This window comes from Phoca vitulina, unplaced genomic scaffold (genome assembly GCF_004348235.1).
Source record: "Phoca vitulina isolate PV1807 unplaced genomic scaffold, GSC_HSeal_1.0 scaffold24, whole genome shotgun sequence".
Classification (NCBI taxonomy): Eukaryota; Metazoa; Chordata; class Mammalia; order Carnivora; family Phocidae; genus Phoca; species Phoca vitulina.
Window position 1 is genome coordinate 11105162 of NW_022589727.1, and position 223516 is coordinate 11328677.

The window sequence follows — 223516 nt, forward strand, 5'->3', positions numbered from 1 at the left end:
TTTTCTGCCTCATTTTGCAACTTAAATTGTCCACTTGATTTTATGGTATGTAAGTTAGTTATATCACAGTTTTTTAAAAAGCTTACCTATTCCTCCATGTGATTAACTGTGAGTCGGGCCATTGTCTATTACATTCTTTCTCAGGCCCAAGAATGTTCATGTTCTTCCTAGTTTTCCCGTGATGAGAACAGCTCTTGACTTGTCACCAGGGCCTCAGCGCGGTTGTATGCTAGTTATCTGGGGCACATTTTGAAGAAGTGAGATTTCTCTATACTAATTATCCTGGATGATAGAAAGATGTGGAAATTATTTGTGCTGGAAGAAAGAAAAAGACAACCTGTAGAGATACCACTATTACAGTAACATAAAGTACTGGGATCCATGAATTAGTTAATCATTGATAGTTTGTTATTTGGAAGGTTGAGATAACTCATTTATCTTTCACAGATAACTAACTATAAAAGAACAGTTTGAGATATGGAATGGGAAAATGAAGTACATGTTCTCCTTATTCGGTTAACCATTAGGTATATCTCACCAGCATTAATGCTCGATGAAAAAAAATGCTATTATTTAACCCTTGCCATCTCCTTTGAGAGACGTGTTGTTTCTTCATATTTTTAGTCTTACCATGGTGCCAATATTGGCCATTTTTAGAGCATTCATCTTCCATCCATAGGTTTTTGTCTCCTCCTGCCTCTCACCTGGTGTCAGGGCTGGATTTTGGTATAGGAGGATTATCAAGGGCAAGTGGGCAGTGGTTGCTAGAGACAAGGATTCGATACCCATGTTCAATTCCAGAAGCCATGTTCCAAGCTGTGGATTATCCCCCTACCAGACTTGTTTATCTCCTCACCTAACTCAGCTGCTCTCTTCACTCACCACTGCGGGTCTTACTGTTCACTGAAATAAAGGACCCCATCTACTCCATCTTCCCCCATTCTGGATTTCTTTTCACACCTCTTTTCCTGGACCTTCTTAGATCTTTACCCAGACTTAGCCCGAGTTTCACATTTCCCTGAATTCCTTGTATGCTCTCTCATTCTATCTCCAGTTAGCTCGTGAGGATGCTTTAAAACATTCTCTAACCTGATTTCATAAACGTGTTCTTATCACAGCCAAAGAGGTCCACCAGGCAAACAACACTGGAGAGATTGGATTGATCTCATAGGTAAATGGAAGAAGGAAGGGCGACTGGTGTGGTGTTGGATGGGTTCATTAATTCAAGTAATTTGGGGGAAGTGCCTACCATCATTCCCAAGCAGTAAAAATTTGCCTTTTCAATACCAGATGTATGAATGTTAAAATCAGGTTTGAAATTACTTTTAGTTATCAAAAAAAAAATTTATCATCCAGCCCCCCACCCTTTGGCATGCCCCTAAGACACATGCCCAGTGTGTTTAGGGGTAAGTGTGTCTCATTTGCTCCTCAGTTGACCAACACTCAGTCATTCTCGGAGTCTCAGCCCTGGCCACTGCGTGCTGCCCGGCCAACGGCCACAGGATCACTTCCTGCTACGCATCACCGCCTGGGGCTCCCGGGCACCACCTCTGGTCAGACAGCTGCTTCTACCAACAGGTGGCACTTGAGAGGTGCATATGGGCATTTCCTGTCCTCCTCTGGCCCTTCCTCTCCCCAGCAGCACCACAAAGGTTCAGTGCACAGGCTGCTTCATCAGCGTGAGTTGCAGGTATGCCTTCTTATAATCCCAGGTGTCCAGCAGGTAAATACATATACACATACACCCACGCATGCTAGAGACAAATGCGCTCTCAAAGACTCACAGTCTAAACCACAGACCTCTTCATAACTGCACCCTTAGCTGCCCAAATGCCCTGCAAAACCTTTGAAATACCACCCACAGAGGCATGATTATATTCCCTCACATGCTTCCATCCTGTATCTTGAAGGAGGGCTTATTTTTCTTTCTTTCTTTTTCTTTCTTCCTTATTTTTTTTTTAAAGTAGGCTCCGTGCCCAGCATGAACCCCAGTGCAGAGTTCAAACTCATAACCCTGAGATCATGGCCTGAGCTGAGAGCAAGAGTTGGACGCTTAACCAACTGAGACGCTCAGGTGCCCCCTCTAGTGAGGATAATTTTACACCTTTGAAGTCACCTAGTCTTGAGTTTGGATCAGAGCTTTGCTCCTTATTATCAGTGTGACTATTGGCCTCATTATCTTACTTACAAAATGGAAATGGGAACAGTTACCTCTCAGAGTGGTTATGGAAATTAAATGAGTTGATATATGCGATATCACTTAGTTCAAAGACTTAATTTGGTTTTGAAATAGAACTAAACCCATTTAGAAATGAGAAAGAAGGTGGGGATGGGGATAACTTACACTTTTCTTCTGGCCATCCATTCATTTAGCAAGTGCTTTTGAGCATATATTAAGTTTTCAGTACAGACCTGAGTGAGGAACCTGCTCTAGTGAATAAGACACATTCTCTGTCTACAAGCTGATGGTTTACAGTTAGCACAGTAATAAAAGCTTTTATTGAGTACTTAATGTGTTCCATTCATTGGAACTTAGGAAATTATATGCATTATCTCATTTAATTTACACAGAAGCAACAAGAAGTAACTACTACTGTTATTCCCATTTTCATCGACAAGGAAACGGAGTCTAAAGGGGTAACTCATCTAAGACATCCATCACGTAGCAAGTAAATGGCCAGTCCTGGGTTTAAACCCACGTCTTTCGAAGAGACGCATAGAAGGCACTCTGGGAGCAAATAGGGAAAAACATCACTGTGTCTTGACTCAGCGTCTGAGTCATAGAATAAATAAATGGAATATTAATTTTATGACTAATGACTGTGCTCAGGCTAGAATCTTTGCTGGACCTCCTCCTGCTTGGAGCGACGAAACAGGAGTTCCGTGAGGCAGCATCCCTCTGTAGACAAGCTGGGTGGGGATACCCCGCTGTCCGTCCACCAGTCACATGGGCCTCCTTAACCCTAGGAGCATGAGATTTCCCAACGTCAGAGGGCCCCTGTGGGCTCTAGAGACCGCACTTCAGCTGGTCCAGGGCAGTGGGACCGAGGTTGTGCCCAGAGCGCCTTGAGCGCCCCAGTGGGACAGGGGAGTGAGGGAGACGTGGGATTGAACGGGCATCCATGCTGTCCACTCGGGCAGGTGGGTAGAAAAGGACCCAAGGAGCAGGGAGGGAAGGAGCTGCCGTGTCAGCTTCGGGTGTTTCAGGCGAGGCTGGCCGCACAGAGCTAAAACCCAACTACAGCAGCTTCATTGAGTGAGGATTGTTTTTCTCAAGGAACAAGAAGCCTAAAGAAGGCAGCTTAGTTCTTGCGCAGCTACCTAAGGATCATTCTGGTCCCCTGCTCCACTGCCCTGACCTGTGGTTGTCATCCTCAAGATGATGCCTTGGATCCTGTACCCACAAGGATTCTTCCTGACTTCCAAGCAGAAAGGAGGCTCGGGAGTGTGAAGAGTGAAAGACGCATGCCAACTGACTCTGTCTCTTTTTAACCAGGAATCGTATTTCCCAGAAGCGCCACTCCATAGAGTGGCTAAAACCAGGTCACGTGACCGCCCAAACTGCAAGAGTCACATAGGTGAGTATTTCTAACCCTGAACTAATCAGGGCTGTCAGAGCAAGGGAGAAGAGCTCAGATACTGAATAAGCAGCTGGCAGCATCTGCATAGGCCCTGGAGCAATACATATCCATTGCCCCAGTGCTGGCTGCAGGAATGCAGGCCGTCCTGCTAGAGAGATTTCTGATACATGAGTCAGAAGTAGAGGATGGAACTCAGCTCTAGAACAAGTTAGACCACTAAAGCTCTGGGGTCACGTTCTTATTCCTGCCTATATTTGCAGTTGTCTCAAACCCATCGAAAAAAATTTTTAAGAAATGCTGCATATTGTATTTCACCTCCTGGAAATGCATAATGCATGCTAGTATATTAAAGGCTCTGAGAAATTTTCAATAAAAACTTGTTTGACTATATTTAACTCAACAGTTCTCCAACATTCTGCAGATCATGCTTTGGAAATGCTGATCTAGGTCAGTACCTTGAGATCACCTAGTTTAGCTCTTCATAGCCATGTGATTCACTCATAATTAAGCTGCTGGCAGGATATAAGAAACATGGGATTTCCACCCCATAGGGTTGTAGGTCCAAGGCCAGTTCCTGAGCATGCAACCTGTGCAGTCTCTTGGGGCCTGATGTTGGATATGCCCCACACTCAGGCCAATGCTCTGCCATTGCTGTCTTGAAATTAATTTTTGAACAAGGGGTTTCATGTTTTCATTTTGCACAGAGCCCAGAAAGCTGTGTAGCTGATCTCAGGCAAACAGGATAAAAATCAGATGTCTGTGATTTGTATTTTTTAGCTTTTCTCTAGTTCAGAAGAAGCAGTTGCCTGCTAATATAAGTATGTTTGCCCTTCTTACTGACTTACATAAACATATATGAAAATGCTAAAACATTAGAAGTATTCTCTCATTCTTGCTCACACCCTTCCCTGACTCCTGTCTAGGGGGATATGTCAAGTTTATATCAAACGTAGTAAAAAAAGAAATTAGACTCATTCTTTTATCATAAATGGATATAAAGAGGAATTTAAAGCAAACTCTTTTTAAAGTAAGACAGTCGGGGTACCTGGCTGATAGAGTGGGTGGAGCGTGTGACTCTTGATCTTGGGGTCATGAGTTTAAGCCCCACATTGGGTGTAGAGCCTACTTAAAAAAATAAAAAATAAAAATAAATTTAAAAAAAACAGCAAGACAATTAAAGACTCTTTGAGGGCCTTGGGCAAAGGAATTGTATTTTATTAATTTATGTATGTTCAACATATAACACAGTAAACGGACTGGTACTAGGCGCCCAGTTGGCTGGTAGGTTCTTTAACCTAGTGGCTGATGAGTGAAAGAATTTGACGAGGTCCAACCAGAGACCGGAGAAACTCTTTAGACAGCCAGAGCCGAGACCCAGGCCTCCAGTGCAGACTCTGGTGAAGCCCAAGATCTATTTTTCTCTTACCAACCAGTCCTTTTGTCAAGTTTGTTTGAGGTTCTAGAACTTAAACTTACGCCATAGTAGGAATCAGCCACGTGACCACAAAGGACCAACACACATGCACACAAGCAGCAGCCACCAATCTAACTGGTCCCTCACGTTGAAGGAAATACCTAAGAACAGGAAAAAACTCAAATAATCAGAGCTAAGTTGGAGACCTTCTCCGTTAGAAATGTCTTTTGGGGCACTTGGCTGGCTCAGTGGGTAGAGTGTGCAATTCTTGATCTCGGGGTTGTGAGGTTGTAAAAAAAAGAAATTTCTTTTGAAATCTCTGGATTTTGACAAGCTGATATAAACAGACTTACCTGCAAGTCTAAGCAAGAAACAAAAATAATAAAGAAACTGATTTCTTTACCCTTAGCTCCAGGCAAATCTGCAGTTTTTAATTTATTTTGTCCTGTTCTTCCATTTCCAGCCTAAAATGTATTTATCCCAACAACCCCTATCACCACAATCCCCGTGAGTGGAATGCAACAAGGCAGGACAGAGGAGAAAAAGAAGTGGTATCTCCCACAAAACAGGGTTGATGAGTCAGTCTGCCTCTAGGTATAGGATAACTAATGTCTAACTTGATCTGACTTCAAAAAGCCTAAACAGAGTCTCGGGAACAGTATTGAAGAAATAAAACTGCCTTTAAGAAGCAAGAGCCGGACTTTTATTTCCTTGAAAGAAGAAAGTTAAGCCCGAAGGAAAAACAAAAAAGCAACAAGACTTATGTATTAGCAGAAAGAGGAAAGGAGATGCTTTGTCATTATTTGTCATGTAAAATGGCAAGATAATGACCCACCAGGGATTGACCTTTTCACTGGAAGGAAGGGTTGGCATTTAGACTTCTTCTGAGTAAGGAACTGGGTATTCTGTGTCTTTACTCCTCCCGACAGCAACCACCACAGCGAGTTGTAGTTGGTAGTGGGTGTTCGGTAGTGTCTGTTGGTTATTTCGTGGATGAGCAGGGTGGGTAAGGGCATAAGTTGGTTAGTGGTTTTAAATTCAGCAAATTCAAGGACGCCTGGGTGGCTCAGCTGGTTAGCCTTTGGCTCAGGTCATGATCCCAGGGTGCTGGGATCAAGTCCCGTATCAGGCTCCTTGTTCAGCAGGGAGCCTGTTTCTCCACATGCTTGTGCCCTCTCTCTCCCTCTGACAAATAAGTAAATAAAATCTTTTAAAAAATAAAATAAATTCAGCAAATTCCTCTCTTTTCTTCTCCACTGTTATAGCAGTTTCTTTCTCCTGATCTCTACCTCCTGATGCCTTCCCACAACCCTGTCCTCATTACCATTTGAACCAGCATGCATATCCTCATATTAGTACCATAAGGGCCATTCTCCTCTAGAAAATGAATTGGGGTCTAAACCTTCCCATTTTGTCACTAGATTGTAGGCTCCCATGTCTTATTTATCTTAGTCCTGGTCCCCCAAGACTGGCCCACCTGCCTTCCTCTCAGCCTGCCCCTCTCTGGTCAGATGACCTAACTATTTGTTGTTGGATCAGTGAATGGAAACAAATTAACCATTTCAATCCGCTTTTGCCAACAAACTCTTAAGCCTTTTTTTTTTTAAAGGAAGATCAATGTTTGCCAAAAATATTAAATGTCTCAAGATACCTGTGTTTACCTAATTATTTAAGACCCCTTTTTTGTTTTTAAAGTTGAAGCCTGCATTTAGTTTTCAGTCCAATGAAATAATCTGCCATAGCTCTATACAAGTACAAGGCACCCAATTTTTTTAAGATTTTTTTCGGGGTTTTTTTGTTGTTGTTCTTGGTAACCTCTACACCCAACATGAGGCTCGAACTTATGACCCCGAGATCAAGAGTTGCATGCTGTACCAACTGAGCCAGCTAGGCACCCAATTTCCCTAGCTTTTTATTTTTTCTTTACCTTTTCTCAATGAAAATGGCAAAAAAAAAACACAAAACAACAACAAAAAACTGCAACTTAATGAACATATAATTCTCTCTAAATTATAATGTGATTTACTTTTTATGTTATGAAACATTTGCCTCTGTTAGGTTTCCTTCTTCCCCTATGTGAACACGCATAGATTTGTCTCAAAGCAGACAGAGCGTCAGTACTCATTGGAAGCATCTTGATTTTCCCATAGGCCATTTCAGAGAAGCTCTCTTTACTTGTTCCTTCTTTCAAAAGTTTTAAGAGACCACAGTCTACTAAAAAAAAAAAGAAAACACAGTATAGTGTTCTGTCTGAGATTTAGAGAAGACAGGCAAAGGTTAACAAAAATAGAAAGAAATTTAACTCATTCCATTTTATTGAAAGCAATTTCCAAGTAGCTTATCTGTTATGAAGATAACTTCATCCAAGCGTTTATTTAATAGTTAATTAGCAGCATCTCTTAAAGGATCTCTGCAGCCTAGAAAACACAAGGCCATAATCCCAGCTAATAATATCAAACTGATGAGCAAAGACATAACACCTACTTTTTCAGCTGATGATGTGGCAAAGATCATGAAATTCTGCAAAACTCAATCTAAAGTGAGTTATAAATCGCACAAATACCAGCTAATGGATAATGAGATCCTATTCTAATGTTGATAATGTGCAATGTAAGTGTTTCCTGTTTCTTAAATAGGATATCTTTGACCATTTAAACAAGTCTTTAGCACCAAGCATCCACAGGCATGAGTATATTAGAAAAGCCATTTTGTGTATGCCGCTTGGAGGTAATGAGAAAGTGCTTCTCGATGGGACACGCATAAGAGGAGACATCAATGTCTTATTAATAGGTAAGAGCACGCTGAGTTAATAGTGCATTGATAACTGATTTTTATTGTCCCCTCCTCACCACGCTTGTGTGACTCGGTGATGTAATATTAGCAAGAAAACAAAAAGCCAAACTAGCACAATTACGGTGTCATCATTTTCTTGTATAAAAATGTGCTTGCCTTTTATTAGAAACATTTTTTATCCTTGAGAGTATCATTTGAACTTTGTAACAAATATCCTGTGTCCAATATATCAATCCCCTTCCCCAAATTCCCCACTTATCTCCTTACCTCTCCCCCTTTATCTAGCCCTAAGTCGATCTAGTAAAAAATCCAACAAACACCCTTAAAAAGTGGACTATTGTCTAAATCTCCCTCTTGCCTATATTGTTCCCCATCTTTCCACTTTACCCTTTGAGCAAAGACTCAAAAGCCAAGTGGGGTTTAAGCAAGGATTTCAAGTGCTTGCATCTAAGAACCTGCAATCAGCAAATCTTGCCCCACTACTTACGACAAGCCTCCAGCTGCCGGGCACTTGGGGGGGGCAAAAACACATGTGGGGGCGCCTCGCTGGCTTAGTCGGTAGAGCACGCGACTCTTGATCTCAGGGTCGTGAGTTTGAGCCCCACATTGGGTGTAGCTATTACTTAAATAAATAAAACACTATATATATAAAAAAATACATGGGACATGGTCTGCCTTTCTATCTAGCTGTGGAGATGAGAAGAATATAGTGATTGAATATGCAATTATTAAGTACTTACTCCATGCCAGGGATTGGCAGCCACAGATGAAAAGTGGATGACACAAAGCTTGTCCTCAAGAGGTTTACAGGGAAAAATAAGAGGATACACACGTAAAGAAATCAGTGCATCAGCATGCCCTAGGCTCTATGACAGACGTCTAAGTAGAATGTTGAGAGGGCAGCCCCAGAAGGTAGCAGAAAGGAGATTCAGAGGAGAAAGATACCACACAGGTGAGAATGGTGGTGAAGTTTTCAAGAGCACGACTTTAGCTTTCAACACTTCCCTCAAATGGTCATTTAAGGACTCATTAGAAAGTATTCCTAGGGCACCTGGGGGGCTCAGTGGGTTAAGCGTCTGCCTTCAGCTCAGGTCATGATCTCAGTGTCTTGGGATCAGCCCCGTGTCAGGCTCCCTGCTCAGCAGGGAGTCTGCTTCTCCCTCTCCCTCTGCCACTCCCCCTGCTTGTGCACTCTCTCTCTCTCTCTTTCTCTCTCTAGAATAAATAAATAAAATCTTAAAAAAAAAGTTCCTGAAGAATACCTGCTTCCAAGTATTCCTTAGTATCTCCCACATTTGGTGCTGTGACATATTCAGATTTCCACTTAATCATCACCTTCAAGAGACTTAACCAGATGTCCTAAATAGCGTAGCCACCCGGTCAATCACTCACTTTTCTCTAACCTTTGCCTAACATTTGTCAAAATCTGTCTTTCTTGTTGGTTTAGGCATTGCTTATAAGCTCAAAGAAAGCCAGACTTCGTTTTATTGCTTGCGGAAGCCCCAGTGCCCGGAATAATATGCTCAAAAATACTGTTGATGAATGAAGGGTAAATTCACAGAATTTTCTCAAATCAGCTTTGAGACCAGGCCCCTTTTGCTTTCTCGAAACTTCATATTCCACCCGCTTTTCCTGCACCCATATTAGTACCTCAATCCATCAATATCCAGTATTGTGCCACGAGGCAATCAATTTTACAGAATGCTCATTCCATCCTCACCGATCCACCCTCCACATGCTCGGATGCCTCAGATGAGGCAGAACCAAGGCCTAGGACAACCACGAAACCCGAGCTAAGTCTGCACAAATATCAAACTATAAGAATATAATTTTTAAACAATAAAGAATACAATGTAAGAAAATAAAATGCATTCTGGATTATAGACGGGTGTTGTCTTTTTGCTCTAAGTTTATGGTTTTTTCATTCAAATGTCATGAAAAATTAAAATCTGGGATGATGTGTTTTGCTCATTTCCTAACATTTTGTGTCAAACGGAAGGACTGACAATCTGAGAAGAGGAAAAATGGCACAATTAATAGGCAAGTGAAAAAAGTACCCTAAATATTATTTAGGCCTAACAAGCTAATAACAATGATCCAAATGAGATATTGTCTCTACTTTAAGGCTTCTATCTAAAAAATAATTCTTTGAAGTGTGTTGTTGTCTTTTACCATGTCTTTGATTGTACTAATCTATTAGATTCAATTCCACAAATATTTCCTGTGTAGTCCTGAGAATTTGGAATGGGGTGGGGGGGGAGGGGAGAGGAGGGAAAGGCTAGGAATGTAAAGCTGAATGGGAACCTCCGGCATCCTAAAACCTAGTATCCTGTCAGGGTTCCAGAATATTTTTATGCAAACCTCCCATATTTTAAAAGATCATGCCTCTCTTCACTCGTGTTTTCAGTATCAAAATGGAAACAAGGTCAGAGGAAGGTGCCCTGCTGTCACAGAAACATGCTCTGCCAGTGCGGGCTCCCCCAACCCCCCAAAACGGTCATGCTTCTAGCCTTCCTGGTTGCCTTCTCTATGGGAAAACCAACAGAGCATCTGCTGCACTGAGCTTAGAAACAAAAACGTCGTCTGCTGGGCTAGAAGATAACATCCGCAAAAGGCTGAAAATTAAAATAAAATAAACAGAGGACTGCAGATTGTTCAAATTAGCCTACATTAAAGCCAGAGGAACAGCCTGTCATCTCGCTGTTAAATTAGACTGCGGCTGCCGCTGATTTGGAAGGACAGATGACTGAATGACAAGTGTGAATGAGCCCTGGAAAAGGTGCAAAGTGAGCCATGGGGAAGCAAGGAATGCAGAGCAGATGGACAATTGGATTTGAACAGAAGGAGAAACATCGAATTTTTAGGTTGAATTTTTTCAAAGGATAGCAATAACCCATATTTCTACAGATATATGCCTTTTCTTTCTGATTTCAAAGTCCTTCTCTTTCGGTTTGCTGTCAAAAAAAGACAGACAGGGGCTGCTGGTAAAATGATACCGATGAGAACTCCATGGGTAAGAATACTGGATGTTTTCCATAAATCTCAGCAAACATTGCATCACGTCATAGGGTGAGTTACATAGGCGTTTTGTAAGACTCTAAATTCAGATACAGGCCAATGAAATTAGTCAATCAGTTAACATAGCCTATTTCTAGGACATTGAGGTCCGAGAATACTATCCATTCGCTGCCCTCTGGAAATGAGCTATCTAGGTGACGAAGCTTGCCATTTTAAGAACCAATGCTTTTCAATTTGAAACTGTTTGTTGAATGAATGGATGGATGGAGGAAATGGATTGCGCAGTTGCCTTCAGGAGTAGACACTGAGAACAGGTTCTTGGTGAATGTATAAACGTAAGTTCCAGTGTCCTACCGTCACACACGGACACCCCTGGGAGCTGAAATGTGAGTTGGGACCACCGCTTCACTGACACAGTCCTCATGGGTAGAATCCGATATAACAGACAAGTCTAGAGGGCAGGTGGGATGGGCCAACAAAGAGACTGTCACCGATGGCCACCAAGGCACTTGCTGAGAGAGCACCGTAAGGGGGAAGTGAGCAGGCTCCATGATTGGTTAAAAAAGAAACAATACCAGGTTTCTTGGAGGCGAGGTGGTATTTTGAGTTCTGCACATCATGAGTAAGTCCAATATTTTTTCTCTGGGACACTCTCATGGATTCATAGCAAAACCCTAGGACAACCGAAATGCAAAAGACAGAACCAAAGACTGATCCCTATATAAGATCCCTACACAACACCAGGAACACTGCCTCGCAATCTAGTGTGGTGTCAGAGAACACGGGCCAGCTCCAGCATAGCTCGGCAGCAAGACTCCATGAAAGGACACCCTCCCAACAGCAGATGAAAGGACACCCTCCCAACAGCAGTGTCCCGCTCGGCACATGACGGGACAGGACACAGCCGCCCCGCCCCACCAGCGTCTGTGGGCATGAGCAGTACTAGCAGGGACTTAGGCTTTCACTCAGTAAAGAATGACTGTGCACAGTGGGTCAGACTCCAGGCTAAACCTGGGGAGCACAATGACAAACAAGGCACATTTGGTGTCTGCCTTAATAGGGCTTAGATTCCAGAAAGCACTTGTCAAGTGTATCAGTTGCCTAGAACTGATGTAATAAAGTACCTCAAACTGGGTGGCTGAAATAACAGAAATATATTGTCTCACAGGTCTGGAGGCTAGAATTGCCGGAGCAAGGTGCAGGGTTGTTTCCTTCTGAGGGTTTTGAGAGAGAATCTGTCCCATGCCTCTCCCCTGGGGAGTTCACCGCAATCTTTGGTTTTCCTTGGCGTGGAGAAGCATCCTCCGGATCTGGCTTTCATCTTCATGTGACATTCTCCCTGTGTGCCTGTGTCCAAATTTCCTCTTTTTGTAAGGACACCAGTCATATTGGGTTCAGGGGCCCACCCTACTCCAGTATGACCTCATCCTAACAAATTACATCTACGAACACTCTGTTTCCAAATACAGTCATATTCTGGGGGACTGGATGTTAGGACATCAACATATGAAGGTTGGGGGACATAATCCAACCCATAACCACAGAAGAAACACCGGTGGGAGCTGGAGCAGGAAAGGCCGAGTGATGGATACCGTACGCAGCTGAGTTCACGTGAGAAAGCCTCTGGAAATTCTCAAAAACTATTGTGGGGGCCTTAGAAGTGGTGGGAAATTCCACAGAAGCAAATGGAGGCAAAAGACGGAAAAATACAATTTATTACTTTTCTCCTTTTACTTTCTTTCCACTTTTATTGAGATATAACTGACATGTCACATTGTGTAAGTTTAAGGTATACGATGTGATGATTTCATGCATGTATATACTGCCAAATGTTTACCACAATAAAGTTAGTTAACACCTCCATCACTTTACATAATTACCATTTTTTTGTGTGTGTGATGAGAACATTTAAGATCTACTCTCTTAGCAACCTTGAAGTATTATGATACCGTATTGTTAACTATAGTCACTGTGCTGTACATTATATTCCCGGACTTATTCATCTTATAACTGGAGGTTTGTATCCTTTGACCAACATCGCGATATCTTCTTTATCCATTAATTTCCATATTTTGGTGTTTCCAGATGTTAGCATTATGAATAATGCTGCAATAAATATGGGAGTGCAGATATGTTTTTAAGATCCTGATTTCATCTCCTTTGGATATACATCCAGAAGCGGGATTGTTGGATCACATGGTAGTTCTATTTTTAATTTTTTGAGGACCCTCCATACTGTTTTCCAGAGTGGCTGCACTGATTGACATTCCCAGCAACAGTGCACAAGGGCTCCCTTTTTCTCCACATCCTCGCCAACACTTGTTATCTCTTGTCTTTTTGATAACAGCTACTCTTACAGGTGTGAGGCTATATTTCATTTGGTTTTGATTAGCGTTTCTCTGATGATTAGTGATATTGAACATCTTTTTGTGTACCTGTTGGTCATTTGCATATCTTCTTTAGAAAAATGTCTATTCGGGCCCTCTGCCCATTTTTTAACCTAATTTTTTTTGCTATTGGGTTGTATGATTTCCTTATACATTTTGAATATTAAGCCCTTATCGGATAGTTTACAAATATTTTCTCCCATTTCATAGGTTGCCTTGCTTTTCATTGATTGTTTCTCTTACTGTGCAGAAGTTCTTTAGTTTGGTATGATCCCACTCATTTATTTTTGTCTTTGTTGTCTGTGTTTTTGGTATTAGGTCCAAAAACTTGTTGCAACCACTATCAAGAACACTTTTCCCCCTATTTTCTAGTAGGAGTTTTTTATAGTTTCAGGTTTTACTTTTTTTTTTTAAGATTTTATTTATTTATTTGACAGAGAGAGACACAACGAGAAAGGGAACACAAGCAGGGGGAGTGGGAAAGGGAGAAGCAGGCTTCCCGCTGAGTAGGGAGCCCGATGTGGGGCTCGATCCCAGGACTCTGGGATCATGACCTGAGCCAAAGGCAGATACTTAACAACTGAGCCACCCAGGCGCCCCTCAGGTTTTACTTTTAAGTCTTTAATCCATTTTGAGTTAATATTTGTGGTGGTGTAAGATAGGGGGTTAATCTCATCATTTTGCATGTGATTATCTAGTTTTCCCAGCACCATTTACTGATGAGACTATTCTTTCCCCATTGAGTATTCTCGACTACCATGTCAAATATTAGCTGACCGTATACGCAAGGAGGTATCTCTGAGCTCTCTATCCCATTTGTCTAAGTATGTGTTTTGATGACAGTATCAGACTGTTTTGATTACTATAGCCTTATCGTGTCATTGGAAAGAGGAAGTGTGATGCTTCCAGTGTTGTTCTTCTTCCTCATGCTTGCCTTGGCAATTTACAGTCTTTTGTGATCCTATATGAATATTAGGATTGTTTTTTTCTATTTCTGTAAAATATGCGACTGGAATTTTGACAGGGATGACGTTGGATCTCTGGATGGCTTTGGGTGCTAGGCACATTTGAACAATTTTAGTTCTTCTGATCCATGGACACTAAATATCTTTCCGTTTATCTGTGTCTTCTTCAATTTTTTTAATCCAAGTCTTAGTGTTTTCAGTATACAAATCTTTTGCCTCTTTGGTTAAATTTATTCCCAAGGACTTTATTGTTTTTGATGCTATTATAAATAGGATTTGTTGTTGTTGTTGTTTTTCAATTTTCTCAGATATTTCGTTGTTAGTGTATAGAAACTCAACTGATTTCTTTTTTTTAAAGATTTTATTTATTTATTTGACAGAGAGGGAGAGAGCACAAGCAGGGGGAGCGGCAGGGAGAGGGAGAAGCAGACTCCCCACTGAGCAGGGAGCCTGATGCGGGTCCTGATCCCAGGACTCCGGGGTCATGACCCGAGCTGAAGGTAGATGCCCAACAGACTGAGCCACCCAGGCGCCCCTCAACTGATTTCTGTATCTTAATTTCGTATCCTGCAACTTTACCAAATTCATTTATTAGTTCTAACAGGTTTTTTTGGTGGAATCTTTAGGATTTTCTATAAATAGGGTCACATCGTCTGCAAACAGAGACAATTATACTTCTTCCTTTCTGATGTGAATGCCTTTTAGTTCTCTCTCTTGCATGACTGCTCAGGCTAGGACTTCCAGTACTAGGTTGAATAGGAGTGGTGAGAGTGGGCACCCTTGTCTTGGTCCTGATCTTACAGGAAAAGCTTTCAGTCTTTCCCCATTGAATATGACGTTAGCTGTGGGTTTGCCATATATGTCTGGCCTTTATTATGTTGAGGTTACTCTTAATTTGACTTCATATTTTATTGCCCAGGCTAGGGCATGGCACGGGTTTCATATGCTAGTCTGTTTTCTTCTAGTTTTTCATGTACTTTTTAATGTGTAGGCCTCTGAACGGTTTCAAATTCATTGCAATATATAGAATAAATATAAATTTAAATTAATTTTTCCCTATCCTGATATCCAGTTGCCACAATAATCTTTCTTCAGCAATGATTTGGGAAGAATTTGCAGAGAGTTTATATTGTATTACAGTCAGATCCACCTTTATCAGCCATATCCATCCAAACCTTCCCTTCTACCACAGTCTCCCAAGGAACTTGGGACAAGAACTTAGGAACTCGGAAAACTGCTCCAAGAAATTGTAGGTCAGGGGGCGCCTGGGTGGCTCAGTCATTAAGCATCTGCCTTCGGCTCAGGTCATGGTCCCAGGGTCCTGGGATAGAGCCCCGCATCGGGCTCCCTGCTCCGCGGGAAGCCTGCTTCTCCCCCTCCCACTCCCCCTGCTTGTGTTCCCTCTCTCGCTGTGTCTCTCTCTGTCAAATAAATAAATAAAATCTTTAAAAAAAATAAAAATAAAAAGAAATTGTAGGTCAGGAAGCACTGCTTTGATAGAAGTGAGTTCATGTCCAATACTCCCAGTGTCTCCATGGGATGAAGCTGAGGTAGAGCACGCAACTTGGATCTCCCAACTAAAGCCTGACCCCAAAACCTAAGATAATACCACTTTCTGGCCAGACACCAGATACAGCAACACAGTGATGTGCAGATAGAGAAGAGAGAGACCTGGCAGGCCCTGAAGCCACTTAGCCAAGTGAATGGCAGGAGCTCAGGCATGGAGACAGGGAAGCAGAGAGGCAAGCTGAGAGCAGAATTACCAACCCCCCCCACTCCCCAGCCTCTCTCCCCAGTTGTCATATTGCTTCTGTTTCACCATACATTAATTTTATAATATATGAACAATGGAATAGAATCCCCTGGGCAATTTATCTTCTTTTAACCCAGTACTATAATGTTTTGGTTTTTATTACTTTCTAAAATGTTTCAAATATGACAGAACAATTTTATGTAAATATATACATATTTATAAATCCATATTGATTTCTTTGGTCCTCCAGGTGACTATCAAATTGTCAAGTTCTATTTTCTATTCTGTTACAACTTCCATTGATAATGCATCAATGATGCATAAACCTATGTATTACATTCAGTTAGGAATTATTTGTCTTCTGTATTTAAAATTCTCACCTGGGAATATTATATATCTGTCCATTTATTCTTGTCCTTTTATTTTTCTTGTTACAATCTTATGCTTTTATAAATGTTGTGTGCCTTGAGTTAATTATCAATAATTCAGTATTTGCACAAACCAAAAAAAGGCATCAGTGATAATATGATTCATAAGAAATCATCTGAATGACCAAAATATATTTCTCATTATGTTTGGTCTTTGTCTATGGTTCATGACTCAGAGCACCCAAGACTGTTGGAATTTCCTGAGCTGGTAAGAGGAACAGGTGTGGTTTTTGTCATAATATTTGGTCTTTGTCCTCAGTTCTTGAAATTGCTTTAGAGCCATCATGGTGAGATAGATGTCTTATTTATGAGTCCCTTTCCACCACAGCTGGGTTTATGTTACTGAGGTGACTTTTGAAAAGCACCTAAGGATGGGGACTTGTACGGGGAAACAATCGTGTGATTAGAGGGTTGGAACCTTCAGTCCCACCTCTCTCCCCACTTCCAGGGAAGGGCGAGGTGCTGGAATTTTAGTTCAACCACCAATGGCAGTGATTTAATCAATCATGCCTATGTAATGGAGCCTCCAAAGAAACCCAGAATGACATGGTTTGCAGAGCTTCTGGGTTGGTGAACCTGGTACAGAGAGAATAACATGCCCAGAGAAGGCAGGGATGCTCCGCGCCTCTGCCCACATACCTTGCCCTTTGCATTTCTTCTATCTTGCTGTTCCTGAGTTATATTCTTTTATAATAAACCAGTAATCTGGCAAATAAAATATTTCTTTGAGTTCTGTGAACCACTTTAGCAAGTTAATCAAACCCAAGGCTGGAGTGGAGGTATGGGACCCCCCAGTCGATAGCCCCTCAGTGGGAAGCACAAGTATCAACCTGGGCTTGCAACAGGCATCTGACTTGGGGGATGAGGGGCAGTCTTGTAGGACTGAGCCTTTGACCTGTGGAATCTGATGCTGTCTCTGGGGAGACCGTTTGAAACTGAGTTGAATTCTAGGACACCAGCTGATGTCTTGAGAATTGCTTATTTGTGTGTGCAATCCCCCATCCCTATACACACACACACACACACACACACACACGGATTGGAATTGGGTACAGAATCCAAATTATCATTTCATTATCATTGTATATTTTAGCATTATGGCATTCACATGTACAAATAATCTCGCGTACTTATTTAAATATATAATTATAAGAACTTATTACCTCTGATAATTTTTGATAGAGTCCTTTGAATTTTCCAACAATAAACTCATAAAACCTACAAAATTAAAATGTTTATTTCTTTATTTCTTTTATAATTTGTTTTTCCTTCTCAACTATCATCAGAAGTCTGGGGCGCCTGGTCTGGGGCGCCTGGGTGGCTTAGTCGGTTAAGCATCTGCCTTCAGCTCAGGTCATGATCACAGGGTTCCTGGATTGAGCCCCGCATTGAGCTCCCTGCTCAGCAGGGAGTCTGCTTCTCCCTCTGCCCCACCCCTGCTTGTGCTCTCTCTCTCTCTCTCAAATAAATAAATAAAATCTTAAAAAAAAAAACTACCATCAGAATTTTTGAACGGCAACTGAGGCTTGTTTTCTTTTCTTTGAATTTTATTTTTACTATTTTGTAAAGATTTTATTTTTAAGTAATCTCTACACCCAACATGGGGCTTGAACTCCAACCCAGAGATCAAGAATCGCATGCTCCACTGACTGAGCAAGTCAGGTGCCCCTCTTTTTTTTTTTTAAAGGCACATTTTAGCTGTGCCTGGGTGGCTCAGTCGTTAAGGGTCTGCCTTTGGCTCAGGTCATGGTCCCAGGGTCCCAGGGTCCTAGGGTCCTGGGATCAAGCCCCACATCAGGCTCCCTGCTCCACGGGAAGCCTGCTTCTCCCTCTCCCACTCCCCCTGCTTGTGTTCCCCTCTCTCGCTGTGTCTCTCTCTGTCAAATAAAATCTTAAAAAACAAAAAAAGGCACATTTTGTTCGTTTTTTTAAAAGTTTATTTATTTTTTAGTAATCTCTACACCCAATGTGGGGCTCAAACTCCCAACCCCAAAATCAAGAGTCACATGCTCTTCTGACTGAGCCAGCCAGGTGCCCCTTGTTTTCTTTTTAATAAGACTATCTCTGGGGGAGCTTGGCTGGCTCAGTCGTTAGAGCATGTAACTCTTGATCTTGGAGTTGTGAGTTCAAGCCCCACATTGGGTATAGAGTTTACCTAAGAAAAAAAAAACAAAAAAAAATTTTTAAGACTATCTCTACTCTTAAATTTAGCATTTTAATCATTTCTACAATTTTTAAGATCAAATAGAAAGATTTAACTATTAGAAATTCAAATGCTGAACAGAGCAGCAGTTTTTCATTTCTTTTAATAAATTAGAAAAAGATCTCTAAAGAATAACTATTTGGGACATACCTCTGGAATCACCAAATTGGGTGGGGGGAGCATTACCTACTTTCTCTACATGAAGTCTTCAAGAATAATGCAGCCCACGAATGGGGGGAATGGGAGTCCTTTTTGTAGGCTACTTGTAGGTTGGCAGATCACATGGGTGATGAGTCAGTGGGCTCTCAGAGCATTATCTTAGAAAATACTCCCATTCTGTCACTCAGAGCCATCCATTCTTTAGCTTTTCTTTTCCCTGTTCCTTCTTCTATTGTCATTATAAATGGCCCAAGAAGCGGTAACCTGCAGAAGGAGAGACACAGAGAGGCAGCGGCAGGCAAAAGAAGACACAAATTGGACAGAAGATTAAGAGTAGAAAATAAAAAAAAAAGAGTAGAAAATATATAAGTTTCTTGGGACTGTCAGAGCTTCCAAGGAGAGACATGTATTCGGCCCTTTTCTGATATTAACTTCATTTTGTACAGTATCCTATTATTGGCTCGGGAGCTTCCAGAGAGACTGAAAATTAATTCATGAACTACTGCCAAACTCTGGAAGCCGAGAACTGCCTTGTGAGGGGGGTGTGCCTGTGAGTAAGGGTGACAGATAAGAAGACTTGACCGCACATGGCTGACAGTCCCGCGGCCTTATCAGTTCACGCGTTACCAGGGCCGTGAGCTAGCTTTCCAAGGCTCCAGCTAAAAAGAAATGTTTCATAATCCTAGCTGCTTTAGGGTGTAACAGGTCACCGTCATTATGGTTTATGATGACTGAGTCATGGCCCAGAGAAGGGACATCACCCAGGAAAGGTAAGTTCTTGAGGACTTGGGGATGACTTTTGTTTCATTTGTTATGCAATTATCAGATGATGACAAAAAATTAAATCTTTTTATTGTGATCCTTAGAGTAAGAACGCAAGTAAATCCACAAAGATCATGTCATATTTGAAAATACTTAGAAAAGGAGGGCGCCTGGGTGGCTCAGTTGGTTAAGCGACTGCCTTCGGCTCAGGTCATGATCCTGGAGTCCCGGGATCGAGTCCCACATCAGGCTCCCTGCTGAGCAGGGAGTCTGCTTCTCCCTCTGACCCTCCTCCCTCTCATGCTCTCTCTATCTCATTCTCTCTCTCGCAAATAAATAAAATCTTAAAAAAAAAAACAAAAAAAACTTTGCTCTAAAAAAAAAAAAAAAGAAAAGAAAATACTTAGAAAAGGAAAATTTTAAAAACCCCACATAGCTAACTCAACACTAGACTATACACACTCGAGGTAGTTTATGAAAGATGCACAAGATTCCTTTTTTTAAAGCTTCTCCTTACAGTTTAGACATCTTAATGTAGTTGCTGGAACACATGTAAAGAACCTCATCACTTAAAAAATTAAAGAGGGGTGCCTGGCTGGCTCAGTCAGTAGAACGTGCGACTCTTAATCTCAGGGTTGTGAGTTCAAGCAGCACACTGCTTTAAGCAGAGCTTACTTAAAAAAAAAAAAAATTAGAAAGGAAATATCGTACCTTCTCCCTCTTTCTGCTTCTCCTGCCCTTGTGTGCTTCTCCTAAGCCTCTGGGAGACCTGTTTGTGCTGTGTACACGGGGGTGGCTGGATAGGAGAAAGATCTCAAGATACTCTTTCAGAAGCTGCTATGGTCATCAGCTCTGGGACAAAAGGGCTTACTGAACTTTAGAACCTGGATCCCAGACCTGAAGTCTTAAGGAGGTCAAGAGCAGTGAGAAGCAGAGATGACAAAGGCCTCAGGTCCGAGGCCTTGACCTTGGATTGGCAAGTTGAATGCATTCCTTGCTAAAGCAAATTCCTCAGTCTGAGGAGCCTCTTTGTAGTCTCAGTCAAATTTCGAGTCAGATTTTTACCTCATATTTCCAAACTAATGATTCTGCTCCTAATTTTGCTATGTAGGGGGTGGGGAGGGTGTCCCCACACCACCAAGCAATTATCTGATACCGTCCTACTGTTCAACTCAATTCCAACACTATCTACCTGGCCATAGGCAAGAGGTTCCAACGACGCCCTCCTGAAGTTTGATTAATTTGCTAGAGCTGCTCACAGAACTCAAACATTTTATTTACTAGATTACCAGTTTATTATGAAAGAACATCAGTCAGGAACAACCAGATGGAAGAGATGCATAGAGCATAGAGCAAGGTGTGGGGAAAGGGCCCGGAGCTTCCATGCTCCCTGAGCCCACCAGTCTCCCCCCACCTCCACATGTTCACCAGCCAGTACGCTCTCCAAACCCCGTCCTTTGGGGTTTGTATGGAGGCTTCATCACATAAGCATGACTGATGAAATCATTGGCCACTGGTGACTGATTCGACCCCCGCCATGCCCAGAAGCCAGATTAGGACTGAAACTTCCACCTAATCTTGGTTGGTTCCCCTGGCAACCAGCGCTTATCCTTATTTTCCAAAATCACCTCATTAACAGAGCAAAAGACATCTTTCCTACTTTCATCATTTAGGAAATTCCAGGGGTTTTAGGAGCTCTGTGGCAGGAACCAGAGGAAGACCAAATATCTATTTCTTATTATCAACCATTACATCACAACACACTTCCCAGTAGAATTTCTTTTCTGTCTGTTCTGAGGGTAGACAGCTGATTTGGTTTGGCTCTGCTTGCTAGTTGACAAGCTTAAAGATTTCCATGAAGTTTCTCTATTAGATACGGAACATAAAAGATAGATTAGATGTACCATCGACCACTCCGAGGTACAGCCAGCCGCCTGAGACACCCCATGTACACAGCAGAATGGAAGAAGCACAAGTCGAAGGCCAGTTGACCTAATTCTAGAAGTGATATTTCTTCTCTGCCAAATAAGGACAATGTGGTGTCTAAATGGGGATATCTCAGGCAACTGGGTGGCTCAGTCGGTTAAGCTCAGGTCAAAGGGCTCAGGTCATGATCCTAGGGCCTGGGATTGAGCCCCACATGGGGCTCCCTGCTCAGCGGGGAATCTGCTTCTCCCTCTCTCTCCCTCCACCCCCCTGCTTGTGCTCTCTCTCCCTCTCTCTCCCTCAAATAAATAAATAATCTTAAAAAAAATAACAAACTCTAAAAAAAAATGGGGGGGTGTCTTGATCAGATGAAGGCTCCAATGTGGGACGATGACAGGTGAAAGCTGGTGGGGGTGGTGACAAGAATTCACCTGAGGCAGAACAAAACAGACAGAAGTTGACTGACTGCACCGCAAGGGGGCTGAGGAGAAGGGGTCTGCCCCAGGCAGTGGGTGGGGCCGAGCCTGTCTGGGTTGGGCAGGCCGGGGCGGGTGGGGGGCGGGGTGTCCCTGTGGGCCCTTTCTACATTCCACTGCTGAAGGCTGTTTGCCAAAAAGTGGCCTTTACAGATAATATCACCTATCACAAAGGACTCTTTTGAGAATTAAATATATAAAACACCTTACACAGAGCCTTGAGTAAGGCCCCCCACAAAATGTTAGTTCCCTTCTTCCGACCAAGAGGAAGGTTCATTCTTCTTCCGATCCTGCTGATCTCCAAGGTCCCAAAAGTTTATGAGCTATCCATCTCCAGCGGGCCTGTTTCTGCCTCCTGGGTTGATCTGAAATGAGCATTTATGTAGCCAGTGATAGATTATATATAATATATGATATGTAATATGTAATTAATATATGTGTGTGTGTGTGTATATATGTAAGTAAAATTTGGACCTAATATAGCTACACAATATTGTTGGGGAGGAAGACCTCCCAGCTGGACTTAGAATCAAATTGGCTTGAGACAGGTTACCAGGAGAAAATCAAATTTAAGAGGCAGCCTACGTTTGTTCAGAGGTCCACATGGACGTTAAATTCCAAAGACAATGAGGCAACATGAAGCTAAGGAAAAAGGTAGGGGCCCAAGGTGAAGGGAGACATTTGGAAAAACAAGATTGTTCTATCATGCAGATGAGTTTCTTCGGCAAAGGGGGGCCTCTGTTAATACTTCTGTCCCTGTGGCAGGCTCTCCTTTCCAGTGTAAATTTAGGCAGTTGGGGGGAGGCAGAGAGCTTTTTCTGCATCTGTTGGGTGTTCATTACTTTTAAGTCAAAATAATCTTTATGCCAAAGTGGCACAGTTTGGAGCAGCCTGCCCTGGGCCCCTACAATATTAATGAACGGCACTTTACCAAAGTGTATATATACCTGTTTATTCCCTTGTTTTTCTGATATATTCATATACTTCCTATGAGTAATATGATTATATTCACATATAAGAAATTGGAAGAATTGCCTCTATTTGTCTTAGAATAAAAAGTACAGGATGCCTGGACGGCTCAGTCTGTTGAGTGTCTGCCTTCGGCTCAGGTCATGATCCCAGGGTCCTGGGATTGAGTCCCCACATTGGGCTCCTTGCTCAGCAGGGAGCCTGCTTCTCCCTCTGCCTGTCGTTCCCCCTGCTTGTGCACTCTCTCTCTCTCTCTAATAAATAAAAAAAATAATTTTTTAAAAAATACAAAATGCTGAAAAATTATCTCCATCTCAATTTGAGAATCCTTGATTATGGAGCAGTCACAGCTGGGAGACCAGTAAAGCTTGCAACACAAATGGTCAAGATCTTGCACAGAAAACCACAACGAGATCAACCTTTAAAGGGCTGAATTTTCTTAAGCAGGATTTTTATTGTAATCTGCCATGAACATGGACTATGAGGAAAGGCACGTACACAACTGCAAAACTGCTAATTAGAGGCTTACCAAAATTTACTCTTAACTAATCCCTTCACTACTCCAGCCAGTTTACTGAAAATAACCAATTATCCTCCAAGATAATTCCTCCTGCCGCCTTACCCTCCCTCTTCTTACCCTCCCCTTGCATTTCCTCTTCTAACAATAGCAGCTCTTGCTTACAAAGTGTTCATGATGTACCAGGAACTGTTTAAAGCGCTTCACATATATCCTATAGTCTAATTTGTGCAACAACATTCTGAGAAAAGTATTGTTGTTGCTCAGTACAGAGGTGGGGAAATATAGGCAGAGAGAGATGAAGTAGTTTGTGCAAGGTCATACAACCAGTGTGCGGTGGGGTGTGAACCCAGACAGTCTGGCCCCAGAGCCTGCATCCTTACCCAGCAGCACGCGGGCAACATTGTCTCTTCTGTTGCTAAAGGGACTGCTTACAACTTCTTTTTATCCCAGGTTTGTCTGAGACAAGGAAAGCCTGGTGTCCATAGTCATTTCTTTTTGTTTTCTTTAATATTTTATTTATTTTAGAGAGAGATAGTGCGAGCTGGGGGAGGAGCAGAGGGAAAGGGAGAGAATCTCAAGTGGACTCCCCGTTGAACGTGAGCCTGTGGTGGGGCTTGATCCCACGACCCTGAGATCATGACCTGAGCCGAAACCAAGAGTCAGACGCTAAACCGACTCCGCCACCCAGGTGCCCTGTCCATAGTCCTTTCTGACAACACTCTTCACCCTCAAAATTGCCCTGTTTAGATAATAAATTTTATCACACTTTTAATACTACCTACTTTGCATAGCTACTCTTTGCTGAGTGCCCACTATGCACCAAACAATTTACACTTGTGTTATTAAACCACATAAAAATTCCCATATGTAGCTATTTTATGGCTGAGGAAATTGAGGCTCAGAGATATTAGGCAAGTGTCCTAAAATTATGTAACTATTTATTGAGCCAGGATTCAAATCCATGTCTATCTGATATAAAAGTTCATGTCTTTAACTACTCTCTTAACTTTGCCCCTTCTGAAAGGCAAGCAGCCAAGAAAAATCATCTAAAATGCCACTAACCAGGGTGTCTGGGTGACTCAGTCAGTTAAGTGTCTGCCTTCGGCTCGGGTCATGATCCCAGAGTCCCCAGATTGAGCCCCATGTGGGGCTCCCTGCTCAGCAAGGAGTCTGTTTCTCCCTCTCTGTTTGCCCCTCCCCATGCTCCTTCTTTCTCTGTCTCTCACTCACTCTCTCTCAAATAAATAAATACAATGTTTAAAAAAATAAATAAATAAAATCACCAGCTGTGTAAAGAAAAGTCTACCATTACTCCCTGCATTTAACTTGTGCAGCTCTTCTTAAAGGGTGGCTCACAGACCCCTAACAACTTCCCAAATCCTTTCATGGGGTCATGGAGATAAAAATATTGTCATATTAATACTAAAATGTTATTTGCCTCTTCTATGGTGACATTTAAACTTCTGGGTCAAAAGTATTTGTGAGTCTATAATGAGATACCTCCTTACATCCACTAGAATTGTTATAATTTTTAAAAATGGAAAATAGGGGCACCTGGCTGGCTCAGTCTGTAGAGCATCCGACTCTTGATCTCAGGGGTCATGAGTTCAAGCCCCATGTTGGGTGTCGAGATGACTTTTAAAAAACAACAACAACGATAAAAACGGAAAATAACAAATCTGATGAGGATATAAAGAAATTGGACCCCTCCATGCATTGCTGGTGGGAGTGTAGGATGGTGTAGCTGCCATGCAAAGTATATGACAGTTCCTCAAAAAGTTAAACATAGAATTGCCATATGACTCACCAATGTTACTCCTAGATATATTCCCAAAAGAATTGAAAATAGATGTTCAGAGACACCTGGCTGGCTCAGTTGGTGGAGCATGCAACTCTTGATCTCAGGGTCATGAGTTCGAGCCCCACAATGGGCAGAGAGATTATTTAATTAAAAAAAATGTTTAAAAAAAGTAGATGTTCAGGGGCACCTGGGTGGCTCAGTCATTAGGCGTCTGCCTTCGGCTCGGGTCATGATCCCGGGGTTCTGGGATCGAGCCCCGCATTGGGCTTGCTGCTCCGCGGGAAGCATGCTTCTCCCTCTCCCACTCCCCCTGCTTGTGTTCCCTCTCTCTCTGTGTCTCTCTCTGTCAAATAAATAAATAAATAAATCTTTAAAAAAAAAAAAGTAGATGTTCGAACAAAAACTATGGTTCATAGCAGAGAACAAAGGTTCATAGCAGCATTATTCACAATAGGTAAAGGTGGAAACAACCCAAATGCCCATCAACGGATGAATGGATAAAAAGTGTGGTATACTCATACAACGGAATATTATCCAGCTATAAAAAGGAAGGATGGACTGATACCACGGTCGAACCTCAAAAATCTTATGTTAAGTGAAAGAAGCCAGACACAAAAGGTCACATATTGTATGACTCCATTTATACAAAATGTCCAGACTAGGTAAATCTATAAAGACAGAAAGCAGATGAGTGGTTGCCAGGGGCTGAGGGGAGGAGGGAGAATAACTGCTTAGTGGATAATTTTCTTTTGGGGGTAATGAGAATGTCTGGAACTAGAGAGTGGTGGTGGTTGTATAACATTTTAAATGTACTAAATGCCACTTTAAAATGGTTAAATGGTGAATTTTATAGTTTTTTTAAATTTATATTATTTATTTTTTCAAGATTATTTATTTATTTTAGAGATAGAGAGAGTGAGAGAGAGCATAGGGGGAAAAGGCAGAGGGAAAGAGAATCTCAAACAGACTCCCCACTGAGCACAGAGCTCGACTCGACTCAGGGCTCAACCACGACCCAGAGATCACAGCCTGAGCCAAAACCAAGGGTTGGATGCTTAACCGACTGGGCCACCCAGGTGCCACCTGTATTTATTTTTTTTTTAAAGATTTTATTTATTTATTTGACAAGGAGAGAGAGAGAGAGAGCACAAGCAGGGGGAGTGGCAGGCAGAGGGAAAGGGAGAAGCAGGCTTCCCACTGAGCAAGGAGCCCGATGTGGGACTCGATCCCAGGATCCTGGGATCATGACCTGAGCCAAAGGCAGATGCTTAACCAACTGAGCCACCCAGGGGCCCCTATATTTATTTATTTTTAAAGTAAACTCTACCCCTGACATGGGGGTTGAACTGACAGCCCTGAGATTAAGAGTCGTATGTTCTAGGGACTGAGCCAGCCAGGCATCATGAGAATTTTATAGTTTACAAATTTTTACCACAATAAAAAAAATTGGGGTAAAAAAGTAGTCATGGGTAAAACTGCTGGTGTCTTAGCACAAATCAAGGCAGGGGTACCAAACTGTCACTGGAAGTCATTATAATTTTACTGTTGTACACTTGCAGTAAATAAATAAACACATAATTTTAAAGCCAGTTTTGCTTAAGAATGTCCCTAATGAAGCAGTAAACATTATTAACTTTATGAAAGCTTAACCATTGAGTATCCATCTTTTTCGTATATAAATATAAATTTTAAAAATATAAATTATATTTATTACATTTATATATACTTGCACATAATTTATATATAACAATATATAATAGAATTTGTATATTACATTTCTGTATAGCTACACATATTTATATATAAATAAGTATATATTATATATATTATATATAATATAATGTATATATTATATATAATATATATAATATAATGTATATAATATATATAAGTATATATTATATATAATATAACATATGTTATATATAATATATAATTATAACCATATATTTTTGTATACTTCTACATATGAAAATTGTAATAAAGTAAGCACTATAAAAGCTACACAAAGAGATACACTCAAAACACTATAGATAAATGGATAGGTAGATATAGACGTTCAATGTCATTAGTCATTAGGGAACTGCCAATTAAAACCACAACGAGAGATCACTACACACTTCTCAGAATGGCTAAAATAAAAATAGTGACAAGTAAAAGAAACCAATCTGAAAAGGCTGCGTGCTATATGATTCCAACCCAATGACATTCTGGAAAAGGCAAAACTCTGGAGGCAGTAAAAAGATGAATGGTTGCCAGGAGTTAAGTGGAGGGAAGGACAAATAAGCAGAACACAGAAGGATTTTTCAGGTGGTGAAACTATTCTGTAGGATATTATAATCAGTGAATCCATGCTACTATCTATCTGTGCAAACCCATATAGGGTACCACACCAACAGTGACTCCTAATGGAAAGTATGGACTAAAGTCCACTAAAGTATGACTGAAGTCCATGCTTTTGACAATGTAGGTTTGTTGACAACAATAAATTTACCACTCTCGTGATGCTGACAGTGGGAGAGGCTATGGGTATGTGGGGGGAAGGGGTATATGGGAACTCTGAACTTTCTGCTCAATTTTGCTGTGAATCTAAAAGTACTCTAAAAAAAATAGTCTATTTAAAAAAAAAAAGATAGTGAAACACCAAAAGCTGGTAAAAATGCAGAGAAACTGGATTACTCATATGCTGTTGGTGGGCATGTAAAAGGGTACAGCCCCTCTGCAAATCAGTTTGGCAGTGTCTTAAAAAACTAAACATGCAATTACCATATAACCCAACAATTGCTATCCTGGGCATGTATCCCAGAGAAAGGAAAACTTATGTGTCTACAAAACCTGTACATGAATGTTTACAGCAGCTTTATTTGTAATAGCCCCAAGTTGGAAACAACCCAAATGTCCTTCAACAATGAATGGTTACACTGTGGTGAATCCATACCATGAACACTACTTGGCAATAAACAGCAAAAACTAGTGTATACACAACCTGGATGAATCTACAGAGAATTATGCTGAGTTAAAAAAAAAAAAAAAAAAGCAATGCCCAAAGGTTCTATACTGCGTGGTTCTGTTAATATAACATTTTTTTAAATGACAAAATTACCGAAATAGAGAACAGATTAATGGTCACTAGGGGTTAAACAGCAGGTAGGAACAATAGGCAAATGGAGTGGCTATTTGAAGACAACTTGAGGGATCCTTGTGTTAATGAAAACGTTCTGTATTTTGACTGTAACACTGTCGATAACTCGGTTGTGACATTGTACTATAGCATTGTGAGACGTTCCCATTGAGAGAAACTTCGAGAAGGGTACAGGGATCTCTCCCTGTTGTTTTTATTTTTTTTAACAACTACATGTGAATCTGTAATTGTCTTAAAATAAAATTTGAATTAAAAAATTGACTTGAAATGAGCCTATCACTACAAAGAAAACAGTATTTGTTGCCAATGATGAGATTTAAGCTTTCAAGCAAAAAACCCGAATTTTGGAAAATTTGCTTTTCCCACCTGAGTGTCAACTTCCCAAGACTTAAAGACTTTTTTTTTATAAGATCAGTAGTGATATTAACTAATGTCATGTTTTGATACTGTATAATGAAATGTGCCACAAACTGTAAGCACTTCATAACTCAATGAACCAGTAAAGTATTTTCTACATGATCAATACACAGTATTACAAAATCATGCATAGATGATCCATTCAAAATACAAGATAGGCCAGTGGATAATACTAGACGGAGTACAATACACAATATTACAAAATCGTGCATAGATGATCCATTCAAAATACAAGATAGGCCAGTGGATAATACTAGATGGAGTACAATACACAATATTACAAAATCGTGCATAGATGATCCATTCAAAATACAAGCCAGGCCAGTGGCTAACACTAGCCGGAGCACAAGAGATCCTTGTCTCTACTGTCTCAGGTTCTAGTTGTTGCTAACATTTAAGAAATTACCATTTGTCAACTTTCAACAAACTATTCAAAAAGAATATCCACAATTACATATCTGTGTGAGGCTAGATTTGCTTTGTGTCCTTCAATGAAAATAACATATCACAACAGACCGAACGTGGACACATATGTGAGAATTCAATGGTTCTCTATTAAGCCAGACATTAGAGATTTGCAAAAAAGTGTAAAACACTACCCCTCCTTTTGCTAAATTTTCTTGTTTGGAAAAAGAGTTATTTTTTCATAAAAGTATTATTTACACTAACATGTAAACATTGGGTTTATTATTTATTAATGATTAAGAAATACATAGTTTTACATTTTCCTGGCTTGAATTTCTAATAACGTTAAGTACTGATAAATGTGATATTCATAAGCAAAAGCTCTTTGGGGCCCTCGATCACTCCTGAGACTGAGAAGTTGGAGAACCACTGTTCTGGGAGTTAAAAGTTTTCTGGTCAATCGCAGGTACACGTTCAAACAAATTCTAAACCCAGCTCACTTTCTGAAGAGTCTGTGGAAGAAAACAAGAGAGTGGCCAGCTTTGGCCTGAGAAGCACTTGTTCCCAGAGAGAGAGGGAGCTGTCCTACCACCCCTCCCTACACTGGGACGGGACCACACACAAATGCTGAGATGGCATGTAGATCATTCCCACTGGGTGTTTCCAGTGGGTGCCCCGGCAATCACTTGTGAGGCCGCTGTCGTTGGCCCCCCAAGGGAAGGATCAGTAATTTGGAAAGCTATCTCTAGTTACTGTGCTCCTTCATAGAGACAATATTACAATTCTCTGGGATTCAGAATTGCTTCCCCTCCTTTAAAAACAAAAACACAAACATTTCACCAATTAGATGTTCACCAAAAATAATGATTTGTAGTATATCCAGCTATTTACAGAGAAGATCCATTTATAGAAGAACAAGGCAGTTGGAATGGATTCTAGGTGAAATCCATGATGAAGAATCCTTTTTCATTTCATTTGCTGGCCATATTGTTGAGTTAATCTTCAAAATGCATGCTGCTAAAAGGGGAAAGAACAATTGATGATTTAATTTCTAAATTTAAAAACTGTCATTTCAATGAATCACAGTGAAGCAGTCTCATTTTTAAATGAAGTACCATCAACAGGCTCCTGGCGTCCCTCCCAGCTGGTGGGCTCCCCCAGCCGGGTCTCCAGGAAGAGGCACTGGCCCGTCTGGCTAGCGGAATTCAGATGCTAAACCACTAGGACGAACACACACTGTAGCCTCAGAAAGAAGAGCATTCTGATTGAAGACCTAAACTAGATCTGGAGGTTCCGTTATCAGTGAATTAACTGTAGAAATGTCTAGATTGGGGAAAATGTAAGTTGATTTCTTGCTCTTGGGAATATGGTGCTTAAGGGTGTGTGTGTGTGTGTGTGTGTGTGTGTGTGTTTACTTAACGGCCCTACCGTGTCCCTGATACTTTGATAATTCTCCCCTTTCTTGATTTAACTTCCTTCTTTCTCTCTCTTCTCTTTATCATTTTCTTTAACTCCTTCCAATATTTGCTTCATAAGTCAGCCCTTTTAATAACGCCTATATTTTCCAATTTCCAGAAGAATAACTGGCAGTCCTTTCTACTAGTTAATGTGTCCTCTCTTCCCTAACCACTACTCCAAATCTCAAGTGCATCCCTCCTGGCCCAGGGCACCATGCCTGCAGGTACAGCTTTCATCAGGTTGGCCTACAAGGTCACTGGCCGATCTGTCCCTTTTATTTTGAGTCATAAAGTAAGCCGGAAATACTTGTTTGTTTTTTAAACCACAACAAAACACCTGTATACGTTTTAAGTACTTTTCTAATAAGCTTGGGAAGTAACTGAGCCATTGCTTTATGATTAGCTGTAAACACTTCCTGTTGTTGAGGAAATGTGACAGCAGTGTATGGGAATAAAACTATTTGCTTTCTGTTCATTATCATTGTCCATCTTTTGACTAACTTCGCGAACAAATTTAGTGTCTCAGTACCAGTTTGTCCACTTCAAAAAATCATAACTGTAAAATATAGTATGTCTTGAATAGCCATTTTTCTTCAGAAAATATGCTCTTGATTTAGCTAATTGCAGTATTTCTAGTTTCAGAGATACCCTCATTGGGCACATTTTTTTCTTTAGTTTTGCCAGTAATTTTCAGAGACTCTATTTTGAATGAAATAGAACTGGAAGAATTTTATAGCTTCACTTTCAAACAATGTTCAGACTTGACGCCATTTTCCTTGCACTCTCTTGTGTGTGAGACTAGGAGTCTGTGTACTCTACTACTGCATATGTAGTGGGTGCTGGGGCTACTGCTTAGTCCTGCCCTTCAAAAGGAAGGCTTTCGTGCAGGACATGCCCTTGCCACAAGGGGCCCTGCCTCCCCCAATTGTCCACTTCCTCCCAGGGGGCAACCCCAATCCAATGGCTATTGATGTGGGGAGTACATTGGCTTGGCCCCTTGCCTAAATTCAGGACACTACCCCAGCTCCGTAGCAGGGCCTAGGCCTCTGCTCAACCCCATCCCCGTGTTCCGTGTACCTTCACCCTCTGCCCTGTCCAGCTTCCCTTACTCCGTTCTCCATGCTCCCAGGAACACTCTCTCCGGGGAAGCCAATCTGAGACAGGGTAGTTTCAAGAGTCTATTGCCATTTCAGAGACCCTCTGAGGCAAGACTTTAAACCCTCTACTTGAAAGTCTTGCCTGAGTGTTAGTTACTGCACATGGAGCCAGATGGATTGGAAATGGAAAAGCCTCAAACAGGCCGGCACCCCCTTCCTACAAGCCTGAGCTCAACCCCCACCCAAAAGACCTTCAGAGCAAAAATGCTTACAGTTCACCTGTCCCCTCTACCAGGAAGGTTGGGACTTAGAGGCAAAATCAGTTTTGTCTTTCAGAAGGGTCACAGACCCTCACCCTAGAAAAAAGATACAACCATACACAGTTTTGCATACAATTCCAGAAGGATATGAACTCCTTCCCAAAAGCCCTCATGGGCTCCAATTTAAGAACTGTTGACCTATTGTGAAGGTAACAGGAACTCATGGTTTCAAACCTGTTATCCAGCATAGAAAATAAAGAGATTCTTTTTTAAGTATATAAGAAAGTCCTAATTCTTCTTCATATGATTTCATCAATAAGTTTTGAATTACCAAATATGAGACTCAACTTACATTTTCCAGAGTCATAGCTGCCGTATTTGAACTTATCCTTCTACGATATTTCTTCCTGGTACAATAGACACTGATGAGGGTGACTATCAGCATCAGGGCAAACATGGCAACGGTGGAAGATGCAGCGATGACAATGGTGTCCCGGGTAGAGCCTCTCTTCTCACACCTCTCCCCCATGTACCACCAGTCTTCCCCTGACTGACACCTGCACATCAGAATGTGACCCAGAGTTACAAGTTGATATTTCGGTCTGAAAATCTTCACCATTGAAGGTGTGGGTCAACGTTCTGGTCATTGACATATGGAACTCAACCAGAGGAGGCCAGGCAAGGCCAATGGAAAAGAAATGGAATTACTATTCATCTGGTACTCAAAACAGTGGCCCCAAGGTGGAAAAGGAAGGTGGTGCAGATAATGGAGAAAATTTAGTTCTCATGTCTCTGTCCCTCCACCTCCCCCCTGTACCCCTTGGCCAAGCTCATCCCAGAATGTCTGAGAACTATGTCTATCTAGAAAATGGGGACAGTTCCACTTCACCACACCAGACTGTTGTGAGGACTTCATAAGACATATAACTCATAAGGACTTTTTCAGGCAATTACAATATAATGTACTATTTCTTCATAAATAATTTTACTGTTCTTGTAGCTATCCAAAGTCCTAAATGGAGAGCAAAAAGTAAATACCCCATGAATGGCTATGAGATGAGAACCAACTGACCATTCATGTAAGATGTCAGTGTTTAACCCTACAATGTGGAAAGGATAAACTTTCTAACAAGAGAATGGGGAGATCTCATCCAAGTGACCCCTTACCTGCACTCGGCTTTCCCATTTTGGACAATGCAGATGCCATCGTTCTCACATGTAAAGTTCGTGCAAAGGTCCTTCACGGTAGAGGTTGGGGTTGGCTGAACTGGTGTAGAATTAAGGTGGGATATGTCTAAGGAGGGCAGAGGGAGAGTATGGATGGAAATCAGTTTGACTTTAACAGCATTTGATCTTTAAGTTTCAAAATAGATGCTTAGGTTTCACAGGCAGTGAAATAATTAAAATCGAAATCTAGATGCAAACTGAAGCTGTGGGGCTGTCAGCTGAACCACATGCTTACCTGGGCCTGAGCCTGGGCTTGCCTGAGCTACAAGGGGCCCAAGCCCTTATAACCCACTCTCGAGGGACAGACGCGGAGACCAAAGCACAGCAATGCAAGGCAGTTGAGGGGTTTGCCCAAGGTCACAGGTCTCTTGCTAGAGGGGAGCAAACTGGGGGATATCTGACACAAGCCACCAGGTCCCCTGAACAACCAGGGCTCTATTCTTTGCAGTGCTTTCTGTTGCTTGTCCTCCAAACGGGGTTGAACTGAATTGATGAACCTGTGACTTTTTCTCTGCTACAGAAGATGATTTTTCCCTCGACACAGTTATTTTTGAATAATTTTTTCCAAGAAGTATCATCTAGATTTACTCTAATTGACACTGACATAAAAATTTCATGGTTTTTAATTGCACCACCTTTCATCACAAACAAGATGCTGATTTACTGAGATGCAAGTGGGTCTTTAATAGTAAATGAGTTAAAATGGTGCCACATAAAACATGGAAACCAGCAGTATTCCTGGAAAATGTATTTATTAGGTGCCATGGGTAAGAAATTTTAAAAGGCAATAGATTAATGCTACCACTGACAAAACATATGTGTGTGCGCTTACATAGGATACAGAAAAAATATATATGCATCCTTGTATGCTCATATGTATATGTATATATGTATATATATTTGAAAAACACAATAAAGACAGTTCATTTCCAGTTTAATTTCATGTGCTGTGTAATATTTCTATTTCTGGAACCCCAGAGTGTAATTCTAGGGTATGATAGCTATACTTTCTCTTGTTTCTAAAGATTTCTGGCCTAAATTTTCCGTGGCTCCATGTGGTGGTAATTAAGTTTTTTATCCAGGAATGGTCATTGTTTTTATTTAAGTTATTTTCATATTGTTAATGATTCATACGAAAAAAAAAAAAATCCCACTCTCATGCCCCTTTGCTCCTATACCTAAAAATGGAACCCAGAAGAACACAGTAAATAATCAATGGCCACGACAACAACAAAAATAGCTTATATAAAATTATTTTTACTGACATACCTTCCACTGTCAGTAGGATATAAACATCATCTCCTTTTATAAAATCTCTGCTTTTCAGCCTCTTGTGGGTTATAAAGACGCTGGTTCCAGAGCCCTGACCTCTTCTAAACTGAGTTCCATTAGGGAAAAAAGCCACTTCTCCCACTTTGGAAGGCCTGTCCCATAAATAGCTTCCATTATCTGAAAAAGCAATTTATATAAATGGATTGTGTTTAGCATCATCATAGCTTTTGGTGGTAGGAAAGAACAGGCAATGTGAAACACAATTAGGATAGAGCTCAAAATAATTAAATGATGCCATTGACCTGTGATGTGTTCCCTGGCAAGTCACTGAAGCTTGTTCATTTATACTGTTCTAAAGAAAATGAGATTGCCTAGCAAGGAAGACCACATTCTGGGATTGGTGTGGACACATACCAAAAGTTTCCCGGGTGGGGTATAACACCCATACTGACCGGCCAGTATAGAAACTCCCCTGCGCATTAAAATCATTCCTTAGCTGCCCTGAGTCATAGAGAGTCCTTTTAACCAAGTTAAATCAATACGTTTCTGAGACTTTTTTTAAGTTTTATTTTTTAAGTAATCTCTACAACATGGGGAATCAAACTCATGACTCTGAGATCAAGAGTCACGTGCTCTCCCGACTGAGCCAGCCAGGTGCCCTGAGAGAGTTTTTGATATTAACATAGAACAATTCATCTCATTAGTTGAATTACTCACCTACCAGAGCAAAATCCTTCAGGAAAAGAAGACAGTGAGAAGTACTGCTTCTGGGAGAAGGTGATGACCCACCCAACTTTGAGCCATTTTCAATGGCTCATTCAGGGAAATATGTTTTGGGGAAAAAGTGAAGAAATTCTGAACATCAAGTCCCTATAATCCTGTTTGTGAATATTTCTTTTTTCCTATCAGATTAGTGGTTTCTTTTTTCCTATGTCACTGAGGTCCATTTTTTTCAAATATAGAATTCAAATTTGGCAATAATATTCACCTTGCCACAATTTCACTTTTTATTAGGTTCCCATAGGGCAAAGGATTATTAAAATTAGAAATGTGATCATTTTGGGGGGAGGAGGAGCTGTTCCTTTTTGAGACTGGGAAGATGGGGAATGATGTCACCATTGGCAAGTCCTCCAGAACTCTTTAATAAGAAGTTATAGTCCCTTCTCAGAGCCTTCCCAACACTCCAGAGCACTCGCTCAACGTCTTCCTTCTCATCAGGAACCATCCCCTTCTACAAGAGCTGAATTGTGCTTGACAGCCCTGGTGGCAAGGGGGTGCTTATTATTACTGCCTCAGTCTTATGGCTGAGGACACTGGGGCTCCAAAAGACTATTTGCTCAGTATCACATAGCTAATGAGAAGCAAACTTTGGATTAGAACCCAGGCATGCCAGACTCTAAAACTAACACTCCTTGAACAACTGGGAATTCAGGTATGGTCAGTTGCCAAGAATAACATCAGTATCTTCTCTATTTTTCAGAGACATTCCCAACTCACATCCTGACAGTGTCCTGCCTGGGGGACTCTACCCACAACTGCTGAAGCCCTTCCCCTCAATATCTTCTGTTCCTAAAATTTGGGGCTCAATACTCCCTAGGTACCTGACCATGCAGTCTCTCATTCCCAAATCATCCATCCCTCCTAGAGCAATGATCATGTATTAACAATAAAGAAAATGAGTCACAAACCAGTGGTCATAAGTGGGTCTGTAGTTACACTCCGCTGGTTGGACATACGCTGTCGAATGTCAGGATTTTGATCCAAGAGTGTCATCGTGGCTTGTTGCCAAGGACATGGCCATTGCAATTGATCATCATTGGCTCCAGAGATCAAGTGGAAATATATTCCTGCATTAGTCGAATGGCTTAGATTCAAGTGAATCTGAAAGGCATAACCTTTAGGAGAATAAAATGGAGGGCTATAGAGAGTTCCACTTGGGCTGCCAATTAACTGTGTGAAATTCGTTATATGCCAGATATGATGAGGGCACTGTGTTTCTGAAAGATTGATGTCATCAATAGACAGGCCACCCAATGATGCACCAGCGCCTCTGACCCCTCCAAACACCACTCTGAATTTCTTGGTCATTTTCAATGTTACATGGTAAAGTTGCCAGCTTCCAATGGGTATCTCTGCAAAAGAGACATTATTATTCCAAAGCAAAGGACTGAGAATCATGTGCAAATCAACATTAGAGTTTTTAACCTTCATAGGCCAAATGATCATCCTAGAGCTATTGATGCCCACAGGTCTGCAGTAGGATCTTCTTACCTCTCCAGCCCAGGCCCATTCCCTTCAAGGGAGTTCTGTGGTGTCAAACTGCTCTCTGGAATATCTGGATGCTTATCTACTTGTTTCTCAGATAGGTCACCCTTTCCCAGCGAAGGCTGACCAAACAACCACACCTAACTTAGGAGTACTCCATGCCCTATATATGAGTTACCTCCCATTCTATGTTAGCTAAACCCAACATCTACACTTGTACCCCGGATTCCTGTGAGGTTCAGCCAAAGCCTCATTTATAGTTTGATTGAAATACTTCCTTCACATGCAAAATTTTCCATCAACGTTTTGGTAGTATTAAACAAGAATCTGCCGAACCCCAGAAAGCCCACATTTACCATTTACTCCTTAGATCATTTACTAGTGACTCAATGTTATAAATATGTTAATATTTGATACCATCATCTTCCTCCCCATTCCACACTTCCCCTTTCACTATCACCTCCTACCCCTAACTAGCAGCACAGACTATGCTATCTTGTCTTATTTTCTTATATCACACACCCAAATAAGAAGCAGCAATACATTTTAAAAATTTCAGAATCCCCCAGGTAGAGACCAGCTCAGGAATTCATGTCGAACTAGTAGTTAATACAATGACTTAAAACTTGAATATATTGGCACTTACTGTGAAACACAATTATGTGAAAATAACTTAGAAATATCCAAATTACAGAAAATACTATTATCTACGGGTAGACTCTGGACTGAACAAAAATCTTTCATGAGCACTTCCACTACATTAAGATCAGATCAGCACCATCCGTTTAAATTCTGGACTCCTAAGCACGTTTGTTCTTTTTTTTTTTTTTTTTAAAGATTTTATTTATTTATTTGACAGAGAGATAGTGAGAGCAGGAACACAAGCAGGGGGAGTGGGAGAGGGAGAGGGAGAAGCGGGCTTCCTGCCGAGCAGGGAGCCCAATGTGGGACTTGATCCCAGGACCCTGGGATCATGACCTGAGCCGAAGGCAGACGCTTAACGACTGAGCCACCCAGGCGAGCCATCCAGGTGCCCCTCCTCCTATGTATTTTTATTACCTGCCAAGAACTGACCTCCTCAGTGCCACAGACTTAGAGTTAAGATTGCTTCACTCTGAACTGAGACAATAAGAATGTTGATACTGTACCTTTTATTTCCTCCACAAGCGTTAAAGTACCAACCACATTGTCTGCAGGATACTCCCTGGTGTAGATGTTCAGTTGGTCGTTTTCACTTCCAGTGTTATATAAATAAAATTGCAAGCACTGAAATCCTCTTTTAGGGTATAATGTTCGACTTTCCAGCAGGGCCGTGGCCCCCACGCTTACAGAGCTACTGTTGAAATGCATGAAGAAACCAGAACCTGTTCAGAAAACAAAAGCAGAATTGACAAAGCAGATACGAGATATAGGCATGCATCTACTTAGTACCCACTGCGGGCAGAGCACTGTGCTGGGTATTTAAGTACAGTTCCACGAGCAGGCGGTTGATAAAAGAGATCTTGGGCCACCTTTTCCTTACTATAGCTTTCAAACTCAGAAAAAAGTATCACCTTCTTGGCCTCGTGTCTCTCTCCCTCTCTCTCTCTCTCTCTCTCATCTTCTCCCTCCCTCCTTTCCTTCCTCCTTCCTTCTGGCCTATGGAGAACCACTATCCACTATCCAAATCTGCATTTTAAAAGAAAAGGGTATTTTTATTGACATATATTTGACATAGAGCATTGTGTAAATTTAAGGTGTACGACGTGTTAATTCGATACATTTATATACTGTAATATGATTGCCACTGTAGCAGTAATCAGCAACCTCTAACATGTCACATAATTATCATTTCTTTTTTTGTGGTCGGAATAATTAAGTTCTAGTCTCTCAGTAAGTTTAGTGATTAGAATATAATATTGCTGTCTATATTCCCTGCACGGTGCATTAGATCTCCAGGGCTTCTTTACTACTCGTTGCAAGTCTGTACCCTTAACATCTGCCTTCCTGCCCCCAGCAATCCAAGAAAGAAAAAGAAAAGGAAAAGTACTCTTCACTGTTAGGGACCCCAACCACTGCCTGGACTGGCTGAGCTGTCATGCAATGACCCTGAGTTCTGAAGTCTAGTCGTACATCTTTGTTGCCAGGAATGAGCAAATAAATAAAAATGGAGTACTTGTAGCCAAATAAATGATTGTTTAATTTAAAACAAAATTATGATGGAAAAGGATACTCATCTGAATAAAATTAAATAAATTGTACTTTGTCTCTTCATTTTCAGGACTTTTATAACAGGGAGGTGTAATCACAACCAACTGAAATTCTGAAACGGATTAATTTACAGGCTTGTGCTGTTCACTGGAAAGTCCCTTGTATCTCGTGAGCTTTGAGAAAACCACCCCGCTACCCTGGACATAAGAGCCCTTCCAGGAGGTACAGTCCCCTCCTGCTGTGGGCACAGACAGGGAGAGGCTTCACAGAGCCCAGCTCTGACTTATAGAAAGAAGAGAAAAGTAAAGAGGAAAAGCAAAGAAATGAGCCATGTCCTTATAAGGCATAGAACTGTATCCTTAGTAGCAACCGAATGGGTTATCATTAATAATTCAGATAGAAATTAGGGATAAAATCCCAGTCTTTCATAGCAAAGGAAAATGCTGGGGTCACCAAGTGTAAAATCCAGAAGTATCTCACTCCTGTTACCTTTGCACTGGCCCATGCTGGAATGATCGCTCTCGGGCCCTCTGGGAACCTGGGACACCCATTGCCAGTCAGCATTATCATCTGAACTTTGAATCATACCACACACATTTTCCAGTTCAAAACTGCATGAGTCCATAAAGCTCAGGGAAGTGGCTACAAAAGTAAAATGACAATTATTGCCACTCCTCCGACATGATAATCCAAGTAATAAAAACCGAGTTCGTCACGGAAGTACTAGGAATACCAGGATGGCATTAAAGGGGACACCTTGCTGATTCTGGGGGTTGAAGACTTCTCGATATCTGCAAAACCAAGGGATTGATCAACTCTGTGTATCTGAATAAGCTGTCTGCCCCAAAACATTTTTCTTTAATCATCTAATGTATAGGAACCTGAGTCTACACTCCTCTAGTTACCCAGATTATTAAACTGCAACACAGATTATTTGATCCCATTTGTATGACGGCTCTTCATTCAAAACACTGACATGGGGCATGTTACTATAGGCCCCAATTTGTGTTTAGATCTGAAGGCCAGATCTTCTGAGAAGAAAAATGTGGCTTCTAAGCTGTGGATTGGGATTTGGGTGCTCTTATGTTGTTGTTGTTTTGCTTAATATCAAACTTCTACTATAAAATCATAATTATCAAACAACTATCAAACCATCATTTCAGAAAAGCCAGCAATGCTCAGCAAAATGGTACAGCACGTAATTTTTCCTACACGGCAGAGAGACACAGAAGGCATTTCAAAGAACCTGCCACATACTGCAGTTATATAGTCGATTCAACTTTAAGAGATCTGAGTCACTGAAATCCATTCGTTGGCCGATCACATCCATGAAGTCTGAGATTCTTGTGACAATTGTTGGCTCTGTTCCATTCTGGAAAGCAGTCTTACTGTAGTGCATTACAGAGGTGTAATCATAGGGAACATTCAAGGAGTCTGATTCTTGGTCATTGTAGGTGTTAAAATTGTGCTCTCTGCCTAAATGATAAATTTGAAAAGATCTTTAATTACTTGATGCTCACAACACTTAGCTTACCTTCTTCTAAGTTTCCATTACTGCCCAAGGTTGGACATTAACATTTAGTGTAAGGCTCTAAGAACAGCTAATAGAAAGGTAGATTCTCAAAGGTGGTGTCGGGACAGTCAGGATCACTGGCAGGTGCTGACGGGAGGGTGGGGGCACCCACAATAGATGGAGATGGAGGTAAGAGGCCTTTGAGAGGCGTGGTGGGGAAGCACCTGGGAATGATAGCACAGACAGGAGTCATCAGAAGGAAAAGACGTAGCCGGGGATTTCATGGTTACTGGAATATGTGTGCAAGTTATACGGTACGCAAATACCTTTAGAGAGGATACCTAGTTGCTTAGGATCACACTAACGGGCAATGGATGGCCACTTGAAATGGGATGATTTTGTGGAAATAGTGAGGTGGATCTGGTCTCTAAAGCTTACAGAAGTAAAACATCAAGACATCAGTTTTTCCATTATTAAGAGTTGGCAAGAGATGGCACATGCTTAGAAATTCAGTTTTTAACAGAAAAAAGACTGTAAGAAAACAAAAGAAATGTACCTGACATAACTCTGTCCCACATTATGCTGACATAATCATCCCGGTCAGAACGTGACTGCTCATGCCAGAATCCCAGTGCGTGGAGGAACTCGTGTTGGACCGTTGCTATTCTGTCGCAGTTTTGCCCGATGGAGAGTTGTTGCTTCCCCACGTGCCTGTTTCCCACTGAAGACCAGCAACTTACAGGAGAGTTCACAGGACAGGGGGAGAGGGTGTTCTGATGATGGCTCAGAGTAAAATCCCCAGGGCCCAGTCCACTCAGTTACCCACCTAGATCCTTCACTCTTATAATCAGGACATCGCATTTCTCTCTTAACCCTGACAAGCTATGAGAAACCTTACAGACCAGATGATATTTGAAGATCTGGCCCTGGCATCAACTATTACATAGGAGCAAGTCATCCCCCAATCAACCTAGTCCTGATTTTTTCCTGGAAATTTCTAAGTTTTTCACATTGTCCTTGGTATGTGGATGACTGCTAATAAGGTTTTTATAGGTATAGCAAGCACGCAGAATTGCTGAGCTCTGGGCAAATAACACTGTCAGTTTAACTCAAGTAGTAAGTGTAGTTAGGTTAAAATAAATTGAGATACACATACGTGCACACATACACGCACGCACCTACACACGTGTTTTACCGGAAGAGGGAAAGAAGGAGGATGTCAGCTACAAACGACTGAAGTTCCCTGAGTTGTGGGATGGATGGCACGCAATCCCACCCTCCTGGTCTTAATATGGTTGCATGCATGAAAATATTATTTTTAGGGGTGCCTGGGTGGCTCAGTCATTAAGTGTCTGCCTTCGGCTCAGGTCATGATCCCAGGGTCCTGGGATAAAGCCCCTCATCGGGCTCCCTGCTCCGCGGGGAGCCTGCTTCTCCCTCTCCCTCTGCCCCTGCTTGTGTTCCCTCTCTCGCTGTCTCTCTCTCTCTCTGTCAAATAAATAAATAAAATCTTTAAAAAATATATATTATATTTATAGCTAGAGACACTAAATGCTGTTTGTCTTTTACTCTCCAGCAAATGGCTGAGGAAGCCCCCCACCCACCTCAAGGTCAGGGCCTAGGACAATTGCTGGAACAGGTCACAGCTGCAACGTTCTCATTTGAACCCCTAGAAGACAAATTCTCCACCTTACCCGCTGCCCTTAAACACTGATATATAGTTAGCTTCTCCAGCCCAAGGCTTGAAGTCAATGCATGATTTTAGGCGATAACGTTCAAATGCATTAAGGATAACTCCCTTTGCGTTCATTTCTGATGGAAGAAAACCAACAAAAAATACACTTATTAAAATGATCACCATTGAACGATTCACCATGGAAACAGGCTATGCAATATATTATTTATGAGTCAGTCCCTTCGTGAATGTGTAGCGTTTTATCTTTACCAAATTTAGTATTCTGTACAAATTAAGTATGTATCGTATACAAGATTTGATTATTCTTCAAATCCCTGATTTTGCCCCATTTTTATTTCTCTGGAACCTTTAAAGAGTACATTACAGAACAACAAAAAAGACATTTCCTTACCTCAGAGAACATACACCTTGGATCACAGGCAGCCAAAGTGAACACTCACTGTCACAGGCTTCATCTGAGAAGGTATAGTATGTATTTAAAGCCCCACAGCAGAGCTTTTAATTTGAGGACCTTGAGATGGGAGAGTCCCTGAATATGTTTGGTTTTTTTTTTTTTTTAAGATTTTATTTATTTGCGAGAGAGACAATGAGAGACAGAGAGCATGAGAGGGAGGAGGGTCAGAGGGAGAAGCAGACTCCCTGCTGAGCAGGGAGCCCAATGTGGGACTCGATCCCGGGACTCCAGGATCATGACCTGAGCCGAAGGCAGTCGCTTAACCAACTGAGCCACCCAGGCGCCACCCTGAATATGTTTGTATGTGAAGTATCTACATCTGTATTTATATCATCTATATCTGTTCTGTATCTATATCATCTATCATCTATATCTGTGTCCGTCTATATCTATATCCGCAAAGTGTGTTTCCTGGGGAGACTGTTCGTGAGCTTCTCAAGTGAGTTCAGGGCCCAAATTAGGCTTAAGAACCATTGCTTCAGGGGCGCCTGGCTGGCTCAGTTGGTTAAGCGTCTGACAGAATTTCTTCTATCATCTCCTCATTAATCTCCTTACTTTCTTTTTGCCTCACTAATGATACATCTTCTACACTGCAACTAGCAGGATCACAATCTCACATCCACGTTAAAACCGTCGGAGGTCCCACATCACCATCAGTAGGCACACCAAGTTCTTTAACGTGGGAAACACTCAAGCCTTTCCAATCCAGATCCTGCCTACCTGTTCAACCTCATTAACTCCCCACCTCCAATCTAAATTCCAGTTAAGGGTTTTCTCCTTTCCTCATGCCTCTGCACATAGTGACTCATCTGCCTAGAGCACCCTTCCCTTGCCATCAGAGGGGGTACTGCCCACACAATGCCTTTCTGCAGATTACAAAGAAGCACCTCGTCTGGGCAGATGCAGCAAGTGTTGATTTGGCAGGTAGATAAATAGCACTTCATGCAAAGTAACAAATGCGTCTTGATGAACAAAATGCAAACTTGATTTCAGTCCCCCTTTACCCCCGACCCAGGCACTGATGTATTGTGTATAACTTGCATAATTTTCATGGCCGCCCTGCTGCAGTGTCAGCTGCTTCCTGTTGCATATGCCTTTATATCTAGGTTGAGTTCAATGCCCCTCCAACGTGCCCCCATAGCTTTTGAACTTATCACTAAGCAAAATGTTTATTCCATTCTATTATAATTAACTCTTGGCATATCTGAATCTCCACTGAAATGTATGAACTTTAAGAAAAGTTTCCCAAAAGACGGTTCCCAAAGTGATTCTGGTAACTGGCACCATAAATAAAATGAGGACCATGTTTACAGTTTTCCATTACAATTAAATTTCTTCTATAGAAAAGCTGTCCTTAATTTTGGATTGGATTCTTCTGACTTTTTACTATTGAAATTTTCTTTATTTTATGAAAAGATGATGATAAAGATAGTGGGTTCTTGTAGTTGGGTAAGTTCCTGACTTGGTAAAATAAAATGTTGGTAAACATTTTATTTGGTAAACTCAGTCTCCCCGCTGAGTAGGGAACCCAATGCGGGACTCGATCCCAGGACCCCGGGATCATGACCTGAGCCAAAGGCAGATGCTTAACCGACTGAGCCACCCTGCTGAGGAGTTTCAAGCCGGGAAGTGAAATGGTGTCATTGCCTGTTTAAAAGATCACTTGGCTGTGGGGGGGGATGGGAGGTGGGGACAGGGTGGAAAAGATTATAGGGGAGCAATATTTGAAATAGAAAGACAAATAAGGAGAAAAATGGGTTATTTGGGGCACGCATTGCAGACAGAAATGGCAGAATTGCTAATGGATTTAGGCCAGGTCCTAAAATACTTTTTTTGTTTCATGTTTTTACCTTGTATGTAAAATCTGAACATATAAGAAACCACTACTTTCAAATAAAGACTAATTCCCTGACTTTTATGTCCCCAGCACCCAATACAGAGTAGGCTCTCCATAAATGTTGGTTGCATTAATCCCTTTCTTGGTCAGAATTCAGCAACTATTTCAGACAAAATCATTTAGGTTCTTTTCATTATTCATTTTGCTTATTTTTATAAGTAAATGTTCATGGGCCCATAAAGCAACAAACCCTTAAAGACCATGCGAGCTCACCCTTGAAAATATTGTGATTATAGGGCACCTGGGTGGCTCAGTCAGTTGGGCATCTGTTTTCAGCTCAGGTCATGATCCCAGGGTCTTGGGATCAAGCCCCACATCGGGCTCCCTGCTCAGTGGGGAGCCTGCTTCTCTCTCTCCCTCAGCCTGCCATTCCCCCTGCTTGTGCTCTCTCTCTCTCTGTCAAATGAATGGATAAAATCTTGAAAGAAAGAAAGAAAGAAAGAGAGAGAGAGAGAGAGGGAGAGGGAGGGAGGGAGGAAGGAAGGAAGGAGAAGAAAGAAACAAAGAAACAAAGAAAGAAAATACTGTGATTATATTCTGTCAGGAACATACATCAGTTACACATACTCCAAGGTATATACTAACCCAAGCTATCTTCTAGAACATATGGAATGGTATGAGGCCATCTGTATTCTCCAACGATAGAATTTCTATCTTGTGCCTGTCAAAAATAAATGTGAAGGGTTAATTTGATGAATCAGGCAAAAACTTGGGAAACAATGAATAGTTAATCAAGAAATAAATGAAATTTAAAATGCAAGAAAATAAGTAAGTTTATGCAGGATACATTTAATGGTAGTGGAGGGTTGCTCTGGTTCTGAGGTGGGAATAACACTTGGTATGTTCTAATCTGTTTTGAGGCCAGTAGCCTCATGAATTAGGAGAAAAAAGAGATGATAAGAGAGAAGTGGGGGAGATGGAAGGACAGATAGGCAGGAGTTAAATTATGCAGGTCTTGAAGGCTGTGGGTAAATTTGGATATTATTCTACATGCAGTAGGAAGTTGTTGAAGAGTTTTGTTGTTTTTTTTTTTTTTTTAAAGATTTTATCTCTTTATTTGAGATAGAGAGAGAGAGCAGGAGCAGGGGAGCAGAGGGAGAGGAAGAAGCAGTCTCCCCGCTGAGTAGGGAGCCCGATGCAGGACTCGATCCCAGGACCCCGGGATCATGACCTGAGCCAAAGGCAGATGCTTAACCGACTGAGCCACCCTGCTGAAGAGTTTCAAGCCGGGAAGTGAAATGGTGCCATTGCCTGTTTAAAAGACCACTTTGCTGTGGGGGGGGGGGGGGGGGGGGGAGGGGGGGACAGGGTGGAAAAGATTATAGGGGAGCAATATTTGAAATAGAAAGACAAAGTAGGAGAAAAGTGGGTTATTTGGGGCATGCGTTGCAGACAGGAATGGCAGAACTTGCTAATGGATCAGATGCTGGGGTGAGAGAAAGGGCAGAAGCAAAGGTGACTCCTGGAGTTTTTACTCATTCAGGGGAGTAGGGGGATGACTTTGCTAAGAGGGAAGATCTGGGAGGAGCAGTTTGCATGAAAAATCTGAGTTCAGTTTAGGACACCTTACATTTGAGGTTCCTCATAGACACAAAAACGGAACTGACAAATTGGCACCTGGATAGACCAGTCTGGAGTGCAGCAGAAGGAATGAATGAGAGCCACACATTTGGAGTCATCAGCATAGAGATGACATGTCAAACCCTGTCACAAGGTGAGATCAAGAAGGAGAGTACAGATAGAAGAGCCCAAGACCAACCATTGGATACTGCAGCTCTGCTTCTTGAGTTGAAATTCCCAGTGGAGGTTTGACTTAAACTATCTGTAAGGTACCTATGTTCATCTGTGCGCCATGTACTCTTCATGCATAGATTTGGGAGAATCTTTACTTGGCGACACTATCTTTAGCTGTCAGGATAGAAGTCACAAAATCTATCTTTTATGGTAAAAAGCCCGATTCATTGACGTTTACAAATTCATTTTAATTTTGCTTCAACTAGATTAAATCAGTGAGGTTTCTATTTAAAAATGAAAACATCATATTGTTCCAATAATGAAAATCCATCAGATCAATAAGACCAAGGCATACATGGTGGGTGATGGTGGCATTGACCACACAGAAATCTGAGGAATGGCTGATGAAGGCACTATTATGGGAGTCTCTCAGAGTATAATGTATTCATTGAATAAATCTGTCACCAGGACTCGGTACCCTTAGAGATAGTTGGGCTTAACAAAGCCCATGTTGCCCAATCATACTCAGATATTCTGTATTTTGGTTTGCAGTAATTAACAGAAGATTCTTCCTTGCTTTGTTTCAACTCACCCCATCAAGTCTGATGTCCCCCTCAAAAAGATCCAGTCCCAAATCTAAGAGGGAAGATAAAAATTCATGTTAGCAAACTGGATTCGAACTCTCCACTTAATAAAAAATGTAAAAAAAAATCCACAAACCTTCATTGATATCAAATATATCTTGATCGAGTCCACCATCTACATCTTTAACTAAAGGAACAAAGAAAACCACATTGAACATTATGTTTATGAAAGAAGACAATCTTCATCAATTACTAAATTAAAAGTAAGTAAGGTTCTTTTGCCTCAGTAAGTGACTACTCGGTTCTGATTCAATGTACACTGATTGACTGATTGACTGATGGAGAACAGGTTCTGATTCAATATACATTGATTGATTGATTGATTGGTTGATTGACTGAGAACCTCTCATGAGCCAGGCTTGGGGCTATGGGGCTTTTGCATATATGCTCTTATCTTAACCATGTACCTTGAATGCCAGATGACTTCAGGAATAAGAAATTGGTCACTCTATATAATATTAAACTTAATTTTAAAGACTAGACTAGATGATTAGATTAAATAGGAAGTAAATGTTTAAATTTGGTCAAACCAGTCCAATCTGCCCAATATATCCCTTGCTAGTAACATACCTTGGAACTCTGAAGCAAAATTCCTAATTTAAATTTGAATTACTCTTTTAAGTTACAAAGGAGTGGATTATATAGCCAAATCTCTAAGTGTACAACAGAATAGGATGGACATCAGGTCTATCTGAGTTTATACAAAATAGCAAAAGTAATAATAGCAAGCATTGATGGGATGTCTTGTGTTAGTCACTGTGTTTAGACTTTCCTATATCACCATTTATTTTTTTGCTTGGTATGTGGAACCCTGGAACAGGAACAATAAAACATTCCTCAATAAATCAAAAGAAGGCAGTGTTTGATTAAAGTTCAAAGCATTATAAAATTATGCTTATGCAATTATGCATTGCGCTTCACATTAAATGTGTCCTTAGTTCTTCTGTTTTGTTGTTCTATTATCCACATAACTTTCTTTTACTATAACTTGGAGCAAAAACTCAAAATAGACTCACCAAAGTTTTCTTGAGTTGGCTGAAAAACAAACACATAAAAAAAAAGGCATTATTATGACGCCCATGACATAATGATCTTCTTGGTTCCAATTTATATCTAGTAATTTGTGGGTTTGTTTGTTTGTTTTTTAGATTTTATTTATTTATTTGACAGAGAGATAGAGAGCCCTAGTAGGCAGAGTGGCAGGTGGAGAGAGAGGGAGAAGCAGGCTCTCAGATGAGCAGGGAGCTGGATGCGGGGCTCGATCCCAGGACCCTGGGATCATGACCTGAGCCGAAGGCAGCTGCTTAACCGACTGAGCCACCCAGGCGCCCAAAATTGTGTGTTTTTTTTATTAATATTATGTATTACTTTCTGGCTTATATCCAAGACAGCTAATTTGGAGTCTATAATAACTTTCTGACCAAAGGGTCTTCTTATTTCATATAAAAAAAATGAAACTGGCTGTTATATGAATTTGAAGGTGAAAGAAACAAGAAACCAATTTCACAGATTGAAAAGAAGGCAGAACATAAGACTCCAGCCCTCAGATAAACATTCACCTTAAACATGATTCTCTAAAGGATTCAGGGAGCAATGTTTGAAAAACCTAATAATTTATCCTCATCGTTGAAACATTATTGTAATTTATTACAATCCCTTCTAAGGAAATTTTATCGAAGACCTCATTAATCATGGTTTTTTTTTCACATTTTTCTCAACACTCTGCTTTCAAAGACAATACCAAATGTTTAAGGTAAAAAAAATTCAATGGGTATACTTTGCAATTAAAAAAAAAAACTTTAAAAAATATAGCAAACTTCTGAAAATAGGTTCTACAAGTGATCACATGAAAAACCCAGAATACCCGCACAATAGAAAAACGTAAGTAAACCTGAGAAATGTCTTAGTGGAGTCTAGTGAAAAAGCTCATGGGCCTGGCAGACAGTAGGTGTGGGTCATATTCCTGGTTCCACCAACTCAGAGTAAGTCAGCTCACCCTCCTGAAACTCAGACTGTCTGTAAAACTGGTTAATATGGCTTACATAGACAAATACCAGAAGCCTATGGACTGTTTGGCAGCAGTGGGAATGAACTGATTGGATAGTTTACCCTTCTTTTTGACGTTAACAAGTGCCCTATTTGTCTCACACAGAGGAATACCAAGGCACCCAATGGAAAAGCATTGGTGCATAACTGCAATTTTAATGTGTCTTAAATGGTGTCTCTTGTTCTCAATGCTGTAGATCCCATTTACAGAATATCAACTCAATATAATCACTTATTTTTAAATCCCAACTAAAGTCCGCCCCCTCTCCCCAAGGCATTTGAAACTTCATTTAAAACCCTGAGCTGGTCTGTGGTACAAACTACCTGTCACTGTAGCAAGATTGGTCGAAATGGACAAAGAAGCAGAAGAGAAACCCCATGCTACAAAACTGTAAGCGTTTGCTTTGCCAGTGACATTCATCATTCACTCCACTCGTGTCTCATGTCACGATAACAGCAAAATGCATTTCACTCAGCAGTAAAAATGGAATGGCTGTCACATTTCGCATTTTCCATGTTATCAAAAGAAAACTTGCTACACAAAAATGAAACTGAGAGAAATATATAACTTTATGTCAATGTCCCCGACTCTTTCCCCCTGGGGGGCTTTTTCTCACTCCCTATGACCCTGCCTGTCCCTTGCTGGCCCCCAAAGAAACACTCCTTTCATTAATGTTTTGAAATTCCTAAAAAACAAGAAATGGACAAACAGGCAATCGGCCCCCAATTTTTCTAATCATTTTCCAAACATTGTTTCCTTACCAAGCCAGGAACCACGAGGAGAATGGCAGAGAACAGAAACCAAGGCAGATACCATGAATCCATGTTATCACTTCCAGTTGGAACCGCAAACTATGAAAGTCAGAATAGCATTTACTCTTTAAAAGGTAAACATCATAACTTCTAGCCTTTGATCTCAATGATCCATCTTGCAGGTCAGCTCACCGTGGTGGTAGTACCTATAATCAAAGAGTTAAAGTCCAGTATCCCGAACACAGCTCTGCAGAGTAGTTGGTTGGCTTTTTTTTTTTTTTTTCCATGTCAACATTCAGTATCCAAGTGCCTGGCTGAATCCTGTTAATGAAATAAGTTCTCTAATATATACATACTTGCCCCCGGGATTATTAACGACCACTCGAGAAAAAGAAAATATCAAATTAATTTTTCATCTCAATTTTTCAAACAGTAACATTTTTTAAAAGATTTTATTATTTATTTGAGCGAGAGAAACAGAGAGCACGAGCACGAGCGGGGAGGAGCAGAGGCAGAGGGAGAAGCAGGCCTCCCGCAGAGCAGGAACCTGACATGGGGCTCGATCCCAGGAACCCGGGATCATGACCTGAGCTGAAGGCAGACGCTTAACGACTGAGCCACCCAGACATCCCTCAAACAGTAACGTTTGTGAAGCTCTTCCTGCTCATCTAACCCTGTGCTGATTTCATATATCCAGTTATGACCATGGCTTTTTATCGTTCATTCATTTAATAAAAAAATTCATTGAGTTACAAAATCCACTTATGTGCTAGAAATCTGACATATTTGATAATTAGATATAAAGTAGCAAAATAGCAACATATCTCACTCCTGAAAATTCCCATCAAGCAAACTCAAGGGGTAGGGTAAAAGGCTAAGAATGGTCACCTGTTTCCTAATAAACTAATGTTGCCAACCCATCTCTCGATTCTTTCTCTTTTTCCTTCTTTCCTTGGGATAATTTCTCTTTAAAGACAACTTACACTCTGTGTTCCCACAATCTCCCTCTCAACTGAAGGATGATGCAGTATTATGTTTTTCAGACACCAGTTTTCCCCTCAGCATTTCCTTGCCCACTCAGGATTGGTCTTTGCCCCACTCTGCACTAATAGAAAGGGTCGGAAAGACAAGTGGTATAGACAAAGGACTTGGGAGGATGCTTTTTGTGAATTCAACAAGTCATTCCCACCCTCTGAGGGTAGGATAAGTGTTCAGAGGGAAAGGTAAAAATGGTAGGTAGGATCAATTCCTCACTTGCTCCCTGGGATCCTGCAGATAGTCTGTGGAATCCAAAATCAAATGGGCCTGTTTCCTGACTAGACCGACAAGGAAACAAGAACACTCTACAAAGGAAAGCATGTCTTCAGAGGAAGAGAATAACTCCTTTGAGACAAGAGTGGCACGGAAGTATCAGAGAAAGCCACCAGGCTTAAAGGGCCATGTGGATAAGAATAAGAACGTCTCCATAGTGGGCTGCATAGAAGGACAACCAAGGATCGGACAGAGGGATGGATGTTTCAGAGGACGTCGGTGAGGACAGATACCATTGGGACCAGATGGGGGCCTTGGGCTATTAAGCTTAGGCACAAGCTTAAGGGTAAAAGATGGGAATCCTCAACTGGCTGCAATTAAATTTCTCCCACTTATGTGGATGGGGACCCAAACTAAAAATTACAGTTACAGAAAAATAAAGATTTATTATGCACATCTGCTTTTGGTGAGTTATGTGTAACTGAGACTCCTGACTGCAAGCTATGTGTTGGAACAGACAGCTCACATTTGAAGTTAGGAAACTGAAAGCAGGGAAGTAGGAAGCAGTCGTTCCTAGGACTGCTGTAGTCTGTCTCGAATTCTCCCTAATACAGCACATGGACAGGCTCGCTAGGAATCTCATGGACAGGCATAGGGGCATGGCTGAAATCCAACTCCAAAAATGTGTTTTGACAACAATTAATGGATATCTTTTACATTTCATTCTTTCTGGAATTGTCAATAAAGCTCTTTAATGCAGAAGCTACCTGGGGTTGGTCTAACGTACCCCCAGCTCCCCTCACTTGTATCCCAGGAAACGGTGTCTGCCTCTCGTTGTCGGTCCTCTTCTGGTCTTCATTTCTCGCAGGGAGTATCACAAACGGTGCTTGAGATTCTGGCTTTACGGATGGCTCTGGAACTGTCAGGAAAGTACACTTCTCTCAAGAATGTGATTCTCAAAATCCCCATGGAATACAAGAAAATTCTAGACCTGAGGGTAGCAGATCCTGAACGTAAAAAGCTTTCTAACAGGAAAAGTACAGAGATTGCAACACAAGATCCAGAAGACTTCCTCTCTCTCATAACACCTGTTTCCTTCACCCAGTTCTTCATCCAAAAACAACAAGGAAAGGTTTTTGTAAGTTATTTCATGCATTCCCCAATGGTAGCTCTTTATGAAATCTTATCAACACATCTACAACATATTCAGGAGGTGCATATATTTGAATTTAAATGAAATTAAGTGGATATAGGAAAAAGGAAGAGAATGGGGAGTGTGGTGACCAAAGGAGTCCCCAGGCAGCTGGGAGAAGACAAATTCATTAGGGGCCCAGCCAATTAAAGAGCAGAAGAACTCATAAGACATCTGCAGCCCCTGCGATTGAGCAGAATAAGTCACATTCTTCTAAGCCCCTCCCCAACTACCATCTCTTACCCCACTTTTTCCAAATTGTGGTGTGTTACTGCATTAGTCAGGGTTCTCCAGAGAAGCAGAACCAATAGGATCTGTATATAGATAGAGAAATTCATTTAAGGAATTGGCTCACGTAATTTTGGAAGCTGGCAAGTCCGGAACCTGCAGGGCAGGCTGGTGGGCTGGAGACCCAGAGCAAAGGTGATGTTGCAGCTTGAGTCCAAAGGCAGTCTGCTGGCAGAATTTTGTCTTCTTCTGGAAACCTTGGTCTTTTGTCTCTTAAGGCCTTCAACTTATTAGATGAGGCCCACCCACATAAATAAAGCAAATCTGCTTTACTCAAAGTCTGCTGAGTTAAATGTTAGTATCATCTAGAAAATAGCTTCACAGTGACATTTAGACTAGCATTTGACCAAATCTCTGGATCCTGTGGCCTCGCCAAGTTGACACAGAAAAAGGAACCATCAGTTACCTTTTTGCTTCTCTTTTATTTACCAGACTCTTCACCATCACCTGGTTATGGGATAGCTATTGGTTACACTAAAGGTGGCCATTATTGCCACTTAATACAATTGGCTCAACTCGAAGCCACACCCTTTGCTGAAGACAAAGATGCTATGTATTATAGTTCATGGTGAGCATGAATAACAATACAGTCACGTCTGTAATACTAGGAAATTATCAAAGGACCAGGAATGACCGACTCTTCAGATTTCACAAAGCCAGTTGACTGAGGCAGTGAGGAACAATTCTATTCCTACACAACATGATCCTACTTTAAATCTCTGGACTGGGTGGGGGGTTTTTGTTTGTTTTAAGTAATTTTTATACCCATCATGGGGCTTGAACTTCCACCCTAAGATCAAGAGTTACATGCTCTACTGACTGAGCCAGCCAGGCACTGCTCTGGACTGGCTTTATCCAGGGAGCTCTTAGGCTGGGAGCTAGCCTACAAACAGTGGTTAGGGGGGTGGGGGTGGGAATTGCAGCAGGATGATGAGCTAACAGCTTCCTCCCACCACTACTAAAGGATCAGCAGGTGGCCTGGAAAGTTTGGCAACCTCTAGCTCAGCTGGCTTAGTGTCATTAAAAATTCACCCCAAGCTAGAACAAGGTCTAGAATGGGCATCCATTGGCTCTGTGATGCAGTGACATGTGAGGTTGCTCCTAAATTCATACCTGTATGTCTACTTCATTGGACTGCTCAAGAATTTTAACTCCCTCAAACTCAAGTCTAGTTTTCTACCCATAGCTTAGGACTGCAAACACTTGGAAGAAGGGATACCTCATTTTTTCTGTGCTTTGGTTGCACTTAAGTATGACACTCATTGCCCAGGATTATAGTTCTTTACTTATAAATCTGCGTCTCCTCTAAGTAACTACCTAGAAGCAGTTTCATTGAACTGTGTAACTCTAGTACTCACACTTAATGGGCGTTTGGTACACGTTCGTGGAAAGAAATGGACAGGACTATTGAAAATCAGTCTATCTATGAATTGTTTTTATAGCCTACCTCATCACCGCTAGGCACATAAAATTTTTTATTGGCAGAGAGGCCAATGAAATCACCCCATGTTTTCATCCTGCATATTTTTGTCCAACTAGAATACAGGTATCCCTCACTTTCTGAAAGTTCACTTTACACCACTTCATTTACACAGAAGACCGACATGAGTACCTGTTTTCGCTAACCGAAAGAAATCTGAAGAGGATCTTTGCTTTTATGAAAAGAGGTGAAAAGCAAAAATAGCATTTAGCACATCCAGTGTTTGTCTCGCCGCAAGGTTACAGAGGCAGCTGCCCCAGAGCAGCGCGAGTGGCCCCGCCAAGCTCCTTCCTGGGACCTGCTCTCCACTTCTCTGCATCCAGCTGCCTGAGCTTTGAGTGGTGTCTGCCAGGATCTGCGCTTTATCTCCATTTATCTTGTGCATCCCTTAGCAAGATATGTCCTAAGTATCAGAAAAGCCAAAGAGAGGGACGCCTGGGTGGCTCAGTCGGTTAAGTGTCTGCCTTTGGCTCAGGTCATGATCCCGGGGTTCTGGGATCTAGTCCTACATGGCGCCCCTTGCTCAGCCGGGAGTCAGCTTCTCCCTCTGCCTCTGCCTTTCCCCCTGCTTGTGCGCACGTTCTCTCTCTGATAAATAAATAAGTAAAATCTTTGATAAAAAAGAAAGAAAGAAAGAAAAGAAAAGCCTAAGAGAGGTTATTTTTTGGGTCCTGGAATGCTCAAAACCTTTTCCATCTAAATGTACGATAATCACTTCTTCACTTTACACCGTTTTGGTTTATGAGAGATTTCATAGGAATGCTCTCTGTTCAGATAGTGGGGACACCTGTATTTCCTCCAGGAAGTAATGCGAGGCTTTGTTGTGATACATCATTATGAGTTTCCCATGTACACATCACTGCTTCATGAGTTGGTTGGGCCAAATCATACTGATATACAAAGTGACAAAGGAGTACTTCCAGTGGGTGGGATTATGTGTGACCAAAAGTCACATGGTTTAAAAAGTCATTCCTCAGTAAGAATGTAGTCAGTGTAGGCTTGCTCCATTTCTTTTCAAGAAAATGTCTGCCAAATACTGAATAACCATAGTTTGTCAGTTGTTCTATAAGTAAAATATGGTGTTCCATGGAAAAAGCAGCTAGTTCAGTTATCGTAATCCCAGTGCTCTTCCTCAAAAACATGTAAAGTGGGCATAGCAGTGGATATTTTGGGTCAGCTAAGGTGACACTGTGATAGGCCTCTTACATAAAATCACCAAAATTCAATCCATCTGCTTTAACAACTAGCCGATGGTACCTTCTACGTGCCTAGAATTACGTACCATCCAGCTTGTTTTCCACTGCAATGACTTTGTGTTTTGTTTAGTTTGTTTTACTGTGTGTGTCAGCTGAGACAAGCCACGCAGACATGTGCTAAAATGACAGCTCCTTTCCGAGGAATGCATGGCGCTACCTGCAGGGCAAGGTGGAAAAGCGAAGGGTACGCGGGGTCCCGCACAGAGCACACGCTGGGGCCTCGGGGGATGAACGCACGGGTTCCTACTGCGCATGGGGGTCAGCAGGTAAGCGTTCGCTGCGTGTGGTGGGACGAGATTTGCTGGACAGAAGCAAAAAAAAAAATTGAGAGAAAGATAGTCTTCTTTCTTCCTTCTGTGTTTTGGGGTCTAAGCTTTTAACCTGCCGTAACAATTAGCCTTGGCCACTTTAATCACAAAACTTATTGAGAAAAAAGATGGAATGTATGACTGATTTCACCGCAGTCTCCTATGAATGGGAAAGACCTCCAAGCATTCTGCCTTATGTGTTTGGTTCCTGTCCCTTCCTGTCATGCGTGCATTCCTCCACAGCATCCCCAAACCGTTTGCCTTGAAATCCCTTTTCATTATGAAAAACGATTGAGGACCCACAAAGAAATTTTATTATTTTATCTATCAATACGGACCTTATTAGAAATTAACACTGGAAAAAATTTTGAAATATTTATTAATTCATTAAAATAATTTTAACCCTATTATATGTTAACACAATAATATATTTTAATGAGAAGTAAGTACATATTCAAAAAAATAGTGGGAAGGGTGGCGCTGCTTTACATTTTGGCAAATCTCTTAATGTCTGGCTTACTAGGAGACAGTTGGACTCTCAGATGTGCTGCATTCAACCCATTCCGATATGTTGTCACGATTAAAGCATATGAAGAAAATTCAGCTTCAAACAGAAACGAAGTTGAAAAGAGGAGTATTTTAATAGCCTTTTTAGATAATTGTGGCTGCTCTTAAATTCTACACCCAAATTCTACAAGCTGTAGTTTCTTAAATGGCATCAATGGGGGTGCCTGGCTGGTTCAGTTGGTTGGGTGTCCAACTCTTGATTTCAGCTCAGGTCATGATCTTGGGTCATGAGATCGAGCCCCATGTCAGGCTCTGTGCTCAGCACGGAGTCGGCTGAAGATTTTCTCTCTCTCTCTGCCCTCCCCTCCCCCCGCTTGTGTTCTCTAAATAAATAAATAAATAAAATCTTTTTTAAAAAGATCACATTTATGGGGGTGCCCAGGTGGCTCAGTGGGTTAAGCATCTGCCTTTGGCTCAGGTCATGATCTCAGTGTCCTGGAATCAAGCCCTGCATCGGGCTCCCTACTCAGCAGAGAGCCTGCTTCTTCCTCTCCCTCTGCCTCTCCCCCTGCTTGTGCACTTTCTCTCTCTCATTCTGTCAAATAAATAAATAAATCTTTTTTAAAAATCACATTGATGAACTGTTCGTACTCTGTTATATTAAAATCCATTGGTCTAGTCTTGTTTTTTGAGTGGATACTTTATCTATGCATGATCTGTAACAGTGTTTGTCTTTTAGAAAATCTAGATCTTCCAAATGTTAACACGTTTCATATCTCTTATCGGATAAATCTTCTGGTTAATTTCACCACGAATCTCATCAGAAAAGTTAAGGTTATAAGTGTTTGGGAAACTATCAAAGTCACAGTGACAGACACGGGTTTCCAAAATTCTTTCTCTTGAGAGCTCAATTTTTGTCATCAGTGATAAATACTGTCAGTTGGTTTCCTTGATAGTTTAAGCTCGCTCCATTCATTTTCAAGAAAACTTCTGTGAAATACCGAATAACCATAGTTGTCTATCAGTTGTTCTTCAGGCGAATATGGTGCTCTATGAAGAAGCAGCAGCTACAGGGCACATCTCAAGCAATCACACAAATGCTCTCCTTAAGACATAGATCATATTTTGGAATTCTGCACAAGCGCTCTGTGTGTACTTCCCATTTTGTCATACAGAATATTAAAAAGATGTGCACTCAAGGGCCTAGGTTTAATAAAATTAATTTGTATAGCTTCATCAGGACATTTTAAAGTGAGCCCGTGGCTGGTTTTCCTGCAAAGGCACGGCACTGAACAATGCAATGGCCACTCCCGCCCCTGCTTCTGCGTCAAGGTGCAATTGTCAACACAGTAAAAAAAAAAAAAAGGCCCAAAAGGTCGGTATTATTATGAAAATAGTTCCGGCCTGTGGATCCCGACAAGAATCTCAGGGACATTTCAGGAGCCTGTGAAGCACACTTGGAGAACTGTTGCCTTATACTGAGGGGAAGGTAGAACAAGACTCAGAAAGACTGGGGTTTGAGCCCTTAGATAAGAAGGTCAGCGCTTGAAGGGCACCTGGCTGGCTCAGTTAGAAGAGCATGTGACTCTTGACCTTGGGGTCATGAGTTTGAGCCCCAGGTTGGGTGTAGAGATTACTAAAAAAAATAAATAAACTTAAGGAAAAAAAGTTCAGCAATTTAACAGCTACCTGAACATGGGAAAGTTAAACTCTCTGGGTCTCAACTTTCTTATGTGTAACAGATCTTTTTTTTTTTAAACAGGCATGATCAGTGCATTAAAAATTATATACGTAAAGTTAGTGCCTCGAATATAGACCAAACTAGAATATGGACCAGAGATGTGCAGGTAAGGGAGTTCATGAACAAAGGAAATTATTGGAGAAAACTAAAGTATACCTTAATTAACATATACATTCCAAAATATTTATAGAGAGCCACAACCAGACACCCGTGCTCAGTGGAGACATAAAACGAGTGGCATGATCCCTGCTCTTGAATAGTTTATAGGGGCATTTAAATCAACTTGGCATTACATCAACTGTAAGGACTCAACCTGCTCAGTGTTATAAAGAAAGGTATGTGCCAAGTACCCAAGTCAAGTAGTGAAGTACTTGCTCATAGTCTATATATGGATACAGGAAGCCAACTGAAATGGGAAAATGGACACTAGGGCCAGTCCATGTGGAGAAGATGACAGACAGCCTGGTTTTTGGCAGGGTTACTGGTCACCAACCCACCTGATAAGCTAACAGGGAAAGGGGGAGCCCCATCATTCTGAACCACAGACTATGCTCTTGGTCGGGGAAGAGAGTCATAACAATAATGTCACGAGCACTGGATTTTCAGATCCCGGCCATGGTGGTGGGATTCCTCACACATACATCGTGGGAACCTTTAGAGATAGATAAATAGTGCTCAGCTGTTCTGTGACCAGGGACTCGTGCTTTGACAGGTGCTGCTGTGGGTTCTGGGCCCTCAGGCTGTTCACTTTGCTCTGTGTGGCCAGAAGGGCAAGGTGCTAATGAAGTAGGTGCTAATGAAGTAGGTGATACATGATTCATTGCTGTTTGGGTAAGAATAAAAGGGAAAGAAAAACATTGCTTCAAGAGCCATAATTCAAGTGTCATAATTGAAGCCACTTGTCAGTGTTTCCATGGAGCTGGCTCTCTAGATGAGAGTTCTGAAGGGTTAAGCCTCAGCCTAGAACATGAAAGAACAAAGCCTCACAGACACAGCAGATTAAGTCATTGCTGTTTTCTGACAACGCAAACAGGAAGTACAGGCTGCTCTTTCGTCTTCATCTGAGAGAGGAGAGAGGAAAAAGATAATGAGCAATCATGGAAACGAGTATCATCTTACATGTGGGCTGGGGGGGTTTACTGCCAAGCATTAGAGATTTCAGGACTGAGGACCAGCCAAAAATAGCCTGCATATTTCACAAATTAGCCCTAAAACTAGTCCTGCATAGTGAAGTGACTTGATTTGCTTTAATAATCCTAGAGGATGTTTCTATCATAGATAATCCTTTGTACTAATGTAGATATTTCCCTGTATGAAGTTATGAGCAAGGGAGATAACTTACACATTCATATCTTTCCATCATAATATCATTATTAAATGTATGGTTAAAAAATGTATGGTTAAATGGATGGATGGATGGATGGATGATGGATGGATGGAAGGAAGGATGGATGGATGGATGGATGATGGATGGATGGATGGAAGGAAGGATGGATGGTTGGATGGGAAGGTGGGTTAGTGGTGGTTTGGTGTGAAATGTGAACTTTAGAGCTACAGATGAAATAAATTTTAGGAAGAAATTAAGAACTTCTAAGGTAGGATACCTAAGGAGAGCTGTCTGGGGATCATCTACCTAAAGAATAGAGAGTACAATTCACAGTCCTAGCTCTGGCCTTGAACTAGAGATTGGAAATCTCTTTGAACATCTCAAATACTCAAAGGCACTTACTTTTTGTCTAACTGATACTACATCAGGAGAGTTAGAGACTCAGCCCCAGAATCTGTCAGGCTTGAGAGTCATTTGGTATCTATAATCTTCCCACATAATAATTCATGATGGTGGAGAACCCCTTACCTTCCATTGATCCTAACTTGATGTCCACAGTCATGGGTAGAATTCAGGAGTTCTGTGAATCTGATGTGAAAAATAATGACATAAACCAATTGCATCTCAATTTAATTAACCTTTAATTAAAATGTAACATTTCCCTTCATTGCAAAATAAGCAATAAACCCAAGTAGTAGTATCAGTACCTATGATTGTCACCAATAAAATTAACAAATATTTTCATATCAGATCATAATAAGTGTTGATATCTCAAAATGTTGTGTATACTCGTTGCTGCTTTGAATGATGGTAGTTATTCTGCCCACAGCTAGGTCTTGTCATTTCCCACATTAATAAACTCATGTATTATTATATCACAAACATTCTTTTTGGTAACTATATTTCAATATAATTGTGGGCTTTCTTGTAATCTTACGTGTTTTATTTTATGCATTTAAAACATTATTCTGAGAAGGGGTCCCTGAGCTTCATCAGACTAACAAAGGCATCCATGGCCCAAAAATGTCAGGGTGACAACAACATGGATGGCTCTAGACAGGATAATGCTAAGTGAAATAAATCAGTGAGAGAAAGACAAATACCATATGGTTTCACTCTTATGTGGAATTTAAGAAACAAAACAAATGAACAAAGGAGAAAAAAGAGAGAAAGACAAACCAAGAAGCAGACTCTTAATTTTATAGAATGCTGGTTATGGGGAGGTGGGGCGGGAACAGGTGATGGGGATTAAGGAGGGCACTTGTTGCGATGAGCACTGGGTGATGCATGGAATTTTGAATCACTATATTGCATACCTTAAACAAATATAACACTGTATGTTAATTATATTGGAGTTAAAATTAGAAAAATATAAAAAATGCGAAAAAAAAAAAAAAAAGCTAAGGTGAGAGCTGCCTTTTTCCATTGTACCTCATCTTCCCTGGATGGACATCACACTGAATTCTCACGAAGGGATAGGCAGGTTTTTCATGACATTTCCATGAAGCAGCTCAAACCATCAAGCCCGAAGACTGTAAGCAAGCTGTTTTATCCATTAGGCACCATAGAAACAGGGCCTAGGGCCAATGAGCTTGAACAATGCTGCCTACAAAAAACGCTTAAGACAGACCGAGGGGCAACATTTTTTGCTCTAAACTAAAAATAAGGCTACAGATGTGAAATTAATAAATGGCTAATTAAATGTACCAAATCTCATATGTGAATTCATCTGTCAGTGCATTTAATATGCATAAATGTTTTTGCATTTGAAAAAATTTACAGATCAGATTTTCTCACTTTGTAAGAAATTGCAAGTAAACATGATTAGGAAGAAAAGCAATAAAAAATTAAAGTTAGAGCCAAATATTTTCAAAAGTAGAATTATATAAATACACCCACTATTTTATAGGGGAAAAAACTATACTTAGGAAATGTGGAATGTCGGTACATTCAGTACATTTTAGTTTGTTTGGAAGGATGTGTGGTGAGGCTTCAAAGAAGAGAACGAACCCAGGCCTTCAGAGGTCTCAAAACTGCGCTGGCTTGAAATGGTAAACTCGTCCTCTTGGCCCTCAAGAGGAGCACAGCCTCAGAATCTGGGCCTCTGGAGGACTCCTACCCTTGCCATCCCCCAGACACATACCCGCAAGGCTTCCCAATCATCCCTCCACTCTTCCTCACCCCTCACTGTTGGCCTCATTCCCCTGCCCTGGCACTTCACCTTCTCAGAAAGGTAAGAGAGTTCCCTCCATTTGTATTTGTTTTGGTGGAGATGCCTGGGAATCGAACGCAGGGCCTCATGCAAATAAGTCCCAGCACTCATGAACTCCTTCAGGGTTTTGCAAACAGCCATTTCAGGTTCACTGGGACCTCAGCTGGGCTCTCCTCTGTCCAGCTCTCTGATCCTCTAACAGAGACAGCCTGGCCCTCCACAAGTTGGAATTCCTCTGGGTCGTGTCTCTTGGCTTTTCCTCTTTCCATCAGAAATGCTCTGTCTGGCTTCCTGAAAAGGCACCGGACAAGCCCTTTGTCACCCTGAATAGTGACAAGTCACTCGGAGGAGAAATTGTCCTAGCTCTTCTTCCTCCATCTGGATATCATTGCACATTCATCTGTGATAGGTGGTCAGCTTGGAGGGGCCATCTCTAGAGATGAAAAGGAGAAAGATAATCACGGTTGTAGACAGGTCTGCTTGTTTGTGCCCAGGACATCTGTAAGAAATACACAAGAAGATGCCAGTAAGATTCAACTCTGAAGAAAGGAATCGAAACCTGGGTGCAATAAAAGGGCTTTTGTGTTTAACTGTGGACCTTGTAGTCAGCTGGACTAAGTATTTGCTCAGGGCCATAAAAAAGAAGAAAAACATTCAAAAAAGGACTGAAAATTTGCTATGTTTATTTGAAAGCACTAAAGAAGTCAAGGAAAATTCAGAACTTTAGTGTACTTTCTTATGCTTCACTGTAAGAAGAGTGTAAACAAAAAATTGTCCCAAACCTAGACTTGGGAAAAACTTCCTCCTCGGAAGAAGTTAGCACTCTTAATAAAATGCACAGGCCATTTGCTGATGAAGATTAGTAGGACTAAGATTTGTCTGGGGAATCTAGAGTTTTTCATCCATCCATTGGAATATCAGGTGCCTTTTTACCAAAAATTTTTAACTGATGTATCTGATCTTATGAGGATGATAAAAATGTTCTCTTTTTCTATAAAATACCCCCACCAAGAATAAATCTTTGAATTAGCCTCCTAAATGCCTGAAAGAATGCCAAAAACTTTGATATCTGCTCATGACTAAATTGTCTGAAAATTTGTCTTTAACAGTATTGTTTTTATTTTAAGGTAAGGGGTTGGGCAGTATGATCTTTCCTGGGTTTAAGATATTTAAGATTGCTGGCTTCTGCAGAGTGGAATTGCTTTATAGTCATATATGACCTATATAGATTAATTCCTTTAAAGATTGTAGGCAAAAGAATTCTGCTTTAATTACATTTCCCACATTGTCTGTTAAGGCACAATACTGCTGAAGTATAAGTTTCAAGAAAGTAAAATTATGACTGACACACAAATACAAATGCACACATGTTTGAGATTTTATTCAATTAATTACTAAAGTATCAATACACTTAATTACTAAGAACCAGTTTCAAGAAGAATTTGAGGGACAGTCATTTATAGAGGCAATCAGGAATGCTGAAAGAAATATTGCTAATAGTTGGGAAACTGATTAACCTTACATAAGAAAATGATGTATACTACTGGGGCTATCTTTTTTTTTTTTTTTTAAAGATTTTATTTATTTATTTGACAGAGAGAGACACAGCAAGAGAGGGAACACAAGCAGGGGGAGCGGGAGAGGGAGAAGCAGGCTTCCCGCTGAGCAGGGAGCCCGATGCGGGGCTCGATCCCAGGACCCTGGCATCATGACCTGAGCCGAAGGCAGACGCTTAACGACTGAGCCACCCAGGCGCCCCGGGGCTATCTTTTTTTTTAAGATTTTATTTATTTATTTGTCAGAATGAGAAAGAGAGAGCACAAGCAGGGGGAGGGGCAGGCAGAGGGAGAAGCAGGCTCCCCGCTGAGCAAGGAGCCTAATGCGGGGCTCGATCCCAGGACCCTGGGATCATGACCCGAGCCGAAGGGCGATGCTTAACCGACTGAGCCACCCAGGCGCCCCTGGGGTTCTCTTTCTACAAGGCAGAAGTCAATTATGACTCTACTGGACAGAAGCATTTGCATATCTATTGACAAGGATCATTTGCATGACTACCAGTTTCCTGCCCCTTGAATTTTGCCTCAGTTAATAGGAGACAATCAAAGGTATACACACCCTACGAAAGTCAGTTAGTGTTCTGTTGGCAGTGCCCAGGACTCCACCGCAAGATAACCCCATAGTTTCTTTAGCCAAGTCCCAAGTCTTAGATAATTTTTCCTGACAAGAGACCATTTTATCAACAATTGCCCCATATCAAAAACCAAAGTATAGAACAAATTAGTGATGGGCAGGGACTATGAGAATTACAGCTGAACAGTTGCTGGCTCCTCTTCTATTTCCTCTTCCTGACTTTATAATAACACCCAAAAAATACTTTCTAAAATGATTGATAGTTGCAGTACAATTTCAATCTAAATCCCGTTTTCTGAAGATGGAGAAACTGAAAAAAAAATATTCTTAAGCTCAACTGGGAAAATAAGTATCTGAAAATAGTCAAGAAAAAAGATTGTTTTAAAGATTTTATTTATTATTTGAGAGAGAGAGAGAGCATAAGCAGGGGGTAGGGGCAGAGGGACAAGCAGACTCCCCGTTGAGCAGGGAGCCCGACGCGGGGACTCGATCCCAGGACCTTGGGATCATGACTTGAGCCGAAGGCAGACACTTAACCAACTGAGCTACCCAGGCGCCCCAAGAAATTTTTAAAATGAATTGGGAGAAGGGGATCGGTGTCAGGGGCGATGCAGGAAGAAAGTAGAAAGGCGTGCTTTCCCTAATGTTAGATATTAAAAGTCATTTGAAATTTATAATAATAAAAACAGGAATAGAGTAGCAAAAAAATTAAATCCCCAAACCAGATCCAAGTTTAAGAATATGCTGAATGTGACATTTAAAATCAGTGGACGAATGATGGATATCAGCAAATGGTATTGAGACAATTTGATACAGTTGCTCAAAAAATTTATTCTTATTTTTTTAAGATTGTATTTTTAAGTAATCCCTACACTCGATATGGTGCTCGAACCCACAACTCCAAGATCAAGAGTCCCACTCTCTACTGACTGAAAAAAAATTTTTTTTTAATTATTAAAGCATCAGCTGGAATTAGCTCGTTGGGGTTAGGGGGGAGAGAGCTCTGATATTTAGATGGAAGGCAGCCAGAGCAGGGGAATTACAGTGCAAGCAAGGATAAAACAGTGGGTCCAGACAGAAAGCTTAATGCCCAACAGAGAGTGGTGAGCTGAGCAGAGCAGAGCAGTAGGAACCAGCCGTCCGAGTGGAGGTCTCATGAAAAACAGGCTTGAATTTGGTCTTCAAGTGGATGGAAAGCCTGGGCAGCTTTTAAGCAGGAAATTGTCATGATCAGGTTTTCATTTTTTTTTTTTAAGATTTTATTTATTTATTTGACAGAGAGAGAGACAGCGAGAGAGGGAACACAAGCAGGGGGAGCGGGAGACGGAGAAGCAGACTCCCCGCTGAGCAGGGAACTTGATGCGGGGCTCGATCCCAGGACCCTGGGATCATGACCTGAGCCGAAGGCAGACGCTTAACGACTGAGCCACCCAGGTGCCCCTCAGGTTTTCATTTTAGATAGACTACTCTGCTCTCTATGTAGAGGATAGATTCAAAAAGGTTAAGAAAAACCATTTTGGATATAGTTGCATAAGGAGAAGTTTCCAGAAATATTTAGGAATGGGAGCCAGATCATAAATGTTTGAGGAAGGAATGGATGGAAAAAAGAGGGAAGTCGTCAGCAGAATCCTCATGTTTGAGAATGTGGAATGTGAGAAAAGGGAGAAAGGTTAGGGAGTGACTTAAGGGAGCAGGAGGTTCTAACAAAGGTCTTAAGGAGAGAGAAAGACGAGGGCACGTTGGCAGCAAGGCTGGAGTAATGGTGGGAAGAGGGGCAAACTGGAAAGAGCTGGAAGGGAAGGGTCAGGGGAGCCGTGGGAGAGCCATCTGTCCATCTATGTAGAGAAGGATGAGGCTGTTAAGTCATGTACCACACAGTCTTAGTATCAGCCCTTATGTTCTCGACTTTATCCATTTCTGGAAATTCTTTCTAAAAAAAAAAAAAAAAATGCCCATAAAAAGGACAAATCTGCTTGCTGCTCCAGAAGGCTCATAACTACCCAGTCCACAGCTTTCCCGTCCCTATTTTACACCAGTGTTATTCTCAGTGCTGGGGGTCAAGCAGTGAACTAAACAGATGAAGTCTTGCCCTCATGGCCCTCACGTTCTCATGGGAGACAAGACAAGTGTCAGACATGTTCTAGAACGCCACGTGAGGAAGTGGTATGCGCCCTCAGGAAGCATATAACTGAAAGGAAGGAGGCCTGGAGCAACCAAGGGGTACCATTCATATGAGGGGTGGTCAAGGGCGGAATCTCTGGCCAGACAACATGTTTCTGAAACCAGCGGGAAGAATTTAGTGAGTGATGGATAGGAAGCCGAAGTTTCAAACTTCGAGATCCTATAAAACAACACCGTTTAGGAACATGAACAGAGGACAGTAGCCTGGTCCAGTGATCAGTCACATTGATAGCGGTACTTCCCGACTCAAAAATCGGGCTGCAAATCCACTTACTATGAATCCCAAATGTGACTTGTCTCATTATAAAATACCACTTAATATTTCTTTCTGATCCCAAAAGCGGGTTTCCATTTTAGAGAACTGAAGGACAAAATTAGGATTATTAACAGTCCAGTTTCGGTTAAGTTTCCACAGAAAATGCTAAGAGGAAATAACTCTAAGAAAAGCCTGAGATAAATAGCTGGGATGTCTAAAATTTTTTTAAATCTCCTTGTAATTTCATTTTTCATCAAATGCGTGCTGTGTCCCTACACATGCTAAGCACTGGCCTGAGCCCCGGGGTGCAGTCCTGTCTTCGAAGAGTCCACGCCAGAAGGGCTGGCTGGCTGGAAACCCTAATTCTATCACGTGGCTGCAGAGGAACATGGCCAAAGAGCTTTGGGAGTATAACCTCCAGAGAAAGGAGATACTGGGGGTGCTTCTCAAAGGAAAGCCCTTGTGCCTTTCCTAATTGCCCCATTCAGAGGATAGTTTTCGATCACTGTCTTCCTGGTCCATTGTGCTGCCTTGGGCACCGTTGACTATTTCCTCATTTTTTTTTTAAGATTTTATTTATTTACTTGACAGGGAGAGAAAGCAAGAGCAGGACCACAAGCAGGGGGAGTGAGAGAGGGAGAATCAGGCTTCCCGCGGAGCAAGGAGCCCGATGTGGGGCTTGATCCCAGGACCCTGGGATCATGATCTGAACTGAAGGCAGACGCTTAACAACTGAGCCACCCAGGCGCCCCTATTTCCTCATCAATGTCCCTGGTTCCCCTGACAGTGAGTTCTCTCCCTTCTCCTCCAGCCCCTCTAAATTCCGCCAGATTAGCAACCAGGCCTTACTCTCTGTATGTGCCCCAACAGCAAAATATCTGGCAGATGGTACGCATCCACAAATATTTGTTGAGCTGAATCAAACCAGGTGACACCTTGACAATGATCTCACTCAGGTTCTTGGTCTGCCACACATCCGGTTCTATTATTGCCCCGTAAGTCCTCCCACACTACATTTCTTCATTCATTCCCTCCCCCTCCAATAAATACACACGGACAGCTATCGAGTGCAGCACCTGTTCTGAGAGCCAAAGAGACAGCAGTGAACAAAACAGGCAAAACTCCCTGCCCTGAAAGAGCTTACATTCCGAGGTAGGAGGCAGAAGACTAAAATATGTAGCAGGGTAGAAGGTGCTGAGGGCTACAGAAAAAATTTAAATAGGTCTATTAGACAAGATGCAGAGAAGCAAAACCACTAAGACATACTCCCAGTGGTGCGCAGGAGCTGCTGAGCGCTGGCCTGAGACAGCTCATTGCTAGCAGCTCTTCCCCAGTCCCCGTTTAGCGATATCACATCAGTAGCGTAAAATGGTCAGAGTGGAATATTTATACCAAGGAAATTGGCAAATGCTACTGATTGGGTTTTCTTTTTTTTTCTGGAAAGCTAGTTGTTCAACATTTCCCAGCATAAAACATGCACACACACACACACGCACGCACGCATGCATGCACGCACATGGATTTATTATAGGAATTTGACTTGATGCGATTGTGGGAACTTGCGTTGCTTCCACGCCTGGCTCTGGTGCCTGAGGTCAGCACGGCAGGCAGCCAGCAACGGAAGACGGATGTGCAGTGAGGGAAGCAAGATGAAACCAGGAGCATGGACTAGAATTCTCCTCGATCTCTCTTCATCTCCAAGCCTCTGTTTTCAGGGATGTGGGGAAGTCCTACTGGAGAAGCCAGCAGCCTTCATCATGAAGCTAAACACATCCTTGACCCAGGCGTCTGAGACACTGTAGGAGGCTCCAGGGAGCGCTATAAGAGTTGTGGGTCCAGCCACAGCCGGGAGCCAACCAGGTGAGCCAGCAGGTAAGGCACACTGTAGCTGGCTGCATTGCACACCGTACCAGTCCTCTAAGTGCAGAATCAGTACGGCCACTCCTTCACTTCTGTCTTCCAAATGTCATGCAAAATGTTTCTGTGGCCCAGCAGCCTGAGAACTCCGTAGGGAAGACGCTCTGGGAAGCCCAGCCCAATTGACAATACAAACACACCATGCTTAGGAAAGAGAATAAAGACTGTTAGTGGCAATTTTCAATAGGATTTTCGTGGAAGGACCTACTAAGAAGGTGACATTTACATAGTAATCTGAAAGAAGTGAGGGAGCAAGCTTTGGAGATTGTTATGGGAAGAAAGTTCCAGGCAGAGAGGATAGCAAATGGAAGACCCTGAGTTGAAGTCACAGCTGATATGGTCAAAAAACAGCAGGGATGACAGTGTGATGGGCATGAGTGGGGGAGAGAGTAGAAAGAGGAGAGGTCAAGAAGGTAGTTGTGTGTGTGTGTGTGTGTGTGGCAAGGACAGGGCTTGTAAGACTTTGCCAAGACTACTCTGTGTGGTATAAGCATCTACTGGATGATTTTGAGCAAGGGAGTAACAAGATCAAATCAGCCTTAGCAGGATCATTCTGGCTGCTATATCGGGAATAGCCTGAAAGATCAGCAAAGGCGGATTATTAAAAGGTTATTGCAAAAATCGACAGGGAGTAGATGACAGCTTAGACCAGGGAAGTACCAGTGGGGATGGAACAAAGAGGTGGGATCCTGGTCATCTTTTGAAGGTAGAGTCAACAGAATTTGGAGTGGATATGGGATATGGGAGAAAAGGAAGAATCAAGGATGAGTCAAGGTTCTTGGGCTGAGCAACCAGAACATTAGAGATGCTATTAACTAAAATTGCAAAAACTGAAAGACAACCAAGCTTGGGTGGGAAGAGGGAGATCAAGAGTTCAGTTTGGACAAGTTGAGTTTGAGTTTTCCTTTAGACATCAAATTGAAGATGACAGTTGGATCTATGAATATAAAATTTAGGGAACAGGTATAGGCTAAAGGTATAAATCTGGGATTAGCAACATACAGAGGGTGTTTAACACCATGAGACTGGATGAAACCACCAAGGTGTAAAGTAGAAGAGAGAAGAGCTGCAAGGACTGTGTGCTAAGACCCTACCTGCTAAGCACTCAGGGAGATGAGGAATGAGCAAAAGATGCTAAGAAGGAGTGACCAGAGAGGTAAGAGAAGATCGAAGAGACTGAGGTAGCCTCCAAAGCAAGTAACAAGAAGAAAGAGGGAGTGGTCAGTTGAGTCAGACACAGCAGATAGGTCACGAAAGATGAGAGCTGAGAGCTGATCCTTGGATTTAGCCAAATGGAGATCTTTGGCCACTTGCTAAGAACAATTTTGGCAGAATGGAAGCAATAAAGCTACATGGAGTGAGTTCAAATAAGGATGAAATAGAGAAGTTAGAGACAATGCATAGAAGCAACTCTTCTGAGGTGTAAAAGGAAGAATAAGAATGGAACATGAACAAGAAAGCAGGATGGGCATCAAGAGAGAGTTTTGGTCTTACTTTGAACTGGGAGAAATCATTGTATGTTTGTAGGCTGGCAAGAATGCTCTAGTGGAGAGGGGAATTTTTGTGATGAATGGAGAGAGGGGAAAATTGTTGAAACAGTGTCCACAGTGGGACACAGGGATGAGATCTAGTACTTAAGTGGAGGGATTGTGCTCTGAGAAGAGTGACTTTTGTCCACGGTAGACCAAATACTTGAGGCCAGCAGACCAAGTACATGAGGCAGGTAGGTAGATTCATGGGGAGGTTATAGAAGTCCTCTTTATTATGCCTAATTTCTCATTTCTACATAAACGGGGTAAAAGTATCAATTGAATGGATTGTTGGGAGAATTAAATAAGTTAATACATACGAACTCCCAGAAAGTGGGTAATGACTGTAACAGCTATTAAATATCATTACACGTCAGCCTTGCTGATCTAATCTGTTGCCACAGTTTCACTGACCTCCTCTCCATAAGCTTCAGATTCAAGATCCAACTCTTGCTAGACAGCTTTCAAAACCAACAGGTCTAGAACTCAACTCACTTTGGTCTTCTCTGGGCAACTCCATCTTCTGCAAGCTTGTCACAGTTAAGGGCTCCTTCCACCTGGGCACATCAACCAGAATACTGGTTGTCTGAATTTCTTCCTCTTCCTCATACGCCCTCCTCAACATTTTGGAAACCCTTTCTTTCCTCCCTTCTGTCCTCTATCATCCTTCCTACTGTACCCTTTCACTCCCTCAGGCATCTCTTCCTTCTGGACTTTGGCCTCCTAACTGATCCTTTCTGTCAACATGGCCCCCTATGAATCTCTCTTCCACATGTACAGAGTGATCTGTCCAAAAGGCAACTACTATGTCACTTTCTGGAATAAACTTTTCTGTGGTCCAATCTATACAGCACGGCACTCAAGGCCTTCTGTGCTATGTTTACATCTTCAGCTACATCTCCTGCCCCTTCCAACCTGGTACTTTATATCTCAATTATACCAGCATTTATGGTGTTCCTGCATAATGCTCCCCAAAACTACACCCCAAACTGTTGAGTACCACCATGCTGATGTCTGATTACCCTTCAACTCTCGGCTTTGGCCTCATCACCTCCAGGGAATTCTCTCTGATCCAGCTTAAGCCAAGGGCCATTCCTCAGGACTTTCACAATATCAAATCCAAACACCCATTATATTATATGTGCCCAACGAATTGGTTGACATTATATTAGATGAACTACATCTAATTGATTAAACTACATTAGATGATATCTTGAAATCCTTTCCCATACTATGACACTGCAGCAGGTATTTTTCTTTTGGTCATTCTTTAAAAAAAAAAAAAAAGATTGTATTTATTTATTTGAGAGAGAGAGAGAGCACACATGAGCCAGGGGAGGAGCAGAGGGTGAGGGAGAGGAAGGGGAAAAGAATCTCAAGCAGACTCCACGTTGAGCACAGAACCCAATGTGGGGCTTGATCTCATGACCCTGAGATCATGACCTGAGCTGAAACCAAGAGTGGGACGCTTAACCAACTGAGCCACCCAGGCGCCCCATTTGGTCATTCTTTTTTTTTTTAATTCCAGTATAATTAACATAAGTGTTATATTCATTTCAGGTGTACAATATAGTGATTCAACAATTCTATATATTACTCAGTGATCATCACTGTAAGTGTACTCTTAATCCCCTTCATCTATTTCACCCATCCCCCACCCACCTCCCCTCTGGTAACCATCAGTGAGTTCTCTATAGTTAAGAGTCTGTTTCTTGGTTTGTCTCTTCTTTGTTTGTTTCTTAAATATCATATATGAGTAAATTCATATGGTATTTTCTTTCTCTGACTGATTTATTTCACTTAGCTTTATACTCTCTAGATCCATCCATGTTGTTGCAACTGGCAAGAACTCATTCCTTTTTATGGCTGAGTAGTGTTCTTTATCCCTTCATCTATTGATGGACACTTGGGCTGCTTCCATATCTTGACTATTGTAAATAATGCTGCAGTAAACATAGGGGTGCATATATCTTTTCAAATCAACGTTTTTTTATTCTTTGGGTAAATATCCAGCAGTGGAATTACTGGATCCTAGGGTAGTTCTATTTTTAATTTTTTGAGGAACCTCCAAACTGTCTTCCTCAGTGGCTCCACCCAGTTTGCATTCCCACCTGCAGTGCGCCTATTGCAGGCCACAGAGAGCCCCTTTCAACACTAAGATTCTGCTCTCAGTGCTCTAGGTAGGGTTTGGATTGGGACTTCCAAATAAAGCCATGGCCATTGTTCCTCTTCATTTATCATCCATTCCCCAGTAACATCTGAATTTAAAAATACTGTGTTTAAAATAGCATGTGATTCTCGTATTTATTTTGTGATCCAGTTATATTTGTGTGATAAATCTACTGGCTGTAATACGTTTGAACATTTATATACACACAGTAGCTACAGATTGTTTGGATGATTTTTAAAAATAAAATAAGGGGTGCCCGGACAGCCCAGTCAGTTAAGCATTTGACTCTTGGTTTTGTCCCCGGTCATGATCTCAAGGTCCTGGGATCCAGCCCCAGGTTGGGCTCCTCACTCAGGGCAGAGCCTGCTTGAGATTCTCTCTCCCTCTCCCCCTGCTCCTGCCTCTTGTGTGCTTTTTCTCTCTCTCAAATAATAAATAAATCTTTAAAAGACAGACAAAAATCAAAATAAAACACCATCTAAATCTCTCATCATACCCAAACCAACGTACACTGTATAATCTCAGAAGTTGAGCCTCCACCAAGTCACTACCCTCTTCAAAGACCTTTAGTGCCTCTGGGGTAAAGAACAGACGGTTGGCTTGGCCCCTTGGGAGTCCTCAGCTCTGGCCCTTCTGCCTCTCTGCCTTATCTCCTGCCACACCCTCCATGAACTTCTGTCCACTCTGAACACCTTCCGGAGCCTGTTCCTGGCCCTCTGCTCCAAGAATGCCCTCCACCCCTGCCCCGTATTATCTAGGTGTGATTTATGTTCCAAAGTCCATGTCAACGGCAGTCTCCTCTGTGAATGTTTCAACATCAAAAAAGTGATCTCTCCCTCCTCTGGGATTCTACAGCATTTATTTTTGCCATTCTTCATTCAACATGTTTTTATGGACATGTAATCTTTTCCCACTAAGTTACAAGTTCCTTGAAGGCAGGATAATATAGTAACCTTTGCCCTATCTACAGGCATTGTTTTTAGCCTAGCGCGTGTGTCTGAGGAAAGGTGATTTTGCTAAAACGTAATTTTGATTTGTTAGATACTTAACAAAAGCTATGTTTTAAGTAGTATACAAATGGTTTACTATAAATAACATTTCCTTTTAATTACTCCAGGAATTCCCTATATTCATGTGGTTCAGTGCTTATTTTTTCAACTTCCTTTTGGGCAGGTTGGGTTTGTAATCAGTCTTTATTAAGTACCTACTCTATGCACAGTACTGGAAATAGGAGTTCAAACTACATGTTTGCCCTCAAAACTTTGCCTTCTAGTAATCAGCTTCATGGGATTATTTTCATAAAAGTTTCATAGTCATCTTAGAAGAACTAGTGTTCAAATCACTAGAAGGACATGTGGACATGGTGTCAGTTTGGATCAACACTGAGGAGGAGATCCTGAGTCTCCTGGACCCCTGGATGTGGTAGGTTTGCTCTGAGAAGAGGCAGAGAAGTGAGCATTCTCTTTTTCTCTTGTTGCTCTTTACCCGTCTGCACTATGTTGAATAGTGTATGATGCTCTACACTATGACCCTCTATGACCTCTACACGGTGTTGAATTTTTGCTCAACTGCTAAGTCTGCACCTTCCTTTTCCTGGACGCTTTATCTCTGTTTCTCTTCAGTTCAGTAAACATACACTGAGCACCTACTGCATGCAAGGAAGGATGGAAAACACTGGTTCCCTGATTCATCAGTGTATGTCATACATTTTTATAACTCACAAGATATAGTTATATATAATCTATATACACATTTATAAAAGCATATTTTCATAAGCAGGGTAGAGTAACTTATTGTAAGAGGGTTAAGTTCAAAAGTGAATACATTACCTTCCGAGCTACCCAGGGAAGGGTCCATACGGCGTTGTTTTGCGTTCCCGGTAGCTGCTGCTACCGGAGCCACTCCTATTGCCGGCCGCTTCACTCCTGGAACCTTCACTAACCAGATCCAGGCAGCCTTCCGGGAGCCGAGACTTCTGGACTTACTGATCCCAGGGCTGACCACCAGCCTCTTACAGAGGCGTCCTATGTTAACCTGCCTACCATCGCTCTGTGTAACACAGACTCTCCTCTGCACTATGTGGACATCGCCATCCCTTGCAACAACAAGGGAGCTCACTCACTGGGTCTGATGTGGTGGATGCTGGCCCAAGGAGGTCTGCGCATGGGTGGCACCATTTCCCGTGAACACCCATGGGAGGTCATGCCTGATCTGTACTTCTACAGAGATCCTGAAGAGATTGAAAAGGAAGAGCAGGCCGCTGCTGAGAAGGCTGTGACCAAGGAGGAATTTGAGGGTGAATGGACGGCTCCAGCTCCTGAGTTCACTGCTACTCAGCCTGAAGTCGCAGACTGGTCTGAAGGCGTGCAGGTGCCCTCGGTGCCTATTCAGCAGATCCCTCCTGAAGACTGGAGTGCCCAGCCGGCCACTGAAGACTGGTCTGCAGCTCCCACTGCTCAGGCCACTGAATGGGTAGGAACAACCACTGAGCGGTCTTAAGCTGCTCTTCCACAAAGGCAAACAAAATGGAAATAGAAATGGAAAAGGTTGACGGAAAATAAACAGTTTGTAAAAGTAAAAAAAGAAAAAAAGTGAATACATTAGGTGAAAATCAAATAAAAGCACAATTACCCTCAGGAAGTCTTTAAATGGTCTACGAAAGCATGCGTACATGGTCAAAGGAAGTGAGGGCCGCCTGAGGACAGCCAAGTCAGGCATGGAACATCTCAGACTCACTGTGGGGCTTCCCGAGAATGAGGCGGGTTCAGTGTGCATTTGTGAGACTTTCTGTGTCTGGGTGTGTACGTGTGGGCCGGGCTTTGATTCTAGGGGAAACAAAATTTTATAAAATTATAAACAAAATTGGGGCGCCTGGGTGGCTCAGTCGTTAAGCGTCTGCCTTCGGCTCAGGTCATGATCTCAGGGTCCTGGGATCGAGCCCCGCATTGGGCTCCCTGCTCCGCAGCAAGCCTGCTTCTCCCTCTCCCACTCCCCCTGCTTGTGTTCCCTCTCTCGCTGTGTCTCTGTCAAGTAAATAAAATCTTTAAAAAAATAAAATAAAATTATGAACAAAATTATATATTAAAAAACAAAATTATAAAACAAAATTACAGACGCAGTAAGTACTACAATCTCTTTCTCTCTTCCCCTTCTGAATTGCTCCACGATACCTGCCCTCCGTTCTCCCCTGGGGAGAGTGTTGCAAGGTGCTCGGTGGGCGAGCCTTCGATCCGGAATGTCCCGGTTCGAAGCTGCCACCTTGCGGCTGTTCCATGAACGTGCGTCCACCGGCCTTCGCCCGCACTCCTAATCGCATGCCGAGCATCATCCCTTCTGGTTTTCATCACTACAGCGAACTCCATCTGGCATTTAGGAGCAATGTGTTACTTATGTGACAGATTAAAAAGCAGAAATATGTGCTTCCTTCCCCCAGAGATGCCAGTTTTCCTGTCACAGAATCATGAACATGCATCATAATACTTTATATCCTCCAGGATAACAACTGTCCCAAGAGCTTAAACTCCCGGCAGGGTTGCACACGACTTTGGAGTCTACACATAAGTATCGTTTTCTCCTATCCCCACTTGCCGCGTAATCTTTATTTTAAATTGGCGCGTCCCACAAGCAACGACAAATTCCTTTCGCAGGTGTTTGCGGGACGCCTCGGAGCCGCTCCTTGAGCTCCTAGCCTTGTGAAGAGACGCTCTCGGGGTTAAGGGCAGTCGCTGGAATGCAATCCCCTACACCGGCGGCTGGGAAGGAGCACTGGACACCTAAAGGGGTCAGGGATGCCTTCCCAGAAGAACGGCTGAGGGTGAGCCAGGAGGTCAAGAAGGTGGGGAGAGGTTAGACAGTCCCGGCCGAGGGAAGGAAGGGCAGCAGTGTTGGCAGGGACAGCTGCCACAGCACCACCCTGGGACTTCATTCCCAGACTTCTGACAGCCCGAGTAGCACCCCAGAATCTTGCTTTGAACAGGCTGGTTTAAACATTCTTAGGAGAACTGCCCCTCTTCCCTTTTTTCTAACGAAATCTTACGCTGAACCATAGCGGATTCCCGAGATCTGTACAGTTTGACCAAACACCGCACTACCCAATGCTTGTTTTGTCTCTCTTTAATATAATTTTCCCATTTCAAAATTACTGGGTCTCAAGCAACAACCACCCACCCCCTGAAACTGGACTGGAAGCTGGCTGCGACTGATGTCTGCAAGAAGTTACTGGAAAATACATTTCTGGTACCTAGTGGGGGAGGGTAGGAGAGAGAAGAGAAAGGACTTGCTCTCTCTTTGTCCAGTAGTAGATGCCCACAGATTAGCTCAGGGAAGGACAACCCACGGGCACCAACCCTGAAAGCTTTGGAGAATATAAGGAGGCCGCACACGGTAGCAAGTGTTGTCTATATAATATAGTCAGTAATTAATATCCCACGAAAATAAGAAATACGGTTCAAATGTGTGTAAGTGTTGAGTGATTCATGCATTATAAATCCATTTAGTGTCGTTGCTGGATTAATCGCACTGGATATTTCATCAATCATAAAAATCTGCCACTCATCATGTGGGGAGGTCTGAGAAACTTTCTGAAGTTTGAAAGGAGTTGGCAAATGCTGGAAAAGACTGGAAGGACTCGTGTAGCTCTTTACTGTTTTTATCTATTTTTTTATCTATTTCTTCAGAACTGGTTTGAACTGGGATCTTTTCTAGGACCTCTGGGACATAATCAGACCCTGCGAGGTTGAGCCTCTTCCTGGTAGAATTTACCACAGTTGCAATGTGGGACTCATGTGTGTCAATATTTAAAGTTTGTCTCTCACCTGCTGTTCTAAAACGTCATAGGGGCAGGACTGTGTCTGTCTGCTCCCGACTGTCTGCCAGCATGCAGGACAGATCCTGGCATACACGAATCACTCATAAATATAAATCGTTCACTGAACAAATAAGTACAATAAAGTTCCGAGTCTCGGTCCTGGGAGATAATTACAGAGAAGGCATGTAAAAATATATCACTTAGGGCCTTGGTGGCTGATAGATAACTCCAGAGACCCGGATCCAGAAGAAGGTCTCCTAGGAGGGGAGACCCAGACATGTAGAAGAAAGGGAATATGGACTAAATGGAATAAATGGAAGTGGAATAAGTGTCTTCTGCTAGACAATCAAACTCGAGTGATTCATCCTTTCTAGACAGCCAGTGTGTTGGAAAGAGCATCGGATTAAGAACTAAGGACTAGGTTCTAGTCCTAGCTCTGCCTACTGTCACCTGGACCGTCACCCAACCTCATCTACCATGACTCAGATTCCTCATCTGTAAAATGGGAATGATATTTGCCCTCATTGTGAATCTCAAGCAAAACAATGGGCCCCAAAGTACATTAAAATTATAAGTATTTAATAAACATAAGGGTGGTATTTTTAAACTATTTTTCTTTCATGATTCTCTTCTTCAGCATCTCCGAATACATTGTTTATTCCTCATCTTTCCTTTTTTAAACCTTCAGGGTCTTTCTCAAATCTCTTAATGAAATGGTTTCTTTAGTTTTTCTGGATATTGTCTGGAGGTTTTATTTATTTATTTGACAGAGAGAGCATGCACAAGGAGGGGGAACAGCAGGCAGAAGGAGAAGCAGGCTCCCCGCTGAGCAAGGACCACCTCCCCCCAGTACGAGACTCGATCCCAGGACCCTGGGATCATGACCTGAGCAGAAGGCAGACACTTAACTGAGCCACCCAGTCTTCCCTAAAATTTTTATTTGCATTTATTTTATGCAAAATTTACTCCCAGGCTGTAGGTTTGTGTTTCTTCGGTTTCTTCTGGGATACCTTTTTCTTCTGTGCAACCTCCTCGTCTGGTTTAGGAACAATCTGCTCTCTTCAGTCAGGAGCATCTCAGTGCGGCAGGGAGAGCGCATGTGTAGGTTAATTTGGCCACAAGCCCTGTAAACTCAACACCGCATCTTGGGGGCTTTGTTTACCTGGATGTGCTCAATGACCAGAGAATCTACATCTAAACTCTTCAGTTCAGCATGAACTCTCTGCGCTTTCAAGCACGTGCAGTAACAATTCAGCGCTCTTTTTGGACCACCGACCCTGTGTCCAGCCCCACTGTTTGGCCTGGGCACACCTACCAGTTCCATTGCTATAGTGATGGCGTGGTGGCACACATCGTTTCTGCAAAGTGACACCCTTCAGATACTTGGTGGCCTTTCAGATATGCATGCCCTTGATGGCTTGGGCAGCCTCTCATGTGTTCTTAAAGTGACATGAAGATTTGAACCTCTTGCTTGCATGATTTCATAGGGTTTTCTGGGTCAAGTGAATAGCAAGCCATTTTCAGAGACCACCTCAGGCCACTTACGGGAAGAGCCGGATTTTGTCTGTTAATTTTTATTGATCATGCATCTTAATAAGTATCTAAAATGAATCCAGTTTCTTAAAGTCTCCATCCATCTCAACATCTTAGTCCCTCAGCAAAGGGAGAGCCCATGCTATTTCTCCTTACTGCCACAAAACAGTTCAACACACATGGACTGATTGCCCACTGTGTGTTAAGAGTTGGGCAATACCAAGTGAGCACCATAATCACACCCTCAAAAATTTCATAGTCTGGTCTGCAGCAGTGATTTTTTTTTTTACGATCTATTTATTTGAGAGAGAGAGAGAGAACACACATGCGTATGAGTTGGGGGGACGGGCAGCAAGTTTTAAGCAGACTCCACATGGAGCCTGACAGAGGGCTCAATGTTACGACCCTGAGATCAGGGCCTGAGCCAAAACCAAGAGTCAATATGCTTAACCGACTGCGCCAGCCAGGCATCCCCAGTGCAGTGATTCTGAGAATCACTGGCAGTATATTAGAATCATGTAGGCCTTCACCCAAACCAAATAAATCCAAATCTCTGGAGATGGACCCTGGTATGGTTGCTTTTCCAAAGTTTTCCAGGTGATCCTATAGTGCAGGCAGTGTTGAAAATAACTGGTCTAGTTGGGAAAGAGACTTAACACAAATTAATTGTAATGTTCTGTTAGGGGTATAAACAAATTAATTACAAATTAATTCTTAATCCAGACCTCTGATACAATAACTTCGAAGTTGGGGTCAGCAATCTGTGTTTTAACAAGGACTCGAGGCGATTCCTATGCACCCCAAAACCAGAGACGCTGAACAGATATCAGATACACCGGTCCGGAGCTCAGAGGAGAGGTGTGGATGAAAATTTGAGATTGATTAACAAAGATGGTACCTGAAACCTGTACAAATAGGATCACCGACATACAAGCATGAGATGCTTGATTAGGGATTAAGTCTGCAGTGAGAAAAGAGAAGTGACAGGACTGAGCCTTTATTGAATAAACAGGTACTATCTCTGCCATCCAGGAAAGAAGGGACATTTCAACATTAAGGTTCTCGGGATACAAATCTGACTTCCATCTTTTCTACTCAGGAAAATATTGACCATAAACATGACTACTGGAGAATGGAAGCTCAAGATACCTGAGTACAAGTAAATAGCTACTTTGTGTGAATTCATCTCTCTAGTTCCAGATAAACTGCATCTCAGTGTAAAAATGACAATCCCATGATAATGGCTGAGAGCCTCCCACATGAAAGCTTCATGTCCAATCTCTAGGTAGCATGACAAGAATGAAAGGAGTGCCTATGCTCAGAGGATCTCCTTCTGCTAAGGTTTACCTGAACCTAACTCACACCACAGCATACTCATGCTTCATTCCTTCTTTTCTTGCTCTGGGTCTGCTTCTTTGACTAGAAGCATCTCCATGCCCCAACCAGTTCATTGTAGTTTGTGTCTTCCCTCTTGGCTCAGTGCTTTTGACCTAGTCATCCATGAGTGGACCTCTGGCTTCACCTCAAGATTTTCATTTTTGGACCTGGCTCCACAGATAACCTAAGACATACAGCCCATGGGGGCAGCCCTGTCATATTCTCAAGGTGGGGTGAATATCAATCTATGGTGGTTATGACACTAGTCACTTTTAAATTTGTGATGTTATAATAGAACTACCGCAAATAATCCTTGAGCAACGATAAAGGCAAGAGACAAGTAAACCAATATTCCCAGGTTTATTTTATTTTCTTTTTAAAAGTAATCTCTATGCCCAGCGCAGGGCTCAAACTCCCACCCCCAGATCAAGAGTCACACGTGCCACTGACTGAGCCAGTCAAGTGCCCCCAGTAAGTCCTATGTTTAGAATAACAAAGATGCAGCTCCATTGATTTCATGTATTTCCACCCCTGGATTAAATGATGTGATGTCTTAAACCCAATTCAAACTGCTTTAAAATAAATATAACTTTTGCTGTATTATAGCTTTCACAAACCTCAGATCAACTTGCCTCCTTAACATCATATTTGGCCACATCACATAAGCAGCAGCAGGGCCATTTATCAGGAATATAAAAGGAATAAGCCTGCAGATAGAATCTTCTATTTAGACATGTTTGCACTGAAAAGTGTTATAGTCATGATATTGTAGGCCCTCAATAAGCACCACTCAGTACCTAAGAAACCCTATCTCGATCAAACTGCTCCCAAATTTTGTACAAGAAATACTTCTTCAGAATCAGAATGTCCTTCCTAATATTCAAGACCTAAATAACAAACGGAAGAAACAAAAACTTCCAGCTCTATTGAAATAATACACCTATCACGACTGAAGACCATAGAACATCCCACATGTAGTCCCCTTTAAGCATTCCTGATAGAACTGTTTTCCAGAGAGAGAGAAATTACCAGTGAGAATTAAGTTGCTTGACAAAATTCTAGAGTAGCTGGCTTGTAAACAATTAGAAAAGAAAATAGTAATTAAATGACCCACTGTATATTCACTAAGTCAAATTGAACTAAATACATTTCATATTTTAACACATTTAATGGACCGGTAGATGAAGAGTTGTTAGTCTTTTTTTTTTTTTTTTTTTTTTTTTAAAGATTTTTTTTTTTTATTTTTACAGAGAGAGAGGCACAGCGAGAGAGGGCACACAAGCAGGGGGAGTGGGAGAGGGAGAAGCAGGCTTCCCGCCAAGCAGGGAGCCCGATGCGGGGCTCGATCCCAGGACCCTGGGACCGCGACCTGAGCCGAAGGCAGACGCCCAACGACTGAGCCACCCAGGCGCCCCGAGTTGTTAGTCTTATGAACTATATGCAAGAGCTGGAGACTAGAATATTTAAGCATATTCATAAGTGGTTTGATAACCGTACTCAATATTAATAGATGAAATCTGACTAAAGCAGTCTTTAATGATTTGCTCCTGGGCTGGTTTGGTCATGTGCAGTAAGGTGAAGGCCTTGTTTATCCAGCTTGGAGGGATAGCTAATGTGTTGAATGCCAAAATTCAAATTCAAAATATGTATGTAGCGACAATGAGCCAAACCTAAAAAAGAAAATTCACTAGTCATACAGAAGGTCCTAAATTATGAAAAACATTTTAGAGGTTATAACTAATATAAATTGCTATCAATGCTCATATACTCTTGAACAATTTTGATGAAAATATGGTTTCTAATACAATGCACATAATAGGGGTGCCTGGGTGGCTCAGTCCATTAAGCATCTGCCTTCAGCTCAGGTCATGATCCCGGAGTCCTGGGATCCAGCCCCACGTCGGGCTCCCTGCTCAGCAGGGAGTCTGCTTCTCCCTCTGACCGTCCCCCCTCCCCTGCTCTCTCTTTCTCTCAAATAAATAAAATCTTTTTAAAAAATTAAAGAAGACAAGTAAGTGTTGGCGAGGATGTGGAGAAAAGGGAGCCCTTGTGCACTGTTAGTGGGAATGTAAATTGGTACAGCCACTATGAAAAACATTACGGAGTTTTCTCAAAAAATTAAAAATAGAACCATCATACGATCCAGCAATTCCATTTCTGGTATATATCCAAAGGAAATAAAATCAGGATCTCAAAGATATATCCGCACTCCCATGTTCATTGCAGCATTTATAATAGCCAAGACATGGAACAACCTAAGTGTCTACACACACACACACACACACACACAAACTATTCAGCCACAAAAAAGAAGGAAATCATGCCATTTGCAACAACATGGTTAGAAGTCGAGGGCATTATGCTAAGTGAAATAAGGTCAGAGAAAGACAAATACTGTATGACCTCACTTGTATGTGGAATCTAAAAAACAAAAACCAAACTCATAAATTGAGAACAGACTGGTGGTTGCCAGAGGATGGAGATGGGCAAAAATGGGTGAAGGTGATCAAATGGTACAAACTCCCAGTTATAAAAGGAGTAAGTCATGGGGATGTAATGTACAGAATGGTGATTATAATTAATAATACTGTACTGCATATATGAAAGTTGCTGAAAGGGTGAATCTTAAAAGCATAAACAATGCAGCTTAGGAAAAAGGTCAGGTAAGAGCTGTGAAAGCCACTGGCTCCTTTCTTCACCTGTCTTTCCCCAGTTATTTGCAGGGGGGGGGGGGGGGGGGCGGAGCCAGACAGTTTTCAGTTTTTACATAGATCGGCACCTGCGAGTGCCAACGTACATGAAAAGAACCACTTGCAATGTATCTAACATTCACAAATTCACAAAAGCTACTGTTTAGTTTTTCTGTTCTGGACAAAAGACAAGTTACTGTAGGGTAGCTGTTGACTAAATTAAAACCTACATATAAAAACCTCAAAACAATGTTGAACAAAAATAGCCAGATAGAATTTTTACTGTGTGCTTCGTTTTCTATAAAGTATAAAAAGCAGGCAAAACAACCTGTGGTATTAAAAGTTTGTGGCGGTGACGAGTTATGACTGCAAGTAGAAATAAAGGGATTTATGGGATTCTAATAATGTTTTTTCTTGATCGAAGCCCTGATTACTCAGGCTATTGTTCACTTTGTGCACATTATCGTAACATTATTTTGCCACACTGACAGGTAGGAAATTCCTTTCATTCACATTTCATGTGTTCCTTCTTCCTCTCCACAGAATGGCTATAATTCATCTGATTAGGTCTAATCGACATTCACTCCCGTGCCCTGCTCAGCTAAAATTCTGTAATGGTATATCCTTCACCATTATACTCTCAGGAATTCCTATTAACATAGGAAACTGTGTGGTAGAGTTTAATACAAGTTTGCCAGTTAAGTACATAATGGAATACACACATCTATCTTTCTCATTTCAGGGGTGGGAGTGTGGCAACCGTCACCTCTCTCAGCCCCAGGATTGGACAATTGCTGTCAGATTGGGGGGGGGGCGGGGAATGCAGGTGGTAATACCCATTTTTTTGAGGCTCCTGTATTCTTTTAATTTCTTAACATAACTCCTTTCCATTCCACGTTTTTTTACAAAATTGTATTGCATAATCAGAAAATTATATTGACACTAAGTGGTACCATGGGATGAGTACTTTATTCATATTTCTATCATGAGTTTTATACTGCATGTATTTACATGTTTTCTGGGTCACAAAGGCTAAAATAAAATGTCATCACCTCCTCAAAAGGTTGATTCTTTTGAGTAGCAGCCCTAATGGATTTCTATAAAAGTTGATTCAATGAAGGTCATAATTAATACTTATTAAGCAACCCAAAAGGTATATGACATTGTATTTGGCATTATGTTCTTACGACCCTGGTATTTTACTTAAGGGTAACTTCTCCATATAAAAGTGTTTATTAACCAGTTAACTAGCTTTCTGCCTGGTTGCTAACAGGACTTGAAAATATTGCTGCATAAACACTTGACGAAATAGCCTTATAAATTAACATATGAAATAAAGATAAAATAGGTTTATAAAGTTAAATCCAACATATAGCATCAGCATGTGGTAGCTTTCTCCTATCCACTTTTTCAAGTGCAAAATAATGGATTATCTTCTCCATGTCTTCCAAGGTGAGTTACAAGAACTAAATGCTATCATGTTTCCCTCTAGACAAAATTTTAATTAGACACACAAGTAGGAGAAAACCACTTTTAATTGAAAAATAAAGCAATACATCTCAAATAAGACTCTGTTTAACAACATAAACTGTAACTTGCTGAGGGAAATCGCTTTCCTAGAAGTGGTATTGTGAAATTCAGGTATCAGCAATCAATAGTTTCCCTCCTTTATTCTGACTCAGCTATAAGCATATTAAAAATAAGGACCTTCTCATGAATTTAAACTGTAAATCTGTAAAGCCTGTCCCTATTCCTAATGCACTGACAAAAGGTGAGATTTTAAACAAACATTTCCATACTGAGGAGTTCCCAGGTAATAGCAAATAGTCAATATTTTCCTTATGAAAAGTTTATAGGAAAGACACACAAGACTATTACTGATATTTAACTAATCCACAAACTTCAAAACACAACTTCATCAAGATGATCTCTACTACAATTTTCCTTTAAAGAAGTTCCCAAATCTCAGGATGGTTTAAAACTTGATATACTGGAAGTATTAACTCTGAAAGAAAGTAGTAAAGTTATTGCTTTAAACTGGAAAAATCTATGGTCAAAAATTTTTTTTTAAAAAGAGTTCATTAAACAGCTATTCTTACAGTTACACTCATGTAACTGCAGAGAAAATGTTCAAGCACATAGTAAACATCACTCTTTCGAATGACAGAACAAAGGCATATGTTCATCAAGATGTATGGCTTTTTTGGTGATTGTTATTACTACCATAGTCATTTTGTTTGACTGAAAAAGGTTTTTACAAAACTCCACTTGCAAAATTAACATTTTTATTAAATCAAGTTAAAAAAAATGTTCACTGTAGAAAAGTCAACAAGGGTTTTAACAAAACCAAAATATACCCTTTCATACAATATATGTATATATTAGCAGCAAACTACTTCTGAGATTTTCTTTTATGTTCTTTTAGTTAAAGAAAGCATAAACAATGCATATTAGTATGGAATGTCAGCTAATACACTCTTCCTCTTTTATTCTGATTTAGGCCTTCTAGTACAAATTATTTTATGATTCTTATTAATAAATACGAAGAACAAACCCAGTTTTGACTAAGAAGTAGTGAAACCGAGTGGTTGGTAGCATCCACCTCATGACTTCATAGTCATGCATTATCTTTGAGAATAACAAATGAGCACCGTATAGACAAGGTAATTATGTGTGTGTGTGTAAATTTAACTTTTAAGGTATGACAGTAGCCAAGTAGACCACTTAGCATTTGGCTGTTACTTTTTAAAAAATTTGGTGATACATAAAATTTTAATCAAATCAGATACTCAATCCCATATTGCTTGTCCATTTTTAAAATCTTAATAGAAATTCTGTACATAACCTGACAAATTGCATGCATACGTGTGTATATATACCCATACAAAAGTGTATGCATATATACATATACATCTTTAGCTTTGAATGAATTTCTAAACTGAGATGAAGCCAAACCTCTCATTTAAATATACATGTAGAATATGGTATCACCAACTGGAAGTTTCTAATAAAAGTTTTATCTTAGTTAAAGAGAAATACTGGCTACTGAAAATTTTGACGCCAAAGAGCTGTAATTCAGCTTAATATACTTTGGGCTTACAAATTTGTCAGCCAAACAAACAGGATTTGAAATTACCAACCGCCCACCTAAGAAATAATTTTTTCTCTTAGTATTTCCTTCTAAGGCAAAAAGGAAATATCTTTACAATGAACTTTAACTTTTTAAAGAGTTATAATTATTAAAGAAATCTCACTAGTCTTCAAAAATACTAAACATTATATAAATACAATTTTCTTATAGTTGAATTTCTTCAGCTAGAATCTGTATTAAAAAAGTTTCCTTTGGATTGTTTCATTTAGCACTTCAAGTCTCCATTCTGCAACTCTGGTAACTGGCTCAGATTTGGTAGGTTTCTATCAATCACATCTTTCAGAATGTGCTACTGTGTGTTACCTGTGTACAAGAAGGTCAATGGGAGGAACTGCAACAAATTCCAAAAGCAACATAAGGAAAAATTCAAGACTGTGAAATATAAAAAAAGATAAGTACAACATGGAATCCCTTTTGTTCATTACATTAATGAATATAATCCTTTCAATATTTTTAAAGATAATGTCCTAACTTTCATTTTTTAACTTATCAAGAAGATGAAGTTTTTAGATGGCCCACCTTTATTTTTTAATTAAAAAACTAAATCAATAGACTGAATTACTTTTATTAATATACACATCAAGTTACTGAAACGGTGACTTCATGTAGTTTTCCCCTTAAAGATGGCACTTGCAGGCACAAAGATGCAGAGATTTCTATAGCCTTCAGATGTTTACTTGAAAAGATTCTTCAACAGCAGTTTGATACTGGGTTTCCTCATCTAGCTGAAGATTCTAAAAACAATGACATTAACATGTCAATAGGAAAGACATATTCCACTACTCAATACTTTGCCCAATTCACTACACACTCTTGAAATGGTTTACGTTACAATATATGCTATCCTTTAAAATATAAGATTTAAATACCTGAACCTTAGTAATTAAGTTCAGTTGTAATTATTTAAGTATAAGTGATAAACAACAAATGGGATCAGCAGAGAACGAAATTTGAGTTATAGTGCTTTATGAGGAGGTCATTAATTAAAAGTACAGTTAAAAGGTTACCCACAATTTTAATTGATAATAAATTCTGTCATCTCTAGAAAAGAAATGTCAAATGTCTAAAAATAAATTCATTTTAAAGAAAATAAGCATTTATTGAATTAAGAGAACTGAACATCAGCTTCTTAATCCTAACATGAAGCTAAAAACTATAGCTCACTCAATCTTAGTTACACCACTCTCCTTCATTTAATTCTACTTGCTGTAAGTTATGTCCTATGGATTTGCTTTAAAATAGGCTTCCACTTGACAATTTCAAATAATTAAAATTACATACTCTTCTGTGGCAAAATAAAACTGGACAATTAGATCAAAAGTGGTTCATAAAATATATTTTTGTTTTTCCAAATCATAGCTCTCCATAATAAACTTTCTTAAAATGAGAATTTGAGAATCTACATTTCATAAAAATGCTAAAATCATAAAGTACACCTAAATTTTACATATGTTTGAGTTATTTTAAAACAGCATGACTAAAAATGCAAATTCCACAAAATAAAAAAAAATTTATCAATAATGATATAATTTCAACACTGGAGAGCAGAGAAAAGATGTAAATTCTGTTCATGCCATTGTCAGAATTGCACATGCCTGTGCTTACCTAAACTGGAAAATAAGTATCAGCCATTCTTTATCAGGATTAATATTGAATTAGATATGGTTTTAATTCACTGCAGTTGAATAAAATGTAATTTCACAATAAAAAGTCATCTAATTTCTTTAAAAAATTATCATGACACATTTGGGAGGTAGAAAGTAACCCCATGTTTTGCTTTAGGGATCTGTTTTTATGTAACTTCCCTCATGTCCTGTTAAAGCCATCATCTAACACCAGAATCTACTCAACCTGGCTTTAATAATTATGCTCCCTCATTTTTAAAAAGAATGTGTCTCAGGGTGCCTGGGTGGCTCAATCGGTTGGGCATCTGCCTTCGGCTCCGGTCATGATCCTGCAGTCGTGGGATCGAGCCCCACATAGGGCTCCCTGTTCAGCGGGAAGCCTGCTTCTCCCTCTCCCTCTGTCCCTTCCCCACCTCGTGATCTCTCTCGCTCTCTCATTCACTCTCTCTCTCAAATAAATAAAACCTTTAAAAAAAAATAAAAAGAAAAGGTCTCATATATAGATATGAGAAATCTATTAGAATAAGCAATTTATACTACATGAGAAATACATTCTCCTTCATCTGTTGTACCAGTTTTACTTCTCTAAGCAGGTACAATTATCCTTTAAATCTAGGCAGTTTTCATATAAATCATCATTTTGTCAACCTGGGGGTTTGCTCTTATATTAATTATCTCTCTAGAACAGGAGGTGAACAGTAAATTTAACTTTTACCACTTCCACAAACCAAAGTTCACCTATATTATTATAAAAACAACCGAACTTGCTCTATAACCATCCAGTATGATACAATAGCTTGTCTCAAAACTCAAGTCTAGATTGAAAAATTAATTTAACTTGAATATTTACAGGGTATTTTCTTAAGCTTAAGGAATTTCACTTACCACAAATTCTCCATAATCAAACTGATGTCTTTGATTTAGATGACTAACGAAATTTCTAGTAATCTGGCTAGGATCTCCCCAAGGAAGAGACACACAAATAGGACATGTCTATGAGAAACAGAATGTTTTAAATATAAAATAATGAAAATAAACAAACATACTAATTATTGAAAGTATTAAAACAACATAAGCTTATGTTACTGAAAATGTCTACATGAAAACCATTTCAAAGGTCCAAATTTCAAGACAAGATCATTTCCTGACCAAATTACCTCAGATAAATTATACTAATCTAACACAACACAATAAAAAGAGATATACATTCTGTTATTTATATCTCCGACCACACAACTGTTTGAACAAAAACATCACACTCAACCTTTAATAATACCATAGTTGCTATCATTAACAAGTACGTGATCTCATTTGAGCCACAATTAACTATAATTATTATTAGCTTAGTTTTATTTATAAGTAAAATGAAAGTGAAGTAAACTTTAAATCGTATCCTTAAGGTTTTAAGTGAAGGACATGCTAAAAAGTGAATGGATGATACTCTCAAAACAAAGAAGAAGAAACTTTTGGTAACTGGACTCTAGCCAAAGTTCGTGCTGTGTTGAAAATAATGCAGAAACAAAAATTTGCCAATGCAATATAAAACAAATGAAATACCTTAAATGTGAGATTTTTCCTGGAGAGATCTTTGGCAATTGTATTTGCTTCGTAGTAACTGACCCTCCCCTAATGAGCAGAGTAGGTGGTGTGTCTCCCTTAGTGCTATGTAAGAGTTTAAGGGTAGCTTCAGTAGTTACTGAGGCACATTCTTTCACAACTTTTTCTAGCACAACCAACTAAAACTGCTTAGAAATACCTATAATCCTTATTTATAAAATTTTCCTTCTACTCTTATTTCTGAATAAAATATTTATATATCAAAACGTACAGCTGAAAAGGAAGTATCTCTTCCAGCTCAGTTTCTCCTGTACTATCCACAGTTGAAATCACTTACCTGTGTAACTCATGTTCCAAAAGAGGACTTGTAGGACCATTAACACAATGCTGGAATCCCGCACTCCACTCTGTCTCCCTCATTCATCAAAAAGGTCTCACCCCTTTCTTACACAGCCTCAAAATGGCATCAAAAAGATATGCACGCATCAAAAAGAAAGTATGATTCTTTTCATTCCGTGCTTTATGCATTCATATACTAGATTCTGCAAGGATACAATTAAAAATACCTGACTTTATTCTTATTTATAAGTGCTTTCACCTGCAGCAGATCCATCAGACCAGATCCAGTTGCCTGCATGCTATAGACTAAGAAACTGAGAGGCCCCAACAGAGGTTGGTTCTGCCACTCCTCAAATGAAAATCCCCAGTTCACCTTTCATGATTTCACTCTCCTCCAGGCTATCCTCCTACATGACCCTTACAATAAGCATCTCCCTTTCTGTAAGTGAGTTACTGGAATTTTAAATTCTCATTTTGCTTCATGGTCATCAATTTTTTGTTGACAAAAGTCTACCTTAATGATAATGCCCTGTCCAAATTTAAATCAACTACTTTCCCTTATACACATGAAGTGAAATAAATGGAACAGCGTATTTAAGTAGAAGACTGTCTTAAACATAGGTACTTACCACAGGAACTATCTGAAATAGGTGATTACTGTTACAGTGATCCAGTAAACGCTGTCTGGTAAAATTTGATTCTTGACACAAGGGACACTTAAAGGTAGGATGCCCAGAAGAACTATAAAATAATTTTAAATGAAATGTACTTAAGGTGAAATCATAACATAAAAATGACACTTTCTTATTCTTTGACCAATTATTGTTTCTTTTTTAAAAAGTATATTTATTATTCAAAGATTCCTTCATTTTGAAAAAACTATTCTCAGTAAATGATCTAAAACAGATGTTCCCAAACAATCTCAGTTTACAGTACCCTTAAAATGTTTCAGTACATTTTTTCATGGTGCCTTTGGCCTAAACAAAAACAAACCTAGCTGTTCCATGTATTAAGCAGTTACGTCCAAACAACTTAAATGTAGTCATTCGTGTAAGGCCAATAGATGTCACTGTAACTCCCTTGAAAGTTGTAAATACCCTGTGGTGTCCCACCATAGTTCTATCTAGAACTCAAAACTTTTTTAAAAAGATTCCCACCAAGGTCAGATCTTTAGTCTATCCCAGTCTCTAGGAATCTAACATACAAAATTCATAGGAAAAGTGAAAAACAAAAGCATCAATCATCAGAATGATCAACATTTCAAAACATTTTGAATCGCATTACTGAAGTTTAATACCTCAGAATTTCAGCAAGGGACAGTTAATATTGACATCTCTACCTAAATTATGCATGGAAGAAACATGACCACAGTGAAAAAGGAGATCTAAACTAATTTAATGTGATCTGTAAAAGCATCTGTAGCATTTATTTCTTAATTGCTAATCTAGCATTATGTCTGATGATTTCATTGAATAAAAAAATTTTAATTAAAAAATCCATTACAAAGTGACAGATATTATGTACTAAAGTAGCAAAATTTTCAAAAGCTTACCTTGTATTCTCTTGATAAGTTTCTGTGTTATCAGATGTAGACGTTTCACTCCTATTACTTAAGAAGCATAGAGGGGGAAAAGTTAATACCTCAAGTATTAGAATTGCTAATAAAATGACTAGTCTGAATTTGTTTTAAAAGCCTGAACTTTAGGATGCCTGGGTGGCTCAGTAGGTTAAGCATCCAACTCTTGATTTTGGCTCAGGTCATGATCTCACGGTTGTGAGATCGAGCCCCATGTAGGTTCTGCGCTGGGCATGGACCCTGCTTGAGATTCTCTCCCCCTCCGCCCCTTCCCCACTCGCACATGCACGCCCTCTCTCTAAAAAAAATAAATAAATAAGCCTGAACTTCAAATAGTTCTGAACTATGAAATAATTATAGCATTATTTTTTAAATAAATTCTGGTAAGAAAACTGATTAAATATTTATATCCTTTAAAATTAATTTATGCAGTTATAAATATATAGAGAATATAGAATTTTGCAGAATTATCTTAAATCCCTAGCATGATAATATTTCCCCAGGTTCTTCAGACTTTCAAAGAGACTCTTCTACCTAGACTACCTAGTTTTTGAAAGCTGGGGTAGAAGCAAGAGTCTGTGAACTTTCTGACTTGCAACTAGAATGTGGTTTAAAGTTGTGGCCTCCAAAGTAGAGTAGGTTTAAGAAAATATTTAAATGTTCATCATGTTCATATTTTCCAAAAAGGAACAAGGCTTTCCAACATTTAATATACAGAACAATTTGACATCCTCAATGGGACCCTGTGCTGGAGCCATATGTCATATGCAGTATTAGAGAAATCCAGAGGGAAGAGTGGGTATATTCCAAATGGGGACTGCCACTTATGCATTACAGAATTTCATCAAAGTGGGCAATTTTATAGAAAAAAGGCCTTTCAATAGCAGACATTAACAGAAATAAGACAGGTAGTGGGCAAAAAACTGTACCATACAGAGGTCTGCTCTTGTATCTCAATACCAGAATTTTTAAGAGTTCTTAAACCTAGAAAACTGCTTATTCATTTTTCTTTTATAAAAAAACAAGCATTACTATACCAGCTGCCTAACAGATGTTCTTTTCCTTTTGAATTTTCTTTTTTTTAATCTGTTTTTCATAATAAAGCTACATACAACAAGGTTGTATGTGGTGTAGACACCCTCCCAATGACAGTCCTTTCTATGAAGATAACCATGTTATCTCTCCACACACACCTATCCTATAAGCTTAGCCAGCAAGCAAGCTTCCCAGTTTTCACACCCAAAGTGGAGACTAATAAACCACTATTTTCTGCACCTTTCCAGCAGATACTAATCTGTCTCTTCAGGTAAAGGTGGCATTTTAACAATGTGAAGACTAAACACCTTTTTAAAACAAACTCAAACTATGGAGACTGCATTTATTAAAGAGATGTTATGAATTTGCACCAAAAACAGTATGTGTCACCTATTTTTTAAAAATCTCATATCTAGGGGCGCCTGGGTGGCTCAGTCGTTAAGCGTCTGCCTTCGGCTCAGGTCATGGTCCCAGGGTCCTGGGATCGAGCCCCGCATCGGGCTCCCCGCTCCGCGGGAAGCCTGCTTCTCCCTCTCCCACTCCCCCTGCTTGTGTTCCCTCTCTCGCTATGTCTTTCTGTCAAATAAATAAATAAAATCTTTAAAAAAAAAAAAAAAAAAATCTCATATCTATATTTTTAAACTTGGTAACAGATTTTTCTAATTGGTTTTAAAATCTTCCAAATAGGGGCACCTGGCTCAGTCAGTACAGCATGCGACTCTTAATCTCAGGGTCGTGAGTTCAAGCCCCACACTAGGCGTTGAGCTTACTTAAAAAAAATAAAAATAAAAAACAAATAAAATCTTCCAAATAACACTGGGTTTTGAATGTGCCCTTTAAAAACACTGTAACAACTTCTGATTGGTTTATAATAACAACTATAACATCATTAGGGAAGATGAAAATTTCAACAAAAGCCCTTTTGACATTTAGTGAATGGAACTGAAAATTTTAGTAAGCTCAACCTATGACATACTTCTTCCATTTGAATCTATAGCTTTGTATGGTAGGTTATCTTTTTCGACCATGACAGTCAGCAAAATCAAGTATCAAAGTAAAGAGAACTTAGTTCCAAATATTTGATTATGTCACAGTGTTAAACTAAGATTTAAAAAAATTTTAGGGTGGCTCAGTCAGTTAAGCATCCAACTCTTGTTTTTGGCTCAGGTCATGACCTTAGGGTCGTGAGACTGAGCCCTGTGACAGGCTCTGAGCTCAGCAGGGAGTCTGCTTGAGATTCTCTCCCTTTCCCGCTCCCTCTACCCCCCAACTCATGTACGTGTGTGCGTGCTCTCTCTAAAATAAGTAAATCTTTAAAAAAAAATTCTAGAAAGTATAGTCAACATTGGTTTTAGTAAAAGTATTACTAAAACTTTAATAAAAATATACCATTAAGTAAAGCAAAACTTATTTTTAAAGTAACGATTTCATCTTTATCTCACTTAAATTTTGCATGCTTTAAATGTACATAAAGTATTAGTACTGTAAAATATATGCATAGTTTTTATTATTTTGTTTTAAGATTTATTTATTTATTTTAGAGAGAAAGAGGGAGAGGGAGGGGAAGAGGGAAAGCAGCAGACTCCCTGCTGAGCAGGGAGCCCAATGCAGAGCTGGATCTCACAACCCTGAGACCATGACCTGAGCCAAAACCAAGAGTGAGACACTTAACCAACTGAGCCACCCAGGTGCCCCACATGCATAGTTTTTAAATAAACATACATACACTAGGAATGCATGCTTGATTTTTTTCACTGATGGGGTATACAATCACAAAAGTGATTTAAAACATTTTAGTATCAAATTTAATGCCCTTTTCAAATGGTTTCTCCCTTCCCTCTCCCATTACAGTTCTCTATTTTCCATTATAACTGTCATTATCATCAATCCAGCCCTTCCTAATTATCCTATATCATGTCTGGGCTACTACTACTGGTAGCCTACTCATTTACTCCAGAAATGCATGAATGGGTTCAACAACAGAAAATCTATTACTGGGCACCATATTTTATCAATTAAGAAAAAATCTTTATATATATATTTTTAAGATTTTTATTTATTTATTTGACAGAGAGAGAGAGAGAGAGACAGCGAGAGAGGGAACACAAGCAGGGGGAGTGGGAGAGGGAGAAGCAGGCTTCCCGCGGAGCAGGGAGCCCGATGCGGGGCTCGATCCCAGGACCCTGGGATCATGACCTGAGCCGAAGGCAGACGCTTAACAACTGAGCCACCCAGGCGCCCCTATCAATTAAAATTTTTAAAAGATCATTTCATTTGATGCAGAAAAGCCATCTAATAAAATTCAACCTCCATAATGGAAACAAATACAAAAAAAGTCCTGATCATTCACAATGCTTTTATTTATTTATTTATTTATTTATTAAGATTTTATTTATTTATTTGACAAAGAGAGACACAGCGAGAGAGGGAACACAAGCAGGGGGAGTGGGAGAGGGAGAAGCAGGCTCCCCGCGGAGCAGGGAGCCAAATGCGGGGCTCAATCCCAGGATCCCGGGATCATGACCTGAGCAGAAGGCAGACGCTTAATGACTGAGCCACCCAGGCGCCCCCACAATGCTTTTAAAAATACAAATGTGCCTATACTTTAAGTATCAGAATATCTGGGAATGGTGTCAAATGTATATAATTTTTAATTCCATAAAAGATTCCGATTTGAACAGAACCATTTAATGGGGAAATCTTAAATTCAGAGTGGTATCATTATGACACAGATAAAAAATACCTATGTTAAAAAACTACAGTAAACAATACTTAATAGTAAAATTTTAGATGCATTCCTACTTAAAATCAAGAACAAGAAAAAGGTGCCTGCTATTTAATACTGGATAGAGATCCTAGTTAATGCAATAAATTATGACATGGAGCACTAAAGAAGAAATAAAACTACATTAAAAAAACAAAATAATTTCCCACATAATAAGTCTAAAAGAATCTACAGATAAATTATTTGGAACTATCAGAACTAATAAGTTAACAGTTGCTAAATACAACCTTAATGTAAAAATCTGTACTATTCCTACTCACTAGTAGTAATCACTTAGATTACAAAACAGGAAAAAACATCCATCTGTATAACAACAAAAGTTTTACTAGGAAAAGATATAATAAAACATATTTACACATGCTCTAAATGGAATTCTTTTAGGACTTTTTTTAAAAACTGCTCTTTTAAAAAAAGAGATGGGCACCTGGATGGCTCAGTTGGTTAAGGGTCTGCCCTTGGTTCAGGTCATGATCTCAGGGTCCTGGGATGGAGCCCCACGGCAGGCTCCCTGCTTCTCCCTCTCCCTCTGTGCTGCACCCCCCCGACTCATGCCCTCTCTATCAAATGAATAAAAAAATTATTTTTTTAAAAAATGGGAGAGGGGCGCCTGGTGGCTCAGTTGTTAAGCGTCTGCCTTTGGCTCAGGCCATGATGCCAGCATCCTGGGACTGTGCCCACATCGGGCTCCCTGCTCAGTGGGGAACCTGCTTCTCCCTCTCCAGCTCCGCCGTGCTTGTGTTCCCGCTCTCGCTATCTCTGTCAAATAAATAAATAAAAATCTTTAAAAAATCACACAAAAAAATGGGAAGACAGGCTGTATTTCTAGGCGGAAGAAATCAGGATCACATGATGCCCATTCCCTCCAAATCTATGATTTCAATAAATTCAAACTCTATAATGCTTCTGATCAAAATCCCTACAGAGATTTTCAGGAGACTCAAAAGTTTGATCTTAAAATTTATATGGAATATCAAAGGGACAAGAACAGCAGAGAAATTTTATAAGTAAACCAAGAAAGGAAACTTTCCTTACCTGACATTAAGACTTATTGTTAAAGCCATAGTAATTAAGATAGCCTGATATTAGAGAAATAAACAAATGAACCAACAGAACAGAAAACAGAGATGTGTAGGACTGAAATGGCACTGTTAATCAGTGAGAAAAAAATTGACCCAACGAATGGTACTGGGACAAATGGCTAATCACATAGGGAAAATTTTTCCTACCTCCCATTATACATCCAAAATAAATGTGACAAGCAAAGCTTTAAAGGATTAAAGAAGAAAATATAACATTGAGGTAGGAAAAGATTTCTCAAGCAGGACACAAAAAGCAAAAATCATAAAGAAAACATATATATGCACAAATAAAAATATTATATTTTTGTATGTCAAAAGATACTGTAACAAGACTAGCCAAAAACTGAGCAAAGACATTTGCAATCAGGAAACAAAAGCAAAAATAGACAAGCAGGACTATCTAAATTAAAAATCTTCTGCACAGCAAAGGAAACAACCAAAAAAAGGAAAAGACGACCTATGGAATGGAAGAAAATATTTGTAAACCATGTATCTGATATATATATATATATATATATATATAAGGAACACCTACAACTTAATAGCAAAGAAACTACCAACCCAATTACTGAATGGGCTAAAAACTTGAATAATTCTCCAAAGATGATATACAAATGGCCAACAGGTATACGGAAAGATGTTCAAGGTCACTAGTCATCAGGGAAATGCAAATCAAAACCACAATGAGCTATCATCTCATACCTGTTATGACAGCTAATATCGAAAGAACATAAGACAAGTATTAGTGAGGGTGTGGTAAAATTGGAATCTTTGTACACTGTAGGTGGGATTGCAAATATGGTACAACGACTTTGGAAAACAGTAGGGAGGTTCCCCCACAAAAACAAACAAACAAAACTACCATATGATTCAGCAGTCTTGTGGGTATTTATCCAAAACAACTGAAATCAGGATCGTGAAGAAATATTAGCATTCCCATGTTCATTGTGGTGCTATTCATAAACGCCAAGAGGCAGAAACAATCTTGTGAATGTGTAAAGACACAAAGATATGAATGGATAAAGAAAATGCGGTATACACATACAATTGATTATTCAGCCTTAAAAGGAAATCCTGCAAATGAATGAATCCTGCAAATGACAATATGAATGAACCTTGAGAATGTTCTAAGTTAAATAAGCCAGTCACAACACAAATACTGCATGATTTCACTTATATGAACTATGCAAAATAGTCACACTCATAAAAGCCAAGAACAGAATGGTGGTTGTCAGAGGCTAGGAGAGACTGAAATGGAGAGTTACCAATCAACACGTATAAAATGTTAGTTATGCAAGATAGGTTCCACAGATCTGTTGTACAACATTGCGACAATAGATGAGAATACTATATTACACACTTAAACATCTGTTAAGAGGATAGCTAGCTAGCTCATGTTAAGTATCCTTTCCAAAATTTAAAAAAAAGGAAAGGGGACCTTAGCTGGCTCAGTTGGAAGAATGTGCAACTCTTGATCTTGGGGTTGTGAGCTCCATGTTGGGAGTAGAGATTACTTAAAGTCTATGTTTATGTGTTTTACAAAACGGCAAAAAAACCCCACATTTAATTCTGAGTGAAAAAAAAAAAAATATATATATATGTAATGCATGGAATAAAGGATTGGCATCTACAATATATAATGAATGCTTATAAATAAGGAAATGACTTGTACCAGATTCCTTAATAAAGAGTTATTTAGCAGGGCGTCTGGGTGGCTCAGTTGGTTAAGGGTCCGACTCTTGATTTCGGCTCAGGTCATGATCTCAGGGTCATGAGATCTAGCCCCGCACTGGGCTCCTCACTGGACATGGAGCCTGCTTAAGATTCTTTCTCTCTTTCCCTCTCACTCTGCCCTCCCACCTCCAAGCCCCATACACACACACACTCTCTCTCAAAAAAAAAAAAAAAAAAAAAGTTATTTAGCCACTTAAAATGTTCAACATCTTGGAGAGAAATCTGTTAGGAATAACATAAGACTGCTTGTAACTTTCATTCTTTCAGTCTTTGTGAAGAGCTGTAGTTGGACTAAACTGTACGCACCTATGGATATCTACTACTGATTAATATTTACAAACAGTCAAAATTAGTAAGAAAAGCCTACAACCAGACCAAACAATTTCCAAGGAAGATAAAATGTGTCTGGTATCTTAACGATTATCTGCATCTTCCCTCCCTCTCCTCCTCTTACTCATTTCTAGAGGCTAAAGAAAACAGCATACACTCTGTTAAAACAATTTTATTGTTATCAACTAGAAATGGCCTTAAACTAGCACTGCTATATAATTATCATGACAAACTACCCCATACTAACGCAATAATTTTGTTAAACATCCTCTAACACTTATTACTTAATAGTAAATAGTTCTACCCTCAATGATTTGACTGAAACTAGTGGGCTAGTTTATCTTGGTTTAGTTTACCCTGGCTTATTCAACTGGAAGTTAAACTGTTTATATATACAGAAAAGGGTGTCTGTTTTACTCATCCCTGTATATTCTAGAACATGTAGAGTACGCGTCCAGTAGTTTAAAAGTACAGTAAATCTATGTTGAATTAATAAAATGATCTATGGATTTATTTTGAAATTTTTTTTTACTGCTGAGATAGGTACATGCAAACACCACTTTAAGAATGTCCACAGCCATGGAGTTCAGAGTTTAAATCATCCATTTGTACTTATGAGGGAATACTGTGAACTGTATTCTGAGAAAACGCATGCTCTACTCTTAGGCAGTCCTCTGACTTTTCCAGAGCGGTCTAATGACTTTTCATAAAATGCCACCAAATCCTGCTCAGCTATTTATTATATAGCTCTGTTCTTAATCAGCAATATAAAATGTTATCTGTTCTCCAGTTACTTGACAAAGAGTAAGACCTTAAATTCTCCAAACTAAGTTGTTCATCAAAAGCTTAGCTGCTAGCAATAATCTTCATGGGGAACTGCATGAATATACAGATCCTCTCCATTCTACCACCACACCTAGATTAAGCCAGAATATCAGAGAAAAGCCCCTGGAAGGAAAGTTTTAACAACAATAAGGAATTATCATATGTTACATTGAAGGAGGCCTTTAAATTACAGCCCTATATAACTTATTTTCTATTTATCACAGGAAAGATGACGTTTAACTGCATAGTTTCTTCTTTTGAGGATGCTATGAGCAAAATCAATTCAGTATTATTTCTTTTAGTGTCAGGAATAGCTGTGGTTTTCATTAGAAACTATTTTGTTTACAGTATCATAGACTAAGTTAGTAACATAATGGATACTTTCTTCTTTGAACTAGCTACTTGGAAGCTACGAAACATAGTTGATAGGGTATTACAATATATTTGGCTACTAACTGAAATCTTTATATGCTGGGTATCTTCTGCCTCTCCAGATCTTCTCTCCTCCATTTTTGACCACGCTTTGTGTACTGAGAGACTAACCTGCATCAACAGGCTCCCCTGCTTCCCAGTTGGGTTCAGCCCAGCAGGCAATTGGGAGGGTAAAACAAGAGGAGAGTTAGGATATTTATTTCCCAGACTCCTTCCTAGCAAAACTGCCTCAGCTGGCTGCATTCCTCCTAACTGCTCTCTCTATACAGCTTACTTTCTCCAAGTTCTGGTATCTACTTCCTCCCCTCCCCTGCTTTGCAGACCCAGAGTACATCACTCACTACTTGTGATTTCCAGCTGCTCACATTGTGCACCCAACACCTTATTCTTTGAAAATAGTCCCTGGACTAAATTTTCCTCAAAATACCTAATCTGAGCATACTATCTGTCTCCTCCCAAGACCTTGACTATATTGGCTTCATATCTTCTATTTCCTGCCATTAAAAAACAAAAAGAGGAAAAAAAAAAACTTATTTTCCTTCCTTCACCAATTTCTGTACTAATAATTCATACACAAACCCAATTTTTCTGTTACAATTAGAATTTTGCACAGGATATAAAAAGGAGTAAGACCAAGAAGCCCACTCTAGATTTTAAAAAGACAGTAAACAAATAAATATAATAAAGTGTCAGAGGGCCTAGTTGGAAAATAAAGAACAGTTGTACCAAAAGGAAGAAATTCCAGAGGTCAGAGAAGATTTTACAGAGTGACTAACGCTTGGTCTAAATTCTCAAAGAGAAAAAAAAGTCCAGTGACTGGCAATATGCTTTGCCTTTATTAATCTATTTATTGGCTCCCAACCCAATGAGGTACCAATAGTATTATTACCATCCCCCTTTTTAAAACAGATGAGAAAACTGAGGTGCAGTTTCTTGCCAAAATCATACAATTAGTAAGTGAAAGAGCCTGGGACCCAGGCAGTCTGATGCCAAGAGTTCATTTTTTTAAAATTGCTAACTTATACTGCTTATCAAGGATGGCAAGGAAATGGTACAAATAATTAAACATAGCTAAGACATATGATGCAATGATGGTTAGCCAAGAAAGAGAAAGGCTTAGGCAAGGCAAGTGCCAGGTCAGAAAGGGCTTTAGAATAAAGAATTCTGTCTGATAAAACAGTTGTTGGATTTTAGATCATGGAACCTCTTGAGAATCTCAACATTCTTTCTCCAGAAAAACACACATACACAAAACATCTGGCAGTTTAGGTAGTTCACAGTCCTTACTGGCCCATTCAATTCAGGACGAGAAACACTGCTAGGGGTCATGTTAAGTCATGGACAAGGTACAAGGAGGAAGGTATAAGGAAAGGGAGAAAGAGATCAGAATTGCATTTGTGAAATATCACTTTGGCAATAGTATGTAGAATAGGTTAGAGGAGGACCACCAACAAAAAGACTATTGTAATAGTTCAAGTGAGAGATGATGAACGCTCGAGCTAGGGAAGTGACAATAGTGTTAGAAGAAAAGCACAGATGAGGAATACTGCTATCAGGAATCAATTTGGATCTGAGAAGTAAGGGAGAAGGCAGCAAGACTTCTGAGAAGAAGTCTTTTAACAAGCATTGATTACACAAATCATACATACCAGGAACTTTGCTAAGAACTGGAGATACAATGTTAAACAAGACAAACACTACCTCACACTTAAGAATAATCTATTGGGCTGGGGCACCTGGGTGGCTCAGTTGGTTAAGCGACTGCCTTCGGCTCAGGTCATGATCCTGGAGTCCCGGGATCGAGTCCCACATCAGGCTCCCTGCTCAGCAGGGAGTCTGCTTCTCCCTCTGACCCTCCTCCCTCTCATGCTCTCTGTCTCTCATTGTCTCTCTCGCAAATAAATAAAATCTTAAAAAAAAAAAAAAAAAAGAATAATCTATTGGGTTAATAACAAACTGCTGAGTAATTTCAATATACCAGAAGTACAATAATAGGGGCGCCTGGGTGGCTCAGTTGTTAAGCGTCTGCCTTCGGCTCAGGTCACGATCCCAGGGTCCTGGGATGGAGCCCCGCATCAGGCTCCCTGCTCAGTGGGAAGCCTGCTTCTCCCTCTCCCTCTCCCACTCCCCCTGCTTGTGTTCCCTCTCTCGCTGTGTCTGTCAAATAAATAAATAAAATCTTTAAAAAAAAAAAATTTACTAATTTTCATGTACCAAGGTTTTTTTTAAAAAAAAGTACAATAATAAAGGAAGCACAGGGATGAAGGAACCTGAGGTGTTTTTTTTAAATTACAAAACAGGAGTGACCCATTTCATCCAATGACACTAAGCCAAGTAAAATGAGAATTGCAGACTAGGCAATCAGAAAATTACTAAAGACTAGAACAGTTTTATACGAGGAATAGAGAAGCATACTGTATGAGTGCTTAAGAGTGGTTAATTACTGAAAATTAGCAACACATGAAATGAAATGCTACTCAAATGAAATCTTAAGAGACTGCTTAACACAGTCTCCTGGGAGCCTTTCTACACTATTGCCAATCCTGCCTTTCCTTACACAACTATGTGTGTACTTGCTATTACTGAGTGTTTAAAAACTAAGCACTTCGTCATCTAGGGATACATGCATAGGTGGTAAAATTACAAAGAAAAGCAAGGGAATGAATAACCTAAAAAGAGGAGAATGGTTACCTCTGGGAGTATGTGGTTCAAAAGGATATGGGCTCACAAGAAGATTCTAAGACCCTAAAGAATGTTCTATTTCTTAATCTGGATTATAGTGGGTAACTGGATATTTGTTTTATCTCTATTTTAAAAATCATACATGTACATTTTGGTCATTACTCTGTGTAAAGTACATTTCATAAAAATATTTAATATATATACATCGGAGACAATAAGATAAAGCAAACCAAAATCTAGTTTAAAAAAGGGGGGGACTAAAATAGAACTAAGAATTTAATATACTACATCTCACTTTTACATGACATTTTATTATGAGAATTAAAATTTTGAACAACTCTATTTCTCAGATAGCAAAACAAAAAAAGATTTTAGTTGAAAGGGATTTTTAGTTTTCAAGTAATTTCAGTTGCAAAAGAAAACAGCCTTCAACTCTGTTTTTTATTCAAAGAAATGTAGATTTTTTTTTTAGAATTATTTTTAAATAACATAAACTTAAGTATATCATAAAGATGCTCTCCCAGATGAAATCTTACAGGAGTTAAACAAGCTTGAAGACAAATGTTATAGATCTGTTACTTGGCAAAATACTTTAAACACACATACATACCCCAAAACAAAAAACACCTTATCATATAGTTCCCCAAACAATTCCATTTCAAATATAAAAATTCTCTTTTTAAGAATAAATATTGCTGGGGCGCCTGGGTGGCTCAGTCATTAAGCATCTGCCTTCTGCTCAGGTCATGATCCCAGGGTCCTGGGACCAAGCCCCGCATCGGGTTCCCTGCTCCGCGGGAAGCCTGCTTCTCCCTCTCCCACTCCCCCTGCTTGTGTTCCCTTTCTCGCTGTGTGTCTCTCTGTCAAATAAATAAATAAAATCTTAAAAAAAAAAAAAAAAAAGAATAAATATGGCTTACCTGTTCCCTACTGAATCTTGAGAGATCTGAAAGTTTGGAATGATAGAGGAAACACCATATTCATCTTGATACTTCTTACAAGATTTGTAATGATGTCTCATGCGATAGAATTTAATCTGTAAATTATTGATCAAAATGTAATGTGACTTTCAATTTCAAATAGAAGTCATAAGATCTGAGATATTGTCAATAGGAGAAAAGCAAGATAAATATAACCAACTAAATATTCCATTTAAACAAGATTTTTTTTTTAAGTAAATGATTTCTTAAGTAGAAGCTGAAAATAAGAAATAAGTTTCTATCCATTAGATGCAGATGTGAACTCACTGCAAAAAATACTAACAAATAATTTTACACTTGAAACTATGCTACTAAAAACAGACCAAAAAAAGTAAATCAAAAGCAGTAATAAGTTTGCCTTATGGTATTGGGCATTTCTTTATTCTTTATTGCAACCTGGCAGAGTTAGAAAGTGCTTTAAAAAAAATTAGGTTCCCAGGTTAACACCTGGAACATTTTTCAGTTTCTCACTGAGGAGTAGAGCCTGAATCTCTCAAGTGTATTTTCCAGCTTCACTTCATTGCCCTGTCAGTTAACAACTCCCTCAAAGAGATGGAAAAGCAGATCTGACTTGTGTGAATGCATGAAATAGAACTGGTTTTGCTCACTGACTTTATTAGCTGTTTGAAAAAGTGGCTGCAATAAATCCATGAACACATGGATATACTCAAAGCCTAACCACCCCTCACTATTTCACTCCCTCTTCAAATGAATAGAAATAAAATCCAGACTGGAGAATTAATGCCAGTTATTTGCCAACACCTGATTTTCTCACCTGTTCCTTAAAACTTAGTTTTCTGCAAAATATTCTGTGATTTCTTAAACACATAAATACACAAGTAAAGTGGGCAGCTAGAGAGTTCCTTGACTATAAACCCATTTGGCACATTTCTATGTACAAAATTGCAATAAGGATGCTGCTACTATCACAATTTGTACCAGAATGGGGTTTAAGTGAGTTAAATGCCAGTTTATTCATTTAGTTCATTTAGTAGGTAATCAATGAGCAATTATTTTAAGAAAAATGCCATGATAAAAATTATGACAAATTCACAGATTGTATCTTTCAGTCTCTGTTCTCAATAAGATTATGATCTATTAAGATCTATAATCAGATTTTTTGGCCTTTCTACCCGATTTAAGTAACTTCTTTCACTTCAAACCAGCACCTACCAAGAAAACTCAAACAGGAATTTGATTTTCAAAGTAGAGTAGAACCTTCATTTTCAAAGACAAGCTATGTCACATTTACTCTACCTGTTTTGCACAGCATCTGCAGCTACCAGAAAACTTCCTCATGATATTTTCAAGGTCTAAGGCCCGTTCAGGACATGCTCTCTCTCTTCTAGTCACATTTCCACGACAGAGGGGACAATGTATTCCGCTTTCTCTCATTGCAGTCAGGAAACATTTTCTACAGAAACTAAACCAAACATTTGTGACATGTTAACTACAGAAAAAAGACTCTTTTCATTTCTATGATTAAACACACTCAAGTGGTTATAGATTTATATTCAGGCTAAATGAGTTAAGTTATTCATATGTACATAACTTGCAGAATTTTAAAAACTATACATGTATTTCTCCAAGTCTAAGGCTAATAATTGGACTAAATGGGAATATAAAGGAAACTACACTCAATTATGCTTTAAACTTTTTAACATAATATATGAAAAATAAGTATTAACACTACATAACATTATCAGAGGAAGTGTGGTACAGAGGAATGACTGGCTTATCCTGTGTCATTTAGTAGCAGTGTGATCTTAGGCAACACATCGAGCGACACTGGATCTCCATTTCCTCCCCTTATAAAATGAAAGAATAGACCACATCAGCTTTTGTCTCAAACTGATGTACTTTGAGATATTCCACAATCTATGAATACGACCACCACCTATTTCCACAAAATTGTGCACAAACTGATTTGGGAAGTTCTAGGATAAACAAAGTTTCTCTGCTAAGAAAAACGTTAAGTATTACCCAAACTTATGTTGTGCGGAAATATGAAAATTTCCCACAACAGTGTGCAACGGAACAGAATTTGAGAAATATTTAAGGACCCTTCCAGCTCTAAACTTATCTCTAAACATTCTAATTAGAACCAAACTCACTAAAATCTATTTCTTCTCTCCTAACGCTATCAAATACTAAACTTGATCATTTTTCTTTAAAAAGAAAACAAAACTAGATAAATCATAGCCATCTGCATATGGGGTCCAGAGTACAAATAAATTTAATCCAATCCCCTATAAATGCAAATATTCAATCTTCTTCCTCTAACAAAAGTTGAGAGCAAATAGTGTAATAACAGATCCCAGAAAATGAGTTTCCTAACTAGCACTGAACAAGACACTTTTCCCCTCTACAATCAGTTTCCTCATCCATAAAGTACCTACAGTTGCAACAACTGTTCAAAGGATTAAAATGGGTAATACAGTAAAATGCTTATCACAGTATTTTTGACAGTTACAAAGTGCACCATAAATAGTAGCTAATTTCACTAACATACATTTGATATGATTACCAATTAAGACCACAAATTAAAATATTAAAAATATTCATCCTAGTAAAAAAAAAAATTCATCAAGAAAATGCAAAGTAAACACGGCTGAGATACCATCTTTCAGCTGTCAAACTAAAAACTAGCCTTAAAAATAATAACCAGTATTAGAAAAGATATAAAGAAATGAGTACTCTACACTTCTGGGTAACAATTTGTCAGTATTATCAAAATCCTTAAAGGGAGGGCATCCCAAAAGTCTGAGTGCCACTTAGAGCTTTAATAATTTCAGAAAGTATAAAAACTACAAAGTTACAAAACCATCATTTGTAAGTTCAATTGTTAAAAACTGAAATTTAATTGTCTATATATTTCGTAAATTTTGAATAATAAATTTTTAACTTAAATTCTTTGTTTTAGTCAGTGTTTGCATTCTGTAATCAAAGGGACTGTAAAAGAGAAAAAAAAGAAGATGAGTCAGAAAAAAAAAAAAAAGGCAAGACCAACTGGGGCAATAGTCTAGACCATGAAAGGGTCTGCACTAGGGCAGGGGTAGGAGAAACAGAGGATCTCTATTTCAGAGACACAGTTCTCAGTTCCTGACTGTGTATATAGGGAGCTTCTTATGTTAACAAAATCAACAGAATGTTATGACAAATTACTTGTGGGAGGATAAGAAAGATAAGAATTTCTAACCTAGAACACTGAGTAAAAGGCGACTGGATTAACCAAGTTAAGAAATATTGGAAGAGTTGGTTTGACAGAGGAAAGATGGGTGCAAGTTCAAAGTACCTACAAAAATCTCAATGCATGATATCCAGTAAACAACCGGAAATACAGATCTGGAAATTAGGGAGAAAAATATGGAGAGCAGTTGAAGTGCAAAGAGTACTAAAGAAACAATCTAGAGAAGTATAAACATTTAAAGGAGTGTTGAGAGGAAGAGCCAAAGAAAAAGACTAAGTAACATTAGAGAAGCCAAGTCTAATAAGCTATCAAAGAGAAATAATAAAAAGATGAAGGTAAAACTGTCACCAAATTATTAAGCTAAACTTTTTTCTTTAAATAAGGAATCAAAAACTGTCAACAAAAGTTCATACCAGCAAAATTCATTACAAAGACATAATCATGCATAAAAATGATACTTGAAAGAAATGAAGTAGAACACTATTAGAAGGCAAATCAGTCAATATGCTGGCTAATTTAACAATTAATTATAAATAAAACATAAACATAGAATATTAAAAGATCTTGAACAACCAAGATGCACAAATGAACACTGTATTTACAGAGAGGGGATAAAATAAAGCAAAATTTCAAAGCCCACTCATTGATTTAGTAACTAAAATAGTAAAAATGTGGTAACACCACATACCAACCAGAATGACTAAAATGAAAAAGGTGGAAAATACAAAGTGTTGAGGAGGATGTGAGCCAACCTAAACTCCCATTTGATCTATTAGAATGCAAACTGATACAACCATTTGGAAAACTGACAGTATCCACTATAACCCAGTAATTCCATTCTAAAGTTTATACCCAATAGAACTGCATATATGATCAGAAGAAATTTCTAAAAAGTTCACAGCCACACTACGGTAATAGCCAAAAGCTGAAAATTATACAAATGTCCATCAACAGAAGAATGAATAAATTGTAGCATATTCATAAAATGAAAACTATAAGATACTATAGTGAGAATAAATATGGATGAATATAATGTTGAGCTAAAGAAGCCAGATTTAAAAGAGCACAACTATATGATTCTCTTTTTATAAAGTACAAAACATGCTTAAATGTTGAATGAATTTTTACTAAAAAGTAGAAACAGATACAGTAATTTCTATTTACCACTTTCAAAAATATTGGCAATGGCTATAAAAACAAGACTTAAAGGCATAAAATACAGAAAAGTAAGAAATAAAAATCACTTTAGAAGACAAAACTGTTTTGTTAGAAAATACTCAAATAGCCCCCAAAATTACAACACATAACAACTGTACAATACAAACTCTCCAAATAATAATTACATTACTAAAGACTATTGATAGCATCAAAAAATGAAAAATATTCATATAAAAAACTAAAAAAAGTAATCAGGTTTAAAATTAGCTTTGGACTTTGTATTCAAAATGTAGACAATAAATGAAGAAACAAAAATTTCTAGTGGAAATACACGTAATAAATAAAGGCAAAATAGGACTTTATTAAATAGATACTGAAATGTCTTAAAGACTGGCAAAAATGTATCTTAAAAAGCAAAAATGATTGGGGTGCCTGCTGGAGCAATTGGTAGAGCCCATGACTCGAACTCGGGTTGTGAGTTCAAGCCTCATGTATGGCACAGAATTTGCTTAAAATTTAAAAGAAAAATTTAAAGCAAAAACGATTAACAAATGTGCAAAAAGTGATTTAATGGAAGAAAAGATAGACTTCAATAAATGATGCTAGAGCAATTGGACGTCCAGAGGCACAAAAATGAACCTCAATCTAAGTCGGCCACCTTATACAAAAATTAACTTGCAACAGGTCAGACTGTAGTAAACTGGGAAATTGCCATACAAAGATATAATTCACTTTCTAATGCCCAGAACAAGTGAATATTACCTTATATTACAACAGCTCTGATTAAAGTTAAGGATTTGGGGATGGGGAAACTAGCTGGGATTATCCAGATGGGTCCTAAATGCCATCACAAGTGTCTTTGTAAGAGAGGCAAAGGGAGGTTTGACACAGACATACGGGAGAAGGCCATGTTCAGATGAAAGGAGAGATTAGAATGGTGTGGCCTCCAGAACCTCAGGACACCTTTGCCACACCCTGACTTGGGCTCAATGAAATTAGTTTCAGACTTCTACCCTCCAGAACTATGAGAAAATAAATTTCTGGGGACGCCTGGGTGGCTCAGTCGGTTAAGCTTCTGCCTTCGGCTCAGGTCATGATCCCAGGGACCTGCGATCAAGTCCCACATCAGGCTCCTCACTCAGCGGGGAGCCTGCTTCTCCCTCTGCCTGCCAATCCCCCTGCTTGTACTCTCCCTCTCTGGCAAATAAATAAATAAATAAAAACTTAAAAAAAAAAGAAAAAGAAAGAAAAGAAATTTCTGTTTTAGAAGCCACCAAGGATGTGGTAATTTGTTACAGCAGCCCTAGGAAACTAACACACAGAGTTAAATGTAAAACATTAAACTACAAAACTTTTAGGAAAAAAATAGAAAATATTCACAAACCAGAGCCACACAGAGTTAGATTTAATGTTAGAAGCACATCCTAAATAGAAAAAATTGATAAAGTGGACTTCATAAAAATTAAGAACATTTGCTAAGCAAAAGACTCTACTAAAAAGATAAAAAGACAAACTATAGACTGGAAGGAAACATTTGTAAATCACTTATCTAACAAAAGTATAGTATCTAGAATACATAAAGAAGTCTCAAAGCTCAACAGTGAAAAAGCAAACAACCTAGGGGTGCCTGAGTGGCTCAGGTGGTTGAGCTTCCCACTCTTGATTTTGGCTCAGGTTGTGATCTCCAGGTCCTGAGATCAACCCCCATGCGATGGGTTCCATGCTCAGCAGTGAGTCTGCTAGAGATTCTCTCTCTCCCTCTCCTTTTGCCCCTCCTCCCACTCACTCTCACTCGTTCTCTCAAATAAATAAATAAATAAATAAATAAATAAATAAATAAATCTTTTTTTTTTTTTTTTAAAGCAATCTATGGGACGCCTAGGTGGCTCAGTCGGTTAAGCATCTGCCTTCGGCTTGGGTCCTGGGATCCAGTCCCACGTCCGGCTCCCTGCTCAGTGGGGAGTCTGCTTCTCCCTCTGCCTGCTGCTCCCTCTGCTTGTGCACATGCTCTCTCTCTCTCTCTCTATATATATATAAATAAATAAAATCTTAAAAAAAATAAAAAGGCAATCTAATTAAACCACAGGCAAAAGACATGAAGAGACAAGATTTTACATTAAGACTCTACAGATGATAAATAAGCACACAAAAAGATGTTCAACACCATTAGCCTTTATATACTAAAAACAAATACCACATGATTTCACTCATATGTGGAATTTAAGAAACAAATGAGCATGGGGAAAAGAAGAGAGAGGGGAAAACCAAGAAGTAGACTCTTAACTATAGAGAACAACTAATGGTTACTAAAGGGGAGGTTAGAGGAGGGATGGGTTAAACAGGTGATGAGTATTAAGGCGTGCACTTGTGATGAGCAACGGATGTTGTATGGAAGTGTTGAATCACTATAGCGTACACCTGAAACTAATATTACACTGTTTGTTGCCTAACTGGAATTTAAATAAAAGCTTAATAAACAAAAAGTTTAAAAAAGAATTCAAATATACTAAAAAGGTTTTTAAAACAATGGAAGGGCGCTTGGGTGGCTCAGTCGTTAAGCGTCTGCCTTCGGCTCAGGTCATGATCCCAGGGTCCTGGGATCGAGCCCCGCATCGGGCTCCCTGCTCGGCGGGAAGCCTGCTTCTCCCTCTCCCACTCCCCCTGCTTGTGTTCCCTCTCTCACTGTGTTTCTCTATCTCAAATAAATAAATAAAATCTTTAAAAAAAAAAAAAAAACAATGGAAAAAGAATGCCCTTGAAGAAATACTGAAGTGAAATGAATAAGAATGGCAAATTAAGATTCAAAAGCACACACTAAATATTTCAGTAGATTCCAAGTGGGTCCAAAAGTTGGAAAAAATTTTTAAGAGATTCAACAAATAAAATTGAATATCATCATAACCTTAGATAAAGAGAATCAAATATCTTAAATCTGAATGTATAAGATGTAATAATACACAAAAGGAAAGCACTAAATAGAAAAACAATTTAAAGTTTAATAAATATACAATAATCACTAAAATATAGCCATAGAAATGATCACAATATACTTAGAGCACTCTGTTAATAGTAAAAATATAAATTTAATATGGAAAAATGCATACAGCCTTGCTAGCAACTAAAAAACTAGATTTTAAAGTGACCTCTAGAAACCATTTTGAGGGGCGCCTGGGTAGCTCATTCGGTTAAGTATCTGCCATCAGCTCAGGTCATGATCCCAGGGTCCTGGGATAGAGTCCCCTATCAGGCTCCCTGCTCAGCGGGGAGTCTGCTTCTCCCCCTCCCTCTTCCCCCTGCTTGTGCATGCCCTCTCCCTCTCTCTCAATAAAATCTTTTAAAAAAATAGACACCATTTTGAACTTTTTTTTTTTAAGATTTTATTTATTTGGGAGAGAGAGCTCCCAGGAGCGGGGGGAAGGGGCAAAGGGAGAGGGAAAAGCTGATTCCCCACTGAGCAGGGAGCCCCACAAGCGGTTCAATCCCAGGAGCCTGAGTTCATGACCTGAGCTGAAAGCAGACGCTTAACCGACTGAGCTACCCAAGCGCCCCCATTTTAAACCTTATTAAATTAGCATAAAATGCTAAAAAAAAAAAAAAAAGTTGGCAAAGATGTTGGAATACAGATATACTTTTATAGTACTAATGGCATTTTGCAAGTTACCCCAATTTTGTGGCAAAGATTCTAACATTTATACAAATAACAGTAACTATTTAGTGAGTACTTAAAATGTGATAGGCAGAGTTCCAGATACTTTATATTCATTATCTTGAGTTCTTTAAAAATAAACTGTAAATATTTTAAGTGGTCTTTTTTTTTTTTTTTTACATTGAGGAAACTAAGGCTTAAAAAAAGAAAAGTTTAGAAACCTGTAAGAGGCTGAAGGCTAAAAGATATTTCTTCATTAAAATACAAGGCCCTGTGTGTTCCCTCTACTTCAGGGTCTTTGCCTAGAATGTTCCCTCTCCCCAGAATATTCTACACACAAACATAGCCCTCCACAAATTAACACCTACACATCACTTAGATCTCAGAAAGGGTCTTTGATTACCTCCCCATCCACCCATCAACCACCCTAGATCTGGTCTCCTTCTTATTCTCTCTCTCTCTCTCTCTCTCTCTTCCTCCCAGAACTTGTGAGTTTGTAATTACAAGTTTATCCAAGTGTTTATTTGAATTAAAATACGTCTTACCAACGACAGCTTCAAGGGCAGGTATCATATCTATCTGTTCACACCACTGTATGCCCAGCACTATAAGCCAGCTGAGCACTTAGGAGGCATTCATTAATATTTGTTAAAGCAATGAATGTGAACTTACCTTAATCCCAAAACTGTTAAATCACTTAACTCAATGACAGAATCCAGTTTTCAAATCAAAACCATAGGCAACTCCCATGTACTAAACACTCCCCTAGAGCTGCAATCATCCTTGTGTGACAGAGCTGACAAATTCCCTTGTATTTACCCTTTGACCCAGCAATTTCACTTGTGAGAATTTATCTTACAGGAAAAACTCTCACATGTGAAATGGTATTTATACAAGTTTAATCACTGCAGCATTATTTGTAACAGCAAAAGATTAGAAACAACCTAAATGTTCATCAATATGAAATTGGATAAATAAATAATGACACATCAAACAGGGATACCTGGGTGGCTCAGTCGGTTAAGCATGTGCCTTCGGCTCAGGCCATGATCCCAGGGTCCTGGGATCAAGTCCCACATCAGGCTCTTTGCTCAGTGCGGAGCCTGCTTCTCCCTGTGCCCCTCCCTTCTCGTGTTCTCTCTCTCTGACAAATAAATAAATAAAATATTAAAAAAAAAAAAAAACACGATACATCGGGACGCCTGTGTGGCTCAGTCGGTTAAGCGTGTCTGCCTTCGGCTCAGGTCATGATCCCAGGGTCCTGGGATCAAGTCCCACATTGGGCTTCTTGCTCAGCAGGGAGCCTGCTTCTCCCTTTACCTGCCGCTCCCCTTGCTTATACCCTCTCTCCCTCTCTCGACAAATAAATAAATAAAATCTTCAAAAAAAAAGATACATCAATGTAATACTAGAACACTAAATATGTTCCATAAAGTCAGGGATTTTTATCTGGTTTGTTGAATATTAACAGCCCTAGCATCTACAATACTACTAGCTCATAATGGCCACTCAATGTTGGTTGAATAAATGAAGAAAACTACAACCAAAATATGTATATCTGTACTGATACAGAATGATCTCCAAAATAACATGAAAATAGCATGGTACAAAAGAATAGAATGCTGTTCTTTCTGAGAAAAACAAAAAATATTTATAACCTTGTTTATATATACATCTCTGGAAGGATATGTAAGGTAACAGTGATTATGGGAGACATTATTTCCTGTTGTACCTTTAAAGTTGTGAATTACAATATTCTCCATTCATAATAATTCCTTTGGTATTAAATATCTGGACCAAAAAACTTGAAATAGATTCCTTTCCATTTATGATTATAATCTAGCTTTTTGTGTTAGATGCTATAGTTATCAAACTTACAGTAATTTTACACTTGTAGAGCTTTTGAAAACTGTAAAACAAATAACAAGATGATTATTATTCACCAACATTACCTAATTTGGTCCTTGCAACAATCCTGTGAAGTATGTTGTTTCTACCCATCTTTTGGACAAGAAAACAGGCTGAAAAGAAGTTAAATGACTTGAGAAAGTAATACAGCTAATAAGCTATGGCCTCCCAAGACAAACTCATTCGTTCCTTTACTCAATACTAAACGTGTATAGTAGACTCCAGTAGGTAAAAAAGAGACGTAGGTTGCTGCCTTTATAGAGCTTACAGTGAGAAGGACATTAGTCAAATCATCTGATTCCATAAATGTTATGATTATAAAATGTGAAAAGTGCAAAGGAAAATTATTCAGGTCTTTTATCTCCAATTCTACAATTCCTTCCTCTGTACCACCAAGCACCAAATTTCCCCAGATATAAAACTTGCGTATTTCTCATCTCCCTTTGGCTAGACTACTTGAATTTGCTAAATAGAACCTATTTCAAAACAAAGTAGAAGGGGAGGGAAAAAGATGCAAATCAAAATTACTAAAACTATTTTGATGTATCAAAGGAGCTTGCATCTTTCGGATAGTACATTACCCAGAAACAACTTAAAAGGTTATTTTTAAGTTTCCTTCAATTTTATTTTTTTTTTTTAAAGATTTTATTTATTTATTTGACAGAGAGAGACACAGCGAGAGAGAGAGCACAAGCAGGGGGAGTGGGAGAGGGAGAAGCAGGCTTCCTGCCGAGCAGGGAGCCCGATGCGGGGCTCGATCCCAGGACCCTGGGATCATGACCTGAGCTGAAGGCAGACGCTTAACACTGAGCCACCCAGGCGCCCCGAGTTTCCTTCAATTTTAAACTAGCAGATGCCAGATGAATTTCTGTTCTTACCCATTCTCCTAACAAAAGGCTGATCAACAGACATTGGAAGAGAAAAACTTTCCCATCCAAAATGCTCCTAATTTTAGTATTAATTAATTAAAAATCCAGCATTTTTTTAATAGTTAAAATTTATAAGGACAAATGTCCCAAAGAGACTATCAAAAGAAAAAGGTTATAGGAGCCTAGGTGGCTCAGTCAGTTAAGTGTCCAACTCCTGATTTCCGCTCAGGTCATGATCTCAGGGTTGTGAGACTGAGCCCCACTGGGCTCACACTAAGCACGGAGCCTGCTTGGGGTTCTCTCTTACAGCACATGTAATATCATCCCACCTAGTCAATCAAATATTAATAGATAGATGACAGAAAGATAAAGACACATAAATCAGTCAAACCCATCAATCAGCCAGCCAACCTTTAGAAAGAATTAGGGTGCTGTGACTGTTTCACTTCATTCCTTACATCTTTTTGCACCCTGCATTATGTCACTTTTATAAATAGAAAAATAAAACTATTTTAATTTTGGAAAGAAAGAAAGTTGCAACTATCAAAGTAAGTTTTTGGTATTCTTGAAAATGGGTTTTTTGGTTTCTTATACTACTAAAGAATAGTTGACATAAAATGTTATATTAGTTTTAGGTGTACAACACAGTGATTAGATTCATTACTCAATGCCTACCACAATAAATGTAGTCACCATCTGTCCCCACACAATATTATTACAATATTATTGACTATATTCCCTATGTTGTACTTTTCATCCCCAGGACTTATTTTGTAACTAAAAGTTGTACCTCTTAATCCCCCCTACACTTATATAGGCCATCCCCCAATGGCAACCATGAATTTGTTCTCTGTATTTATGGGTCTATTTCTGTTTATATGTTCATTTGTTTTGTTTTTTAGATTCCACATGTAAATGAAGTCATATGGTATTTGTCTTTCGCTGTCTGACTTATTTCACTTAGCATAATACCTCTAGGTCCATCCATGTTGTCACAAATGGCAAGACCTCATCCTTTTTTATGGCTGAATAATATTCCATGTGTGTCACACACGCCTACATATACATGTATATATATATACACTTCTCACCTAAAAATCTAGCACCTTTTACCTTTCTAGTCTATAGTCAAAATCATTCCCCAAAACAACAAACTTAAGAGAAAAAAAAAATCAGAGATTTTAAGTTAGACTTAAAACTAAGTCATCCTTCTGTTATGTAAGTAAATAGCATAATTGTTTTCTAATTATGTCATTTTATAAATATGTGTCAAGAGAATCTGGATAAAGTCTTAAAACCCTTAAGAAAAAAGACAGTCTGGAGCAGCATTTATTTATTTTTTTTTTTTTTAAAGATTTTATTTATTTATTTGAGAGAGAGAATGAGAGAGAGAGAGAGAGCACATGAGAGGGGGGAGGGTCAGAGGGCGAAGCAGACTCCCTGCTGAGCAGGGAGCCCGATGCGGGACTCGATCCTGGGACTCCAGGATCATGACCTGAGCCGAAGGCAGTCGCTTAACCAACTGAACCACCCAGGCGCCCTGGAGCAGCATTTATTAAATCAGCAAGAACCTATATGTCTGGCTTTAAGAATATAACAAGTCTGTAGGAAGGAAGAAATTTTAAAATTATTTATTTAGAGCACAACTGCTCAAACAACAAGGTATCAATAAAGTTGTTAAAAAGGTAAGAAATGTGGGGTGCCTGGTGGCTCAGTTGCCTTTGGCTCAGGTCATGATCCCAGGGTCCTGGCTGGGACCAAGCCCCCCACCAGGGTCCCTGCTCAGCAGGGAGCCTGCTTCTCCCTCTCCCTCTGCCTCTGCCCCTCCCCACCCCCACACTCCCTAGTTCACGCGAGTGCGCATGCTCTCTCTCTCTCTCTCTCTCTCAAATAAATAAAATCTTTAAAATAAATAAAATAAAATGATAAGAAATATAAACTGAAAATGTAAGAACTGGACAACCCAAAGCAAGTCGATAATCATACAAGCACATGCCTAATAAGAAGTGAAAGCTGATTTATATTAGCTCATTTTTAAAGATGCCTCCTTACAGAGATGCCCCAAAACAGATTAGATTCCATCCTTAAGGGGCACGTGGGTGGCTTAGCTGTTTAAGCATCTGCCTTCAGCTGAGGTCATGATCCCAGGGTCTTAGAATTGAGCTCCCTGCCCAGCGGGAAGCCTGCTTGTCCCTCTCCCTCTGCCCTTCCTCCTGCCCCTTGCTCTCTTCACTCTCTCACTCTCTCTCAAGTAAATAAATTCTTAAAAAAAAAAAAAAAGATTCCATCTTTAAGAGTTTGGCAAGGCATCAACTTATTACATGTAATTTTCATTGTGATGGAGCTTACTTTTAACCATGTACAAAAGTTATTCCCTTAACCACTCAAAACAGGAAAGAGGAGAGGTTTGGTTCAAAGAGCCTTTGAAGATTACCAATGAAAACACCGAAAGAAATACCTTACGACTATGCCAGTTTGTACCCTCTTCTGAAACCTTACTTTGAATACCTGCTCCACTTTAATATTCCTTTTTTTAGAAGATTTTATTTACTTAATAGAAAGAGAGAGAGAACATGAGCAGGGGAGAGGGGCAAAGGGTGAGGGAGAAGCAGGCTCCCCGCTGAGCAGGGAGCCAGACATGGGGCTCAATCCCAGGACCCTGAAATCATGACCAGAGCTGAAGGCAGACGCTTAACCCACTGAGCCATCCAGGTACCCCTCAACTTTAATATTCTTAATTCATCTTTACTTGCTTTTTAAAATACTACATCTGATCATTCTAAGGTAACTAACACTCCTTCCTTAAAATTCTTCTCAGTTTCCATACCATCACACTCTATGCTAGATTTCTTCCTATCCTGTCCATTCCTTCTGAGACTGCACTTTTCTCCACTCCAGATTTAAATATGCATTCTCCAGCACTTGTCCTATCTAGGCCCTCTGCTATCTTGCAACTTACAGACCTCCCTCAGTGGCTACATCCATATTCACAGCTTTAGTTCCATGTATTCCAGATCCACATACATACACTTATCTACTGGGCATCATCAAATCTTACATTGATTTCCTCAAAATGCCAGGAATCTCTCCTCTCCATTCCCACTATCATTACCTTAATTCAGGTTCTAACCATTCTCTCTTTGACACAGCAATGAATCATCTCTTCACTAGTCTCACCACTACACCAGGCTGGGTCCTGCTACTAAAGTAAACTTTCTAAAATTGAAACGTGATCATGCTGCTCCTCTGCCAAAAATTATTGAATAGGTCTCTATGGCTTTCAGGAAAAAGCTCAAATTGGCTTACACGGAAAGTTCCTGCCAATACTCTAAACTCTATCTCTACTACACTCATCCTTCGGCTTCAGCCTGGAAACAGTCATCCTCTGTAACCCCTCCTTGTGTCTGCATATGCTGTAAACCCAATCAGGGTATTCCCCAACAAACCCTGAATAACCAATTCTGACCTAAAGTATTACTACATCCAGGAAATCTCCCCTTTAGTCATAGGCTGATTTAGACAGCTGCTCTCAATGCTCACAAAAAATTTTCCTCCTAAATCACTTCCATTATCAGTCACATTCATGCTTAGGTCTTCTCCATTAGACTATTAACAGTCCCCAGGGAAACAGCACTTCGTATGCTTTGTACCTAACATACAGAAAACATTCAACAATTGCTGTTTGAAGGAATAAATGGGGATTATACAGAAATTTATAAAATGGTGAACTTATTCTAATGATAATGAACTTGTTCCTTATCATTAGAATAGTCAGTGGGCAAATCCTCTGCTGTCGTTGAAATGGCAATGAAAAATTTTCATTTTCTAACAGATCCATAGTGACCCAAAGCCCTTATCACCTCATTTCTTACTATCTGTGAATCAAAAACTGCTTTTGTAGCTAAACATAAATATTTTTAAAGGCACAGGTTGGTCCTCTGTGAAAAAGGAAGAGCAAATGACATAGTAAATTTTATTACTTTAAATAATTGTATTTCCCCACCAAACTCCTTCCAGTCAATCAAGACACTGTTCTACCATTACCATCCCTTCCAAATAAAACTTTTCTCCCCTCTGCCTTCTTTAATTCATTGAACCTCAGAGCGACTATGTGTGTTTGGCGGGGGAGGGGGGTCAGAGATGGGTTGATAAAGGAGGGGATGGAGGAGGGTGATAAAGCAGTATCAACAAAATCTACTCTACATTTCCATATCTAGTCTAACCACATCCAAGTCCAAAGAGATGATTAGAAAAAGGTCCTCAACAATCATGTCCACTCTCTTTTCCATACCGTTGATGTCAAGCCACATTAGTCTGATTTAAAATGTCCCACAAGGGAAGTAAACTAGAGCAAACTGCATGGAATTTTAAGGAGAGCTGAAGATTACAATGAGTTCTATGAGGTCAATGACCCAAAGAGTAACTGAAACGATTCTGTCCAGAAACACCTACTTCCTCTCACTCTGACCTCCTACCCTCCTTTTTGTCCACCCACTGCCAGCACAAGCACAGGAAAGGCATCAAGTTACAATAATGAATACTGACAGATTAAAGGCCAAAAAGTTATATACTGTGCACTGAACATCTCAAAATACTTCTCTTAATAACCTGCATTTGTTGAATCAAATAACAAAGCAATTTCAGACTGTCATTCACCTCCCATAACATAGCAAAACATAACTGGCACAACTCCTATAATGAAGTCACATACTCCTAGCTCACACAACAACTGCAGAATAGGAGTAAGGTAAATAGTGCAGTCAAGATTGAGGATAAGAGGGGCGCCTGGGTGGCTCAGTTGGTTAAGCGACTGCCTTTGGCTCAGGTCATGATCCTGGAGTCCCGGGATCGAGTCCCACATCAGGCTCCCTGCTCGGCGGGAAGTCTGCTTCTCCCTCTGACTCTCCTCCCTCTCATGCTCTCTGTCTCTCATTCTCTCTCTCTCAAATAAATAAATAAAATCTTAAAAAAAAAAAAGATTGAGGATAAGAGTGAGAAAAATGAGTATCAAACAATAATAAAATATCTGAAGAACCCCAAATTCAATCCATTCTTTACAAAATTACAGAACCTATCTCTCCAAAAAAAAAAAGTCGAAGGAGAAATATATTTATAAACTTGTTCTACTCTTTTCAGCTATTTGCAAGCACACAAAACTTTCAAATCTGAGTGTATTTTTTCAAATAAAGATTTCCAAGCTTCACCTGCCAGAAATTCTTTTGTAAATCTGGAATGGAGCCTGGGTATTGGGATGTTTACTTAAAAAGTTCCCCAAGGACTCTGATCAGCAGCCAGGTTTGTCAGATGTGCTATGTATCTTTACAAGAAGGGCTCCTGCCAACCCCTACTGACACTCTAGCCGTCTGTAAAATTATCGAAGTTCTTCCTATAAATATGCCAAATCAAACAGCACCATGCCACCTCACCTAATCCCTTTGTGTTCTCCCTCACCCCTGGAGTTACTGCCTTATCTTCAGTTCATTCCATGAAACAGCAATCTTCCTTTCCTATCTCCACCTTCGTAGTAACCAAGAAATAAGAAGGGTAAAACAAAGGGAAACTATCACTTCAATACCCGGAAATCCTGTCAGTTCTAACATGAGAGAAGAAAACCCATTCTAGATCATTCCAACATGTACCGAATTTTAAAGGAAAGAGATTCAAGGGTGATTTGTGAAGCAGGGTTGAAAGGTAAGTTAGGTAAGACTTCTTGGACCTGGAAAGAATGGGCCCAGGGTTCTCAAAGAAGGGAAAACTTTAAAGCAGGGCAGGTCAGAGAGAGGAGGTAGTTGCGGGGAGCAGGCTGGTGCCCGCACCTTCGGCCGGTTTTGACACTCGACACCCCAGCCTTCACTCAGGTTGCTAGGAAACAAAAAGGCTCCACGTTCCCTGCAATTCCTCCCGGGCCTGAAGACACGACCGGGACGAGCCCGGCCACTGCCCCGGGGGCGCGAAAGCAAGGGAGGGATACCCGGGGGCCGGGGGGCCGGGGGGCTCGGGCAGAGGGGCCGGCCCAGGAAGCTGGCCCCGAGCTCGGGAGGAGGGCGGGCCGGAACGCGCCCTCCGCGCCGAGGGGCGCTCGGGCAGGTCGCGGTGGGCTCTGCTCCCGCCAGGCCGCAGCTGAGGGTCCGGGGCTGGATGCGGGGCCTAAACGACCACCCGGCTCCGCGCGGGGGAGGAGGCGTCTACTCACACGTGCTGACAGGCCGCGGTCCTCACGGGCGTTTTGAGCACCTCCTGACAGACAGGGCAGTAGAAATCATCTTCGGTGTAGGACGTGGCCGCGGAGAGCTCTTCGGCCATGGCGGGGGATGGGGGGAATCAAGGAGATGGCGGCAGCGGTGGCGGCGACAGCGGCCAAACTGGCGGTGGCAGCCCGGGGCCCGACTCCCTTCGCGAACCCGGAGGGGGAGGGGAATCGCGTCAGGAAGCCGCTCGCGCCAGGAAGGGGGCGGGGCGGGGCGGGGCGGGGCCGAACGCGGAGTCGCTAGGGCCGCACGCGCCGGGCTAGGGCCGGCCCCCTGGGGCTGCTCCTCCCGCTGGGGCAGGCCGGGAAGGCAGTGCCAGGCGGGAAGCGGCGGTGGAGAGAGCAGCCAGTGGCTTCACCTTCACTTCCACGCCGGCTCGGAGCAGGCGGGAGGCCGCCCCTCCGCCCGGGAAGGAAGGCGACCGCCCAGCCGTCCCCAGCCGGCGGCCTCCCGCGCGAGGCCGCTCCCTTACCTGGCTCCACGAGGCGGCCGCGGTTCCGCCCCCGGCCGTCTTCTCCGCCTCCGACTCCTTTGCCCCCACCCCCACCCCCGGCCGCACAGCCGTCCCGCTGCCGGCCTCTACCCACCCAGTTTGGCGGCTCCCTGCCCCGCCCCACACCGCCCCCGCCCCGCCCCGCCCCTCCACTCCGCTTGCGTAGCGGCTCACTTAGGAGTCCCGGAGCCGCGCCGCTGAGAGAGCTGCTTTCCAGGCGCGGTTGGTGGAGAAGTGGCCCTGCGCTGTCCCCGGGCTTCTTGTCCGGCCGCTGCCGCCTTCGTAGCGGAGGCCGGGAGGGGAATGGTGAGCGGAGTGCTCAGTGTTCATCGGCCCGAAAGGGGGCCGGGCCCGAGGCTCATGGTGCACCGGGATCCCACCGCCCCCTTCAGCAGCTCTCCCGTGGCATTGCGGTGCCTGCAGGCAGCCCGGGGGGTCACCGAACACAAGAGGGCGACGAACAGGGGGACAGAGAGTGAGGAGAGGGCGGGGTGGGGAGGGCGGCCTGCATAGCAACCGGCGCGTGTCTCCCGCAGCAGGTTGTGACATCAACAGCTGGGTGCCCACCTGTACCCATCCCCCTCAGTCTCCGTCCGGCGGGACTCCATTTCTCACCGCTTCAATCAAATATATTGGGTTTTTCAGGAATTTTTCCTCAAAAAATATCGTTGTCTAATGTTAAAGGTATGGTCCTTACTATTTGCCCTTGACAGAATGTATGTCAAGATGTGTTACGAAGCAAGTAATTTCCGTTATGGGATTTTGATCCTTTGGAGAGGAAAAATTAAAAATAAGCTCCCTTGAGAGGGTTTGAACTTTCGCCCTTAACACAGTCTGACGAGTTACAGTTGCAGATGCAGTCTTCTACCACCAACACGTTTGGTTTTTGATAGCTTTGAAGAAAAGTGAGGTAGAAGCATGGATCTAAGCATTTCACCAACGTTATTCACTAATTTAAATGTTTATATTTTTTTAAATGGGTCCTTGGTTCCCAGATATATCCACACAATTGATAAATCTGTAAGATGGGGTCACAACCACATGAAAGGAGCTAAGGAAAATCTGGAACATCATAAAGCATCCTCAATTCGCTTCAGACAAGAAAAAAGATTTCATTACCAGGCTTCGTTGAAGCTCTCCACCGCAGTGTCAGTGAATCATAAACAGAAGCCACTGAATAGTTAGTTCAAATCTGTCATTCATTGTCTACGTTGTCTTGGGAACTGTTAGATGTTATGCTGGTGTCATGAACTTCGCTCTCAACTAGTTTACATTCTTGGGTGTCTAACAATATAAAAAGACAAAAAAATGGTATTTGCCAAAGTATTGTTTTTCATAAACAGTGACTATAATGAGGATGGGAAGTGGGATGACTAGATTGGTATGGGTTTAGAGAAAACCTGATGAAGGAAATGGGTCTTAAAGTGCATCTTAAAATGACAATTCCTAGAAAAATACTCACTGAATTGTTTGTCCAATGAACAGCTAATTCTGTTTACCAAACTACAACATTTTGTACTTTTGTTCCCTTTCCTCCCTAGAAAGACTAGTGGAGGCAGAGCAGGAAAGCTAATTTTAGCTTCAGATTTCCTGGGAGGAGAAAGAGCACTTGACAGGAGGCACACCAAAAAGCAGTAGTCCAGGTACTTTTCAAATTTATTTATAAAATGGTTCTTGGATTTCAAACTTCACCTTTTTGATGGTAGATTTCTAATCATATCTCACTCATTTTGACCACTTTAGGAAGTAAAGTGTATTTTCTGTTGAATAGAGTGTTTCCCTTTACACAGTGGCAATCCTTAACCAGAACATTAATTTTGTGACTTTAATTTTATTTGCTTCACTCTTTCTCTGGCAGCTTTACTCATGCCCTAATCCAAACATGTTTGCGTTACTTCCTCATATATTCTAAGAAGTCATTTTGGGGGTACATGTAAGCATACAGTTATTAGTATGTGGAAATCCATCAAAAATGTGGGTATAAGGAAAATGTGGTTACCCTCTGAGTGTTAAGCGTAGACAAATAAACCATAATGGCCAAAAGACACAATCTGCTGTCTTGGCAGCATTTCATATGAAAAATTATGTGATATTTTTATGGCAATGTCACAGATTTACTCAAAATACCTTCAACTGTGTAAATAAAATATCCTCAGCCTTTGGATAATAGGGGGAAAACTACATATTACACCAACTTGATAAATTTATTCTGTTGCAATAATTTAATTATTTTATATTTTGGTTAAAACACTTAAGCTTTTAATATTCCATCTCTCTCAGTCTGCCCCCCTCAAAATGGCATCTGGAATGATAAGAGGGAGGACAATGGGTAGCTGACATGAACTTGAGACACTGTTGGAGAATCTCAGTCCTGACATCTGTAAGGTCTTCTTTGAATTCTTGCTGGACTGTTCTGCAGGGAGGCTAATTTTGACTCGTCTCTGAGATGCAATGTGTGCTGGGCATTCTGCTGCTGGTACTTGCTGGTAAAGACTACTCCTGCCTGTCTCAGCTGGGTCAAGGCCCTGTGGCATTCCCTGGTTGATTCAGCCTCACCAACACTGTAGAACCCTCTGAATCTCTACTGCTCTTTCAGTTTCTTGATCCTCAACATGGAAGACCCCTCTTGCTCTGCTCTCAACACAGCTACTGTCCATGGCATCCCTTGGGGCCCTCTCCTCTCTTACTCTGGGAGGGAGAGTCATTCCTTCTAAACATCCCGTGTCACTGAATTTGCATAAAGTGGTGACCCCTAGCTTGGTTCTGCACAACCAATAAGGCAGTGTGCTCTCAGCTCCCCAACCCTCACCACTCCCCTCAACCTATCTAATACACCTTTCCCCTATTCCACCTTTCTTTTCCAACCACAAACCCTTGGACTGGAAAGAATGGAACTTTCTACCTTGCTGCTTACTGCCGATTGCCGCCCCCCCCACACTATGCAAAACTCTTCAGCCAAGTCCGCGTGGCCAGGTAATTAACATACTAAAAGAGGAGATAAATGAATTTAGAAAATTAATTTCTTTCTTCACAAAGCCTGGCTTTGTCTTACTACAGAACGTCAAAAGTCTGTTTTGCTGGTAAAAGTAGTTGCTTGCCTTTGAAGAAGCGAACTGGGAAGCTGGGGGATGGAATGGGAGGGAGGCTCGTGTTTCCCTGTCTACCCTTTGGGATCTTTTTTAATTGGTACCATGTGCAGTGTCAACATTCAGCTGGTTTGCACCAGTGCAGCTCTGCTAGTCCTTTTCAGCTTGCCCATTCTGATTGGGCAGTAGTCTGCCTGAGTGGCCAGTGCCCATTTGGTTCCAGTTGTTAAATATTTTTAACATTAGTCCTGACCATGTACATAAATAACCTATTTGCTGAAGGCGTACAATTTAGTTGTTTAAGTCTGTTTTGGAAATGTTCTTTAAAAAAAAAAAAAAATGAGCAACATTCTTTACATTCCTGATGAGTTAATCCTAATTTCTTCTTTTCCCCACCTCACCCCAACACACACACAGGCAGAGGGATGCCTCAGGCTGAGTAGGAGGGAGGTCAAGTGAATAAAAATATGAAAGGGAAACCATACAGGGCACAATGTTCCCATCAACAAACACTTATAAACCCTGTTCCCATCCCCCACTCTCACAAATCATGATTTTTGTTCAGGTATCTTCTCTTTTTTTCCTGGCTGTGTCCTTCAGGAGGACATTCCCAGCTCAAGGGGAAATACCATGATGGAGATGAACCAACTTGAATGGGTCATTTCTTCTTGTCAGTAGTTTAAGCCTGGGCATGTGATTCAGTTATGACCAAGGATGTATGAGGGGAATTCTTCTGAGGGGCTTCAGCAAGTGCCTTTCTTCGCTGATTTAAAAAACAAAAAATAGGAATAAACACTTCCATGCTAGATCTGAATATTTCCTTGTCCAGGTGTGCTGCCTGGGACTCTGCAACCATCATGAAACTGTGAAAAGAACACACCAAAGAATAAGCCAATATGCTGACCATGGCGGAGCAGAAAGATGGAAGGAAGGCAGGTCCTTAGTGTAGTTGAGCCATACTAATCATCTAATTAACCTTGAACCTGTCCTACCTCCTGTTAAGCCTTTCTACTTGAAACCGTTCTCAGTTGGCCCTTTTATTACTTGTAGCTCAAAGAATCTGAGCCAAACATTTGCTGGTTGACCATCAGATCTGTTTCCCTACCTGTCACGTGCTCTGGTAGGTGTATTGCTGAAGCTGACCCTTACAGACGGTTTCCCGTTTTCCATTGCCAACTGACTTCTGTCTGTACTCAGCCAATGGCAGACACTGGTGAGACACTAGAAGGAAGCAGCCAAGGCATTTCTCCCTCTCTCTCTGTTTCTGGCTGTGGCTTCATTTCTTCCAGGTTTTCAACTTCTGGAAGACCACCCTTCCCTCTCGGGTCCCGGAGCCTGCTGGGCAGTCCCTGCCTTTTCTCAGTGGCTTCTGTGTTTGCCTTGCTCTCACACATGGTCTTTCCATCCTCCTGACATCTTTGTAATTGTTTTCCATATTAAACATCCTCTTTTGAACTACTTACTGAGAGCTCTCTTTCCTGATGGGCCCCCGATGGATTTTCCGAACAGAATCAACACTGTAGGAGAAGATAGGAAGGCAAAGGAGGATGAAACACTGCGGAAGTGGTTCGTCTTCCCCAGAGAGAGGGGACGGGACCGAGTTACTTGTCATTGTGAGTTTAAATCCTCTCCTAGTAACTCTGCAAATTAACACAAACAGAAACTCCAAAGTGAGATTAATAATATCAAGTATGGAAAAATAAGGGAATTGACCCTTTTTTAGTCCACCCCAGTTTGGGACGGTTATATTTCAACTCTTTCATAAATGTCATTATGAATATGCATTTTTCATGCTATTTAATAACACTGAATTTCCTATCAGCAGTATTTTACATACTACGGACAGCTGTCATTGTTACTAATATTCCTATTCGCAGCCCTAGTGGCCCTATTTATCCTGTAGAATCCAGCTTCCATGCTACAGTTGATTAAAATGGAGGGGATATAGTACCAACCTGTGCCAGTTATACTCTCTCCAGGGTAATTATTTTACATTTTGGTTAAATTGAGTAAATTGAATAAATTTGTTAAATTTAAATTTGTTAAATTGGTAAAATTGAGATCCCTCTCTTCTAGTCAGTCTCTATTAGTGCCTTACATTAGAAGGTATATTAACATGATGGACAGCACCCCATTCCTTTGCCCAAGTGGAGAAAGCCAGTCGGTAGAGAAGCCAAACCAAAAATGAAACATATTTTGAATGCAGCTAAACTTGTTTCATGGACTAAACTATGCTGTCCTAGGAAGCAGAGCCATAGATTAGACCAGAAATGGCAATAGAGTCCAATAAATTAACTCACATTTCAACTTTTCTTTGATGTTGCTGGGTTTTTTTCATCTTTGAGAGAAATATGTAAATTTAAGGTTAAAACCTCTCTCTTTCTTTTCTCCCCCCCCCTCCCCCCCCCCCCTTTTTTTTTTTTTCTTCCCCCCCCCCCCCCCCCCACCTCCTTTACTTCACACATTTATCGACATCCTCTGGGCTCGTAGCTTGGATAAAGGCAACTATAACAAGATTAGTTCCAGCATAACAGTGGAGGCAAAAGCCTGACACCAGTTTTAAAAAGCAAACAAAGCCTAATTCTTAGAGAAATAGAAGAACCCTCCAGCAGAAATATACACCTTTCCTTCTATACATAAAGTTCAATTATTCCAGCCATTCCTCCTTAATACATACACATATACTACTTCTTCAGAAGGACACAATCCAAAGTAGCTTCCAGCTATGTTCCTAGAGGCGATGTCATGAGACCACTATTTTTCCAGTCCAGTGTCTCCAAGTAATTTATTTATTTCTTTAGTTGAGTCTTAATCTGATCCAGTTGTAATATCTCATGATCCTACAGCCTTAGACTATTTCATAAATGTAATCCCTATCCACCACCTCTTACGTACCACAATGCAGAGTAACTACAGCTACTATGAAAACTTCCATTTAGAACATGGAGAGAGGGGAAGAAATCACAGGATATTTGCTGCTGGACGGAGTTAATGAAGCAAAGCAGAGAACCACTTGTTGGTATCATTTGGTTGACTTGACAGTGGTGAGAATTCTATTGTCAACTAATGTGGCTCTCTGATATTGCCTGCTGGAATCATTCCTATCACCAAGGGGACACCTAAAAGGACATGAGAATAGACAACCTGTTTGGAGAAAGAGAAGGGTGTATTTCATTTGCAATTGACTTGTTAACAGTATGGGGTGCAAAAATGGCCTGAGGCCATCTAAGGAATTAGGACATTCTGTGCCATTGAGTTTAGTGCATCACAGGCCTGTTACATAGTGTGGTTTTTGCTGGTGCTACGGTTAGAATAAAACCATAGTCACCTATCAGTTTCATTTTACGGCAACTTACTAAAATTAAACACCAAAAACTTTATCAGGTCAGCATGGCGGCTCAGTGGAAGAGCCAAGGCTGGGCTATACTCATAGATTTTCTGTTCATTAGCAGCAACTCTGGGCTCCACACATACACAGTGCACTTTGTTTGACAAACTTTATTCAGGACAGTGTGGGTGAAGAAACTGTCTAGACTGGCAAAGAACTCTTCTTTCTCTTCTAGAATAGCACCCTGCCCCCAAACTGAATTCCAGGCCAGTGTAGTTTGCAATGGCAGTGTCATACTGTTTGTCAGGAGGGGACCCAGTATGAGGCACTGGGGTGTGGCCCCATGTATCAGGGTACCCCCCATTCTCCATTAATCCCTCCCCGTTGTAGTTGACAGGATCTCCCACTTCCTCAGTCAGCATTTCAGTCTTATGCGGAGAAGGTGAAGCGAGTCAGAGAACTCGACCTCTCTGCACTTCGGTCTGTCTTGATTTGGACCTCAACATTATTAGTTCCCAACTCCCCTTTTTTTCTGCTCACATTCAGGAGAATCTTGATGGGTGCATGCAAATTTTTTGTTGTACCTTATTGAAGGTCCTCAGGAAAAATCAGCATAATCTGATTTATCAGTCTGGGTACAATCAGGAGAGAGATCACACAGTAATTTGACGAGAGAAACTTTAATATAAAATTTTTTTCACTCTAATAGGGGATTGGTATAAGAAGTAAAGAGGACAGTGAAGAATATAGGCTTGAATCCTTGCTTTAGCAGTACATGTCCTAAAATTAGAACCATACAGAGAAGATTAGCATGGCCCCTGCACAAGGATGACACACTAATTCATGAAGCATTCCATATTAAAAAAAAAAAAAAAAATTAAAAGAGAGTTGAAATAGAGTACCCAGAGAAGGGCCCCACCACCAGTAGGATGGACATCCAGACCTTGCTGGAGAGGACTCAGCTGTGGTTCACCGGATGGCAGAGAAGTCTCTGTGGTATCATGCTGGTAGAACTTGCTGGAAATGTATCCTCTAGGATGCAAGGGAAAGCTGTTCACAGAGACATGTCTCATGGAGACATTCCATCCCCCTTACAAAACCATCCAGGGGGACTTTGGAGGAAGATGCAGTCTGTGGGTGCTGCTGGCCATTGCGCACTGCAGAAGCTGGGGTTGGCCCTGTGTGCTATGGGAAGCAAGCAAACCAGAACTGGGAAACAAAACCCTTTTCTTCCTGCAATTTCTCTCTAGTGCCCTCTGTTGGAAAGACCTATTATTATGCCAGCTGGCAAAGGAAAATCATTTAAGGGCCCAAATCTATTTTCACACAGCAAGCAAAAAGAATAAATTTGGAACTTTGAATTAATAGACTGATAACTAGCAGACTGACCCATTGACCTTTTGCTACTAAGTTTTCTAAAGCTTTACCCTTCATAGCCATATGCCTTAAGCAAGAAACTTAAGGATATAGTGTTGGCAATTGCTTTATATCTACATACAAAATCTTATTTTCTCACCCTACAATGCAGGAGTCTGTACTGCCCCAACCCCCCACTGAGCCACGGCTCAGCTAGTTCTGCATTTTCTCTGACGATCTAAAACAATGATCCCACTTCTGGTATTGATGTCTATATTACTTGGGACTCTGAGGTTGTATATTACAGAATCCAACTTGAACTAGGTAATGGGGGAAATGCATTTTAAGAATGAAGAAAAAGTATTGCGAGGAATCCATATTAGTCAAGTTTCTTTGCACTGTAAGTGATAGAAATCCAAGTATTAAAATGGCTTAAGCAATAAATAGAATTCTCTAGTTCACATAATTCCAGTGGTAAAGCCAAGATGGTAAAGCCAAGATGATGTGTGTTTGAAGCCAGACGCTCAAAAGATATCATCAGGATTTAGTTTTTCACTTCCTCTTGGCTCTGCTTTTCTTGGATTCACTTTAGCCTCAGGCATACTTCCCTCATAGTGGTCCCCAAATGCTAAATTATTTGAGCTTAAGATAGTAGTGTGAAAAACAACAATAACAACAGCACCAACAATAAGAACAAAAACTGCCTTCTTGTCTTAAGAGTTCCTTCAAAAATCCTATAATTAAGTGATACGAACCCAGATTGGTGACTCAAAACAATAAATATCTACTGTGTGCCTTAACCTTTATCCCAAGTCTGGAGAGAGACCAGTGGGTGGAAAAAATAGCAACAGGGAGGAGAGTTGTTCAGTCTCTATATTTAAATACTTTATTTTTGAAATCTCAAGAACTTTACCAGTGAGATGATACTTCTTTCCTAAATTTCACTGACAATTATAATTTTCGAAACTGGGTGGCACAGGATTATATATACACCATGGTATTTGGTTTACCCACACACCAATTTTGTTTATTTGTTTGTTTGTTTGTTGTGATAAAAAAAACATATAAAATTTACCATTTTAACCATTTTTAAGTGCATAGTTTACTAGTGTTAACCATATACATCTTGTTATGCAATGGTTCTCTAGAACTTTTTTATCTTTTAAAACTGAAGCTCTATGCTATGAATTGTGTAAGACAGATGAATCACAGACCTGTACCCCTGAAACAAATAATACATTATATGTTAATTAAAAAATAAAAACTGAAGCTCTATATCCATTGACCAACAACTCCCCCTCCCTCTTGCCCCTAACAACCACCATTCTATTTTCTTTTTTCTTTATTTTAAAAAAATTTTTTGAAAGAGTTTATTTATTTATTTGACAGAGAGAAAGAGAGAACACAAGCAGGGGGAGCGGCAGGCAGAGGGAGAAGCAGGCTCCCCGCTGAGCAAGGAGCCAGATGTGGGACTCGCTCCCAGGACCTTGGGATCATGACATGAGCTGAAGACAGACACTTAACCGACTGAGCTACCCAGGTGCCCCACCATTCTATTTTCTATTTCTAAGAGTTGGACTAGATGATTACAATTTTTTAATTAGAAAGTTATTATTTCTCTCTTTAAGTTAGTTTTCAAGCTAGCATGCTTCAAGACAATATTTGGAGAAGACGCTTTTGAAATACTGTCAAAGGACAGTATGAGTTTACTTATAAGATTTTGACTTTTTTTAAAAAGATTTTTTTATTTATTCATTTGAGAGAGAGAGGGAGAGAGAGCGAGAGTGTGAGAGTACAAGCAGAGGGGAGGGTCAGAGGGAGAAAGTCAGAGGGAGAGGGAGAAGTAGACTCTCTGCTGAGCAGGGAGCCCAGTGCGGGGCTCGATCCCAGGACCTGGGGATCATGACCTGAGTCGAAGGCAGACGCTTAAATATCTGAGCCACCAGGCACCCCAGATTTTGACCTTTTTGCATACATTATTAAAAATATCAAAGGGACAAAGTGAAATACACTTAAAGGTATATTAAATTACATATATATATATATATATCATATATCAGATCCCTCATGATGGGATTAGTGCCCTTATAAGAGTGTTCGTGCTCTGTCTCTGCCATGTGAGGGCACAGCAAGAAGGTGGCCATCTGCAAGCCAGGAAGGGAGCTCTCACTAGAAACCAAACCCTGATGCAACTTGATGTTGGACCTTCCAGCCTCCAGAACTCTGACAAAATACATTTCTGTTGTTTAAGCCACCCAGTATAAAGTATTTTATTATGACAGCCCTAGGATACTAAGACACATGTATTGATTGAGTTTATAGTGAAGCTCTGTGAGGGTAAAAAGAAATGCCATCCCCTGCCCTCAAGGAAATTCTAGTCTCATGAGCATTTGGCATCAAACATGTGTTGGGGGTAGGAGGACTAGAACAATAAAATATTTCTTAGAGAGCTTGGAAATAACTTAACTCTCTGGGAGCTAAATTAAAACTAACCATAGTTGACAGAGTTTAAATGTGATAATTTTTTTTTTTTTAAAGATTTTATTTATTTGACAGAGAGAGAGACAGCGAGAGAGGGAACACAAGCAGGGGGAATGGGAGAGGGAGAAGCAGGCTTCCCGCGGAGCAGGGAGCCCTGTGCGGGGCTCGATCCCAGGACCTCTGGGATCATGACCTGAGCCGAGGGCAGACGCTTCACAACTGAGCCACCCAGGCGCCCCTAAATGTGATAATTTAGATATAAAATTCTTCCCAGGCTGACCTGACAGTAAGCTGAATGATGTATTAACATATTTAGTGACAGTGTCAATCAAAAGGCCACATTTTAAAAACTACTGGACTTGGGGTGCCTGGCTGGCTCAGTCAGTGGAGCATGTGACTCTTGATCTTTGGGCTGTGAGTTCGAGCCTCACGTTGGACATAGAGATTACTTAAAATAATAATAATAATAATAACAAAAAAAGAGGTCTTTAAAAAAATACTGGACTCTAATTTATGCCCTCTCTTTTTTTGTTAGTGTGAATGGCAATGCAATAAATATGATCCTGCATATAGGTTCCATTTTGGATTAGAGTGCCAGGAAATATTTCTAGAAGTAGAATTATTGTGTCAAGAGGTAAGAGAGCACTACCAAATTGCTTTGGAATGTATAAATCTCACCACCACCACCACCACAGAGCACCAGCTCCACCACATCTTTCTTGGGCGAAGAACTATCAATTGAGAAATTTTGCTGACAGACTGATTCAAAAAATATTTGAGAGATCACACTATGCCAGACATTGTATTAAGAGTGAAAAATGGTTTCATTATAAGTGTTCAAGTTAATATCTCTGATAACTGGTAATATTTGCATGTTTTATATATGTGTACTTTCCAATGTTTCTTCATTGTTATATTTACATTCATTGCATATTTATTGTTATAGCTGAATGTTATCTCCCAGAATTCATGTTAAAGTCCTAACTCCCACTGTGATAGTGTTTGGAGTTAACTACTTTGAGAAGAAAATAGGTTTAGATGACTTCAGAAGGGTGGATCTCCCCATGATGGGATTAATACTCATAAAAATAAATAAATAGATAGATAGATGATAGATAGATAGATAGATAAATAAATAAATAAATAAATAAATAAATAAATAAAAAATAGAAGGAGGGGCACCTGGGTGGCTCAGTCTGCCTTTGGCTCACGTCATAATCTCAGAGTCCTGGGATGGAAGCCTGTGGAGCTCAGCAGGGAGTCTGCTTCTCCCTCTTCCTCTAGCCACCCCACCCCACCCCCAGCTCATGCTCTTTCTCTCAAATAAATAAAAGAGAAGGAGAGAAGGAGGGAGGGAGAGAACAGAGCTTGCTCGTCTCTGCTATGTAAAGGTGGCCATCGACAGGGCAGGAGTCGGGGCCTTATCAAGAACTGAACCTTCTGATACCTTGATCTTGAACTTCCCAGCCTCCAGAACCTGTGAGAAATAAATGTCTGTTGTGTAAGTGACCCAGTCTATGGTTTTTTGTTATAACAGCCTGAACTAAAAGACACTCACCTATTGAGGTATTCTTACTAATTAACTTATACTTCTGCTTTGTTACATAAAGACTTTCAGCAGAATACTAGGGTTTTAATAATTTTTTTATCATTCTTATGATCTTTATGTAATAAAAACATGTTTTTACCTATCTTTATATCGTCAATAACTATAATGATTGATAAGATAGCAGAAATATTCACTAAGTAGCTACCATGTGCCATTGTTTTAGATGTTGTTTTAAAATGTACATTAAGATATTGGGTAGCTTAGTGGTGTATACCAGCATTCAAAGAATTTATATTCTAGAGAGGAGAGACACTCAATAAAAATGAAAATAAACATGTAGGCTAATTGTAAATTCTAATAACAGTTAAGAAGAAACTACAATAGGGGCGCCTGGGTGGCTCAGTTGTTAAGTGTCTGCCTTCGGCTCAGGTCATGATCCCAGGGTCCTGGGATTGAGCCCGTATCAGGCTCCCTGCTGGGCGGGAAGCCTGCTTCTCCCTCTCTCACTCCCCCTGCTTGTGTTCCCTCTCTCGCTGTGTCTCTCTCTGTCAAATAAATAAATAAAATCTTTAAAAAAAAAAAAGAAGAAGAAGAAACTACAATAGACTAATAACAAAATGGGGAAGAGTCTTTGGCTCGAATTATGAGGAAAGATTATGAGAAGATGACATGATTTGAGAGTTGAATGACTTAGAGAACAAACTATGGGGGAAGAGCTTTCAAACAGAAGGAACAGAAAGTACCAAGGTACAGGGACCACCACAACCTTGGTGTGTTTAGTAAATCTAGAGACCAGTGTGGCCGAAATGTAAGAATCAAGGGAAAGAGTGGGGTGATATGAAATTGGAGAGGTAGGCAGGGGCCAGATCATGAAAGTCTTTTGAAGAGAATGGGAAAGCATTTGGATTTTATTCTAGTAACAAGGGGAAGCCTTGGGAGCATTTTAAGCAGTGAGGAGGGAAAGGGGCATAATCAGATTTATGCTTTTGAAGATCCCTCTGACTGCTATATGGATAATGGAACATAATGTCGTAAGTGGAGACAGGGAGGCCTGTCTGCTGCAGGAATCCAAGCAAACAATGAGGATGGTTTTGATTAAAACTGTAATCACAGAGATGGTGAGAAATGGATAGATTTGAATATATTTTGATAACTTGATGAATTCATCAGAATTTCAGACATTCTAATTCTGTACATCTGGGGAGGGCCCAGAAAAACGTAGTAACAAGTAACCCAAGTGGTTCTGATGAAGTACACAGTAAGTTACTGAGAAAATACATGTGTAAGGGACTGAGAACACACTTGGCCATTTCTTTTAATGAAAAGGAGTAAGTGACTCAAAAGGCAAAGTTATTGTTTTATGTTTGAGAAACCGAAAGATCTTTCATTTGGTAAAATGATCCTAAACTTCTAGTAAAATTAAGCAAAAAATTACAACGGCAAAATGAATACGAGTTTATGTTTCTAAAAAGCTAGTCTTTTTTGGCTTTTTGTCTCTCCTGGCTCAAACTCATGACCCTGAGATCATGCTCTACCAACTGAACCATCCAGGCGCCCCTCCACAGGTGTTTTTAATACCTTTTCCCTGTGGACCTCCTGGTCTCTGCCAGTTCTTCCTGGCTTTCTACTTCCATGATTGGCATTACTATTATATCCCAATATCCAGTCCTCTTCTACCTATGATTGCATTTCCCCCAAAGCCTTGAAATTAAATCTGGCCATGACTTGCCTTGGCAAATGAAATGTTAGTGGAAATGACCTATATAACCAACTCTCCAGCCCACTGTGCTAAGAGGTGACTGGGTAAGCATGTGGTAAATATACAAATGCCATGAGATCAAAACAATCTGGAATTCTGAGGCTGGAGAACAGCTGTCTGGAGAATAGCCAAGATCCACAGTAGACTTTGGGTGAACGCTGGGGTTTGGGGTTGTTTGTAATCGCAGCATGACCTAATCTATCTTGATCAATCTCTCACCTTCACTGGGCTCTCACATGGCTGCTTTGCGGCAATGATTGGACTTAATCAAGACCCATGTGTGGCCTTCTCTGAAACCACGATTAAAAAACCAGATGATTTTCCAGTAATAAGGTAGAAATTTAAATATTTCTTAACTTCAAGGATCTCAGACGTAGGTGTCCCTCTGTAGTATTCTGTCTTCTCTTCAGTAAAGATAATCCAGGTAGTAAAGGTAAGTCTTCTCAACCCATTCTGGGTTGCCTCTATCTTACTTTCAGTAAACAGCCATCAGGGCTCATGTCAATAACATCTGTGTTCTGGCCTGTACCTCTTCTTGTGAAAAATCCAAAAAGCTTTCAGATGTTTGAACGTATTCTGATCTGGGGTACATATGATAGCTATCGCTACCCAAAATTTCATATGTATTTAGTAAGGAGTAGGATTTATAGAGTCCATTTACATCTTACCTTTTAAATTTCATTGAAGCCCCTTGGAAACAGAACCAGTACTAACTCCATGATGCTCAGCTGAGCATTACCTTGGCCTAAATCCGGGTTTCTAAACCGCAGCACTATTGACATTTTGGGCAGGGTAATTCTTTGCTGTGGAGAGTTGTCCAATGCATTGTAGATGTTGAGCAGCATCCCTGGACTCTACCCACATCCCTGCCAATAGCACACCCCAGTCATGACAACCAAAAATGTATCTAGACATTGCAAAATCACCCCCATTTGAGAACTACTGGCCTAAAATGAAGGTATATGTTTGTGATAGCTATTGCCAAATGATGACAATTTAAAAAGCTAATTAAGCTTGTAAAAAATTATCAAGATCCATATTTAAGAACAGACACGGTGGATATTTTAATGAGAGCAATGGACCTGCCATTCTTTATTTCTAACAATAATACATATTTACAGAAAAAAGAATTGTACATTTTAAATTCTGATCATTATACAGATTTGTTGTTGCAATTGAATAATAAAAGAACGAATCTCTTAGTGACTTTTTCAAAATAACTTCAGTGTTCAAAGGTACAAATGATGATACCGTAAACTTTCAATAGCTGGAGGAAGCTCACTTCAAAATGAAAGACACCTAGCACCAGGAAAAGAAATGAAGCAACATCACTGGAGACAGGATCTCTTAGGAAATCTGATCTGAAGCTCTGTTTATCATAGATTTCACTATCCAATCTTCAACCTACATTTTAGAAACTTGGGTGAAAAAGTACATGAAGGAAAATCTCCGTAGGTTTTTGTTGGCTTAGAAGACTTTAGCTTTTAAAGAAAAACAAGTGAATCAGTTTTTCCCTTTATAAGGCCTTGAAAAAAAAGGCATCTTGAGGCGCTATAAAGAAAGTGAGTGAAACTTTTTTGTTAGTAGTCAACAGCTTCAAATTCTGGTTTTCATCCTGACCCTCCGTCCCCTGCTTTATTGAGAAATAATTGATATAGATCAGTATATAAGGTTTAAGGTGTACAGTATGATGGTTTTGTTTATGGTTTTCACTTTTTAAAACAATGAATTATAAATTCCTTTTTATAAAAGGTTAAAGGCACAGTGAAACAATGAATATTTGCACTTCACCCTTTTAGAACTCAAAATAATTCAGAAGGCAAAATAATTCAGGCGGCCAGCAAGTCATTTGTCCTGTAGGTGGCAAAATTATCCCAAGAGGAATCCAGGGACAGGTTGCAGTATTGCTGCACTGAGGTTAATAGTGGTAGATGACTTTTTAAAGCTTTACTTAAAATCCAGGTTTTCAAGTTTTGAAGTTTTTTCAAGTTTTACAGATTTAAAGATGCCTTTTGTGTGGTTCTGAACTAACGAAGATTTACTTTCTGTACTCATGCTCAGAAATACATTGTTTTACTTTTTAGGGACTAGATTTTCAGTCTGATTATCTCTGAAAAATCCCTCTCTTTTTGGACTTGTTGTCCAGCGGGTTTTGCTTTATTGGATGACCCATCCAAATTGCAGGACAAGAGCTTGTGAAACTAAAAATCTGTTCTTACTTGTCTGCAGCTGTGAAATGCAAGCTTGAAACCAGTATCTAAAAGGGAGGGAAGAAGGCCCTCAAGATTTCGTCTGGTTTTGCGTTTTTCTAATCTCACAGTGGATGGCAGAATAGTAAGCAAGTCTTTAAAGAATGAATGGATAATGTATTATAAAGAATTGGTGACACCGTGATTATGACTACATTTATGTGTAAGGAACAAAGTTCATAAAGGATGACAATTAAAAAGCTAACTACAACCAAATATTTTATCCTCAGTTGTTATCACTAGTCTTCATAGCTTCCTTTGCTTGCTTACACTGGAGACGTCATTCTACATCCTGGATTCGTCATTAAAGAGACAGATATGAGAAACAGAGCCATCAGATAACCACTTGCTGCAAACACTGAATATATAGTTATTTGAAGAACTCAGACTAAATGGGGGATAGAAGGGAGAGAGTATAGTATGTTATACCAGTATTTTCTGGAAATCCTGATATAGTATGACTTTTAAAAATAGAGAGAGAATGGGAAGAGCAAATGAAAAAAATTTAATTGTTTCAGTAATCGTATCGGTGGTAGTCATATTAGCATTGTTATTCTGAGGCTGCTGCATGTGTACGGTAAATAAAGGAAATGAATAATTGTGGGATATTCTAACTCTATCATGCCTTGTGTCCTTGAAAACCAGGATTCTCAGTATAGAAAATGGAAATATAGTTGTAATAGAAAGGATTAAGTCAAAACTCTGTAGTACTAAATTTGATTTGGAAGTTTCACAATAAATTCACAAAGTGTTTTATCTTATTAAAAAAATAGAGATTTCTAGCTCTCTCCTAGAAACAATGGCCAATGTAATAGCAATGAGCATCCTTAGAGCCTTGATTATGGTTTTGAAATACCATTTCTCACTAAAAGTAGCCAGGCTTCTTAGAGAAATGGCTCATTCCAGGTCTGGGGCAGGAAACACACAAGTTGGGCCTGGAATATCTTTGTCTTCTGAGATAGCAAGGAAGCTAATAAAGACAGCTAGTGTAATGTCAAAATGACTCAGAGGCAACTTGGTGAGGCTCCCAAAGGCCAAAGGTGGGACAATTTGAACTTCAATAAGGTAACATTTTAAATGGATTGAAGCCTATCAAATATGTTTGAACGCATGAGTTCATAATACCGAAAAAAGGAAGTGATCTCTGGAAGGTAATAGGAAACGAGTTTATTATCTTGAAAATTAGTACATGAAAGGAAAATACAAATATTCACCTTCCCTTTCCTGTACAAACTTGACCAGTGGTTAACCAAATAGTATATGTGGGGAAACATCTCTTTATAAAAATGTTCCAGTTAATAAATGAAAGAGAAATGATAGAATTAGAATATCCTCTACCTCACAATAAGTCAGTGGATCTAGTATTATCAATTTCAGCTGACATCACAAATACAGAGAACCAGATATTGTGTGCCCTCTGATGAAAGAACACACCATGACCTATAGTCTTGCCAAAAAGGACTGAACCTGAGCCTATTCAAACATCTGGATCCATGTGTCAATATCCAGAGGAAAGAGGAATGTGCTGAATTGCACCATGAGTACACAATCAGCAAAATACGGATTGTGGGAAACTCTATAGGCCACGAGACCAAGTTCTTTAGTAAATTCTAAGGAAAAGAAAGAAGGGAGAACCTATAGATTTAAAAGATGTAGCCAATAAAACAATTTTAAATGGATAAGATTAAAATACAGTGTGTACAGATACACACTTGGGTAATAATAAAGAAATGCAAGGAAGTGATTATAATGGGTATCACTGTAGTGGTTAGTTACCTCTGTGGAATTTGGGAAGATGGTTGGTAACTGTGACTGGACACACAGAGGACAACCAGAATGGCTGGCGGAGTTCTAAAACAGTGTTTCCTTATAATGATGTAAAAAGCTACATTTTGTTTGGTTTTCAGTATTTATATTTTGTATTTTTTCTAAAGGAAAAAAGTAAAAAAAAGCAAAGCCCTTAGGGTTTTCCACTAAAAATTATGGATGTGAACACTTCTACTATAAATATCAGCTGAAGGTTCTTAAGAAAATTGCCTATATTATAGAAATATTTCTAAATAATAAGCTACAAATATTTGAAAAATATAATATTAAATTCTTATTGTGCATAGTTATAAAAAGTCAAAGAATTAAGTATACATTCCTAACACAAAATTTATTTTGTTACAGTATTATGTTTTACAATTTGGTTAAGTGGACTTTGTTGACTTCCAAAATTTTCCTCTCCTACTCCAATACCAGGCTACTCATATTATTCTATTAGAGATTAGATGAGCACTACAACAGATTTCATATTTCCTTGAATGTCCACACTTGGTTTCACTCTCCATCTTTTTAGATAGAACAAAGATTAGTTATCTTGCTCAACCATGATAGTAGTTATTAATATGTAGCATTACACAGAGTATCATCCAATTTGCAAATAAAGATCCTTCACCCACATATCCTGCCTGATGTTCTCTTCCATATATTAATGGCTGATGGAGACTATTTTTTGTTGTTAAGTGTCTAAAAAACTCAAGAATGTAAAACAGATTTAAGCCATCAAAATGAAACCACTTTTAAAACGCAATATAACAATAAACATGGACAAACGTATAACAGTGTTGTACATTTTTGCCCATCGAACATTTACAATTCCCCTCCAATTGTTCAAGCAGCATCTTAACAAATGGTGCAATTCTATGGTCTCCTTCCATTTCCTCTTAATTAAATTATGTGGTGTTTGAGTGATTCACATATTCCAGAAGTGACCGGTCTAAGACCCTTCGGATAAGAGCTTCCTCAATTATATTAAAATCCTACAATAAAGAAAAATAATTAGAAACATACAATCAGAGATGATAGTTTTCAGCAACTGGAGGAAACGGGTCAAAGCAGTGCCCCATTTTGCAGGAAAGTAGAGCCCTGAATTTAGTGACCTAAGTTTCCACAAAAACTGTCCATAAACCCCAGGACTTCTGTTTTGGGGCCTGTGCATTTTCAATTTAATTTTACTGCCTAACAATTAACTAGTTATTGTCATAGTAAAATAGTCTTGATTTGGAATTTAAATTAGTAATTTTAGTCAACCTTATAAATTGTGGTGAGGGTGCTATGTTCCAAATAAACATGTAATATGGATTAAAGTCTAGACATTCCCCTAGAAATCACCAATCTCAGCACTACTACTGAGTATCTATTTCTGAAAAATATATTGAACACAAAACTCTCTTTCTCCCTGCCTCCCTATGGTCAAAATGGCTTTCAAAACTTTAAGTCAGCACATTCTGTAAATAAAACAAAAACTATTAAGAGCCCTATTCTCTGCAATCCATCTCCTCTTCTGCAATAAATCGAAGAAAAAAAAAAAAAGTAAAGTCTCTCTTGGAAATCCATTCTAAAACATAAAAGCATAAAGGCAAATCAACAAAATCCAAAGGAAAGCCATAAAGCCCAGAAGAGCACAAGATCTGGACCAAATCCTGGCTTTTTCTTTGGCAATTAACCTTTGAGCTTCAGATGTTTCATAGCTAAGTGAGGATAATAACACAACACTCACTTCACACAAGTTCCTGTAGGAATAAAATGAGATAATATACTTAAAGTGCACAGTATAATACTTCGCAGCTTGGGAAACCAAAGTCAAAACAAATAATATGGCTTCCACCTCACGTCCATATCCAAGCATACAGTTTTGAGTGGGCTGAAAGTACTCTCATCAGTCTTGCTTCCTCCTGACCAGCCCTGGATGATACTTTGGAAAATCTTGAGAAGAATGGACTGAACATGAATAGCCAGGACAGATATGAAACCAACCTGGTTTTTAGAACATCTTATGGAGCTAAGGTGAAGAGGAAGCCCTATGTGTTGTAAAAAATTGAGAACAAAGAGACCAGAACCAGCCTCTGTTGAGGCCCTGTGTGCTTTAGAGGGCCAGAAAAGACATTATTTGAGTGTTGGAGCCCGCTCAACTCTTCAAGTGGTCCTAGTACCTCCATTTATCCTCTCCCCATCTCCAGATGGCCTAACATCCTTGCCCAAACTGTGCAAATCACTTTACGCGCACTATTGCATTTAATCCTCAACAAGAGCTTTGGGCACGAAGTGCTTTTAATCTCCTCACTTAACACATGAACAGACAGGCTCAGTGGTATTTAACAGAGCTGTGACTGAGACAGAGCTGTTACTCAAACCCAGGTCAGAACCCAAGCTCCTTGTGTTGAATCTGGATAACCATAGTGGGCAGATCAGAAAGCAGGGAGAACATTTTCAAGGGACGATCTTCAACAATTATTAATTTCTATCTCGAAATTGCAAAAAGACAGCAGTCAAAAATCATGTGAAAACTATATGCAAAGTTAAATTTAGCCCTTAATATTTCATGTATTTAGATAGCGGTAACAATAAAATATACTACTTCACAACATGGCTATGAGGGATTTTCCTTCCATAATAGGCAATACCCCTTTGCTCAAAGGGACTCAGGAGATAACACATTACCCTCACATGGCAACACATGGAGCAAAGCAGAACAAAGGCTACATTAACTTTTCGCTTGCTATTCTCATTCCTGATCATGGGAAATACAGTCATAAGTTAGAACTATTCATACTACATCTAACTTTTCTTCCATCCCCCCCCACAAAAAAAAAAAATTATTGGGTTGTGGAAAGGGGTCAAAAGGTACAAACGTCCCCTTATAAGTTAATTAAATACTGGGGATATAATGTACAACATGAAGACTACAGTTAACACTACTGTATGGTATATTTGAAAGCTGATAAGAGAGTAAATCCTAAAAGTTCTCATCACAAAAAAAATTTTTTTGGGTATCTATAGGAGACGATGGATGTTAACTAAAATTATTGTGGTGATCATGTCACACTATATAAGTCATTATACTGTATACCTTAAACTTACACAGTGCTACATGTCAATTATTTCTCAATAAAATGGAAAGAAAAAATGCTTAATATAATGAGATTGGCCATTAGTTGGTAGTTATTGATGGGTAGTTACTGATAATATGGGGGTCCGTGGTAGTGTTTTGTCTGCTTTTGTATATGTTTATAATTTTTCATAATACAATTTTTTCAGTTTAAAAACGTGCAATAGACATGAGTTTTGTGTCTCGTGGAGTTTAAATAAAACATGAGGCCTGTGTGTCTTACTACGTAACTGTTATTAGCCATTCAATGTGCTGTAATAGCAACGGGATGCAGAACAAACTCTGGGCCATTTCATTACTGATGTGATTTCATCTCATTTCAGCTACATAAGTTTTAAGCTTCATAAAAATTAAAACTATATATAGGGAGGGGACTAGAGTGGAAATTAAAATAATTCGAAAGTGAAATCTAGTACCTTATACAATGACTATCTAGATCACAAAGAAAATAATTTTGTCTAAGGCAGATAATATCAATAGTCAGGTTTATAAACATTATATTTTTATAATTTCCTACTTAATGCTGATACTTAACTTCAGGTCCATACACATTTTTTTCTGCTATAATTTTATTCGCTTATATTTAAAAAGGTAAGCTTAACACACGCCACATAGAAACATAATGTAAAAGTAAAAAAATATACTTACTATGAAATCATCATAAAACAAAGTGTGACTGACTTGCAAATGTCTTATTAAACTGCCACTAAAGCTTCCTGGATTCTCATTAGGTAGTAAACGGCAAAGTGGACAGAACTGGAAATAAAGAAAATCAGGAGTTCAAGAAAGAATTTAAAATAATCAGTGTCAAAATTAAAAAATTAAATAACCATTCAACAAGTGAATTTTAACTTTATGAATCTATTGGCCATTCCTCAGCATAATATTTAAAAACTGCATAAATATTAACCAAATAAAATTGCATTTATTTCTTCATATGCATTTCCTGTACTTAACAGTATAGCTATTTATTTCATATTTATCAACCTATTATTTAAACAATATTGCAGTTAGTAGATGTAGCATAATTTATTTAATTAGTTGCCTCCCTCTTGAAATACTTAATGGCTTTAAAAAATAACCTTTTTCATTTTCAAGTATTTGTAAACTCATGAGAAATTACAAAAATAATGCAAGAGGTCCCATGACTCCATCATCCAGCTTCCCCAGTGGTAATACCTTATAAACTGCAGTACATTATCGAAACCAGGAAATTGGCAATTAACTAGACTACAAGCTTTACTTAGATTTTACCAGTTTTTGCACGAACTCAGTTTTTTGGGTTTGTGTGTAACATATACCCCTAAAGTAGTATATGATAAAGAAAGAGGGCACCTGGGTGGCTCAGTTGGTTAACCGTCTGCCTTCGGCTCAGGTCATGATCTCAGGGTCCTGGGATCGAGCCCCATGTCGGGCTCCTTGCTTGGTGGGGAGTCTGCTTCTCCCTCTCCCTCTCCCTTTGCCCCTACCCCCAATGCATGTGTGCTCTCTCTCTCAAATAAAATCTTTTAAAAAAAATACACTACTTTATTACATTTTTTTTTTTACTGCTTTATTACAATTTATCCTAGGGTTTTTTAAAATTCTATTTCTTCACGTTTTCATTTTTTAAAATATGAGATGCAGAATCATTACTGAGGGCCAGGTATATGTCAGGCATTAAATTAGGTAGTATTCTTACTTGACCCTCACAACAACCTAGTAAATTAATTATTGTCCTATTTCTTTCATGAACTCAATTTCAGAAAGGAAAAAAAATTAGCTTAAATTTATACCACTGTAAGTATCAGAACTGGGATCTAGGCCTCCTAATAGACAATTCGATATTCTTTTCATATTATAACAGTGCTTAATTTATCTGTTTGGATGGTAACATCTTGCTTTAAATTTAAATGAGGTCTTTATGTAGTTCTTATTGTTTTAGGGGGGGGTCTCAGTTTCAGTATGCTCAATATCTATACATAGTTTAACTTCTGAATTTTGCTCTAGTCCATTAATATGTCTTATTTTTAATAAAATTACATCATTTCAGTTATTATCGCTTTATAGTCATTTACGATTTTCCGATGCTCTAGCTCTCTTGGTTACTCGGCAACACTGGCTATCCCAAGATAGACACCTGTGTAGTAATGAGAACACAGCTGAGACAAGAAAGACCTGAACAAAAAAGCAACATTAATTTTTTTGTGATGTGAAAGAAGGGGCACTAGTTATAGAAATTTGTTCACTCAGTACTCTTTACGGTGCCTCTACTATGTGCTGGGCACCTGCAATATGGAAACCAGTGAAGATACAGTTGTGGTGCATGGCCTGTGAAGTCGGGGAGCCTTCAAATCCCAGCACCAGCTCTGCCGAGCTGTGTGACTGACCTTCAGCACATGAACTTCCCTCTTCGGTCAAGTGGAAATACCACCACCTAACTTGTAGAGTAGCTATGATGTTTAGAGAGAATGTCCTCCATGTGCCAGGTACATACTAGGCATTTGATAAACACCACGTATTTACTACTATTTGATCCTTGTTCGTGAATAGTTGGAGCTCCATGAGGAAGAAACTCCATGTCTCCTATTCGCTCCTGCGTGCCCAGTACCTGGAAAATAGTTTCCAATTTCATCTCTGCCTCTCACTGACTTAGCCTTGGCAAGTAATTAATCTTCTCCTGCAAAATGAGAATTAGCTGATTTGCAGAGCTGTTTGTATATTTAAAAGGTGTCATTTAACATTATGAAGCTCAGTCATTATATTAGCTCAGTCCTTGGCACAAATGATAAATGGTTGCTATTGTTATCACGTAAGCAGATACTTTCAATACTGCAAAGCAAGTGCTATACCCAAGATGTTACAACATATAGTCAAGTGTTATACTCAAAAAGGCAGTTCAAGACCTAAAAAGGGAATCGTTAATTTTGCCCAGCAAATCAGGAGAGGCTTCAGCCAAGCTGCCGGTAACTGAAATGAGTCTTGAAGAAGGAGCCAGCAGTGCCAGAGTGAGGAGCATCACAGGCAGAGAAATCAATGCACAAAGGACAGGCCTGCTTAGGGAATGGGAAAAGCTCTAGGAAGCCGAAGGTAGGGCATGTTGAGGGAAGTGGTAGGAGATGAGTTTGGAAGGATAAGTTGGGACCACCAGTTCTGCTCAATAGATATTTGAGCATCTACTATGGTTTCTGTAGGCCCCATGTCAAGAGTCAGAGGTACAGAGATGCTAAGCCCTGACCCAACTATGAAGGAGATTCCAGATCTAGTGAAGGAGAAAGATACAGAAAACCTGGAACTTTAAGCAAAGTAGTTTTTGTTTTTAGTCTGATGTTGATAGGAGCTAGTGGAGACTTCGGTCTTCTGCTGTACATATTGTTGTGTAACTCAAGAGATTTCTTCCAGAAGGACATTGGAAAACAACAGGTGAACATCTGTACTACTCTAAGGGTTTATTTTGTGTCCTAAAGTGAGGGATCTGACCTGAGGGAGGAGAGGGTAAGAATAGGAGGAGAAAGAAATGGTAGGAGGCTGACTAATCATCGCCAAGTACCTAAGTGTTCACCTATACTCTCACTAACGTTGCCAATTTGCTAACATCAGCTCATCCTTTATTATGCACCTCCACTCAATGCTCCCAGGCCATGATACTCATATTAGGAATCAATCAATGCACAGTGTGTATTCAAAAGATGCTGACCTCATCTCAGTATGGACTTTATCTGATGGTGAACTCCACGGGTGAAAACAGCCACCATATCAGAAGTTACCACCAACTTCAATCCTTCAGAACATCTATTACAAGGGACACCCAGTTCTATCTGTGGTTTAGATTAACCTCCACAGCAACTATCTGATGGCAAGTGCCATTTGGGAAAGAAATTTAAAATTCCTGAATCCAAAAAAAGAGAAAAGAGACATGCACTGAAAATAATTACAGGCAAATATGTAACCAAAATTAAGGTACCAGATTGCACATCTAATTTAGCAAGAGTCTGAAAGCAAATTTAATAAAGATTTTTTTCTTCCTTCCAAAACATTTATGCACATACACTCCCACTGCCCAGTCGAGTCACAGATATTCTAAATACCGACAGAAATAAACCACTGTGGGGCAGGTGGCTCAGGCTCTAGTCACCACAGTTTATGTTCCAAACCAATAAAAGTCCTGTCCCTTCCCTTAAGGAATGAATCTCGGGAGCAAGGCAGAAAATAAGAGACTACTGGAACCTTTGAATCTGGGTGAATGGAATTATGTTTTCCTTTAATATCTTATTTTTCATAATCACTATATCCTCCTATGCTCTAGGTTCTCTGCCAAGAGATGGGCAGGCAGTGTTGAACAAAGAAGTTCCATGACTTCGTGAGCCTGATACCTTACAGGGAGAGACAGACCTGAAACGAACACACAATTACAAATTGTGATAAAGGAGAAAAAAAGAGGGGAGGAAAGCAAGAGCTGGAAGTAATTTGGATGTCAGGGAGGGATTCCTTGAGGAAGAAAGATTTAAGCAGAGTTCTAAAGGATAAATATGAGCCAACCACTGAAAGAAAGCACTCTGGGCAGAGAGAATAGCCAGAAAGTGTGGCTCTTGCTGAAACATCTTCCCTTTCCAAAACAAAATACCAAATTTCTCTCAAAAGTGGTCTCTCAATTCAATCTGAAGCATGCTGCTTATGTCACTGGCCTCCTTTGAGTTTAATATTGCACAGAGGCAAATTTTCAAAAAATAAAACATGGCAGGGGCGCCTGGGTGGCTCAGTTGGTTAAGCCTCCAACTCCCAATTTCGGCTCAGGTCATGATCTCGGGATCTTGGGATCAAGCCCCATGTGTTGTGTAGGCTCGGAGCTCAGGGAGGAGTCTGACTCTCTCTCCTCCCTCTCCCTCTGCCTGCCCCTCCCCCCTGCTCCCACGAGTGCTCTCTCTCTCTAAAATAAATAAATATTTTTTAAAAAATACAACATGGCAGAATATAATTACTACGTGACAAAAAGGAGCTGTCGGTTCTTAAAGCTGCATGTAAGAAAAGTCACAATTTCTTGATGTTCTTAATCTACTACCCCAGTCTTGAGCAACTCAGAAAGAAAAGATTAGTGGCTCGTGGTTCGATTTCTGAATTATCTAATTTTATCTGAAGGCAGAATCATTTGCTCAAATCTCTAACTGCCATGAAACTTCTTACACCACATTAAGTCAGATGAGGTCACTGATCTTATCTGTAAGCAAACCCAACAACCCAGCCCCTCAAAGCAATAATTCCTTGCTAATTTCCACACGAACCCAGAATCAGCCTTGGACTTAGGACTTCACCTGGGGTATTTTCACCAGCATGCCCCCATTGGGGATTCCTAAGCATGTGAACCCCAAATATGCCACAGTATCTACTTCCTGCCGTTTCATAACCAAAGCGTGTATCCTGAATTCTAGTGGTTCTAGATCCTTCAGAGTGACACATGGCTCGAGTTTCTACTCAAGCATGAAACATTAACAGGAAAACTGAAGGTCTTCTGTTCTAGAGAGCACCTCTAGACAGCCCTCATGGCTTACAGAACCACGGATTTTGTGAACAACCTGCTCCTGCCTCAAGGCCACGATAGCATCCTGGTCTTTGGAAATTCACCACTTCACTCCCCCACCCTTCTGGCTTGGGTTCCCCAACTGCGAGAGTACATGGCTTCCTCAAAATCTCCAATAGCCTTGGTTTTATGTAGTTGCAAAAGTGGTAGTAGCCCACCATTATCACCTGACTCATTTACCGCTACCCTGTGAAAATAGGATCATTATCATTATCATCCCCATTTTACAAATGATGAAACAGAGGCAAAGACATTGGTGGGATTTGCTGGGATTGGTACCAAAGTTTATCTCCTCCAAAGCCTAGGTTTTTGACTATTAATTCTATGGGCAATCTGATCCCACCATTCCTGGTTTATTTCTGCCCTTAGATCCACTTGCTTCAGTTCCTTCTATTACCTCTAAATCAAGGAAGACCTAGCTTCCACGAGCCACCTTCAATCTGATGGCCAAACTGAGCAGCATGGGGACTGGATTTCTGCTGGAGCAGGTACACAGTACCAATGGACGGACCGGTACATGACCTGCCCCAGAGTGCTGCTATGATGCAGCCCAAGACCATGCTCCAAAGTACCTGGTGTTCCTCCAGCCAGAGAAGCACTGGGTACTAGTGGTTAGGGCTCAGGTTGTGTGGATAATACCTTCTGACGGTTGCTAGGAGGCAAAGAAGCACTTAGAACTGGGTAAATGGTCGCTATTATTATGCCATCCTCACTCTTCCTTCTAACTTCCTCTAGCTCCCCAGAGACCTAACATAAAACAGAACAACTAGAGCAGTAAAAGCCCATGATAATCTCCCCCGCTCTCCCAACACATATCAAGCCATTCCAAGAACCAAAACCCCTAAACCATTAGGATCAATAACAAATACTTTGACTCTACTGTGCAGCTTCTCTTGTGAACTTGCTAGTAGAGCACAGGGGTTCACCATGCTCTGGAGCTGGACTATTGTGTTCGAATTGTGGCTCAGCTACTTAACAGCTGGTGACCTTACAAGACTTAGGTAACCTCTCTCAGCCTCAATTTATTATTTGTAAAATGGAAGTAATCACACCTATCTTCTATGATTGTTGTGAGAACTATCCTTGTTTGTAAATATCTATCCATCTATATCTATCTATCCAATATAACTATGTTTCAATCTCATCACTTTCCAAGAGGATTTTATAGGAAAAAAAAAAAACGCTTAAAACTCAAATTTAAAAAACCAAAACTCCTGGGGCACCTGGGTGGCTCCGTCGGTTAAGTGTCTGCCTTCAGCTCAGGTCATGATCCCAGGGTCCTGGGATCAAGCCCCGCATCGGGCTCCTGGCTCAGTGAGGAGCCTGCTTCTCCCTCTCCCCCTGCCTATGCTCTCTCTCTATCTCTGTGTCTCAAATGAATAAATAAAATCTTTAAACAAAACAAAACAAAACAAAAAAACACACCAAAACTCCTATCTATGTAAACGACACACATACACATATATGTTTGTGTATATAAATATATACACACATATACATACATATATAAAAATATATACATATACATATTTATACCATAAAACTAAAATAAAATTCAGAATAATCTTTGAGGTATCATTTTATATCTGCTAAGCCTCTTACTTTATTTTTTTTTTTTTAAAGATTTTATTTATTTATTTGATAGAGACACAGCGAGAGAGGGAACACAATCAGGGGGAGTGGGAGAGAGAGAAGCAGGCTTCCCGCTGAGCGAGGAGCCCGATGTGGGGCTCGATCCCAGGACCCTGGGACCATGACCTGAGCCGAAGGCAGACGCTTAACGACTGAGACACCCAGGCGCCCCTAAGCCTCTTACTTTAATTTTAAAATAAATGCACCCAATATTAGCCAGGTTAAGGTGAAAGTGGTTTACTCCTAAATTGCAGACACAAATATAAATTGAGTCAACCTTTTTGGAATGCATTTAGAAGTATATTTCAAGAGCTATTAAAAAGTTTGCACTTTCTTGGTCTCAGAAGATAAATCTAAGGAATTTCCTCTTAGGAAAAAATCCAATAGAAGGAAAAGTTCAAATGTACGATATGAATTCAAATCCTAAAATTGGTAACAAGTGTACAAAAAATAGTAAAATGGCTAAGTAAATGAGGATGTACCCAGCACCACCCTGCTTTCCCTCACAACTATACAAAAATGAAAATTATCAAAGCCACACGGCAAAGTAGAACTAAAATGCCAGGCTGAAAAGAAAAAAAAAGGAAGCATCACAATGAACCTAGGAAATGATGAGCAATATGTATATTTAATGTGCAAGCATATGGATAAATACTCAGACTATGAAATAAACAATAGACTGAAAAAGATGAATAACTTTCTACTTTTCATTTCTAGTAAATTGTCATGATAACCCTATTTGCATTATTAAAAAATGTTTTTCACTTAGGATGTGACCACAGTTAGTATGCTAGAGTTGGACCTTAGCTATGTGTTTTTGATCTTCTTAGTTGATTATGCCCATAATTATGTGTAAGAGAGAATGTCTAAGTTCATAAATGAAAGAATGATTGCACATTAGTAATTCTTACTGCTTTCAATTCAACACTTTCACATATTGTTAATAGTCACGGAATTATCACAACCTTGACATAAACTATCCTTTATAATATATCTATAAATAGAAGCCGATTAAATGGATTTCTAGTGTATATTAAATGCAGACACTGCAGAAATAGTAACGAAATTGCTTACCACAGATCTCCTTTCTGATCTGTGATGAGTAATGCAGTGATCCAGCAAGCTGTCTTCATCCAATTCCCTCTGACAAAATGGACACACACACCTGGAAATTGCATAGAATACAAAAGTTACTAAAGTTGTTGGCATTTAACTAGAGGTTAAAAAATAGAATGTAGGCGGGTCTAGTTCCCAGCCCTCGTTCTTCCTGATTTGACATTATTTTTCCATCCTGATAATGGTCAGATGAGAAAGTAAGTATCCTCATAGGGATACGGCGGAGAAAAGAAAGTATCCTCATAGGGACACGGCAGAGAAACAGTTATATATAATGAACACGAAGCACTTTCTTCTCTTTGGAAAAGAAGTGCAATCTGAGCACCCATTAACTGAGAAACTGGGGGATCACATCACCCAGCTGTCCCTGGGTTACTTTGTCCTGTTTCTTTTTCTTCCCCGCTTTCCTAATTCAGGTCCCATAACTGGGTGTTACTTGTTCTCCAGCTCCACCAGCATATGTAACTACCGGTATATCTAAGGAGTATTCGTCCCTTAGGTTGTGCTGTCCACTACCCGAGCTAGGAGCCATACGTGTCTACTGGCGCTTGGAACGTGGCTATCGAAATTGAGTTATGCTGGAAGTACAAAATGCACACTGGGTTTCAAAGGCTTAATATTTTTAAAAAAGTGAAATATCTCAATAATGTTGATATCGATTACATGTTCAAATAATAATATTTAAGCTAGCTTTGGTTAAATAAAATATACTAAAAATTAATTTCACTGTCTCTTTTTACTTTTTTAGTGTGGCTACGAGAAAATATAAAATTACCAATGTCTTCTACTGGACAGTGCTGCCCTTAAACTCATAGGGACAATATGGAGGCTTGGAATTTTTTGCTCACTTTCTATCATAGATACAACTTACTGTTCCCTGACACTTGTACTCCAGATAAGCTCCCTGTATAAGAATTTTTAAAATTTCAATTGTGTAGTAATAAGTTCTTTTATAAAGCAAAGATTTCTATCTTAAATGCAAGTATCAATCTATCCTGTAAGACTGATTAATCAACAACCCTCCTCATTTTCTGTTATTTTAATTCTTTATTATTTAATTCTAATTATTTAATTTAAATTAGCTCGCATATATTTTTAAATTTTCATAAAGCCTATCAACCTTGCAGTCAAACCCATACCTTTTCTTAACCCATTTATTATCCTTCCTTCTTAGTGGTCCTTGCAGCCAATCTAACAGAATTCATTCTCTGCTTTGAGCTAAATCCTCATTTAAAATTTATAACATCACGGTATAAAACTAATCCTACAGTAATGGATACATTTGCAAAGCAATATCTAGTAAAACAAAAGGAAGCAGGGCAATCATTTAGACTTTCAGGTTAGGAAATTTAAGCTTTGAGTGTATTTTCTTAAAATAAGTAAGACTAACATTTTCCTTCAGGATAGAGAAAAAATATCACACTCTTACGGAATACCACTAATGGTTTCCAAGCCATTAGCCTATGCAGGGAAACACAAATCATTTCCTTATTTTATTGGGAGAGAGAGGCTCCAAACTTTGTAATTACAGGATAGGTCATGCCCAGATTCATTTCATTTCTTTTTTTTTTTTTTTTTAAGGAACAACAAATAATGGTCAATATTCTCCATTGCCCCTACTACCACCTCCACCCTTCCTCCAGCCCCATAAAACATTACCCACCAAAAATGTATCGGGTTTAGGATGTCTGGCCCAGGCCTGTTCTTCCTTGTCAGACTATATACTGAGATGTCACTTCCTACCTTCTAAAGCCAAACCAGCAAAACCAGAGGAAATGAGCTAGGGCACTGAGCAGTGGCAGTGGAACGGTGAAAAAGAAGAGGCTCTGAACCAGGACCTACTTCAAGCCATTAGTCAGAAAGCAGAGCCTTGTGGAACTTGAACAGTTCCACATTCTATTTTTCGATCTTCCTTAATACAAACTTGTCTGGGCAAGTTCTCCCAATCTCTCCAATACTCGGTTCCCCTTATGCAACGTTTTTCAAGTAGAGAAAGCAAAATTCTTTCATAATTATTGCCATTAACAAATGACTACCAATAATAGGTGTTATGATTCAGAGCCTGAACACAGCTCCGTACATATTTTCACAATAGGAAGGTTAACCTTTCCAGCCTATTAACTTCTTTACAGGCATATCAAGTTTAACATTCAATTACATTGTGTCGAAACAAACCTGGTTGCCGTCTCCCCAAGTTCCTGCAGTGGTCCATACTTATCTATATACTTCTCACAAGATCTTATGTGTGCCCTCATTTCGCTGAGGCAAACCTATATAAAAGCAAATTCAAAATAAAGTCCCTGTTGAAAAGGGGCTCAATGAAGTCTTATGTGATCCAGCTTTATTACTTTCATTATTGCAAATAAGGTCATAGCAATGGGTCAGCTGATTAAAAGGATGTATTCATGACAAGAGTACAACAAAGTTAAGGCATTATCAAAAATAACACTTTACAAATGTCTCTAATACTTAGAAGACCCAAATGTTGAGTTCTTGAGTTTGTTCTTCTAGAAAGCATGTATTTTTTATTTTACTTTTATTTTTTAAATATTTATTTACTTATTTATTTGAGAGAGTGAGCACACACATGCGAGTGAGCAAGGGTAGGGGCAAAGGGAGAGGGAGAGAGAATCCTCAAGCTGACTCCATGCTGAGCGCAGAGTCTGATGCAGGGCTCGATCCTAGGACCCTGAGATCATGACCTGAGCCAAAATCACGAGTCAGATGCTTAACCGACTGAGCCACCCAGGCACGCCTGGAAAGCATATGTTTTTTTAACGTGGAAAGACGGGGTGCCTGGGTGGCTCAGTCATTGGGCGTCTGCCTTCGGCTCAGGTCATGATCCCAGGGTGCTGAGATCGAGTCCCACGTTGGGCTCCCTGCTCAGTGGGGAGCCTGCTTCTCCCTCTCTCTCTGCCCCTCCCCTCTGCTTGTGCTCTCTTCAAATAAAGAAATAAAATCTTTAACAACAACAAATAAAGTGGAAAGACATATTAACTCAAATTTACTTTTTTTGGACACCACTACCTAACCTGGTGATGGTAAGAAGTGAGACAGATAAAGGGGAGAGGAAAGAGTGCAAGCAAGATGGAGGGGGGGAAAAAAAACGTAAGAAGAGACAGAGGGAAAGGAAAACAAGAGAGATAAAAAGAACCAATAGATGGATTTTAATTTTAAAGATGGCCATAGTAAGTAAAAGGAAATCCTGTGCCTTAGGGAAAGATATAAATACTACGGTTTTATAATATATCCAACAGTATTAAGTGAATCCACAATACACAGTATACTTAATGGCCTGATTAAGAGCAAACATAAAAGACAGCTCTTACAGTCCATTTTTACCAAGGCAGAATAAAGAGCCCTTGTTCCTCCAGATATACATTCAGAGACCCTAACCAGGAGGGATCTGTGGCTCCACAACACACATGCTACTAAATGTTTCATTAGAAACTCTGATAAGATCTTGCACCAAAGGAAGCTTTGTATAGCTGTGGTAAGGTGGTCGACCTTGCTTCGTTTTGCTGGAGCTACGGAAGTTAAACCTCAAACATGAAATCTACCCCGTCAAGGAAACTGTTACGATTGCTTAACAAAGGACAAAAATAAAAGCAAGTGGAAAAGTGAAAACAAATCCGTTTTACCAATATCCACCTAGGACCCATCGAGGTAGCTGTCTTAAAACACACTGTTTTCCCAAGCTTTCATATCCAACTTTGCACATCAATTCTCTCACATCTCTTTATTACTTTTCTTAAAAGCTTCTTTCTTGGGGCGCCTGAGTGGCTCAGTCGTTAAGCGTCTGCCTTCAGCTCAGGTCATGATCCCAGGGTCCTGGGATCGAGCCCCGCATCAGGCTCCCTGCTCAGTGGGAAGCCTGCTTCTCCCTCTCCCACTCCCCCTGCTTGTGTTCCTGCTCTCGCTGTGTCTCTCTCTGTCAAATAAATAAATAAAATCTTTAAAAAAAAAAAAAAAAAAGCTTCTTTCTTCCTCTTTGTATTCCTTGAACAACAAAGATAAGCATTCTTTTTCTTTTTTCTAAAGATTTTATTTGTTTATTTGACAGAGAGAGACACAGCGAGAGAGGGAACACGAGCAGGGGGAGTGGGAGAGGGAGAAACAGGCTTCCCGCAGAGCAGGGAGCCCGATGCAGGGCTCGATCCTGGGACCCTAGGATCACGACCTGAGCTGAAGGAAGACGCTTAATGACTGAGCCACCCAGGTGCCCCAAAGATAAGCATTCTTGATACAAATTAGAAATGTGGGGACCGTATACTGACAAATGAATTGATAAATTCATGGAGTGTCTAGACACAAAATTATGTAAGACATTGTGAGAGATGGCAGAAGAAACATAAGCCACTGTGCTTGCTCTAAAGCTGTTTATCATCTAATAGAGGGGGAAAAAACCACACCTGGACAAGTAGATATGAAACTGCAATACTAAGGCCAGGCCTCGTGGAATGGAGATCTGGCTGGGACTCTGAAGAATAAGGAGAGTCTTAAAATGATTCTAGAAGGAATGGCAATATTCCTGGCAAGAAGAAGAACATAAAAAGGAAGAGAGAGATATAAGAAATATCTCAAAGGAAAGATCAAAATATTTGTGAATGATCAGGGTGAAAAAAGGAAGGGGATTTCTAGCCAGGATAATTGAGAGAATGTTCTCGTTTCTGACAGACACCAGAGGTGGGATTAAAAAAAAAACTGGATGACAGAATACTAGGGTGAGTTTGACTTTGTGCATGTTGAATTTTATATGATGACGAAAAATATCAAAGTAAAAATAAGTAATAATCTATTATTACGAATGTAAAAAGCTATTATTCTGAGCATTTGCCATGTTCCAGACAGTGCCAGAAGCCATATATATTTTATCATTTTCCCTTACAGCTATTCACCATTCTGTGACATGAATGCTACCTTTTTCCTCATTTTACAAAAACATGAGCAAAAACTTAGATAATAACATCCCCACATCACAAATAATGAGTGAGAGAATGCCCATGTGACCCCAGGAAGTCTGACTCCAAAGACCATGTATAAATTTTGTAGTCAGACAGCCATGAGTAGGTTATTGAGTCTTAAATATTCAAAAAATATACTAAGCACTAACTCTGTTCCAGTCACTTCAAAGTGCTGGGTACACACACAGTCGCCAATAAAACAGACATAGTCCTTAACCTCACAGAACTTAACTCTGGTGGGGATAACTGATGTACATTTAAAAATCACAAAAGCATAATTCCAAATGGTGACAAACAGTACAAAGAGAAAGCGCAGGGTACTCAGAAAGCATAACAGGCTATAATGTAGATTAACAATCAAGAAAGGTTCTCTAAAGAAATTCAGACCCTTAACACATAATCTCTCCTTTGATTACTCTAGACTCTGTATAATAGTATCTTCCCCTTAGCAGTTCAAACGTTAACATATTTAAAACTTTGTGGATTCTTCTCCAAATCTGCTCCCCGTAGCAGCACCCTCACCTACACCTACACACATCAGAAACCCAGGAGGTATTTTTGACACTTTATACTCTCATTCAGCCCCACATCCAGTCTGGTACCAATTTCCTTCAATTCGCTCTCCTAAGTGCCCCTTGAAACAAACTCTTATTCCCTGTCTAATGCTCTCACCCTAATCCAGCTTCCTTACCTGACCCATCCCAATAGGCACTGAATTGGCTCCACCAATCCTGCTCTTGCCCCCTCCAAGCCATTCTCCACTCACATGAGAGAGCAGTTATCTTAAAAATATAAACCCGATCTGGGGCGCCTGGTTGGCTTAGATGGTTAAGCGTGTGCCTTTGGCTCAGGTCATGATCCCAGGGTCCTGGGATCGAGCCCCACATCGTGCTCCCTGCTCAGCAAGGAAGTCTGCTTCTCCCTCTCCCTCAGCCCCTCCCCCCCCCAGCTTGTGCGCTCTCTCAAATAAATAAATAAAATCTTTAAAAATAGATATATAGACCCGATCAAAAGAGTACACTCTTTCCATGACTCACTATTGCGTTTAGGATAAAATCTAGACTCTTTTCCATGGCCTGCCAGACTTCACACGATCTAACCAGGCTAGTAAAGCATCAAAGGAGGAGACCTGCAACAAGGGACACAGGAGCACCAGGGAGAAAGACTGCAAAGTCCAGAATACAGGAGGAATTATGCCACTGGATTTAAAAATAAAGCTATTCATGGGTGGGCTGCAAGAGTAGCGGGAATGGAGGCCACATAACAGGAGGGGGTGGTCACGGGAGTGATGGGAAGGGAGGAGCGGGAGGTGGTCGGTGAAAGCATTTGTTTGAAAAATGAGATGGTAGGAGTCGGGTGCCAAGTTCACCAGAGCCTACACATAGGAAATTGGAGAAAAGGCAGGGGAGAGGCGGGGACAGTAAACTTCAGAAAGACCCAGTAGGATGAAGTCAGAGGCACAGGTGAAATGATTGGCCGCGTGACAATTTTCTCGGCGGTCTAAGCCAGTAACCGTGAGCACAGAGAGAGGGCCACATACCGGGGTGTCACACTCGGTGCAGTTCTGGTACTCGGATTTCATTCTTTTGGCTACATCGGTGGCTGGAACTCCTTCTGAAGGAAGATAGGCCCGGCAATAAGGACAGGTCCATTTATTGTTCTTTAGACTGGTAGCAATACAGGAACGGCAGAATCTGCCCCAAACAAACCAAGAATACGTTATTTTCCTTTTAAGGTATAAGGGAGCCAGCGCTGTGTGTTCCTCTGTGTAAAGTGTGTCTTAATGACACCTTGTCCACTAGGAGCTAGCTGTACTGCCAGGTTAGAAGTGCATTTGCATCCTCTACTGGGCAGAGAGCTTCTTACCTTCCCAGTAAGACTGCTTTGGAGTCACACGTTCTCACTACACGCACTGCGTGCATTTGAACAGAAGGGCACAAAGTGGTGAAAAGAGTATTCCTATAAGCCGAGTTAAAACTAGAACCCAAAGGATAGCTAATGTGTTCTTTCTTTTCTCTAATCCTATTTTACCCCAAATGTGGGGGGGAGGGGCGCGGGAATAGGTCTTTGCTCTGTGGGATTTTGTATGTGAGATAAGAATATAGCAAGAAATCCAGGAGGCAAAATACCATGCACGTGATCAGCCTTACAAAATAATTTTAATGCACTATTAGGAATGTCCTCCAGGTCAAGAAATTTATTCTCTGGCTTATTTAAAGATGATCATAATAAAATCTTAACATAACCAATAGAATTCACAGAAAATATGGACCTATTTATAGGAGCTGTTGAAAGCTAAGTGCACACAAAAGTAAAAATGACATTTAGATAAGTTATACACATTAGCGTGGCCTGATAGCTCTTAAAGTGCTCACCATATACTATCTATTTGGGAATATTAATTTATGGCAAAAGTTAAGCTTTTTAAAATTTAAATATACTGGGGCGCCTGGGTGGCTTAGTCGGTTAAGCGTCTGCCTTCGGCTCAGGTCATGATCTCAGGGTCCTGGGATCGAGTCCCACATCGAGCTCCGTGCTCAGCAGGGAGTCTGCTTTTCCCTCTCCCTCTGTCCCTTCCCACCCCTTGCTCTCTTTCTCTGTCTGTCTCAAATAAATAAATAAAATCTTTTTTAAAAAATTAAATATATATACATGTAGAAAAGTTCACGTATCATAGATATATAGTTCACTGAAATTTCCCAAACTGAACTCTCAATCATATTAGCCATGACTGATGCTTAAAAGAACTCTCTTCTGCATGTTACAAAATTCTTATACACACACAGAGGATGCTGACATCTGCATTGTTCTGGAGGCATCTGCTTGATGTTTATGCCGGTCCAGCATCCACTTCCTCTTGCAAATAGCACCCTGATTTCACTCTGGAGGAACTACATCTCTTATATGAGATACAATCTGGTGGGACCTCAGTCAAGGTGCCCACAATCCCCTGCTGAAGACAAGATCTGAGTCCTATGCTGTATTTCATTTCTCTGTGCCTCAAGTAGATTACCTGCAAGTTCCAAGACCCAATCTGCCCTTGCATTTCTTTGAGTCCCTAAGAAGTGGTTCTCAGAGTGTAGTCTTGAAGGGTATTTATTACAAGTGGTCCAAATGTTCAAGCTGTAATCTTCATACAACATTTAGGGTTCTGACATGAATTATTCGTTTACATGATTTAGGAGCAAGCAGATGATACTTTGCTTTCTTGGTCAACAAAAGTCTTCCCCTTTCTTCACAACTTACTTGAGTTTTATACCAATACAAACGGAAGACGAATATTGGTGTTGAGCCCTGTGGTGAGCACTGATCGACATGCTCTTGTTTAGCTCTCAGAGTAATCCTAACATGCTGCTCTGCTCTCTCCTTCCTTGACTGGAGGCAAGCAGAGGTTCAGAGACATGTAACAGCTTGCCGAATTTACACAGCCTGAAGACAGTAGTACTTTGAACCTCAAACAGTTTTGGAAGGAGCTCAAAAGTATGCGTGTAAGGTCCCCAATTACCCCAGTGGTTCCACTTACGATTTTTTGACTTTACAGTGATGTAAAAGCGATACTCATTCAGGAGAAACTGTACTTCAAATTCTGAATTTTGAGCTTTTCCCGGTAGGCAGGAAATCCTCTTCTTGCCGCGCTGGGCAGCTCCCAGTCAGCCACGCAGATAAACAACTGATACATTTACAATCATTCTGTACCCAGACAACCATTCTGTTGTCCACTTTCAGTACAGTATTCAATAAATGACACAAAATATTCAACACTTTTATTACGAAATAGGCTTTGTGTTAGATGATTTTGCCTAACTGTGAGCTAACGTAAGTGTTCTGAGCATATTTAAGGCAGACTAACTAAGCTATGATGTTTGGTAGGTTAGGTGTACTAAATGCATTTTGACTTACTTTTTAGGATGGATTTATTGGGACATAACCCCACTGTGAGTCAAGAAAGATCTGTAGTCCTTTTTAAGTCACCTCAATTCCTCCCAGTGACAAACAGAAGCAGCAAAACTAAAACTATGGATGTACCTGTATAAACCAGTCAACTTTGCACAGAGTACATTTCTACTGTCATTTTGTAGTGCTTTTGCCCTTACAACTGATAACTACAACAATGGAAATGCCTAGTAGATATACATGAAAAGTAGCACACTTAAGGCGTTTAAAAAAAATCAAGTCCCTCACTGTAACTCCCTTATGTTTGCACAATGATGTTACATGTGGCATGAAACTCTCAAATGAGCATGAGACAGACATTGTTGCATTCAATGAGAATATTAGTTGCAAATCCCATAGATCAATTAGCTGTACCCATTTTAACAAAAGTGATTATTAAATGGAGGAAACACATCAAGACTAAGGTGTTTTGGGACAGACCGAACTTGCGGGTTATGAGTATATAAAAACCATGATTTTTTAAAGTGTTACCAATAAGGAGAGGAATGGATGCTACTGCAGCTTAAGCCTCGCTTTTTGGGGTGCAGAAATAAGATTGCAGAATGGTTTAGTCCAAAAAATCTGAGATTAAAAGTCTCCCCTTAAAGGTATAATTATCAAATTCAAGTCTTGTGAACTGGAGAATTTAACATCCTTACTCTAGTACATTAGCATAAAAAGTACGTAAGTGATCAAACATTAAATGAATTGTCTAATTAGAATCCATACAGGGCTATTCAGGTTTAGGTAATGTGTGTGTGTGTGTGTGTGTGTGTGTGTGTATGATATATATATATACATATACATATATGCCATATAACAAGGCACAAAAACAAGATAACTCAAAAATAAAACCTCTTAGAAAGCAAAGTGTAGTTGGGAATGCAAACTGGTGCAGCTACTCTGGAAAACAGTATGGAGGTTCCTCAAAAAGTTAAAAATAGAGCTACCCTATGAGCCAGCAATTGCACTACTAGGTATTTACCCAAAGGATACAAAAATAGTGATTCAAAGGGGCACCTGCACCCCAATATTTATAGCAGCAATGTCCACAATAGCCAAACCGTGGAAAGAGTCCAGATGTCCATCGACAGATGAATGGATAAAGAAGATGTGGTGTACACACACACATACACACACACACACACACACACACACACACACACACACACACACACAGAGGAATATTATGCAGCCATCAAAAATGAAATCTTGCCATTTGCAACGACGTGGATAGAACTAGAGTGTATTATGGTAAGCAAAGTAAGTCAGTCAGAGAAAGACAAATACCATATTATTTCACTCATATGTGGAATTTAAGAAACAAAACTGATGAACATAGGGGAAGGGAAGGAAAAAAAATAGGATAAAAACAGAGAGGGAGACAAACCATAAGCGACTCTTAACTATAGGAAACAGGGTTGCTGGAGGAGAGGTGGGTGAGGAATGGGGTAACTGGGTGATGGACATTAAGGAGGGCACTTGTTGGGATGAGCACTGGGTATTATATGCAACTGATGAATCACTAAATTCTACCCCAAAATTAATAATACACTATATGTAACTAACTTGAATTTAAATAAAACAAATGAAAAGAAAGCAAAGTTAGAACTATCTATATAGTATGAGCTATTTATAGGTTTATAGATGTATAAAAACATCTAAAAAGATTTAAAAAAAGAACCTTTACCTACCTTTTGGAGAAATGGGAACTAGAAAGAAGAGGTGGGTATGTGATATAAATAAAAAAGAACATTTACCTAGTGTTTTGGAGAAATGGGAACGGGAAGGAAGAGGTGGGTGTTGTCATTGTCAAATTTCCAGTTTGAACCCTATGACCATATTACCTACACAATAAATGATTCTTTAAAAAAGTTAATCACCTACAATCATTGGGATAAATGGTCTGGTAGATTTTTATAAAACAAAACATATAGGCATCTTTTGGTCCTGCAATACCAAGCCCATGTATTCATTAAATAAAGAGAAATGAAAACATTTATCTATTTGTACAAGAATATTAATAAGGAATGTATTTGTAACAGCCCCAAACTGGAAATAACCCTGGTGTCCATCAATAAGAAAATGAATAAGCAAACTGGGGCATATTCCTACAATGGAATACCACACAGCAATAAAAAATAACAAATTACTAACATATGCAGCAACATGGATGAACCTCAAAGACATACTGCGTGAAAGAAGCCAGACACGAGAGAGCACAGCCTGTTAATTCCACTTATATGAAGTTCTTGAACAGGCAAAACTCATCTACGGGAGAGAAAAAAAGCACAATGGTTGCCCGTGGGGATATATGGACAGGGATTGGCTGGGAAGGGACATGAGGAAACTCTCTGGAGGTAATGAAAATATTCTATATCTCAATAGGGGTTATACTAAGGATGTATTCATTTCACTACATGTGTAATTTACCTTAAAAAAACATAAATCTGGGGCGCCTGGGTGGCTCAGTCGTTAAGCGCCTGCCTTCGGCTCGGGTCATGATCCCAGGGTCCTGGGATCGAGTCCCACATCGGGCTCCCTGCTCCTCTGGAAGCCTGCTTCTCCCTCTCCCACTCCCCCTGCTTGTGTTCCTGCTCTCACTATCTCTCACTCTGTCAAATAAATAAATAAAATCTTTAAAAAAAATAAAATAAAATAAAATAAAAAAAATAAAAAAACATAAATCTGGTTAATAATATGCATCTTTTTTTAAAAAGATTTTATTCATTTATTTGAGATAGAGAGCAAGTGAAAGAACACAAGCCAGGGGACAGAGGAAGAGGGAGAAGCAGGCTTCCTGCAGAGCAGGGAGCCCTATGCAGGGCTCGATCCCAGGACCCCGGGATCATGACCTGAGCCAAAGGCAGACGCTTAACCAACTGAGCCATCCAGGCACCCCAATATTATGCATCTTGATATAAGAAGGAAATAGAGTGTGCTGATCATTGTAACCTACTCTGAAATGTATCCAAAAAGAAGATAGACTGATGATGGGTAGGTATGTGATAAAATGAGAACTAAAAGCAATATGGCAAAATTAATAATTCTAGAATCTAGGTAGTGAATATATAGGTGCTCATTTTACATTTCTTTCAACTTAGCTCTATGTTTAAAATTTCTCATAATAAAACGTTAGGGAAAAAAATGCTAGAAAAAATTAACCACCTTACTAGGACTTAAATTTTCTTTACTCTTGAGAAAAACTGAGTTGTAAAATTAGGAAGGGAAATGTTTGGAGGATGAGAGGCCTGAAATTTTTAATGGAACATGAAGAGAAAAACATTTTTATTTTTTTTATCTTTTTTATTTTTATTTTATTTTTTTAAGATTTTATTTATTTATTTGACAGAGAGAGTAACAGAGCACAAGGAGGGGGAGTGGCAGGCAGAGGGAGAGAGAGAAGCAGGCTCCCCGCCAAGCAGGGAGCCCAATGTGGGCTTGATCGCAGGACCCTGGGATCATGACCTGAGCCGAAGGCAGATGCTTAACCAACTGAACCACCCAGGCGCCCCAGAAAAACATTTTTAAAAATATATTTTTAAGGGCATCCAAATTCAGTGTGAGGAAAAGATTACACTGCATTTATGATTATTTAAACAAACGTAAAGAGCACAGAACAATCTAGAATGTAACAAAAGGCTGAAGAGAGAAAATACAAACCGTCTAAAACTGGATATGTGTAGCTTCTAGCAACAACAGTTAATCCATGGTTATAGAGAAGACGATGAGAGAATGTATAAAACTGCACAAACCTCCCTAGACCTACCCATGTAAGCATTCATGCACTGGTGAAATTTGTAGCAATAGCTGACTTTTGCCAGCTGCTCATGCCAGGGATGAAATTGTGGCAGTGCCTAAGGTCCCTGCTCTCAGAGTTCTAGAATGGGGAGGGAGGCAATAAGCAGGTAAACAAATAGACTGACAAATGATAAATGCTGGGGCGCCTGGGTGGCTCAGTCGTTAAGCGTCTGCCTTCGGCTCAGGTCATGATCCCAGGGTCCTGGGATCGAGCCCCGCATCGGGCTCTCTGCTCAGCGGGAAGCCTGCTTCTCCCTCTCCCACTCCCCCTGCTTGTGTTCCCTCTCTCGCTGTGTCTCTCTCTGTCGAATAAATAAATAAAATCTTTTTTTAAAAAATGATAAATGCTTTGAGAAGAAGAAAACAGCTGACAATGAAAATAGAGTGAATGGGACAAGGGGAGCATTTAGATGGATGGTCCCTGAGATGATATTTGAAGGCACCCCGCTAAAGAAGATCTGGGAACGGTTTTCCAAACTGAAAAAAAAAAAGGGTACAAAAGATAGGGACCATCCTGCTGAGGTATAGAAAGCCAGCATGCTTGAGAGGCAGGGGGCCCCAGGGAGAGCACGTGGAGACGTGGGAGGGGGCGTAAAGTGGGCAGGAGACAGAGCATAAAGCCATAACTAAGGGTGATGGGAAGGCACTGGAGGGTTTTAGATAGGAGGGTGACATAATTTGATTTAAATTACATAGATCACTCTGGTTCTTGTGTAAAGAACAGATGACGGAGGTACAAGAGCCGAAGCAGTGAGGAGCTCAGGTTTAAGCCATCGTAAGAGCCAGTTCAAGAGAGGATGATGGCCTAGGCCAACAAAGTAACAGCAGCCAGTGTAAGTGGACAGATTTAGGATTTATTTTGGAAGTGAGGCAAAGGGACTTACAACATACCAAGTGACAACAAATATATTATCCTAAGTGAGAGAAGTCAAACACAAGAGACTACTTATTGCATGATTCCAAAACTTAGTGACAGAAAGCAGATGGGGCTGTTGGAGCCAGGGGTTTGGGGAGGGGATTGTCTACAAAGGACTTGAAGGAACTTTTTAGGGCAATGGAATTAACTGTTCTAGATCTTGTTTGTGGAGGTAGTTACATAATTACCAAAATTTGTCAACTTGTACATTTTGTGTGAATTGTACTATATCACCTCAATAAAGCTAAAAAACAACACAACAAAACAAAAATGCCCCAGTGACAACAGGCCAGAAGCGACAAGTACGAAGTAGATCACAGAAATACATACCGCTCAGAACCATTCACAATCTTGCAGGCCTACCTCCCACACCACCCCAGGCACACAGTAGTTACTCAGTAAATTGAAATAAGTCAATCAGTTATGAGGAACGGATCAAAGGAGAATTTTCTTGGCAGGGCCCAACATTTGCATTAATAAGGAAGAGTGTTAGGTCCTTCTGAAAGAACCCAAGGGATAGAAACGAACACAAACCTAAGGAGATAAAGGATTCCTATTTGTCTGCCCCCCTCTCCACCTTCAAAAGGTAGTTGAGAATGATGAATCATAAAAGACATAATCACAATGAGGAGAAATTAGGTGAAAGACAGAAGCTGAAGATAGAAGTCAATTACATTTTTTTTGGACCAGTTCAATGTTTTCAAAAATTCTGAGTGAGTTGCCATTGCTTTAACATCAGATTTTGCGGGGTGCCCGCGTGGCTCAGTCAGGCTCTCCGCTGGGCGTGGAGCCTGCCTAAGATTCTCTCTCTCCCTCTGCCCCTCCCCACCTAAAAAATTTTTGTTTTTAAAAATCAGATTTTACAACTAAACCCAAATTTCTGGCTTCTTTTAAAAGCTAGTCTCCTCCAACTCTGGACTCAATTCCCATGTGGTCACATGGGCTGGCACACCCATCTTCATCCTGTGGAGAACTCACCCTCCACATTCATTTACATCACTTGTAGTTTGCAGCTCCTGAAGACATGAGTTAGGAACTGGATAATGACTCTAAAAACTTTGAAACCAGATGGAAACTTAAATACCCTGCTCCCTCTGATAACTTTATTAACCCCTGTTTCCCTAAATTAAGTGATTATCAATAAAAACCCTTTATAATGAAGAGGTCAGCAAAGCACTGTAGAAAAATGAGGAAAGTCTTGCTGAAGACACTGGGTAAAATTAGGTACTCAATCTTAAGAGCTAAAACCGAACCCTGAGTATCATAAATTTAAGGAGGGAAGGGATGCATTAGGGATTCCATGGGGTCCAGGGCTAGACAGGCAAAGGAAGTATTCAGACATGGTCCCCAAATAGGACTCTGCAAGAGCCCCTGGCAACATGAGGCCGATCTAACATTTTATTTATGTTCTCAACACTAGGCTGCCTCACTGTGGGGAGGCCAATACGAAGCTGAATGAAAATCTTGAGGGGCTTGGTGAGCTTGAAAATGTAAACAGAGTAAGGGAAGTTGTTATTGTTATGCCAAGTGATAAGAGTCTCAGGCCAAAACATTCCAATGTAAGGCAATAAACACACACACACACACACACACACACACACACACACACACACACTCTCCCTCTTCACCTACACGGTTCGGCCTGAGTGCAGCTATTCCTAGAGCAAAGCCCTCCAGCCGCCCACTGCCCCTGAGATTTCCTTTGATGTTATTTCTGTATTCAGTTAGGTTCCATCAAAGTTCATCCTGGGAATCATTCAGCCTCCAAAACCTGACTCTGCATATCTCTACACCGCATTACGTGTTGATTTAAAATGTAACCTCCTCAAGACAATTTTATTTCCTTTAACTTAAAATCTTAGCGGGGTGCCTCTCTAGAACCTTCAAATGCGGTCCTCAACTTGCTGTATTTTACTGTCAATGAAACAGGGTTAGCTAGAGCTGTGCTTCAAACTTTAAAGTGAATATAAATCACCTGAACATCCTATTAAAATGCAGATTCTGATTTAGTAGGTGGGAGATGGGGCCCAAGATTCTGTAATGTTACCAGTCCATGGGGCCGGTAGCCAAGGTCTAAGGAAAATCTGGGCATAAAACTCCATCTGCTACATTATTTAGGTTCTGTTTGTTAGAGAATACATAATTTAATAGATCACTACTATTTAATTTGCCTGCGACAATACTAATGTTACTAAGTAAACACAGAGCAGTCCAACCACCAGAGGAGGCAAATTTCAGGCCAGCTTAATTACATCCTTCTGAAATTCTCAGGAATCCAGGGACAGATGAGTAACCCCATAAAAAGAAAGGAGTTCGGAAACTATCACGGGACTCCTCTCTATTACTCAACCACATAGCATCCATTGGCTGGCACTCTAGAGTGGCCGTCCCTGCTTGAGAGGCATTCACTCAAGTATTCCAACTGCATGGCATTTTAGAATCATCCATTAATTCAACGAATACTGAACACCTACTAAGCGCCAGACCTTGAAGGACTGGCAATGTAAAAAGTAGCATTCCTTTCCTAGAGCAAAGGCTCTCCAGACTTTTTGGACCTTGATGGTACAAAAGACTCTAACCATCCCTTTTTCTTTTTTTTTGAAGATTTTATTTATTTATTTGACAGAGAGACGCAGCGAGAGAGGGAACACAAGCAGGGGGAGTGGGAGAGGGAGAAGAAGGCTTCCCTCTGAGCAGGGAGCCCGATGTGGGGCTCGATCCCAGGACCCCGGGATCATGACCTGAGCTGAAGGCAGACACTTAATGACTGAGCCACCCAGGTGCCCCTAGCCATCCCATTTTAAGTGACGCTTACCCAAGCACATTGGGAGGAGGAAGAATTCTATATACATTGGTTTTAGCCATCAGGGGCCTGGATGTTCATATTTAAACTTCAAAGTTTCATCTTAAAGTCAAGTCACAGGTCAAGTAATATGTCAATGATAACTGAAAATCAGATGGGAATTTCCACAATATTCCACCTCTTCAATTCAACTCCCTGCATCTTTGCCCATTTAATGCCCTACATCCCTTGAAATGGATGAGCCGTCCATTCTCCTGCTAAGGCCAAGCCTCCTCCTGGCTCCCAATGCCCCGCTTTAAGTCCCAGCTCCTCTCTCCTACTCAAGGCCATTGCTCCTGAAATTCTCTCTTCTGTGCATCAGTTTCCCCCTCGCTATTGGCTCATTTCCATAACCATACAGAATATTCCATTTTTCTTCTCTTAAAAGAAAAAAAATTTTTTTTAAAGAAAACGCTCTCAGATGCCTGGGTGGCTCAGTGGGTTAAGCAGCTGCCCTAGGCTCAGGTCATGATCCCGGGGTCCTGGGATCGAGCCCCGCATCGGGCTCCCTGCTCAGCGGAGAGCCTGCTTCTCCCTCTCCCTCTGCCTGCCTCTCTGCCTACTTGTGCTCTCTCTCTGTCAATAAATAAATAAAATCTTTAAAAAAAAAAAAAAAAACACCTCTCTTAATCCCTCCTCTCCTTCCAGCTATTGCCCCAATTTCTCTCCTTCACTTTGCTTCCCAACTCCGTGAAAGGGCCTTCTATGCTCCCTGTCCTTGGCTCCTGTGATCACTCACGAATCCACTCCAGTTGGGCAGGGGGACCCACCATCCCACTAAAACTGCTCTTCGCAAGGTCACCAAGAGCCTCCACATTACTAAATCCAGCGGTCAACTCTCTTGTATAGAAATCTTCCAGAATACCTTCATGTCTGTTGAATGTAATTAATAATTTTAAAAATGAGGGCTTGTATTTTCTATATCTTTCGTATTTTTAAATTTCATTTTTTCCATAATACATTTTTTATTTTATAAAAGTATCGGTCAGCAATGGGCTAAAAACACGACAAAACGAACAAAACCTCACTGGTTCTTCACAGCCGACAATTTGAGAAGCACTGCTCTAAATATCTTCAAATTGCAACTCCCCCACATACTTCCTATCCCTCCCTTGCTTATTTTTTTTTATCCTTAACACCCGTCACTATATAACAAGCGACATACTCCATGCTCGAATCTTGCTTATCGGCCACCTGCCACATGAGAATGCAAACTCCATAAGCATACGTGTCTACGTGCTCGGCACAGAACAGGGCATATTTGCTGCATCGATAAATGACAGCACTCCATGCGAGAGCAGATCTAACCAAACAACCTATAACCAACCAAAACGATAAGGATGAAGTAAATGAACAATGATTTTATTTTATTTAAAAAAAATTTTTTTTAAGATTTTATTTATTTACTTGAGAGAGAGAGAGCATGAGAGAGAGGAGAGTCAGAGGGAGAAGCAGACTCCCCGCCAAGCAGGGGGCCCGATGTGGGACTCGATCCCGGGACTCCAGGATCATGACCCGAGCCGAAGGCAGTCGCTTAACCAACTGAGCCACCCAGGCGCCCCAACAATGATTTTATTTTAAAGAACATTGTGCGGATTCCTACTGTCTGCTTAGGCAACACGTAGGTGTGTGCATGGTTACCTAACAGCCAGACTTCTTAGTATAATCCTAAAGGGCCTACAGGAAAGCCTGATATTGATCTAATTTGTGTTTTTGATAACCAGATTTTAATAACCCTTAAAAACTCAGTTGGTAGATGTGATGGTTAGTCTTGTATGTCAACTTGGGTAGGCTATGGGACTCAGTTATTTAATCAAACACTTATCTAGGTGTTGCTGTGCTGGTCTTTTGTAGATGGTGTAACATCTATAATTGGCTGACTTTAAGTAAAGAGATTATTATCCTCAATAATGTAAAGCAATTCCTTAAAATCAGTCTTTCTCACACATGCACACATACACACACACACACACACACATATACATACACTATTGGTTGTTTCTCGAGAGAACCCGCCCTAACAGATAATATACAAGTAGGTAATAAATATCTGTAATAATAAATAAGACAAATGGCTTTAATCTTATGTAGAAAAAAGAAGTCTTTGGGATTGCACCCCTTCTGTAAGAACAAAAGGGGCAGCAAAATGGGTGAAAGGGGGCCTAAAGGTACAAAAACTTCCACTTATAAATCAATCAGTCATGGGGCTCTAATGTACAGCATGGTGGCTATAGTTAATAATACTGGGCTGTATATTTTGAAGATTGCTAAGACAATAGATCTTAAAAAGTTCTCAACACACAAGAAAAAATGTGTAATTATGTATGTAGACAGATGTTAACTAGACTTTCTGTGGTGTTCATTTTCCAATATATACAAAGATAGAATCATTATGTTGAACACCTGAAACTAATATATTATATGTCAATTATACCTTGATAAAATTTTTTTAATAAAAAATAAAACATACTATATTTTAAAAAAAGAATGAAAGCACTGATGTATATTTCTGGGTCAGTTGAAAACTCTTTAGGACACTCTTGGACTCTACTTAGAGAACCACCAATTGGATGCAGGTTGTAACTTGACCACAAAGGGCAAGCTTTAATCCGCTTACCTGAAAGCCCATTAGAATGATCCTCCACAGTTTCATTTTCAAAATTAGGCAAATTCTGTGACTTAGAGCAATTTAATCAACTCAGTTCATTTTCATCAACTCAGTTCAATGAAGATGTGGCTCTTCGTACCCTCAAGTATGCTCCAGTCTGTACCTATTAGCTTTGTTAGACCCATTCTCAACCTCTTGATGCTTTTAGATAACTCCCTTAGCTCCAGCTCTGACCTTTCCCCAAATCCATTAATGGTCCCAGTACCTTGGGGATGTTTCCATTTGGGTATCTCCCTATCAGACTACTATACACTTGACAAGCCCCATCACGAGTTCATTACCTCGGGGGCTGAACTCTGCCCCCCTTTATCTCTGTCACCTGTTAGGGAGTTGCCTTCCACTCCTTTCTCCCCCTTTATTTATCATACCCAACTGGTCAACACATTTCTTTATAAATACTTATTTTAAATGTAAATCAGATTCCCTTTCAGTTTCATTTATACAGTGTCAACTTACCTACTCCCTCCCCCCCCCCACTGATAACAGAAGATAAGGCAGAGGTAGGAAGCCTTTTCCCCAAAATCTTTTTTAACAACTGATACAGAGATATGAATAAAGTCAATTTGAAATGACAGCACATTAAAATAGAACTTCTTAATTAAAGGCCACCAAAGGAAAAAGAACCAAGCTAAAAGGAAGGCTAGAAATGTCATAGATCTATCTTTTGCGGCCCAGTTTTATTCCAAAAGAAATATAGATAAGAAATAATACCCATTCCTGGGTTTTTCATTTGTGGAATGACTTTAAAGGAAATAGAAATTATGTGTTGAGGCTTTATGATGGGCTACTTTTACATTTTCTAAATACTCATAAAAATTCCATTTTTCACCCTATTTTACAAATGAAGAAACAGTCAAAGAGATTAAGCAACATGGTGGTCACACAGCACAGGTCAGTGGCAGGGCTGAATTTCAAATCCTGCTCTCTCAAGCCCACTGTTTCTATAATTTATAGAGTGTTACATACATATTCATTCAATGTATTTTTGCCATTATTAATAACTTGATTGACTCAAAATAGGTTTATAAACAGAAATCAGCATCAATAAATGAGTTCAGCAATTTTGGAAATTAGCTTCAATATGGGGTAACATAGAGAGATTTCATTTGCATTTCTTCATTTTCCAATTTAAGGTCAATGGAAGAGAAGAATTCATTTAGGAAGTCTAAATGGTGTTAACAGCACTCACCATCTCCACTGCAGAAGGAACTCCAGTTAACATTTTATAAAGTGGAAGGGGCCCAAGTAAATCTGCCAAAAGGAGGAATATGGAAATTCTGCCCACAGCCAGAACAATGGACACAGATTTGTCAAAACAAAGAACAGTAAAGTGAGGGAAGGCCGTTCATCCAGCCCTTGTTGTGCTACTTCATGACTATTTTTCCAGTTGCTCGTTTCCTATTCAAACTCTAACAAAGAAAAAGATTAAACAAAAGATTTAACTTTTTACACATTTATATCATCCTTTAGCAGAGGCAAAAACACTGCAAACAGTAAGTTATAGCCTTCAACATCTAAACCAGGGAAAACAATCCCTAATCAGGTAACAATCTCCAATATCAAAGTCACTCAATTCAGTTCTACAAAAGGAACCTTCAAGACTTGATGCTCACTGTGCATCTTTGGTGCAACTTTAAAGTTTTAATGCTCATGCAGACTAAATTTACCCGGAGTTATCAGGAGGTTTTTACTGCACTGAACTAATCAATATGTATCTTGGCTTCCATCTTGGCCTTGGGATTTATGTCAATGAGCTACATCTGGACAGCTGGGAAACAACATCAGTAATCAGTCAGGAGGTCAATTAGGCTGGAGTTTAAAGTACAAAGCTGAAACAACAGGCCTTGGAAATACAGCCACAAAATAATGCCCAGGGCACTCTCTATTTAAACACTTGTGTGGGCTGCATTTTTCTTCCTGGATCATACCCTGCCTTTCAGTGGTGCTTCTCGGTTACTAGTCTCTAGGTGTCAAGGACCACCTAAGTCCTCTGAAAAACATTTTGTGCCCTTGCATTTATAATATGGTCTTTTTTCCCTGGTAAGCCAAAAGCACTTACCAGCCATTGCGGTATTGCCCTGGTGCTTCATCAAACTATAGTTAAACGGTCAGCCAAAGAAGACATTAAGTGGGCTTCCGCTCTATGCAACTCCCCCCCCCCCCGCCCACCCCAACACGCACACACTGGGTCGCACACCCATGCAGCCACGGAAAGAAAACTTCTACGTAAACAGAGAACACGAATCCACAGATCCAACTCCCATTACTAGTTACTCAAGCACAAATTAAGGACGTGCCAATTTTATATAGGGATTTTGTTTTTAAAGTCTTTTTAGAAACTACTCATTTTTATGTATACTTTCCATCGATTTAGGGAAGCGCTGCGTAAGACAGGTAGTCTGCAACCTCCTGTCACTTCGTGGTCGGATTTTAAAGGGCTACACTCAACGGCTCGGTGCTAACGTTCAATTCCCAGCCCCACCCCGGCGGGTACTTAAACTCCTACGACCACAGAGTCACTTGGACGTTCCAATTTGCGTTGATCTTTGAGGGGCCTGAGTGTTTGTATTAGGAAAGGGAGGTGGGGGTGGAAGGCCAGTTTGCACAGATCTTTGTTTGCTCAAGAGGCTAGCCTCAGTGGGCGTTCTGGAACACGTGCAGACAGCCGGCAAAACAAAACCGACCTGGGGTGCGGGGTGGGGGGCGGTGAGGGAAGCACCTTCGGATTAACAGAGCTCAGCGGGATAACTGCTCTGCAGGAGCCCACTGCCTTGTGCCCAAACGGGTGCTGGCTGTCCAGCCAAGAGCACCCTCCCCCGCTGGGGCGCCCTGGCTCCTGGCGGGTCGCGCGCCTGGGAACCCCATCCCTGGGAACCCCATCCCTGGGCTGTACACCTGGGCTTCGGGAGCAAGCGGCGACGGGCATGGCGGGGTGGTGCGGGGGGCGCTGCAGGGCCCGCTTGTTGCTGTTTTCGCCTCCTGAAATCCTGTGTCACCTTCCGACCGGTCAATTTTCCCGTGGCCTGGACTCGACGGGTCCGGGTGTCTCCCTGCAGTAGCTCCATTCAGGCGCTGGCTTCTGAAACCCCCCCTGCCCTCGCCTCCCCCAACCTCGCCCTCCCCAGAAGTGGGCGCGCAAGCCGAGCTTCCCTGGCACTTACACGTGGCCACAGCGGGTCCGGACGGGCTGGTGCAACACCTCGAGGCACACGGAGCAGTCGAAGGACGTGACGGGCAGCTCGGGGTCCCCCTTGCGCTCCAGGGCCCGCGGGGCGGCCGAGGCGGGGGCGGATTTGCCGCTATCGCTGCTCAGCACGGAGCCCATCGCTGCGCCTCTCGCCCAGACAGCTGCCAAGGGCTCAGCGCCTGCTGCCGGGTTGTTTTGTTGTCCTGCGGTAGAGGGAGGAAGGAAGTCCCGGCCCAGCTGTGCTCGCCGCCTCCCCGCGCGCCCAGCTTGAGCAGCCTAGCAGCAGGCGCAGCCGCGGCGCCCAACCTCCGTCTAGGGCAGACGAGTGCGCGGCCGCGCCTGGAGTTGGCTTTCGCGTGGAGACGTGCGGGCGGAGGCTGCCGCCGCACGGTGCGCGCTGCGACAGCCCGGGCTCCTGGGAGGATTGAAACCTGAAACCTCAACTGCGGAGCCGAGGACCTGGGCCGGCTGTGAGCCTTCCGGGCTCTCGCAGGCAGCGTCCTTACCCATTCTTGCAAGTTCGGGAGAGTGTGGGTCTGGTCGTGCTTTAAGCGAACCAGAACCCATTTGTAAGGTGATGGTCCTGTCTGCCCTGCACTATTGTAATCATAATAGGCAACAAAGACGATCTATGACTGAGCGTGTCCTAAGACAGCGCTAACCAAGACTTCAGTCATCGAGTCAATACTCCATCAATGGAGAGGTAGCATGGGGCGGTGGAAAGGGTTCTGGAGACCCGGATTTGCTGGGCTCAGGGTCCCCTGCTGTTGATCCTACTCCCTGCCCCATTCTCTTTTAGACATGACCAAATATATCGTTTTGTAAGTTACACATGTGGGGCGCCTGGGTGGCTCAGTCGGTTAAGGGTCTGCCTTCTGCTTGGGCATGCTCTCCGGGTCCTGGAATCGAGCCGGGCATCAGGCGCCCTGCTCAGCGGGGAGCCGGCTTCTCCTTCTCCCTCTGCCCCTCTCCCTCTGCTTGTGCGCTCTCTCTCTCAAATAAATAAATAAATAAATAAATAAATAAATAAATAAAATCTTTAAAAAAAATAAGTCACACATTTAATAAGATTTCTTTAGTGCCAACTGCATGCCAGTGATGGGAACACAGTTCCTGACAAGGAGACAAAAATCCCAGGTCTCACAGAGCTTACTTTAAATAAACAAAACCAAAAACATTTATTTTGAGATAATTACAGATTCACATGCTTATCATTTATACATAACACATAGTAATATATGATCTACACTATACATCATGCAATAATACATGTAATACATAACAATCCCATAAACTTTACCCAGTTTCCCCCAGACTTTACTTTTAATGAGAAGATGTAAGTAACCAACAGATAAATAAATGAACAAGATCATTTCAGATGATAAGAGCCATGAAGAAGGTAAAACGGACTGAGGATGGGAGTGGGGAGGATAAGAAGGTCAGAGAAGACTTTTGGATAAGGCAACATTTGAGTAGTCATGAATAATGAAAAGGAGTCAGCCATTCAAAGATGTAGGAAAAGGCTTGCCAAGCACTGGGACCAGTGAGTGAGCAAGGAACAAAGAACAGAAAGAAGCCATGTGGAGACAGAGCACAGGGGACCAGCAGGGTAGAACGGGATCCCTTAAGATAGGAGAAGGGCCTGATCATATTCAATCTCATAGGCCAGGACCAAGAGTTTGGATTTTATTTCAAAACCATGATTTCATTTCCTATGACTGTTTTGTGGTTTCAAAAAGCTAAGAACAAAATAAGAATGGACGCAGAGAAACCAATTGGAGGAGACTGAGTTAGCCCAAGTGAGGATGGTAATGGCTCAAACCAGGGAGTTATCTGGGTTTGGGATACATTTATGAGATTTGGGATACATTTATGAGAACGACCCAAAGGGACTGGCAAATGAATGGGATATAGAGGTGAAGGAAAGATAGCTATCCCTATCTTTAAAGATTTTATTTATTTGAGAGAGAGGGAGAGTGCATGCTTGAGTGGGGGCGGATGGGGGAACAGAAGGGGAAGGATAGGGACAAGCCAACTCCTCGCTCAGTGCAGAGTCTGACAGAGGGCTCTATCTCACCACCCTGAGATCATGACCTGAGCCGAAAGCAAGACTTGGATGCCTGACCGACTGACCCCCCAGGTGTCCCTGTTTTTCTTTTAAAGATAGGGATAATGGGGGGCGCCTGGGGGGCTCAGTCGGTCAGGCATCCAACTCTTGCTTTCGGCTCAGGTCATGATCTCAGGGTCATGAGATGGAGCCCCACATTGGGCTCCATGCTGGGTGTGGAGCCTGCTTAAGATTCTCTTTCTCTCTGCCCCTCTCCCAAACTCATGTGTACACACGCTCACACGAGATCTCTTTCCCTATAAAATAAATAAAATCTTAAAAAAAAAAGAGAAAGAAACCCCTCCCTTGATTCCACATGTCCCTTAGCTCCTGCCCTACATCCTCTTAAAGGCCAAATTTCTTGACCTGCTTCTCCACCAGCTGTGTCTCCATTTCTTTTTTTTTTTTTTTAAGATTTTATTTATTTATTTGACAGAGAGAGACACAGCGAGAGAAGGAACACAAGCAGGGGGAGTGGGAGAGGGAGAAGCAGGCTTCCCGTGGAGCAGGGAGCCTGATGCAGAGCTCGATCCCAGGACCCTGGGATCATGACCTGAGCCGAAGGCAGACGCTTAACGACTGAGCCACCCAGGCACCCCTGTGTCTCCATTTCTTAATTATCCTCTCTTTAGCCAGTTCAGCCTGGGGTCTGAACCGATCGCTCCACTTCCATCTGTCTAAAAGTTGCTTCATTACCAGTGTCACCAGGGGCCTTCATGTAGCTAAATCCAGTAGAATCTTTTTAATCTTTTTCTTCCGTGACCTTTCAACTACATTTGTCGGTATAGAGCACTCCCTCCTTGTAGAAACTCTTTGGCTTTCCCTCTTCCTTTCTGGCTGTTCTTCCCCATCTCCTTCCCTGGCCTCTTCTTCTCCATGGAAAAGCTAAGTCCTGGAAGTCCTAGGATTCTGTCTTAGGACCTTTTCTCATTCCTTGCTCCCTCCCTAAGAACCTCAAAACACCCAGATTCTATTACCATCTTTGTTCCAAAGACTTCCAAGTCTTTATCTCTACCTGGGCCGCTCAAATGCCCAACCACTTACTTGACATCACCACCTGGTTGCTTCAGGCACCTTCAGTTCCACCTGTCCGATAACGAATTCATGATAGTAAATTCCCACCTGTTCTACTTCCAGTTGTTTATCCCTCTCTTAGTAAATGGCTCTACAATCTAGCTGGTAGCTCAATCCAGATGCCTGGGTGCCATCTTGACTACTTCCCCGTTCTCATTCACACTGAATCAACGGCAATCACAATCACAATTCTCCCTCCAATGTATCTCTCAGTAGCTCTTGCATGGGTTCATTTTTCTCTATCCCCATGGCCACCACATATTTTAAATCACTGCATTCTTTTTGTGGCCTGTTGGCAATAGTTTCTATCTGTTACTCCTGCTACACCTGCTTCCACTCTTGCCATTGTCCAATCTATTATGCACATTGCAACTAAAGTGATCTTTTGAAAAGCAAAATTCATCCCATGCTTAAAGTTTTTAATGGTTCTCCATAACCCTTAAAATTAAATTCCAGATCTTTAATAGGATCTACAAAGTCCTGCGCAATCTTTCTCTTTCAATAAATATAATAAATTAAGATGCCTTTGGTGGTAGGGAAATTCAACTAAAACTGCCTGAATCAATAAGGATATTATCTAAGGTAAACTAGTCCAGAGGTGAGCACTTCCAGAGTTGGCTCAGTAGTTCAGTGATGTCCTCAGGTGTCCAGCCTCTTGCTATCCCCAGTGTCTCAACACTGCCTTCCTCAGGGCAGAAAGACGGCAAGAGCAGTTCCAACAATCACATCTACACAAAACAATCTCCAAGACCAGAAAGGAAAGTTGGAGATTCTCCTTCTACCTCTGTCCTTTTATATGGGAGGAAAATGTTTCCTTGAGGCCTTCTTTTGCAGATTTTCCCTTATATCTCACTGACCCACATCGGGTCCCATGACCATCCTTAAACCAATCACTAGCAAAAGACTGAAGTACTATCTGAACAATACAACTGGGGGTTCTTTTACCAAGAAAGATGAGGATAAGGCAATTGGATAGGCTGACAATAAAGATTCCCCAAATAACCATTTTTGACCCCATCTGCTATCACACTCTCCCTTATTTTCCCTGGTCCTAAATTTCTCTACTTCTTTCAATTCCTTGAGTAACTAAGTTCTCTCTGACCTCAGGGCCTTTACACATGCTTTTTTGCTCTGCCTGAACACTTCCTGCCAATACCCACCACTCTCAACTTCCTCTAAGTCAAAGTTCAGGTCTTAGTTTGGTGACTGTCTATACCATATCCATCTCATACTATCTCCTTGATTTTCTCATTGCCTGCTGCATTGCCTTCCTATTTATCTTGCTGGAGACTACTTCAGGAGTTAGAGATAATGGATGTAAAGTACCTGACATGTAGGAGATGAGACATATATTTATATATGTAATTCAATACTAATCTTGCAAGGTAGATATTATTGTTCCCATTTTATAGGCTCAGAGAATTTAACTTAGCAAAGGCCACATAGCAAATAAGTGGCAAAACAATGTTTTAATCCTAGATCTCCTTTTATTTTAAAATTCATGTGCTTGTGGTGTCTGGGTAGTTCAGTCGGTTAAGCATCCCACTCTTGATTTTGGCTCAGGTCGGGATCTCAGGGTGGTGGGATCCAGCTCCATGTCAGGCTCCCTGCTTAGCGGGGAGTCTGCTCTTCTCCCTCTCCCCCCTGCTTGCACTGATGCACTTGTGATCTCCCTCTCTTCCCGTCTAAAGTAAATGAGTAAATCTTTTAAAAAATAAAATAAAATAAAATAAAATAAAATAAAATAAAATAAAATAAAATCCATGTGCTTTTCACTAAGGAGTTTGTGTAGAGATAAGAAGCACTAAGAATCTTAGAAAAGAATAAGACAAAATTAAGGAAAATGGAATATGGGAGGCTAGGTAAAAATGAAACATCTGATATTATTTATAAGAGTCTTAATAAACTTATGAAGGTGACAATAATGATGATGATGATGGTATCAGCCAGAAATAAATTCACAATTCAGATTCTAGGTCCTAGAAAGCATCAGTATAGATTAGTATAAAGGAAATTTCAAAGCCTTATGATCAACATCTCTGGTATCACATGGAGTGGGAAGAAAGACTTTTACTATATGATCTTTTGCACATTTGGACATTTGTACTGTGTGTATCCATTGCGATAGATAAAAATTAGCAATTTTTACATACACATGTCCTTTAACTCAACAATTCTACTCCTTGAACCAATGTATGGACAAACATGTGCACAAGAAGGCATACTCAGGAATGTTCTTTGTAGCGTTGTCTATAACGCCAAAAATTTGCAACCAACAAAATTTCCATTCATAGAGGAATGATTAAATATATTGTAGTCCACACATGCTGTGGAAGGCAATGTAATTATTAAAAAGAACAAGCAAAAATTTTATAGCACTTAACTATATATTAGATATCAGTCTAAGTGCTTTATATGTGTTAACTAATTTATTTTTTTGTTTTGTTTTGTTTTGGTGGGCAGCAAAGCAAAGTTTATTGAGCGTACAGTGAAGTACAGATAGTACAAAGCTCCCGAAAAGGGAGGAGAGCCAAGAGGGCTGCCCTGTGTTAACTAATTTAATCTTCATAATATCCCTAGGACATAGGTAACTAATATCCTGATTTCCAAGAAAGAGAGGTACAGATAACTTGAAAACTTGCCTTAGATCACATTTAAGGTAAAAAGCAGAGTTGGGGGTCCCATCTGGGAAATCTGGTTCTTCATGTCTATGAACTTCATACAGTACTGGCCTTCCTCTATTGTGGATAACATGGAGGTATCTCTAAGATACTGATAACTAAAAAAGGAAGCTATTGAAGAAAAAGATGTTATTAAACAAAACAAAAATCATGGAGAAAAAGCATTATATATTTCTCACCGAAGGAAGGCAGTACAGTGCATTTTCAAGATCCTAGCTTTTTCTCTTGCTCCCTGAGTGACCTTGGCACGTTACTGCTTTGGTCTTAGTTTCCTTGGTTGAAAAACACAGATACTGTTTACTTGTAGCACTGTGGGAGGTTGACTGCTCGAACTCACAACCCCAAGATCAAGAATCGCATGCGCTATAGACTGAGCCAGCCCAGAAGTTGCATTTCTAACAGTTGCCCAGCTGGTTCTGATGCAAGGGTCAATGGACCATTCTTTGAGAAATAGGATTCCACACAATGGGCAGCAGATGCTTTGGGTTACTTTGACAAGAGCAGAGATGTCAGGTAGGAGGAGAGCAGTCACTTACATTCATTCCTAATGTAATCTGTCCACGACCACAACCATGCCTCCTCAATACTGGAGACATTACACTGGTTCATACCCTGGCACTGAAACATATATACTTCTGAATTTACCAAGACCATTAAAAAACTTCCTATCCATTAACCTACAGAGAGTAATAAAGATTCAGAGTATTCTACAGGAATATAAATATCCAAGAAGTGATCTTGAATAGTATTTAGCACACCTCCACCATCTATTGTTTGATAGTAAAATAAGGCACTCTTCTCTTCTTCAGGGGAGAAGGACATCATCACAAATGAAGTTCTATTGAGTGAAAGACCCAGGAGTTCAACCAGGGGAGCCAGGCAAGTGCCTGGATCTTCTGACTTGGTTTCAGCATAGCTGGTTTTTCAAATCTGGATATTGTAGCTGGCCGGTCTTACTCTTAGTTGTCGCTAGGTTTCCCAGATAGCATTTCGGCAGCCATGCTATTCTGCCCATCGCAGTTTCCTGCAGCTGTGAACAGTCCCATGACAGCATGTCCTCAAAGTGTGTGCATTGCTCCAGGAATGACTCAGTGAATACTCCTGTGACTTTTAGTGGCTCACACAACTGTGTAATGATTGAACCAAGTCCACATTTGGGGTGTTTTACTTCAATGACTGTGAAGTCATGACATGCTTGGAACAGGAAAGGGTCACAGAAGGCATCTGACCTAGTCCTCTCATCTTGCAGATAAGTAAACATTCCCAATGAAAATGGGAAAGCTTTCGAGCTGCATCCTTCAGCATTTCAAATGGACACATTTGGAAGAAAAATTAAGTCACTAAGTAGTTAGGAAGAACCGGCCTATTTATGAGATATGAGCTATTTGGGGAGGCAAGATCACAAATGGTGAAAATAAAAGTAACAATAAATGATTTAAATAGTAACTTATTTTTTTATTATAATTTTTTTAAGTAATCTCTACCCCCAATAGGAGGCTCGAACTTATGACCAGAAGATCAAGAGTCCATACTCTATGGACTGAGGCAGCCAGGTGCCCCTACTTAAACAGTAGTTTAAAACCAAATTAGAAGCAATAGAACAAAATAGTTTGTGATTAATTACATACAAATATAAGATCTTTTTTTGTGATTTTGCACAACACCAATAATTATATAAATAGTTTACCATTGGACATCCTTCTATTACCCATATAATGAGGCATCTTTTATCACGGGAGAATGTTTATGCTTCAACTTTAATTCCAAAAAATGTGATTCCTTCCCATGCTGCCATTATAAGCAAATAATATAGATATATGATGTCTTTTCACTTGGGGAGGAGGTAGAAGTATATTTTATCAGTATATAAGAGTATATGTAAATATGTTCCTATTATGGAAGCCTTCTTTAAGCTAGCAGATGATAATAAAAAGAACAACAGATACTATTTTAATTGGTTACTATGGGTTACACACAACGTTTAACACTCATATGTATATGGTTGTCTATGTATGTGTCAATATTATATCAATTCAACCACATATATACATATAAATACATGTGCATTTACATACATATGTGTGTACATAGTTTAATGTTTATGAAAACACTTTTTTCTTATCCCCTTTTCAAAATTTAAGCTCAGAGAGAAACTTGCCCAAAGCCAAACAATCTCTATATAGTCAAGACAGAGTTTGAAACCATGTTGTTTCAGCCTCCTAAAAGTCTTTGCTTCTGACCATCATACAAACATGGTACCAATTTCTTCCATCCTACCATCAGACATATAGGTCGGACTGAGTCTGTTTTGCTCATGCTGCTTGTTTTTAAAATATGTTAGAAGTTTAACATTCTGAATTCCCAAATCCCAGAAAATAACAGGATATGGTAAAAACTGGCAGACTGGATTTTTTTAAGGCACAACATTGGTAACTTAAAGTATCTTATAATATTGAAGATGTCCGTGGAATAGAACAGATGTAAACTTTATTATACTTATTTTACAAATGGAAAACTCAAGCAAATAAAGAGGCCTAACACACATTTACTTCTAGCCGATGCCCTCAAAATTGGAAACATAGGTCAGTTGAAAAATAAACACACAGAAATTATGGTAGAAGTTTAACTCCAATGATCTGGAGTGGCAACATCAATTAGTAGAGAGATTTTATGCAGAAATTTTGGGGAAGCTTGGTAGTAAGAGCTATTCTTCTGGGACTCCAGCTAAAAGATCAATCTCTCTTCAAACAATAGCATCGTGGTTAAGAGTTGTGGGCTTCATTTTCTGACATACTATCAGAACCCGTATCAGGGGACGCCTGGGTGGCTCAGTCGGTTGAGTGTCTGCCTGGGATGGAGTCCCACATCTGGCTCCTTGCTAAGCAGGGAGCATGCTTCTCCTTCTCCCTCTGCTGCTCCCCCTGCTTGTACTCGTGCTCTTCTCTCTCTGACAAATAAATAAGATATATTTTTTTAAAAAACCCATATCAGTGGTACCATGTGAAAGAACTGTGGTGTCCTCAGATGTTGACGTCAACAGCAAATTGCCTATAAGAAAGTGTTAGAGCAACCACATTTTGTGTGTTGTTTGTTTTCCTCTCCCCCTCTCCCTGTTTCTATTTGGTCTTTTGTTTCAACAGCTAGAAAAGTGGGGCAGGGTGGAGAGACATGGTCCATGTGGGAATTAGAGGCCACAGACAAAAGTAGGTGCACGCCCGTGGACCAGGTGGGATGATGACATGGAGTGAGGCAATTCTCCAGATGCCGTCCTAGGTGCACAAACCTTTCTCACAGCTGGTGTCCCACCAAGGCAGGTGGCATGATGGCTGGATGGAGTCACTCTCTGTCCCTTTACAATGAGCAAAAGCTGTTGAAGGAACAGATGCTGTGAATCAGTGGACACTGGATGAAGTTTATTAATTTTATGACTTCAACTGGGATTACTAAAAGGGTAGAATTTCTCCAACCTCAGTACAATATACCAAAACAACATGTCATCAGTGGTAATGAGTTTATTAAAAGCACAATATCCAAGATTATAGAAAAGATCATACAAAGAGAATTAACTTAAATCCATAAATCCTTCTTCATGGCCCTGGGCAATTGGATACAGCATGTTAAGAATTTGCCACGATTGTTTTTTTTTTTTTAAAGATTTTATTTATTTATTTGAGAGAGAGAGAATGAGAGACAGAGAGCAAGAGAGGGAAGAGGGTCAGAGGGAGAAGCAGACCCCCCGCTGAGCAGGGAGCCCGACGTGGGACTCGATCCCGGGACTCCAGGATCATGACCTGAGCTGAAGGCAGTCGCTTAACCAACTGAGCCACCCAGGCGCCCCACGATTGTTTTTAATATATGTATATACCTCTAATGAATTGTATTGGCCTGTTTTCTTCTTCTAATTGATTCCAATATAAAACTGGCTACCTACCATTCAACATATGAAACTGGCTGCTATTAAAATGCCAACATGTGTATGGTGAACAATTTTGTGAACAGAAACGCATCGACAGTCTGTCAAATTTGAAGCTATTAATTTTGTAATTTACATATGAGTCTAATAAAAAACCATTCCACTTAAAAGTAAGCAGCTCTAAGTTTGCCTTATATTTCAGCTTTATGTACAATTGCTAACCATAACACATAAACTAACAAACTCAGGAGACTTAATGACAATATTGCTTTATTAGATTTGCTTTAGAGAATTATCTGGAATTCCGCTGTCAAATGAGAACGAATAGCCAGAAGGCTGGCCAAAAACTGAAGTTATTAACAGTGATCTGTAGAGTGGCAGTCGTACAAAGGACAAGAGGACTTTAAATGGAATGATGTTTATGTTAAAGTAATATAAAATTCACATTCATCAAAGATTAACTCGACCCTAAACACAAAACTGTAGGAATAAAAACGAAGCAAAAAAAATTTAAACGGAACCACCATGCCCCTGGCACACGGAAGGCCTAACTCAGAAATAACGGCCTTTTCCACAGGGGAATGGTATCCTCTGTCTAGCAGGTCTCCGGGGTATCGAAGTGAATACAGAAAAATCAGGTGATTCTAGGTCAGCAGTTGCAGAGGTAAGGGGAAAAAAAATCACTGTTTTCTTTAAGGCTCTGGAGAATCCTCTTCCAAGGAGAGAGTGGAAAAATCAATGCCACATGGCTTTCAAGGAGATGCTGCTAATGCTTCTGCTACTGCAAGTCCTCTGTGAAAAAAAATTCCTTCACGGTGAATCAATGCAGCAATGCAGCGCTGGAAGCCTCGTAGCTCGGGGCACCCCCACTTCCCCAGTGGAGGACGGCGCCTTCCTCGGTCTCCCCCCTACAGGCCGAGCAAAGACTGTTTCTCACGGTGCCAGTGATTTATGACTTGGTTCAGACAAAGCAGCAGAAAATGTCCCCCTTTTCACTTCTTATTTGTTGTTGAAATGCTGTTTTAACCACTTAAAGAAAATTTATAAATAATATTAGATACTACTTATAAGGTACTTACTGTGGGCCAGTAAAGTGCCAAGGGCATTACTTTTTTTATTGAAGTTTAATTGACATATGACAATTTATGACACGGGGCTTGAACTCACAACCCTGAGATCAAGACTTGGGCTGAAGAGTCAGACGCTTAACTGACTGAGCCCCAATGACACCTTCTTTATCCATTCATCCATCAGGGGACAGACACTGAGGTTGTTTCCATATCTTGGCCATGGTGAATAATGCTGCAGTGAACACAGAGGTGCATATACCTTTTCGAATAAGTGTTTTCTTTTTCTTCGGATAAATACCCAAAAGTGGAATTGCTGGATCTTATAGTAGCGCTATTTTTAATTTTTTCAGGAACTTCCATCCTGTTTTCCATAGTGGCTGCCCTGGTTTGCATTCCCACCAACAGGGCACAAAGGTTCCTTTTCCTCCACATCCTCACCAACACTTGTTATATCTTGTCCCTTTGATAATAGCCATTCAGACAGGTGTGAGGTGATATTTCATTGTGGGTTTTGATTTGCATGCCCCTGATGACTGATGCTGAGCATTTTTGATGTGTCTGTTGGCCATCTGGATGTCTCCTTTGGAAAAATGTCTATTCAGATCCTCTGCCCATTTTTAAAATTGGATTTGTTTGTTTTCTTCTTATTGGAACTCACTTAGCCTTCACTCTTGGACAGGTATTACTTTCTCCATTTGAACTGAGTGAAGTAACTTGCACGAGGCCATGCGGCCTGAACGTGCTGGAGCTGGGATGTAGACATACGCTCGTGTGGCCTGGTTTCTAACCGCCACACTATATATTCTGTTCTAAAATACAAAATTGAGAAGAATAATTTCATAAATAATCCCATAGCCCTGGGAAAACAGTTCTCATTTTCTCATAGTCCCTTTCTTTGTGGTTCATGTGAATATTGCTGCAAACGTCTTTTCGGTTTATCGTTGCCCCGCCCACTCTCTCCTTTCGGTTCAGCAAGAGTAACTGCTTTCCTAGATGTGACCTTGTACCCGACACACCTCCCCCAGCCACCAGTCACCGTTTATGAGTTTAAGGGTGGCTACCTGACCCGAGCTGGGCTCGGAAGTTTGTTCCGTAGGAGTTTTGAAATTTGGGCGGAGAGACTTCACAAGCTAGAGGAGGGAGAAACGGCGGGAGGAGAGGAAAGGAGTCCATTTCTCTCTGCATTAGCTAGAGCATGGAAGCTTCAGAAGCTATGTGTAGTCATGGTCTTCCTCGTGGCCTGCAGGAGAGAGAAGAAAGCCTTTGCGCGGTGAGAAAAAGGCACCCGAGAGAGATGGAGAATGAGGACCCTTGGACTCTGCACAGTGTTCTGGGCTTTGCCTTATTCCCAAGGCCCTGCGGTGACTCTGTCCTTGGGTTCTGTGAAATGCATCGATTTTCCGAAAAGGTCTCTCTCTTGCTTAAGACAGTTATAGTCGGCTCTTGTCACTTGCTACAAGCGTCTGAACTAGTATTTTATAACAACAACAAAAAAATAACAATAAAAGCTCTAAGCATTTCCCCGGTTGTCTGTCTCAGAAACGCGTCGCTGGGTGTGGAGGGGAGGCGGTGTGAGTGAAGTCCACAGATGCCCCTGCGATCCGCTGTGAGCAAGGACAATCCGACTCTCACACCGGCTGGACCGGGAAGGAGACTTCCCGGCTCCTGCAGCACAGGCCCAGAGCAAGTGCAGGCCTCTGGGCTGAGTTAATCCGGAGGCAGCAGCGCCATTTCCTTCTGCCTTGCCTCCTCCATGCCCATCTTCTTCCTAGGCCAGTAGCGAGACAACTGCCACCTGTGACTTAAGGAGGCCTTCCTACTGTCCCCAGTGCATTTCCATGGCTCTCAGTTCTTGCTACAATTCCTGTGGCCAGGGCGGTGCATGTGCTCAGGGGAGGCCCGAGTTCCTCAACCAACTTCTGGAATGCTGGAGGCGGGATGGAGATTCTGAAGACCATGGCTGCTCCTGCAGGGCAGGCGTAGAGCAGACGAGGGAGTTCCTTCCACAGTGTCTGCCCAAGGTGCCTGGGGCTCGACTAGCAGCCTTAAACGCGCACCTTCTTCTTCCCTGCTGAGAAGCAATGGGTATGAACAACATTGGCTGTGGAGACGAGACTGCCTGGGATTTTTCTGATTTCTGGCTTTCCTCTGAGTCTTCTTCCTGTCTTCAGCAGCAGCTGCCCCTGTCACATTCTTTGCTTAAAGAAAGCCCTGGAGTCTTTGGTCTGCACTGAGGGGCCTTGATGTGGCGGATGATCGCCCCTTCTGAGACAGCCAGGGAGGCCAGGGAGGAGCCAGGCGGCTCCTGGAGTCGGTAATCCTTGTGGCCATGTGCAAGCTGAGCCCGCTGCTGAGCTTTATCTGGGGTGATCTGCTTCTTGTGGCAACTTGCTATTTCTCTTGGCCCTGAATTTCTCAGCAGTGGTCCTGGGTCTGGAGATGGTTGGCACACAGTAAGTCCTAGCCAAGGGGTTGAGAGGCAGAACAGAACTCTCAAAACAGAACGGCCAGGCTTGGATCCCAGCTTGGACACTTACCAGCTGTGTGACCTCGGACAGCCTACTGAACCTCTCTGTGCCCCATTCTCTTCATCCGTAAGACAGGGTTACTGATGGGTGGTGAGAATTAAGTGAGTTAATGTATGTGAATCATTTTGAAGAGTGACGGGTACATAGTAAGCCCTAAGTATTTCCTAAGATTCTCATTATCATTTATTATCGGAGGTTGAATTCCCAGGAAGTAGCCTCTGAGATAGGAATTTAGGTACAGTCAGGTTATGGGGCAGTACTTTGAAGTCAACCACCGTGAGTGAGATTGGGATTGGGCAGAGGGAGGAGCTGAACTGTGATTCAGCTGTAACAGAGCCCAGAGGGAGAGGTGGGCAGGGCATTGTCCTTCTTTGAAGCCTTTGTGCCGCCCCTCACTCCACCTCCCTACCCCCTGTGAAGAATGTTGGCTGCAGGCTTCCCCTGAGGACAGGTGTGACACGGAGGCAGGACAGTTTCTAGGGCGAGACCTGGCCGTAAGCCACTAGAAGTCATCGCTCCTGGTATGAGTGCTTCGGTCATGGAGGGGAGATCTGGGCAGTGCACTGAAGCATCCCCCACGTATGTCTTCCTACGGGACCCACTTAAGAGAGGACTCAACCCAAAGACTCTGAGTTGTGGTATCAGCACCAGCTTCAGCAAGCCGGGCATTGTTTGTCCTCTTTACTGATTCCAGCTATAGGTCCTCAGGAGGCCTGTGTCTGAATGATAAATCACCCCCAACACCCCAGTATACAAAGGACATGACAACTGATTAAAAAGTTGTAAAATGGGAGGCTGGGCAACAAGACACAGTTCCAAACACATATCCAGGGCAGGAATAGCAAGAGCTCCCTGCCATGCAGAGGGGCGAGGTCCTTGCTTAACCACATTGGCAGCCTGAGGCTGTGCCCCCAAGAGGATTGCCCTTTCTATTGTTCTGTCCTCTGGGAGGATCTCTTCTATCCAATGTCCCCTGTGGCCATATCTGGGGTGAACATCTGCACAGAAATCCCCTCCTAGGGGCTGTATCTATTAAGCCACCTGTTTCTGGATGGTGGGTTTTCCAGGTCATAGAATTACTTGGAGATTGAATGGTCATAAGATATTAAAAAACACTTCCCCAAAAGCCCCACAACAAACTTCCCTTATTGGCTTGAATTAAGTCACACTTAAAGTAAGAATGCTCTAAATAACTTAGGCCTGGGACCCTGAATTAGTATTTGGGAAAGGGGCTGGGTCTATCAGGTTGGGTGCCACTACGGAGGCCACCAGTGTCTCCACCATGGGCTGCTGTCCTGTGCAAGAGTGAAGTAATCCATGTTGGGCAGTGATCCATATATTGCCCCATTAGCAATTTAACTGGATCAACTGGTTGAAGAGGCAAGATACATAAACCGCTAATGAATTTTGAAAAATTTGCAGGCTAATCTCCTCTAGTCACACTCAAGAATCCACCAGCTGTACTTTTAGCCTAAAAAAATTGCTTCAGGGAGATAATCTATTCTAGAGTAAGGCTGAGGTAAAGGCTTAGCAGGGGATTATATCAGCAGCTTAGAGAAACAATTAGCAAATTGATTATTTGGCCTTACTTATATCACTATTATATGATGGCTCATTGTTCATTTCAGAAATAACTGATTTTGAAATCGTTAATGACAAGGGTTACCTAAAATGCAATTATCAAGTGCCTTGTTTGTCTCCCAATTAGGGACCTGATCTCATTCAACCTTACAGACCTAACATCTAGCAGGTCTTAAACACGGTAAGAACAAGGGGAAGTTCCTTGTATCTAGCCACTCACGGGTAGTCCATATTTACCGATACTTTTAAAAATGAGCTCTGCTTTGGGGGCCTGGGTGGCTCAGTGGTTAAGCGTCTGCCTTCGGCTCAGGTCATGATCCCAGGGTCCTGGGACCGAGCCCCGCATCGGGCTCCCTGCTCGGCAGGAAGCCTGCTTCTCCCTCTCCCACTCCCCCTGCTTGTGCTCTCTCTCTCGCTGTGTCTCTCCCTGTCAAATAAATAAATAAAACCTTAAAAATAAATAAATAAATAAAATGAGCTCTGCTTGGAATGCAACCTTTTCTTCTCTCATCCATCTACAGACTTAGCACAAAATGCAGGAATACAGTGAGTTTTTGAGAAATGGAATCATAATACTAATGTGAACATACCTTTATAAGCAAACGAAGTCTTCTAAATTATTTGAAAGTGATGGAAAACAGTTTGCTTTTTCAGGTGTATGAATAGGTCAGCTATGTTGTGTCGTGAAAACTGTTCATTTTGGGAAAAGTAAAAACGTGTCAAGTTTTCCAAAGACTTATCTGTTTATAAGCACATGGAAACATATTAACAATTTCACTGATTCTCAGCCCTGCAATCAGTGAGGCGGGAGCTCTCCCACCCCTTCCTCTATGAGCATCAGGGCTTCCGGGGGTTATCGTGAGGTTTCCCACATGTGCTTGCAGCAGTCTGTTCCCATGGGGCGCTGTCACTGGTGCACAATACCTTCTTCCTCGGATTGTACCACCCTTTGCTGGCTGCTGCTGTGTACCCTTGCAGGGCTGCTCCGATTCTCTGTCTAACACAGGGTTGTTTGCCTGATATCCTTAGCTACTCATTCATTCATTCATTCATTCATTCGAGAGAGAGAGTGAGAGCGTGCAAGCCGGTGTTGGGGGCAGGGGTGGGAAGAGGGAGAAGGAGAGAGATAATCCCAAACAGGATCCACGCTCAGTGTGGAGCCCGATGCTGAGCTGTATCTCATGACCCTGAGATCATGACCTGAGCCGAAATCCAGAGTCAGATGCTTAACTGACCGAGTCCCCCAGGCGCCCCTTACCTACACTCTTAATAGGCACCCCTGTCTCTGTTGGTTACTATCACTGTTTCTATATTAATACATATAATTATATAGAATATTTTCATTTGCTCATATTGTTATTTATGGACACATGAGAATTTATATAGTTTTACTGACTATTTTCATGGCATTTTATGCATGTACCATAACTGATTTAACGAATCCCCTATTACTGGACATTAGGTTATTTTCTTTTTTGCTATTATAAATACTGCTGCAATGAATATCCTTGCAGTCAAACCTGTACCTTTCCTTAATTTTTGTTTTAGGATCATAATAGCTAATTTAATCTGTTTTACATGCTTCTTAAAAACAAGGAAATGATTTCGTAAGTAGTTCAAGGACTGAACAGTTTTCAGAATTTAGAAGAGCAACTGACAAAAATAGAAAACACTAACAATCGTACCATGTATACCAGCTTAATTACCAGCTACAACAATTCAAGGAAGAGCTGTCCAGTGGCCTAGAGCAACTATCTTCCTGGCGACTTTGGTTTTGTGTAGAAACTGCTTACCATCAAGTAAACAATGTGGTTTTGAAGTAATTTTCAGATGTTTTATTGTTTTTGCTTTCAATCTGTAATTAAGCCACTTGAATCTAAAGAAAAGCACAATTGAATAAGAACTAAAGGAGCTCCTTTACTTTTACCATTTTTTATCTGTTTAAGTAGTATAAACATTTAAACAGGAGAGTAGAGTTTATAGAAGAGCACATTCTGGAGAAACTAATAATGGGAAATCTAGTGAGGGCAAAGAAAGGACTTCAGGAAATTTCTAAAGCAGAGCTGGCTGTTTGATTTGCTAGGACCATAGGAAAACTAGCTGAAAAATGGAAATTAGGAAGGAGACCACCGGTCTCACCATTTATGTTAGTTCTACCTTGTTCCTTCTGCTGGTTTCCTCACTATCAACCAGAACCTAAATCTGCTTTGCCAGGGGCAAATCCCAGGTCAACTATCTACCTCTTATCCAGTGTTCTCTCCTTTTCCATAGTGGTTTTGTGCACCATAACCCTTACTCACTGATAGGAAATGTCTCTATATCCAGATAGATCTCCCAGTCATGACCACTACATTGGGTGACTTACAAATTACCTGTCTGCCTAAAATAATAATAGCTATTATTTATATGTACCACATGCTGGAGTAGGGTCTTTACTTTCATAATTTGATTTTACCCTCATAATAAACCTAGGTTGCTGTAGTCGGCAAGTAACAGACATCTGGCTCAAGCCTGCTTAAACAAGAAGAAATTGTACTAGTTCATATTTTAAAAAGTGTAAAAGTAGTATTGGCTTCAGGCAAGGTTTGATCAGGGTTCTGTTTCCATTCCTCTGCAATTCTGTTCAATTGTATATGTCTGCTGTGTTCTGAAGCTCAATTCCCTGGTTATATGGAATGGGTGCTGGTGGTAGTGGGGGCTACTTATATGCTTTTTGAAACATTGTGGGGTAGGGCTTCAACATATGAATTTTGTGGGGACACATTTCAGTCCACAGTCTTTCGTATCTCCTTAGCCATCATCCCTGGCCCAACATTAGCAAGGAGAATGGGATTCTTATGATTGTCTTAGGTGGATCAGCTGAGGTAAAAAGAATTTGGGGAAGTCAACCACAAAGCACATGGTAAAGTTGGTACATTTTCCAAATAAGGAAACTGAATCAGAGATATGTTAAGTGAACAGCCAAGGTCATGTGTATAATGAGTGGGAGAGTCAAGATTTTAAACTCAGTTGACTCTAAAGCCCTTGTTCTTTGCTCTCCATGACACTAGTATCTCTTGTTTGCTTTTCTAGTTTGCAGTTTATCTGTTCCTTCTAATTTTAGGCTGTGTTCTCTCTTTTTTTTTTTAAGATTTTATTTATTTATTTGACAGAGAGAGAGAGATAGTGAGAGCAGGAACACAAGCAGGGGGAGTGGGAGAGGGAGAAGCAGGCTTCCTGCCAAGCAGGGAGCCCGATGCAGGGCTCGATCCCAGGACCCTGGGATCATGACCTGAGCTGATGGCAGACGCTTAACGACTGAGCCACCCAGATGCCCCGCTGTGTTCTATTTCGATAGCAGATAACTTGCCCTGGCCTTGCAACCTGAGTGGACAACCCAGGACGCTGAGCTCCATGCCCCACCTTGGGCTGCAGGCATGGAGGGCCAGGCCCAAAACGAGAAAGGCTCCCCAGCGTTCCTTGGGCTGCCACTTAAAATTTTTTTACAAAGTCCTTACTTTCTAAAGGCCTTTTAAATGCTTCTTACTTAACTTCTTTGGTGGGATGCCACCCTTCTACTTTCTTGAAATTTCCACTCCACTTTTAGACCTCCTAGCACTTGTTCACACTGTTCAACCTGACTGGAGGCCTCTGACTGGATTTTGTGGCCCTCCTGATGGAAAAAGTAGAAATGTTGAAGTAAGATAGCCATGATACTGTGATTTATAACGGGATATATAGATTTGGTCTTCATCCTTGCTTCCATTTCACAGACCTACAAAAACTCTTGGCATTTCCTAAGTGATAGGAGCACTGGGAGCATCTTTTGTTATAGCACATGGTCTTTTATTCTTGGTTCCTGAAACAGCTCCAGAGCCATAAAACTGAAAGGAATGTCTTGTTATTCATAACAAGCCCCTTTCGACCACACATGAGCTTATGTTATTGAGGTGACATAAACATTTATATTGTTATTCTAGGGATGGGGGCTGGTTGCCAGAGGAACCAACCATGGTTACAGGATGGAACTTCTGGTCCCACCCTCCAACCTCCAGTAAGGGGAGAGGGGCTGCAGGCTGAATCATTTGCCAGGGGCCAATGATTTAATCCATCATGCCTATGTCATGACATCTCCATAAAAGCTTAAAAGGACAGGGTTTGGAGAGCCTTCGGGTTGGTAAACACATGGAGGTTTGGGGATAGTGGCGTGTCCAGAGAGGGCAGGGAAGCTCCAAGCCCTTTCCCACATACCTTGCCCCATGCATCTCTTCCATCCGGCTGTTCATGAGTTATATCTTTTTGAAATAAACCAGTAATCTAGTAAATAAATTGTTTTCCTGAGTTCTGTGAGCTGTTCTGGCAAATTAACCAAACCTGAGGAGGGGTTGTGGGAACCTCCAATTTGTAGCTGGTCCGTCAGAAGCAAAGTAGCAAGCTGGACTTGTGATTGGCAAGGGAAGTGGGGGTGGGGGGCAGTCTTATGGGACTGAGACCTGTTGAAATAAATGGCTGGCCCAAGATGGAGCCGCTCCGGCCTAGGGTGCCACATCAGCAAACTAAAACTTAGATAATTTTCACATCCCTGTAAATGCTTGCTTGTCCAGAATCACTGTATATCCAGCCAGCCAATTCTCAACTGCCAAGAAACTGTAATTATTTCCTTGTTCTAAATAAGGACAGATATGCAACCTCAGCCAATCAACTTAAGCCAAATACTTTTTCCCTATTCTGATTGACCTGCTAGTCTTATAAGGAAATCCCCGACCTCCTAGCCAATCATGCCCTGTTTCCACGTTGCCTCTCCTGACATTTTCTAAAAATCGCTCTTTCCCAAACAGCCCTGGGGAAGAGCGCTCCACCGCTTGGGAGGCACTGGACTTCCCCAACCATGGACTGCTTTCCAGTGCATAAAGGACATCAAACTTGTTACTAAATTGTTTTATTTTTGTCATTTGACAGCCCTTACTTAACCCGTGGGATCTGACACTATTCCCAGGTTGATACTGGCAGAATGGAGTAAAATTGTGGGACACCCAGGTGGTGTCCCAGATGGGTGGGTGTATGGAAAGCCCACACATCTGGGGTCAGATGTATAGAGAGCAGGGGTGACACAGAAGGAGTAGGTTTTGTTTTTTGTTTATTTCCTTTACAGACACGTGGGTTCAAGCTTTCTCTTCTGTTTCCTGGCTGAGTAACTCAGAACAAGTTCCTTAAACCTTCTGATCCTCAGTTTCCTCCTTTGTAGATTCTGGATACTAATACCCATTTCATAAGGTTGTTCTGAGACATTAGAATCCATACGTGAAAATGTCTGACAAGAAATAAGTCCAGGGGCGCCTGGGTGGCTCAGTCGGTTAAGCGGCTGCCTTCAGCTCAGGTCATGATCCCAGGGTCCTGGGATCGAGTCCCGCATCGGGCTCCCTGCTCTGCGGGGAGCCTGCTTCTCCCTCTCCCTCTGCCTGCTTCTCTGCCTACTTGTGTTCTCTCTCTATCTCTCTGTCAAATAAATAAATAAAAATAAATAAATAAATAAATAAATAAATAAATAAATAAATAAAAGACATAAGTCCTTAAGGAATGGGGTGTCCTACTTCATAAGTTTTCTTTCATCTCAACCTGAACTGGTTACTCTCTCTGAACTGTCATAAAGACCACAGCTGGGGCGCCTGGGTGGCTCAGTCATTAAGCGTCTGCCTTCGGCTCAGGTCATGGTCCCAGGGTCCTGGGATCGAGCCCCGCGTTGGGCTCCCTGCTCAGCGGGGAGTCTGCTTCTCCCTCTCCCACTCCCCCTGCTTGTGCTCCCTCTCTCGCTGTGTCTCTTTCTGTCAAGTAAATAAAGAAAATCTTAAAAAAAAAAAAAAAAAAGACCACAGCTAACACAACTGGTTTGACTATTAGCTGGGCACTATGTTGTGATAACTGTTTTGTTGCTGTCTTAGACTTCCATTTAGAACTCATAACTAGTTAACTTTCCAATTAGATTACAAGCAACTTGTAATCTCTGTATTATGTAGCACAGGGTCTTGCCCATAGATTTGGGAAGAATACCCAGTGCGAAACTTTCTCTTCTTCAGGCATAGTTAACACTACTTTAATATGTTAAATACCAGTCATTCTCAGCTATGAGGCTGACAGTAGAAACACGATGTAGGAAGACTATGTCCCCCCTGCATTTTGAAGGATGACAGTGGTCATTGTGAATAAGGACACGGACCATTATAGCTGTTCTGATGTGGATGTGGTTCCTACTGACTCTGAGATTCCCAGTAACCTCAAGAGCAGTCTGCTTAAGCCCCCACAGGTGGTCCTGGGCCACAGTGTCCATTTCAGGCCTCCCTTTATCCCAGTTTTTAAAGATTGCTTCTGCCGTGGTTCCTGTTGCAAAAGTTGTTTTCCTGGTATCCTTCCAAGCATTCCATGCCAAGAATGACATGATTTATTGTCCTAAGTAGGAACCTACTGGGGACGAAAGGGATGCTATTTATATTTATATTAAGACAATAGGCTTCATACAGTACTACTCTAGACTAACTACCCATCCTTCTCCTGGGACTGGAGCTTGGCCTTATGTTTGCTTATTCTTTCCTTGAGGACCAAGAGCCTGTCGCTGACATCCAGGCTGGTTGGTGAGTAGAGGTCACCACCAAACAACAGATACCCTACACACGGAGTGCCTTACCTGAGGACACTGTCCTTTGCCCTTCTGGCTGGACTCCTGTTGTCAGCTGAGTCAGAATCTCCCACCCCCTTCCCAGAGGAGTGAGTTGGGCCATGTCCCAAGATTAGTGCCTGTTTTACTCTGAGAAAATAGCCACGTTTCCATGCAATAGGGCGAATGCTGCTATTAACCAGTTATCTGGTTAAAGTACAAACAGTCCAGGCGCCTGGGTGGCTCAGTCATTAAGCGTCTGCCTTCGGCTCAGGTCATGATCCCAAGGGTCCTGGGATCAAGTCCTACATCAGGCTCCCTGCTCGGTGGGAAGTCTGCTTCTCCCTCTCCCACTCCCCCTGCTTGTGTTCCCTCTCTCACTGTGTCTCTCTCTGTCAAATAAATAAAATCTTTAAAAAAAAAATAAAGTACAAACAGTCCTCAAATAAGGGTCCAGTAGACACGGGTGCTTTGAACTTAGAGAGTGCTGCCAGTTCCATGTGTGCTGTTATTTACAGTGCTCCCAGCGCTGCACGAAGTAGGTCTTTGGGTCAGAATGCTTTGGGGAGTTCCAGCAAACCAGTGTTGCTGTGACTCCCAAGCAACTCCCCATCCACCCCAACTTTTCTCCTGGGGGTCTTGTCATCTCTCTGCCAAGTCAAGAACTTGGGTTTTTCTGACTCCTAGTTTAGGCACCACTTGACACCAAAACTTCCCAAGACACCTTTGCTTTCCATTCTAATTGCTCTTTGAGTTAAAAGCATTTTCCCTAGAAGCCCATATTAAAGACACACATTGACTTGAAGGGGAAGAATGTCAATTAGGACACAGAGGATGCCATTGCTTTTGGATGATCAGAATACTGATACTTCAAAAGGCAGAGTTTTTAAGGTGGGGGATGGTCCCTAGGCATGTTCACCAAAGGGCTTATCAGTATAGTTTCATCTCCTTGAGGGTATTTCTGTTAAATAGGAGGATAAGATCAGAAGAGTCCAGTTAAAAGATCTTCCTTGAAGTAAGTTTAGTCCCCTTTTCTTGGTCTGTATCGCTCTTCGGTGATCTCTCCACTTCTGGAAATTCAAATAATCTCAATTCAGTAAGCATTTATTGAGGCCAACTTTGTTCATGGTATTATTAATAGGCACGGTGATACCAAGAAGAATGAGACATAGTCCTGGGCTTCAAGAAACTCAAAACCTGGGGCGTCTGGCTGGCTCAGTCATTGGGCATCTGCATTCGGCTCAGGTCCCTGGGATCGAGCCCCGCATCGGGCTCCCTGCTCGGTGGGAAGCCTGCTTCTCCCTCTCCCACTCCCCCTGCTTGTGTTCCCTCTCTAGCTGTCTTTCTCTCTGTCAAATAAATAAATAAAACCTTAAAAAAAAAAAGAAAGAAACTCAAAACCTGGGGACACCTGGGTGGCTCAGCTGGTTAAGTGGCTGCCTTCAGCTCGGTCATGATCCTAAGGTCCTGGGATCGAGTTCTGCATCGGGCTCCTTGCTCAGCTGGAAGCCTGCTTCTCCCTCTGTCTGCCGCTCCCCCTGCTTGTGCTCTCTCTCTCTGATAGAAAGAAAGAAAGAAAGAAAGAAAGAAAGAAAGAAAGAAAGAAAGAAAGAAAGAAAGAAAGAAAGAGAAAGAAAAAAAGAAAGAAAGAAAGAAAGAAAACTCAAAACCTGGTGGACCATTTGAGAGAACTATGTATCCCATAAAAATTATTATCTGCCCTCATTGTCAAAACTTCAGCACCCACGTTTTTTGTTTTTTTAATATTTATTTATTTGAGAGAGAGAGTGTGAGAGAGAGAGAGAGAGAGCACAAGAGTGAGGGGCAGAGAAAACCTCAAGCAGATTCCATGCTGAGCACGGAGCCCGACATGGGGCTCGATCTCACAACCATGAGATCATGACCTGAGCAGAAACCAAGAGTTGAACACTTAACCAACTGTGCCATGCAGGCGCCACACCATGTTTTTATTTCCTTTCCACTAAAAATGATCTACAACCCAAGGGTACCTACCAAAAAAGAACAGATTATACCTGCCTCTTTTAAGAAAAAATTCCCATTAGGTTGCAAATGCATTCTAATTCTCTTGTCTTTTTTTTTTTTTTTTGGTTATTGAGTCTCTGTATAAAGTAGATTAAGTACAACTAGATTCACATTTATAGTAAATCCTAATGCATAATTCCTTCCCACCTGAAGGAGCCAGAGAAAAAACAAAGATGGTGGAAAGAAATATCACAGCTACCTCCATAAAGCTGAAAAGCTGCAACCTGCGTGGGTGATGTGCTCACTCTGGTTTTCTTCAAAAGACACATGGGTCTGGGTAGGCACCTATGGGCACATTTAGAAGGAACGTTAGCAAAGGTCTTCTAATTACTAAGTTTCCTAAAAATAGGAAGAGGTTCCATGAAGTAATGAGTTCCTTTTCACTGGCTTTAAACAAAGTTGAAGCTAGACAACCTGTTGAAAAGGGTGCTATAAAGATGAAGATGCCTATATATATATATATTTTTTTAAAGATTTTATTTATTTATTCATAAGAGACAGAGAGAGAGAGAGAGAGAGGCAGAGGGAGAAGCAGGTTCCCCGCCAAGCAGGGAGCCCGATGCGGGACTCGATCCCAGGACCCTGGGATCATGACCTGGGCCGAAGGCAGACGCTTAACCATCTGAGCCAGGCACCCGATGCCTATATATTTTTTAATGAGGCATCTGTGGGCTGCACTCAAGGTAGGGAGGGACCCGCGGAGGATGCTAGGCCAGTTTGAACCGTACTGAAGATTTTGAAAGCCAACTTTTTTGCTGTCCTCTAAATTATGAGTATGGCATATTTACTGAAGGAACCTCTTCTCTTGGGAGTGGAGGGAACTTGATAAAACACAATATTATCTACAGGATTACGCAGGTTTGGAAACTCTCAAGGAAACTAGGATCACTGACTAGGTCCGCAGGTTTTGGCAACTTAGAAACTCACATCTGTTGGAGGAGTGACTCACTTTAGGCTGAAAGGCTGTTGCTTTAAAAAAGAGACAGAATGAGGGGTGGGAGGGATGGGGTGGCTGGTGATGGACGTTGGGGAGGGTATCTACTATGGTGAGCGCTGTGAATTGTATAAGACTGATGAATCACAGACCTGTACCCCTGAAACAAATAATACATTATATGTTAATAAAAAAATTAAAAAAAATTAAAAAATAAAAAAGAGACAGAATCTGGGACATTATTCAAGCATTTAGAACAAAGTTTAAACCCAAACTGGGATCAGTGCCTGGGTATTCATCAACTTTGCAAATGAAAACAAAGTAAGGGGTGTCTGGGTGGCTCAGTCAGTTAAGCGTCTGCCTTCAGCTCAGGTCGTGATCCGGGAGTCTCAAGTCCAGCTCCCTGTTCAGTGGGGAGTCTGCTTCTCCCTCTGCCCCTCACCCCTCACCCCACTCGTGCTCTCTCTCTCTCTCTTTCAAATAAATAAATGAAATCTTAAAAAAAAGAAAACAAAATAAAATTGAAAACAATCATAGGTACATTTGCCTGTTTGTGAAGATGTACTTTTAATAATGTCGTTGCTTGTAATGTGCCATAGACACATTGATTGTATCTAAATTGATGTGTTAATTTAGATACAAGTTTTAAACCAATTGCACATTTTCTTCACAACTGTTTTAAATAGGACTGTATCATTAATTTAAAAAAACTGGTCACTGCGATTTTGTGATTTATAATAAGAAATAAATATTTGTTCTTTATCCCCCTTGCTTGCACAGAGTTCCTTAAATGCTTGAGATTTTCTAAGTGATGAGAACAATTAAAGTGCCTTTTGTTATGTTAATGAAGTGACTTTGAAAAGCACCCGAGGAAGCTAGCTGGTTGCCACTCCCAACCTTGGGGAAGAGGAGAGAAGCTGGAAGTTGAATACACCACCACGGGCCATTCAGTTCATCAGTAATGTCTATGTAGGACTAAACCTTTAACCTGTGGGATCTGATGCTATCTCCTTGAGATAAGTCAGAATTGAGTTGACATCCAGTTGGTATCCCAAGAATTGCCTGTTGGTGTGGGGAACCACCTCTCCGCCAACACTGGAATGAGTATCAGAAGCTATTTTAGATACTGTAATAGCCTCTCAAGTAACTATTTGCTTGGTTCATTGTCTGGAAAACTAGCATTCTTGCAGTCCATCCCAGCATCATTTATAGAGTTGATTCATCTATGTAACAACTGTTCTTTTATGTTTCCTAAAAAATAAATTCATAATAATAGCTTATACTTATCCATATTCTGGGCCAGGCATTGTTCTTTACATGTATTAAGTCACTTAAGAAAATCTACTTTCCAGGTTAACAATCTTAAGGAGAAAAATAGACCTTTTTCTTTTACAAGCAGTCCATATGTCAGTGATAAATATAGCAGAAATGATCTTTGGTTTTTTGTTTTTGTTTTGTCTTTGTGTGTGTGTTTGTTTCTCAAGGGGATTGTCATGCTTCCCTTTTCTTGAGCCTTATTTCAGAAGCTTCAGAAAAGGGAACTGATTCCAAGACTCTTAAGACTAACCGTATCAGAATCTCTGCCCGCAGGGTTTGTTTGTTTCTTTTTAGCAATTTAAACATTTTAAAGAATGCCCCTGATGATTCTCGTGGATATTAAAGTTTGAAAACCCGCAGCTGCTATCCCTCTTGAATTTCCCCAAACACCGGTAGCCCCCCCCCACCTCTCGGAGCTCCCCCCTCTCAGGGTAGTCCTGCTCTTCAGCAGTTTCTTGGTTTTTCTCTATCACTGGTGCTTCTACTCCGTTGCAGGCAAAACGGACAACCTGCATTATCCTGAGAAAATATATTTGGAGCCCTCTTCCTGTATTTTTTTGTAATGCCGTAGGTTGGGGGAAGAGATAGAATAGAGAACACATACCCTAGGCAGAGATGGTTCTTGTTAATAAGGTCAATCACGGGGCGCCTGGGTGGCTCAGTCGTTAAGCGTCTGCCTTCAGCTCAGGTCATGATCTCAGGGTCCTGGGATCGAGCCCCACGTCGGGCTCCCTGCCCAGCGGGAAGCCTGTTTCTCTCTCTCCCACTCCCCCTGCTTGTGTTCCCTTTCTCGCTGCGTCTCTGTCTGTCAAATAAATAAATAAAATCTTAAAAAAAAAAAAAATAAGGTCAATCACTATAACACATACATACGCCTTCAAGATTTGAACCTAGAGGGCACCTGGGTGGCTCAGATGGTTAAGCTTCTGCCTTCGGCTCTGGTCATGATCCCAGGGTCCTGGGATGGAGTCCTGCATCGAATTCCGCATCGGGCTCCCTGCTCAGCGGGGAGCCTGCTTCTCCCTCTGCCTCTCTCTCTATCTCTTATGAATAAATAAATAAAATCTTAAAAAAAAAAAAGATTTGAACCTAGAGGTATCCTTTTATTTCCCATAGATACCATCACCAGCAGTGGCTTACAAAAGCAACACTGGAAGTTTCTTGGTTTTTCAGATTTTCTCATCTCTCATTATTTATCCAGCTAGCAGTGTATTATTGTTTTGAAAAAGTGATACATGTTTATGGTAAAAACAATTAAAACAGTACAAAAGGATACACAGTGAAAAATAAGGGTATCCCCACAGTAACACCCACCAACGACATATAACTGTGGCCAGTTTATGGGGTGTTTTCACATCAAACATATGGATGTACATATAAACCCCTTTTTGTATACAAATGGGAACATGCTATAGATAATATTCTATGTCTTCTTTTATTCATTGAATAGATCCTCTTTTTTCACTTCATGGGTCAAAAGATGATACTAGGGTCTCTTTGATACTATGCTCATTCTGTTTCCAGGTTTTCTGAATTATACTTCCTGGGCGCCTGGGTGGCTCAGTCGGTTAAGCGACTGCCTTCGGCTCAGGTCATGATTCTGGAGTCTCGGAATCGAGTCCCGCATCGGGCTCCTTACTCAGTGGGGAGTCTGCTTCTCCCTCTGCCCTTCACCCTGCTCTCACTCACTCTCTCTTTCAAATAAATAAAATCTTAAAAAAAATGAATTATGCTTCCTTCAAGGTATGCTTCGGTATAACCATAATGAAATGGCTGAAGATTATCTAACCCCACTCTATTATTTGGATCCATCCCAGGTAAATCTTTGATTGAGTCAACAATATTGCAGCTTACAGGTAAGAGGAAGCTAAAAAGGATACAGAGGAGGAGAAATGACTAAATCACACACCAGTACTTATTAGGGCAGAAGTTTACAACTGTAGATTGTGACCCACAGGTAGGTTGTGAAATCCATTTACTGGGTTTCAAAATCCAGGATTCATGGGAATGCAAGAAAAGCAGGATAGAAAATAGGCACAGCACCTATAGAAGAGCTAAGTATGGTCTTATAAACATTCCTGTCAGTGTTACATTCACAAGCATGTGTGTCCTGGTTTCCGACACGAAATCTATCCCCCTACCTGAAGTCACAGAAAAAAAAAAATTGAAAACCATTGTCCCTGAGTACTCCTTGGGAAATTAAGTCCATTAAATCTTCAGAAAAAGTTAGAGGTTTGTGGCCAAATACATTTGACAATGTCTGAGAACCAATTTGCTTTTTGGAGTTTCAAAACTCTTACTAGTATAGGGGCACCTGGGTGGCTCAGTCGTTAAGCGTCTGCCTTCGGCTCAGGTCATGATCCCAGGGTCCTAGGATTGAGCCCCGCATCGGGCTCCCTGCTCTGCAGGAAGCCTGCTTCTCCCTCTTCTACTCCCCCTGCTTGTGTTCCCTCTCTCGCTGTGTCTCTCTCTGTCAAATAAATAAATAAAAAATCTTTAAAAAAAAAAAAAAAACTCTTACTAGTATAGAAGTCTTGCAGTGAAGCTCATTTAACCAAACATTTCCCAAAGACTGGCTGCAGAACTTTTCTCTGTGTTCCAGAGCTAGCATGAACCTCCTCCAGCGCTGGTTTGGGGAGAAGCGCGATTTCATCTGTGTTGTCAGGGCCTCGTTTCTACCCGCAAGCTGTCTTCTTTGAGAGTGCTAAGTCCTGTTCCCAATTTTGATCCCCTTTTGTCTAGCCCTGAATAGTACAAAGAGGGCTAAGACCTCTTCTCAAGATTCCTCCAATCCGGACATGCTAAGGTAACTAGTCTGGGGCCAGAATGCAAGAACCCAGGGCCTTTCCTTAATAATTCCTTTTGCGGCTCGGCTGGTATTGGGTAAGGTGCACTGGCTTAAGAGCCGAGGCCTAACATTGAGGGGTGATGCAGTAACTAACTAGACTAGGATCTGTCACCCTGGACAAGTTACTTAACTCCTCCGTGTCTCCAGTTATGATATCTATAAGGAGATTGGATGCTGATTTTGAAAGTCCCATTTTGCACCAGTATTTGGGTCTTTATCTGCTGTTCTTAATCTTCACAGTAATCCTGAAACTTCTCTCCAGCCTTTCTTCCCTTCCTTCTTTCTTGACTTACTTTCCAAAGTTTTTTTGAGAGTCTGCTCTTTGCCGAGCACTGTATCGACTGCTGGAGATATGATGGTGAACAAACAATTTTTACATCCCGTTCCCAGCAATCACCTGCTTGGACAAAATGGTGCTTCCTTAACTCTGTCCAATCTTGGCCCAAAGGAATTTTGAGAAGGATATTCTCGCGCCTGATTCCTATCATTACTACAGAAAACATTTCTTCATTTTACTGAAACATCTACTCTGCTCAAAAATAAATAAGTAAATCTATCACTCATATTTACATTAGAAAATGGATCATGCCGGGGCACCTGGGTGGCTCAGTCATTAAAGAGTCTGCCTTTGGCTTGGGTTGTGATCCTGGGGTCCTGGGATCAAGCCCCGTATCGGGCTCCCTGCTCAGCAGGAAACCTGCTTCTCCCTCTCCCACTCCCCCTGCTTTTGTTTCCCCTCTCCCTGTCTCTCTATCAAATAAATAAAATCTTACAAAAAAAAAAAAAAAGAAAATGGATCATGCCAGTTTTCTATTTGGGATGCTTCCCCAGTAATATCCCCCTTGTTCCCTTGGAGAAGGCCCATGATATCTATAGGTGCTGCCACCATACAGTAGCTGGTCTCAGTTCTTACTGTATTCATGCTCTGAATAAGTCCTACCCAGTGGAATTTTGTGCAGGCAAGAATCATTTCTGAGCAGCTGATAGACTGACTTAAAATTAAGTGAAAGTGCTTACCGATGCTAATGCAACCATTCCTTAAAAAGGGTGTAATATCCATGTTAAACATAAATATCAAATATACTGAGAAGGTGGACACAAAATTAGATGTCCCATAAACTTTAACTGTATATTCTGCAAGTTTTCTTTAAAATACACATACAGGGGCACCTGGGTGGCTCAGTCGTTAAGCATCTGCCTTCGGCTCAGGTCAGGACCCCAGGGTCCTGGGATCGAACCCCGCATTGGACTCCTTGCTCAGCAGGAAGCCTGCTTCTCCCTCTCCCACTCCCCCTGCTTGTGTTCCTGCTCTCGCTCTCTCTCTCTGTCAAATAAATAAATAAAAAATCTTAAAAAAAAATACACATACACACACAAACAAAAAAACAAAATAAGCAAAATATGCTGGCTATTCTTTTTTTTCTTTTTCTTTTTTCTTTTTTTTAAGATTTTATTTATTTATTTGACAGAGAGAGAGACAGCGAGAGAGGGAACACAAGCGGGGGAGTGAGAGAGGGAGAAGCAGACTTCCCGCTGAGCAGGGAGCCTGATGTGGGGCTTGATCCCAGGACCCTGGGATCATGACCTGAGCCGAAGGCAGACACTTAACGACTGAGACACCCAGGCGCCCCAATGCTGGCTATTCTTTTAACAACATTCAGAAATACTTTTGGACTGCCTGCAACATACATGACAGTCACTATAAAAAATTCCTACGTACTAAATGACATTAAAAAGGTATACTCTCCAGGGTTGTGTGGCTGATTCAGTCAGAGGAGTATGTGACTCTTGATCTCGGGGTTGTGAGTTTGAGACCCATGTTGAGGGTAGAGGTTACTAAAAAAAAAACCCAAACTTTAAAAATACATAAAAAATAAAGTATACTCTCCAAATGATGGAAGATAATCATTGTGTTGTACTTTATACTGATCAGATCACATCTGGAATGCTGTTCAATTCTAACACTGCATTTTTAGGGCAATACAGACAAATGAAAGTGTTCTCAGAGAAATGAGGGGAAAATGGAAAAGGAACTTAAAACCATGCCTAAATGGAACTATAAATAGGTGTACATTTTTAGTTTAGAGAAGAGCAGATTATAAGGGCACGCAGTAGCTAGCTGGCTCTCTTTGCATATGTAAAAGGAGATAGTATTTTTGCTATATATTGCTCTGGAAAGCAAAATCCAGACAAAGGGTAGAAGTCATGAGGAGGCATGTTTCAGCTCAAGCTAAGATGTGGATTAGACCTTTGCTTTGGTACTTGATCATCAGAGGCAACCAAGCAGAGGCTAAACTATCACCTGGCTGGAATTCTGTAGCTTTTAATTCTATTTTGAAAATTAGATTTTTAGGTCCCTTCTTGCCCTTTGATCGGTCAGTGTGAAACCCAGAATCCGATGAAGGAATGAGGCCACACTGCGCAATTCTACGATACATTTGAAAAGCTTTAGCTGGTACAAGTTATACATTTGAAAAGCTTTAGCTGGTACAAGTTGATACAGAACTTCTGGCTATTGTTTGGAAACATGTTACTCACAGCTCTAAACCGACTGCAATGCTGTGCGTGGTCTCATTCATATTTCTGATATCTATTTCCAAGCATAAGTAGGATAAAATATCTCTTCTTATGACCTCAAGGACATAATTTCAAGATATGTATAACTTGCACAGCCAGAAATGTAGTCTTTTGGTTTTTTAAGAATCGAAACTTTAAGAGAATTTTCTTAAGATAGATTGAGTTCAACTTGCCCTGCAATTTTCTGGAAGAAAACCTGTTATCAATTTTCAGAGAATCATCCTGGAAAGTGCTCTCTGACTTTCAGAAGGAGGATGAGAATCGCATCTCATGTGTATCACATCCTGCGTGTGGGCAGAGTGGCTCAATAAAGTGTCACTCATGGATGCATGCCCTGAGTGAGGGGGTGGGGAGTAGGTGACAGGGCAAAGCCAGTGAGGGCATATGGCATAAGGGGGGGGCATGATAGGAGGGTGGAGCTCTGCAGAAGGAGACAGGAAGGACTGGCAGGGCCTCTGCAAGCAAGGGGTTCAGCATTCAGCAGAGCAGTGAGATTAAGCACAGATCCATGCAAGGAGACTGGAAAGAGTAAGAGTCCTTTCCTTTCCAGAAGGCATTTAGATGCACAAAAGGAGAATTGTATATTCTCAGATTTCAGTCCATTGGTATTGAGAATAGAGAAGCCTACAGATTCTGATGGTAAAAATACTACTTTATATTTGAATACTACCTTTGAAATACTATTTTGAATTGTGTGGTATTTTGAATAGTATTTGAAATACTATTTTTCAAAGTTCTTTGTCATTTAATGGGACCAGTTTTAACACTGTAGAAACTTCAATAGTCTTGAAATTTTTGGAATCCCAAACCTGATTAATGACTGCAAAACTCAGGGTATCGAATGTCTCTGCATTTTATTTTTGTAGTAACTTGTATAAAGATCATGTCCCTAACTTCACCATTCTGGCCCACTGCATATTTTGGAAGGTTAGAGTTAGTTTTGTGGTAGCAAAATACTGTCCAGAGGGAAACTGGGCCAGGACATTGACTCAGTTGCTTAAAAGCATGAACAGCAAGTCCAAGATGTATTTTATAAGTTTATTCTGGTGTATTCTAATAAACCTTTGTTCTTACGGTTTTAAAGCTTGTGCCAGTATTCCTCAAACTAAAGCAGAAATGCTGAGTATTATTTTTAAATCAATATTCTTCATACCTTGTAGTCTTACTTAGAAAATGCCAACTCTATTATTTTTCAAACACATTATTATTAAGAATTCTAGGGGTGCCTGGGTGGCTCAGTCAGTTAAGTGTACGACTCTTGATTTCAGCTCAGGTCATGATCTCAGGGTGGTGAGATAAAGCCCTGTGTGGGGCTCCATGCTAAGTGTAGAGCCTGCTTAAGATTCTCTCTCCCTCTGCCTTCCCCCTCCCCCACTAGCACTTTCTCTCACTAAAAAAAAAAAAAATTCTATTCAGATTCATTTATTGAGTATTTATTGAGGAGAAACTTGAAATACAAGTTATGATATTATAAAGATTCAGGGCAACAGAAGGGGTATAGCACATAGTAGATAATAGTGTGGAGTCAGAGTCTGTCAGAGATTAGATTCCAACCCTACCACTTACTACATGGGACTTCTTGGGTGAGTCAGTTTCTCTGTGACTTGGTTTCCTCAGTTGTGCAGTCAGGATAATAATAGGACCCACTTCTTAGAACTGTTGCAAATTTTCAATGGACTAATGCATGTAGAACACTCTGAACAGTGTCTAGCCTTCGGTAAGTGCTCTGTAAGTGGGAGCTATCATTATTCAGAGATTTCTACTTGGAATTCTAAGAGTTCAAGCAAAAGTTTCCTTAATCTTCCCATATATTTTGAAGTATTGGGAAAGGATTTTAGATCTTTGGACCTTTGGGAATGCCCTACCGAAAGAATTTCATTTTAAAAAATGAGAGAATTTAGGTATATGTAGACTAAGGGACTTGCTCAAGATTCTAAAGACAAAAACAATATCAGGGATTCAGTCTTCTTATAATCTTTAGAGCATTGCATAAATATGCAAGCAATCATATGCAAGCAAAAGTAAATAAGTACCCAGAGCCAACTTTGGATCACAGAATCTATTAACACTTGTACCCTTTGGTGTTTTTATGTACACAGCTTTATTTATTATTTTTAAAAATTATTATTATGCTTTGTTGTTGTTGTTATTGTTGTTTTGAGACAGAGAGAGACAGTGGTGGGGTGGAGGGGCAAAGGGAGAGAGAGAACCTTAAGCAGGCTCCATGCGGGGCTCCATCTCACGACCTTGAGATCATGACCTGAGCCGAAATCAAGAGTTGGATGCTTAACCAACTGAGCCACCCAGGTGCCCCTGTACACAGCTTTAAATGCAAGATGAGTTATTCCAAGGTGAGTTTAAATGAGTGACCTGAGTCATCTTACCTTCTGGAAAATGTACTCATTTGTTTTTCCATGCTAGCAACCTTAAGACAATTATCTATACATAGGCAAGGTAGAAGGATTCATTGGGGAAAGCAAACCATATAATTCAAACCAAATGACCCCTTTGGTCTGAACTGTCCAAATAACTCTGACTAACTTGGTTGTGTTTTATTTTGTTTGCTTCATTTTGGAAACTGTGGGATCAGCAAGAAAAGTGGATGAAGAAAGAACTGAATTTTCCAAACAATTGTCTCAATTTTCTACAGTGTTAGAAACAATCAGTGTTTGACCCTTAAAATAGATAATAGGAAGTGCTATTAAAGTGTTTTACCCCAAAATAAGGGCCCCCCAGATCTGTCATTTCACTATTATACAAAATTTCCATTTAAATTTTATGTCTGAAAAGCATTGTTTTTTTTTTTTTTTTTAAGATTTTATTTATTTATTTGACAGAGAGACACAGCGAGAGAGGGAACACAAGCAGGGGGAGTGGGAGAGGGAGAAGCAGGCTTCCCGCTGAGCAGGGAGCCCAATGTGGGGCTCGATCCCAGGACCCTGGGATCATGACCTGAGCCGAAGGCTGACACTTAACGACTGAGCCACCCAGGCGTCCCTGAAAAGTATTGTTATTCTCAAGATGTTTACTCTAAGCTGCTATCAGCCAAAACTTGAGAGTGCAGCGTCACTACTGCCCATCAGCAGAAAGCAAGGCTAGCACATTGATTTCTAAATATTTGTCTCAGAGGAGAAAAGGTCTTAGACATGAGGACCCAATTTTCCAACATGCATGCCTTGGATTTAGTCCAAAATATAAACCCTAAAATCACCTATCAGTATGAAATTAATTGAGTTATTACACATAGAAATGAAAAAGTGTAGAGCAAAATCAATTATTAGTTGCCACTATTTAAAAATACTAGAAACCTCTTAAAAGTATTTGTCACCATAGTTGGTGTGAACTAAACTATCAACTACCTTAACTGATAGTGACAGAACTCTACACCTAACAACTATAGAGTTGTTCTCTTTGCTTGCACCTTTCAAATTTCTTTTCAAATTCATGTTTACTCATGAATATTGACTCAAAGATGTTGACTCATTAAAAAATATCTAGTGAGTCAATCATAATCATGTAGAAAATGCTATTTGACTACAGCAATATTAAATTAGAAATCACAAACAAGAGATCTTGGTATATTAGGTTGCTCAGGCTGCTACAACAAAATACCACAGAATAGGTGGTTTAAAGATTAAGGTGCCATGGGACGCCTGGGTGGCTCAGTCGGTTGAGTGTCTGCCTTTGGCTCAGGTCATGATCCTGGAGTCCTGGGATCGAGTTCCACGTCAGGCTCCCTGCTCATTGGGGAGTCTGCTTCTCCCTCTGCCCTTCACTCTGCTCATGCTCTCTCTCACTCTCTCTCTCCCTCAAATAAATAAATAAAATCTTTAAAAAAAAAAGATTAAGGTGCCAGCAAATTTAGTTTCTGGTGAGTCCTCTCTTCTTGGCTTGTACATAGCCAACTTTGTGCTATGTCCTCACATGGGTGCATGAGAAGAGAGAGGAGAGGTGAGCGGGCTCTCTGAAGTCTCTTCTTAGAAGGACACGCTAATTCTATTGGATCAGCGCCCCGCCCTTATGACCTCACGTAACTTTTTTTTTTTTTAAAGATTTTATTTATTTATTTGAGAGAGAGAGAATGAGAGAGAGAGAGCACATGAGAGGGGGGAGGGTCAGAGGGAGAAGCAGGCTCCCCGCCGAGCAGGGAGCCCGATGCGGGACTCGATCCAGGGACTCCAGGATCATGACCTGAGCCGAAGGCAGTCGCTCAACCAACTGAGCCACCCAGGCGCCCTTTTTTTTTTTTTTTTAAATCTTCTTTAACCTTAATTACTTTCTTAGAGTCCCATCTTCAAATATAGCTACACTGGGGGTTAGGGCTTCAACATACGAATTTTGGAAGGACACAAATGTTCAATCCATAATACTTGGAAAACCTCAAATATTTAGAAGTTAAAAAACAAACTTCTAAGTAATCCATAGATCAAATAAGAAATGACGGGGGAAATTGGAAAAATATTTCAAACTGAGTAACAATGAAAACATACGATATCCATTCTGGGGAGGATGCAACTAAGGCAGTGCTCAGAGAAACATTTATAGCTTTAAATTCTTTATTTTTTTTTCTAAAGTTTTATTTTTTGAGAGAGAGAGAGCATGCACAAACAGGGAGAGGGGCAGAGGGAGAGAAGAGAGAATCTCCAGCAGACTCACTGCTGAGCATGGAGCCCCATTGCCAGGCTCGATGTGGGGCTCGATCTCACAACCCTGAAATCACGACTCCATTGAAATCAAGAGCTGGACGCTCAACCGACTGAGCCACCCAGGCACCCCTATAGCTTTAAATTCTTATGTTAAATAGAAGAAAGTTCTGGGGCACCTGGGTGGCTCAGTTGGTAGAGCATGCAACTCTTGATCTCCAGGTGATAAGTTCGAGTCCCACGTTGGGCGTAGAGTTTACTTAAAAAAAAATTAATAAATAGAAGAAAGGTCTAAAATCAATGATCTAAGATTCCACCTTAACAAGCTTAAAAACAGAAGAGCAAAGCAAACCCTAAAAGTGTAGAAGGCAGAAAATAAAGCAAAAAGCAGAAATCAGTGTAATAGGAAACCTCAAACAATAGAAAAAGTTAATAAATGTAAGAGCTGATTTTACATTATTCACTAGTAATGCTAAAAAGATTAGCATAATTAGTCAAGCCTTAGAAAAGTAATCAAGGGAAAAAAATAAATAATACATTACCACCAATAATAAGAATGATACAAGAATTATTACCATAGATCCTATAGACATTAAAGTAACAATCAAAAGATACTATTAAAACATTTTACCAATACATTTGATGCATTATATAAAATGAAAAAGTTCCTAGAAAAATAAAACTTACCAAAACTGACAAAGATGAAATAATATTTGAATACCTATACAGTAGTCCCCCCTATCTGCAGGGCATATGTTCCAAAACACACAGTGGCTGCCTGAAACCGAAGACAGTACAAAACTCTCTGTATCTTATGTTTTTTCGATACATACACACCTATGATAAAGTTTAATTCATAAATTAGGCACAGTAAGATATTAACAGCAAGAGCTAATAACATGGAACAATTACACTAACAGTGTAATAAAAATTATGTGAATGTGGTTTCTCTCTCTTTCTCAAAATATCTTCTTATATTGTATTCACCCTTCTTATGATGATGTGAGATGATAAAATGCCTATGTGATGAGATGAAGCGAGATGAGTGATGTAAGCATTGTGACATAACATTGGGCTACTATTAACCTTCTGACATATGGTCAGAGGATCATCTGCTTCCAGACTGCAATGGACTGCAGGTAACTGACACCATGGAAAGCAAAACCAAAGATAAGGGAGAACTACTGTATCTATTAAAGAAATTGACTTTTTCATCAAAAACCTTTCCATGAAGGAAAGCCCCAGTTTCATTTGTGAATATTCAAATATTCAAGAAAAAACATCAATCTTACATAAATTCTTTTAGAAATAGATGAAGAAAGAACAGTTACCAATTTGTTTTACGTGGCCAGCATAACCACAAACCAGACAAATATAAAAAATAAATAAAATTAAAGACTAACATCCTTCATAAACACATACTCAAAAATTCTTAATAATTAGTCAATAAAAGCCAACAACATACAAAAAGGATAATACATCATGATCAAGTAGAGTTCTACCCTGGAATGCAAAATTGGTGTCACATTTGAAAATCAGTATAATTCACCATATTAACTGAATAGAGAATAACAATAACATCATTTCAATAGATGCAGAAAAAAAACCTCAATACCAGAAAAAAAATCTCAATACCCATTCATGATTCATTTAACATCTGAATCATGAACACAATCAATGGTGAAATATTGAATGTTTTCCTTCTAAAGTTCAGGACCAAGTAAAGGACACTCTTCTTCATTACTTCTATTCAACCTTGTGATGGAAGTCTTAGTCATTGTATTAAGGAAAGAAAAATAAATATAAAACATGAATATCAGGGATGAATAATGCTATCTTTGTTTGTTGATGACATGATTATTTACTTATAAAATGCTAAAGAACACGTGCTAGAAATAAAGGACTTTAGGGATGCCTGGGTGGCTCGGTCATTGAGTGTCTGCCTTTGGCTCGGGTCATGATCCCGGGGTCCTGGGATCGAGTCCCACATCGGGCTCCTTGCTCAGCAGGGAGCCTGCTTCTCCCTCTGCCTGCAGGTCCCCCTGCTTGTGTTCTCTCTCTCTCTGACAAATAAATAAATAAAATCTTAAAAAAAGAAAAGCTATATACCAATGAATTAAAAAAAAAAAGTTTAGCAAGGTCATGAGGTAAAAGGTCAATATACAAAAGTCAATTATATATACATATTTTTAAAGATTTTATTTAGTTTTTGACAGAGAGAGAGACAGCTTGTTGAGCAGGGAACCCAATGTGGGGCTCAATCCCAGGACCCTGAGATCATGACGTGAGCCAAAGTAAGGCATTCAACCAACTGAGCCTCCAGGCACCCCTTTGATATAAATTTTAGAATCAGTTTTACTAAATTTTCTGTTTCTGCAAAAAACTTGCTTTAATATGCAAAGAATTGTCATCTTTAAAATATGGAGTTCTCAAATCCATGAAGATAGCACAACCTTGATTTATTTGAGTCTTTAATTTTTCTCTGTGATGTTCTGTTATTTTCTGAATATAGGTCTTGGATATCTTTCATTAATTTTTTCCTTAAGTATTTGATGTCTTTTGATGCAATTGTAAGTTACATTGTTTTAACATTTTATTATTTAATTTTTTAGATTGTATTATGTCGCCTTTTCTCTAGTATGTAGAAATATACGTGATTTTTATATAAACTGTCCTTATATCCAGTAACCTTGCTAAAATCACTTATTGAATCTACCGGTTGATGCAAAGTTCTGATTTTCATGTGCACAATTATATCATCTGTGACTAATGGCAGTTTTATCTCTTTCTTTCCATTCTTTGTGGATTTTACTTGTTTTTCTTGTTAATTGCATAGTTTATATCAAGTAAAATGTTGAATAAAAGTGGCGATAGTGGACATCCTTTTCTTTTTCTTAGAAGACTGAGTATTTCATCACCAAATATATTTTCTGTAGGAGTTTGGTAGATACCTCTTATCAGATAGAGTGTATCCTTTTTCCTTATTTGCTGAGAGTTTTTAGCATCAATAGGTATTTTCATATGAAGGGATATTAAATTTTACCAAATGCTTTTTGGGATCAATTGAAATTATTGAATGATTTCTCTCCTTTGTTTTGTTATTGTGGTAGATTATAATGATTGGTTTTATAAATATTAAATGAACTTTACACTCCTTGGAATAAACCCAATTTGGTCATTGTGTCAACACCTATATCTATATGAATTTAATTTGTTAATATTTTATTTATAATTTTTGCACCTATGTTTATGAATAAACCAGAATTTCCTTGTTTTTGTAATTGACTGTCAGGTTTTGATACCAATGTTATGGTGGTTAGGTAAAATGAGTTGGGAAGTGTTCTCTCTTTCTCACTTATCTGGAAGAGTTTAGGATACATTTTTTTGAACATGTCTAATAGTATTTACTAATAATGCCACTTGGGACTGAAGTTTGCTCTGTGAGAATTTTTTTTTTTTTAAAGATTTTATTTATTTATTCATAAGAGACAGAGAGAGAGAGAGAGAGAGGCAGGCTCCCCGCTGAGCAGGGAGCTTGAGGAGGGACTTGATCCCAGGACCCTGGGATCATGACCTGAGCCGAAGGCAGACGCTTAACCATCTGAGCCACCCAGGCACCCTGTGAGAATTTTTTTTAATTACAGATGCAATTTCTTCAATAGTATAATATTATACACATATTCTGTTTCTTTTGGTTTCCATTTTGTAAGGGATTTGTTAGTTTCATCTAAATATTCAAATGTATTGACACGATTAATTCATTCTCTCCTTATCCTTTTATTGTCTTTCACATCTTTTTGTCTGCTTTTTCATGCCTATATTTGCACCTTCTATCTTTTTCTTGTTAAATCTTGCAAAGGGTTTTGTTTTCTTTTAAAGATTTTATTTATTTATTTGAGAGAGAGAGAGAGAGAGAGAGTGCACGCGTGTGCTTCTGCGCACAAGCGGGGGAGGGGCAGGCAGAGGGAGAGGGAGACGTAGACTTCCTGCTGAGCAGGGAGCCTGATGAAATGCTGAGATGCGTGCACAGTGGGGCTCAATCCCAGGGCTGAGATCACGACCAGAGCCAAAGGCAGATGCTTAACCTTAACCGACTGAGCCACCCAGGCAACCCTGCAAAAGATTTAATAAAAACTTCAAAGATAAACATTTTGCCTTGTTGAATTATCCCAATTTGTTTTCTATTTTTTTATTTCTGATCTTATCTGTATTAGTTCCTTATTTTCTTTAGATTTAATTTGCTTATTTTCTTTTAGCTTCTTTAAATAGTTGACTGCCAGCATTTCTTTTTATTTGTAAATATTTAAGTCTTTTTTTTTTTAAGATTTTATTTATTTATTTGACAGACACAGCGAGAGAGAGAGAGAGAGAGAGAGAGAGAGAGAGAGAGCACAAGCAGGGGGAGTGGGAGAGGGAGAGGCAGGCTTCCCGTGGAGCAGGGAGCCTGATGTGGGGCTCAATCCCAGGGCCCTGGGATCATGACCTGAGCCAAAGGCAGATGCTTTAACGACTGAGCCACCCAGGCGCCCTAAATATTTAAGTCTTAAATTTCCCTCTAAGCACTACTTTAGCTGAACTCCATAACTTCGAAATGATATATTTTCATTAGCATTTAGCTCAGAATATTTTTATTTCATTCTGATTTCTTATTTGGCCAGGAGTTATTTAGAAGTATGAAATTTCCATGCATTTGTGGATTCACTAGTTACCTTTCTGTTATTTATTTCTAGCTTAATTTCTTTGTAGTCAGAGAACATACTCTCTATGATTGTAATCTTTGATATTTGGTTTTTTAAAAGGATTTTATTTATTTATTTGACAGAGAGAGAGTATGAGCAGGGGAGAGGAGCAAGGGGAGAGGAGAAGGAGGCTTCCCCCTGAGCAGGGTGCCTGATGCGGGACTCCATCCCAGGACCCTGGGATCATGAGCTGAGCTGAAGGCAGATGCTTAACCGACTTAACCCTAGGCACCCAATATTTGATTTCTTGATTTCTCACAAGCATATGATTTATTTGAATAATTTTTCCATGTGCATTTGAAAAGAATGTGTATTCTACAGTTATTGGACTATATTTTATTGTACTATATTTTATGTAATGATTAGGTCAATTTTGTTAATTGCCTTATTCAAATATTAAATAACCTTATTGACCCTTTTCTGCTTGTTTTATCAATTATTAAAAAGATTTGTCTGTTTTTCCTCTAATCCTTCAAATATTAGCTTTGTATATTTTGAGGTTGTATTATTAGGCAAACAACTTCATTTTTATTCTATTTTTAAATTAAATTAAATTTTATTTTATTTTAAGAACATTTAACATGAGATCTGTCCTCTTAACAAATGTTTAAGTGTGCAATATATTATTGATGACCATATGTGCAGCAAATCTCTAGGGCATATTCATCTTGCTTGGCTGAAACTTTATGCCCATTTATTAGTAACTCCCCATTTCTTCCTCCCTTCCACCCCTGTCAACCACCACTTCACTCTTTGCTTCTATGAATTTTTAGATAACTCATGTAAGAGAAATCATACAGTATTTGTCTTTCTGTGGTTGGCTTATTTCATTTAACAAAATGTCCTCAAGATTCATCCATGTTGTGGCATGTTGCAGAATTTTCTTCTTTTTAAGGCTGAATTATATTCCACTCTATGTATATACAATATTTTCTTTATTCATTCATCAGTCAGTGGACATTTAGTTTATTTCCACATCTTGGCTATTGTGAATAGAGCTATGTGGGACATTAATGTGCTAACATTTCTTCAAGATCCTAACTTTAATCTTTTTGTATAATTTCCCAGAAGTGGGATCGCTGGATCATGTTGCAATTCTGTTTTTAATTTTTTGAGGAACTTCCATACTGTTTTCCATTGTAGCTGCACCATTTTGCATTTCCAGCAACAATGTACAGAGTTCTACCTTCTTCATATCCTTGCTGACACTTGTTTTTTTGTTTTTCTTATAAGAGCCATCCTGACAGGTATGAGGTGTTACCTCATTTTGGTTTTGATTTGCATTTCCTTGATGATTTGTAACATTCAGCACATTTTCATATGCCTGTTGATCATTTATATATATTTTTGAGGAATGTCTATTCAAGTCCTTAGCCCATTTTATTAGTTATGAGTTTCTTTGCTATTGAGTTGTAGTATATATTAGATATATGGTTTGCAAATATGTTCTCCCATCTCATATGTTGTCTTTTCACTCTATTGGTTCCTTTGCATTGATTCCTTTATAGTGGAATTTTGCAGCTGAAACTATTTGAAAATAATCTCAAAATAAATCTGTTTTCTACCCGAATCTCTAAGTGATTATGCCTTTGTAATAATCTCTCTTCATCTGTCTTTTACATTTCTTTTCTTATTGCCTCCTCTTTCCTACTCTGCTTCACATCTCTGAGGAAAGATTACACAGGAGATATTAGTGAACTAGACTTGTGTCTTGATGGTCAAGTATAGTTCAGAACCATGGAGAGCAGCCCATATGGTTCAAACTTTTAGTAGTCATGATATGATTATAGAAGGATTGTTGGCCTTATTCTAAACCAATTTGTGCAGGACTATGAACACTTCCATAGCTCTTGATACATGCCACTAAACTGCTTTTCAAAAGTGGGACATTAATTTACAGAGCTGCCAAGTAAAACTTCCATGATTTCTCTCTTTATAGCCTTCTCTCATTTATCTTACATGGGTGATGAAATGAGTGCCTACTTTGTACTTGCTCTCAAAAAACTAAAAATTTAGATGGGGGAACAATGAGATAGATTCTATATTAAAGTATGCTATGAGACATGTAGAAGTACACATTATTGCTAAACTTGAAAGTCAGAATTGTATCTCAGGAGAAGGTGAAATTTGAGCAGAATGCATTTGAGGGGCAAGAGGCTGGTAGGAGGACAAAGGTGAGGTCAAAATATATCCTAATATGTCATGCCAGCGATTTGGCCTATGGGGAGTCACTGACAATTTTTATGGAAGTGAATAACATGTTTAGATATACATTTTAGAGAGTTCACTCTAGAGAATGTAATTGAAGCTGGGCAAGACTGGAGGGTGAAAGAGCAATTAATGAGCTATTGAAAAATTGAGGTGAGGTGTAATGAAACAGGAAAGTGAGGCAATAACTGAGGATGGAAAGAAGTGGGACTGATTTGAGATACGCATAAGAACAAAAAGAAAAAAATTTATCATAAATATAACAAAAAGCAAATATGTTTCTCACTGAAAGGCTTCATAGAAACTATACATGAGAAACATGTTTGCCTTTTTTTTTTAAAGATTTATTTATTTATTTTAGAGAGGGGTGGAGAGGGGCAGAGGGAAAAGGAGAGAGAAACCCAAGCCGACTCCGTACTCAGCGTGGAACCTGACGTGGGGCTTGATCCCACAACTCATGCAATCATGACCTGAGCCAAAAGTCTGATGCTCAACTGACTACACTATCCAGGCACCCCAAAACATATTTGCTTTTTATTATGTTTATGATAAATCTTTCTTTCTGTCATGTTATTTTCTGAATATTACATTTTTTGCTAAATAATAGTTTTAAATTTTGAAGTAGTAAAATTTACTGATTTCTTCTTTTGTGATTCCTCATATTCTTAATTTTAGAATTGAATTTACAGATTAATTTGGGAAGAACTGTCATCTTCACAGTGTTGAGTCCATAAACAAAGTATATCTATTTACTTAAGGATTCTTTTAAATTATTTAGCCTTTCAAAAAAAATTAGTTTTTCAATAAAGTTTTGTAGTTTTCTTCACAAAATACTTCCATGTTTTAAAAATTATGTGTCATACACATAAATATATATTATATATATATATTCCAATAAGGTCAAATATTTAATTGCTATTGAAAAATGTATCTTTTCAAATGTCTATTTTCTAGGTATCTATTGTTGATATGTAAAAGCACAATTGATTTTTTGATCTTTTATCTAGCAAACCTGTAGAACTCTTTCTGTTGTAAATAATTTTTCTATGATAATAAAAAAAATTTTCTCTCTAAATAATATCATCAGGGCACCTGGGTGGCTCAGATGGTTAAGTGTCTGCCTTCGGTTCAGGTCATGATCCCGGGGTCCTGGGATCGAGTCCCGCATCAGGTTCCCTGCTCCTTGGGGAGCCTGCTTCTCCCTCTGCCTCTCTCTCTCTCTGTCTCTCATGAATAAATAAATAAAATCTTTAAAAAAATAGTATCATCGGCCAAATAATGATTTATTTTACTTTTCTTTCTGATCCATAAACCATATATTTCTTTCTTTCCTTACTATGCTAACAAGACCTCCAGGATCATGCTGAATAGGAGCAATGATAGTGTGCATTCTTAACAAAGAAGCCTATTTATCAAGAGGACTTACAATACCAAATGTTAATGCACCAAATAGAGAGCTTCAAATTACATAAAGCAAAAACTGGTAGAACTGAAATGAGGAATGGATCAACCCACTATTACAGTCAGAGATTTTCAGATTTCTTTCGCAATAATTAATAGATGTACACCAAAAAATCCACTTTAAGGCTAAAGAAACAGAGGATAGATGTAACATATAAGAATAGATATAAGGCCAGTGTTGTGGATTCAAATGCATCATGAAAGAGATGTGTTGAAGTCCTAACCTCTATACTTATAAATGTGACCTTATTTGAAAATAGGATCTTCACAGATGTAATCAAGTTAGATGAGGTCATATTGGATTACAGTGGGCCCTAAATTCAATAAGTCGTGTCTTTATAAGGAGAGAGAGATTTGAAGACACACAGACATAGGGAAGCAATCCAAGTGATAACAGAGTCAGAGACTAGAGTTGCCACAAGCCAAGGAATGCCAAGGATTGTCAGTATCCAACATAAGCTAGAAAAGGGAAGAGGAAGAGGATTCTGCTTCAGAGCCTTCCAAGGGAGAATGGCCCTGCTGACACCTTGATTTTGGACTTCTAGACTCCAAAGCTGTGAGAAAATAAATTTCCATTGTTTTAAGTCACTCAGTTTGTGACAATTTTTTTGTTACAGCAGCCCTAAGAATAAACAGATAATAATAAGATAACAGATAAATGTAACAGATAGATATAAGAATACAAGGCAAAGATATAGAAGACTTGAAGAACATGACCAATCAATGTTACCTAATTAACATTTAGAAAACATCCTCCCAACAAAAGCAGAATACATAATTTTTTTCAAGTATGCACAGAACATTTACCAAGACAGACCATATTCTGAGCCTTAAACCAACTCTCAATAATTTAAAATCATTCATTCATACAATGTTCTGACCACAATGGCATTAAATTATGAATCAATACTAGAAACAGATCTGAAAAATCCCAAATATCTGAAAAATAACTGAAATTTTCACTGATTGAGATCCTTCTAATTCAGGAGTATGGATTTGAATATGATATCTTTTTTAAAAAAATTTTTCTAATCAGGTTATTCTTGTTCATTGCTATTGATTTTATGAATTTAGGACCCATACTTTTACTAATTCTCATGGTTTTTTTCAGTAAAATTTGTCTAGGTTTTCTGAGTATATAACAACCTGTTTTTCTTTCCCAATATTTACACTATTTATTTTTATTTCATTTGCCCAAATTTTCAGAACAATATTAAATATTAATAGTAATTAACAGTGCTTTGTTCCTGATTCACAGAATGCTCCTGATGTTTAACAACTTCTCAAAGAGATCTGTGATCCTAAAAGTTAAGAACTATTGTTTAGAATCATGAGTTACTAGCATTGATACAATCCTTAATCTATAGGAGATGATTCTTGAGATCATAAAGGTTAAGTGACTAGTGTTCCAAGATCTTACAACTAGACACTGGAAGAACCATGACTAGAATTTCTTTCCATTTATGGTTTTGTTGTTACCAGACTTTATAACACAAATTGTAATGCTTTTCCTCATCTCTCTTTTTTTTAATTGCAAATTATTGCAGGTGCACTTTTTAAAGTAACAAGTGTATTGAGATATAATTCACGTAACATACAATTCACCCACTTAAATTACACAAAGCAGTGGCTTTTTAGCATATTCACAGAGTTATGCATCATCATCACAATTATCTTAGAATATTTGTATTATCCCAAAAAGAAGCCTGGCAGTCCTTGGCCAAAACCTTCCAACTCTTTCACTCCTCCTCCCCTATCTGCCCCCAGCCCTAACCTATTTTCTATCTTTATAGATGTACCTATTCTGGATATTTCATATAAATGGAATCATATGTGGTCCTTTATGACTGGCTTCTTCCATGTAGCATGTTTTCAAGGTTCATCCTTGTTGTAACATGTGTCAGTAATATTAATAATAATATTCTGTTACATGATATATACTTATTCACTCATCAGTTGATGAACATTTGGACTGTTTCCACTCTTTGGCTATTGTAAATAATACCATTATGAATGTTCATATACAAGTTTTTATGTGGACATACATTTTCATTTCTCCTAGGAGTAAAAGTGCTGCATCATATGGTAACTCTATGTTTAGTAGTTGAGAAACTCTATGTTTAAGGAGTTGTTGTCCAGACCACGGCACCACTTTAACCTTCTCACCAGCAGTATAAGAAGCTCGAATTTCTTTCTTTTTTTTTTTTTTTTAAGATTTTATTTATTTATTTGACAGAGAGAGACACAGTGAGAGAGGGAACACAAACGGGGAGTGGGAGAGGGAGAAGCAGGCTCCCCGCCGAGCAGGGAGCCCAACGCGGGGCTCAATCCCAGGACCCCGGGATTACGACTCAAGCCGAAGGCAGACGCTTAACGACTGAGCCACCCGGGCACCCTAGAAGGCTCAAATTTCTCCACATCGTTGTCTTACTTGTTATTCTTTGTTCTTTGATTATAGCTATCCTACTGGGCGTGAAGTGGTGTTTTAGTATGGTTGGATTTTCATTTCCCTGATGATTAATGATGTTGAACATCTTTTCATATGCTTATTGCCTATTTATTATCTTTCTTTGATAATATCTATCTATTCATATCCTTTGCCCATTTTTTTAACTTTGAGAATATTTAAACGTTTATTGACAGTTCCAAGTTTCCTCTTTTGTGAAATGACTTTCAGTCACTTGTCTATTTTTCCATTGTATTGTTTCCTTTTTTTCTTATTAATCATAGTTCTTTAGTGTAAATATGTATCTTTTCATATTTGTAGCTTGTATTTTTGCTATCTTTGTGGTCTTTTGATGAAAAGAAGTTCTTAGATTCAATTATCAATCTTTTCTGTTAGGATATCCACTTTTGGAATCTTGTTTTAGAAATCTGCCCTTCCCAGGGGTGCTTGGGTGACTCTGTTGCTTAAGCATTCAACTCTTGATTTTGGCTTAGGTCATGATCTCGGGGTCATGAGATAGAGCCCTGCATGGGGCTCCATGCTTGGCATGGAGTTTGCTTGAGCTTCTCTCTCTTCCTTTCCCTCTGCCCTTCCCCCTGCTCTCTAATTAAACAAATAAAATCTTAAAAAAAAAAGATGTGCAGTATAGCGTATCAGTGTACAGCATATTAAAACAGATTCAAGAGGCAGATTACCTAAGTTCAAATCACAGCTCTGAGACAATTTAACTAACCTCTTTTGCCTCAGTTTCCTCATTTATAAAATGGATGATATTAACCATGTCTACTACTTAGGGCTGTTAGGAGGAAGAAGAGTTGGCGTATGTAAAATGCTTAAAACTATAGCAGGCATGTACTAAACATCAAGTAAGGTTTCCTATTATTATTTGCATCTTTTCTCTATCTGATCTGATTTTTTGAATGAATTGGGTTTTTGTTCCAGAGATAATCAATTATTAAAGCACCATTTTTCGAATAATTCATCCTTTCTTCATTGCTTTGTTCATGTTTCAATTTGGTCTATCTTGCAGCTCTCTATTCTATTCCATTGGCCTACTCAACTATGCCTGTCTTTTTTTTTTTTTTTTTTTTTTGTGATTTTTTTTTTATTGTTATGTTAATCCCCATACATTACATCATTAGTTTTAGATATAGTGTTCCATGATTCATTGTTTGTGCATAACACCCAGTGCTCCATGCAGAACGTGCCCTCCTCAATACCCATCACCAGGCTAACCCATCCTCCCAACCCCCTCCCCTCTAGAACCCTCAGTTTGTTTTTCAGAGTCCATCGTCTCTCATGGTTCTTCTCAACTATGCCTGTCTTTTAATAATTGTGTTATAACCTTGGTATGGCTGGCTTGCTGGTAGAATAAATCCCTTGGTATTTGCCTTCAAAATTATATAACTATTCTTAGACCTTTGCTCTTAAATATGGATTTTAGGATTCGTTTGTCAAATTCCATAAAAACTCTGTGGGTATTTTGATTGAAATTGCATTGAACCTGTAGATTAATTTTGGTAGAATTGACATCTTTATGGTGCCTCTGCCACTACCAATGAGAGCATAAATTAAAGTTCTCCAAAAACATGTTTTCTCACACAATACACTTTCAGATAGAATTCTTGCAAGTATATGTCTAGCTGACCACAACCAAGTCAAATGATGATGCCTTAAGTCTAAGAGCTAAAAATATGAGTTCTGCCTTCTTCTGGGAAAGCAAATGAAGAGATGAATAGCCACATATATATGATGAAGGTACCTATATATTTAGTTCACTATATCATTCCCAAATGAGTATACTTTTTAAAAAAGATTTTATTCATTTATTTGAGAGGGAGTGGAGCACAAGCAGGGGGAGGGGGAGAGGGAGAGGGAGAAGCAGACTCCCCCCTGAGCAGTGAGCCCAATGACACAGGGCTTGATCCCAGGACCCTGGAATCATGACCTGAGCAAAAGTGAGACCCTTAACCGACTAAGCCATCCAAGCACCCCTAAAATGAGCAAAATTTTGTTTCCTCCTTTTGCTTTTGTTTTGTTTTAAGATTTATTTATTTATTTTAGAGAGAGAGCAAGCTAGTGCAGGGAAGGGCAGAGGGAGAGGGAGAGAGAAATTTTAGCAGACTCCTCACTGAGCTTGGGGCCTGCCTTGGGGCTCAATCTCATGACCCTGAGATCATGACCTGAGCCAAAACCAAGGGTCGGAAGCTTAACTGATTGCACCACCCAGGGGCCCCTTGTTTCTTCCTTTTGAAATCCTCTAAATTTTGCTTATTTTTTTCTTCTTTAGCTGCTCTTATAGAAAGCTAGAAAAGTATTGAATAGAAACAGTGATAACAGACATCTTTGTTTTATCCTGATTTTAAAGTAAATGATTCTTATATTTCACCATTGAGTATAATATGGATTTTTGCTACATTTTTATCCAGTTTTTGGAAGTACTAATATATCATTTAAAAGCAAATAGTAATAAAAAAAGCAAACATTAATATTATCTCTTATTTTAGAAGCATAAGGGAGAAAAATATTTATAAAAGATTTTTACCTGCAGATTTAATTAGAGAAGACTTATATGGAGCTTAGAAACCTCTAAGTATAAAATTGGGGCGCCTGGGTGGCTCAGTTGGTTAAGCGACTGCCTTTGGCTCAGGTCATGATCCTGGAGTCCCTGGATCGAGTCCCGCATCGAGTCCCGCATCGAGTCCCGCATCGAGTCCCGCATCGGGCTCCCTGCTCGGCAGGGAGTCTGCTTCTCCCTCTGACCCTCCCCCCTCTCATGTGCTCTCTCATTCTCTCTCTCTCAAATAAATAAATAAAATCTTTAAAAAAAAAAAACAAACCTCTAAGTATAAAATAGAATTATGGGCTTTAGAGTACAACACTGTAATTATGATTCATCCTTAAAATAATCAGGAAATGGATGTCATGTTAATTTTAGAACGTTAATAAATAATCTTAAAACATCCAGTGCAGTAAATAAAATAAAAAATGTGGGCCAATATATGGATTATATATTTAAGTCGTTTTCCCCCCTAAGGTTTTAAAGTAACATAATGTAAAATCTTTGAGCTTAAAAAACTTTTAATGTATAAATATGCTGGGCATCCCCCTGACCTCTAATGCTCTGATATACAGGTAGGTATTACCTATGTGATGACTATGCACTCAGTAATTAGAGTGGTTTTTACTGGGTTTTAAAGCCAATACTCAATAGCACCATCTATTGTTGACACAGTGAAATTTAATAATAGTGGAAAGAAAATAGATTCTCAGATCTTCACATTGAAACAAATACAAGATATCTTCTAGCCCCAACTTTCTAAGCTTACTGATAAAGAATGTGAGGCTTAGAAAAGATAAGGGACTTGTCAAAAGCCACAGATTTCTTGCTAAAACTATGTATGCTGTTGCAAACTAAAACTTCTGGAGGTGATTTCAAAGGAAGGAAACATGGAAAAGCAATTTATCCTAGTGATCAAGTCTCAAGGGTTAAACTGTGCTGGTTTTGTTCCTGGCTCCAGTGCTGATTATCTTTGGGCAAATTAATTAACTGATCTGTGCTTCAGTTTCTACATCTGAAAATTGGCGATGCATGTACTTCTCAGGGTTTGTGTCAGAAGCAGAAGTAGTAGAGAACATCAAGCATTGTGCTTGGTAGATAGTGACCAATAAAGGTGATATTATTTCTATTTACAAGTGGTAGCACTACTTTTGAACCCCCTCTATGACTTCAACGTCTGTGTTCTTTAAACTTGACTTTACTAGCCATCAGAAGAGACTGGCAATACCATACATACAAAATAAAACAATCAATGTATGCTTGATATCACAGTATAGATATCAATATAAGCCCATTGGCTTAGCAGAAGTTTTACAGCATTCTTTTATTTTGGGGAGAGAAGGAAGCTGGTTCTCATATTTAATATTGGAAAAGAGGTCCTTAGTTGTTTGTGTTATTGTTACTGTTTTGTCCAACAAGTTGCCTCTTGTGATAGACCCTATCCTCTTGACTTTGAGGGCGGGCACATGGCCAAAGCCTGCACAATCATAGCACCTAATTTTTCCTGGACACAGTGAATAGTCCAGAGGACGTGTGATGAAAATGGGCCAGTGTCCAGAGGAATCAGAGAAACGAGAGATGTGTGGTATCATGGACCCCACACAAATACATTCCGCAGGATACCTCATTCCTAATAAAGTGTGGTGGACACCCTTGACTATTTATTTATTTATTTAAAATATTTTATTTATTTATTTGACAGAGAGAGGCATAGCGAGAGATGGCACACAAGCAGGGGGAGTGGGAGAGGGAGACGCAGGCTTCCCGCTGAACAGGGAGCCTGATGTGGGGCTCGATCCCGGGACCCTGGGATCACGACCTGAGCCGAAGGCAGACGCTTAACAATTGAGCCACCCAGGTGCCCCACCCTTGACTTTATAAATAATAGTCCCTCTCCTCCTCTTCGTTTAACAAGAGAAGCCTATGTTTTGCAGTCTCTGTTGGAGATATACGTGATCGTGAGACTCACTGAGGCCAGTGGGATGTGAGTGAAATTTTTGAATGCCACTAATACAATTTGATCCTAAACCATTAATCATGTGCTTTTCCATTCTCTTTTCTCCATTCCTGCAGCCTGGAAAGCAGATGTGGCAGTGACTCAGCATTAACCTTTAGATGAGGACAACACTTTAGAAGATGAACATCTTAGAAGACCAGGAGAGAATGGGAAGAAATAGTTTTTTACAGTGAGTTACTTACTGGAAACACTATGTGTGAATGTGGTGTTAGACCGTAAAGTCAATGCATAAGACAAAAATCCATTTGGGGTCAGCCATAAAAAGGAATGAAATACTGATACATGAACGAACCTTGAAAACATTATGCTAAGTGAAGAAGTCAGACAGAAAATGATTCCATTTATATGTAATGTTCAGAATAAATAAATCTATAAAGACAGAAAGTAGATTAGTGATTGCCCAGGGCTGGAAGGGGTGAGGGGTAGACAGGGACTGCTAATGTGTACCAAGCTTCTTTTTAGGGTGATGACAATGTCCTGGAATTAGATAGAAGCAATGGTTGTGCCACTTCAAATATACTAGAAGCCACTGAAATGTACACTTTAAAGGGGTGAATTTTATGGAATGTAACTATCTAAAAAAATTCATTCAGGCTAAATTACTCTTGAAAGTTCTTCTCAGAGAGCCTAATACAACTAGTTTTAACTTTAGTGTAAAAAATATGTTGCCTTTTTAACTTTTACTTTGAGCTGAGTGTTAAATAAAGTAGTATGCTTGCACTGAGGAGCCCTCTTAACCAAAAAAAAAAAATATCTATATATATATATATAGATAATATTTATATATATATATATTGCCTATATATATATGTAATATATATATATATAATTTGAGTCATACTCACTCGTACGGATTCTCACATAAGGGATTGAGATCTGAAGTATTCAAAAGGAAATGTGTGCTCCTGGGGATACAAGAAGAATTTCCAAGAGGTGCTCAGGCACAAATAGTTTTAAAATGAATTTCCTGATCCTCAGCTTGCACGTTATCTTTTCTAAACTGATTTGTGGCTTAGCTGTCAAGTCATTATGTCTTTTTGTCCTTTCTTACCTCCCACCTTTCAATTTACAGGAGGAAGGCATACCTCTTGCTTGTTATAAATTCTTATTACGGTAAAAACCTCAAGGCGCCAAACAATCCGACAATTTGAGGTACTCGTGTTGGGAAAGCCTCCTTTAAGTCAGGGTACCATAAAATCGCGATAGAGCGTTGTATTTTTCCTTGCTTTATATTTTTGGCAAACAATTCAGAGGGAATTCAAGCAATTCCGTGACACGATAGTAGAATCCCTTTCATTCACTTCTACTTATGTAAAAGAACAATCTATAAAAAGGAACGCTAAGAACGGAAGCCAGTTTAAGACTCCAT

The 223516-nt window shown here is 40.3% G+C and overlaps 4 protein-coding genes and 1 non-coding gene across 6 annotated transcripts; 2 read left to right on the plus strand and 3 right to left on the minus strand.

Moving 5' to 3' along the window:
• Nucleotides 1-30121: 30121 nt before the first annotated feature.
• On the minus strand, nt 30122-49696 carry MEP1B (meprin A subunit beta). Its single transcript, XM_032421226.1, has 15 exons — nt 49634-49696; nt 47842-47860; nt 46902-46946; nt 46774-46817; nt 45033-45108; nt 42095-42212; nt 40957-41135; nt 40145-40363; nt 39377-39529; nt 37846-38061; nt 36121-36564; nt 34430-34609; nt 33101-33227; nt 32286-32490; nt 30122-30136 (listed from the first exon to the last, which is right to left on the minus strand). Exons 1-15 carry the CDS (start codon nt 49694-49696, stop codon nt 30122-30124), a joined length of 2103 nt encoding a protein of 700 aa, XP_032277117.1.
• A 1285-nt stretch (nt 49697-50981) lies between these two features.
• LOC116642737 (40S ribosomal protein SA-like) lies at nt 50982-73918 on the plus strand. The gene is given in 5 exon segments (XM_032421227.1): nt 50982-51092; nt 51744-52013; nt 72992-73064; nt 73253-73345; nt 73348-73918. Coding segments are annotated over 5 exon segments (1068 nt in total). The 3' UTR covers nt 73869-73918.
• Nucleotides 73919-82632: 8714 nt separating this feature from the next.
• On the minus strand, nt 82633-119458 carry RNF138 (ring finger protein 138). 2 transcript variants are annotated; one of them, XM_032421323.1, is made up of 8 exons: nt 119398-119458; nt 118871-119068; nt 103164-103329; nt 101847-101962; nt 90001-90057; nt 89078-89189; nt 87438-87545; nt 82868-85661 (listed from the first exon to the last, which is right to left on the minus strand). In XM_032421323.1, exons 2-8 carry the CDS (start codon nt 118978-118980, stop codon nt 85593-85595), a joined length of 738 nt encoding a protein of 245 aa, XP_032277214.1. In that variant the 5' UTR covers nt 118981-119068; nt 119398-119458; the 3' UTR covers nt 82868-85592. The 2 variants fall into 2 exon arrangements, with proteins under 2 accessions (XP_032277215.1, XP_032277214.1); XM_032421324.1 differs by lacking the exons at nt 101847-101962; nt 103164-103329; nt 119398-119458 and having other exon boundaries at nt 82633-85661; nt 118871-119082.
• Nucleotides 119459-126592: 7134 nt separating this feature from the next.
• Nucleotides 126593-126695, plus strand: LOC116642877. The gene has a single exon (XR_004301409.1). It is a non-coding gene; the product is annotated as a U6 spliceosomal RNA (small nuclear RNA).
• Nucleotides 126696-133675: 6980 nt separating this feature from the next.
• Nucleotides 133676-171128, minus strand: RNF125 (ring finger protein 125). The gene is made up of 6 exons (XM_032421319.1): nt 170747-171128; nt 154966-155119; nt 150637-150731; nt 148420-148510; nt 140808-140915; nt 133676-138030 (listed from the first exon to the last, which is right to left on the minus strand). The coding sequence occupies exons 1-6, from the start codon at nt 170908-170910 to the stop codon at nt 137944-137946; spliced, it is 699 nt and encodes a 232-aa protein (XP_032277210.1). The 5' UTR covers nt 170911-171128; the 3' UTR covers nt 133676-137943.
• Nucleotides 171129-223516: the final 52388 nt, after the last annotated feature.

Bases quoted from the DNA above. Each gene is read 5' to 3' on its own strand.
- MEP1B (XM_032421226.1), bottom strand. From the start codon at position 49,696: ATGGATTCATGGTATCTGCCTTGGTTTCTGTTCTCTGCCATTCTCCTC. The intron at 46,818-46,901 runs GTTTGTGGATTT...CTTCCCTCTTAG, and splicing joins TATATTTGATATCAATGAAG to ATTTGGGACTGGATCTTTTT. The intron at 38,062-39,376 runs GTAACAGGAGTG...TTTTCTGAACAG, and splicing joins CAGCATGGGCCAGTGCAAAG to GTTCTGGTTTCTTCATGCAT.
- RNF138 (XM_032421323.1), bottom strand. From the start codon at position 118,980: ATGGCCGAAGAGCTCTCCGCGGCCACGTCCTACACCGAAGATGATTTC. The intron at 103,330-118,870 runs GTGAGTAGACGC...TGTTTGGTTTAG, and splicing joins ACCGCGGCCTGTCAGCACGT to TTTCTGTAGAAAATGTTTCC. The intron at 85,662-87,437 runs GTAAGTGAAATT...CATTGTTTTTAG, and splicing joins TTGATTATGGAGAATTTGTG to AATCTTCAGCTAGATGAGGA.
- RNF125 (XM_032421319.1), bottom strand. From the start codon at position 170,910: ATGGGCTCCGTGCTGAGCAGCGATAGCGGCAAATCCGCCCCCGCCTCG. The intron at 150,732-154,965 runs GTATGTGGCCCT...GCTTTTATATAG, and splicing joins GCACCGAGTGTGACACCCCG to GTTTGCCTCAGCGAAATGAG. The intron at 138,031-140,807 runs GTAAGTATATTT...TCTTTATTGTAG, and splicing joins TGTTTTATGATGATTTCATA to GATTTTAATATAATTGAGGA.